The sequence below is a fragment of the Danio aesculapii genome, chromosome 1 (genome assembly GCF_903798145.1).
Source record: "Danio aesculapii chromosome 1, fDanAes4.1, whole genome shotgun sequence".
Lineage (NCBI taxonomy): Eukaryota > Metazoa > Chordata > Actinopteri > Cypriniformes > Danionidae > Danio > Danio aesculapii.
In genome coordinates, this window is record NC_079435.1 from 32530467 (window position 1) to 32818824 (window position 288358).

Below are 288358 nucleotides of genomic sequence, written 5' to 3' on the forward strand. Positions count from 1 at the left end.
TCTTTAAAGTTCTCTTTAAAGTATAACTGTTGTTTTGTTTTTTTACTTAATGGCCCAGTATGTTTTGTATTTTAATTTCAATTTCAGTCACCTTGCATATGCATTTGAAATATAATGCGCGCATAACCGCGGAAAGAAGAAAAAACTGTCAAAGGTTAGAGCTAATTCATCAAAATTAGCTATATTAAAATACAGCATGTAAGTTAATACAGGCAGAGTGTGAACAAACTCAAGGTAAGGCTTAGATATGCGCGCCTTTTAATGCATTTAAAAAATTTGCGGCCTTTTTATAGGCTACAGGCTACTATGGTGTATAATGTTTCTTTTATTATTTTTATTTTGTATGGTAAAGAACAATGCACTGTATGTTATTAATGTAAACTTAGGTTAAAATTTACCATTGATAAACGTGACCTACCTCAAGCAGATCATTAAAGTATAATAAAATAATGTTAACGTCAATGTTCTTCTTTAAAGTAAAATTGTTGTTTTGTTTTTTTACTTAATGGATCAGTATGTTTTGTATTTTAATTTTAATTTCAGTCACCTTACATATGCATGTGAAATATAGGCTAATGCGCGCATAACCGCGAAAAAAAGAAGAAAAAGCTGTCAAAGGTTTGGCCAGTGTGTTTTTTGTCTAATAAATGATAGTTTTTTTTTACTTTAAAACTTTAAAACAGATTGCTATTTTTCTAATGACATATGATTTAATAAATTTGTATTTTAAAATTTCTCTTGTTTGAATTTTTTTAACTGCACTTTTTAGGAAATGTTTTAGTACATCAAAAAGTGTGGTTATAATGACATCTGACTGGCTAATCCAGCAAAAAAGTCACTAAAATGTAGTATTTAAATCTCATAGTTAAATAGAAACTGAGGCGTATAACTGCAAAAAAGTCCACTTGAGAAAAAAAGAACCATCCCTTTCACCAGGCTGGCTACGGGCCTCATGTGTGCGCATGAGTCGATATGTTGCCTTTTTATAGTCTACATGCTACTATGATGTATAATAATGTTGTTATTGTTGTTTTGTCTGGTAACCTTAGGCTAAAACTGATAATTCATAAACGTGTTAGAAATAAAGCATGAAAAAACACTTTAAAAACTATTTCTTTTGCTTATCGGGAAAAAAACATACAGTTGGTTAAAAGGATATATTTATTCTGAGAAAAAAAGCAAATACAAATACAAAAATAACAATGTTTTTTTTTAAGTTGTCTCTAATACTGAAGACGTCGGTGGGCGCTAACAGAGGTTCGTGGGGACCGTAGAAATTCGTTCACTCTGTCCTTTATGCGTTTGCTGTCAGCGCTGGTCAGGTTAGGGAATCTCTAAATCACGCTGTCTCTAACGAACTGTTTTAGGTTCACGGGCAAAGCAACTTTGCCTCTCGAACCATCCCAGTTCGTTGTGGATGCCCACTCCGCGTAGCGCTGGTCTGGCACAACTGCACGAAACAAGAACAGTAAATCGGGATGGCAACTTGAATTTGGAGTCGGGCCAGCAGAGGTGACTTCGGACTGTTCCATATCCTCATTCAGGTTAACGGGTGTACGCATGGGGTCTTGTGTCCACTGAGCTTCCGTTGCTGCTGTTTGCGCTTCTTTCAGCTGAAGCACAGTGGTTGCATGAGTGCAATGAGGTCAAGCCAAAAAATAAAGACGAGCTTCTTAAAGCCATCGAAACATTCTGGCGGCACCTTCAGAAAGTTTTGCCAGCTGTGGTAGAGCGCAACGGAGGCTCCACTGGAATGTAGCAGATGTGTTAAAACTTGGTATTATTAATTAATGTGTTATTAATGTGTTTTTGTGTTCTTCGTCTTGTACGTCGCAGTGTTATTGTGCGTCAACGTCACGTTTATCTGTCCTTAAGCGCGCATATAGTCGAACATTTCTGCTCGACATCGGTAGAAACAAACTTCACAAGTTAAACTCTGCGGACACTGATGAGCTGCAAGATCTCGGCTTGCTCCGGATGCCTACCCATCCTCCGACCCCCACCTCACCACCTCGCCACAATGGAGGCGCTTCAAGCGGCGCGAGAGGAAGCAGAAGAGGGTAAGCGCGGGGGTATCCGAACTAGGCTAGCGGCTAACCCCCACAAACCCGCTATCCCCTCCATCATTCTAGCGAATGTACGCTCGCTAGACAACAAACTGGACTACATCCGTCTACTTCGTTCATCACATTGGACTGTAAAGGACTGTTGTGGTTTTGTGTTTACGGAAACTTGGCTCAACGACAACGTTCCGGACAGCGCCATTTAGCTCGACCAGCTAACATGCTACAGAGCAGACAGAGCTATCGTCGCGGGAGGTAAGACCTGCGGTGGCGGGCTCTGTGTTTATATCAATGAGTCATGGTGCCGCGATGCCGTTGTAGTCCGCAAATACTGCTCACCACTGGTGGAGTTCATGATTATCAAGTGCCGTCCGTTTTATCTACCGAGGGAATACACAGCCATTTTGCTTTTCGCTGTTTACATCCCTCCCAGCTCCAATGCAAACAACAGGAGTGAGGCACTAAATGACCTGTACCTGCACATTAGTGAGCAGCAGACAGCCCACCCCGATGCTTTTCTCATCCTGGCAGGGGACTTTAACCATGCAGACCTAAAGAGTGTGTTTCCAAAAATACAACAACACATAGACTTTCCAACACGGGGCAATAACACACTGGACTTTGTTTACACCACACAGAGAGGAGCTTACAAAGCCTTCCCCCTCCCCCACCTTGGTGCCTCAGACCACTTAACTGTTATGCTAATGCCTGCTTACAGACCGATCGTTAAAGTCACCAAACCGGTTTGCAAGGAGATACAAGTGTGGCCAGAAGGTTCTTCAGAGGCTTTACAAGACTGCTTCAATACCACAGACTGGGATATGTTCAAACAGGCTGCCACTTACAACAACACCACTGACCTCCAGGAGTATGCTGAGACTGTTACAGCCTACATAAACAAATGCACTGAGGATGCCAAAAAATCACAGCAGCGTCTCTACTTCCTCCACAAACTCAAAAGAGCAAGAGCACCAGCCCCAATCATGTACACCTTCTACAGAGGCACTATTGAGAGCATCCTGACCACAATTATCATGTTTACAAGTTCTTTTTGCACTATACTGTTCTTTATCTGCACAACTCTGGTTTACTTTGCACTCATTTGCTATATGCCCTTAATGTCACTGTATTGTTTACAATTGTATTACCTATGTATATTTTTTAGACCACATTATGTGCAATGTATATACTGTAAATTTTCTTTTTCTTAAACTGTACTATTTTTAATATATATATTTTTATATTAATGTTAAGCACCTTGGGTCTGAGAGTAACGCAATTTCGATTCTCTATATGTCTTGTACATGTGGCTGAATTGACAATAAAACTGACTTTGACTTTGACTTAAACTGACATTTTATTACACCATATCAGTATGTTGTCTCTTTTTTATAAATGGTTGAAAATTTACAACACATAAACTAAGACACCACCACACACCACACACACACACACACACACCACACACACACACCACACACATTAATTTATATATATTTGGTTGACAATAAATAAATAAAAGAAAGAATTAATGAATGAATCCTACAGTCTGCTTGTGCCTCTATGTTTATAGAGTTACTGGAGACATCCAGTAAGACACAGTCAAATATTCAGTCCAAATGCACTGGAGAGACCTGAAACATGTTAATTTTTCCTTATTGGCTATATGACATTTAGATGTTGCATATTATTCTGTGGTTTTAAGGAAAGTGTTAAGTATTTCAGCACATAAAAGCAAATATAGCTTATAGCCCATTTCGTTGCGCTCGGCAGCATTTCACTAACAAAGCTCTTCATGTAAATTTCATTTTTCAATTTTAGCACGTCATATAAAAACATCGACACAATTGTTTGGGGACACAAAACACTTTTTTGCAATTTTCCCCGATGCGTTTTTTAAAGTGGCACTGCATAGCTGGATAACAGAAAAAGGTCGCATTCTGCTTTCACTCTCCCCAAAAATGCTCTGTTTGCACGATTTGATTATTATCATCGTACCCACTATATAATTATTTAAACCTTCTCTGGTGTTTATTGTTTTTAGAAAATATCTAAAATCTTTTTAAAAAAATATCTTGTAAAATGAAAGTTTAATTTGGCTTTAACGGTTTTATTTATGTAGGCTACATAGACCTACCTAAACTGTTATAGCTTGCTTTTGCTTGTTTTATATTGGTTTATTTATTTAATGCGGTTTTATTATATCCGATAATGTAATTCTTTAAATTAGATTTTAATAGGGCTCTGGCAATTTTTTCAAGATTTGACACTTGTTTTGAGTCTACAAAAGGGGACAGGTAATTTGTAAAGTTTTATGTCTTTCTGTTGTCTTTAATATGGTGTATAGATTATTATGCGTTATTGAAACATCAAGGGGGACGCAGCAAAGTCACTTATAAATTAAAATTGTATTATGCAACAGCCTTACATTTAAAATGAAAACATAAGGGCGATTATAAAAAACACATTAAATAAATAAACAATTATAAATTTGTTTAGGTTGTCTTTATTTTAATGCCCTTGTGATTATGGTGTGCTTCATCATTATGGGTGTACGTTATAACTAACGTGATTCAAATGATGGATCTGCGACAGAGAAACTAGGTTTTTTTTATTTATTTATTCATTTATTTATTTATAATTTTTTAAATAATGATGACAATATTCACTGTCTAAGCATTCCTCGGTATACTACCAACAAATTACGCCCCTGTACCCAAGTAGCCTACCTAAGTTAATTTACATTTCATGTAAAAATTAAGAAATCAAAAAAGATCAAAGTATTATGCTTAATATCCGTACAAACGAACATGTTTGTTGTTTAACTTTCGTTGATAAAACAACACAATACAGCCTATACAGCCTATAATAATGTAGGCTAGTTAAATAGAAATAACTTTAACTGCTTGAAACAGTAAACGTTACATTTTAGAAACTTCACAAATACTAATCAATAATAATATAAATAGTAACGAAGAACAAAAATATTAGCCTAGGCTTGTAACAACATAAGTCAGATGTTGAAAAAAAACTGCGTCTCTCCGCCTTTTGTTTTCTATTTATATTTTAAATTCTTTGCCAGAAAAACTAACATGTTGACTTTGTTCGGTTTAAGCGGAGACTTATTTGAGTTTACAATGTTTCCAGCAGCACTGAGACGGTGTGCCTGTAGTGCATGCAGATACTTTTTCGCAACCGTGGCAAAGAGGGTATCTTGCTCCGCCGCCTGCATTTCACGGAAACCAGCTCTACATTGCGGAGCGGCGCGTTCTCAACTACCAAATATGCTGTTCCATTTCTCATCAACGTCTACTATTTATCAGTTTCTCTCTTGTATTTGGCCATTTTTGAAAAGGCCTCTCTGCCGTACCTGGCTGGACTAGCTGGGCATTTGCGTTCAGTAGATGACACCAGAGCTGGCTCCGCATTTCATGGGCTGGGTGACATGACCGCAGCTCTGGAGGTTCGACGTGTTTGTCCATTTAACACTTATTTTTCTAAACAAGAAAAATATTCATAAATGTATAGGCTACTTGGCAACAAAACAGAAAACGTGTGTTCTAGAGTGATCGTCATCACGGTGACCGTCACAGCCCTTACATATGACATTGCATACATGTTTTATAAGCTATAAAATGAAAGCCTCAGTTTGGTGCGGAGTTATCATTATACCAAAATCAAGAAAATCTTTGGATTTGTTTGATTCGTAGATTGTAGGCTATTTTAAAAGCTGATATTATATAAGAACTATTAATAACTGTAATTTTCTAAAAAATAAAATAAATAAAATAAAAAAGGGGTTTGTTGGTTGTAGCCCACCCTAAATCATCAACAGCCTGCTTTTTTAAGTTTATAAAGCGGCTCCAGACAGCACAGAGGTGATCTGCATCAGCGCTGGTTAATGTCTCTGGTTAAACTTGAAACAGCGACCACAAGTACTCTCCTCCATCTTTAAAAGTTTGCCATACTCACATTGACAACCCAAACCCCGCTGTCACCTCAACAGAAACCCTGCAGTGCTTTCATTTGACTGAACAATGAAACAGAAGTAACAACGCTTTTCGCTCGAGCACACAGCACACAACGGCAAAACTTGAAGCCGCTGAGCGAGCATAAGCAGAGCGTAAACACTGGCTGCAGTCAGTAAAACCATTTAACAGATGCCCCGTATGCAGCCAAACTTTAAAAATGTATAAAGCATATTTTAATCGTTTAACCGATACCATTCATCGGTTACAAACGCACCCTTTCGGTTATTGCTTAATCGGTTATTTTGAGCATCCCCAACTAAACCGCATGTGCAAGCTCTATTTTTTTTTCTCTCACGGCCGCACGCCGGAGATCCGGCATGGTGCCGGAATACTTTAAGCCCTGGTAAGATCATGTTTATTACTAAGAAAACTAAATCAAAATTATATTTTAATTGAACACATCTGATCACATAAGGTACGCACAGAAAAGTCTGTTTAGTGTTGTGGAAAGGCAAAGCTGAATATCTGTGGTTAAACTGCCACCCAGCGGTCAAAAGCTGCTGGCGCACCAAGTACCGCTGTCGCCGCGGTATGAATGGCGCCAAAAGGAACACATTGAAGTAGTAACATCTGTATTTACTGAAACTTAAACAAACCTATTATGACCAAGGGGAAAAACCTGGGAAACTTTTAGCATGGCGCATTAAACAACAACAAACAGAAAGATCTATTAATTACATAGAAGATTCAAGCGGCAGAACTATAGTAGATCCTAAAGAAATTAATGAGGCCTTCAACATATTTTATGAGAAATTGTATAGCTCTGATGGTAATCCCAGACTTGTTGAACAGACACAATCTCTAAATAACATTAATATTCCTAGAATTTCAGAAAATGAAAGTAAAACATTAGATGGAGAATTAACAAAAATAGAAATTGTAGAAGCAATCAATTGTATGCAGGCAGGTAAAGCGGCAGGTCCAGATGGCATACCTATAGATATTTATAAAAAAATTCAGTCTAAATTAATTTCACCTCTTTTGGAGATGTTCCAGGAGTCCTTTAGGAATGGTCTTCTTCCTACATCCATAAGGAGTGCCCTAATAACTTTACTTCCAAAACCAGGAAAACCAGATTTAAAATGCGAAAATATGCGCCCAATCAGCCTTTTAAATTCAGATACAAAAATACTTAGCAAAGTTCTTGCAAGAAGATTGGAGGGCTTACTCCCTCGGGTGGTGGGAGAAGACCAAAATGGCTTTATTCTAGGGAGAGAGGGCTTCCACAATGTCAGACGAGTGCTCAATATCTTATATAGCCAGAGAGGAGCGAAAGACACAGCAGTACTTTCTCTTGCAGAAAATGCTTTCGACCGCGTCAAATGGCATTATTTATTTGACGTGCTTACTCGCTTTGGCTTTGGTGATACATTTTGTAAATGGGTTAGACTACTTTGTACGGAGCTCACAGCAGAATTTTTGACAATTAATGTTGTTTCTAAACCCTTTAAAATATCTAGGAGTTGCCCACAGGGAAGTCCTCTATCACCTCTATTATATATCCTTGCTATAGAACCCTTCGCCATAGCAGTGAGAACGCATAATGCCATATATGGAATTCGAGAGAGCCACTTGGAACATAAATTAGCATTATTTGCAGACGATATTATTTTGTTCTTAAAAAATCTAAGTAGCTCTATTCCTGCACTCCTGGATCTTATTGAAACTTTTGGAACAATATCTGGATATAAAGTTAATCACTCCAAATCATCTATAATGTTACTTAATGAATCAGAGAGAAAAAATAGCCAAGGTTATGCTTCTATTTTTAATTCAACGGATAATTTTACATATCTGGGTAATAAAATCGTAGATGAAATAAATAAGACTGCTCAAATAAATTATGACCCAAACAGTCAATAGTAGCCTGAAACTCGTACAGTACAAATTGTTAATGCGAACATTCATAACTCCTGCTATATTGCACAAGTTTAATGATAATATTCCAGATACCTGTATAAAGTGCAATGAGGTAAGAGGAACACTTTATCACTGTATTTGGGAATGTGTGAAAGTGAAACCCTTTTGGCAAAGTGTTATTGAAATAATTGACCAAATTTTATCAAAGAAATTACCATTAGATCCTAAGATTTTTATCCTGGGTATATTTCCTGTCAGCCCTCTCTTACAAAGCAGAAAGGTCAGATTCATAAATATGTGTATTTTTCAAGCTAAACGTATTATTGCTCTTAATTGGAAAAATATAAATGAACCTAGAATAGGAAAGTGGATTAAAGAAATGGCATCGCATATGTCAATGGAAAAGATCACGTACATTGTCAAAAAGAAACAAAATGTGTTTGAAGATATCTGGAGACCTTTTAATAACTTTCCAAAGTACAATGTAAATGTTGACAGTCTACTACAACAAGAACAAGCTTAGGAACATGGGAAGTATCATGGTCTAAAAAGACTCAGGAAACACTCTCTACCTGTTTTTTCCCCATTTTTTTATTATATTTATTTATTTATTTTTATTTTATCTATTTATTTATTATTATTTTTTTTTTGGGGGGAATGGGTTGTTGGGAGGGAGAATGGGGGGTAAAATTGCCTTCATGATTATTATTCTGTAATTGTGTAATCTGTTGTGATATGCAAATAAAAAAAGCAATAAATATATTGTACAAAAAAAAAACATACGTTTATGAACCTAAATTCGTTAATTTTAGGAACATTTTGTCAAAATTACATTGCAAGAGCATAACCTCAAAAACCTAATTAACTTGTTTGTTCTTACTTTTCATTAACATAATCAGAAGCAAAACTTTGTGATCTTGTAAAAAATTATTTGATTCTCACTGTCTGGTCAATTATAAATGCTTACAAGTTAGCTACCTGCTCAAAATCTTTTGAAATCTTTTATATTTGTCAGTAATACTTGTTAAAAAAAATTAGTGATATAAGTGTTCATTTTTCAATTCATCCTTATTTCTATTGCACCTTTACAATGTAGATTGTGTCAAAGCAGCTTCACATGGAATATTATAGTAGTTGAAACTTTGTCTGTCCAGTTTCCAGAGTTGAAGTTTAATTTTCACTGCTGAACGTCCAATCACTGAAGAGCAAATACATTGATGCGCAGCTCCATAAGTCCGGAACCATGCAAGCCAGTAGTGACAGCGGAGAAAAACAAACATCATCAACTGACGAAAGTGAAGGAAAAAAAAAAAACGAGAGAAACCAGGCTCAGTTGGGCACGACCATTTCTCCTCTGGCCAAACTTTTTGTGCAGAAATGCAGTCTAGGCACCAGAGGCTGGAGAACACTGGACATCCATTGTGGAGAAGCTGCAGGTGGGAGAGGTCACTGGGATCAATACGAAGAATTCAATTCACCTTTATTTGTATAGCGCTTATACAATGTAGATTGTGTCAAAGCAGCTTCACATAAAAGGTCATAGTAAATTGAAACAGTGTAGTTCAGTTTTTAGTGTTTAAGTTCAGTTCAGTTTAGCTCAGTTCAGTGTGGTTTAAAATCACTACTGAGAGTCCAAACACTGAAGAGCAAATCCAACAATGCGCAGTTCTACAGATCCCGAACCATGCAAGCCAGTGGCGACAGCAGAGAGGGGGAAAAAAACTTCCCTAACTGACGAAAGTGAAGAAAAAAAACCTTGAGAGAAACCAGACTCAGTTGGGCATGACCATTTTAATTTCTCCGCTGGCCAAACGTCTTGTGCAGAGCTGCAGTCTCAGCGGCGAAGGCTGGAAGCTGGCCTCAGCGAAGACTCGTCTGTCCCTGGAGGATCACAGGAATCAGTCTCATGTTATCCACTCCTCCATGACCACCACAGTAGCTGCTCAGGATACGGCCTGGTCCAGGATATGCAAACCTTGGCATCATCTCGTCGTTGGTCAAGGATCGAATCAGTGACTCTGCATAGTCTGAGGGCCTCGGGAAAAGTATCCCCAAGTGGAAATGGAGAATAAAGAGAATAATTAGCGTAGCTGCTGTTCATAGTGTATATAAACATGGTGCAGAAACCTGTGTGGAAGCCCGCTAAGTGGTGCACTGAGTGTATGCTTTACTAAACAGATAGGTCTTTAATCTAGTTTTGAATTGGGAGAGTGTGTCTGAGCCTCGGACGTTATCAGGAAAGCTATTCCAGAGTTTAAGAGCTATAAATGAGAAGGCTCGACCTCCGTTACTCGACTTTGTTATTCCAGGTACTACCAGAAGCCCTGAGTTTTGAGATCTTAAATAGCGAGTTGGATTGTAGCGAGACAGTAGGTTGGTTAGATAAACAGGAGCTAGATTATTTAAAGCTTTATATGTAAGAAGCAATATTTTAAATTCAATACGAAACTTAACAGGCAACCAGTGTAAAGAGGATAAAATTGGAGTGATGTGATCAAATTTTCTAGACCTGGTAAGAACTCTGGCAGCTGCATTTTGTACTAATTGAAGTTTGTTAATAGAGGATGCTGGGCAGCCAGCAAACAGTGCATTACAGTAGTCCAGCCTAGAAGTCATAAAAGCATGGATTAGCTTTTCTGCATCTGAGATGGATAGCATACTTCGTAACTTAGCAATACTTCTCAGATGAAAGAAAGCAGTTTTTGTGACAGGATATATGATTTTTAAAAGTTAAATTGCTGTCTAATATGACACCCAGATCTTTTATAGTAGAGCTAACGCTAACTTTGTATCCCTGTAATTGTAGGTTGAGTTGTGAAATCTGCTGTGTACAGGATTTAGGCCCAATAAGTAATAATTCTGTTTTGTCTGAGTTTAAGAGAAGATAATTGTTGGTCATCTAGTCTTTAACATCTTTAATACACTCAGTTAGCTTGGACAGTTTAGGCATCTCGTCAGGTTTAGTTGAAATATATAATTGAGTATCCTCTGCATAGCAGTGAAAGCTGATCCCATGTCTTCTAATAATGTCTCTCAGGGGTAGCATGTATATTGTAAACAGCAAAGGGCCTAAAACTGATCCTTGAGGCACCCCGTACTTTACTGGGCTGACTTGTTAAGGCTGTCCATTAATATTCACAAACTGGTAATGGTCAGCTAAGTATGACTTAAACCATTGTAGAGCCTGTCCCTGGACACCTGTAGACTTTAAGCGATTTATGAGGATACCGTGGTTAATGGTGTCAAATGCCGCGCTAAGATCGAGTAAAACTAATAGCGAGATGCACCCTTAGTCATCAGCTAAGAGTAAATTGTTGGTTATTTTCACTAATGCAGTTTCTGTACTGTGATGAGCTTTGAAACCTGACTGAAACACTTCAAAAACATTGGTCGTCTGCAGAAAGGAGCATAATTGAGTAGAAACAACTTTTTCTAGCATTTTAGACATAAACGGAAGATTTGAAATAGGCCTATAATTAGCTAAGTTGCTGGGGTCCAGTTGTGGTTTCTTAATAATAGGCTTAATAACAGCTAGCTTGTAAGGATTTGGAACATGGCCTAAAGATAAAGAAGAGTTGATAACGTTAAGAAGAGGCTCTCCTATAACAGGTAGCAATTCTTTCAGTAATTTAGTTGGAATTGAGTCCAACATACACGTAGCTGGTTTAGAGCTATTTATAATTTTGTCTAGCTCTTACTGTTCTATGATTTTGAAGCACTGTAGGTTATTTTGATTCGGTGGTATGTTAACTGGATCTGATGTATAAGGCGGTACAGAAATTTTAATATCTCCTATTTTCTGTCAAAAGCCTTCTATTTTATCACTGAAAAAATTCATGAAGTCATCACTACTAATTTGCGGTGGAACATTTTGTTCCAAAGATGACCGATTATTTGTTAATTTAGCGATGGTGTTAAATAAGAATCTAGGATTGTTATGATTATTTTCTATCAGTTTGCGGAGGTGCTTAGCCCTGGCAGATTTTAGAGCCCTCCTATAGCTGGACATACTGTCTTTGTACGCAATTCTAAAAACTTCTAAATTAGTTTTTTTTCCATTTACGTTCCAGGGCACGGGTTGCTGTTTATAGAGCGCGGGTATGACTATTATACCATGGTGTAGTTTTATTCTCTCTAGCCTTTTTTAGTTTGATGGGGTCACTGGGGTCTTACAGAAATCAGTCTCATGCTCTCCACCCCTCATTAATCACCACAGCAGCTGCTCAGGATACGGTCGGGTCCAGGATTATGAAAACCTCAGGAATAATAAAAACAGACTAACATAAGTGCATATGGGAAGTGTTCCCAACTCCGGTTGCCATAAATAATGCAGACTAACAATCCTTTAGAGGATTTGGATTTTAAAAGCATTTGTGTTTTATGTGTATGCTAATGCAAAGTGATGTGTGTTTAATCTAGTTTTAAACTGACAGAGTGTGTCTGCTTCCTGAATTGTGATAGGAAGGCTGTTCCAGAGTTGTCAGATATGGTGCCAGATAGATCTACTGTCTATAGTTGATTTTAATATTCTGGGACTAATCAATTGTAACACAACCTTTTGCACACTGGCAACATAAACATAGTTCCAAGAATGCTATCTATCTTTGCCATCTGAATACTGTAGTGATATTACTTTGCACTTGTTAACTTTATTCATTTTGACTTAGGTATGTCTTCAAAATTTGAAAGAGTACTGTTAATGATACTTAGCCATCTGAATAAACATAAAGAGCATTAACTGCATCTAACACCACCCCGTTTACACTGATATGTTTTAGTTTTAAAACGCATTACGTTTTTTAAAAATGCTTAAGAGGTCGTTTTATATCATCTTAAAATGCTGCTGCTCTGTGTCAATGTGAATGGAGGAAAATGGAGTCATCTGAAAATGGAGCCATGGCTGTTGACGACATTCACTACTTGATTTGGGCTTTGTTTCAATATCATGTACACAAAGTTAAGTTTTGCATCATTACATTACATACATTACATTTTGCATTGTAAGTTTCGACTTCGCAAGTTTATAGGGAGAATGAGCTCCACAAGATACAAGGACATGTCAGGTAAATCTTCAAATGTAAAGGCAGTGTACTTTTATAACGTCGTTCTCATCATTCTGCCTACATTTCATCTTAACAATAAAATTTACTCTTTTGCTCTTTTTAATAATCAGTAATGCCAATTTATAAAAAATATGAAGTACAATAAGTTAACACAATATATGAAATAAAGGCTAGCAATCAGTCAAATGTGCAGAATCAATATACATGGTTTTATAAATCAATATATTATCTTATGGTTGCGCTCACTCAAAACACATTACCTGAGAACAAGTAGTAGTCATTAGATATACACAAGTTCCCCTTCATATGGGAACTTCTACGTGTGTCTGTATTAAACAGACTTTTGGGAGTGCTTTAGACGACCAATCACTTCTGAAGATAAGAAAACGGGCCAATGAAATGCTAATTGAATTGGCGGAGCTTAGCTCCACAGCTGAAACTGATGAGCCAATTAGGGCTATATCAGTCGGCTGCTGGAGCCAGCTCATCAGAATTGTTGCTTCAGACCCAATCTGAGACTGAAGAACCCTTCTGCTGAGCTGACTTCCAACATTGAAGAAAGCATTATTCTCACCAGTGCGAGGGAAGACGTTCTAGCGGCGGTCGAGCTGGGTTTCCCGTCCCCTTGGCGTTTCGCTGGTGACCTGAAAGAGCAGTTTTTTAAAAGAGCAGAATTCCCTAAGAGAGCACACGGTCGTGCAGCGTGTCTTTTTAAAGATGTCGTTTCGACCGTGCGTTTCTGGATGCGGTGGTTTCCTCTCCCCGGATGACAGGCACGAGTACTGCGTCACATGCTTGGGGGTCCAACATGTTGATGCAGTGCTCGCGGACAGTTCTTGCCCGCATTGCGATGGCTTGACTGTTGCGCAACTGAGGTCGCGGCGAGCTCTTTTATTAGGGCAAGTCACCCCTGCTGCTCCCCGCCAAGCGGTTAGCACTCGGGCAGGCCTGAGGGTTACAGTGGGGGCTTATCCGTCGCCTTCGGGCCCGCGGACCCCTCGCTCCTCGTCAGTGCGCTCTGTTTCTGCTTCGAGTGTTAGCGCTGGTCCATCCTCTGGGTTGGCCGCGCTCTCATTAGATGACACCGGGGACGTGATGTCCATCGCTGCATCGGAGGGCGGGCTGACATGCTCTGATGAAGATCCGGACCCCCTGCCACCCTCCGGGATTGTCAGTGAGGTTTCGGATCTGGAATCGGACATGTTAGCCGTGTTATCCCGGGCTGCTTCGGCCGTGGGACTGGAGATGGCTTGTCCCCCAGAACCGTGGCCAGACCGCTTAGATGGGTGTTACGTGGGGGTGAAGAAGGCGAAGCCTTTTAGACCCCCCGTCCCCTTCTTCCCGGAGGTACACAGAGAGCTCACGCAGGCATGGAGGGCACCTTTTTCTGCCCGGTCCTCGTGCGCTCCTGCTCTCACCTCCCTCGATGACGGAGCGGCCAGGGGTTATGAGGCGATTCCCCAGGCGGAGCGTGCTCTGTCCGCAGAGCTGCTCCACTCGGAGAGGTCCGCCCTCACTCCCTTCCAAAGCGTGCAGGTTATCTGAGTCTCTCACGGCCAGAGCCTGCACTGCTGCGGGCCAGGCCACCTCCGCTCTGCACGCTATGGCCACCTATCAACGCTACCAAGCCGAGAAGCTGGCCAAGATGCAGGAGGGCGGTTCTCCCCCAGGCTTGCTGCATGAGCTCCGCACGGCAACCGATTATGCTCTCATGACTATTAAATCGGCTGCTCGTGCCCTGGGGAAGACGATGGCCACATTAGTGGTCCAGGAATGCCACCCCTGGCTGAGCTTGGCGATATGAGAGACGTTGACAAAGCTTGCTTTCTTAACGCTCCCGTATCCCAGGCTGGCCTTTTCGGCGACACCGTCGGGGAGTTCACCCAGGAATTCTCCGCGGTGAAAAGCAGTCCAAGGCGAGGGGTGAGGTCATCTATCAGCGGGCTCGAAAAACTGCTCCTCCCGCTGCCCCTTCCGCTGCGGTTGCTCTTCGCCGAGGGCGTCCACCCGCGGCTTCATCTGCTCCGCTTTCGCTGCCCGCTCCGGCCAGGCGGCAATGCCGAGCCTCCCGCGGGACTGCAACGCCCCCGCCCCAGGGCGCCGCTAAGTCCAGTAAACGGACCGCGAAGCGTTCCTGGGACGGGCCATTCGGAAAAGAGGGGACCTGCTCTTTCCTCGGTGGGGGGCCGGTGGTCTCCTCGGTGGGGGGTAGCAGGTGGTCTCCGCTGCGTCCTCCCCCTTCGGGGACTGGCACGCTTCCCAATGTACTGTCGTATTTCCAAAATCCCTAGTCTATATTAGCTAGGTAAAAGCACACTTACGACCCCCGATTTAAAACTTTTATTCCCATGTAATGGTAATATGTTGGGCCTAGGGGACGTTGGAAGGTTGCGCGCTTGGTGATGTCAGTGCGCTCACGCTTTGGCTTGGCAAACTACACATCAGGGGCGCGACAGGCTTAGCTGCTGTGGCGCTTTCCATACAGTCTCCCAAAAGTCTGTTTAATACAGACACACGTAGAAGTTCCCATATGAAGGGGAACGTCCTGGTTACGTACGTAACCCACGTTCCCCGAATAGGGAACGGAGACGTGTGTCTCCACTGCCACAGCACCTGAGTCTCCAGCTGGGAGCTGAGCGATCGGCTCTTCAGCAGGCAAATTCTGATGAGCTGGCTCCAGCAGCCGACTGATATAGCCCTAATTGGCTCATCAGTTTCAGCTGTGGAGCTAAGCTCCGCCAATTCAATTGGCATTTCATTGGCCCGTTTTCTTATCTTCAGAAGTGATTGGTCGTCTAAAGCACTCCCAAAAGTCTGTTTAATACAGACACACGTCTCCGTTCCCTATTCGGGGAACGTGGGTTACGTACGTAACCAGGACGATTTTCCCTGTGCTAAGCTGAGAGGGTAACTTTTATGACACAGACAGACTGAATGAAAAAGAGAGAGAGGATTCCATTTGAATAAGAGGTCATGCTCCACTTGAGCTCCTAAAAGAACAATTTTTACTCTAGTAGAAACCAGCCCAGAAAAAAAAACTATATAAAAGTGAAGATAAACTGGATACAAACAGATAAATTGAAGACAAATACAAAAAGCATAAGAAAATAATTGACAATCAGTTTTTATGCATATATTCTTCTTAAAACAAACAACTACAGCAAACAACAAACAAGGACAGCAGTTATTTGAGTATATTGGAACATTTAGGAGATCAATAAAACATCACAGAAGCCATCTAACAAGTTCTTCGAACAACAATAAGGCAAGACAAAATCAGACAAACTACATTATAGCAATGATACATTGAAGATAAAAGCAAAAAAGGATAACATAACTGACCATCCTATTTAAATATAAACAACTAAGAAGCAACATTATTGTGAATTTCAAGGAGCATCTAGTAATCCAGAATATCCAGCATCAATCAACAAACAGGGAAAACAAAACCTCAAATTAAAGCCAAATTAATAACATATCAGTGAGCGAGAGAAGAGTGACAGTTAATAAAGGCAGCAGCAACAGCAGCAGGATCCTCTCTGTTCCTCCCCCACAGCCAAACCATCACATACGCACACATAGTGAAGAGTGCAAAGGACAGGAAGACGTACAAACACCAGCTGCTCAGGACACACCCTTAGACCCTAATGGCTGACATTTTCAAAAAAGGAGACACATCCACCATCACTAATTTGCTGCTCTACACAGAAAATGGCAATGCTTGGCACAAAACTATCTGTCTCCATTACAAGAACTTTAAAAAACACAGCATCTGTAGAAGACAAATCCAAATGATAAACAAAGTGACACCACCTTTTTAACCGTAAATATATACCACAATGGAACCATAAAATTTCAGGGAAATAAAGCCTGTCATATCTCTGTTCAAGATAAGAGATAAAATGATGCCCAGCTGGAACAGTCGGTCACTCAAATACGCAACAGCCTGTCTCTACAAGAGGTGGAGCTGATGAAGCTCTGAGAACTGGTTCTCTCACCGACAACATCTAACAAACGCCTTTAACAACTAAAAAACAAACTGCAGCAGTTCACACAGAATATAAAGATAGTGTGGAAGAACTGAGAGAAGAAGAAAAAAAGTTACAACAGGACAAAAACACCTTAAACACTGAGCTGACAACTGTAAAAGAAGAATTGATTCTCAGAGAGAAAGAAATACAAAGCCTAAGAGAGCACACAGAAACCCTCACATGGCATACCTCGAGCACCACCCAGACATCACCTGAGACGAACACACAGAGAGCAAACACACACAAACACAAACACCCCCGAGATCAGGAGAACACATCCAGAAAGGCAGAAATAGTTATTTTAATGGACTCAAATGGCAAGTACATCTATGAGAAAACAGCTATTCCCCAGTCACAAAACATTAAAATGCTGGTGCCCAAACACAGCTTGTGCCCTTCTTCAGCTGGACAAAGAGGAATTTGGTAATCCCAGCCATATCATCAGTACCGCCACTCCCTATACGCAGAGTACGCAGGCTGCGTAGGGCCTCACCTCCGAAGGGGGGCACCATCTCCGGTGCTCAAAAAAAAAAAAAATCTCTTCCTTGTATATTAATATTAACAAAAGAATTAATATACATAAAAAATAATAAATATATATTTTAAAATGCATTTTATGATGAACGCAAAAAAACATGTGACACGTGTCAAGACATTTTTTGCGTGCATGCGCACGTACGCGCATTCACGCGGCCCGTTCCACCTGTGTTTGCGCCTTTGCGGCTGCTAGCAGATAGATTAATGCAATACAATGCTCGGGAAAAGACAACAACAGTCTGGGGCTGAGAAGAGAAAAAGAAAAAAAGCACAAGATGAATCCCGTGCATCCCTTTCAGGTATGCTCATTTGTCTGTGAATCTGAAAATCATATTTTATTTGAAGTAACATTACATTAGCGAGGCGAATTACTTAACCCTAAACATCGCCACAACTCCAACCAATCTGCCTGATTCCCAGTGTAAACTCAGTTTATGTGAATTAATTTCGTGCTTTGCTGCCATTCATTGTTTTTGAGCTATGGTAAGACATTAATTTATTTTTGTTAAAATACTTTTTTTCCACAATAAACCAAGCCGTTTTTTATAGAAGCCAGTTCCCAACTTTGAATAAAAAAGAGAAAAAAAGATGTTTGAGTGGGTTATGGAGACTATAATTCTTTTTAACTAAGGCATTGGGAATTATAAAGCACTAAACAGACTATCTGAAACTAAGCTGTAGGTTGTGTGATTCCTTCAAAAGGATAAAATTAATTCTATATTATTTATCCATTATTAATTCATTCATTACAACATTTTTTCATAGAATTGCATGAGAAAAACTAAAAATTCCGAGTTCTAAAACTCAAATTCTGAGATATAAATTTTAATATTCTGAGTCATAAAGTCAGAATTTAGATTCTGTCATGCAATTCTGATATATAATGTTGCAATTGTTTAATATAAAAAGTCAGAATTCTGAGAGTTTTTTCCTGTTAAGAATCCACAGTGTGCATCATGTATCATAGCAACCACTGTGTTGCGTCATCTATGATACCATAGACATATTTCTATGTACAATACATATGTCTGCAGTTCCCTTGTACACCCCATGAGGGCACCCTTACAACATGAAATGAATATAGCTGCTGAATTCAGGAAAATTCACATCAACAAAATGTATATCATATTGTTACACATAATGGATAAACATTTTCCAGTGTTGGTTTGACACCAGATTAATAAAGGGACTAAACTGAAAAGAAAAAGAATGAATGAATAATGGATAAATAATATAGAATTAATTTTAGCTTTTTGAAGGAATCACACAACCTACAGCTTAGTTTCAGAAGACATGTCTGTTTATTTATGTTAAGCATTATCTTATAATGTAAAGATTTTATTTAATGTTTAAGTATAATTTTTGTTTTATTGATGACCTTTTGTAAATGGTTGAAAATAAGGAAAACTCCATTCCAAACATTTTATCATGTATATATATATATATATATATATATATATATATATATATATATATATATATATATATATATATATATATATATATAATACACACAAATAAATACATGTTTCAATGCATATTTTTGTGTATGTGTTTTTTTTTTTTTTGTGGTTTTGGTGGGGGCACCACTGCAAAATTCTGCTTAGGGCACCATTTTGGCCAGCAGCGGCCCTGCATATCATCATACACATGGGGACAAATTACTTGAAGGCACAACAAGAAATAATTGCACAGTCCATTACACAAGTGGCAATCAAAACAACAGAGATTTTCCCATCTTCAAAAATAATAATCTTCAACCTTCTATCCAGAACTAATTTCCACCTGTGGACTATACACAGAGTGAAAACAGACATTTCACGTAGATGTGCTGAAATACCAAACATTCGCATCGCACATCACCCTACCCTGGGCATTTACCATCTTCAAGACCATGTCCATCTGCATAGAGACAATATGCATGTGTTTGCTAAACATCTTGATGTTGCTCTTGGTCATACCCCAAACAGACCCTTAAAGAGCAAAATAGATCTTCACCATCCTCAATCAAAAATACATGCTATTCCAACATCACCACACAGTGTCTCTTACCCACATCCGGCTGAGCGCTATCCTGGATTTTGGAGAATCCACCAGCAGCACTCACACCATCAGCACCCATGTCCTGTGCCAATGTACCCACACCCTCAGCATCCATGCCCTGTGCCAGTGCACCCACACCATAAGCACCCACGCCTTGTGCCAGCGGACTATCAGCACCCATGCCCTGTGCCAGTGTTTCCACACCTTCAGCATCCACATCCTGTGTCAGTGCACCCACACCCTTAGAACCCATGCTTAATGCCAGCATGCCTACAACCTCAGTACCCATGCCCTTGGCCTCCACACCCTCAGCCAGCCCCACACCACCATCAACAATGGCAGAATCTTGTAGTACCACTACACCACCAGCAAAGGAAACATCTTGGACTCAGAGGAGCCCCTGTGATGGGTGGCAACACCTGGACAATGTAGACACCTGCTTTACAGCCCAACAGTCATCAGCAAGAACAGGGAAAACTGATGAGGTCACACTTTGTCCCCCAGGATACTGTGAAATATCCATTTCATCTAAAAAAAAAACATGAAAATTCGGGGGCCCGATAATCTTGCACAAACTTGAAAAAACTTGAAAAATGAACAATCTCTTATCTGGCTCAAAATCGACAATCAGCTCAGTCAAACTGAAAAGGACATTTTCTTATGTGCTCTTTACATTCCTCCATCCGAATCTCCATACTATAATGAAAAATTCTTTAAGACAATCCAGACTCAAATAATCCACTTCCAGGCCCAGGGAAATGTGCTGCTGTGTGGAGATCTCAATGCTAGAATAGCATCCTTAACTGACTGTACCTCTGACAGTGGGAATACGTACATATTTGGACAGAGTTATCAAGAAAACAGTGTAAATTTCTCTGGGAATAACTAGAGGCCCAAATAAATAAGAACGGAAAGCTCCTACTTGAGCTCTGTCAAAGCCTTGGTCTGTATCTGATCAATGGCAGGGTGAGAAGAGACTATCTGTGGAGATACTCCTACAGTTCATTTCTTGGTAGCTCAACAGTTGACTACATGATCACAGATTTACATCTGAATAAAAAGAAGACAAAAGAAAGAAGAAGAGTACATCCAGAAAGAGCTCAAAACATTTGAAGAATCTGTTTAATTAAGCAATTTCTGGAACAACGGGATCCTCCTTAATAAAAAGAAACGTGAACAGCTAACAATACAAAATGGAGAGAGATGGAATAACGACTTTAAAAAACTGTTTGGTAAAATGAACATGAGTACAGAACAATCACATATGACATATTTAACTCGATTGCCTGTGATTATGCCCTCTAATTTTAATTACCACTTCAAACACTTAACAAAAACTGCATTCTTTCATCTCTGCAATATTGCATGGATTAGGTAATTTCTCTCACAACCTGATGCAGAGAGGCTTATCCATGCCTTTATCACATCACATCTTGATTTTTGTAATTCACTTTTTGGGGGCTTATTTACATGTGTTACACACATCATCACACCACCATATTACTTCTATACTTCAACAACTACACTGGCTTCCTATTAAGTCATGGATTGATTTTAGGACCTTGATTTTAACCTTCAAAGCAGTGCATGGGCTAACACCTTGTCATCGGGAGGGGAACTTCAATGCTACGTGTAAACTTCCACTATGAGGATTTCTTCAGAATCTAATCATCTGAAGAAGGATATTAATGGGCCAATGAAATGCCAATGAGTGGGCGGTGTCAGTGTGCACAGCTGGCGTTAATGACAATCAGCTTGTCATAAAAGCGCCCAGCTGGAGCATCTTTTTCACTTCAGAGCCTTTCACGAAGCTTCTGAAAGGATCGTTTAGGGTATCTCCACCTGTGTCTACAGAGAGAGAACGAGAAAGCAGCTGGCTTTTCTCAGTCCAGAGTGTGTGACACGCAGTGGCAGATGGTCGAGCTGGGTTTCTCCCTTGCTTGGCGTTCCTTGGGTACGGTCATCCAAGAGCTGTCTGTATTTAGGAAGCAAGTTTCCTAAAAGAGCTACACGGTTGTGCAGCGCGTCTTTTTCAAGATGTCGTTCCGACTGTGCGTCCCCGGATTACGGGCACGAGCACTGCGTTGCATGTTAATTCGGTGCTCGTGGGCAGTGCATGGCGTCATTGTGATGGCATGTCTGTTGCGCAGCTAAGATTGTGTCTAGCTCTTGCAAAAGGGTGACCCACCCCAGTTGTCCCCCGCACTGCGGTTGGCACTCAGGCAGATCTGATAGTTTGCGGACCTCTCGCTCCTCAGAGTGCTCCATCCAAGCTTCGAGTGGGAGAAGCGCTCTGTCCTCACAGATGGTTGCCCTCTTTATGACACAAAGGACCAGATGTCTATCATTGCATTAGAGGGTGGGCTATCATTATCTGACAAGGATCCGAACCCACTCCCTCCCTCCGGTGTGGTAAGCAAGATGCCGGATCCAGAAGCGGATTTGCTGGCCCTGCTTTCCCGGGCTGCTTCAGTCGTGGGTTTGGAGATGGTTCATCCCCCAGCCCCGCGGCCGGACCGACTAGATGGGTGCTACGTGGAGGACACTAAGTAGGCCAAACCTTCTAAGCCTCCCATTCCCTTCTTCCAGGAAGTGCACAACAGGCTCACGCAGTCTTGGAGGGCACCTTTCTCTGCCCGATCTGCGTGCACCTCCGCCCTCACCACCCTTGATAGTGGAGCAGCCAGGGGGTATGAAACGATCCCCCAGATTGAGCGTGCCATTGCGGTCAATTTAAGTCTGCGTGGCACCTCTTCCTGGCACGGTCAACCTCGTCTCCCGTCCAAGGCGTGCAGGTTATCTGCCTCTTTCGAGGCCAGAGGCTACACAGCCGTGGGACAGGCTGCTTCTGCCTTGCATGCTATGGCCACCTATCAGCGCTACGAAGTACAGGCACTGACCCAGCTGTACGAGGGTTGTTCTGACCCAGGCCTAATGCATGAGCTGTGCTCTGCGTACCACCAAGTCAGCTGCATGTGCCCTGGGAAGGACGATGGCCACATTAGTGGTCCAGGAATGCCACCTCTGGCTAAACCTGGCAGATATGTCGATGTTGACAAAGTTCGCTTTCTTAACTCGCCCATATCCCAGGCTGGCCTGTTCGGAGACACTGTTGGTGAATTCACCCAGGAGTTCATGGCGGTGAAGAAGCAGTCGAATGCGATAGGTAAAGTCATCTACGCCTTTCTATCCCACTCCCAGCCCCTCTTTCAGAGTTTGGGTGCAAGACGAGAGTGAATTTCTCACCTCCTGCTCTCCCATGGGACACCAGCGCTCCCCAGTTGAGCCCACCCATTCCGCGTTGCCCCACCGCTGGTACGTGAAAGATCGTGTGGATGAAGCCACTTGCGGAGGCTCTGCATGCCTGGTTAGCATGGGCCAGCCCATCGCAATGGCTCACTTGCATGATCAGACTCGGCTACGCGATTCAATTCCCGAAATAGCCTCCCAAATTCACGGGTGTGTATTACACCAGGGTCAGCCCTGCGTCCGCCCCTGTCTTGCGAGAGGAGATTGCTGTCCTTCTGGTGAAGGATGCAATCAATCCGGTCCCTCTAGACGAGATGGTGAGCGGGCTTTTACAATCCGTTCTTCATCGTACCCAAAAGGAGTGGTGGGCTACGGCCAATCCCATATCTGCGCGTTTTGAACTGCTATCTTCACAGGCAGTGGTTCAGAATGCTTATGCAGAAGCGCATTATCTGATACATTCATCCTCGGGATTGGATTGCAGCAATAAACGTGAAGGACGCATACTATCATGTCTCCATACTTCCATGCCACTGCCAGTTTCTGAGGTTTGCGTTTGAAGGTCGAGCATGGCAGTACAAAGTCCTCCCCTTCAGACCCTCTCTGTCTCCGTGGGTTTTCACCAAACTCGCGGTAGGGTGCCCTCGGGCCCTTTCGGCTTGCAGGCATTTGCATACACAATTATCTCAACGACTGGCTAATTTTAGCCCACTCGTGAGAGCAATTGATTATGCACAGAGACAAGATGCTCCAGCATCTCGACCTGTTGGGGTTTCAGGTCAACCGAGAGAAGAGCAAGCTCGCCCCCGCGCAGAGCATCTTTTTTCTCGGGTTGGAACTGGACTCGGTCACCATGAAAGTGTGCCTCTCCCAAGAGCGTGCCGAGCTGATACCGAGCTGTCTGAGGGAGTTTGACAGAAAAAAGGTGGTACGCCTGAAATCTTTTCAGAGGCTCCTGGGGCATATGGCACCCGCAGCCTCGGCCACGCCACTCGGATTGCTCCATATGAGACCACTTCATCATTGGCTTCCCGATTGAGTCTGTCACTGCACTGTGTCGGCGTGACCTCAGCCCTTGGAGGGACCCCACATTCCTATGGGCCAGAGTGCCCCTAGGACAGGCATCCAGGCATGTCGTCATCTTGAAGGATGCTTCCAGTATGGGCTGGGGGGCCATCTGTCGCAGACATGCAGCTGCGGACCTGTGGAAGGGAACCCAGTTGCATTGGCATATCAATTGCCTGGAGCTGTTGGCAGTATTTCTTACTCTGTGATGTTTTTCATCCATGCTGGAGGGGCAACACGTACTGGTCAGGACGGACAGCACGGCGACAGTACCACATATCAACCGCATGGGGGTATACTCTGCCACCGCATGTCTCAGCTCGCTCGCCGTCTGCTTCTCTGGAGTCATACATGGCTGAAATCGCCCTTCATATTCCGGGAGAGCTCAACTGTGCGGCCTATGCACTCTCATGGCAGCTTCTAGCTCTGGGAGAATTGAGACTCCACCACGATGCACTGGCCCGCAGCTGGTCTGAGAGCATGTGCAAATATGCGTTCCCCCCAGTGAGCCTGCTCACGCAGTTTATGTGCAGGATCAGGGATCTCTGGCCCAACCAGACCTGGATATCAGAACTTTCCCTCCTCGCGACGGCCCCTCCCTGGCAGACCCCGCACTCCACTCGGAGCATCGCATCCTCTTGGGCGTTAGCACACGGTGCCTCTCTAACAGACATCTGTAGAGCTGCGGGCTGGGCGACACCTAATACATTTTCAAGATTTTAAAATCTGCAAGTGGAACTGGTTTCCTCAAGGGTTTTGGGAAACCCTGATGGATGAGGAAATTCAGTTAGGAGTTGTAAAACGCTTGCCACGCTTTTCTCTCTAACACAGAAATATGTGTGCTTTCTCACATTGTCAGCAGAGTCTCTCCGAAGCTCCCAGCATCTGACTCAGTGGAGGAGTCAGGTGATAGCCCGTTACATTGTTGGTATTGTAGGTGCCTGCTATGTGCAATCCCCACTGGCGATACCATAAGCTCACTCAGCCACAATGTAGTTTCCGCCTCTTAGGCGGGCTCGTGTCTTCCCTCCCCGCTAACCATCCTCTCATATAAGTACTCCCCCTTCTCAGGGCTAGTCCATTTGCAATTTGCCACCAGGTCTCCCCATTCGGGCAGCAGTTGGCCTCAGCAGCATCCTCGCTATCCGGACTGCACGCTTTCCCATTGTACTGTCGTACTTAAAATTCCTAAAATTTAACTAGGTGAATTTTAACGACTCCCCGAAAAATATATCTAAACCAGGAACAGGTAAGTAAGGTAAGGGCCAGGGGACACGTTGGAAGGCTGCACCTCTGGCGATGCAGGTGACATGGCCCGCCCATCAACAGAGACATGGTAATGTTTTTTCGTTAGTGAAAATCCCATAGTGGAAGTTTCCACATAGCATTGAACTTCCTCTTCCGATGGGGAACACAACGGTTAAAGAGGTAACCCTCGTTCGCTGAGGGGGGGAACGGAAATGCTATGTTCCTTCACCACAACGATTGTCACTTAGCTGTCAGCCGCAAAAGGCTCTTCAGCTAGAAAAGTATGCCTCAGCTGGGCACATGCAGTGCTTTTATGACAAGCTGATTGTCATTGACATGAGCTGTGCACACTGACAACGCAATTTCATTGGCCCGTTTTTATACTCTTTCAGATGATTTGATTCTGACGAGATCTCCATAGTGGAAGTTTTCACATAGCATTTCCATTCCCTAAAACATAGATAGACTTAGAAAAATTCCACGTGTGTGTGTGTATATAATTCCAAACACTGTCTAATGATTACTTAGGCGTAAAGGAAGGGTCAGACATAACAAGAGGATATTTCTGTGGTCAGGATGATTAGAAGTGATATTCAGCTTGTCTTCAAGAGCACACACATACACATAGAATACTTATCTATTTCAAGGATGTCTTGCTCTCTTGCAGGCATCTTATCAGAATGCTACAATAAACATCTTTCCACTGGTAGCTATCTAAGCATATAAATTATTTTTCATATAAAAGAATCTTAAAATAATTTATTCTTTAACACACAGTAAAATTCACATCTAGTGACAGCTGTTCAAGTAGCATCAAATGTCCAATTCCAGATGAGAGGTCTCCACTAAGGCCCTCAGAACTTTATTAATAATCATAAAGTCATAAGAAACATTACTTCACCTTGTAGCACACATATAATTGAAAATCCACTCCTTACTATACTGTTTTACTATAGTATATTCAGCACCATGGTTTATCTGAATCCTTTATTCTAAAGTTTGTTTCAGATGTTTTTTATTATAAGAGAATGCAAACTTAAAGCATGCCGTCCTGGTCAGGAATCAGACTATTAGTATTTAGAAAGATTGAAGTTGCTTTTATTATTTGTTAAATATAAGGTAAAATGGCATGTAATTTATATTAATAAATCTCATTTTTTATTTTTAAGGACTTTAAGAGAACGCTCCCCAAGTCCTGGCCAGAATCCCTCCACCCCCCAGTCCATAGACAGTCAAGCAGCTTTGAGTGAAACCTCCTGTGCTATTATCATTGCTGGAAATACGCCTAAGCGCAGACGCAGTGCTTACCTAGACGCTGATGGTCCCCTATCATTGCGTCGATCAACACGCTATGCATCAGGAGGAGACCGGACAGCAGATGCTGGGGGAGGAGGAAGCAGCAGTACATCTCTTCAAGCAAAGAGAAAGCTTACTGAGGTGCAGGCATCGTCATCCAAGTTCTTCCTTAACCTAGAGAAACGTGAGTAAAACCATGAAAAATGTCTTGTTTAATGTGATAACTGGATTGAAAGTTGTTTAATTAGGGCCTGAGCAATAAGAACCTTATTGGAATTGCTAGTTTATTATTACTATTGTTATTATTATTATTATTATTCATTTTATTATTATTGTTCCTATTAGTATTACTCCATGAATTATTAGGTCCCAAGCCCAAAGAGGTCTTTAAAACCTTTTAGGGGCCTGTAGAAAACGCTAAAGCCGGACTTGGAATATGTTTTCAAGGTCATGTCTTGGTAGCTGTCACACCAATAAATCATCAATAAACACTATTTAGCACAGGCATAACATTTTACCTAGGTTACAAAGAACACAAACATACATACATAAAACATTACATACATCCTAGGATATAGTAATGGCTAATTTAAAAAGGTCCAGTTCTGTTCACATGTGAGTGTAAAAGGCTTTGAGGCTCGGTTATCAAGATCGATGGGACGGTTACTCTAACCTAGAGTGAGCTGTTATCACCTTTTGCTGAAGTGAGTTTGTGGGTTTCCGAGAGCTGCTTAAAAAGTTTATGTAACAAAGAAATATGTTTGATTGATCTTCTTCCATGTCTTACATCCACAAACCAAGACTCCTATTGTACGTTTAAAGCATCCTCTGACACAGCTATAGTGAATCCAGCGGCTATGAATTACATTGCGATTTCACTGTTGTTTCTTTATTTCAAACATGGACTGATTTAAAAACTTTTGAACTTATAAAACACAATATTGAGGTGCAGCATATCACAAAATGTTGGAATAGATCTTTTAATTCCAGTTTCTTTTCAAATTCTGTTTTGTAGACGTTTATACATGTTACTACTAAGACATGTTAATACACTCCTGTCAATCAATTCGATAGGCAGGAAACTCCTACACACTCCTTTGTGCAGGAGGCTACTTCCTTCTTTGCTACTGTTTGGACGTCTTTGCCTTCTACTTCACTTTTTGCACTCTTGACTAAACAGCCTCTCGCTACCATCATCTTACATTCCTGAGATGGGAAAACACAGACACAGCTGTGATCTTGCCTCTGGTTGGGATTGATTCAGAATCTCACTCCTGCACAAACTGCCACAGACTTCTATAAAAGATTCCAGTTCTTGAAACAAAGTTACTTGCAGTCTGATCAGATCACACAGGACTGCTTCATCATGGCCCCCAACAGCATACAGCCGGTGAGTCCCGTAAATCTACTCCAGCTACTGTTTTGAGCACAGAAAAACAGAATGAAACAGTTTAAAATAAGCATGACAACCAATGGCATAAACAATGTGCGAGACCACTGAACAGAGCTGCAATGACATACTGCTTCCCTCGTGCAACAGTTTCTGATGTAAAAAAAAAAAAAAAAACTTGAGAACATATTAAAGAAGCACAAGACTGCAAAACAGATAATAAACCATGTGGGGAAGAATGATGTTCAGAGGGAGCAGTCAGAACTGCTCAAGAGGGATTTCTGTGAACTCTTGAATTCAGCTGTTCATCAGTGGACCACTCCCTGCAAGAGGAATAAATATGTTTTAAAGGCTTCTTGCTCTAAATGCATGGCTGCTGAAAACATGTAACATGAAAGAACTGCATTTCATTGAAAAGTTCAATCTCTTCTAGAATCAAAGACACCAATCAGATGGCCTCTATCCAAACAAACTTGGTGCAAAAGTGCTAAAAGACAATATATACTTCCCCTCTATGAACCCTTGGCTATATGTGCTGAACTTAACTGAACTTAACCCAAATGTAACACACACCCCGGGTAAATGTCCGAATGACCACAGGACTTCAAATCAGCTCCTAAGTGGACTTATGGCTGTTGCATCCCATAAGGACAGCGATAACACGACACAGCCACAAAAATGACTGCTCATGGACACACTACTGCCTGTGTCCTGCACACTGAGCTCAACACAGATAGACCGTGATCTATCAGAACAGCATCAAGTCTCAGCACTCAATGATCTCAAGGAAAACAGCTAGGACAACATTTCTCAGCAGCCAGAAACTCCAGAGCTACAGCCTCTGTCACCAGACATGCTCTCCTTGTCACCTTGCTTGCCTCTTTTGAGTTTTTCAAAAAAGATGGAGGAACTGGTGTTTAATGGAACTAAACTTTCACACTCTATTGGAGCAAACCCCCAGTTAGCAACCAAAAAGCAGCAAGCTCCACACCCACCTCTGTACCCACATGTGAGAGTCCTCCAGCAAGGGCCCAAACAACAGGCCATCTTCAGCTGGTGAACAAAACAACTCTGAGTGATGTGTGTCGGGTGCCTGGCCCGCTTAGATAACAGTTTCTTTATCAATTGTTTACAGAACAAGTGGGAACCCAATGTGCATATAGCTTTTTCTACGCAAATATGTGTTTTAATATATGATAGAAAATTAAAGACCTGTTCAAATCGTATAGCAAATCAATAAAATCTAGTGTCTATTAAATGTAGATCTGAGACTGTTAGGAACTTTTAAAAGTTAACACTTTTAAACATCTGATCACTTAACATCAAGTCACCTCTAGTCAACGATTTTATCAACACAAATTGCCTTGATTGTATGCTTTCAGATAAAATTGGCTAGATCACAGTTGTAATGAAGCAGTCCTAAATGAGGCAGCTTCTGTAAACTTTGATTATATGAGTGTTTGTAGAGCTAATAGGAGAGGTGGAGACATTACTGCTTTAAGGATGCTTAAGGATGTCTATGAGTGTAAACAAGTGTCATTTGGTGACTTTTTGTCCTTTGAATATCTGCGTATAGCACTAAAGGGTGCTCCAAGCATTTTAGTGATCGTTATCTACAAACCTCCAAAATATTCTCAATGATGATTTTACAGAGCTGTTGTCAATAGTCACCTTTAAATTTGACTATTTATTGCTGGAGATTTCAATATTCACATTGATAATCCAGAAATCAATGCTTTAAAGGAACTCATGACTGTTTTAAACACATTTGATCTGACTGGTAGCATGTACAGCATGTACAAGGACCTACACACAATTGTGGACACACTCTTCATTTACTTATAACTAAGGGTTTACACATTTCATTGACTGTTGTTAAGGATGTTGCACTGATCATTTCTGTATTTTCTTTGATATATTGATCACTCCTGCCACTGAAGACAGATCTGTCTCAATTAAAAAAAGATGCATAAATGAGAACACTAGTGAGCAGTTTATAAAGGTCATATTGCTACCACAAAGCATATCTGCAGACTTTTGTTTAACTCTAAAGTTAAGAATACCACTGATGACATTGCACAGGTTAAAGTCAGTAAGAGGACTGGGAGACAAAAAAGCATCTTAGATAAACTCAACAGCAGTACAGATGATGGAAAGTGCAGCATAGCTGAGTGTATATGGACAAAGACAAAACTTGTAGTCAATAATAACATAAAAAGACAGTCTAAATGCTTTTAATGTGGAACTAAACATTGCTAGGCAGACGTTCTTTTCAAACCTTATGAACAGCACATTAAACAACACTCGCACTCTCTTTGCAACAGTAGAGAGACTCCAGTTGGATTCCTAATGAACTCCTCTCTGAAAGTAAATGCAATAAGTTTGCTAATTTCTTTACTAATAACATCGATAATATCAGAACGGCAATCAGATCATCCAATTAGGCAAGTTATGCCATAGTCAGACAGGCTCAACCACAACTTAAAAAATCTGACATTATGTCTGATATCAAGGCAATTGATCAAGGCACACTTCCCACAACATTCTTCTAAATTATGTTTAACTGGATCTCCTACAAGTTGTAAATGCTTCACTTCTTTCAGGGACTTTTCCAAACTCAGTTAAACCCCTCTTGAAAAAGAGCAACCTGGATAACACCTTATTGAGCAATTACAGGCCAATTTCAAATCTTTCTCTCATTGGCAAAATCATTGAAAAAAGTTTTTAACCAGGTTATCAAGTTCATAAGTGTTGGGCTTTCTGGGACGGTCCTCAAATGGATCAGATCCTACCTTGAAGGAAAAAAGTTACTTTATCAGTACAGGTGACCATTGGTTGAGGTGGACAGCCATGAGGAGTTCCAAAGGGTTCAATTCTGGCACCTCTCCTGTTAAACCTTTATATGCACCCACTGAGCCAAATAATGAGAAAGAACCACGTGTCCTACTACAGCTATGCTGATGACACTCAGATCTTATTTAGACTAATTGCCTAATGACTACAGCCCCATTGACATGCTCTGCCAGTGCATTGATGAAATTAACAGTTAAATGTTCCACAACTTCAGAAAACTGAAGTGATTGCATTTGGGAACAGAGATGAGGAATCGCTGTGGCCAGGATTCTGACCAGAACAAGAAAATCCGAGCACATCACACCTGTCCTCAGGTCTTTGTGCTGGCTCCAAGTTACAATCAGAATAGATTTTAAAGTATTATTACTTGTCTATAAATCACTAAATGGCTTCGATACATTTGTGGAAAATCAACAGCATAATGCAGAATCAAAACCAGTCCAAATGTGAAATCTTAGTCAAACGCCACATTGTGTGGTCTGCCTCGAGACCACCAAAACCACAAGAAGAACTTCTGCTAGACGACTCTCAACAGAGTCTGTCACCCTGGTAACCCAGGACAACCTCCACTCACAAGAGAGTGAATCCCAAGGATGTCACTGAAGCCAATTCACCAAATAATCAGGAGTGATATGTTTTCCCCGAGGCCAGCCGGTGAGGGAAACTCAAGACTTCCAGCAAAAGCGCAAATAACACAAACAAAAGTCTCTTGCTGATCTGGTGCAAAATTACCTTAAGCAGTTTAAGATAAGCCAAATCTACTCTGCTTCACTGTTAACAGAGCACACCTGTAAGTAAAATCTTGTAAGTACTTCTTGCAACTTGGTTAGAAAAAAAGTATTTCCAGAAGTGGGAGAGAAACAGACACATTTCCTTCAAAATTTGTGCTCTTCCACATTGTAAAGCATTTTATTATGGTATTATGTGCTATTTTTTAAAACGGATCTACTTTTATTTGAAATAGTTTTTTTTACCTAGAATATGCTTTTTAATATATATATATATATATATATATATATATATATATATATATATATATATATATATATATATATATATATATATACATATATATATATATATATATATATATGTGTGTGTGTGTGTGTGTGTGTGTGTGTGTGTGTGTGTGTGTGTGCGCGCGTGTGTGTGTGTGTGTGTGTGTGTGTGTGTGACTTTTTAAAATATTTGCTCAGAAAATAAATGATTTGTATCACTTGTATCAATTTGATGACTGTCCTGAAAATTACTAGGTGTGGAAAACATATTTTAAAGCTGTCATCAGTTATTTTAATTTAACCACCAGGGAAGTGATCAACCTCCTCATTAGATGGCTTAGCCTTGATTCCTCTAGTGATGACAAATGAATTAGGAGTAGGGGTGTAGAGTAGGGTTGATGTGGAGGAGGACTATGGATGTCCAGTGGTTATCGAGCAGGCCATGTTAAAAAGACTAGATGCTTCCTCTCGCATCACAAACAAGGACACTCATCATCTAAAGTACCTTGGAGATTTGCTGCTTGAGCTGCAGTCTGTAATGGAGAGTGGTCACTTGCCTGAACTTGCTTACCTCAACACAGAACGAGGAGTAAACCCCATTGCAGAAAAACTCCCTATTTCTAACTTCCCTTACTTCTTGACCATAACACCTTTTTTGTCTGCTTTTAGAGTCTTTCAGTATTCTCTCTAACACTCAGGAGAAAAAAGAATGACTATTTCAGAGATATGCTTCATAAAGAATTTATTCGTTGCATGGTCAACAATTTTTAGTTCCACTTTACAAACCAATTTGTCAGCACTTGTAATGTTTTTTATGACAAGTCCGATAGGCCAGCAGTTTCTTGGTGCTTGACTTTCTCACAGAAGTTAACCCCCGCTTTTGGGCAGCCCTCTTCCGACCTCTTTATGCAGCCAAAAGGACCGAGCCGTCCCGGGAGACGCCTGCAATTACCCAGAGTTGGACCATGGGCCATATGGCCATTCAACGCCGGCGCAGACCTGGACAGTCTCGTCCAGCCTGGCACCTCCTTGTGTTGAAAAAGGGATAGTTTTTCCCGATGGGCTATCAACCAAGGCTGAACCTGGATGCGGGCGTCCCACGCAACACTTTTAACACAGGAGACAGGGATCATTTGTCCCAACTGGGACTTACCCAAGGCTGAACCTGGACACGGTCATCCCACACGACACTTGTAACACAGTAGATAGGGATCATTTGTCCCGATTGAAGCTATTTTTTACCACACAGATAAAGGAGTAATAAAGACACTGAACACCATATGACATTTATTGTTAAATATTTATTCAGGAAGATTCAGAGTCTTCTGTTGCTTCGAGGGGGCTTCAAGGGTTGCTTCTGTTGCTTCCCCTTTGAAGGCTGCCATGGCAGCGTCCTCCTCCTAGTTCCCTCCTGAAAAGAGAAAAGGCCAGTTAGCTAACACCACACGTCCCTCTGTTGAGATCCATGCCAAAAAGGAACTGATTTACCAGGGGTGACCCGGGACTCTCTGTCCTCTTGCGCCCCTTTCTTGAGTGGAATTTTTTCTTGAGTGAAAATATTTGTTAAGGGTTCGACAGGGACTGGGTCTGGAAGTAAAAAAAAAAATAGGAGGCCTGGCTCCCCCCGGGGAGGCTAGTCTGCAGCTGCAAGAACCTCCAGTACCAGCTGTATTCTTCCTTGTTGAGAGACAACTGTGCCACGCCGAAGGCTCTGTTTGTCTTATGCGTGGTGATCTGGACAAGCAGAGAGAAGATGAGTGAGCGTCTACCACTGGTGGCCCCCACCCGCAAAGTTACACTCATGTTAATGACAGGCAGACTCGTCCGTTCTTCTGGAGGCCTCCTCGACCTCCTGGATGGTCAGGTTCTGGAAGACCCCACAGCGATGACCTGTTATAAAGGTCTGGTAGCCGGTCAGAAAACCGTAGAAGCGCCATTGCTGCCTGGTGTCTGGGCTTGACTCGAGGCCGTCTGACGGAAGGCAGTAAGGGATTAGACTTTTCCAACAAACCTTGTTACACCACCAATGGTTTAACTTAGCGATAGCCGCTGGTGCCCCAAGGCAAAAAGGGCATGAGCCCCGCCGAACACGCACCGTTTTGGGCAGCTTGGACTGCGGCATAGCTTTTTAGTTCCCTTTTCTGCCCCCACAAGCTGCCCGTTTTGGGCAGCTTGAACTGTGCCAGCCGCAGGGACTTTATACACGCCTTTTCCCATTTTCAAAGCAGTTACGTAGACCCCCATCGAACACTCACTTTCGGGGCTCACCGCATCATGAACCGCAACCATCAAAAGAGGGGGCCAGACCGTAAGCCCAGACACCACTGATCCTGGCTTGTTTCACCTCGCCGGAGACTACTAGCGGCCACCCTCCGCCACCACACCCCACCCCCCACACACCTCCGGGGGAGAGGGGGAGGGGGCTGGTGGGGCAGGGGGGACCGCCGAGGGCCGTCAAGGATAAACCCGAAGGGGTGGGCGGGCTTGCAGACGGGCGGGAGACACAGCACTGGTCATGCGCGCACGCACACACACACAGGCTGGAGCCGGCGCCAGGCCGTACCCCACGCGGCCCCTGGGCTCGATTGACCACGCTGGAGACTCTACCGAGCCCACCAACCATCCCCAGCCCTTGTCCAGGGCGAGGGGGGGCGCGGACTGAGAATCAGCAGGGGGGGATAAAGCACAGGGGGTCAGGCGGGCGGGCTGGTGGGCAGAGCGGCGGACATGCTCTAGGTCAAACCCAGACGGGCCATTTGAGTTTTTTCTCTCACAGATAGAGGCGGTAAGGGGGGGGGGGGGGGGGGGGGGGGGGGATGGGGTTGTGTGCCGAGGGACACCACCCCCATGCCTCCCTCAAAGCACGTCCGAGTCAGGGAGGAACCAACCACGCCCATAGAGGCCGACCCACCAATGTTGGGGGGGGGTGCCGGGCAGGGGCCTAACCCATGGGCCGTCAAACGAGCTCCTATCGATCAGTGTACTGGTCCAGGCGCGAAACCGTCAAAATCCAAGTCCACTTTTTCCCAGACGCGAACCGTCAGAACCTAGGTCCACTATTTCTCGCCTTCCCCGAAAACATGATGGCAGGTCAGAGACAATCGGCGTCGGACACGCACCTCCAGGCCGGGACGTCCCAAAAAGGCGGTCTCCCGTCAGGCATGGCTTGGCAGGCTGGGGCCTGGGTCTAATCATCTCCACCGGTGAGCATCCTCGCGTCGCCACCGGCCGTTCTGGAGACCACCCATCTTCTTGATGGCCCTTACAAACACCCATCATAACCCAAATGGGTTTAGTGGTTTCAAAAGCTGGCTGGAAAGACCTACCATCACCCCAAATGCTGATGCTTCCACGGGGCTGGCGCCCAAGTTAGAGGGGCTGGAGGACCTGACCTCCAGGGCCACCACTGCCACCCCCCTCTCCCCGAGGACCCACACCCTTTTCGGGGGGCAAGCGCCCACGTTAGAGGGGCTGGAGGACCTGACCTCCAGGGCCACCACAGCCACCCCCCTCTCCCCGAGGACCCACATTCTTTCCGGGGGGAAAGGCCCACGTTAGAGGGGCTGGAGGACCTGACCTCCAGGGCCACCACTGCCACCCCCCTCTCCCCCACACCCTTGCCAGGGGGCAAGCACCCACGTTAGAGGGGCTGGAGGACCTGACCTCCAGGGCCACCACTGCCACCCCCCTCTCCTCGAGGACCCACACCCTTTCCGGGGGGCAAGCTTGCCCTGGACAAGGGTTGGGGATCGTTGGTGGGTTCAGTAGAGTCTCCAGTAGTAGTTTCCGGCGAGGTGAAACAAGCCGGGGTCAGTGGTGTCCGGGGTTACGGTCTGGCCCCCCCCTTTTAATGGTTGCGGTTCATGATGCGGTGAGCCCCGAAAAAGTGAAAATGGGAAAGCTTTGAAAATGGGAAAAGCCATGCAAAAAGCCCCCGCGGCTGATCAAGCTGCCCAAAACGGTGCGTGTTCGACGGGGCTCATGCCATCCCTTTGTGTGGGAAAAGGGAAATAAAAAGCTATGCAAAAAGCCCCCGTGGCTGGCGCAGTTCAAGCTGCCTGAAACAGTGCGTTGTTCCTTGGAGAAAAATCCACCAAAAGTCGTAACTGCACCCTAAATATATGTGCATTGGACCAAAGTGATCTCGAAGGTATCGGTTTTACACCCCTGGTGCGACGTTGGGGTGTCTTCCCCTTTAAGAGGGGGGTCACCAGCGTCAATGACGCGGAAGTGGACGCCTCTCCCGCCATCTTTTAAACTGCTCCACGCGGCGTGTGGGTCTCTTTCCCTCCAGCCTTGGTCTTGAACGGTCATGGCTGAATGTGCACTCTGCTTCAATGTCTACCGCCGGCTCTCGCCGCACCTGTCCGCGGTCCACAAGGTGTCAAACGCGGACGAGAAGAAGCTTTTGCTGGCACTCGCCGCTGGCCGCGTAAACACGCGAAAGACGGTATGCCCGGTGGCCAGCTGTCGAAGGACGTCGGCCCGCCTAGACAGACACCTGAAGCAGCATGCCGAGCTCTCCGTCTCGGCCAGGAAAGAGGCCATGGCGCGAGCGAAGCGTCGGAGAGTGGCTCGAGAGTTGTGGTGGTTGCAGTCCACTCAACCGACGGTACCCGTGGTGTCTCGGCTAGCGTCGTCCTCAGGAGAGGAACGGGAACCAGATGACCCGGAAGCCGAGCCTTCATGCGCTGACCCCCGCTGCAGGCTCGCTACAGAGTGCATACAGGCCCAGCTCTCAGGGTGAGGTCCACCCAGCTCGAATTCACTCGCTGCTATCGAGAGTTGAGGAAGGGGGAAAGAGGGGAGGAATAGCAGGCGGGCAAGGTCGTCTACTGCACCGCCGGCACCATCCCCCGACTCGGCCCCCGGGCGAGGGGCGGCCTGAGGTCTCCGGGCGGCCTCCGGGCCTCTGGAAGCCTACGATCCAACAAAGTACCCATACCCAGACCACGCCCACGCCCTGAGTTGAGTATGGTTATGGCACTTTTCTGTTGGGCTGCTGGGGGTATGTCATCAGGGCTGACTTTTGACTTTCGTCCCCGTTCTGCAGACCTGCTTTCGGAAGAGTATGAGGGTTTCCAATTGGGAAGCGAGCCCACCGGCCGTCTGCGGAACAACGTCGCCTCCAAACTGGCGAGGGTCAAGGCCTTCCTAGGCTACATGGCGAAAGGCCATTTGAAAGGCCAAGGTTTGTTGGAAAAGTCTAATCCCTTACTGCCTTCCATCACATGGTCTCAAGTCCAGCCCAGACACCAGGCAGCAGTGGTGCTTCTATGGTTTTCTGACCGGCTACCTGACCTCCATCACAGGCCATCGCTGTGGGGTCTTCCAGAACCTGACCATCCAGGAGGTCGAGGAGGCCTCCAGAAGCCCGGACGAGTCTGCCTATGTCATTAATGTGAGTGTAACTTTGCGGGTGGGGGCCACCAGTGGTAGGCACTCACTCATCTTCTCTCTGCTTGTCCAGATCACCACGCATAAGACAAACAGAGCCTTCGGCGTGGCCCAGTTGCTGCCGGAGGTTCTTGCAGCTGTGGGCTAGCCTCCCCGGGGGGAGCCAGGCGAACCCTGAACAAATATTTTCAATTTGCGTAACCAGCACGGGGCTTCCCGGCAAGCCCACCTTCACTGACGTCCGAACTGCCATCGCGACGCACGTATCTATGCAGTGCACCCGCTGTGACCCCCATGACTGCCAGCGGCTTTGACCCCAAAAAGTCTCTGTCTGTCTGTCTCTGATGCAGGCAAAGAATTCACATTCTTCCGAGGATCGCAGGAAGGTGGTGCAATTCATGTGCCACGACACTTCAACCTCAGATAAGTTCTACGCACTTCACCTCGGCCCTCTCCAAGCATGTGAGCGCCGCAGACTCTTCGAGAGGGCCTTGGTGGAGGAGGAGGAGAAGGAGGAGGAGGCAGCGGGCAGAGAACGCCACTCAAGGAAGGGGCGCAAGAGGACAGAGAGTCCCAGGTCACCCCTGATTCCTTTTTGGCATGGACCTAAACAGAGGGACGTGTGGTGTTAGCTAACTGGCCTTTCTGTATCTCTTTTCCAGGAGGGAACTAGCAGGAGGACGCTGCCATGGCAGCCTTCAAAGGGGAAACACCCCCTTGAAGCAACAGAAAACTCTGAATCTTCCTGAATAAATAATATACAATTTAACAATAAAGGTCATACGGTGTTCAGTGTCTTTTTTATTCCTCTATCTGTGTGGTAAAAAATAGCTTCAATCGGGACAAATGATCCCTATCTCCTGTGTTAATAGTGTCGCGTGGGACGCCCGGGTTCAGGTTCAGCCTTGGCTAAGTCCCAATTGGGACAAATGATCCCTGTCTCCTGTGTTAAAAGTGTTGCGTGGGACGCCCGGGTCCAGGTTCAGCCTTGGTTGACAGCCCATCGGGACAAATGATCCCCTTTTCAGCACAAAGAGGTGCCAGGCTGGACGAGACTGTCCAGGTCTGTGCCGGCATTGAATGGCCATATGGCCCATGGTCTAACTCTGGGTATTTGCAGGCGTCTCCCAGGACGGCTCGGTCCTTTGGGCTGCATAAAGAGGTCGGAAGAGGGCTGCCCAAAAGCGGGGGTTAACTTCTTTGAGGACACACATTCATTACGCACTTACTTCAGCTCGCTAGCTCAGTCCACAGCCTAGAAGACCTCATTTTTCTGGGGTCCAGCTGAAACGAATTAAAATTATGGATATTCTTCCTGCAGCACTGGAATGGCTGTTCCTTTTTCTATTTCGACCTAATCTCATCTCCCGTCAACATTAAATTGTTCACGGACGCCGCCCCCGCTGTTGGTTTCGGGGGTTATTAACAAGGGCACTGGTTTGCCGCACCCTGGCCCCCCCAAATGCTTAACACCCCCCAAAATCTACGCTCATCCGCCCTCTTCGAATTATACCCCGTTGTGCCCTCCGCCCTCCTATGGGGCGACGAATGGTCTGCTTCCAGCATTCTAATACACTACGACAATGAAGCTACCAATCAATGCAATAATAAAGTGCGCTCACACTCCACCTCACTCATGCCTTTATTAAGACGGCTAATTTGGACCGCAGCCAAAAAGCAATTCATCATAACCCCTAAACATGCACCAGGTTTTAAAAATCAAATTGCTGACTCTCTCTCGTTTCTGTTTCCAGAGGCTTTGGCAGTTAGCTCCAGAGGCGGACCCCAATCCAACCCCAGTCTCTCAATATTCGGAACTGATATTGCCATAAACCACCCCCTCCATAAACTCCATGAAACCTCCATTTCCCTCATTCTCCAAGCGTGGCTTCCAGGACTCTCCAGTCATACTTCACAGCCTGGAACTCATTCAAACACTTTCACTTACTCTATAATATCCATTTTCCAGATTTTTCCCTCCTCTCCATCACTTCATTCATCTCATATCTCCATGTATCAAAGAAATTCCAAGCTAGCTCCATCAAAAGCTATTTAAGCGGCATCCAATTTTTTCATAAATTGATTTATGGAGCCCCTTCCGATACCATATCTAATTCCCAAACAAACCTCCTTATCAAAGGTATACAGAAAGCCCACCCCACCCCAGATCCCAGACAACCCATAACGCTCAGCATTCTCTCCAAATGCATAGCTACCCTCCGCAAAGGCTACCAGTCGATTTACACAGTCCCCACCCTCGAGGCCATGTTCAACCTAACATTTTTCGGTTTCCTTAGGTGCTTTGAGTTAACCACCCCCGCCAATTTCAATCCCACAACCTCAGATCTGGCCTTGCTGGATAAAGAAACCCTCACTTTCTTTATCAAGCAAAGCAAGACAGATCAGTCCAGGAAGGGCCACTTCACATACATCTTTGACCTCCCCTCCCCCACAAGTCCCTTTCAAACCCTTCTAGCTTTCTCCCACTATAGGAAACGCCAAACCCTTAACCCCCTTTCCCCCCTCTTTACAGACGACTCTAACCAACCGGTAACTCGATTCTGGTTCCAAAAGCATTTAAAAAACATCCTCCGCCTATCCGGCTTCCCCCCTGACTCCTTTTCCAGCCATTCCTTCAGAATAGGGGCAGCCACTACAGCAGCACACAAAGGCCTTTCTCAACATTAAATCCAGGCCCTAGGCCGGTGGTCTTCGGACGCCTTTAATTCTTACATTCACCTCAGCCGCCTCCACATCAAAACCGGACAACAAACCCTTATCAGCCAACACTCTATCAGTAGCCAGCGGAGCCACTCCGCTCCAACCAACTACCCCTCCCTCCCTCCTTCCCTCAGCGTCAAGATTTTCCGCGACCTCCCCTAGCACATACCTGGCTTCTCTATTTTCCTTCTGCATAGGCCCTCATTCACCAGCTCTGACTCCCGCAGGCATTACCCCTGAGCACGACTCCCGCAGGAGTCCCCAGCCCCGGCCCCATCCCGCAGGAGTCCCTACTGTCCCCTCCCGCTCCCAACTCCGGCGGGAAAAAACTGGCCCAGCAGCTCTGACTTCCGCAGGAGTTCATGTCATGGCTGAATGTGCACTCTGCTTCAATGTCTACCGCCGGCTCTCGCCGCACCTGTCCGCGGTCCACAAGGTGTCAAACGCGGACGAGAAGAAGCTTTTGCTGGCACTCGCCGCTGGCCGCGTAAACACGCGGAAGACGGTATGCCCGGTGGCCAGCTGTCGAAGGACGTCGGCCCGCCTAGACAGACACCTGAAGCAGCATGCCGAGCTCTCCGTCTCGGCCAGGAAAGAGGCCATGGCGCGAGCGAAGCGTCGGAGAGTGGCTCGAGAGTTGCGGTGGTTGCAGTCCACTCAACCGACGGTACCCGTGGTGTCTCGGCTAGCGTCGTCCTCAGGAGAGGAACGGGAACCAGATGACCCGGAAGCCGAGCCTTCATGCGCTGACCCCCGCTGCAGGCTCGCTACAGAGTGCATACAGGCCCAGCTCTCAGGGTGAGGTCCACCCAGCTCGAATTCACTCGCTGCTATCGAGAGTTGAGGAAGGGGGAAAGAGGGGAGGAATAGCAGGCGGGCAAGGTCGTCTACTGCACCGCCGGCACCATCCCCCGACTCGGCCCCCGGGCGAGGGGCGGCCTGAGGTCTCCGGGCGGCCTCCGGGCCTCTGGAAGCCTACGATCCAACAAAGTACCCATACCCAGACCACGCCCACGCCCTGAGTTGAGTATGGTTATGGCACTTTTCTGTTGGGCTGCTGGGGGTATGTCATCAGGGCTGACTTTTGACTTTCGTCCCCGTTCTGCAGACCTGCTTTCGGAAGAGTATGAGGGTTTCCAATTGGGAAGCGAGCCCACCGGCCGTCTGCGGAACAACGTCGCCTCCAAACTGGCGAGGGTCAAGGCCTTCCTAGGCTACATGGCGAAAGGCCATTTGAAAGGCCAAGGTTTGTTGGAAAAGTCTAATCCCTTACTGCCTTCCATCACATGGTCTCAAGTCCAGCCCAGACACCAGGCAGCAGTGGTGCTTCTATGGTTTTCTGACCGGCTACCTGACCTCCATCACAGGCCATCGCTGTGGGGTCTTCCAGAACCTGACCATCCAGGAGGTCGAGGAGGCCTCCAGAAGCCCGGACGAGTCTGCCTATGTCATTAATGTGAGTGTAACTTTGCGGGTGGGGGCCACCAGTGGTAGGCACTCACTCATCTTCTCTCTGCTTGTCCAGATCACCACGCATAAGACAAACAGAGCCTTCGGCGTGGCCCAGTTGCTGCCGGAGGTTCTTGCAGCTGTGGGCTAGCCTCCCCGGGGGGAGCCAGGCGAACCCTGAACAAATATTTTCAATTTGCGTAACCAGCACGGGGCTTCCCGGCAAGCCCACCTTCACTGACGTTCCGAACTGCCATCGCGACGCACGTATCTATGCAGTGCACCCGCTGTGACCCCCATGACTGCCAGCGGCTTTGACCCCAAAAAGTCTCTGTCTGTCTGTCTCTGATGCAGGCAAAGAATTCACATTCTTCCGAGGATCGCAGGAAGGTGGTGCAATTCATGTGCCACGACACTTCAACCTCAGATAAGTTCTACGCACTTCACCTCGGCCCTCTCCAAGCATGTGAGCGCCGCAGACTCTTCGAGAGGGCCTTGGTGGAGGAGGAGGAGAAGGAAGAGGAGGCAGCGGGCAGAGAACGCCACTCAAGGAAGGGGCGCAAGAGGACAGAGAGTCCCAGGTCACCCCTGATTCCTTTTTGGCATGGACCTAAACAGAGGGACGTGTGGTGTTAGCTAACTGGCCTTTCTGTATCTCTTTTCCAGGAGGGAACTAGCAGGAGGACGCTGCCATGGCAGCCTTCAAAGGGGAAACACCCCCTTGAAGCAACAGAAAACTCTGAATCTTCCTGAATAAATAATATACAATTTAACAATAAAGGTCATACGGTGTTCAGTGTCTTTTTTATTCCTCTATCTGTGTGGTAAAAAATAGCTTCAATCGGGACAAATGATCCCTATCTCCTGTGTTAATAGTGTCGCGTGGGACGCCCGGGTTCAGGTTCAGCCTTGGCTAAGTCCCAATTGGGACAAATGATCCCTGTCTCCTGTGTTAAAGTGTTGCGTGGGACGCCCGGGTCCAGGTTCAGCCTTGGTTGACAGCCCATCGGGACAAATGATCCCCTTTTCAGCACAAAGAGGTGCCAGGCTGGACGAGACTGTCCAGGTCTGTGCCGGCATTGAATGGCCATATGGCCCATGGTCTAACTCTGGGTATTTGCAGGCGTCTCCCAGGACGGCTCGGTCCTTTGGGCTGCATAAAGAGGTCGGAAGAGGGCTGCCCAAAAGCGGGGGGTTAACTTCTTTGAGGACACACATTCATTACGCACTTACTTCAGCTCGCTAGCTCAGTCCACAGCCTAGAAGACCTCATTTTTCTGGGGTCCAGCTGAAACGAATTAAAATTATGGATATTCTTCCTGCAGCACTGGAATGGCTGTTCCTTTTTCTATTTCGACCTAATCTCATCTCCCGTCAACATTAAATTGTTCACGGACGCCGCCCCCGCTGTTGGTTTCGGGGGTTATTAACAAGGGCACTGGTTTGCCGCACCCTGGCCCCCCCAAATGCTTAACACCCCCCAAAATCTACGCTCATCCGCCCTCTTCGAATTATACCCCGTTGTGCCCTCCGCCCTCCTATGGGGCGACGAATGGTCTGCTTCCAGCATTCTAATACACTACGACAATGAAGCTACCAATCAATGCAATAATAAAGTGCGCTCACACTCCACCTCACTCATGCCTTTATTAAGACGGCTAATTTGGACCGCAGCCAAAAAGCAATTCATCATAACCCCTAAACATGCACCAGGTTTTAAAAATCAAATTGCTGACTCTCTCTCGTTTCTGTTTCCAGAGGCTTTGGCAGTTAGCTCCAGAGGCGGACCCCAATCCAACCCCAGTCTTTCAATATTCGGAACTGATATTGCCATAAACCACCCCCTCCATAAACTCCATGAAACCTCCATTTCCCTCATTCTCCAAGCGTGGCTTCCAGGACTCTCCAGTCATACTTCACAGCCTGGAACTCATTCAAACACTTTCACTTACTCTATAATATCCATTTTCCAGATTTTTCCCTCCTCTCCATCACTTCATTCATCTCATATCTCCATGTATCAAAGAAATTCCAAGCTAGCTCCATCAAAAGCTATTTAAGCGGCATCCATTTTTTCATAAATTGATTTATGGAGCCCCTTCCGATACCATATCTAATTCCCAAACAAACCTCCTTATCAAAGGTATACAGAAAGCCCACCCCACCCCAGATCCCAGACAACCCATAACGCTCAGCATTCTCTCCAAATGCATAGCTACCCTCCGCAAAGGCTACCAGTCGATTTACACAGTCCCCACCCTCGAGGCCATGTTCAACCTAACATTTTTCGGTTTCCTTAGGTGCTTTGAGTTAACCACCCCCGCCAATTTCAATCCCACAACCTCAGATCTGGCCTTGCTGGATAAAGAAACCCTCACTTTCTTTATCAAGCAAAGCAAGACAGATCAGTCCAGGAAGGGCCACTTCACATACATCTTTGACCTCCCCTCCCCCACAAGTCCCTTTCAAACCCTTCTAGCTTTCTCCCACTATAGGAAACGCCAAACCCTTAACCCCCTTTCCCCCCTCTTTACAGACGACTCTAACCAACCGGTAACTCGATTCTGGTTCCAAAAGCATTTAAAAACATCCTCCGCCTATCCGGCTTCCCCCCTGACTCCTTTTCCAGCCATTCCTTCAGAATAGGGGCAGCCACTACAGCCGCACACAAAGGCCTTTCTCAACATTAAATCCAGGCCCTAGGCCGGTGGTCTTCGGACGCCTTTAATTCTTACATTCACCTCAGCCGCCTCCACATCAAAACCGGACAACAAACCCTTATCAGCCAACACTCTATCAGTAGCCAGCGGAGCCACTCCGCTCCAACCAACTACCCCTCCCTCCCTCCTTCCCTCAGCGTCAAGATTTTCCGCGACCTCCCCTAGCACATACCTGGCTTCTCTATTTTCCTTCTGCATAGGCCCTCATTCACCAGCTCTGACTCCCGCAGGCATTACCCCTGAGCACGACTCCCGCAGGAGTCCCCAGCCCCGGCCCCATCCCGCAGGAGTCCCTACTGTCCCCTCCCGCTCCCAACTCCGGCGGGAAAAAACTGGCCCAGCAGCTCTGACTTCCGCAGGAGTTTTACTTCGAGCTTCGACTCCCGTGGGAGTCAATCACTGCCCCCCCTCCCCTTAAATGATTTCCTTTCTTCCTTCTAACGTCGAGTGCTCCGCTTCCTTCTAGCGTCGAGTCTCTCCACCACCCTTCCGTATCCTTCCGGTGTCGAGCGATCCGCTCCCTTCGAGCGTCCAAGTCTCTCCCCCCCCCCTTTCTGTCCTAGCATCGAGTGCTCCGCTCCCTCTTAGCATTGAGTCTCCTTTCAGCGATGAATGCCGCCACTACTTCCTCTAGCTCTGCTTCTATATCTCTCTTCTGCTTAGGCCACCACTCCCCAGCTCCGACTCCCGCAGGAGTCTCCCGAGCTCCCCTGCCCAGACTCCCGCAGAAGTCTATGCCTACCCACGCTCCCGCAGGAGCCCCTTTCTTTTTCCTATCCTTTCTCAATAATATGTCCAGCAGCCGGATATAGCATTGATATCAGTGCCTTTTGGGGGGGGGGCGTAGACTGTATTAAAGATATATTATATATCTTTAATATGCGGCTGATGTCTTGAGCAAAAAGCATCTTGGGGGTTCTCAAGATCTACCTGAGCTCAAACTCCCCTCTCGCCCTGCAAACGAGAGGGAGCCCCAGGCTTGAGGATCTCATGAGCTCAGGGCTCTTTCCTGGGACAGCATGCCAAACTAGCTTATTACCAATCATCAGCTTAGTGTGAACTCTTGATGTAAAGTTTATTTTTAAACTAATTTCGAGAGGATCACGTGCTTATGATTGACACGGTTGGCCCCGAGTCAAGCTAATGTACAAACTACCAATCAGATTATTCCTAACTCAGTATAAATAACCAAGCATCTTACCTTTAGTCATCTTCACCTTGAAGAATCCCCCCTTCCACCCCCTCTCTTTCTCTTTTCCTCTATAGGGCAGCACGGCGGCCCAGTGGCTAGCACTGTGGCCCCACAGCAAGAATGCCCTTGGCTCAGGTCTCTACCCGGCCGGACAGCATTTCTGTGTGGAGTTCATGTTCTCCCTGTGCTTGCGTGGGTTTTCCCTGGGTCCTCCGGTTTCCTCCCACAGTCCAAAAACATGAGACATAAGAAAATTGACTAAACGAAATCAGCACCAGATTCAAATTCCTCCAGCAACACACCACCTTAGCGATCCTTAAGCAGCAGGAGGAGGGTTCTCGAGATCTACCTGAGCTCAAACACCCTTCTCACCCTGCAAACGGGAGGGAGCCCGGGCTCGAGGATCTCATGAGCTCAGGGCTCTCTCCCGGGACAGCATGCCAAACTAGCTTATTACCAATCATCAGCTAAGTGTGAACATTTGAATTTCTGACCCAAATGGTGGATATAATATTGTAACAGGAAAACTTTACAACACCCCGGTAACATTAGCAAATATCTATGCTCCCAACTTTGATGACAAGAAGTTTATAAACTCAATATTAGCAATTCTATCCAAGCTTAACAGCCACAATCTTATTCTAGCCGGAGATTTTAACTTGGTGATGGATTCGGTATTGGACAGATCATCAAGTAAACAACAGTCTGTATATAAAAATCAGCCAAACTAATCCAGAACTTTTTGAAATCTGAGCATATTATAGACATTTGGAGATATTTAAACCCAACTCAAAAAAATATTCTTTCTTTTCGCAGCCACATAACTCTTATTCTAGGATTGATTAATTTTTTTTAATTTTTAAATTATTTTTAGCAGTGAAAGATATTGACTATGACACTATTGTTCTATCAAATCATGCCCCACTAAAATTAAAACTAGCCTTTCCAAACAAATATACTTTCAGAACCTGGCGAATGGATAATGGCTTATTGACTAATGAAAAACATGCTGAGTCTATGAGAACCCAAATTGATTTTTTTTATGCAAACTAACAAAACCCCTGAAGTATCAAAAAGGATACTATGGGAAGCTTTAAATGCTTATTTGCATGGCCAAATATTCTCTCTTCATGAACACCAGACTAAATTTCAAAAAGAAGAAAAGCTAAGTTTATCAGAACAGATTTCAAATAGATCGTCAATATGCAATATCTTCTACAACAGAACTACTAACGAAAAGGATAGCATTGCAAACTGAATTTAACCTTTTTTCATCAGCCGAGACTGTAAAATTAATAAACTATTCTAGACATAAATGAGTATGGAGATAAAACAGGAAAATATCTGGCTCATCAAATAAGAGTATCTGAGACATCAAAATTAATAACAGAAATACATACAAGTACGGATTGCATAGCAAAAGATCAACTAGAAATTAATAAAGAATTTAAAAGTTTTTACATGAAATTATATTCAAGTGAGTCAACAAAGGACGCTAAACTATTTAATGATTTATTTGATAATTTAGATATCCCTTCAATTAAAGAAAGTGATAAGAAGCTATTAGATGAACCCATAACTTTGGAAGAAGTTAATTTTGCAAAACGTAGCCTACAATCTTCAAAGTCACCTGGCCCAGATGGATACACCTGAATTTTATAAGATGCTCTCTGCAGAGGTTTCCCATTTCTTCCTAGATGTCTTTAATGAATCATTAGCGAAAGGTCTTCTTCCAGACACATTTTATCAAGGATCAATTTCTGTAATATATAAAAAAGAAAAGAAAGGAGCCATGCTTGGTTCTTGAGTCGTTTGTTCATCAAGTGACAGAATGTAAAGAGAAATGACTCAAACCCGAGGACTCAATAAATGAACGGATCAAATCTATTTCCGGCTCTAAATGCATATGATTGGCTTCTGTCTTTCACGTGTTGAATGAACGACTCAACCGAGGACTCGAGAAATGAACGGATCAAATATCTTTCCAGCTCTAAACGCAAATGATTGGCTTCTGCTTTCCATGATGAACGACTCAAAAGACTTGAAAAATGAACGATACCACCTGCACAAATGTGCGCACGCGCGGATGAACGAATCACTCCCTGAGAGGACTCGTAGTTCCTGAAAATGAACGAATCGTTCAAAACCGACCCATCACTAGTTTGTGGTGGAGGTTGACGCGTCAGAGGTGGGGGTGGGTGCTATCCTGTCCCAGCGTGCATCCTCAGATGACAGGATTCATCCTTGTGCTTTTTTTCACACCGATTATCTCCCGCAGAACGTAATTATGACATTGGTAATAGGGAGTTGTTGGCTGCCAAACTCGCTTTGGAGGAGTAGCTTCATTGGTTGGAGGGTTCCGGGGTTCCCTTTATCGTTCGGACCGACTATAAAAACCTTGAATACATCAAGTCCGCCAAACAACTTAGCTCCAGGCAGGCTCGGTGGGCATTAAATTTCGGACAATTCAACTTTACCTAATGCGTTATCCTGTGTTTTTGATTTTTTCGAGCGCAATACGTCTCGTGAGCCCATCGTTCTTTAGAGGATTTGTATTTCTGCTGTGACATGGGGGATTGACAGCAAGGTTCGCACAGCCTTGGATGGGTAACGCCCCCCGGCCGGATGCCCACCAGTCGCTTGTTTGTGCCGGAGGAGATTCCGTCTGACGTCATTCGATGGGGACATTCCTCCAAAGTGGCTTGTCATCAGGGGGTAAGTCGTACCTTATTTTTGGTTAAACAGCGATTCTGGTGGCCAGCTATGGCGCGGGACATACGTGGGTTTGTTTTGGCCTGTTTTGTTTGTGCTGTTTCTAAGACTTCTTATCACCCTCCTGCCGGACTCTTTCAGCCTCTGTCAGTGCCTTCGAGACCCTGGTCGCACATTTTGGTAGATTTTGTCACTGGTTTCCCGCCATCTGCTGGCAAAACAGCTGTTTAGGCCGTTGTGGACCAGTTTTCGAAGGCTACTCATATTATTCCTCTGCCCAGATTACCTTCAGCTAGAGAGACAGCGAATGCTATCATTAATCAGGTCTTCCGCATTCATGGCCTCCCGACGGATGTGGTTTCTGACAGGGGGCCTCAGTTTGTCTCTAAATTTTGGAAAGAATTCTGTTGTTTATTTATATCCTCAGAGTAACGGACAAACATAGAGGGCCAACCAAGATCTCGAGCTTATGTATCGTTGTTTGGTTTCCCAGAATCCCACCTCTTGGAGTCAGCAGCTCCCATGGGTGGAGTATGCACACAATTCATTACCAGTGTCAGCCACGGGCCTCTCTCCGTTTCAGTGTAGTTTAGGTTACCAGCCACCAGCTTTTCCCAGTCTGCAATCCGAAGTCACGCTCCCCTCCACCCATGCCTTTGTTCAGAGGTGCCAATGCACTTGGAACAGGGCCAGACAGATCCTCCTCCAAGTGAGTGCGCGCACCAAGGCTAAAGCCTATCGCCACCGGTCTAAGCCTCCCTTTTACGTCGTCGGTCAAAGAGTGTGGCTTTCAACCAAGAAAATTCCCTTGCACCTAAATTTGTTAGGTGCAAGATCATTAGTCCGGTGGCAGTCAAACTTTCTCCACCGTACAGGAGAATACATTCCGTGTTTCATGTTTCCAAATTAAAGCCCGTTTTACATGCAGCCATTAATCCGCCCTCTCCGTCTCGTAGATGGGGAGACCGTTTATTCAGTTAAGCGCATTCTGGACTCGAGACAGAGGGGGCAAGGATTTCAGTACTTGGTGGACTGGGAAGGTTACGGTCCAGAGGAGAGAAGTTGGATTCCTGCTAAGGACATATTGGATCACTCTCTTATCGATGATTACAATCGTCAGGTAAGCTCTTCAGGGAGCACCAGGAGGTGCTCCTAAGAGGAGGGGTACTGTCACGGTTGCAGGTTTGTGCGTCTTCCACAGTGTCTGTTTTGTCACGTGGGTTTGTTTTGTTTTGGTCGTCACGTGTATTTGTTATGATAGGTCACTTGTTATGACGGTACTCAGCTGTTTTGATTAGCTCGCCAGCTGAGGTTCATTACCGTGTCTATATCTGGGCAATGCTTCTATGTTTCTTTGTCAGTTCGTTGTGTTTGCTCATGTGTGTCTGTCTGTGCTCAGGACTGTGAGGAGTGGCTGCTGAACCTGGTTCGTCTGTCTGTTTTCCATTTGCTACAGCCCGATATTCTTCGTGACCATGATCATTTTCCCTGTGCTGTTTAGTTTGTTCTGACGTCGTCAATTAAACTTTTACTTGCATTTTGGATCCTTCTCAGTATCTTTATTATCATGTGACACTTCTTCACTCTTCAGACAGTCACCAGCCAAAATGTGACCTAGGCCCTTAAGCCTTAACCCAAGCTGAAGCCAGGCTTCGGCCTTCTCACTCTTCAGAGACTTTGAACTAAGCTTTTGGCAAGTGGGAAGGATTGATGATGTCTGTAATAATGTAAATTGTAACTTCTGTTGGTTTTGTGTGGATGCTGTGGTTGTGTGCCTTTTATACGTTCACAATATACCAGTCTGATAGTGTCTATAATTGTGACAAACCAAACTAGACCACGACAGGTGATAATAAGTAATGATGAAGTAGGGGATGAGTATGTAATAACGAGGGAGTAATGTGGAGTGTGAGTGTGAAATTTGTTCGGAAGAAAGGAAGTAATTTTTTATTACTTTTGTCTCTTTTACTTTTTATCAAATATATGTATTGCTTAGTAATTAGTATTGCTCTAAGTGTGATATGCTTGAATACTAATTAAGCATTTATGCAGAAGTAGATGCTACTGGCTAAAAAGATACAGCAACATCAATAAAAAAATACTTTAATTTCTCAGTTAGCTTTTGTGTACAACAGATTTGCTTAAAGGTGTGTAGACAGAATGTTGCAGAGCATCTCTTAGAGGAAGTATGTTTGGGTGCGGCCACCATGAGGACTGCAGAATGATTGAGAAGTGACAAATTCCACCAAAACTCCAACTTTTATTATCAGTTCCCTACTAGGCTGCTTGGCTGGTTTTACCTAGTCGACCAGGCTGATTTTAGAGGGGTTTTGGCCATTTCCAGGCTGGTTTCCAGCCATTTAAAGCCTGGTCTTAGCTGGTCAGGCTGGGAGATGACCAGCTAAAACCAACTTGACCAGCCTAGCCAGGCTGGGAGCCCAGCCAAAACTAGCTATGTCCAGCTAAAACCAGGCTGGTAAAGCTGGTTTTAACTGGATTTAGCTGGTCATTTTCCAGCCTGACCAGCTAAGACCAGGCTGGAAATGTTTGTAAACCAGCCTGGAAATGGCCAAACCCCCTCTAAAACCAGACTGGTCAACCAGCTAAAACCAGCCAACCAGCCTAGGCTGGTTTAAGCTGGATTTTTCAGCAGGGTTGTGTATGAAGGAGTCAGGGAAATGCAGACTTGTTGCAGACCTTCCGAACATGCATTGGTGTAACGTAAGGGACAGTTGTGACCCATAGCTCAGTATATCAACTTAATCATTTGTATCTAAAAAAAAATATATATTTTTTTTTGGCATTGAAAATCCTCTCCTGACTTTTTTATTTAACAATGTGTGGAGCTCAACTTTGCGAGCTGTGTATTTACTCAGATGCTTTAACTCTAGCTTTCGCTATGGTGTCTTTGAGAGGCAGACTCAGGACTGATGTGGGGTTTGTAATGGGAAGATCCAAGTTAGTCCCCTTTCCAGCACATGCTGTTTCATGCCTTGAGTTATGTGCACTGGTGATTGCTGTAAAGTTGATGGAACTTATAAAAGGAGACATTGATCTAGATCTTCACAACATTCGTTTTTTTTTTAATATACTGAAAGCAAAACAAATATTCTATATGTATGTGGCTAACAGAGTTGCATGCATAAGGAAAGCCACATAACCTAGTAAATAGCATTACAATTGTTATAGGCAAAAAAAAAAAAAAAAAATCCAGAGAATTTGTGACAGCAGCTCACTTACCTCATACAAACTGGTTTTTAGGGCCAGCGTTTTTAGGGAATGTCCTCCCATGGTATTTAGTGTGGAGCAATCTTTTGGCTTTTTACATGCAGAAGAGTACACTGAAATTTGCTCTCAAGTGAACACTTTGGCAACAGACATTACTGAACAGTCTCTAGACTCAACAAGATTTCAGCATTTCTTAAGATGGGTATATTTGGTGAGAGCTGTAACTACTACCCGTGAACTTTGAGTTAGGTCACTTGAACTTTGAGTTAAGTCTGTGACATCAAGCCCAGATATTAGCAGAATCATCTTGTAAGCGATAAAAGCAGGAGTACTTGTCCACCTTGCAATAAAAAAGGAAATGGACTGAAGGGAGAAATAATATTCACTAAGGACATGTTGTTTTGTTGAAAGATGGAGACGCTAAGCGCAGTGAATGGCCAGTTGGACTCATAACAAAGACTGTGGCCTCATCTGACCAGAAAATTTGTAAGGTCATGGTAAAGGAAAAAAAAATAGTAGTATAACTTGATATAGCATGTGGAGAGTGTTCTGTAAAACACATAAACTTACTTCACCCAAATAGAAGTAAGCAGTGTAACTTTATCTTTAGTAAATCTATGTTATATTATTACACGGCCAACAATAATATAAAACAGGATTTCGCTATTTACACAAGCAAGGTAGCAAAACCATAAAGCTGAGGCAGTAACTTAAAAACACATAAAACACTGACAAGGATCTTAGAATGAAACACAAGTTTATTAAGCTACACACACAGCAAACAACTCTACGTACAAACAGACAAACATACTGATACACACACAAAACAATTTTGGGATGAGTGAATGACTGAGAATGAGCAATTAAGAGTCCCAAATGTTTTACACTTAGTAAGCCTTGCAACCTGTGGAAACCACCAAACACATAATCTGACTAAGGTTTATTGCTTAAACTTAATTAACACCAGCTTCAGCGAGAAATGGAAAGTTGGTTTGTGTTTACTTGCATTTTGATGACCAGTCTCACTCGTCAGCTGGTTGAGGGAAATCCCCTGCGCGTTGATGTGGTTGGGATGTTCTTCATTGGAGAGGGGGTTTCCTTCGGCTCGTTGTCCTGGTTACGGAGAATTTGACTTCAGCACCAGGAAGTTTGCAAAACGGGATTCCTACTGTAACTGCTCCTTGGCAGAATTATGAAACTTAGGAAGTCAAAGTTCAGAGGAATTGAATGACTGACCCTGCTGCTGAGACAGTGTCCGAGTGTTGTTCTGAGATTATGCGAGTTGTGAACGCAAACAGAAGCAAGTTTCTGTGAACAGGGTCTCGTTACTGTAGTGATGTTGCGACAGAAAGACACTGGCTATACCGGGTGATTCTTCCAAGAGCGATGTCCGGCAGGCATGTTGTAAAGACAGGAAGCGTGTAACGCAAAGTTAGTGCGTAGAAACCCTTCATGAAGCAAAAGCAACAGCCATATACTTTATGTTTTCCCACACTGTGACTGTCCAATGCCCGTGGCTACTGAGAGAGACCACGCCTTTCTTTTCCCTGGATGTCACACCCTTGGAAGGGAAGATCCGTGGTCATGAGTTGGAAATAATACTTCACTAAATTAAAGAAAACTCAATGATGCCTTGTAATTAACTACTATTTGTAAAAACAGTTTTATCATTCAAACCAATGTTTTTTGAAGTCTTATAGCTCTAGTTTGACACCAAACATTACAGACTTTATTAAATACAGTTAATTACACGCGTTACGCTCCATTCACGGAGCATCAGTGTCAACGCTTCCCATTAGCTTTGAATGGGTCATGTCAGGCATTGCTGAACTGCATTGTGGATCCGTCGGCGCCGTTTTTTCGCAAACAATACCCACGTTCTCTTTCCTGGACAGGAAACAAAGCGGGCAGCCAATCACAAAGAGGGACACAAATGTGTCTTTCTTTGGGGTGTAAAATTTTATTGGCATAGTCATGTGAGTAGCAGATGGCCAGAACTCGCGGATTGGACATTTGTTATTTAACTGGGTCAACAACACGTTCTTTGTATTATCAAGAGTGCTAAGAATATGTATTTGAATTAAGCTTTGATACTTAATTTATTTATTAAGAATGAGAATTAAGGATGATACTTAATTGAGAAGGAGACGATGAGATGCCACAATGCTTCAGAACTGCGGTTCTTACATAGATGAAGAAACATCTAGAGACATGATCGGAATCCAGAGCTGCATGCTTTCGATGCTTGTAGTAGATATGATTGTAACTCAATAATTTTATTTTAAAAACATGTAACAGACTTTATTTGATTCTTTGATGTGTACATTTTAGATGTTGAGTACGTAAGTGTGTGCAGTGGGTTTTGCCCTGAGGGGTTTAGCGTAGCTGGTTTTATGGTCATGCGCACAGGAACTGCAGGTACTGAGAAGTGTGAGAGTAAACTGTGCAGAATAAATGAGAGTTTGGAAGAGTTCAGTCGCCTCCATTTGTTGTTTTGTATGTTTAAGTGTTTAGGCGGACCCTGTACAAACGCTCGGTTACATTGGTGGCAGTGGTTTGTTTTTTTTTATTCGCGATCGCGCAATTGAGTGTTACGATGGGTGTTTAACTATATAGTTTAGTTTGAAAAAGTTCATAGCTAAGTTAGCTTGCACGAGTTGAACGTGGACGCAGCCATCATGTGGGGTAAAAAAAAGGTTTTCTTTTGTCCGGGACGGGATTGCGACAAGATTAACACACACATGAGAATCGAATTACCCCCGCCGTTCTCCGGTGATGAAAAGCAGAGCTTTCTGTTTTGGGCTTGGCAGTTGAGGTCGCAGTCATAGCGCTCACCGAAGGGGATGGCATTACATCATATAATTATGAACTGGCATGAATTTTGCAGATGCAGCTAAGCAACGCGGCCTTTCTATTGTGGGACAGCTTTCCTCAGACTGTGCAGGCTGATTATACAGCGACTAAAGAGAGACTAAAGAGAGGCTTTCGGGCAGCGGCAGTTCATGGATCGCTTCAGAGCTAGCCTATTAGCCCGCCCTTGCGGCCCGTGGGAAAGTTTGGAAGTGTATGCTGCAGAGATAAGCAGGCTGGTGGACAAGGCTTTTCCAGAATATGGCGACAGGGCTCAGAGAGAGGAAAAATTTCGCCGTTTTCTCGCAGGCTTGGATCCTGTGCTCAGAACTAAGTGCCATGAATAAGGATCCATGGATTTGGAGGAGGCTGTGATAATAGCAGGTTGGTGTAAAAATGCTAGGGATGCAATAAAAACTGATTACATGACTTTAAATGCTGCTGGAAGTATTACTGATAGAGGAGCTGTGGCTGCTGTTTATTCTGTCACTGATAATGGAGGATTATACAGAGCTATGGCCCGGTTGACAGAGAAAAGGAGAGATCTGAAAATGGATTTAAGGCGTTTGGGCAACGAGAATCGAAAATTTAAAGCCACAATGTGCTCTAGGCCAGTGGACGAATGGGACGAACGTGGTGTTCAATCTGATGTAAAGTGCAAGTGTGTTTGTGGGAGGTGAGGATGCCAGTCACGTTTCTTTACTGGCTCTCGTAGAGGCCGGTCACCTGAGAGAACATTATTCCATCACAGTGAGGAGCACACTTCAGGTATGGATGCTCATAACTATAAAAACTCTTCCTCTCCTGCATTGTCTCATGTAAGACGCAGCCCCAGCCCAGCTTATGACAGAGGATATGAGGAGGATTCAAGGAAACAAGGAGTGCGTTTTCTGTCACCTGGCAGAGTAGAGCGCCGCAGCCAGTCGGGAAACAACATGTAGCTGATGTTGCTGCCCAAACATCAGCTATAACAATGAGAGGCCTTCATATTGATAATGTTTATGACTGTAACTCATTGTTGAATGCTGAGGATGCTGGCCAGAAACTGTTAGTATCATATTTGAAAGGAGTGATTGAAGGTGTGGAGGTGCAAATGTTAGTGGACTCTGGCTCCAGTGTGTCTCTTATGAGTTCAGATTTTCGTATGTCAATTCTCACACTTCATAATCAAATGCTAGATGCACTATTACAGTAACATTTCAGCTGGAAAATGAGTCATGGCAGAATGTTTTTCATGTGCTAAGGGAAAGCACACAGACTGTGCTTCAAGGCTGGGACTTTCTGTTGAAAAATCATGCTTTGATATACATCAGCTATGCTAAACTTCAATTGTGGAACATTACAGTTCCTCTACTTACCAGCAAAGACTTTGTACCAACATGTTGCAATGTTTCACTGGCCTCCATGATTAATTTGCCACCTCTCAGTGAGTCAATAGTGCCAGTTAAAATATGTCTACCGAACACAGCTCATGTTTCAAGTGACTTTGTGGGGTATCTAGAGCCTAATGTGCCAGATTCTTCCAATTTAATTGTTGCTCACACAGTGGCTGGAGTTCACAATGAACTGTCAAAGGCTCGGATTTTGAATCCTACTGGACATGACATTTCATTAAATCAAGGAATGCACTTGGGTGAGTTGTAGTCTGTGGCAGATGCTGATATTCAACTGTTTCATGCTCTAGCGGATTTACCTGCAGTGTCCTCTTGCACTAATGCTCCCCCTGTATCATTGGACCAGTCACCCATATCTAATGCAGAGAAGGCTGCGCTATCAGCATTGCTATGTGATTTTAGGGATATCTTCAGCTCGTCCAAACGAAACACAGGCAAGTTTGGTTTAGTGAAACATTATTTCAAGACTGGTGAGAATGCTCCCATCAAACAGTATGCACATTGTGCATCCCCTGAAAAGCAAGCTGAGTTAGGTTGCTGGCCTGCTTGCGGATGGTGTTATTGAAGAGAGCTGTAGTCCCTGGGTGTCACCTGTCGTGTTGGTGAAAAAGAAGTGTGGCGGATGGCGTTTTTGCGTGGACTACAGGAAATTAAACTGTGTGACTATTAAAGACTCTCATCCCTTGCCTCGAGTAGACGACACATTGGATGCACTGGCTGGAGCTGTGTGGTTCGGCACATTAGAATTCTCAAATGGCTACTGGCAGGTGGATGTTGCAGAGGAAGAGAGAGAAAAGACGGCCTTTACAACAGGGCGTGGCCTTTATCAGTGGCGACCTATGCCGATGTGCCTTTCAAACTCCCCGGCCACATTTCAAAGATTAATGGAGCTGGTGCTAAGAGGTCTCCTGAGGCACATCTGCATAGTATACCTGGATGACATTCTAATCTATAGTAAAACATTTGAGCAACATCTGTCAAGTTTGAAGGAATTGTTTTCAAGTATACAATTTGCAAGATTAAAATTGAATCCAAGAAAATGTCATCTTGCTAGAGAGCATGTGGTTTTTCAGGGCCATGTGGTTTCTCGTAGGGGTTTGCAGCCTAACCCAAAGAACACTGGGAAGGTTTTTAATTGGCCAGTTCCCTGTGCCCCTTCTGAGGTGAGAGCTTTTGTGGGACTATGTTCATATTATAGACGCTTTGTCAAGGACTTTTCAAAAATTGCTGATCACTGAATCAACTCATTGGTAAAAATGTGCCATTTGTGTGGACTGAGGCATGCGACTAATCTTTTAACCATCTGAAAGAGGTGTTGACATCTGAACCTGCCATAATATTGCCTGACTTCAGGGTGCCTTTTAAAGTGTATACGGACGCCTCCAACCTGGCTGTTGGTGCAGTTCTTGCACAGGAAAAAGGATGGAGCATGTCATGGCATATGCCAGCAGGACATTGAATCCTTCACAGAAGCATTGGTCTACATTTGATCGTGAGTTGTGGGCTATAGTGTGGGCAGTAAGAGAATTCAAACACTACATGGGACTTGCCCCATTCACAATTGTCACAGACCATAGACCTCTGTTAGCCCTTCAGCGGATGTCATTTGAGGATGATCCAACAGGAAGGAGAGCGAGATGAATTTTGGAGCTTGATCCGTTGAACTAGGTCTTTGTATATAAGACAGGACAACAACACAAGAACACAGAACGCTTTCTCATCGTCCTGAGAAACCTGATGCAAATGAGGGAGGAGACCCTGTTAGTGAAGTGCTGCAAGTAAATGTGGTGAGTTCTGACCGAACTTCTGCAGTTACTTACGCTACTGGTGATGGGAATATGGCAAACAAATCTAACCATTCAGATAGCATTTCTCCATTGGATTCTTTGTCATACAGCTTATCAGACATCAGGATAATGAGACAGTTCTGTTATTGGCCATCTATGTACAAGGACATCAAGGAATGGTGTGAGCAGTGTAAGGCATGTCAGACACGATGTAGTCCTGTTCCTGCCTACTGTGCACCCATTAGCAGTTCTCAGTCTGTGCATCCATTTAAAAGGGTGGCTATGGACATTTTAGAGCTGCCTGTGACTTCTAAAGGGAACTGATATGTGCTTGTGGTCGAAGACTATTTATTAAATTTGTCAATTTGTATCCCCTGCCTAATCAATCTGCTCAGACAGTAGCAAATTGTTTATTCGCAGACTACATTTTAATTCATGGCATTCCAGAGACATTACATTCAGACCAAGGTCGTCAGTTTGAGGCGGAGGTCGTTCAGACACTCTGACGTCTTCTGAACATCAAAAAGACCCGTACTACTCCATATCATCCGAAATCTGATGGTATGATTGAACTTTTCAATCGGACTTTGATTGGTCAACTGGCAAAGACACTTTTGACTTTTGAAGGTAAATGGGATGACTATGTAAAACATGTAGCATTCGCCTACAACACAACGATTCATTCTAGCACTTGTTTTACACCTTTCTTTCTGACCCACGGTCAGGAAGCTTGAGTTTCAGCTGATGTGCTGTTGGCTCTTGACAAAGAGTTTTCAACATCGCATGCTGACTTTGTTTCCTCCTTGCTGATAAGACTAGACTCTGCCTTTAGTGGTGCGTGGATGCATTCTGAGGCAGCTCAAGACCGTCAGAAACTGTATCATGACGTTGGCGTGCGTCACCAGCCCTATGGGGTAGGTGCCATGGTGTGGCTTCACAATACAGTGGAGAGCCGCATGAAGCTGGCACCCCATTGGAAGGGTCCTTACAATATTGACCAAGTTATGGATTCTTGCTGTGAACGCGGTCTGACTTAAAGGATTGTTAATCCTTTTGAAGCTGGTGGGAAGGTACAGGTAGTGCACTACAATAGGATACGTCCTTACTCCTAACCTGTTCCTTCCTTGCCGCAAACACAAACTGAGTCAGTTCCTCAGGGGCTTGAGGCTTCTGGTAGTGTGGAGTGTTCCCCTTACCATAGTGATTTTGAGTGTTTTGCCTGACATACAGTGTTCTGTTAATGGGCCTGAGTCAAATGTTAGTAGGACTGGGAGAGTTCGTAATTTTCCTGTCCATCTAAAGGAGTTTATGTACAAAAAAAAAAAGAAAACAAGTAAATGACAATTTTTCACCCGCCCTCTGTTTAGGTGGGGGTTTAATGAAAAAAGAAAAAGGATAAAATATGTGAATTTGCAGAACCATGTTCTTTACTTGGTTTGTTTTTCTTGTATAAACACACAAGTGTGTATTGTATTTCCTGTTAACCTGTTACTTTGATATGTAAACGGGGGCATTTATTTTGTGAGGGGGGATGTATGTAACAGACTTTATTTGATTCTGTTATGTGTACATTTCTGATGTTGAGTACGTAAATGTGTGCAATGCATTTTGTCCCTAGGGGTTTGCCGTAGCTGGGTTTTATGGTTATGCGCACAGGAACTGCAGGTACTGAGAAGTGTGAGAGTAAACTATGCAGTATAAATTAGAGTTTGGAAGAGTTCAGTCACCTCCGTTTGTTGTTTTGTATGTTTAAGTGTTTAGGCGGACCCTGTACAAACGCTTGGTTACACATATATAACACGTCCTTGTTTCAGTTTGATAAAAAAAAGATCACATGTTTAAAGTTTAATATTCTGACAGAAATTCCTAGCAGTCTGATGGCTAATATTCTAACGAAGCTGTGCAATCATTCTTGTATATGTTCACATCAATTGTACACTGTAATTGTTTAATCTTTTAAATATGTTAGTAAAGGTTTGTAAATATGTTTTCTTATTATTTATTTACAACATTTTGTAATTTCTGCCCTTTGTGGTTTAATTTTTTTTTTGTTTTATGAGAAAATCAAGTAATTAAGTGTACATCACATGTGCAAGAATACCACTGTTAAGCTATGGTCACACTAGGCTTTGTGTGTGCGAAATTCTGTCATATGACGCTGCGAAAAGGGGCGGGATTAAACAAGATGATTAGACATTAAAAAAAGTGAGCGATTGCTCCATGTTTTAATTTCTGTCCAGAGAGGTCATGTTTTGATCCTCGATTGGTCTCATGCAGTCAAGTGATGCGATTTCGCAGGTCAGAGTTCACCAAGCTTGAACTTTGCACCGCAGCAACATGTGAAACTTGATGCATGACCTTGCGTTTCCGGTCTGACGCATTTGTGTGTGCATGAATGGAAGTCTATGGGAGGAAAAGCCCAGTGTGACCGCAGCTTTAGGGCAGAATGTAGCCCTGTTTCCCCAGATGACATGCTGTGATTGCTTGGCCCCAAGAGGAAACACTGGGCACCATGACCTGGAGAGGAAAAAAAAAAGGAGGAAACACCACGCACACAAGCACTTATCACTGCACTTACCTGTTCGGCAACTCACAGTGGTGGATAATGTACGCAAAGATCTCACTGAAGAACACTGTCAAGCGCAAGTTTACCGTTCATGTTGTTTGTTTACCCCAGCATCTTGATTTTTTACTTCTGGTATCTGTTCACAGGCAGGCTCCTCCTCTTCAGGGAAAGATGGAGGAGAACCTGAAACAACTCACGGAGGTCAGCATATGCCAGCAGCAGTTTTACAAGCTGAACAGAAAATGACAACACCCCGTCTCACCACCGCTCCAAACATATCGCTACCTGACCCAAGAGCACAAGCAAATAAGATATTACCAAAAATTACTGCATGTGATGTGGAAGCATATTTACAAATGTTTACAGAGACCACCAAAAAGTTACAGTGACCACTGAATGCTAGGTGAAGGGGTCCTGGGTGAAAGCGTTGGTGCCCCTGTTGACTAGCGAAGCCCAAAGGGTGTATTTTTCTCTTTTAACAACCACGATAGACAATTATGAAGAGGTAAAAAGAGAATTTTTAGCTTGCATGAGCCTCTCACCAGTTTGTGCATCTCAGATGTTCCAAGACTGGGAATATAAATCCTGCCAGCCCACCGAACACAAGCAGGAGAACTAATGAGGATCATGCAACATTGGCTGTTGGTTGTATCACTAAATCGGGTAGAGTTAGACTCAGGTATAACATGTTCATGGTGATACTCTCTATGTGTCTGTTCGTGGGGTTAACATCAGGATTGGAGCTGAGTCCTGGCCAGTGGAGCTGGGAATTTATAAGACCTATGGGTTCTGGTACTGCTGGGACATGGCTGGCTTGGGCTAGAAAGATCTCTACCCCTCATCTTGCAGCCTGCCAATCCATGCAGATGCTGCCATCATCTGAGACATTCACTGGGGCAGGAACATCAGCCGGCCCTTCTAACATCTGACAGTGCGAGAGGTGGTGAGTCCCCCTCTTATGATTCTAACTTACTCTTTGATGTGTTCTACCAGGTCACTGAAGGGGGCTCTGTTGGTAAGGAGAAGATAAGAAGACAACTTCCAAAACACTGTTGGGGATAGAGGGTGATCACATTCATCCTGCTTCTTATTCCCTCCCACACTTTATAGCTCAGAAAGGCTTGTTTTACTGTGTCGCCCAATGGAGGAGGGAAGAAAAGCAGCTGCATGTAGTCAAACAGGTAAAGACAGAAACAATCCTGGATTTGGCTCATTCTCACTGGCTGGCAGGTAACTTAGAAGCTCAAAATACCATTAGCGAATCAGAAATGGTTTTCACTGGCCCAGCGTGATGGCAGAGTTTAAGAGGTTCTGTCAGGCGTGCCTGAACTGCCAGCTAATGTCACCCAGGAAGATTTCCCCCTGTCCACTCATTCTACTGCCAATCCTCAGGCTGCCCTTTGAGTGCATTGGGATGGACACCGTGTGGTAATTTATAAAGTCAGGCCAGGGGCACGAACACCTCCTGGTAATCGTGGATTATGCCCCCCAGTACCCAGAACCAGTTCTCCTCAGGAGAGCCACCTCCAAAGCCATCGCCAACAAACTTTTCCTGCTCTCAAGCAGGGTAGGCATATCTTCTGAGATCCTGACCGACCAGGGTACTCCATTTATGTTCTGGCTATAGGCTGACCTCTGCCGGCTGCTGAAGACCAAACAGATCCACACATATCTATTACCCTCAGACCAATAGCCTCGTCAAAAGGTTTAATCAAACCCTGAAGCAAATGCTCCAAAGAGTGGCGTTCGAGGACAAGAAGGATCGGCATTTGCTCCTGCCGTTTCTTTTCTTTGAGATAAAGGAATCTCCCCAAGCCTTGACAGGATTTACTCTCTTCGAGCTCCTGTCTGGATTCCAACAGAAAGGTCTCTTCATCGTAGCCAACGAAGCTTGGGAGCAACATCCGGCAGGACATCAAATTGCCAATGAGCATGTGTGGAAGATGAGGGAGAGAATCAAACGTGTCATGCCATTAGTTTGGGGGCACCTGGTGGATACAATGTTTCAACCATTTGATGCACATGGCCCCCCAGAATGATTCGGTAGTCCCTGGCAGGGACACTCCCATTTAGCACAAATATTGGGCCTAGGGTATGCCATGATATTGCAGCCCAAACCATCACTTATAAGCATTAATTAATAATTAGTAAATTATTAGTATAATTTCTGAATGAATCAGATACAGTGGTGTAATGATTAAATTAATCACAAGAATTACTAGGATTTTAAAATACATTTACATGAAAAAAAAACAATGACTTTAAATTTAAATATTTCATGACCTCTCATTTATAGTCTATTTTTGCTTAAACAATCACAGCCTTAGTGAGATTTTTTTTACTTTAGACTGGTTCAACTACAGTAAAACAAGTAAATAGTCAATAAATAAATCAATAAAGTCAATAAATAAATAAATGAATAACTTACATGTAATGCATAAGAATCTGAATATGTTGTGAAATGTTTATGAGTATTCATGAGTTCAGGTGGCTGTTGTCTTTATTTGTGTTTGAATGCCGAAGGCATTGTGCACAAATTATTGTGCACTTTCTATACTGATTACTAAATCGGACTTTCATAAAGAGATGACTCATTTAAAGGGGGATAGATCCTTTACAGTTGTTACCCTTTAAATTACAGCTTTACAGAAATATGTGTGTTTGTCCTATCAATATGATCCGCACAATCAGCACTGGCGCACCCCAGGGGTGTGTCCTCTCCCCACTGCTCTTCTCCCTGTACATGAATGACTGCACTTCAAAAGACTCCTCTGTGAAGCTCTTGAAGTTTGCAAATGACACCACACTTATCGGCCTCATTCAGGACGGTGACGAGTCTGCTTACAGACAGGAGGTTAAGGAGTTGGCTGTCTGGTACAGTCACAACAACCTGGAGCTCAACACGCTCAAAACAGTGGAGATGATAGTGGACTTCAGGAGAAACCCCCCTGCTCTCCCCCCATTGAGCATCATGGACAGCATTGTGGCAGCAGTGGAGTCATTCAGGTTCCTGGGCACCACCATCTCTCAGGACCTGAAGTGGGACACTCACATTGACTCCATTGTCAAAAAAGCTCAACAGAGGCTGTACTTTCTTCGTCAGCTGAGGAAGTTTAACCTCCCAAAGGAACTGCTGAAACAGTTTTACACCTCCATCTTTGAATCAGTCATCTGCACATCAATAACTGTCTGGTTTAGCTCAGCTTCTAAATACGACCTCCAAAGACTACGTCGAATAGTTCGGACTGCTGAGCGAATCGCTGGTACAACCCTTCCTACTCCCCAAGATCTGTACTTATCCAGAGCGAGCAGAAGGGCTGCCAAAATCACTCTGGACCGATCACACCCAGCACACTGCCTCTTTGAACTTTTACCTTCTGGTCAACGCTACAGAGCACTGCGCACCAGAACAGCCCAACACAGAAACAGTTTCTTACCTCAGGCAATCCATCTCATGAACACTTGATGATAATAATTGTGGAGCCAACATCACTACTTGCCATACACTTTTATACACATATACACTTATTTAACAACACACTTTACATGCCAATTTGCACATAACAGCTGCACATATAACGCTGTATATAGGAATAAACATGTACATACTCTTGTCAATCTGTATATTTGCACTCACTACTTCTATTTTTTTTTTTTAAATATATTTATTATCTGTTTTTTGTCCTGTCTCTGTAATCCTGTTGCACTGTAGAAGCTTTGTCACGAAAACAAATTCCTTGATGTGTGAACATACCTGGCAATAAAGCTCTTTCTGATTCTGATTCTGATGATAAAAAATGACAAGAGTATTTTAAGCTCCTAAACAGTATACACGTAATTGCTCCCTGGTTACAAGTTTACATTCCCTGATTACAAGTATATGTGCTAAACTTCACAGAAGTCTCTGGTGAGGCTGATGTGGCTTGAAGAAGCCTTGGGGACAGGGTCCTCCTCTACCTCATCCACAGTTAAAGGAGAGACACTTTGACAAGAGCAAAATCCATATATTGCTCCAATGAAAAACAAATTGTTCCAGCAGGCATCTGTGATTTTAATGGTTCACATAATCCAGAAAATAAAAATGTTTTTAAGTGCCACCTCATTAAACCCTGTGAGGTTGCACAGGCTGCAAAATGTTTAAGACATGGCTCTCAATGGTGTTTGTTTAGAGATCTGCTAAAATCTAACTGTCCTGTTCATTGTTAGAGTCTAGCTTTCAGTAACATAGTACACTGAAGACAAGTTTAAGAACCCATGTGCAGTATTAATTAAGTACCAAACACAGAACATAAACATAACTTATGGATTGGGGAACAAAAGGGATCACATGACAAGACTCTGTAAAGTCCAGGAAGACGAGATTAAATTCGAAAGACAAGGAAGCATGTAAGACCTTACCTGCAATTTTGTGTTTGGATTAGTTGAACAGGACGCTCAGTTTAGAACATGTAATTTGAGCAGCCGCTGTAGAGTTTAACCATAATGGAGTGAAAGTTTATTATGAAATTTTCTCATGCTTTTTAAGGCCTGAAAGAGTTTAAATCATTCAGGCGCATTAAGTTATACCACAGCATTGTACCAATTAAAGCACTGTAGTGTTCACAACTCTTCTGGCCTACAGTTCACATCCATAAACTCACCTTGATTACTTGCTCTCCCTTGTCTTCTCCTCATCTCCTAGTCCCCTGGTCCTTGTGTCCTCTGTGTGCCATTGACTCTGAACGCTACCCATTCCAAAGACTCTCAGATACAGATGTTACTACTTCAATGTGTTCCTTATGGCGCGGCGACAGCGGTACTTGGTGCGCCAGCAGCTTTTGACCGCTGGGTGGCAGTTTAACCACAGATATTCAGCTTTGCCTTTCCACAACACTAAACAGACTTTTCTGTGCGTACCTTATATGATCAGATGTGTTCAATTAAAATATAATTTTGATTTAGTTTTCTTAGTAATAAACATGATCTTACCAGGGCTTAAAGTATTCCGGCACCATGCCGGATCTCCGGCGTGCGGCCGTGAGAGAAAAAAAAAATAGAGCTTGCACATGCGGTTTAGTTGGGGATGCTCAAAATAACCGATTAAGCAATAACCGAAAGGGCACGTTTGTAACCGATGAATGGTATCAGTTAAACGATTAAAATATGCTTTATACATTTTTAAAGTTTGGCTGCAGACGGGGCATCTGTTAAATGGTTTACTGACTGCAGCCAGTGTTTTACGCTCTGCTTATGCTCGCTCAGCGCCAATCTGGAAACATTTTGGATTCGTGGCGAACGAGAAAGGCGAATCAATAATTAGGATGAAGCTATTTGTTGGGCTTGTTTAGAAAAATAAGTGTTAAATGGACAAACACGTCGAACCTCCAGAGCTGCGTTCATGTCACCCAGCCCATGGAATGCGGAGCCAGCTCCGGTGTCATCTACTGAACGCAAATGCCCAGCTAGTCCAGCCAGGTATGGCAGAGAGGCCTTTTCAAAAATGGCCAAATACAAAAGAGAAACTGATAAATAGTAGACGTTGATGAGAAATGGAGCAGCATATTTGGTAGTTGAGAACGCGCCGCTCCGCAATGTAGAGCTGGTTTCCGAGAAATGCAGGCGGCGGAGCAAGATACCCTCTTTGCCACAGTATCTGCATGCGCTACAGGCACACGTCTCAGTGCTGCTGGAAACATTGTAATCTCAAATAAGTCTCCGCTTAAACCGAACAAAGTCAACATGTTAGTTTTTCTGGCAAAGAATTTAAAATATGAATAGAAAACAAAAGGCGGAGAGACGCAGTTTTTTTTTCAACATCTGACTTATGTTGTTACAAGCCTAGGCTAATATTTTTGTTCTACGTTACTATTTATATTATTATTGATTAGTATTTGTGAAGTTTCTAAAATGTAACGTTTACTGTTTCAAGCAGTTAAAGTTATTTCTATTTAACTAGCCTTCATTATTATAGGCTGTATTGTGTTGCTTTATCAACGAAAGTTAAACAACAAACATGTTCGTTTGTACGGATATTTAGCATAATACTTTGGTCTTTTTTGATTTCTTATTTTTTACATGAAATGTAAATTAACTTAGGTAGGCTACTTGGGTACAGGGGCGTAATTTGTTGGTAGTATACCGAGGAATGCTTAGACAGTGAATATTGTCATCATTATTTAAAAAATTATAAATAAATAAATAAATAAAACACCTTACGGAAAGGATGAAATAAAGGAAAAGCATGCTCTTAATCATTCTTCATAATCTGATTCGTAGCTATACATGCAATAAACTTATATTGCGCCGACAAGAACAAGCTCTAAAAGGTAAAGTCTAAAGCCAGAGGAGTTATTGATATTAATGCTAGTTGTTAATATGATCGTAAACACTGCGTTGTATAATTAACGCCGTCATTGTGTCGTGTCTGCGATTTTTTTTTCTCGTTGAAGAACAGAAAATTCATGTTATCGCCGTCTTCCCAGCCAGGTTTTCATGCACAGTTTCCGTTTTTGTTTCTTCTCAAACAATAAAGTTTCGCTATAGCAGGCCCGGCGGCAGGATATCATAAATGAGGGCGCAAGGGCGATATTTTTATATGACGTGCTAAAATTGAAAAATGAAATTTACATGAAGAGCTTTATTAGTGAAAAGCTGCCGAGCGCAACGAAATGGCCTATAAGCTATATTTGCTCTTATGTGCTGAAATACTTAACACTTTTCTTAAGACCACAGAATAATATGCAACATCTAAATGTCATATAGCCAATAAGGAAAAATTAACATGTTTCAGGTCTCTCCAGTGCATTTGGACTGAATATTTGACTGTGTCTTACTGGATGTCTCCAGTAAATCTATAAACATAGAGGCACAAGCAGACTGTAGAATTCATTCATTAATTCTTTCTTTTATTTATTTATTGTCAACCAAATATATATATAAATTAATATGTGTGTGTGTGTGTGTGTGTGTGTGTGTGTGTTTGCAGCAGACTGAAGAAGTTGTGCATTGGGTGGGTGGCATCTGCTGTTATGTAGAGGGCTCTACGGGTAAGACGTGTGCTGTAAATGTCCTGAAGGGAGGGGAGAGAGACACCAACGATCTTCTCAGCTGTTCTCACTATGCATTGAAGTGTTTTCCTGCAGAAAATCCAAGGTTCCATACCACACAGTGATGCAGCTGGTCAGGATGCTCTCAATAGTGCCTCTGTAGAAGGTGTACATGATTGGGGCTGGTGCTCTTGCTCTTTTGAGTGGCAGCCTGTTTGAACATATCCCAGTCTGTGGTATTGAAGCAGTCTTGTAAAGCCTCTGAAGAACCTTCTGGCCACACTTGTATCTCCTTGCAAACCGGTTTGGTGACTTTAACGATCGGTCTGTAAGCAGGCATTAGCATGACAGTTAAGTGGTCCACCAAGGTGGGGGAGGGGGAAGGCTTTGTAAGCTCCTCTCTGTGTGGTGTAAACAAAGTCCATTGTGTTATTGCCCCGTGTTGGAAAGTCTATGTGTTGTTGTATTTTTGGAAACACACTCTTTAGGTCTGCATGGTTAAAGTCCCCTGCCAGGATGAGAAAAGCATCGGGGTGTGCTGTCTGCTGCTCACTAATGTGCAGTTTCCGTAAACACAAAAGCACAACAGTCCTTTACAGTCCTATGTGATGAACGAAGTAGACGGATGTAGTCCAGTTTGTTGTCTAGCGAGCGTACGTTCGCTAGAATGATGGAGGGGATTGCGGGTTTGTGGGGGTTAGCCGCTAGCCTTGTTCGGATACCCCCGCGCTTACCCCTCTTCTGCTTCCTCTCGCGCCGCTTGAAGCGCCTCCATTGTGGGCGAGGTGGTGAGGTGGGGGTCGGAGGATGGGTACGCATCCGGAGCAAGCCGAAATCTTGCAGCTCATCAGTGTCCGCGGAGTTTAACTTGTGAAGTTTGTTTCTACCGATGTCGAGCAGAAATGTTCGACTATATGCGCGCTTAAGGACAGATAAACGTGACGTTGACGCACAATAACACGGCGACGTACAAGACGAGGAACACAAAAACACATTAATAACATATTAATAAATAATACCAAGTTTTAACACATCTGCTACATTCCAGTGGAGCCTCCGTTGCGCTCTACCACAGCTAGCAAAACTTTCTGAAGGTGGTTTAAGCACCAAATAAGTGTTTTAAATTATGTTAGTCTCCTTATTTCTTTCCGTTTTATTTTAAATATTATAAATGTTTAAAGTTTTAGGTAAAGACGTCAAAATATGCCCACACATGCAAGCTAAACTAGATCATATCTGAGTCATCACGCTTTATTACCCAACCAAAATCAGCGAGGAAAAAATAAATGTTTTAAATTAAATTATATTTAAATGTTAAATTAAATAAAAAAATGAATTTAAAATTTAAATGCCATTTAAAAATAGTTGCTAAAATTAATGTGTTACTTTATCTTGTGTTAATGTGTTTACCTTTTTCTTTTATAACACTGTAAACATAACTTCGCAGGTCGATCATCTTCAAACGCAAAAGGCATTTTTAAGTGTCCTAACTTGACTGCTGCTGTAGAATGGGATGTTTTTTTACATAACTTTAAACGTGTGCTTTAGCTATGTCAAAATGAAAGCAAATTTTTTAAGGGCTCTGCGTTTTGTCAATTGTATAGCTTTAATAATAATAATAATAATAATGGATATAACAAATTATAATATTATAGTATAGACATTTTTACTAGGCTACTTTAATAATAATCCCTAACTGAAAAACGAATGTGAAAATGACTGGCAGCTGTGCTAAAATTAATATAATGGCAAATTTCTTCTGCGTTTTTTCCCTTTATAGCTCAATAGTTTTATTCAAAGAATATAGTTCTCTCTTCAACTTTCAGGTTTGAGGTGGGGGAAGAAATGGCAGCGGCAATTCAAATGTACCATCTCTAAATTAAAAAAGGCCACTTACGCGGCATCTGTGTGTAAAGATTATTACCTTATTTTTATTTTATTATTATTATTTATTTATTCATTCATTCATTCGTCATTCATTTTCTTTTTGGCTTAGTCCCTTTATTAGTCTGTAATTGCCACAGCGGAATGAACTGTCAACTTATCCAGCATATGTTTTACGCAGAGGATGCCAGGAGGGCCAGCTGGGGCTTCGGGACGGAGTGAAAGGAGAGGCAGGACTTTGCCCCGAGTCTGGGAAAGATGGCTTGCCGTCATTACACTAGTTTTCCGATGGCACACGAGTACATGCGCCAAACACATGAACAAATAAATTAATAAATAAGGGAAAGAAAACATCTAGCCTTATAGGCTGAGTTCTTTTTGATTATAATCGCCGTTAAGTTTCCATTTTAAATGTAAGGCTGTTGCAAAAAATAATAAAATTGCTTAAAATAATACAATTTTAATTTATAAGTGACTTTGCTGTGTCCCCCTTGATGTTTCAATAACGCATAATAATCTATACACCATATTAAAGACACTTAAATAGACATGATTTCGGCCTCACTGATGCCCATTAACTCCTGACAGACAAGCTTTTGGTTATGAGAAGGGGGAAGGGGTCTCCACTATTAAGTGTTTTTCACAAACATGAATACACAAAATCCAAAACTCCTATAGGACGGATGGCGAAAACGAAACCGCATTAAAAACGAAACCGCATTAAATATGGGGCCTTATGAAAATGAATGTTTCTATCTTTTGAACGGTGACGGTATAATATCATGGAATTACTTTCAATAGCAAAATAAAAAACATCTCAAGGAAGAACGGACAAAAGAAAGTTTCACTTCTATCACTCTTTAAAAGTTTTGGTTTGGTTCATTGTAAATGCTCAGTCTCGTTATGAACTGATCTTCATTTCTCTGTGTTGGTGGAATAAAGCAGGCGAGTCAGCCGCACCAATTTATGAGCAGACAGAGCAGGATTCTCATGATGACCACCGGCGCAATTCCGCTCTTTGTTATGAGCTGTAGTTTCAGTGTAAACTTAGTAAAGGTGAGTTTCTTTGGCGATGATGTGTACAGTGTTAGATTTTATATTTAGCGGACATTTGCGCTGAACACGCGGTGAATGCAATGCATCAAGATTCGGGCACCTTCTCCGAAAACACTCGATTGATATCAGCTGGCGGATCAACATTTACCTCATGTCATGATCGCTGTCATCTGCGCCATTATTATTATTATAACTTTAGGGGAGGTTTGCAAACCTGTGCACTTTTCACTCTTCAGCCGTTTGTATTTCCTGCAGTAACAAAATCTCCCTGTTCATTATATTCAGACACACAAATGCTCCCAAATATATTATGAGGGTGCATAGATTAAATTTCGGGCGCTCATGCGACCAAAATGGTTGCAATTTCGAGCCCTGTAGTATAAGGACATGTATTCAGACCACAACTGAACGTTTGAAGAAAATTGAATGCCTTATTATTTAGAATTAGCTATTATTGATGTAAATGCAGCCGTTCAAGGCGCATAATTGATTTATTACGGTACTGACGGTATTAGAAAGTCCATGTCGTGGCGCAATGTCACACCGGTGATGACTATGACACCGGTGTACCGCCCACCCCTACTACCTGTTATTTAAAATATCTATATTACGCTCCAAGCATTCGCCAAAAAGAAAATATTTCTAAGTAAAAACACAGAACATAGCTGAATAGAGTGTTGCCTGCTTTAGAGGATGGGTTAGTAATTATATTATAACTGGTTATGTTCAGGTCAATGAAATAATACCTTTAATAAATAAAATATGTTCGTAAGAACGTGGTGGGCCAGTGATTCCGTCGCTGTCATCAGTGGTTTAATGAGCTCAGGAGAATTCTGCTTTGCATTTTTCTATGCATTACTAACATCACTAAACCAGACATTTGTTTTATAAGTTAACCAAATATTCGCAGAGATTCAGCAGTTTTTTTTTCTGACGCGTTTGCCAGTCATGCCAGTCAGTGAAAAAAAAGTAACCGTGGCCCTGTTTGCAGGTATTAATATTCGTTTTTTCGTCAATCTGATGCAATTTTTATTATTTATACAGGACGTTAAAATGCAATTAAAAGTTTCAAATCAATTAAACTCAATTTATAAAAAGGCTAGCCTATTTTATGCATTAAATATAACTAATTTCCTTTATTTCTGATTAGACCATGCATTTTAGACTATTTTACAATTGTAATATGTGCATATGCTTTTGTTTTAAATAACATTCGTTTAACAAATATTTTAGCACATCGAAAGTAATTAAGTGACCTGTTTTTTTTTTTTATTAAAACCTTTATGCAAAAGGATCAGAGGATAAATTATCGTAGGATAAACGTATCTTATGGAAAAACACCAATTGACGGGCTCTGCTTTCGGTTTTAAAAGAATCAAGCAGCTTTAAAAAATATAATTTGCTGAAGAGAAATGACAGGAAAAAAAGAAAGAAAAAGATAAAATATATAGGGACTGTTAAAAGAACATTTTTCTTTAATATATTCTTTCGACTCCGAAACATCAGCTAAGAAAGATTATGATGAATGACGGAGTTTCTCTATTGCCTGCTTCAGCAGTTGTCCCGGTCCCGCTGGTTATGAAGGAGGAGGCGGAGAGAATGCGCTGTTTAGTTTCGGCTTGATATATTTAAATAAAAACTAACACCGAACTGCTTTTAACGCTCAAAAAGTTAAACTAAAATGCACAATTCTTGTTGGTTGCACCCGCGGGATGCACAATGAACCAAACGCGGCATTATTTTAATTCTATATTCGTGAAGAATGAGCCATGAGATTGAGATTTTTGAAGGTGCTCTCTAGCGAAAAATTATTTTTATTATACTTTTAGTGATCTGCTTAAGGTAGGTTAATTTATTTTTTTTGCTTTTGATGAAGCAGCATTCAACTTAAGCTCTTTAGACCATGCCCCTGACCGTTTCTCAGTGTTTCGCCGCAATATCTTTAAATAAATTATTTATTTAGGCATATTTTCATTATTAATTTATTTTCATTATTCGTTTATTATTATGTACAATAATTCAGACATAAAATAAGATAGTAAAACATAATCAACAACGAAAATGTAAATAAAAACATAAATAAAAACATAAATGAAAAAGTTTTGTCTTAGTCCTATCAAAACGGCAAACACTAAAAGCAGGCTAAAAGACTGCTTTATTTATTTATTTAAGACTACTTATTGTACTGAATGTTTGTGCTTTCATGTTAGTTGTCTTTTATTTCTTCAATTCCAAAACGAGTCCTCTTTGCACTTAAAAAGTTTACAATAAAGTGTGTTAACAAATTTTAAATGATTAATGAAGGACTTATAATGCTTTGACCTATTGTTTAATATCATTTACAAGCACAGTAGCATATTTAAAGCTGCTGTAAAGGCTATTTCTTTCCGTTCGCATCCCGTCCCTTTGCGCCCCCTGGCGGCTTTTTCACAAACTGCGGTCTTACACTAAAAACAGAGCAGCATTTATTTTAAACGGCGGCGGTATAAGGCACGGCGGTAATAGCCACTTTGAACTCTCACCTACTGTAAGTAGTTGTTCCACACACTATTCTGATCTGCACTACTTCAGTCCCTATCAATAAACATTGGCTTGTACTATAATCTTGTCCTCATCCCACTGTCTGAATGACAAAGGTCTGAATGTCTTAGCTCATGCTACATTCATTTAATTCAGTTGATTTTTTTTCCTAGAATATCACAATCGCCTGCAAGGTTATTCTTTTAGATTTTGTTATTAATTTTGATACTATTCGCATTTTATGTTTATATATAAAAAAGGAAATTTCTGTTTCTGTTGGGAGGCAGACACATCTTTTCAGTTTAAATCTAGATTAAAGTCACATCTCTTTACACCAGTGTAAAACACATATGCATATCTTTCAAATTTAAATCATCTAGAGCAGGGGAGTCTAAACTACAGCCCGCGGGCCATCTGCGGGCCGCAATCAGTTTTGAAGGAAACTGAAGGAAACATTATTTATAATCACATTTTGGCAAGCCATGGCACAACCAAGAAAAAGCCAAATCAACAGTGAGTGCTGGAAATATCATTCACATTGGGCCATAGAATATTTCGTCACAGAGGTCAGCGAAATATGTGTCTGTTTAATTTGCCAGGAATCAGTTGCAGTAATGAAGGAATATAATACTAGAAGACATGAAGATCAAAAAGATCAAAAAGTAAAACAATTAGCAGCTGCCCTATCTGCTCAACAACAGCAGTATTTTCGTGCTAATAAAGTACAAGAAAATTCTACGCTAGCTAGTTATGAGGTAGCTCAGCTAGTTGCACAGCACGGGAAACCCTTCATTGAAGGTGAATTTATATAGGAGTGTCTGATGAGTGTTGCAACTGTAATTTTCCCAGAGAAGATTCAAGATTTTGAAAATGTAAGTCTTTCTAGAAACACAGTTGGACGACGAATTAAAATAAATTGCATAATATACACACACACACATATATATTATATACATATATATACATATATACATATATATATATATATATATATATATATAGTGTCTGTGTGATGTTGTTAGGGAAGCAGACGGACAAACAAGGTGAGTAAATGATGAATGATGTTTATTGTAACAGCGGAGCACAACAGGATTACGATGAGGAAGTGAATGAAGTTCGTTTGAGCTGATAATCCTTCTTTGGGGCCAGGATGGATGATAGACACTGAGGAAGACCGAATGCACACACCAGTGGGCTTGCGGGGAAGACAGACTGACGACACACACAACTCGGACAGGACACCGGGAACACTGGACAGACTGGAAGGAAACAGAGATCAGGTAAGTTCAAGAGACGAGTTAATCTGATAGTGAATACCAGGAGGTACTCTCTATGAGTCCGCTTCGTAAGAACGAGCCTGGACATTGAGTGAAGTGAGGTGTGTGATTTTGTAGTGTGTTGGAGTGATTGGGTGCAGCTGTGAGTGATTAGTATTCAGGTGATGATGCTCGTTGCGTGATACTGGTGGAAGAGACTGGCCAATCCGTGACATTACCCCCCTCCCAGGGCCCGCTCCTGAGGGCCTAAGCCTCCGGTGCCGTGGTGGTCTACCTCGTCCATGAGGTGCTGGGAACTCGGGGTGATTGGAGTGGAACTCCTCCATGAGTGCAGGATCTAATATATCCGATCTGGGGACCCAAGACCTCTCCTCTGGTTCATATCCCTCCCAGTCGACGAGGTATTCTAGATGACCACCACGACGCCGGGACCATAGAATGTCCTTGACTTTGTAGATGGACCCTTCTTCCAACATCAGTGGGGGAGGGGGTTCCTCTTCGTGTCCAGGCTCTGTGGAGGGAATCAGAAGGTCATGAAAGAGTTTGAGGAGTAATACGTGGAATGTGGGGTGGATTCTGTATTGCGGTGGTAACTGTAACTTGTACGTGACTGGGTTGACCTGTTCCAGTATGGTGAAGCGACCAACAAATCTGGGACTAAGTTTTCGGGAGGGCAGTCGCAAGCGGATGTCTCTGGTGGAGAGCCAGACTTTCTGCCCCGGAGTATAGGTGGGACCTGGAATCCTCCTTTTGTCGAACACCTCCTTTGCTCTGCGAACTGCCCTCTGGAGATGGTGATGAGCATCGTCCCAGACCCTCTCACTCTCCCGGAACCAGTAATCCACTGCGGGGACATCAGAAGGTTCGCCATCTCAGGGAAAGAGTGGAGGTTGGAATCCCAGAATGCACTGGAATGGCATGAGTCCGGTGGTAGGTTGCCGCAGGGAATTCTGGCCGTATTCCGCCCAGCCCAGAAACTGGCAGCAGGAGTTTTGATGACCGTGACAGAAGGTCCTGAGGAACTGCCCCACTTCTTGGATTTTCCTCTATGTCTGGCCGTTGGTCTGTGGATGATAGCCAGACGAGAGGCTGACGGTCACACCTAGGAGTCTGAAGAAGGCTTTCCATAGTCTGGAGATGAATTGGGGTCCTCGGTCCGAGACTATATCTTCAGGTAACCCAAAACATCGAAAGACATGGTTGAATAGATTTTCAGCTGTCTCTAGGGCTGTGGGCAGACCCTTCAAGGGAATCAAACGACAGAATTTTGAGAATCGATCTACAATGACAAAAATGCAGGTATTACCTCCAGATGATGGGAGATCCGTCATGAAGTTGACTCCTAGGTGTGACCAGGGGCGGTTCGGGATGGGCAAGGAATGGAGTTTACCTGCAGGTAGATGGCAAGGACTCTTCGACATAGCGCATTCTCTACAGCCTTGGATATATCTCCTGCTATATCTCCATATTCGGCCACCAAAAGCATTGGGATAGCAGCGAGAGGATGTTGTTGGCCCCGGGATGCCCCGTGCCCAGAGATGTATGGCTGGAATGAATGGAGATCTACCCGTTGATTTTCTGGGATAAACCCTCGATTCGGGGGACAGCCCGGCGGATTTCTGGATTCTGGAGTGGCGACGACTGTAGGAGTGGACCATGTGATGGGACAGACAGTGATCTGATCTGGGAGGATCTTGGCCGGGGTCTCAATGATTTCCTGCTGATCATGTATTCTGGAAAGTGCGTCAACTCGGATGTTTTTTGATCCTGGTCGATACGATATAGAAAACTGAAATCTAAAGAAGAACAAGGACCACCGGGCCTGACGAGGACAGAGTCTTTTAGCATCTTTGAGGTATTGCAAGTTTTTGTGATCTGTGATCACCTGGAACGGATGTTTGGCCCCCTCCAACCAGTGTCGCCACTCCTCCAGGGTGAGCTTGATAGCCAGAAGTTCTCGGTTCCTGATGTCATAGTTCTTTTCCGCCGGGCTGAGCTTCCGGGAGAAATAGGCACATGGATGGAGTAGTGCGGGAGTACCGTGGGACTGAGAAAGGATGGCTCCCACTCCAGCAGTCGATGCATCTACTTCGACCACAAAAGGCAAATCCGGATCGAGGTGAGTCAGGAGTGGAGCTTGAGTGAAGGTTTCTTTGAGGTTTTGGAAGGCTGCGGCGGCTTCGAGAGGCCAGGATAGTGTTTTGGGTCTGTTCTTGAACAGATTGGTAAGCGGAGTAGTGATGAGACTGTAATTGTGGATGAAACGTCGATAGAAATTGGCAAATCCTAGAGATCGTTGGAGTTCTTTTATGGTTTTGGGTTCTGGCCAGGAGATGACGAAAGTGACCTTCCCCTCGTCCATACGAACCCCTCTTTGATCGATGATGTACCCCAGAAACTGAACAGATGGTAACTGGAATGAACATTTTTCAGCCTTGAGGTATGTTACGTTTTTAAGATGTTTTAGTGGGATGCTGTAACATTTAAGTGAGACAGGTGTAATGTGTGCGACAGATCAAGGATGAGGCAGGAATCAATTCTCTATTTAAGCTTTTTACTTAATAGTTGAAAATTATGTAACAGTAATTGGAGAGGAAAAAGAAAGAAACAAACATTTATAATTATCTTTAAACAAAAACAACGAGTGTAAGCCAAATCAAAGAAATTAACAACAAAACAATCCTTAAAACTAAAGTCTAAACTAGGCATCAAAAATAAATACAAATAAACACCGAAATCTTCAGTGTATACGACACCCGAACGAAACTAATTAAAGCTACAAAACTCAAAATACACAACTGGCAAAACACTCAAACTAATCTAACAAAACATCAATCTAAACTAAAACAAACCGGATAAAACGGTCACAGCTTAGTTTAGAACCAGACAACAACCATCACATTATGTTACTTAAAGCCAACGAAGTTCAACAAGCAAACTCGAATTACCACAGTAAACTGAGATAATAAATCACTAAACAGGCGAAGCACAGCACAAACAAATTGCGTGGAGCACAAATGGTACGCCGAGGCAGATCGCACATCACACACTGGTCTGTCGGGGCTTTAAATCCTTGCGGCTCATCCTGGGATTGGTGGAACCGACCTTGTCATAATGATGATAGACAGAATAGTAAACCAATAAGAAACCTAAAGACTAAACAAGCAGAGAGGAGGGTGAGAAAAAAAAAACATAGACAAAGAAAACATCAAACATAACACTCCCCTGCTTAAGATAAAACTATATGGATAAATTTCAAAACAATATAGTTAACAAATTTTACTTCCAACCACTTTTTTTTTTTTTTTTACACTCTAGATAATGCATCGGCCAATACATTTTCCGATCCTTTCTTATGTTTTATAACCAAGTTATAACCTTGAACGATCAGAGACCAGCGCATGAGCCATTGGTTCTGATTGTGCATACGAGACAGAAACACCACAGGGTTATGATCTGTAAAGACAGTTATGGGCAGATTACTTGAACTCAAATAGACATCAAAGTACTGCAATGCCAGCAGTAACGCTAAAGTTTCCTTCTCAATTGTAGAATAATTTTGTTGTGCTTTATTAAACTTGCGCGAGAAGAAACAAATTGGATGCTCTGTACCGTGTGTATTTTCCTGAATGAGCACCGCGCCCACTCCAACGGAGCTCGCGTCCACCTCCAGCGTAAAAGTCTTCTCATAAACAGGTGCTGCCAACACAGAATCACTGCATAGTAAAGATTTGACGCTCTCGAAGGCCGCCTGGCATTCATCAGACCACTGAAACACACGTGAAGGGCTAAGGAGGGAAGTTAGAGGAGAAACGACAGTGGAGAAATTCTTACAGAAGTTCCGGTAATAACCAGACATCCCCTAGAATCTACGCAACTCCTTGCATGTGGTAGGTATGGGAAACTCAGAAATCGCACTCACTTTCGCTTCAATAGGTTTTACTTGTCCTTGCCCCACTTCTCTACCCAAATACATTATTGTGGCTTTCCCGAAATCGCACTTGGCAAGATTAAAAGTTAACAATGCTTTCTCAAGGCGCATAAACACATCACGAAGCGTTGAAACGTGTTCTGACCAGTCAGTGGAATAAATCACAAGATCATCTAGATATACATTACAATTACGCACTCCCATAAGCACAGTGTTGATAAGTCGTTGGAATGTTGATGGTGCGTTACGCATACCGAACGCCATGACGCAATACTGCATGAAGTCATCAGTTAACGGTAACGGATGCGCGATCAGTTAACGGTATTTGCCAGTAACCCTAAGTAAATCCAACTTACTGACAAATTTAGCAGTTCCAAGTGTGTCTACGCAATCTTCCATGCGCGGTAATGGAAAACAATCAGGTACAGTCAAAGCATTTACCTTACGATAGTCTGTACAAAAATCGCACTGAACCGTCACAAGTAGACATGGAGAACTCCACGGGCTGCAGCTTGGCTTTGCTAAACCATTCTCAAGCAGGTATTTTACTTAGGTTTGCATCACAGAACGTATCACGGCATTAACTCTGTACGGATGTTGTTTCACAGGGACTGAATTACCCACATCAATATCGTGTTGTAATACTGTAGTGCAAGAAGGAACGTCACAAAAAGTATAGGAAATGCCTCTATTAGTGCTTTAATATCACATCTCTGAATATCAGATAGGTGAAACAGTGAACAGTTTAAATCAGCCAAGATTTCGGAGTTTTTAAACCATGCACATTGTTGGCATGTGTGTCTATCTTTCACGCCTTCATCTTCGGTATCAGAAATGACATCACAGATCTAAGAAGTAACAGGTGCATTAGAGAGCGGCTGGTCTAATTTCGCTTCATTATCAGATGATTCTCGAACATAAGTTTTCAGCATGTTTACATGACAAACGCGAGTTTTCTTGCGGCGATCCGGAGTACCAATTTTATAATCAGTGCTACTCAATTTTTTAATTACCTCGTACAGTCCCGAAAAACGTGAAGACAGTGAAGAGCCAACAACAGGCAGTAAAACCAGCACTTTATCGCCTTCTTTAAAATCACGCACAACAGTTTTCCGATCAAAGTGAGATTTCATTGTTATTTGTGCACTCACTAAGGCTTCTTTTGCAGCAGAGCAAGCATTGTGAACACGCTCACGAAATCTACTTACGTAATCTAGCACATTAGTTTTGTCACTAGTCTCCTGAGATAACATATCCTCTTTCAGAATCTTAATTGGGCCTTGAATTGAATGCGCGTACACAAGATCTGCTGGGCTAAACCCTAAACTTTCCTGCACTGCTTCCCTCACAGCAAATAAAACTAGAGGCGTCCCCTCATCCCAGTCTTTACCAGTTTCAAAGCAGTATTTTCTGAGCATTGATTTTAAAGTCTGATGAAACCGTTCCAAGGCTCCCTGACTTTCTGGATGGTATGCACTTGAAGTTCTGTGGGAAATTTTTTGAGTTTTCAACACTTGTTCGAATAGATTAGACATAAAATTCATTCCTCTATCAGACTGCACAACTTTGGGTAGTCCAAATAAAGAAAAGAACTTTACCAGTGATTTAATCACTACAGAAGCCGTTATTTTCCTCAGCGGAAACGCTTCAGGAAAACGCGTTGCTGCACACATGACAGTCAGTAAATATTGATTGCCAGCTTTTGTTTTAGGCAAAGGACCCACACAGTCAATCAGAACATGCTCAAATGGCTCACCTAAAGCCGGAATAGGTCCCAGTGGAGCTTTTGGAATAGTCTAGTTTGGTTTGCCTGAAAATTTACACGCCTTACAGGTTTTACAATGCTTTGTCACGTCAGTCTTTAGTCGAGGCCAAAAGAAGTGTTTTAATATCCGGTGATAAGTTTTCTTAATTCCTAGATGTCCGGAAAAATCATGAGCAAGTGAAAGAACAGTTTGCCGATAACATGTAGGAATGACAATTTGACTTGCCCCATGGCATTCAGCTTCAGATGTATCAGGACACCATCTACGCATCAGCACTCCGTTCTCTAAATAGAAAGAGATTTTTCTTTTTATGCGCCACATCTGCTGGAACAACAGAAGAAAAATATTTAAGCAAAGAAAAATCATCTTTCTGAGCAGCAATCAGGTTGTCTCGAGTCACATGTAATTGTATCTTCTCTACATTTGGCGTTTTAGATTTTTCATCAGATTCATCAGATTTTACCAGGATTAATGAACTCGTCATTCAGCATAGTAGGAGCCATAAATGTTGAAATAAAATCATCTGCATCATCAAATTTATGAGTCTGTGCGCGCGTAATGGCACAAACGGTAAAAACTTCAGGAAACTCTCCTGACAGCTCATCAGTGAATACAGAAAAGTCAGGTTTATCACAAACCTCAATCAATGGCATAACTCTCCCACCAGCTATGTCATTCTCAAGAATAAAATCGACCCCTCTCACAGGCAGATTTTCACGTACCCCAACTTTAACCAGGCTGGTAAACAAATCAGATTTTAAATAAATCTGATGAACAGGGACTTTGATTGTGCTCATCTCGATCTCTCGAACTAGCACATAGCTACCACAGAAAGTGTTTTCCAAAGATGACAACGCATCAGCCATAACAAAAGAATAACCTGCTCCAGTGTCATGAAGCATTTTCACCCTTATCTGATTTTCAAGATTTTCAAAAGGAAAGGTTGATAACCAACATCAAAAGTCTCACGACTTTCCACACCAACCGGTTTTACAAACACAACACTTTTAGTGCCAGCGCTTTGCTGCTTGCGCTTCAACACAGAACAATCAGCAATAACGTGCCCAGTTTTGTGGCAATAATAACACTCCCTTACCTCTCGAATTTGTGCATTTTTAATTTTCAAACGAGACTGATCTTTTTCAGCAAACAAAACTGAAGTTTTCTCAGTACGAGCTGACAGAAAAACATTTTTTATGAGTTAATGCAAATTCGTCAGCAGAAACAGAGGCTTGAGCCAGAGCAGTTACTTTCTGTTCATTAAGATAAATCACAACACGCTTCGGAATACAATTCTTGAACTCCTCCAAGAGAATTAATTCACGTAACGCTTGAAAATCAGAAACTTTGTTCGCTGTGCACCACTTGTCAAACAATATACCTTTTTCTCTTGCAAATTCAACATAGGTCTGATTGGAATTTTTCTTATGCATTCTTAAACGCTGTCTATACGCCTCAGGTTCGAGCTCATAAGCTCATAAAATTGCCGCTTTGAAAACGTCATAGTTCAAGCTATCCTCTAAGGACAACGCAGAACATACCTCTTGAGCTTTTCCTGTTAACCTACACTGCAATAGTAAAGGCCAAACTTCTTTAGACCACTTCAAAGCGGAAGCAATTCATTTGAATACATTAAAATAGGAGTCGACCTCAGTCTCTCTAAATTGAGGTACAAGAGAAATATTTTTACTCACATCAAACGTCCCAACAGATGATGCTACGGCAGATGAAACAGCAGCATTCTGCGCTGGTTGACCAGGAGAAACAGGTGCATGTCTGGCTGCATTCAGTTCGAGCTCTCGCAACTTGATTTGCGTCTTTGCCTCTATTTCAAGCCTGTGGATCTCAAGTCGCAGCTCCCTTTTAGCATGACTCTCTCGCTCACGCTCTTCCTTCAGGAGTCTCGCAATTCGAGTTTTGAGGTGCACCTCACCTCCAGATTCAACCCCAGTGGGTGAAAAGGGGTCGAAGGGCGGCAAAACAGCTTTAGCTTCGGAGCCTTCAGCATCAGTTGTTTCGCTCGCTTCCCCCGCACCTGTGTGAGCAGACACATAAATCAACGCCAGGTGAGCTCTCAGCCAGCACCAATAAACCCAGCTCCTTCAAGTGTCGGACAATAACTCCTTTTAATTCACGCTTTAACTGTTGTCTACTAATTTTAATTTGGAAATGCTCAGCAACTTTTAATAAATCATCTTTTCTAAAGGTAAATTGTTCAATAGATTGTGCACTAACGAAACTGTTTAAATCAAACTCAGCCATGCAAATATTATGCTCTAAAACTCCACGCAATCACTAATCTCTGTTTTAGTCAAAACTCAAAATTGATCCGCCGTCACACACATCGTCTCACTTCATCCCATAAAAAGATTAATTTAAATATAATCTTACCGCTGCCACCAATTAAATGTTACGTTTTTAAGATGTTTTATTGGGATGCTGTAACATTTAAGTGAGACAGGTGTAATTTGTGCGACAGATCAAGGATGAGGCAGGAATCAATTCTCTATTTAAGCTTTTTACTCAATAGTTGAAAATTATGTAACAGTAATTGGAGAGGAAAAAGAAAGAAATAAACATTTATAATTATCTTTAAACAAAAACGACGAGTGTAAGCCAAATCAAAGAATTTAACAAAGCAATCCTTAAAACTAAAGTCTAAACTAGGCATCAAAAATACAAATAAACACAGAAATCTTCAGTGTATATGACACCCGAACTAAAGTAATTAAAGCTGCAAAACTCAAAATACACAACTGGGAAAACACTTAAACTAATCTAACAAAACATCAATCTAAACTAAAACAAACCGGATAAAACGGTCATTATGTTACTTAAAGCCAATGAAGTTCTACAAGCAAACTCGAATTACCACAGTAAACTGAGATAATAAATCACTAAACAGGTGAAGCATAGCACAATCAAATTGCGTGGAGCACAAATGGTACGCCGAGGCAGAGCGCACATCACACACTGGTCTGTCAGGGCTTTAAATCCTTGCGGCTCGTCCTGGGATTGGTGGAACCGACTTCGTCATGATGATGATGGACAGAATGGTAAACCAATAAGAAACCTAAAGACTAAACAAGCAGAGAGGAGGGTGAGAAAAAAAAAAAAAAAAAAAAAAAAAAAAGAAATCAAACATAACCGGTACAACTGGTGTTTCCTGAGGGTTTTCAGGACCCTCAGGACGTGGTGGCGATGTTCGGCCTCACTCCGGGAGTAAATAGGGATATCATCTATGTAGACAATGACGAAGAGATGGAGGAACTCCCGAAGGACTTCGTGGATGAAGTTTTGGAATACGGAGGGGGCATTGACCAGTACATAGGGCATGACCAGGTACTCGTAGTGCCCAGTAGGGGTCACAAACGCCATCTTCCATTCGTCCCCCTCACGTATTCGTACCAGGTTGTATGCGCTGCAGAGGTCCAACTTGGTGAAGATTTTGGCGCATCTGAGTTGTTCCAGGGCCGCAGGGACGAGAGGAAGGGGATATCGGAATTTGACTGTTCCTTGATTAAGTACTCTGTAGTCGATACATGGCCGCAACCCTCCATCCTTCTTAGCCACGAAGAAGCTTGAGGCAGGATGAAGTGGATGGGCGGATATACCCCTGACTCAGAGCCTCCTGAATGTACTCCTCCATGGCCTTAGTTTCCGGAAGGGACAACGGGTAGATCCTACCTCTGGGCATTGGAGCATCTGGAAGCAGGTCTATGGCCGATGTGGAGGTAGCTGGGAAGCTCTCTTGGGGCAAAATACTTCCTCGAATGAGTAGATCTTCGGAATCTGGATGGATAGTTTCTCGACGGGGCTTTCGACTGACGTGACGTAGACTGTTAGAGGTCTCTGAATCTGCAAGGGTAGGACGGGAAAACAGCTGGATCTGCATTCTTCACCCCATCGCTTGATTTCTCCTGTGCCCTAAGAGAGGATGGGATCGTGCTTCACCAGCCACGGGCGCCCTAGAATGATGTCCATTGATGCACCCTCCAGAACCAGAAATTGAATCTCCTCTTTGTGAAGCAATCCCACTTGGAGATTGATGGGTTCACATTTACGATGGATACGTGCCTGGGAATGGATATCGTTAGTTATAGGTTGAATCTGGTAGACGTGCGTCGAGGCTTCGGTGTGGAGCTGGAGGTGGCGACAGAGGGCGTGTGAGATGAAATTTCCAGCTCACCCTGAGTCGATAAGGGCCGTGACTGAAACAGAGACAGAATGGGTAGTTAACTGAACATTGGTGGTGAGGGGGTGCATTTTTTCAATGGTAGAACTGAACACACTCACCAAGGAGCGTACTGGATGAATGGGACAGTTCAGCCTGACATGTCCTTCGGCACCAGAGTACATACACAGACCCCGGGTCAGCCTCCTCTGTCGCTCAGTGATCGTGAGTCTACCAGATTCGACGACCATTGGTTGTTCTGGAGGGACAACTGGCTCTGGCGGACGGAAGAGTGCTTGAGGTATTGGTGTACGATCATGCTGGTAGACCTTCAAATGGTCAGAGCATTAAAGAGAATGTTGGATTAATTTTTCCAACCCCATGGTATCGTCGAGGGCTGCCAGCTGTAGTCAAAGATTGGGCTCCAGTCCGAGCTGGTACGTCGTGAGGAGAGATTGCTCATTCCATCCGCTAGCAGCAGCCAGAGTTCTAAACCGGAGCACATAATCCTGTGTGGACATGGCTCCCTGTTTGAGGTGGTACAATTGTTCTCCGGCTACTACTTCTCCATCTGCACGACCAAAGACCTCCTTGAAATACTTAGTAAATGTATGAATGGAATTCGTTACCGGCCCAGCTTGCTGCCAGATGGTCTCAGCCCAGCGGAGAGCCGAACCAGAGAGAAGGGAGATGATGAACGCAATCTTCGACCGATCTGTAGGATATAAATCAGGTTGCATTGTGAATACAAGAGAACATTGTAATAGAAATCCATTGCACTCCTCCGCCCCGCCAGAGTAGGGCGCTGGTCGAGCCATGGGACTGGATGAGTGGGTGGACGGTGAAGAAGTGCTCGGTGCTGGTGGTGCTTCGGGAAGTGGTGCAGATGGAAGTAGGACTCTCTTCAGCGAGTCCACCAACTCCTGAATAGGATCGGGAGTGCTCATGCTGTTAACTGTGTACTGGTCCGGGCTTCCGTTAGGGAAGCAGATGGACAAACAAGGTGAGTAAATGATGAATGATGTTTATTGTAACAGCGGAGCACAACAGGATTACGATGAGGAAGTGAATGAAGTTCGTTTGAGCTGATAATCCTTCTTTGGGGCCAGGATGGATGACAGACACTGAGGAAGACCGAATGCACACACCAGAGGGCTTGCGGGGAAGACAGACTGACGACACACACAACTCGGACAGGACACCTGGAACACTGGATAGACTGGAAGGAAACAGAGATCAGGTAAGTTCAAGAGACGAGTTAATCTGATAGTGAGAACCAGGAGATACTCTCTATGAGTCCGCTTCGTAAGAAAGAGCCCGGACAATGAGTGAAGTGAGGTGTGTGCTTTTGTAGTGTGTTGGAGTGATTGGGTGCAGCTGTGCATGATTAGTACTCAGGTGATGATGCTCGTTGCGTGATAGAAGGTGGAAGAGCCTGGCCAATCCGTGACAGATGTATGTAAAATTTGGCCCAGGACGTTTTTTTTTTTTGCATCTGGCCCTCGGCCCAAAAAGTTTGGACACCCCTGATCTAGAGTATTGTTAAGCTGCATTAATCAGTGAAAAAGGTGTCAGAAACACTTCCCAAAAAGACACCAATTTAAATGGCATGTACACTAATGTTAGCGTCAGCTGTGTAGTCCTTGCTATACGCACGTATACGCCGTATGCCTACTTTTTTCCACGAGCTGTTTGGGTATTACGACTTCTGAGGATCAATAATTGCGTATACCCTCGGTATACTCACTTGTTTTGCTGATTACACGTCCCTAAATTGCACGTATTCATGTCCCCTTTAACTGTATACCAAATGTTTTTTTTAACTCGCATCTTAATTTGTTACGATTGGTGCATTTTGTATAAATTGCACCGATCTCCGCCCCCTGACGAGTGCAGCAGCTATGAGAAAATTTTGTGAGTTTGACCACGACAAGTCAACTGAATGATGATGTCTCGCTGAAATGCTCAGGTAAAATTATAAAACAGTATGGGCGTTGCTTTAGCCCTCCTATATTTATTTATATCTATTCAGCACTCCTTAAAGTTTACACTGCTATATTATTGCCTCAGTCTCCATTAATTTTGACATAAAATCGCCGGAAAAATTTGCATTAAACACAGTAATTCAACAAAAGATACAATTTCTGCCTAATTGGGATGGAGCTAAATAAATGATGCACATTTGAAGAGATGGCTCATGCAATCGTTGCTCAGTTATGCATATTAAAACAATCTGTCTCCTGTTTTCAACATAAAAGTCACATAAACTAAATATAAATTTAAGTAAAATTAAAAATCACTAAGTGAGCAAAATAATCCTTGTCACACAAAAATATTTTGTGCCTTATCAAACACATCCTGAGGCATGCATTTTAAATGATCTTGTTTGCAACACATCTGTCACATCCCCGGCTCATTCCTGCTTTTTTTAAAATTACGAAACTTATAATTTCACTTTTCTACATTGATCGATAAGTGATCGCTCAGGCATTCCTGACAAAAAGCTTGTGTGTATGGAAATGTACTATCCACCCTCCCTGTTAAATTTGATCTTATCTGTGTCTTTATCTGTGTCCTGAAACACCCCACCCCGACGGAGGGAGCGATTAGTTTATGAATGAATCTTCGTTATGAACGACTCCTTCACTAGCCAACAATAATACAAGTTTCCGGCACCGCAGCATCTCGTTATTGTAGTGCCTGGACCATCTAATATGTCCGGTACTCTAAGAATTAGCTTATAAATTTGAATTAATTCAAATTAATTCTCGGGGATTCGAATCAGAAGATTCAAATGACTGACTCACAGTCAGAAACAGGTTAACACGTACACCTACGTCATCTATTGGTCCACAATATATAGAAGTAAGCAGCATGATTTTAGCTTTAGTAAATCTATGTTATTATGTGGCCAACAATAATAATATAAAACAGCATTTCAGTATTTATACAAGTGAGGTAGCAAGACCATATAGCTGAGGCAGTCCCTTAGAAACACATACAACTCAAGTATCTTAACATGAAACACAAGTTTATTAAGCTACACACACACACAGTAAACTACTCTACGTAAAACAGACAACATACAGATACGCAGACAAACAGTTCTGGAATGAGTGAATGACTGAGGATGAACAACAAAGAGGCCCAAATGTCTAGCACTTGCTAAGTTCTTAGCATTGCAACCTGAGAAATCCACCAAGCAGAGAATCTCTGAGAAGGTTTACTGAGAGAAGGTTTACTGCTTAAATTTAACACCAGCTTCAGTAAGGAGTGAAAGTTGTTTTGTGTTACTTGCATCTTGATGTCTCACTCGTCAGCTGGTTGAGGAAAACCCCGGCGAAGCCGATTTGTTGCAGCGCGTTGATGTGGCTGGAATGTCCTTTGTTGGAGAGGGTTTTTCCTTCGTCTTCTGGAGCGTGGGACTCCCTGTCCCGGTGACGGAGAGTTTGATGTCAGCACGCGGGAAGTTTGTTTAATGGGAATTCCTCCAGTGACTGCTCCGGCAGAATTACGACACTTAGAAAGTAAGAGTTCAGAGAAGTTGAATGACTGACCCTACTGCTCGATGGGGCTGCGTCAGGGTGTTCACGGGAAAGCGGTTATACGAGCAGAACAGGATCTGACTGAGTTCATGCGAGTGGCGAACAAACACAGAAGCAGCTTGAGCTCCTGAGAATGGGTTCTCGTTGCCGTAGTGATGTAACGGCGGACAGACGCAGGTTTTTCACGGATAGTTCTTCCAAGAGCGATGTCCGGCAGGCGTGTTGTAAAGACGGGAAGCATGCAACGTTGAAGTTTTATAGTGGCCAGAGTTTAGACCAGCCCACTCAGACTGTCCAATTCCACCCAGCAAAAAGTCGTCGAAAAAACGATATTGTCAGACAAAGAACAATGTGGAAAACAGGTGAGAAAGTGAAAGACGAAAAGACGTCTTTTTCATGTCGTCAAAAAGACGTTATTGTCAGATGTCCAAACAACGTGAAAAACAGGTGGGAAAGTGAAAGGTGAAAAGACGCTATGGTCAGACGTCCAAACAACGTGGAAAACTGGTTTAAAAGTGAAAGGTGAAAAGACGTCTTTTTCATGTCGTCGAAAAAACATAAATTTTAAGTCGAAATTTGGTTCTGAGAAAGACCTTTATAAACATTTTAGAACATTTTTACATAATTCATAAATTAAACATTTTGTTAAAATATATTATTTATTAGGCTAATATTTGCTCTCAAAATAGGACAGCAGACAAAAGTAATGACAAAACATGCATTGGTCAAATTAACATTAACACAACAACAACAACAAAAAGCATCAGATTAGTGTTTTCAGCTCTGCGTCTGCCACCGCCAGATCATACAGGTGGTCTCTCACAGCCCTGTAAATTATGTGGCTGTTGTGTCGCACATTTTGGCTGCAACTGCAATAACAAAGAAAAACTCTGTTTTAGTTGATATAGTGCACATCCTTACGGTCACATCTGTTTTCTGATGTGTTATTTTAAGAAAGTCTTGTTTTTAAATTAACGTTACATTCATATATTTAATGCTATTTTGACTGCATGATATACACGTTTTTGTATAAGGACACATTACAGTTGATTTAACCATACTTTTTAATGTATTATTATTTATTTTTAAGAAGTGGACAGAGATGGCAAAAGTACACACATTCTACTCAAGAAGAAGTGATACTCATGCTTAAAACGACTCTGGTGGGGCGCTAGAGGGACCTCGTCGAAGATGGCCGCATAATCTGTTAGCTCTGTACCAGTTCCCTTTTTTTTATTTATCTTTCGGTTAATTTAACACAAACTCGAAGTCGGTTGCTCTTACATTAAACATCAATGTCCGAGATTAAAGAATCACGAGATTTTCTACTCTTCGCGTCCTCTCGGTCCTCCAGAGGGGCAAGGAAGAAACAGACCGAGGCGGAGGAGGCCTCGTCTGATCAACCTGACGCTATGCTGACTGAAATTCGCTCTTTGGGAGCCAGCCTGGGCAATATCGATGGCAGACTGAGTGCAATCGACAACCGCTTGGACAATATTTCCACGTCAGTTACTGCAATACAGGATTCCCTTTCTAATCTAACTGGCAGAGTGGCGGCGAATGAATCACGACTATCTCAGGCTGAAGCAAGAATCTCCGTAGCCGAAGATGACATGCTAACGCATGAAAGAAGAATCACATCTCAGGACAAAGAATTATCCTTACTTCAAGCCAAAATAGATGATCTAGAGAATCGAGGTAGGCCGAAAAACCTGAGGATCGTCGGCCTCCCTGAAAAGGCTGAAGGATCTGACTCTATCGCGCAGTACCTTACAAGAATGTTACCGAAATGGCTGGACTTAATTCCTGACACTCATTTTGAAATTGAAAGAGCTCATAGGTCTCTCGGCCCGGTGCCAAGAGCAAACCAAGCTCCGCGAAGCATTTTGGTGCGCTTTTTACGTTATGTGGACAAAGAGCTGATATTGAACGCAGCGCAGAAAAAACAGAACATCAGCTAAGAAGGGACCCAACTGCGCTTTTTCCATGACGTTTTCGCAGAGGTGCTGAAGAAACGTCAGGAATTTGACGAAGTCAGAAAGAAACTGCCCGCGACATGTTTAGAGGCTTTGCTTATCCGGCCAAACTTCGTTGCCTTCACAGATCCAAGATGCACCTTTTTTCCTCTCCAGCCGAAGTCACAGAGTTCATGAAAACATTGGAAGATAAGTAATGTCAGAAGACTAAGTTATAACAGATGCAAGTAAATGGAACCGAAAGATAGAAAATTGAATATCTGTTTTTTTTATATACACCTTTCTTTACAGTGTTGACTTTTAATGATAAATCCGAGGATGATTTATTTTGATAATGGACACATGGCCAGGATATCATCTATTTTCTTTTTCCTTTTCTCCGTCATCGTCCTGTCTCTGTAACAACCGCGGTTAAACGTTTAATGCTCGTATATAGGATTTACGAGAAGGCGACTGGTCTGTAGCGTTTGCGTGCCCCCTATGGGTACAACTCTGTATTACTTCTTGGTATGGGCTGTTACCATCTTATGCTCAGTGCCAGTCGGGTACAGTAACCTAAATCTTGTTTCTTGAGGTGTGCCTCGCCATTTGGGGATGAGGCCAGAGGGTAGGGGGTGGGGGTTTTGGGCTCTATGTGTTGTGTTTTATGTTCCAAAATATAAAAATCTCTCTCGCCGTTTTCACGCATATTTTAGGCTTGATGCAGTCTTAAACTTACAGTTTTTTTATTTGACCTTTTTCTGTTTTATGACTACGTATAACACAACCAGGGTTATAACATGAAATGTTAAAGGGCTAGGGCATGTGATCAAAAGGAAAAAAATATTAACCTATCTGAAAAAAACAAAGAACTACTATCGCCATGTTACAAGAGACGCACTTATCTTATTTAGAACACCTAAAATTAAAACAGGATTGGGTAGGACAAATATTTTTTTCATTATATAAAACAAACACCAGGAAGGGGGGCACAAATATTTTGATTAGTAAGCATCTCCCCTTTTTTAGAACATCCGATCAATGACCCGGATGGAAGATATGTGTTAATTACAGGCACAGTATATGGGCAATCTATTACTATACTTAATGTCTACACCCCAAATGAGGACTCCCCTGAATTTATATCTAAAGTTATACTTTTGTTTAATCAGTATTGCAAGGGCCTGGGAATTTGTGCTGGGGATTTTAATTGCGTCATGGATCAAAAAATGGATATATCCGCTTCAGAAACACTCACCCACCCTAGACCTTCTCTGGTTTTTAAGGAACTTTGTAATGAGTCAGGGATTTCTGATGTTTGGAGAGAATTTAATAGGGGTAGCATAGAATACACTTTTTATTCCAACCCCTATGGCTCATATTCTAGACTAGATTATATCTTGATCCCCATACAATATCTCCATACAATCTCTTCATGCCAGATTGGATCGATTCTTTTGTCCGATCATGCTCCTGTCCACATTGACATGACGTTAAGTTTACATTGGGATGCTGCAAAGGCTACAATTAGAGGGCATATTATATCTTATACTTCTGCACACAAGCAGAGTTGGGCTAAAAAGAGACAGGAGTTAGAAAATGAAGTAAAGAGATTAGAATGTCTACATAGTACAATGTACTACTCATAGTACTACTCAAACAAATTGGGCTCAATTATGACGAGCCAGAGCGGAACTTAATTTGGATCACACAAATCACATTAAAAAACTTATTTTCCTTTCAAAACAAAAGTGTTATGAATATGCAAACAAACCTAACAGTTTACTGGCCCATCAAATAAAAAAAACACAAAATGTCTTTAGTGCAATCCATGCCTTCGAACAAATCTCCAGGCCCGGACGGGTTCCCTTGTGAATTTTACAAAAAATTCTGGCCAGAACTTTCCCCCATTCTAATACCTGCTCTCCAAAACTTATTTGATTGCGGAGTGGATCCTGAGTCATCGAAAACAGTGTCTATTTGTTTAATCCAAAAAAAAACACAAAGATGCTTAAGAATGTGCCTCTTACAGACCAATAAGCCTTTTAAACGTTGATTAACAAATACTCGCCAAGATACTTGCTCGCAGACTCGAAACTGTGTTACCAAAGATTATTAAGCCAGGCCAGACAGGATTTATGAAGTCGCGTTTTGGCACAGACAATATTTGTCGACTCTTAAATATTATAAATTCAGTACAAACACAAAAAATCCCATCCCCTATCATCTCCCTTGACGCTGAAAAAGCCTTCGACCGAGTCGAATGGGATTTTCTTTTTGCTACTCTTAGGAAATTCAATTTAGGTCCTATGATAAATATGATAAAATTGCTTTATGCCAGCCCTCAGGCTACTGTGATCACGAATGGCCGGTACTCAAAACCCTTTGACATAGAAAGAGGTACAAGACAGGGGTGTCCCCTTTCTCCCCTGCTCTTTGCCCTTGTTATTGAGCCACTAGCTGAATCTATAAGACAAAGCCAACATCTTTATGGAATAACAGTAGGAGACGATGAACATCGGATTTCTTTATATGCAGATGACCTGTTGCTGTATATTTCTGAACCAGATAGCTCAATCCCAGCTATATTAAAATGTCTTTCAGATTATAGCAGTTTATCCGGATATAAAATTAACCTGTCAAAGTCAATGACACTCTCTTTCCATATTCCTAATCTAAACAATCTTTCGTCCCTTTCACCCTTTAGAATAACATCTGTAGGTTTTAAATATCTTGGCATATTTATTACACCAATACTAAAGGACTTATTTATAAAAAAACGATGCCCCTCTTATTGAAGCTATTAAAAAAGACCTTAACATTTGGAGGACACTTACCATGTCTTTTTTGGGTAGGATTAATGTAATCAGAATGAATATTCTCCCTAAATGTTTATATTTATTTCAATCTCTTCCTTGTCACTTACCCAATACTTTTTTTAAAGACATTAATAAACACCTTTCTAAATTCATATGGAATCACAAAGTGCCCAGAATTAGCCTTAACAAATGAATGAATCCAAAAGATTGGGGAGGAGTCGCTTTTCCAAACTTGAGTCTTTACTTTTGGTCGGCACAATTGAAGCATATGGTCAGCTGATACAATGAAAGAACTGACTCTACATGGCTTAACATGGAGGCAACAGCCTGTGCTCCGCTCCCAATAAAGTCCCTGCCTTCTATTATAAATGTTAAAAAACTGAAATGTGTTTCAAAAAATGTCATTATTTCAAATACTCTTCTAACATGGGGAGACATTAAAAAGCATTTTAAAATTCCAGCTAATATCACCTTATCCTCGCCTATTGCTTTTAACCCTAATTTCCCAATATCTTTCCAAAATATTGGTTTTTCAAATTGGTCCAAATTAGGGATTCAAAAACTATCGTGCCTCTTCACAGACCGTACACTTAAATCTTTCCAAGAAATTTCGAATCAATATGATATACTACAATCCAATTTTTTTAAATACCTTCAACTGCGTCATTTCATTAAATCTTTGTCCGATAAGGGTAAACTGAGATTTGAACTTGTAGCCACAGAGCAAATTGTAACAGTTTTTCCAAGGGGCTAATATCTAAAATATATAAAGTTCTGTCTAACTCTTGTACTTCTTCCTTTGAGAGTTTGAAATGTGTGTGGGAAAAAGATTTAGGTCACGAAATTGAAGATACAGATTGGTCTGAAATATGTAACAATTTGTATTCTAAATGTACTTCATTGGGTGTTCATGAGCTCAATTATAAATTCATTAACAGAGTTTATCTTACACCCTTGCGTCTGAAAAAGATTTATAGAAACTCCTTTGATCTTTGTTTTGGTATTGTGACAAAATCATCTCTTTTTGGAAGAAAATACATCCTTTTCTACAAGGACTCTTTAAGATAAAATTCAGTTTCTCTCTAGAATTGTATTTGTTGTATGGCGGAGTAGAGAATGTGTTGGACTCCCACACTAAACATTTGTTTTTAATTTTGGTCTATCTGGCAAAGAAATGTATACTTTTACTGTGGTCATCTCCTCAGGTACCCTCCTTTAAAATGTGGTTGTCTCAAGTGTGTGCATTATTTCCACTTGAGAAACTCACCTATGATATACATCAAAAGTCAGATGACTTCTGGCAGCTATGGACACCTTTTTGGCATTACATCAAAAATTTCTCCTGATTTTCTATTCTATGGTATATATTTTTTGTTCCTAGCTTGACTGTATTACCATGTTAACCTGTTTGTATATTTTCTCCCTTTACTATTCTTTACTTCCACTGTATGACCGAGACTGTATTTGTATGTTGTTGTACCAAAATAACCGACGACTAATAAAAAATAAATAAAATAAAATAAAAATAAAATAAAATAAAACGACTCTGGTAAAAGTTGAAGTAGCCTACTGACTGCAATTTGTAGTCAAAGTAAATATTATGGCCTCAAACAGTAATAAAAAGTTTCTATTACTACCTGTTTTTCACGCTGGTAACTAGACTCACATCATACAGTACATGGATACGTTTATACAAAGTAACACGCATTTCTAATTTTGATGTTACATAGTTGACAATTGTCAGCAGGATAGCAAAGAATCACTCAACAACATGCTCAAAAAGTCACTCCGTACCATCAGCTTGACACAAGCTCAGCATTCAACATAGTTTTGCTGTTTTTCGATCCAGAACACTTGCCATTCGTGTAATATGCTCTAAAAATAATAGTACATTTTAAATGTAATTTATAATAGTTTAAATGTATACATTTATTCTATAAAAAAGCATTTTGCATGATCTTTTTTCACGTGCAATTTACTGATCCTATGCATTATAATTTTATCTATAAATGACCTGCAATCCGATCAATAAAACATCTTATTAACTGGTGTAAACAGTCAGTCAGCCGACTCTCTGTTGTAATCATGTAATTAGCGATTTTGCCTTCATAAAAAATGGGTTGAAGGAAAATACATTTTTAAGTTTTTTGCGTTACCTCAGCAAAGTTCCCTCGCAAAGATGTTTTCCACAAACACTGCATGTACACTTAATGTTTTCACACGCACAGGATACACTCTTGTAGGCCTATTTATTATTGATTTTTTTCAATTAAACGCATAATAATTAAGTGCAAAAAGAACAGCCGAACTTCGGAAAAAGTGATCACTGCGGGTGCCGCGGTGATTGCTTTGTTTCTCTGCTGTTGGCTTGTCAGTGGCACGGCATTGATCACTTTTGTTTTAATAAAAAATAAGATAGCCTAATTTAGTTATTAATCAGTGTAATTTATAAATCTATAAATTATTTAGTGCTTTTTCGATTTAGGCATATAGGCCGAGTATCAGGCCCGGCGCTACGGGGGGCATTGCCCCCTAAGAAAGAATTTGTGCGCCCCCCAGTTTTCACAAAGGATTGTTTACTCAAAACTGAAAATTCTTTTTATCATTAATTACTAACACTTTAGTCATTCCAACCTTCAGAACACACATTTAGATATTTTATAATATGAAATACAAGATAAAATAATTAAATTCTGAAAATTGTGAGATTAAAGCAAGGCCTATAGTGCAGAGATCTAGGGTGCGTTTCCCAAAACCACCGTTAGCCAACTAAGGTCGCAAGTTCCATTGTTACAAGCATAGTTTGTTGATTTGTCGTTTCCCAAATCCGTCGCTCCAACGAACATTCACAAACTGCGCCGCAAACTTGAGCGCTTGAAACTACCTCTCTGCAGCTGTAATTTGAAACGTAGTCCCTGGCTGTATTCTATTGCCACTTATCCCCCCTATGCCCTATTCATTTAGAACACTCTAACATTTAAACTTCGAATGATTAAAAATAAAAAAAGCATTAAGATGATCTCTCTTAGGTGTAATTTGCTTTCTAACTATTTTTACAGTTCAGTTTTAGCGATCTTCATGTTTACAGTTGTGCTCCCTTCACAGTGCACTTTGAAAGCATTGATGTAATTTTGAACACAGCCTCAAGCGAAAGCTAAAGGTGACCTATTATTTAAAAGCGGAATTTATATTAGGTCTCCAAAGCTTGTGAAAACAAAAAGCATACGTTAATTCTTTTCATTTATAGTAGGTTATTTATTAAATATCTGTACTGTATATGACATGGGCCTGCCGGTTAGAACTTTCTGCTCTGGTTTACAAGTGTAAAATTGTAAAAGTAGACTTTTCTAAAAATTAATAAACAATACCCTACTTAATAATAATAATAATCTTCATCATCATCATAAATATTATTATTATTAAATTATGATTTTTTTTCATTTCTAATATATAATAATAAAAATATGAATAATTACCATCATCCTCATGATCATCATTAGTATTATTAATATTATTATTAAATTGTGATTTTTTTCATTTCCTAATATATAATTAATATTAAATTTCATTTTATAATAAATCGCCTAGTATTTATTTGTTTATATTATTTATATATGATATTAGAATAGGTGTTAGCTTTTGTAAGTGATTTGTTTTAGAATAGGATATGTCATTCTCAATAATATTTGTAAAGAAAATGCAGGCTCTATATGTGCCATTTACACATATTTCAGTAAATATAGAAAACGAGTGTATGTTTTAACCAAAAATAAAATTGGATTTTATTTAAATGCATGTTTGTGTAAAACAATATAATTTGCACAAAGAAATGATGGAGTTCTTCTGTAAAGAAGTAGTTCCTCCTCCGCATTTAGAGTGTCATTATGGGCGTTTTATGTTATAACTAACATGGTTTAAGCGATGGATCTGCGACAGAGAAACTATGTGTTTTGGGCAGGGCCGGATTAACGTAAGGGCTAGGTGGGGCTGAAGCCCTAGGGCCCACGGAAGAAGAGGGACCTTGATTGGCTGAAGAATTAATTTGTTCTAAAACGTGGGAAATGCCACTTTGCGTTCTGCTTTCCCTCTTTGATAATGTGAAGTATTCTTTTCGATTTATTGCTGTTCAAAAACAGCAGTTTTAGTCACCCATAAGGGTGATCAGATGTCCCAATTTTCCCAGGACAGTCACTTATTTCGGCACTACCGCGAGAACCGTGCAGTCAAAGGTAGACTAACCAAGCTCATCGTAGGGCAAAAAATAAAATTTAAACAGTCTTCATCATCAGGGGTGCCCTCAAGGGGCCCCTGTGGCCACCCCAATATGATTTTGCTGTTGACAATATTAATATAAATGTACTTATGTAAATTGCAGATATTTCAATAAATAAATAAAATGCTGCCACTAAATTAAAGTTGGTGCCACTGACGTGGCTGACTCACTACCTCTCCCCCTCAGCGCTGTTTCAACTGGTGAAAGCAAAGCTGGTGGTGCGCGTCAGTTATATTCTTTAGAATTGTCATAATTAATATTCATGCAAAAGGTTTCTTAAGTGATCTTAGCATATCACTCCAGTAACATTTAGGATTGAATTATGTTATTTATTTAGAATAATAATTGTAATAATATTAATAATAATTGTATTTATTTAGAATAAATATAAATAAATTGTTATATTTATTAAATAAAAATCTAGCAATTTTAGGGGAGTGGGGGGTGTATGGGGTGGTTCGCCCATGGTGTCATTCAAACTAAAACCCTGACCCCTACCCGATCATCGTTGACAGCAGGTGCACACCTTCAATAGACAGCAATGGCAATTTAATTTACCTGAAGATACTTCAATAAAAGAAGCTGCATTAATAACTTTGTGGCTCAAAAAGGGATATGGATAAATGATATTATTAGGGTCTGTAAAGTGAGTTTATGTGTGTACATAGTCATGCCTTTTGTTCAGTTTGTTCATTTGTTTATTTTGTTAATTAACTCATTAATCTTCATTAATTTTATACATGGCATATACTGTAAATGGCATATACAATAAAATTCTGTGAAAAATAAATGAAAAGTTATTTGTATATATGAAAAGTGTTTTTAAACAAAATATAGATTTTTATTTGGTTTGCACATGTACTTGCTGAATTATTTCAAGGAAAAAATTGCAATATTTCATTCATTCATTTTCTTTTCGGCTTAGTCCCTTTATTTATCCAGGGTCGCCACAGCGGAATGAACTTATCTTGCACATGTTTTACGCAGCGGATGCCCTTCCAACTGCAACCCATCTCTGGGAAACATCCATACACACTCATTCACTACGGACAATTTAGCCTACCCAATTCACCTGTACCACACGTCTTTGGACTCTGGGGGAAACCGGAGCACCTGGAGGAAACCTACACAAACGCGGGAAGAACATGCAAACTCAGAAATGCCAACTGACCCAGCCGAGGCTCCAACCAGTGACCTTCTTGCTGTGAGGCGACTACTGCGCCACCGCGTTGCCCTGCAATATTTCAAGAGTAATTAATTAAATGAATTAAAACCATATTATTTCATTTACCAGAAACAAAAATATAACATTACACTAAATTCATTATTTTTTTTGTGTGCCACTCCAAGATTTGGTGCGGCCTCTTCTAGCCACCCCTAAGAAAATTTTCTGGGGGCACCACTGTTTATCATTGATACACTTGTAGATGTAGTAATAGAAGCTGCGGTAGGCGGAATCATACTGAACGGACCCATAACTAAAGTGCTGTCTCGGCCGTGCGGCAGTTACAGCTGGACTCAAACCGGCGCGCGCCCGCACAATCCTTCCATTTTACAATATAACCGAGACAGTGTGCGAAATCAAATAGCCTACACAAGTCTATCTCAAGTAATTACACTCAGTTATGCTGTACAGGAAGTCTAACTGAACCAATTAGAAAGCAAACTTTTTTTATGAATGTTTACTTTTCCCCTTTTATGAAAACGACAGTATATGGAGCAATTAAATATTGGCGCTGACTTTCATTAGACAATATATGATGCAAAAATATATAAAAATAAATAAATAAAATAAGGATGCTAGCCTTCTGTAATTCAGAAGACCAAAATAAGCTATTTTGGATATTTGAAGCATGGATATATCATTAGGGATTTATGGTCAGCTAAAGTTCTAAAAAAACTTTTTAAAGGTAAACCCCAATTTAAAGTATTTTTATTATAAAGCACTAATTTAGGAAGTATTGCAAATTTTTTTTTTTTTTTTGCTGATTGTTTGAACTTTAAAGTTCATGTTATGTCATTACTTAATTTTGTATAGCAGGGCTATTTCAATAAAATAGATTTTATTTTACCATGATAGTTCAGCCGTGAGTTACGTCGTTGTTAGGGAAACGCACCCTTGATGCAGATAGCCTTTAAAACGCGCACACGGCGGCGGAGGCACACAACTCACACAGGAGAAAACTGGACTAAGGGATGACATGAGACGAGCAGCCTAATTCATTACATGTTTTGGTTAACTAATTCTTTAAATACACCTCTATTGAGCTCTGAAAGGGGAAAAAACGCAGAAGAAACTTGCTGTTAAATTAATTGTAGCAAATACGCAACTACATGTCATTTTCACATTAGTTTTTCAGTTATGGGATTTGTAGCCTTATAAAAATGTTTAGTTCACTGCACAGTCCCACAGTAGTCTACACTGTAATTAATATTTTAATTTATTATATTCATAATTATTATTATTATTATTCAAATTAAGCTAAAAATGACAAAAAGCAGAACGTCCTGGTTACGTACGTAACCCACGTTCCCCGACTAGGGAACGGAGACGTGTGTCTGTATAAACAGACTTTTGGGAGTGCTTTAGATGACCAATCACTTCTGAAGATAAGAAAACGGGCCAATGAAATGCCAATTGAATTGGCGGAGCTTAGCTCCACAGCTGAAACTGATGAGCCAATTAGGGCTATATCAGTCGGCTGCTGGAGCTAGCTCATCAGAATTTGCCTGCTGAAGAGTCGATCGCTCAGCTCCCAGCTGGAGACTCAGGTGCTGTGGCAGTGGAGACACACGTCTCCGTTCCCTATTCGGGGAACGTGGGTTACGTACGTAATCAGGATGTTCCCCTTCATATGGGAACTTCTACGTGTGTCTGTATAAACAGACTTTTGGGAGACTGTATGGAAAGCGCCACAGCAGCTAAGCCTGTCGCGCTCCTGATGTGTAGTTTGCCAAGCCAAAGCGTGAGCGCACTGACATCACCAAGAGCGCAACCTTCCAACGTCCCCTAGGCCCAACATATTACCATTACATGGAAATAAAAGTTTTAAATCGGGGGTCGTAAGTGTGCTTCTACCTAGCTAATATAGACTAGGGATTTTGGAAATACGACAGTATGTTGGGAAAGCGTGCCAGTCCCCGAAGGGGGAGGACGCAGCGGAGACCACCTACTACCCTAAAAGGGGAGACCTGATGGTAAGGAGACATATGAACTAGCCCTAATAAGGGGGAGTGCTACATATGATAAGCTGGTAAGCGGTTTAGGGAAGACACGGGACCGCCTAATAAGGGGGAACACACCGTGGTAATAATGCATATGACATCACCAAATGGGGATCCTCAATATGCGTGTAGACCAAATAGGCATACCAACCGCACACTGAGCCATGCACTCGACTCCTCCGCTGAGTCGATGCTGGGGGCCTTGGAGAAATTCTCTAGGGTTCGCCTGGGGAAGGGGAACTTACTAGTAGAGTAGGAAAAGCGCACGCATCTCCGGGTTAGGGAGCCTGGCGCAGCAAGCGTTTGTGACACCGAGCTTAATTCCCGCCCGATTGATTAGGATTCCCCAATAACCGGGAGAAAACTGCTCCACTCGGAGGTTATAAAACCTCGCAAATGTGTTAGGTGTCGCCCAACCCGCAGCTCTGCAGATATCTGTGAGAGAGGCGCCGCGTGCTAAAGCCCATAAGGAAGCGATACCTCAGAGAGTGCGCTGTCACGTTAGGGGGCCGCGGCTCGCCCTGGCATAGATAAGCGAGGGCAATGGCATCAACTAACCAGTGGGCCAACCTCTGTTTTGATACGGCACTTCCCTTCTGCCGACCACCGTAACAGATAAAGAGCTGTTCACATGATCTTACATTTTGCGTTCGTTTCACGTAAAGGCGCAAAGCACGAACGGGACAAAGCAGTGAGTGGGCTGGGCCTGCCTCCTCCGCAGGCAGCGCTTTCAGGTTCACCACCTGATCTCTAAAATGGGGTGGCAGGAACCTTGGGCACATAGCCAGGTCGGGGTCTCAGGACAAAGTGAGAGTAACCCGGCCCGAATTCAAGGCACAATTCGCTGACCGAAAATGCCTCCAGATCCCCAACTCTCTTGAATGGCGCCAATGCGATCAGCAGAGCTGTCATTAATGACAGAGATACCGAATTGAGTGGCTAAAACGGATCTCTCTGCAGACCCACCAGGACTATAGAGAGATCCCAAGAGGGCATGAGAGGGGGCGGGATGGATTTAATCGCTGCGCGCCTCTGAGGAATTGGATGATTAGATCATGCTTCCCGAGCGTGTTGCCATCCACCGCGTCATGATGAGCGGAGATCGCAGCCACGTAAACCTTCAGTGTGGAGGGTGACAGCCTACGCTCCAGCTTATCCTGAAGGAAGGATAACACAATGCTAATCTGGCAAGTTCGGGGGTCTTCTCGCCGAGAAGCGCACCACTCAGAGAATAGACTCCACTTCAGGGCATGCCTCGTAGAGGGTGCTCTAGCCTGAGTGATGGTGTTAAGTACCGCGGGTGGTAAGTCACCTAAGTTCTCCGCGCTCCGTCTATGGACCACACGTAGAGGTTCCAGAGAGGAGGTCCTCCCTTAGGGGAATGCGCCAAGGAGGGGCCGCCGCGAGGAGTGTGAGCTCCGAAACCCAGGTTGCAACTTAAACACTACAAACTGAACTACACTGTTCCAATTTACTATGACCTTTTATGTGAAGCTGCTTTGACACAATCTACATTGTATAAGCGCTATACAAATAAAGGTGAATTGAATTGAATGTTCTAAACGGGGTGGAGAAACTACTTTTTTAGAGAAGAACCCCATCATTTATTTGTGCAAATAATATTGTTTTACACGCACATGCATTTAAAATAAATCCAATATTAGTTTAGCTAAAAACATGCACTTGCTTTCTATATTAACTGAAATATATGTTAATGCCACATATAGAGCCTATGTTTCCTTTACTAATATTATTGAGAATATGACATATCCTTTTATAAAACAAATCACTTACAAAAGCTAACACGTATCTATCATATATAAATCATATGAATAAATGAATAATGAGGCTATTTATTATAAAATAAATTATTTATTATTTATTAGGAAATGAAAAAAATCCTAATTTAATCATAATATTAATAATATTAATGATGATCATGATGAGGATGATGATGTCTAAAAGATAACATTATTCGCGTGAAAAAAAAATATATATATATACAGTATATATATATATATATATATATATATATATATATATATATATATATATATATATATATATATATATATATATATACACATACACAACATTTTAATTCAAACAATTAACTATAGTATGGTTCAAAAACATATTTTTACTAGTTTTTTTTCATGTGAGTAGTCCTCTTCATAATATTTCTATTCATTTCTTCTTTGTATTATAGTATCAATTAAAAAAATACGGACTTTTCCTTTATGTCTCCCATTAATTTTTTTTTTACTTCCTGCTCTCCATCTTAATTTTATGAGTCACCAATTTTATGAGAGAGAGAGAGAGAGAGTTTTAATTTTATTGCCATTTCAGCTTCTATGGCTATGTCATGGCAAAAAAAAAAAAAAATAGATCAAATTTACCACGTTTTATAAATACCAGTTTTCTATAATTATAAAAATATTCTAACAATTAAAAGTAATCAACAGCAATAAATAATACACGAGGTAAAATCCATAATAATAATAATATATAAGAAAAAAATCTAAAACAGTTTTTTAAGGTTTCCTTTTGATAAAAATAGTACAATTTTAGACGGATTCACATTTAAAAATATTTCATTTAAAGTCTGTCCAGATAAAAATTGTTGTCTGATAACATTAAAAATGGGGCACTTCACAAGAATATGTTTAACAGTTTGGTTTCTGTTGCAATATTGACATTTTGGTGGTTCTTTTTCTTTCAGTAAATGTTCATGTGTGAGTCTCGTGTGTCCAATGCGGCATCTTGTATAAACAATCTCATCATGTCTTGACTTAAAAAATAAATTCGATTTTCTTCCTATTTCTGGCTGAATTTCAAAAAGTTTATTTTCTGAGAACTTATCCCATTCAGTTTGCCATTTGTTGAGAATATATCCTTTTATTAGTGGCTTTAGATCCGAAGGTGGGATTTTACACTCCGTCAGCTTTCCTGCTAGGGCTGTTTTGGCGGCTTTGTCAACTTGTTCATTTCCGAGTAGTCCTGTATGTCCTGGGATCCAGCAGAAGACTATATTATAAAACTTTTTCTGTAGTTCGTTCACTTTGATAACAATGTCAATAATAATGGGATGCTCCAGTTTAAAAGAATTCAATGTCTGTAGACAAGATTTTGAGTCAGAAAAAATAATAAAATTGTGTCCTTCAGCATTTTCAGAATCAGTTTTAGTTTTATCAGTTTTATTGCCAAGTGTGCTTCACACACACAAGGAATTTGTTTTGGCTACAGAAGCTTCCAGTGTACATAAAGTGACAAGTGACAACACAAAATAAATCTGAAAAAATAAACTAATAATAATAAAAGAAGATAAACATTAAACAGATGCGGTTAGTGAAGAAACCTGGATGTTGAACTGTGTGTACAGATTTGTTATAAATATACAGGTTATAAGGTGCTGTGTACAAGTGCGAATGTAGAGAGTATTGCATTGTATATTGATATAAGGTGCTGTGTACAAGTGCGTATGAGAAAGTATTGCACATATTTATTGCACAGTAGGGGAATATTTAACTGTTCATAAGTAAGACAGCCTGAGGAAAGAAACTTTTCCTGTGTCTGGCTGTTTTTGTGCTTGGTGCTCTGAAGCGCCGACCAGATGGTAACAGTTCGAACAGGTAGTTTGCTGGGTGTGAGGTGTCCAGAGTGATTTTGCGAGCCCTTTTACTCACTCTGGAAGAGTACAGTACTTGAAGTGTAGGAAGGGTTGTGCCAGTGATTCGTTCAGCAGTCCGGACTATTCGCTGCAGTCTACGGAGGTCGGTTTTGGCAGCTGAGCCGAACCAGATGGTGATTGAAGTGCAGAGGATGGATTGGATGACAGCTGAGTAGAACTGTACGAGTAGCTCCTGTGGCAGGTTGAACTTCCTCAGCTGACGAAGGAAGTACAGTCTCTGCTGGGCTTTCTTCACAATAGAGTCTATATGAATGTCCCACTTCAGATCCTGAGAGATGGTGGTGCCCAGGAACCTGAATGACTCTACTGCAGCCACAGTGCTGTTCATGATGGTGAGTGGGGGGAGTGCAGGGGGGTTTCTCCTGAAGTCCACTATCATCTCCACTGTTTTGAGCGTGTTCAGCTCCAGGTTGTTGTATCTGCACCATAACGCCAGCCGCTCCACCTCCTGTCTGTATGCAGACTCGTCACCGTTCTGGATGAGGCCGATAACAGTAGTGTCGTCTGCAAACCTAATTAGTTTGATGGAGGGGTCTTTTGCAGTGCAGTCGTTGGTGTACAGGGAGAAGAGCAGTGGAGAAAGAACACATCCCTGGGGGGCACCAGTGCTGATGGTGCGGCTGTCGGATGTGATTTTGCCCATTCTGACTAGCTGTTGTCTATCTGTCAGAAAGCTGGTGATCCATTGACAGACAGAGCTAGGAACAGAGAGCTGGGCCAGTTTGTACTCAAGCAGTGATGGGACGATGGTGTTAAAGGCAGAACTGAAGTCCACAAACAGAATCCTTGCGTAGTTCCCTGGTTTGTCCAGATGTTGTAGGGTATAATGCAGTCCCATGTTGACTGCATCATCCACAGACCGGTTTGCTCTATAGGCGAACTGCAGGGGGTTAAGCAGGGGTCCAGTGATGTTCTTCAGATATGCTAGCACCAGTCTTTCGAATGACTTCATGGCCACAGATGTTAAGGCCACAGGTCTGTAGTCATTGAGTCCTGTGATCTTTGGCTTCTTCGGGATTGGGATGATGGTGGAGCGCTTAAAGCAGGATGGAACTTTGCGCTGTTCCAGTGATCTATTGAAGATATGTGAGAAAATGGGAGCCAGCTGGTCAGCGCAGGTTCTCAGTAAGGCTGGTGAGACACCATCTGGCCCTGGTGCTTTCCTTCTCTTCTGTTTACTGAAGATCTGACGCACATGATCTTCACTGATCTGAAGAGCAGGGGGGGAGAGGAAGATGGCTGGAGGTGTTGATGGCTGTGTAGGGCGATGGTCCGGGCTGTGTTGATGTGGTATTGATGGCCGTGTAGGGAGACGGTCCGGGCTGTGTTGATGTGGTGTTGATGGCCGTGTAGGGAGATGGTCCGGGCTGTGTTGATGTGTTGTTGATGGCTGTGTAGGGAGATGGTCCGGGCGGGTGTGAGGTGTCTGGTCATAGGTGTCAAACCTACAGTAGAACATATTCAGCTCGTTTGCAATATGTTTATTGCTGTCGATACTGGGGGACGGTGTCTTGTAATTAGTGAAATCTTTTAAGCCTCTCCACACTGATGCAGGGTCGTTAGCTGAAAACTGGTTTTGCAGCTTTTTGGCATAGCTTTTCTTAGCCACACCAATCTCCTTTGTCAATGTGTTCCTGGCCTGATTGTACAGGATCCTGTCACCACTCCTGTAAGCATCCTCTTTGGCCTGACGAAGCTGTCTGAGTTTTGGTGTGAACCATGGTTTATCATTGTTAAATGACAAGTATGTCCTGGTAGGGATGCATAACTCCTCACAGAAACTGATGTATGATGTTACAGTCTCTGTGAGCTCGTCCAGATCTGTGGCTGCAGCTTCAAAAACATTCCAGTCAGTGCATTCAAAACAGGCTTGTAAGACCTGCTCTGTGTCGTTGGTCCATCTCTTGACAGTCCTTAATACTGGCTTAGTAGTTTTAAGTTTTTGCCTGTAAGTTGGTATAAGATGAACCAGGCAGTGATTGAGTGATTTTCAATGTGGTCCAGAGCTAAAAAGAGAGCCTTTGCTTCTGCTATAAAAATTGAGCTTTGATCTGGAATGCGAATGCCATAGTGTGATTGACCCATTACTATTGCTGCAGATACATGACTGTCCTTTTTTGATCCATCTGTGTATATTGGTTTATGAGTAGGAAAAAATGTCTTATGTCAGCAACTTCTTGTTGATATGTATGTGGAAAAGTATCAGTCTTTTTATGCTGGCTCAGATACAGATTTACATGCAACTTATTTATCCTCCCTGGTGGGACCGGGCAAATGAGAGTCTGGTGGATGGAATCAAGATTTACATTTAGGTTGTTTATGTGTGTTTTGATCCGTACACCAAATGGCTGAATATAGCTGGGTCTTGCCTCATACAAATCCAGATACTGTGGTTGGAAGATTATTTTAAAAGCTGGGTTGTATTGATTTGTCTTTATTTTTAATGCATACTGGAGAGACAATTCCAGGCGTCTAATATGAAGAGGTGGTTCATTAGCTTCAGTGTATAGGCTTTGAGCAGGTGAAGTTCTAAAAGCTCCAAGGGCTAGTCTAAGCCCTTGGTGGTGTACAGGATCCAGCATTTGTAAATAAGATTTTCTAGCAGAGCTGTAAACTATACTCCCATAGTCCAGTCGTGAACGCACCAAAGGTCTATACAGTCTCATTAAAACAGTAGAATCTGCTCCCCATTTTGTTTTAGCAAGAACTTTAATTAGATCCAAGTTCTCCAAGCATTTGTTTTTTAGAGCTTTTATATGTGGAATGAAGGTCATTTTACTATCGAAATAGAGTCCAAGGAATTTCGTTTCTTTAACAATCTTGATGGTCTCTTCATCCAAAAAGAGTTCTGGATCATGATGTAAAGATCGTAAAAGACAGAAATGTACACATACAGTTTTGGTTTTAGAAAATTTGAAACCATTTTCTGTAGACCAATTACTCACTTTGTTAATGCATAACTGTAGCTGTCTTTCAATTATATTCATATTTTTCCCTCGGTAGCATATACAAATGTCATCCACATAAAGACTGCACATCATGTTTCTTCCAATGACATCTGTGACGCTATTAATTTTGATCATGAAAAGAGTCACTGAAAGGATGCTGCCTTGAGGAACTCCTTGCTGTTGTTCTTGAGGGTCTGACATAGTGGTTCCTACTTGAACTCAAAAAGATCTATTTGACAAAAACTTTGAAATGAAGATGGGTAAATTTCCCTTGAATCCCATTTTATGCAAATCTTTAAGAATGCCGTATTTCCAGGTAGTTTCATATACTTTTCTAGGTCAAAGAATACATCTACAACATGCTCCTTTTTGATGAATCCATTTCGGATGTAAGACTCCAGATTGATGAGATGATCTACTGTACTCCTTCCTCTTCTGAAACCACATTGAAAATCACTTATCTGATGATCAGACTCAAGCTTCCAGACAAGTTGGTTATTTACCATTGTCTCCATAGTTTTACATACACAGCTTGTCAAAGCTATAGGTCTGTAATTGTTGGGATCTTTATGTTCTTTCCCAGGTTTTGGTACAGGAATAATGGTGGCTTCTTGCCATGATGGTGGGATATTTCCTGATTTCCAAATTTCATTGAAATTTTCCAGGAGGAAGGAAAGGCTCAATTGGGGAAGATGTTTTAGAAACTGATAATGTACTTTATCTGGTCCGACTGCTGTGTCTTGGCAACACTTTAGAGAGTTTAAAAGTTCCTCCATAGAAAAAGGTTGATTGTAGATCTCTGTGTTTTGGGAAATGAAATTTAATTTAATTGTTTCTTGGTGAGTTCTGATTTTTTGAAAATTTGGCTGATAATTTTCTGTGGAGGAATTCCTTGAAAAGGTTTCTGCAAGTATATTGGCAATGTCATATTTACTAGTCAGCAGAGTCCCGTGATTATTGATGTGTTTTACTTGTGGTCCACCTCTTCCTTTCATTTTCCGAATTGCATCCCATATTTTCTTTGATGGTGTATTTATCGTCAAGCTCGACACAAATTTATTCCAGCTCTGTTTCTTTGCTTCTCTTACAGATGTTACTACTTCAATGTGTTCCTTATGGCGCCATTCATACCGCGGCGACAGCGGTACTTGGTGCGCCAGCAGCTTTTGACCGCTGGGTGGCAGTTTAACCACAGATATTCAGCTTTGCCTTTCCACAACACTAAACAGACTTTTCTGTGCGTACCTTATGTGATCAGATGTGTTCAATTAAAATATAATTTTGATTTAGTTTTCTTAGTAATAAACATGATCTTACCAGGGCTTAAAGTATTCCGGCACCATGCCGGATCTCCGGCGTGCGGCCGTGAGAGAAAAAAAAATAGAGCTTTCACATGCGGTTTAGTTGGGGATGCTCAAAATAACCGATTAAGCAATAACCGAAAGGGCACGTTTGTAACCGATGAATGGTATCAGTTAAACGATTAAAATATGCTTTATACATTTTTAAAGTTTGGCTGCAGACGGGCATCTGTTAAATGGTTTACTGACTGCAGCCAGTGTTTTACGCTCTGCTTATGCTCGCTCAGCGCCAATCTGGAAACATTTTGGATTCGTGGCGAACGAGAAAGGCGAATCAATAATTAGGATGAAGCTATTTGTTGGGCTTGTTTAGAAAAATAAGTGTTAAATGGACAAACACGTCGAACCTCCAGAGCTGCGGTCATGTCACCCAGCCCATGAAATGGGGAGCCAGCTCGGTGTCATCTACTGAACGCAAATGCCCAGCTAGTCCAGCCAGGTATGGCAGAGAGGCCTTTTCAAAAATGGCCAAATACAAAAGAGAAACTGATAAATAGTAGACGTTGATGAGAAATGGAGCAGCATATTTGGTAGTTGAGAACGCGCCGCTCCGCGATGTAGAGCTGGTTTCCGAGAAATGCAGGCGGCGGAGCAAGATACCCTCTTTGCCACGGTTGCGAAAAAGTATCTGCATGCGCTACAGGCACACCATCTCAGTGCTGCTGGAAACATTGTAATCTCAAATAAGTCTCTGCTTAAACCGAACAAAGTCAACATGTTAGTTTTTCTGGCAAAGAATTTAAAATATGAATAGAAAACAAAAGGCGGAGAGACGCAGTTTTTTTTCATCATCTGACTTATGTTGTTACAAGCCTAGGCTAATATTTTTGTTCTTCGTTACTATTAATATTATTATTGATTAGTATTTGTGAAGTTTCTAAAATGTAACGTTTACTGTTTCAAGCAGTTAAAGTTATTTCTATTTAACTAGCCTACATTATTATAGGCTGTATTGTGTTGTTTTATCAACGAAAGTTAAACAACAAACATGTTCGTTTGTACAGATATATAGCATAATACTTTGGTCTTTTTTGATTTCTTAATTTTTACATGAAATGTAAATTAACTTAGGTAGGCTACTTGGGTACAGGGGCGTAATTTGTTGGTAGTATACCGAGGAATGCTTAGACAGTGAATATTGTCATAATTATTTAAAAAATTATAAATAAATAAATAAATAAATAAATAAAACACCTTACGGAAAGGATGAAATAAAGGAAAAGCATGCTCTTAATCATTCTTCATAATCTGATTCGTAGCTATACATGCAATAAACTTATATTGCGCCGACAAGAACAAGCTCTAAAAGGTAAAGTCTAAAGCGAGAGGAGTTATTGATATTAATGTTAGTTGTTAATATGACCGTAAACACTGCGTTGTATAATTAACGCCGTCATTGTGTCGTGTCTGCGATTTTTGTTTTCTCGTTGAAGAACAGAAAATTCATGTTATCGCCGTCTTCCCAGCCAGGTTTTTCAACATCTGACTTATGTTGTTACAAGCCTAGGCTAATATTTTTGTTCTTCGTTACTATTTATATTATTATTGATTAGTATTTGTGAAGTTTCTAAAATGTAACGTTTACTGTTTCAAGCAGTTAAAGTTATTTCTATTTAACTAGCCTACATTATTATAAGCTGTATTGTGTTGTTTTATCAACGAAAGTTAAACAACAAACATGTTCGTTTGTACGGATATTTAGCATAATACTTTGGTCTTTTTTGATTTCTTATTTTTTACATGAAATGTAAATTAACTTAGGTAGGCTACTTGGGTACAGGGGCGTAATTTGTTGGTAGTATACCGAGGAATGCTTAGACAGTGAATATTGTCATCATTATATAAAAAATTATAAATAAATAAATAAATAAATAAATAAATAAATAAATAAATAAATAAATAAATAAATAAAACACCTTACGGAAAGGATGAAATAAAGGAAAAGCATGCCCACACATGCAAGCTAAACTAGATCATATCTGAGTCATCACGCTTTATTGCCCAACCAAAATCAGCAAGGAAAAAATAAATGTTTTAAATTAAATTATATTTAAATGTTAAATTAAATAAAAAAAAATGAATTTGAATTTTAAATGCCATTTAAAAATAGTTGCTAAAATTAATGTGTTACTTAGTTACATTTTTAGGCATTAGCCAAACAGAAAGCCTGTCTACGGTAAATCCACACGCACTAAATAGCCTAACTTTTTCTTTTATAACACTGTAAACATAACTTCGCAGGTCGATCATCTTCAAACGCAAAAGGCATTTTTAAGTGTCCTAACTTGACTGCTGCTGTAGAATGGGATGTTTTTTTTACATAACTTTAAACGTGTGCTTTAGCTATGTCAAAATGAAAGCAAATTTTTTTAAGGGTTCTGCGTTTTGTCAATTGTATAGCTTAATAATAATAAAAAAAAATAATAATAATAATAATAATGGATATAACAAATTATAATATTATAGTATAGACATTTTTACTAGGCTACTTTAATATTAATCCCTAACTGAAAAACTAATGGGAAAATGACTGGCAGCTGTGCTAAAATTAATATAATGGCAAATTTCTTCTGCGTTTTTTCCCTTTATAGCTCAATAGTTTTATTCAAAGAATTAGTTAAGCAAAACATGAAATAAATTAAGCTGCTTGTCTTCGTGATATCCACTAGTCCAGTTTTCTCCAGTGTGAGTTTAGAGTGCGCCTCCACCGCATGCGCATTTATGCCTGCACCAGATCAAAGCAGGTGTAAAGTCCAGCACAGAGCGCGTTCAACCAGCAATACCCGCTCCACTGTCTACAACACACAAATACTCGAACTCTTTATTTGTGGACTTACTTTTGATAATAGGCTTTATCATTACCTTTATCCTGATTCTATTTTTATTTTTATTATTCTATTTTTTTATTTTATTTTCTTTGTGTTATATCCATAATTGTTTGCACTACTGCCCTTCTTTGTACGCAGTGACGCTGCACTGCTTTGGCAATATGAATGTACAGTTATTTGTCATGCCAATAAAGCACCTCAAATGTGAAAATAGCCTAGGCAACAAATAACAAATCGGAGTCTAATAATAAAATAAATGCCATTTTCATTTTCATACATGTGTGGGTTTTGACAATATGTGTTTAATTAAGCTATAAAGATTAGCCTATCAGATGAAATGCATAGTGAAATATTAAATAAATGTCTCTTTTGCTGAATATTTAATTAATCTATATCTTTAATATTTTTTAAATCACCTCGCTTTGGCCCAGAGAAAGAGGCGCCCGGCACCAGCGGACCTGTGCTTTCCCAAACAAACACGTACTGTAACTTGCAGCTGAACTATGCATAGTTTGGGGGGGGGAAGGATATAGTGATGAGTGTTTCCCAAAACCCTTAGTTTCTCTGTCGCAGATCCATCATTTGAATCACGTCACTATTAACCCTGCTTTTATTTATTAAATGCTTCCCAACGCCGCATTTCTGTTGCGCGAAAAAAAGCTGCTGCAAATAAACATTTATTTTAGTTATGCCAATGCCATTTTAATAGTTTCATGATAGTTTCATGCTGGTGTGCTTCATCTGCGTGATTTTGATTTGACATTCTTCCGCTAAACTTGCACTGTCTTGGCGTAAATGGGCTGTGAACTGTTGCTATTGAGGCTGAGGCATCAAGGTGTAAATAGGCTATAGTTCTCTCTTCAACTTTCAGGTTTGAGGTGGGGGAAGAAGTGGCAGAGGCAATTCAAATGTACCATCTCTAAATAAAAAAAGGTCACTTACGCGGCATCTGTGTGTAAAGATTATTACCTTATTTTAATTTTATTAACAATTATTTATTTATTCATTCATTCATTCGTCATTCATTTTCTTTTTGGCTTAAAATAATACAATTTTAATTTATAAGTGACTTTGCTGCGTCCCCCTTGATGTTTCAATAACGCATACTAATCTATACACCATATTAAAGACACTTAAATAGTCTACTTAACACTTTCCTTAAGATCACAGAATAATATGCAACATCTAATTCCGGGGAAGTTCTGGGGGCAGGGTTTGTGTGACATGCTGCAAGCTAGCCCGACAGTGAAAACGCGACATGATTTCGGCCTCACTGATGCCCATTAACACCTGACAGACAAGCTTTTGGTTATGAGAAGGGGGAAGGGGTCTCCACTCTTAAGTGTTTTTCACAAACATGAATACACAAAATCCAAAACTCCGACATAGGACGGATGGCGTAACAAAACCTATGCGTTTAAAAACGAAACTGCATTAAATATGGGGCCTTATGAAAATGAATGTTTCTATGCACAACAACTTCTGAACTGAACTAGGCTACCTGTTGGGGTGGGCGATATGACCTAAAATTAATATCACGGTATTTTTCATCTTTTGAACGGTGACAGTATAATATCATGTATTACTTTCAATAGCAAAATAATATACATCTCAAGGAAGAACGGACAAAAGAAAGTCTCACTTCTATCACTCTTTAAAAGTTTTGGTTTGGGTCATTGTAAATGCTCAGTCTCGTTAGGAGCTGATCTTCATTTCTCTGTGTTGGTGGAATAAAGCAGGCGAGTCAGCCGCACCAATTTATGAGCAGACAGAGCAGGATTCTCGCGATGACCACCAGCGCAATTCCGCTCTTTGTTATGAGCTGTAGTTTCAGTGTAAACTTAGTAAAGGTGAGTTTCTTTGGCGATGATGTGTACAGTGTTAGATTTTATATTTAGCGGACATTAGCGCTGAACACGCGGTGAATGCAACGCATCGAGATTCGGGCACCTTCTCCGAAAACACTCGATTGATCTCAGCTGGCGGATCAACATTTACCTCATGTCATGATCGCTGTCATCTGCGCCATTATTATTATTATAACTTTAGGTGAGGTTTGCAAACCTGTGCACTTTTCACTCTTCAGCCATTTGCATTTCCTGCAGTAACAAAAGCTCCCTGTTCATTATATTGAGACACACAAATGCTCCCAAATATATTATTAGGGCGCATAGATTAAATTTCGGGCGCTCATGCGACCAAAATGGTTGCAATTTCGAGCCCTGTAGTATAAGGACATGTATTCAGACCACAACTGAACGTTTGAAGAAAATTGAATGCCTTATTATTTAGAATTAGCTATTATTGATGTAAATGCAGCCATTCAAGCCGCGCAAAATTGATTTATTACGGTATTGACGGTATTAGAAAATCCATGTCGTGGCGCAATGTCACCGGTGTACCGCCCACCCCTATACCTGTTATTTAAAATATCTATATTACGCTCCAAGCATTCGCCAAAAAGAAAATATTTTTAAGTAAAAACACAGAACATAGCTGAATAGAGTGTTGCCTGCTTTAGACGATGGGTTAATTATATTATAACTGGTTATGTTCAGGTCAATGAAATAATACCTTTAATAAATAAAATATGTTCGTAAGAACGTGGTGAGCCAGTGATTCTGTCGCTGTCATCAGTGGTTTAATGAGCTCAGGAGAATTCTGCTTTGCATTTGTCTATGCATTACTAACATCACTAAACCAGACATTTGTTTTATAAGTTAACCAAATATTCGCAGAGATTCAGCAGTTTTTTTTCTGACGCGTTTGCCAGTCATGCCAGTCAGTGAAAAAAAAAGTAACCGTGGCCCTGTTTGCAGGTATTAATATTCGTTTTTTCGTCAATCTGATGCAACTTTTATTATTTATACAGGACGTTAAAATGTAATTAAAAGTTTCAAATCAATTAAACTCAATTTATAAAAAGGCTAGCCTATTTTATGCATTAAATATAACTAATTTCCTTTATTTCTGACTAGACCATGCATTTTAGACTATTTTACAATTGTAATATGTGCATATGCTTTTTTTAAATAACATTCGTTTAACAAATATTTTAGCACATCGAAAGTAATTAAGTGACCTGTTTTTTTTTTTATTAAAACCTTTATGCAAAAGGATCAGAGGATAAATTATCGTAGGATAAACGTATCTTATGGAAAAACACCAATTGACGGGCTCTGCTTTCGGTTTTAAAAGAATCAAGCAGCTTTAAAAAATATAATTTGCTGAAGAGAAATGACAGGAAAAAAAAGAAAGAAAAAGATTAAATATATAGGAACTGTTAAAAGAACATTTCTCTTTAATATATTCTTTCGACTCTGAAACATCAGCTAAGATTATGATGAATGACGGAGTTTCTCTATTGCCTGCTTCAGCAGTGCGTCCCGGTCTATGAACGAGGAGGCGGAGAGAATGCGCTGTTTAGTTTCGGCTTGATATATTTAAATAAAAACTAACACCGAACTGCTTTTAACGCTCAAAAAGTTAAACTAAAATGCACAACTCTTGTTGGTTGCACCCGCGGGATGCACAATTAACCAAACGCGCCATTATTTTAATTCTATATTCGTGAAGAATGAGCCATGAGATTGAGATTTTTGAAGGTGCTCTCTAGCGTCGAAGTTCCTGGCAGAGTAGCGAGTGAAAAAATGTGCATAAAGAAATTGGACAAGAGGAATAACATTTTAAATTATATAACAAGCATCGTATTCTTTCTAATCCTCGCCCAGTTTTAATACAAGTTGTGTTTTTTTTATATTTGTGGCTGGGAAGTTTATTAAGAATATATTTATAATTATATATAATTAAATAAATACATAAATATAATTATATATATATATATATATATATATATATATATATATATATATATATATAGAGAGAGAGAGAGAGAGAGAGAGAGAGAGAGAGAGAGAGAGAGAGAGAGAGAGAGAGAGAGCAAAAAATTATTTTTATTATACTTTTAGTGATCTGCTTAAGGTAGGTCAATTTTTTTTTGCTTTTGATGAAGCAGCATTCAACTTAAGCTCTTTAGACCATGCCCCTGACCGTTTCTCAGTGTTTCGCCGCAATATCTTTAAATAAATTATTTATTTAGGCATATTTTCATTATTAATTTATTTTCATTATTCGTTTATTATTATGTACAATAATTCAGACATAAAATAAGATTGTAAAATATAATCAACAACGAAAATGTAAATAAAAACATAAATAAAAACATAAATGAAAAAGTCTTGTCTTAGTCCTATCAAAACGGCAAACACTAAAAGCAGGCTAAAAGACTGCTTTATTTATTTATTTAAGACTACTTATTTGTATTGAATGTGTGTGTCATGTTAGTTGTCTTTTATTTCTTCAATTCCAAAACGAGTCCTCTTTGCACTTAAATAGTTTTACAATAAAGTGTGTTAACAAATTTTAAATGATTAATGAAGGACTTATAATGCTTTGACCTATTGTTTAATATCATTTACAAGGACCGTAGCATATTTAAAGCTGCTGTAAAGGCTATTTCTTTCCGTTCGCATCCCGTCCCTTTGCGCCCCCTGGCGGCTTTTTCACAAACTGCGGTCCTACACTAAAAACAGAGCAGCAGTTATTTCAAACGGCGGCGGTATAAGGCCCGGCGGTAATAGTCACTTTGAACTCTCACCTACTGTATATATCTCCGTGCCTGTGCTCTGCAAATTTTAATCTTGATAAGGTTTTCAGACGTTGGATGTTTCTGAAAAGATCTTACTGCTTTTTTCCGTGCTTTAATAAGTTCTTTACATTGGTCATCAAACCAAGGGTTCCGTCTCTTGCTCTGTTTTGTTGATGTTTTTGGTACCGATTCATCTGCTATTTTAATCATTTTTTCTGTGAACCATTTGATTGGAGTTTCTTTATCCTGTTGCTTGCCATCAAGTCTCTCATAGCAGAGGGTTTGAAATGAGTACCAATTAGCTTTTTCAAGTTTCCATTTTTGAGGTCTCTTTTGTGTATTAGCCGTTGTATTGGTTATAATTAGAGGAAAGTGATCACTTCCACAAAGATCATCAGAGACGTACCATGAGAAATCAGTAGTTAAAGTTGCATCACATATTGTTAAGTCAATGGCAGAGAAGGATCCATGTCCTGGGTGTAAGTATGTGTATGAACCATCATTTAAAAGACACAGGTCACTTTCATTAATTAGTTTTTCCATCTTCTTTTCTTTTGCATCAAGATGTTTTCCTCCTCACAGAGGATTATGAGCATTAAAATCTCCTATAGGAATAAATGGAGGGGGGATTTGTTCCACCAGATTTTCCACATTTTGTTGTGATACAGTAGCTTCTGGGGGAATATAAACAGAACTCAATGTAATAGTCTTATGCACAGTTACACGGACTGCCACTACTTGTAGGTTTGTCTTTATTTCCGCATTACTATGAATAACATCATGTCTTAGTAATATTGATGTTCCACCACAAGGACGTTGAAGATTTGGGGCATATGCATTTAAGCATGTAAAATGTTTCAGAGATATATTGGTCTCTGGAGTAAGATGGGTCTCTTGGAGACAGAAAGCCAGGGGATTATAAATGCAAGCAAGATGTTGTAATTCAGAAAAATTGGCTCTCATGCCACGGCAATTCCACTGAATAATATGACTTTCCATGGTCAAATTGGTAAAACATGCGAGTGCCCTTTGGTGCTAGTTTTAGGAGAAGTGCTCCGACTACAAGGTTTTTTGTCATCTGACATTTCAATGTCTTTTGAGCTGCTGGTCTTCATCTCCTTATGCTCCTGGCTTGTTTTTTCTTTTTGAGGATTTGGCTTTTGTAATTTTTACTTTTGGATGAGTTTTGTCCTGTAGATCAGTGGTTCTCAAACTTTAAAAACCAGCGACCCCCAAGGTAAGATCGTCAAGAACCCGCGACCCCCCACTACCAAAGCATATACAAACAATAAAAATAGCTTTTTTTCACAATATTTTAACTATATTTACTATACATTACAGGGCTCGAAATGACCATTTTTGCTTGGTAGTACTGGTGCTCCTAAGTTTAAAAATGTAGGCGCACCACCATTTATCGCTAAGTTACTACAAGTTTTATAAACAGATTTATTGCATTTGAAATCAACACTAATCAAAGCTAACAAGCAAAAAAATATATGCATGCGTGAGGAAAATATGTCTCAATGAAATCCCGATATCACAAGAAAATAAATTTTTTTAACATAATTGAGTGACCAAAAGATATCATGGATGGACCGCTTACCGGCCCTGCACGCACTGCTTGACATGAATTCATTAATGAATCTCTTAACAATAACTGTGCTGTGTTCTCACGCCTGGTGTCTGATATTGCACATATGCTTTTGACATATACCTTATTATTTGCATACGTCATTTTAATAGCAATACCGGTCTTTTCATGAGCTGCAATATTAGTTTAATCTTAGTCAGTGCAAGCCCTTTTTGCGATGGTGAACGTGGTGTTAAATTTTACATATTGCTGCCACTTGTATGACTGACAGCATCTGGAGATTAAATAAAGGATTAAACAGAAACTCTCGTGCTTAAATTGTGTAGATGTGGCAAACAGTTACCTGAAAATTCCGTCCCACAGACTTAACAGTGAATGCTTTAGTTATTTTCATAGCGGACTTGAAGCCAATGCAAGTCTTTTATCCACTCTTCAATAAGTGTAGATGGTGGATTAACATTCACCACATGATCAGTAATCAGATGTGCCATTATTTGTAGCTTAAGGTGTTTCTAAGACAAAATCTGTCAGTGTTGTTTTCATTCTCATCTTCAGAGCTTTACATTTTCGCGGTTGTAGCTCCTGTCATCTGAAGACAGGAGGCGTTGACTGAGTGACTGACAGCTGATTTTAACCAATCATTCGTGTTCATTTCTTAGCGCAGTGGGCCAATAAGAAGAGCGCGAAGGCGGGGCAAGCCGTTGAAGGCTTTGTTTACTGCGGCAAGTTGACATGACAACAGTTTTAAACTGTTCCTGAGCGCTGCGTTTCAAGTACAAAGATGCATTCTGCCTGAATGTGTCCTAAATACTTTATGAATCAGTAATATCTTTTAAAAAATCTGAAAATATTAGCTTTCATTTGTAATACTGAAAAATATTTATTATAATCACTGAAAATGACACAATTTTTAAATCACTCTCGTGACCCCTTGAAATTATTCTGCGACCCCTGCAGGGGTCGCGACCCCCAGTTTGAGAACCACTGCTGTAGATGAATTTTCTTTGTGATTTACTTGAGTTTGATAGAGCACAGTCTGACTTTGACGATCAACAAACTTTGTATTTATTGGAGTTTGAGATTTTATTTCTTCAAATTTTTCATTTATCCATGTCAAATCTGTCTGAACCTCGACAGACTGTAGTTTCGGTTTCATCACAGCTGCAAAAGTCTTTTCCAATTTAAAGAATGGGGAATTCTCTACAAGTTTTCGAGCTTCCAAATAGCTCGACTTCTTAGAGCATTAGAGCTTCTTGATTTTCTGGATTTCTTTTTCTTTAATCCAGGTAGGACAGTCTTTGCATGAGCTTGGATGTTCTCCTGCACAGTTGCTGCACTTTGGTGTTTTTTTACATTGCTCACCATGTTTTTCCTCTCCACAGTTTACACAAGTAGATCTGTTTTTGCAAGCAGTCGATCCATGTCCAAACATTTGGCAGTTGAAACACCTGAGTGGATTAGGTGTAAAAATGTCAACATTGACACTCAAATATCCAATTCGAATCTTTTCTGGAAGTAGAGGTCTACTGAAAGTTAAGATATAAGTTCCTGTTTTTATGACACGATCTTCTCTCCTGATTGTGATTCTTTTAACATATATTACATCTTGAGGCATTAACTCTGTAGCAATATCCATCTCTTCCATGTCTTCTAGCTCTCTGGTACGGATTACTCCTTTGCTATGATTTAAAGTTGGATGGTGAAAAGTTTTCATAGCAACACCAGCAAGCATATTTGCACGTAGCAGGTTTTCTGCCTGGATCTTTTTTGGAGCATTCAACAAGAATTTGTCCAGATCTTAGTTTTTTAACATCTTTGACTGTTCCTGCAATCCCAGAGATGCCTTTTTGAATAGCAAAAGGAGACAGTTTAGAGAGTGGCATTTCAGATTGTAGAGATTCTAGAAGTATAAATCTCTGCCAGTTTTCACTTTTGGGGAGTAGACTGATGCCATTTCCAAAGTTACAATCCAAGTCCTGATCCGATAATTTTCTTTTTGGGTTTTGTTTATTTGCCATTTTAGTATACTTTCAAATTCATCATTCTTACTCCTCACCCATCTTGGAGCCCAACAAGGGGATGCACAGAGCCGCTGATCTCCACCGGGTATACATCAAGGATATAAGAATGATATACTCAAGCAGGCATATTTAAAAATATGCATTACTCAATTGAACCTTAGCCAAAGCCTTCTGGAAGTTTGCTAGATGTTCAAAACGGTTCAATAATCCAAGGCATTTATTGACTAACCGATTGATTGGACCGGGCCCTTCCAACCTCCCGTCTAAGTGAAATAGAAGCCAAAATACTGTGTTGGATCTGCAATATTGGCAACAGTTACATTGCTCAAATACCAGGATCTCTTTTTCCACTGGCACGGGTCACAACTCACGACTGAAAGAAGTTGCCCCATTTGTCGCCTCCTACGATCAGCAAGGGGGTGCGGGGGACCTATTCTACCCCGGTTCCCCACGGGGGGTCAGTTGATCAGCTCGGTTCAATTGAAACTGAATCGATTCACCAAAAACACTCGATTCTCAGTTCAGTTCTAGAAAAGTCAGCGCAGCGGAAAAAATGAAGAAAAATGGCTCAACTTCAGACGGAAAAACTAATCCTTTAAGTAGTCTTTCAAGAGAAAAAACAAAAGTTTGTTCCGTTTGCACAATTTAGCAAATAATTGGATTTTTTCTACCACACTCCTGGTTCAGTTTAATTGAATCACATCTGCATTCATCTCGTGGGTTGACTCGCCATCTTGGATCATCCTCTGTATTGAAACGTTCGGTTTTCCAGCATAATTAAAAAAAACCTGACCTGCATATACACAGGAATAGTGTTTACAACATAGCAAATTCGCTGATTGTAGCTCAATATCAAAACAATAAGCATTTATCTTCCTGCAACAGCAACATTTACACTTTAATCTGACAGTCACCTTAAAAGTTACTTATCTCTATTATCATACAATGTGAACATATGAACAACTCGCATATGTAATTGATCAACAAGTAAACAATCGATAATCTACATTACAATGAAACTCATCTCAATCACAGCATTAAAGATTTAAGCTGGCATTCTCTCACACAGTTATCAGTACACATCAAATTGCATAAACAACCATTTCTACACATTGCAATATGTGTACTCACCAAAATCCAGCGAAAAGAAAATACTTGTGTAGATTTCTGTAATAAATCCTTTACACTGCTGTTTGCCTCTCTGCACTCACGGAGAAAAAAATCAACATGGCTTTTCCCATTAGGATCTAACATGATGGGGCGGGCTTTCACTTAACATGAAAATGATTGGATGATCACTGAAATGTCAATCAAGTTACGGACATGCTATTTTTTATTTTATAATATTTCTCGTGTTATATACTAACTTCTGAGTTCAATAAATAAGCTAATTTCTTTAACAACTATTGAATAATTTAATTATTATTAATTGTCAATTTTTACAGGGTTACATCTGCACCCAAAGTTCTGCTGATAAAAATATTTAATCTTTTTTGCAAGCATTCACTTTAATAAGTCAATAACAGATTATTATTATCCAATTAAAGATCATTTCGCCAAGCTCATACCAGAATGCTAAAAACATGATGCTTTTGATTTCTACAACTAACAATCTCACTAATAGGGCATGTGCTGGCTACTGACAATTTGTAAAGGTAAAAATTAAAATAAGTACTGTTCAATAACACTGTTTTTACTATTACGGTTCAAGTATAATTAAATAAGACTCTTAATTTATGAATAGTTAACTGGTAATCTGGAACCTTCAACCTTCATTAAAATATCAATTGTTAAAAAAAGTTATATTACTGAATAAAGAGTAAATATATGGACAACTACTATACATTTGTCTTCTTTTGACACATAATTTTGAAACGTGTCGCTAAAAACTTATCTTAATAAGTGGCTTAAAATTATCTTTTGTTTTTATTGGTGGGCCAGAAAAAAAGTTGGCAGGACAAGTAAAAAAAATTTCCGCTGGCCACACCAGGCGAGTAGAAAAAATCTTAAGTGTTGAGCCATGTTGAGTAATTCTCATTCTCATTAAAATTCAAATGTGCATTGTTTTCTGACAATTACTTTAGATTTTTTTAATAAAAATGTATTTAATACAACCATAAAAAAATGGCTAAAAGATTGTCAATACACTTTACTGTAAGCACAACCAGTGGTTTGGTGTATTTGAGAGAGAGAAGAAAAAACATTTCCAACTCTTAAAAACAAAGTTTCTCAGACTTCAAATATACTGGTCACTAAATAAAAATTCAGTCATGGGTGCTGTTGTTTTACTAAAGAAATACCTTCAGAGGCTGTGATGCAGTGGCACAGTAGGTAGTGCTGTCGCCTCACAGCAAGAAGGTCTCTGGTTCGAGCCTTGGCTGGGTCAGTTGGCGTCTCTGTGTGGAGTTTGCATGTTCTCCCTGTGTTTGCGTGGGTTTCCTCCTGGTGCTCCGGTTTCCCCCACTGTCCAAAAACAGGTGAATTGGGTAGGATAAAATTGTCTGTAGTGAATGAGTGTGTGTGGATGTTTCCCAGAAATGGGGTTGAGGCTGAAAGGGCATCCGCTGCGTAAAAACGTGCTGGATAATTTGGCGGTTCATTCCGCTGTGGTGACCCCAGATTAATAAAGAAACTAAGCCGAAAAGAAAATTATTAAATAAATGAATACCTTCAGAGAACACAGAAATCTGTCCAGGCTGGCACAGGTTAATGATCTTGATGTTTTCAACTGAAGATTCCAGCGAAACTGCCATTAAAAAGTTATAAGAAAAATAACATGTTACTCAGTATGACATCTCACCTGGTATCTACTATTACAAAGTACAATTCCAATGTAAATTATATGTTTAAACCACAGTATCTGTACCATAAAATATCCACAATTTTGACTCCTCACTCAGAATATTAAGTTACATTGTATTTTGTGAGAAATTCAATTATCTTGTTTGAGTTTCATTTCCTTGTGAAGTTATAAAAAGCTTAATGGTTATTTATTTATTTTTTTAAATGAATGCGTTTACAAACATTTTTTAAGATACTTTTATGAGTAAACTGCAGTAACGTGAATCGAAAGAGAAGGATGTAGACAAAATGAATTTTAATAAACAGGCAAATAAAAAAACGTGCACCAGAACATAGTACAACAATCAGAAAAAAACAGACAAGCATGGTTTGTGAACAAAGGAAATTAGGAACAGAACGAAACCACAAAGAATTAACTTGACTAGCGACAGATCAGGTGGACAACTTACGAAATGGCAAAGCTTCCCCATTCAATGCTGTGGAGCGTCTGTGGCGAGGAGTTCATCACTAAATGTAGAAACAGAGCAACAAAACCGTGAACCGACAGCGATTCACTTTGTTAGCATTATTACATGTTAAAAAATGTTAGTTCGAAGTACTGTTAATGCTATTTGCGAAGCGTTTCTTATAACGTTAACCTTTAATGTTATGACCGGAACAGGAGCAGCTTTTTATGCTAATTCCAAGTCGATTTGACAGATCATCTTATATTTTTACACAGGTTAGCAATGAAGACATAAAATGAAGTAATTTTGTTGAAATCGCCAAATAAATAACCAAAACAGCTATTATTTACCTTCATGGATTAGCTGCTGTCAATGACCTCGTCACTATACAGGGCGACATAAAAAACGTATAAAGTGATTAAGTGTTCATTAAAAATAATAATAATGTAAAACGTTACACATCTAAAGTTCCATTTAACATCAATTATAAGTAAAACGACAAAAAAAACATGTGAAATGTCAAATATAATGTACTTAACTTCAGATTACCGTTCTGCCCGTTGCGTTGTGTCCGTTATTTAATTCAAATGATGAGCACGCGCACGCACATCACACTGACTCGCGCAGAAGAGTTCCTGGCTGTCTGCTATTGCCACTTATCCCCCCTAGGCTCTATTTATTTAGAACATTCTAACATTCAAAGTTGGAATTATTGAAAATAAAAAAAGCATTAAGATCATCTCTAGGTGTAATTTGCTTTCAAACTATTTTTACAATTCAGTTTTAGCAATCTTCATGTTACAATTGTGCTCCCTTCGCAGTACACTTTAAAAACAGTGATGTCATTTTGAACACAGCCTCATGGCGAAAGCTATAGGTGACCTATTATTAAAAAGGGGAATTTATGTTACACCTCCAAAGCTTGTGAAAAGAAAAAGCATACGTTAATTCTTTTAATTTATAGTGGGTTTTTTATTATCTGTACTGTATATGACATGGGCCAGCCGGTTAGAACTTTCTGCTGTGGTTTACATGTGTTAAATTGTAAAAGTAGACTTAAAAAAAAAAAACAATATACTACTTAATAATAATAATAATTATTATTATTATCATCATCATCATAATATTATTAAAGTATGATTTTTTTTTTCATTTCTAATAAATATTAATTTATGATTTATTAATAACAAGATGAATAGATTAAAACATAAAACAAAAAGGCATTATAAATTTATATATTTTTTTCTTCTACCCTATTTTATTTAATCTATTTTTTAACATTGATGGACTTGAAATCTTAATTTACATTATTTGTTACAATATTTGTAGGAATCTTTTGCTTTATTAACAAATCGACTTAGGCTACCTGAAAAGTATTTGCATCAGTGCATGAAGCAGCAGGGAAAATACTGAAGGAGTTAACAACAGTAACTTCATAATTTGTTTGGCATAATTTAAATGTAATGGCACTAAACCGCTATCTATATATTTTGCATTCTACATTGGACTGGAAAAAAGCAATAGATGTAAAACATTTTGTGAGGAATTTTGTAATTATTCTTGACCATATGTTCGAGTCTGATACTGGGCTAAATATGGACCAAATCCGAAAGGGCAAAACAAAGACCACGTCGATATTTGGTCTATGTTTGGACCAAATCTGACGGGCAAAACAACCATGTCGATATATGGTCTATGTTTGGACCAAATCCGACGGACAAAACAAAGACCATGTCGATATTTGGTCTATGTTTGGACCAAATCCGACGGACCAAATACAGACCAATTTTCGACGTCAATATTTATGCTAAATGAAGTCTACGACGGGCCGACATGATTTAGCCCAAAAAACGACGTCGAAATGATGTCTCGTGCTGGGTGGGATGGCAGTGGCTACTGAGCGAGACTACCCCTCTCTTTTTCCCTGTTGTCTCTGACAGGGAGGGGGAGACCCGTGGAATAAAACTTTACTTACTGTTATCAAAACTCAATAAAGCTCTGTAATAAACTACTATTTGCAGATACAGTTTTATCATTTAAAACAATGTTCTCTTAAGCCTTATAGCTTCAGTTTGACATCTAACATCACAGCCTTTATCAAATACAGTTAATTACAAACACTACAACGTTTCATTTACATGCACCTCATAGTGAATACACTTGCTTACATACGTAGTAAAACATACACAACTATTAGCAGTAAAAAATTAAAGCAACACACACTTTTAAACGTGAAATGTCCAAAAATCATGCAGGCTTTTGTACCGAGACAATACAGATGCTATCTCCCTGGGACAGCAAGAGGGGTGGGGGAGGATCACGTACCCGAAGAGACACACATGTGTCTTTCTTCCTTTAGGTGTAAGTTAATTAACATAGTCATGTGGGGGGCAAAATGGCCGGATTTTCCCGATGGGCCATTACTTATTAACCCGTTGTTACAACACGTCCTTTGTCTTATAACGGGGGAAGAAGAGTGTGTATTGGAATTAAGCTCCGGGCGATACTCAATTAAGAAAGAGATGAAGGGGGCGCAATGAGGCTTCCATGACTGCTGATTTTAACTCCGCTGACTGAGTTCCCAGCTAACAGGGAACGTTCCCAGAACATTCACTAACGTTCTTTAAAAGTTGTGGAAATGTTAGCACAAAACGTTATCAGAAGAACATTTTTAGAATGTTCTCATAACATTGTTAACGTTCTTGTAACGTTGTTAAAAAACGTTCTTAGAACAATGTTTTTGGAACGTTTTCAGGACGTTATTTGTACTTGATGAACGTTCTCATAATGTTGATATAAAACGTTATAAGAATAAAGTTCTTGGAACGTCTTCAGGACGTTATTTGTACTTGATTAACGTTTTCATAATGTTGATATAAAACGTTCTTACAACAAAGTTCTTGGGACGTTTTCAGGACGTTATATGTACTTGATGAACGTTGTCACAATGTTGATAAAAAAACATTTTTAGAACAAAGTTCTTGAAACGTCTTCAGGACGTTATTTGTACTTGATGAATGTTCTCATAAAGTTGATGGAAAACGTTCTTAGGACAAAGTTCCTGAAACGTCTTCAAGACGTTATTTCAACTTGATGAACGTTCTCATAATGTTATTGGAAAACGTTCTTAGAACAAAATTCTTACAACGTCTTCAGGACGTTATTTGAACTTGATGAACGTTCTCAAAATGTTGATGGAAAACGTTCTTAGAACAAAGTTCTTGCAACGTCTTCAAGACGTTATTTGTACTTGATGAACGTTCTCACAATGTTGATGGAAAACGTTCTTAGAACAAAGTTCTTGCAACGTCTTCAAGACGTTATTTGTACTTGATGAACGTTCTCACAATGTTGATGGAAAACGTTCATAGAACAAAGTTCTTGAAACGTCTTCAGGACGTTATTTCTACTTGATGAATGTTGTCACAATGTTGATGGAAAACATTCTTAGGATAAAGTTCTTGGAACGTCTTCAGGACGTTATTTCTACTTGATGAACGTTCTCAAAATGTTGATGGAAAACATTCTTAGAACAAAGTTCTTGCAACGTCTTCAAGACGTCATTTGTACTTGATGAACGTTCTCAAAATGTTGATGGAAAACGTTCTTAGAACAAAGTTCTTGCAACGTCTTCAAGATGTTATTTGTACTTGATGAATGTTGTCACAATGTTGATGGAAAACGTTCATAGAACAAAGTTCTTGAAACGTCTTCAGGACGTTATTTCTACTTGATGAATGTTCTCAAAATGTTGATGGAAAACGTTCTTAGAACAAAGTTCTTGCAATGTCTTCAAGACGTCATTTGTACTTGATGAACGTTCTCAAAATGTTGATGGAAAACATTCTTAGAACAAAGTTCTTGCAACGTCTTCTTGACGTTATTTGTACTTGATGAACATTCTCAAAATGTTGATGGAAAACGTTCTTAGGACAAAGTTCTTGGAACGTCTTCAGGACGTTATTTGAACTTGATGAACGTTCTCAAAATGTTAATGGAAAACGTTCTTAGAACAAAGTTCTTGCATCGTCTTCAAGACGTTATTTGTACTTGATGAATGTTCTCATAAAGTTGATATAAAACGTTCTTAGAACAAAGTTCTTGGGACGTATTCAGGACGTTATTTGTACTTGATGAACGTTGTCACCATGTTGATAAAAAACGTTTTTAGAACAAAGTTCTTGGAACGTCTTCAGGACGTTATTTCTACTTGATGAACGTTCTCAAAATGTTGATGGAAAACGTTCTTAGGACAAAGTTCTTGGAACGTCTTTTTGACGTTATTTGAACTTGATGAACGTTCTCAAAATGTTGATGGAAAACATTTTTAGAACAAAGTTCTTGCAATGTCTTCAAGACGTTATTTGCACTTGATGAATGTTGTCACAATGTTGATGGAAAACGTTCTTAGAACAAAGTTCTTGAAACGTCTTCTTGACGTTATTTGTACTTGATGAACGTTCTCAAAATGTTGATGGAAAACGTTCTTAGAACAAAGTTCTTGCAACGTCTTCAAGACGTCATTTGTACTTGTTGAACGTTCTCAAAATGTTGATGGAAAACGTTCTTAGAACAAAGTTCTTGCAACGTCTTTAAGACGTTATTTGTACTTGATGAACGTTCTCAAAATGTTGATGGAAAACGTTCTTAGGACAAAGTTCTTGGAACGTCTTCAGGACGTTATTTCTACTTGATGAACGTTCTCAAAATGTTGATGGAAAACGTTCTTAGGACAAAGTTCTTGGAACGTCTTTTTGACGTTATTTGAACTTGATGAACGTTCTCAAAATGTTGATGGAAAACATTTTTAGAACAAAGTTCTTGCAATGTCTTCAAGACGTTATTTGCACTTGATGAATGTTGTCACAATGTTGATGGAAAACGTTCTTAGAACAAAGTTCTTGAAACGTCTTCAGGACGTTATTTCTATTTGATGAACGTTCTCAAAATTTTGATGGAAAACGTTCTTAGGACAAAGTTCTTGGAACGTCTTCTTGACGTTATTTGTACTTGATGAACGTTCTCAAAATGTTGATGGAAAACGTTCTTAGAACAAAGTTCTTGCAACGTCTTCAAGACGTCATTTGTACTTGTTGAACGTTCTCAAAATGTTGATGGAAAACGTTCTTAGAACAAAGTTCTTGCAACATCTTTAAGACGTTATTTGTACTTGATGAACGTTCTCAAAATGTTGATGGAAAACGTTCTTAGGACAAAGTTCTTGGAACGTCTTCTTGACGTTATTTGTACTTGATGAATGTTCTCATAAAGTTGATGGAAAACGTTCTTAGGACAAAGTTCTTGAAACGTCTTCAGGACGTTATTTGTACTTGATGAACGTTGTCACCATGTTGATAAAAAACGTTTTTAGAACAAAGTTCTTGGAACGTCTTCAGGACGTTATTTCTACTTGATGAACGTTATCAAAATGTTGATGGAAAACGTTCTTAGGACAAAGTTCTTGGAACGTCTTTTTGACATTATTTGAACTTGATGAACGTTCTCAAAATGTTGATGGAAAACATTCTTAGAACAAAGTTCTTGCAACGTCTTCAAGACGTTATTTGTACTTGATGAATGTTGTCACAATGTTGATGGAAAACGTTCATAGAACAAAGTTCTTGAAACGTCTTCAGGACGTTATTTCTACTTGATGAACGTTCTCAAAATGTTGAAGGAAAACGTTCTTAGGACAATGTTCTTGGAATGTCTTCTTGACGTTATTTGTACTTGATGAACGTTCTCAAAATGTTGATGGAAAACCTTCTTAGAACAAAGTTCTTGCAACGTCTTCAAGACGTCATTTGTACTTGATGAACGTTCTCAAAATGTTGATGGAAAACGTTCTTAGAACAAAGTTCTTGCAACGTCTTCAAGACGTTATTTGTACTTGATGAACGTTCTCACAATGTTGATGGAAAACGTTCTTAGAACAAAGTTTTTGCAACGTCTTCAGGACGTTATTTCTACTTGATGAACGTTCTCAAAATGTTGATGGAAAACGTTCTTAGAACAAAGTTCTTGAAACATCTTCAGGACGTTATTTGAACTTGATGAACGTTCTCAAAATGTTAATGGAAAACGTTCTTAGAACAAAGTCCTTGGAACGTCGTCAGGACGTTATTTGTACTTGATGAACGTTGTCACAATGTTGATACAACACGTTCTTAGAACAAAGTTCTTGGAACGTCTTCAAGACGTCATTTGTACTTGATGAACGTTCTCAAAATGTTGATGGAAAACGTTCTTAGGACAAAGTTCTCGGAATGTCTTCAAGACGTTATTTGTAATTGATGAATTTTCTCATAATGTTGAAAAAAAACATTCTTAGAACAATGTTCTCGTAACGTCTTCGGGGTGTTATCTGTACTCGATGAATGTTCTTATAATGTTGAAAGAAAACATTCTTAGAAAAATGTTCTCCTAACGTCTTTAGGACGTTATTTGTACTTGATGAATGTTCTCATTATGTTAAAAGAAAACGCTCTTTGAATAATGTTTTCAGAACGTCTTCGGGATGTCATTTGTACATTCTTAGAACAATGTTCTCCTAACGTCATTTTAAAGCAAACCACTGCAGCAAGGCTGTCAATATTCAACTCAGTCAGTAGAGATCTGAGTGTACAATCTTCCACACCAGAGAGTTCTGATGAGGGCGATAAAACAGGACAGAAAATAACCAATTACTTACAAATTATTATGTTTTTGTATTATTATTTAAAAAGACATACAAGCACAGAGAGGAGCACAAAATAAAATGCAAAGGCAGTTTATCCTCTTTAAAACAAAAAAGGCAGAAAAACCTTTACAAGCAGCAAAATAATAATAAGAAGAACAATAATAAAAAGTCTTGTGTTTTCATAATATCTGAACTATTTATTAAAAAATGTGGCAACTAATCAGTAGTATAATGATAAAAAAAAATGTGTGTATTCAAATTGTGTTTATTTGATTAACTTTTGTGGATGCAAAATCAATCAAATCCTCGACCAGACATCATCACACATCATAAGAAATGGTAAGTGTGGTTTATTTTCTTAGCTTTATTTATTAGCTTTATTTATTACCATGGACATATGTTTATATCGGTCAGCTAACTGTAAAACTGATTTTTAAAAACTGGACAAACCACAGTTCAGTTTTCCCTAAATAAAATAAATTGCTACCACAAATGTTGCCTGGTTATCTTTAAACAGTAGCAAGCCAATTGTATTTTGCATTATCATTACTATTTTTTTTAATTAATAAAAAAAATAAAATAAAATTAATAAAAAAAAAAAATAATAATAATAATAAATATATATATATATATATATATATATATATATATATATATATATATATATATATATATATATATATATATGTATGTATGCAGATGAAGTCAGAATTATTAGCCCCCCTTTGAATTTTTGTTTTGTTTTTTAAATATTTCCCAAATGATGTTTAACAGAGCAAGGAACTTTTCACAGTATGTCTGATAATATTTGTCTTATATAAAGTTTTATTTGTTTTATTTTGGCTAGAATAAAAGCAGTTTTAATTGTTTTAAAACAATTTTAAGGATAATATCATTAGCCCCTTTAAGCTATATATTTTTTCGATAGTCTACAGAACAAACCATCGTTATACAATAATTAGCCTCATTACCCTAACCTGCCTAGTTAACCTAATTAACCTAGTTAAGGCTTTTAATGTCACTTTAAGCTGTATAGAAGTGTCTTGAAAAATATCTAGTCAAATATTATTTACTGTCATGGCAAAGAGAAAATAAATTAGTTATTAGAAATGAGTTAATAAAAGTATTATGTTTAGAGATGTGTTAAAAAATCTTCTCTCCATTAAACAGAAAATGGGGAAAAATACACAGGGGCTAATAATTCAGGGGGGCTAATAATTCTGTCTATATATATATATATATACAGATGAACATTCTTTTTGGCTTAGTCCTTTTATTAATCTGGGGTCGCCGAAGCAGAATAAACCACCAACTTATCCAGCATATATTTTACACAGCCCTTTTTACGAATGCCCTTCCAGCTTCAACCCTATACATCATATCTTTGAACTTGTTGGGGAAACCAAAGCACCCAGTGGAAACCCACGCGAACACATGGGAGAACACACCAACTCCACACAGAAATGCCAACTGACCCAGCCGAGGCTCTAACCATGAAGCAACCTTCTTGCTGTGAGGCGATCGTGCTACCCACTGCGCCACCGTGACGCCCTCATATTAAAATATTTATTATTATTGGTTATGCACAGCAGATATAATATATTTGTTCAATTCAGTTCAATTCCCCTTTATTTGTATAGCGCTTATACAATGTAGATTGTGTCAAATCAGCTTCACATAAAAGGTCACAGTAAATAGGAGTGTGTAGTTCAGTTTGTAGTGTTTAAGTTCAGTTCAGTTTAGCTCAGTTCAGTGTGGTTTAATAATCACTACTGAGAGTCTAAATACTGAAGAGCAAATTTGTAAATAAATTAACACTACAGTTTAATTTTATTTGAACTACTAGACTACTGTCTCTGGCAACTAGCTGCCATTTATTACGAGTATGGACATATTGATAATTGCAAGAAATTATAATACTAATATAATAAAATTTTAAAAACTGTTACAAAACAATAAACAGTGGTTTAGACATACATTATAGACCTAAAATATATTTACCCTTTTAAATTCCAAAACAATAATCAGCTCAATCGTGCGCATGTCCAAGACTAACTCCGCCCCATTTATAACCGACGATCTCAGCGGCAGCTTTTTTTTCTGAGGTGCAGCAGGGCTTCGGTTATTCACGGTAAGTCCAGTTGGTTTTGGAAATATTTTTGATTACCTCGATGCTTTTTGTCTCTAGATAAAGTATGTAATATTGTCTGCAATAGACCTTAAATTTAGATTGGTAACCTTATCCTGAGAACTACGAATGCTAATTTAACTTACTCGTTTTCGCGCCATTTTTATGAGGCGATAGGCTAACGTTAGTGTTACATATTCTTATAACGTGAATATTAATAAGCGCAATAAGACATTAACTTAATAGTGAACTCTGTGTTGGGATTTTATTTTTTCAAATCTGTGTTCTGAAGAAATATTCTGAGCGCCCAACGGCTAAGCCGCTATAACTTTAGTCCTTCAAGTTTCTAAAAGTCTTTTGTACAAACAGCCCCACTAGTCTGAAATTGCGCCTTAAATATCAAAAAGACACTAATAATGCCGTTAACGTCGTACTTTAAACCAACTCCTACGTTCTGCCTGACTGACTGGCTGACCGACAGGTGCATGATGCGTGAGGCCAGCTAACACGACGTATAGCTGTTTCTCTTTACCTCAGGACGCATTAATGCCGCACTGTAGGTCTATACATTCATAAATATTCCTAGCAAATCTAATAAATGTTGGAGACATACTCGTTACATAAACGCACTAAATCACACTTTAGCAGCGTTTATTTGAGAGCGCACAAGAAAATCTGCACTCAGTGTTGCCAGATGATGCGGACTGTTTCCAGCCCAAAAGCTGTCGAGATCACAAGCGTTTATACACTGTTCTAAGCGTATGTATGCGACGAACGGGGGCTATGGCATCTCTTTGGGAGATCAAAACAGGTTTATGAGGGCAGACCGGGGCTGGCGGGCACGCCGTTGCAAAACCGCCCAAATTTTCACTACCCGCCTATGTCATTTTTTACCCGCAAAAATAAATGCAAAACTGCCCAATATGGCAACACTGTGCGCTTGAGCAGCGAGTATTTTTGAGGGCGCGCAAGAAGCTTCGTGCACGAGCAGAGGAAATCGGCGGGCAAGCAAAGCGTTTCGCATACTGTGGGCTATTACATAAATCAATTAGTAGATCTGTGTAAAAAAAGGCCTGCCGCCACAGCTGGAAAATATCCTAGGGGAAACACTGATGTGGTATACTGTAGGTGAATTGGGTAAACTAAATTGTCCCTAGTGGATGTGAATGAGAGTGTATGGGTGTTTCCCAGTGATGGGTTGCGGCTGGTAGGGCATCCGCTGAAAACATATTTTGGATAAGTTGGCGGTTAAGTGGCGACCCCAGATTAATAAAGGGACTAAACTGAAAAGAAAATAAATGAATGAATGAATATTTATTGGCATGTAAAAACGTAAGTTGTTTTATTAATTTAACTCGACTCTTGGCTATGCATAGTATTTACATTAAATTACAAAAGATTTTTTTCATCAAAGGGTAGTATATTCAATATTCCCCTATATTTTCATTATTATTATTAATTAATATTATTTTTAAATAGGGGAACATCAGCAATCTTGCCTAGGTTGACAAAAAGTCTAGAAATGTCCCTAGGGCCAGCGTTTGTTTTGTCTAACTTCATTAAAACACTAACTTATAGGCCATCCCTAACAGTCTTTAAAGTAGTGTGCATACATTGCTATTGGTTCCTAATTCAAAGATAGAATAGTAATTTATATTAAATATTGTGTTTTTGAATAATATACAAAAATTTATTAGACTGTATATATTATACATTTTTATACATTTTACGGTAGTATTATACTGTATGTATTATAGTTTTTATAGTGTGTGTATATGTGCACACACATATCATTCAAAAGAGTACTTGCTGTATGTTTACAACTTCTCTATTCTCATTCACAGGAAGACAGGATTTGGATGGAGTCAGAAATGGTATGTTGATGACTTTTTTCCTTTTTGTGAGTGAGGTGATTAATAATGTCTGCAAAACAAAAATACAACACTCTCTGGAAAAGAGTGAAAAGAGATCAGCAGAAATTTGATTTGTTGCATTTAGATGACATGGAGATACACACCAGCTCAACTAGTCTGGAAAGCTTTAATGAGCAACCTCACCAAGCACAGCCCATTGAGGAAACCCAGCATGAATCTGAGTGTGATGGTAATATGCAGGGGGCTCATGCAAGTTTAAATTCGAATTCTGATAATGCAGACTCGAATGACAGCCATTCTTTAGGAGTTAAACTTGCTGAGTGGGCCAATGAATTTCAGGTCAAACATAATGCAGTGGATGGCCTTCTTAAAATTCTTGGTGAGCATCACCCAGAACTTCCAAGAACTGCTAGGACTTTACTTGGAACATGTGAAAATGTCAACTTAGACATGAAATCTGGGATGAGATATTTCTACTTTGGATGCAAAGAACAGTTGTGTAAACATCTACATTTTTACCCCACTGATATTGTCACTCAGTTAGACTGTCTAGACATTTCTTTGAATATTGATGGCTTGCCTCTATTCAAAAGTAGCAGTCAGTCACTGTGGCCAGTTTTGTGCAAAATCAATGTGGCTCCTTCCACTGTCTTTCCTCTTCCTCTTGATCTGTTTCAAAGCCTACAGATCTAAATTTTTTGACAGATGTTGTACATGGCCTCAGGAACATTTTAATGAATGGACTAGAGACTGACTGGGGTAACTTACGTGTTAATCTTCGCTGTATCAGTTGTGACGCACCGGCAAAAGCGCTTGTCAAGTGCACAAAGCAGTTTTCTGGTTATTTTGGTTGTGATAAGTGCACACAGAAAGGGTTCTGGGATGGCAAGCGAGTTATATACCCAGAGACAAATGTTTTCCTGAGAACAGATGCATCTTTCCGTGAGCAGGTTCAGGAGGAGCACCACCGGTCATCTGAGGTGTCTCCTTTTTGCATGCTTCCAATAAATATGGTTCAACAATTCCCTGCAGATTACATGCATCAGTGCTGTCTTGGAGTAATGCGAAAGCTGATTGTTTTGTGGTTGCGTGGAACACTTAGAACCAGATTGTCTTCTGGTCAGGTAAGAGAGATAAGTTCCAGACTACTTGGTTTGAGGCCATTCATGCCTGACCTGTTTGCAAGGAAACCACGTGGTCTAGAAGAGATTGACAGATGGAAAGCTACCGAACTGAGGCAGTTTGCGCTTTACACTGGCAAAATTGTGCTGAAAGGTGTTCTGTCTGAGGAACTTTATGAACATTTCATGTTGTTCAGTGTGGCATTGGCCATACTAGTGTGCCCTCAGCTTGTGAAAGAGTACAGCTCTTTCGCATCAGATCTGTTGCTTCACTTTGTAGAAGAAGGCAGAAAGTTGTACGGGGATGAGTTCCTTGTTTATAATGTGCACTCTATGATTCACCTTGCTTCTGATGCGCATGTGTATGGTGGGCTAGATGAGTGCAGTGCTTTTGCCTTTGAAAACTACCTGCACCTGCTGAAAAGGTTAGTTCGCTCTGGTAAAAACCCACTGTCACAAATTATAAAACGTCTTGGAGAAATTGACAAGCACAGAGAGGAGCTGAATGACAAGCCTGCAGCTGTATTGAAAACACAAAAACCAAATAACGTCTTTGTTGTCAGTGACTTTCAGTGTTGTGAGGTCGTTTCTGTGGTAGATGCTACAGGGGAAGTGGATAGAATGGCGCTTTGTCTTGTTTATGACAAACTTGAGGCACTTTTCATGCAGCCTTGTGACTCCAGGTTAATTGTCGTTTACAAGGCCCAATTGAAGTACACAACAATGAAACAGTTGTCTCAAAGGGTATTGATCAAAAAGGCATTTTTAGTTGATGCAGAGGATGATGTCAAGATTGTCCTTTCAGTGCTTCATTCATTTTGAGCAGTAAAAATTAAATTTTCTCCACCTTTTACATCTTCGATTGATTCATCTGAATGCTGATTGTATGGCAAGCCGGTTTGACATTTAATCTCTAACCCGTACTAGTATCTATTTTCATGTTACTAGTAATTATTTTTTAGATACAAGTATCTTTTCTATTAAGTACTAGTACTTATTCATTAGATACTAGTGCTTATTCTTTAAATACTAGTGCCTATTCTTTAGATACTAGTGCTTTATAAAAATATTCTTGTGCTCACTCATTACACACTAGCTCTTTTTTATTAGATAGTACTCATTCATTTGATACTTGTACATATTTTTATGTACTAGTAGTAATCATTAGGTACTAGTACTTATTCATTAGATACTAATTCTTATTAAACAGATACTAGCTCTTATTTATTAGATACTAGTACTTATTTTAATAAAATGTAACTATTCTGTTGTTACTAGTAATACATTTACATATTCTTCCATTGATTTCTTTGGAATCTGTCATTGTGATATCTACTATTCAGTTTTGACCAGTATGTATTCCAGCAGGGACTAGTACATATTTTTATGTACTAGTAATTAATAATTAGGTACTGGAACTTATTAATTAGATACTAGTACCTAATTAATAGATACTAGTATTTATGTATTAGATACTAGTACTTATTCATTAGCTACTAGTACTTATTCATTAGATACTAGTATCTATTTAAAATATACCAGTACTTATTAACACACATTTATTAAATACCTAGTACTTGTTTAAAATGTTACTACTAAAAATGTTAATTTTACAAGTAAAATGTTTAATTGAACTTTACTCTTCCATTTGGACCAGTTTAACATAAGACAAGTAAAAAAGCAGAACTGACTAGAAAAATAAGATGTTGTTAGTAACAGTTATAAAAGATACTAGTGTCTAATAAATAAATACTAGTACTAATGAATAACTACTAGTATCTATTGAATAGTTAATAGTATCTAGTGAATTGGTATCAGTATCTATTTAATAAGTACTAGTACCTAATGATTACTACTAGTACATAAAAATATGTACTAGTCCCTGCTGGACTAGTCAAAACTGAATAGTTGATATCTCGATGACAGATCCCAAAGAAATGGATGGAAAAAAATTTAATTAGTTACTAGTAACAACATAATAGTTACTACTCACTATTAAAATAAGTACTAGTTTCTAATAAATAAGAACTAGTATCTATTTAATAAGTACTAGTATTTAATGAATAAGTAGTAGTACCTATTTAATAGGGAACTAGTATCTAATGAATGAGTACTAGTATCTAATAAAAAAGAACCAGTGTCTAATGAGTAAGCACTAGTATATTTTTATAAAGCACTAGTATCTAAAGAATAGGCACTAGTATCTAATTAATAAGCACTAGTATTTAATGAATAAGTACCAGTACTTAATGGAAAACATACTAGTATCTAAAAATAAGTACTAGTAAAATGAAATAGATACTAGTGCTGGTTATAGATTAAATGTCAAAACAGCTTGCCATACTGATTGTACATTCTGTACAAGCAAATTTCTGCTAATTGAAAATGAAAACTGAACTGAAAATTAAAAACTCACATTACCTCAGCCCTTATGATGCTCCAACTGTTTATAACTTTTTTCTAACGAATGCAAAAAGCATAATTTTGAAGAATGAGCATACTGAAAATTGGATATTTCAGCTGTGCTGATTTGCAGTTCCCATGGTCAACATAATAATGCATGAGAGATTTAGAGGGTTGGTTCACTTTCAGAATAAAAATTTCCTGTTTCTCACTCCCATGTCACCCAAGATGTACATGTGTTTCCTCGATTGAAGCTTTTTTTTTTTTTTTGAGGGAAAACATTCCAGGATTTTACTCCATATAATGGACTTCAATGATGAACAATGATTTGAAGGGTAGCATTGCTGTTTCAATGCAGCTTCAAATTGCTCCACAAAATTACAGCAGAGGAAGAGCTTTAAAAGATAATTACTTTTTTTTTTTAGATTCCTTTAAAGCAACATTGAAAACATTAAAAGGAGAAAAAAATGTTGGAATGTTAACCTAAACGCTTGTTTTCTTTTTGACCGAAGAAAAACATACAATTTGTGGATGACATGGGATTTTTTTTTTTTGGAAGTGAACTTATCCTTTAAGAGCAATAACAAGGTTTGTATTTATATACACAATTATATACTTGTGTATACTTTTTAGTGCGCAGTACCTCACTTATCAAGGGTTTGAAGCCAAAGGGGTTTTAAGTGCAGATCCTTTTATTCGCACTTTTGCTCCTTTGGCACCAAACCCTTATGCTTTCCTTGTAGAGATTCACAGTGGTTAAATTTCCGCAAGACGACACTGTTGATGTAGTGCCTTCCAACTGGCTTGAACAAACAGATACTGTATTTATAATTACTTATATATATACTTGTATATTTTTTACATGAGCTCAAGTTGTTTTAAACCTGTGTGTGACCAACCGTATCTAAACCTATCTTTTTTCAGCTAAAATCTAATATAAAGGGTTAATCTGAATATCTGTCAACAGGATACATATTGCTACTGGCCAAAAAAAAATTTTACGGCCAAAGCAAAAAGACGAGCCACACCAGATACAGCACTTTGGTCAAAACATGTTGCGGTGGTTTTAGTGTATACAGGTATTTAGGAAATATTTATGGCATCGTCGTCATAGGCAGCGGTGAATTAACTGTTTATGAATAATTAATTAATTTATAACGAATTAATCATTTGTAGCCGACCGTTTCAACTACCTGACTCGCATGGTTTTTGTTTTACTCATAACCAAATCATAAATAAATAAAGATAAGTTACACACAAATTACCACCTGTCAATCACTTTTCCCGCAGGACTCTGGCATAAATAGGCAGAGTGATCTGTGTCGTTACAATGAGGTTTCGCTAAAATGACTAAGTACAAGTACAAGCGTGAAAGCTTGAATATATATATTCACAGTGGTATGAACCGCCAACTTACCCAGTATATGTTCTACGCATGCCCTTACACCTCTACCAATTCACCTATACCACATGTCTTTGGTCTTGTGGGGAAAACCGGAGCACCCAGAGGAACCTATGTGAACATGGGGCAAACATGCAAACCCCACACAGAAATACCAACTGACCCAGCTGGAGCTGGAACCAGCGACCTTCTTGCTGTGTGGCAATTTTGCTACCCACTGCACCACCATGATGCCATATATAGATAGCTAACTAGATAGATAGATGGATGGATGGATGGATGCAGCATGCATGCATGCTCCGGTTTCCCCCACAGTCCAAAGACATGCTCTAAAGATGAACTGATTAAGCTAAATTGGCTGTAGTGTATGTGTGAGAAAGCGGGTATTTCTCAGTACTGGGTTGCGGCTGCACGGGCATCCGCTATGTAAAACATGCTGGATAAATGGCGCTTCAGTCCCATGGTGACCCCTAATAAATAGAGACTAAGCATAAGGAAAATGAATGAAAAACTTTACATAATTTACATCGTTGGCCTCCATAGATGTTTACTATATGTAGAGAAATACTGGAAAGTTTTTCCACCAAAACCCTAATTTCTTTACAACTCAGGCATGAAAAACATGAACTTTTGATGGCATAGGGTTGAGTAAATTATCATGACTTTCTTATTCCGGAAGTTTACTAATCCTCTAATACTGTTTATTTTCTGGTAAAACAAGCTATTGTGTCCATTCCAGACAGTTACGAGGAAGCCAGACTGAAGGCCAACCGGGCCACCATAACATCAAACCTGGAGAGTGACAAAGAAACCCCACAGAGACCAATACGACCTCCAGCTCGATATATAAGACAGCTGGATAGCGGTAAAATCTTTTCTGAAAATTTGATAAAGCAATATATATGGTTCTTACAACTAGTCAATAAATTCAATAATAATATATAATGAATCAGCAATAAATGTCATTCATCCACAATGAATGTCATTAAAGATTAATCACTTGTGCCTATCATGCACAGGAAACTTTTGCCAGTCGCGTTAAATCATTGTACTGAATAGCACATTTCTATGGACAAAATGAATTTAATAATGAACTATTATTTTTAACTGCCTTTTAAGCAATTTCAATTTAAACTCTATTAAATGATTTCTAACAGTTTTTTGACATATTGCAAAGCATTCATATAGATATATTCACCATGTTATACTGTATGTTTTTAGAATTCAGTTTGCTCATCTGTTTTGAAGTACAGCATTGGTCCGCAAATGAAAATAAATCTATGCTTAACTCTAACACAAACTCTGATGCATTAAATCTTACAATGTATTAGCCAGTGGCTTATAATAGACATTATGAAGTTCCCCAGAGTGAATATTTTGTCACATGTGACACTGTTTGACAATATACAAGTATGATACTTTTAGCATTAACATTTTATACTGTTAACTAGATGATGACGACGAAGACTCACCGCCGCCAAAAAGACAGATTTTAACCACACCAAAATGTAAGTAAATTGTTCAGAATCTTTTAGTTACATGGTTAAAAAACTATGCTCACTGTTCAAGAAATATTTGTTACCCTGGCTGTGAAAATGGCGGTAAAGTGTTTTTAATTATTTACTTTTTTATATTAAAAAAAATAAACATTCTCATAATGTAAATAACATTTCTCACAGAAGTTAACCCCCGCTTTTGGGCAGCCCTCTTCCGACCTCTTTATGCAGCCCAAAGGACCAAGCCGTCCCGGGAGACACCTGCAAATACCCAGAGTTGGACCATGGGCCATATGGCCGTTCAACGCCGGCGCAGACCTGGACAGTCTCGTCCAGCCTGGCACCTCTTTGTGTTTAAAAAGGGATCATTTGTCCCGATGGGCTTTCAACCAAGGCTGAACCTGGACGCGGGCGTCCCACGCGACACTTTTACCACAGGAGACAGAGATCATTTGTCCCAATTGGGGCTTAGCAAAGGCTGAACCTGGACGCGGGCGTCCCACGCGACACTTCTAACAGAGGAGATAGGGATCATTTGTCCCATTCGAAGCTATGTTTTATCACACAGATAGAGGAATAATAAAGACACTGAACACCATATGACCTTTATTGTTCAATTTTTATTTAGGAAGATTCAGAGTCTTCGGTTGCTTCGAGGGGGCGTTTCCCCTTCGAAGGCGGCCATGGCAGCGTCCTCCTGCTAGTTCCCTCCTGAAAAAGAGAAAAGGCCAGTTACCTAACACCACACGTCCCTCTGTTGAGGTCCATGCCAAAAAGGAACTGATTTACCATGGGTGACCCGGGACTCTCTGCCCTCTGGCGCCCCTTCCTTGAGTGGCGTTCTCTGCCCGCTGCCTCCTCCTCCTCCTCCTCCTCCTCCTCCTCCACCAAGGCCCTCTCGAAGAGTCTGCGGTGCTCACGTGCTTGGAGAGGGCCTAGGTGAAGCGCGTAGAACTTGTCTGAGGTTGAGGTATCGTGGCACATGAATTGGGCCACCTTCCTGCGATCCTCGGAAGAATGTGAATTCTTTGCCTGCGTCAGAGACAGACAGACAGAGACTTTTTGTGGTCAAAGCCGCTGGCAGTCATGGGGGTCAGCGGGGGGGCACTGGCATAGATACTCACGTGGGTCGCGATGGCAGTTCGGACGTCAGTGAAGGTGGGCTTGCCGGGAAGCCCCATGCTGGTCCATGCAGATTGAAAATATTTGTTCAGGGTTCGACAGGGACTGGGTCTGGAAGTAAAAAAAAAATAGGAGGCCTGGCTCCCCCCGGGGAGGCTAGCCCGCAGCTGCAAAAACCTCCGGAACCAGCTGTATTCTTCCTTGTTGAGAGACAGCTGAGCCGCGCCGAAGGCTCGGTTTCTCTTGTGCGTGGTGATCTGGGAAAATCAGAGAGAAGATGAGTGAGCCCTACCACTGGTGGCCCCCACATGCAACGTCCCACTCACGTTTATGACATAGGCGGACTCGTCCGGGCTTCTGGAAGCCTCTTGGACCTCCTGGATGGTCAGGTTCTGGAAGACCCCACAGCGATGGCCCGTGATGCAGGTCAGGTAGCCGGTCAGGTAGCCATAGAAGCGCCACTGCTGCCTGGTGTCTGGGCTGGACTCGAGGCCGTCTGACGGAGGGAGGTTAGGGGTTAGACTTTTCCAACAAACCATGTTTACACCACCAACGGTTTAAACTTAGCGATAGCCGCTGGTGCCCCAAGGCAAAAAGATAATGTCTGCTCCGGGGCGCCAGCGGCTCGGTCAAACCGAGCCACGTCAGCGTACCCACCCCTTAACCCCCGAATTCGGGGGTTAAGGGGTGGGTACGCTGACGTGGCTCGGTTTGACCGAGAGCCGTTGGTGCCCCGGAGCAGAAGAGGGAAGAACGGAGAGCAGGTCAGCGTTTCCACCGCCACTGGTGGAAACGCAGACCGGCGGGGACCAAACACTCACCTAGAAGGGCAGGTATTTTTCTCCCAGCCGTTCGATGACAGCGTAGCAGGGTGGCTTTGGAGATGAGTCTGCCTTCTTTGGCTTGCTTGGTCCTAACCTCGTGTACCACGACGCGGCGGTGTATGCCGCGAATGAGAGCTCGAAGCTCCCTGCGAATCAGCACCAGGGTGGTACTGGAGAGGCGGCAGGAGGCTGGCGGGGTTTCGGAGAGATAATCCAGGAACTGCGCCACGTTCTTCAGGTAGTGCTGCCTCGTGGGCTCGGTCATGCCCGTTTGGCCTAGCAGGGCAGACCAGGCTCGGATGCGCGCCGGTTGGTTGAGGAAGGACAAGGTTTCTGGGTCCGCTTGGACTGTCGCCATGAAGCCTAGGAAGGCCTTGACCCTCGCCAGTTTGGAGGCCACGTTATTTCGCAGACGGGCGGTGGGCTCGCTCCCCAATTGGAAACCCTCGAACTCTGCCAAAAGCAAGTCTGCAGAACGGGGGCGAAAGTCAAAAGTCAGCCTAGACGACATACACCCACCACCAGCCCAACAGAGAAGTGCCATAACCATACTCAACTCAAGGCGCGGGCGTGGTCCGGGTACGGGTACTTTGTTGAATCGTAGGCTTCCACGAGCCCGGAGGCCGCCCGGAGACCTCGGGCCGCCCCTCGCTCGAGGGCCGGCCCTCGCCCGGGGGCGGGGTCGGGGGATGGTGCCGGCGGGGCAGGACACGACCTTGCCCGCCTGCTCTTCTTCCCCTCTTCCCCCCTCCTCAACTCTCGATAGCGGCGGGCGAATTGGAGCTGGGTGGACCTCACCTTGTCCACCTGCTTGCGGAGCTCTGAGAGCTGAGCCTGTATGCGCTCCGTTGCGAGCCTGCAGCGGGGGTCGGCGTAAGGACGCTCGGCTTCCGGGCCGTCTGGTTCCTGTTTCTCCTCGGAGGACGACGCCAGCCGAGACACCACGGGTACCGTCGGTTGAGTGGACCGCAACCAACGCAACTCTCGAGCCACTTTCCGACGCCTCGCTCGGCCCATAGCCTCCTTCCTGGCCGAGACGGAGAGCTCCGCGTGCTGCTTCAGGTGTCTGTCTAGGCGTGCCGGAGTCCTCCGGCAGCCGGGCACCGGGCACGCCGTCTTCCGCATGTCCACGCGGCCAGCGCCAGCAAAAGCTTCTTCTCGTCCGCGTTCGACACCTTGTGGACCGCAGACAGGTGCGGCGAGAGGCGGCTGTAGACGTTGAAGCAGAGCGCACATTCGGCCATGACCGTCCAAGACCAAGGCTGGAGGGAGAGAGACCCACATGCCGCGTGGAGCGGTTTAAAAGATGGCGGACGAAGCGTCCGCTTCCGTGTCAGCGACGCTGGTCCCCCCTCCCCCTCTTAAAGGGGAAGGACCAATACCTACGAGATCCCTTTGATCCAACTTGTATGGAAGCAGTTGTTACGACTTTTGGTGGATTTTTGTCCCAGGAACAACGCACCATTTCAGGCAGCCTCACCGTGCCAGCAGCGGGGACTTTCGCTGCTTTTTGATTTATTCCCCTTTTCCCACACAAAGGGATGGGCATGAGCCCCGCCGAACACGCACCGTTTTGGGCAGCTTGTACTGCGCCAGCACGCAGGGGGCTTTTTTGCATAAAGCTTTTTATAGTTCCCTTCTCTGCCCCCACAAAGGGATGGCATGAGCCCGGCCAAACACGCACAGTTTTGGGCAGCTTGGACTGCGCCAGCCCGCGGGGGGCTTTTTGAATAAGCCTTTTTATAGTTCCCTTTTCTGCTCCCACAAAGGGATGGCATGAGCCCGGCCGAACACGCACCGTTTTGGGCAGCTTGGACTGCACCAGTCGCGGGGGCTTTATCCATGGCTTTTTCCCACTTTCAAAGCAGTGTCGTAGAACCTCATCGAACACGCACCTTTTCCGGGGCTCACCGCATCATGAACCGCAACCATCAAAAAGGAGGGGCCAGACAGTAAGCCCGGACACCACTGACCCCGGCTTGTTTCACCTCTCCAGAGACTACTAGCGGCCACCCTCCGCCTCCACCAGCCACCCCCACACACCTCCGGGGGAGAGGGGTAGGGGGGGGCAGGTAGGGCAGGGGAGACCGCCGAGGGCCGGCAAGGATAAACCCGAAGGGGTGGGCGTGCTTGCGGACGGGCGGGAGACGCAGCACTGGTCACGCACACACACAGGGGCTGGAGCCAGCACCAGCCCGTACCCCACACGGCCCCTGGGCTCGACACACCACGCTGGACACTCTACCAAGCCCACCTACCACCCCCAGCCCTTGTCCAGGGCGAGGGCGGCGCGGACTGAGAATCAGCAGGGGGGGGACAAAGCACAGGGGGTCAGGCGGGCGGGCTGGCGGGCAGAGCGCCGAACATGCTCTTGGTCAAAACCAGACGGGCCATTTGAGTTTTTTTTCTCCCAGATAGAGGCGGGAAAGGGGGGGGGTTGTGTGCGGAGGGACACCCCCCCACGCCTCCCTCACAGCACGCCCGAGGCAGGGAGGAACCAACCACACCCATAGAGGCCGACCCACCCATGTTGGGGCAGGTGCCGGGCGGGGGCCTAACCCATGGGGCGTCAAAACAAGCTCCTATCGATCAGCGTACTTGGTTCAAGCGCGAAATGGTCAGAACCTAAGTCCAACTTTCTCAAAGCTGCCAAACCGTCAGAACCTAAGTCCACATTTCTACGCCGTCGCCGAATTCTCGATGGCAGGTCAGAGACAATCGGCGCCGGACAGGCACCTCCAGGCGCGGGACGTCCCGAAAAAGGGGTCTCCCTTCGGGCATGGCTTGGCGGGCTGGGGCCTGGGTCTCATAAAGTACCCCGGTGAGCGTCGCCAATCCCTTGCCACCGGCCGTTCCCGAGACCAACCATCTTCCTCATGGCCCCAAATGGACTTTGGTTTCAAAAGCTTGCTGGAAAGACCCAACCATCATCCCAAATGCTGATGCTGACACCCAGGGCCACCGCTCCCACCCCCTGTACCCCAGGGCCCACACCCTGTCCGGGGGCAGGCGCCCACGTTAGAGGGGCTGGAGCCCCTGACTCCCAAGGCCACCACTGCCACCCCCTTTACCCCAGGGCCCACACCCTGTCCGGGGCCAAGGACCCAAGTTAGAGGGGCTGGAGCCCCTGACTCCCAAGGCCACCACTGACACCCCCTTTCCCCCAGGGCCCACACCCTTTCCGGGGCAAGCACCGGGCCCAAAGGGTCTTCTAGTTTGACACCTGCTCACCAGCAGACCCCGGGCACCCCACACTTAAGCCACGAACATTGACTTAGCTAGTGGCACTCGCTACGCAGACGTGCCGTTGGTGAACCATCTGGATGTGGGGAACCACCCTCTCCACCACCTCGCCTGTACTGTGGTACAGAGATAGCTCGGGGGCACCAGCCTTTCCCACTACCGCCACCCGGCGCAGTGCTCAATTTGTTGAGGCGGCTGGGGTGCACCAGCGGCACGTAGTTCCAGGGGCGTTCAATATGGGAGTTTTGTGTTTGCCTTCTTCCAGTATCGGACGTTCGCCAAGGCCAAGGCCAAGGCCAAGGCCAAGGCCAACAGCACTGGCCGGGTTCGGGGCACTGTCTTTGGGCAAGCCTTTAATGTCTGAACCGCTTGGTTGGGGCGGTACCCCCACCCCCCAATGCCAGCGGCGCTGGCCGGGATCGGGGCACTATCTCGGGGCAAGCCTTTAATGTACGCACCGCTTGTTTGGGGCGGGACCCCCACCCCCCAATGCCAGCGGCGCTGGCCGGGATCGGGTCACTATCTCGGGGCAAGCCTTTAATTTCTGAACCGCTTGTTTGGGGCGGGACCCCCACCCCCCAAGGCCAACGGCGCTGGCCTGGATCGGGGCACTATCTTTGGGCCTGACTTCAATGTCTGAACCGCTTGGTTGGGGCGGGACCCCCACCCCCCAATGCCAGCGGCGCTGGCCGGGATCGGGGCACTGTCTTTGGGCCTGACTTCAATGTCTGAACCGCTTGGTTGGGGCGGGACCCCCATGCCCCCAATGCCAATGGCGCTGGCCGGGATCGGGACACTGTTCCTGGGTAAGCCTGCAATGTCTCAGCCCCTTGGCTGGGTTTCCCCATGCCCACGGGCGCCCACCAGCTCGCCCGGGGTCGGGGCACTGTTCCTGGGTAAGCCTGCAATGTCTCAGCCCCTTGGCTGGGTTTCCCCATGCCCACGGGCGCCCACCAGCTCGCCCGGGGTCGGGGCACTGTTCCTGGGTAAGCCTGCAATGTCTCAGCCCCTTGGCTGGGTTTCGCCATGCCCACGGGCGCCCACCAGCTCGCCCGGGGTCGGGGCACTGTTCCTGGGTAAGCCTGCAATGTCTCAGCCCCTTGGCTGGGTTTCCCCATGCCCACGGGCGCCCACCAGCTCGCCCGGGGTCGGGGCACTGTTCCTGGGTAAGCCTGCAATGTCTCAGCCCCTTGGCTGGGTTTCCCCATGCCCACGGGCGCCCTCCAGCTCGCCCGGGGTCGGGGCACTGTTCCTGGGTAAGCCTGCAATGTCTCAGCCCCTTGGCTGGGTTTCCCCATGCCCACGGGCGCCCACCAGCTCGCCCGGGGTCGGGGCACTGTTCCTGGGTAAGCCTGCAATGTCTCAGCCCCTTGGCTGGGTTTCCCCATGCCCACGGTCGCCCACCAGCTCGCCCGGGGTCGGGGCACTGTTCCTGGGTAAGCCTGCAATGTCTCAGCCCCTTGGCTGGGTTTCCCCATGCCCACGGGCGCCCACCAGCTCGCCCGGGGTCGGGGCACTGTTCCTGGGTAAGCCTGCAATGTCTCAGCCCCTTGGCTGGGTTTCCCCATGCCCACGGGCGCCCACCAGCTCGCCCGGGGTCGGGGCACTGTTCCTGGGTAAGCCTGCAATGTCTCAGCCCCTTGGCTGGGTTTCCCCATGCCCACGGGCGCCCACCAGCTCGCCCGGGGTCGGGGCACTGTTCCTGGGTAAGCCTGCAATGTCTCAGCCCCTTGGCTGGGTTTCCCCATGCCCACGGGCGCCCTCCAGCTCGCCCGGGGTCGGGGCACTGTTCCTGGGTAAGCCAGCCTGGCCATTGAACCCCTGGTTCGTTCAAACGCAAAGCCTCCAAAACCTAAGTCCACATTTCTACGCCTTCCCCGAATTCCAGATGGCAGGTCAGAGACAATCAGCCCCGGACAGGCACCTCCAGGCGCGGGACATCCCGGAAAAGGGGTCTCCCGTCGGGCAGGGCTTGGCGGGCTGGGGCCTTGGTCTCACCAAGTACCCCGTCGAGCGCCGACCACCAGCCACGCTAATTCTTACTCACCCAACTGTGCCACTGGATCCCCAAATGGACTTTGTCTTTTCAAAAGCTGGCTGGAAAGACCAACCATCATCCAAATGAGGCTTTGTTGTTCCAATCAATTATTTGACTTCCTCTGAAAATGTAACATTGATGTCTTTGCTACTGACTGATTAAGACCATGTCAAAGATTGAAATCATAGTGCAATCATTTAATCAAACTGTTGTGTTTATCCCATAATTAGATTTTGAGACTAGTTGCTCAGATAGGGTCCCATATATTTAAAGGTTTTTACTTGTGTTTCAGTCACCCCAAGGACAGAATTTTTTGAAGAAAGAGAGTGTGAGTTTACTTGATCTTTCTTGTTAGCAAACCAATTTAGAAAAGAGAATCTATTGATAATTGCTGTTTTTTTTGTCTCTTTATTTTTGTTAGTAAATACTACAAGCTGTAGCAACACTCAAAGTGAGTGCCACACCATTTTTTTATTTTGATAACAAAATAACAAATAATTGTAACATTTTTGGAATATTATTTTTCAGGTTTTCTACATGTTCAAGAACCAGAAACTGTAGTGTCTGACAGGGAAAACCAAAATGAAGGTGGGGTAATAAGGTGGAGGTTTTAAATAATTTTCACACTTAGATACTATTATTGACATTTTTTGTTGCTGGTATGTCTCGTTACCTCCTCTGTTTGTAGGTGTATAGGTATCGGTGTTTAAACGGAGATGGGGTGTGATTTTAGAATAATAATCATATAATGCTCTTTTTTTTTTAAATACCTATTCCTATAGCATATGGTATAAATCCTTGGAAAGAATCAGAAGCGACAAAAATCTGCATCTGAAGTTCACAATTACAAAAATTGGAAATTGCAATTAGTGCATCTCTAATTCATTTATTTGTTTTATGCTGTTTACAAATGCAAACATAATTTTTAACATTAAAATTACCATATTATACGCAGATAATTAATATTTAATTACTAATTATTTTAATTTATATTTGTATTATATAAATAATTAATAATCTAATATTAATTATAATATATAATTATATAATATTTCAGATATTAATTAATATATAGTATTTAAATTATAAAACTATTATAAATCCTAATTATAATAATAGGAACATAATTATATCATATTTCAAATACTATTTAATAATTCAGATTTCACAAACTTCTGATTTCTTCCTTTTAGCTGGTGTGCCTGTAGAAGATGCTCTTGCATCAGCCAGTGAAACCAGTTTGTGTGAGTATAAGTTATAGAATTTTTCAGATTTTTTTTTCTTTCCTTCAAAGGTTTGTGGCCACTAAGATTTGTTATTGTTTTTTAAAGAAGTCTCTTCTGCTCAAGTTTCAATTATTTAGTCAAAAATACAGTAAAGCAGTAATATTGTTAAATACTATTACAGATTACTATACAGAAACTAAACATTATTATTGTTTCTTAAACCTTCATAAAGTATTCTGATATTGTCATAAAGTAACAATGTAGTTGTATGTTATCGTCTTTTACAGTATATAAAAGACTGTATAACAGTCATGCTATAGTTTTATACAATGTGTAACAAAAGTCCTGCTGTTGTTTTTTTTTTTTCAGTCTGTGTCCTTCTGGTCTGTAACAGTCAGTCAATAGCCCTTTTTCACAAATACAGACCTTTCTGGAAAATTACCGGCAATTTTCTGGAAAGGTCTGTATGTGTGAAGAGGCCTCTTTTGAAAATACCGGTAAATTCCTTCAGGCAGTTTTCCGGAAAGAGCAGTTGTAACATTAACGGTAATTTGCCGGAATGCTGCACTGTGTAAATGCAGAAGATATATTGCCGGAAAGAGCACGTTCACATCTAGAAAGCGATGAGTTGAGACGTCTACTCCAGCCAATCAGAACACTCAGACAGATTTACGTGCGTGCGGATTATGAGAATAAACATCTTTGTATATTTTTCCAGACACATTTAGCTGCTAGATGTTAGTCAGATAACATTTTTACGTTCCTTCTTAACGCCAACTGTGGAAAAAATTATCGATAAAATGCTTATGATAACCAGGCTGATTGTTTACCTTCAAGCTCTACTTGATGCGTGTGCACGTGAAGTGCAGGAGTGCTCCGGTGAGCGACAGCACATACACACTTATTATGTACATCTCGACATGTGAAAGTGTTCTTCCATATGTTTTCATCGAAGTTGTTCACAATACTGACTGTCTCTGCGATAAGCTGCATGAATGCTAAAGCTTTAAATAAAAGTGAAACCATCAAGCCGGATCCCTATTACGTTTACAAATACATTCGCAGCCGTTTAAAGGTCATTTCTGGTTAATTATGTCAGAATTTACCGTTTTTTGGAATGGATGTGTGAACGCTCTTTTCCGGAAAAATTCCATAACGTCCTTGCCTGTGTGAACAGCGCTTTTTTTAATTTACCAGTAAAGTCGTTCCGATAATTTTCCGGATATTTACTGATATCACTGTGTAAAATGGGCTTATAACTTAAGTGTAATAGCTTATTTACAGTAATTTTCTTTTCCTTTTGCAATCTAGTGTAAGGGTTAAATGACTATAATTTTTTTTGGAAGTCGACTTTTATGTTATTAAAGGCTATGTCACTGGTAATGTCATCAATAAAACAATAATATAACTACCTGAGACTATGCCCAGATGTTTCAGAATTGTGAAATTTGAACTTTAATATGTTTTTTTTTAATTCTAAGAAATTATTGAATAAGAAATTATATAATGTACAGCAATAAATGTATATACATTTCTGACATATTTTTTTGACCTCTTTCTCTTTTGCATGTTGACATTTCAGACAAAACTGAGTTAAAGAAACTAGAGCGGGCCATGTCCATTCGATTAGATAGAATGGACCAAAAACTGTCCACAATCGAAACACTTCTACGAAGTATGGCCCAGCCAAGCATCGTTTCAGAGTTTTTGATTCAGCCCTGTTCAACGCTGCAGGAGCTGCAGGAGCTGCAGGACTTGTACACAAAAATAAAAGATCCTGAATACAGGAAAAAAACTGTAAGTTCATTTAACCTCAGATTATACAATTTGATGTACTGTATTTTAAAACACAACTCTGTTGTTATTGTTTTATTTTGTATTTGTTAATTTACTTCAAGTATGCAAAAGGCAAAGTGCACATAAATATGCACACCAACATGTCAGTTTGCAAACTATGAAAGTAATTGTTCTCTGAGTTGGGTTGGGTATGAATTGTATATATATATGTATATATATGTTTATCAATTCAGATTATGTTTGATTCCAGTAAGAAAAAATAATTATTAAAAAAGTCAACCATGGAAACGGGACTTTTGTTTGTTCAAAAGTGTTTTTATTGAACAGAAATATAAGAAATGAAACATACAATACAAATAATTTTTTTAAGTTTCGAAAGCACTGCATTAACCTTTCAGAGATAAAATATAAGTGCCCCTTTACACAATGTAAGCATATCTGTTCTGTTACACGTTTTTTCTCATCTATTTATGTTTACAAGACAAAAAATGTATGTTTATGATGATATACTGACTGGCTTCTGCATACTGGTTGATTAATATAAAATAAGTCAATTACAAATTAGAACAATGTTTTCTGCAGTGAAAATTTGCAGAATAATTTAAGGACCAACATAAAGCAGCCCAATGTCTTATCATTCAGGCACCTGAATTGTTTTAAAATGCAAATATCTGGGAAAATATTTTTGGTTTTTGGGAAAATTGGAACCAGTTTTAAAATGGAATTGGCTTTTGATACCCAACCATATTTATGAGTGGATTAAACATTTATCCAACCAACTAATTAATAAGTAATAATTGCTTATACAGGTCCATTACTTGAGCCTTCTCGGGGGCAGTACCCCTGGGGAGGCCATCAGAAGGTCACTGCGTGCCATCGGAGACAACAAAATTTGGGCCCAATACAGCTTTAAAGGCAGAAAGGGGAAAAAGACTTTTCAAGACCTGGAGATTTGCAGTGTCATAATTTGTAAGTATTACATTTTGTAAACACGCGGCTGCATGAGACTACAAGTAGTATAATTCAGCCGTACAGTATATACAGCAACAATGATTATGTTACTATTAATATTTTGCTCAAAAATGCAGTGTAGTCAGTCACATCATGCATTCGTGGCAGCTTTCATGTTTGATCCTAAAATATGTTGTTTACAACATGTTTACACCTGTGTTGGGCAAATATTTATAATTAAGATGCAACTTGGGACTAATGTTCTTTAAATATATTGTTAGATAAATATTTTTCCCAATATATTTTGTTTTCCAAACATTTTACTGTAGTGGTAATGCAAGGTATTGTAAATTATTTTTAGAAGCTTGTCAAAAGATGAACACAAAAACTTCAACGAAGGTCTTGGAAGAGTGCATTGCGAACACTTTAAAATATGCACCCCATCGAGATGTAAAAGTGAGTAACATTCAATATTTAGTCTATGAAACATGTCTCGCTAACTCACTCATTCACTGTCTTTCTCACTTTGTTTCTCACTCTCTCTCTCTTGTAAAAAAGTTTGGAAAAACGTGAGGGATAAAAAGCCGTTAAAGCCGAAAGAGGTTATGGCAAAAGTGGAGACTCAGGTACACAATTACAGACTATGTTTTTCCACCATTCATAGGTTTAACACTGATGGATAAATTTAAAACAATTTAATAGTTACAAAATAGGGTTGCTGATGGCCAATAGACAACACGATGCTGAGCATGCATTGCCGATCCTATGCCCTGCCCCCGTGGCAAACCCGTTCGCGAAAAATGCACACTTAGGCCCCGTTTACACTAATACGTCTTAGTGATTAAATGGCATTGTAGAACGAAAATGATCCATATCCACACCGTGTTTTACCTAGCATTTCTGAACAGCCCTCCGTCTGCTAAAAACGCACATCACGTGACCATGCACACACAACCACACTCATGCGCTCGTCTGAGCTTTAGTGAGCAGTGCACATCGGAGAGTTGATCAAGGATGTAGCACCGGGTGGCGTCACACAATAGTTGTTAAACATGATATTTAATAAATCTTGTCTCTATATAACGACTCTTCTGTCTCTTGAATCTATCAGATAACGTGTCACAGCAGTACACTGCTTCAGCCTTTCTTTTTCACGCTTGTACTTAGTCATTTTAGTGAAAACTTCAGATACTGTTGATTGTGCACCTTTTTTACCGACCATATAATTTGGTAATTTGCCATGGTAATTTGTGCACAACTTATCTTTATTTATTTATGATTGTTTATGGGTAAAACAAAGACCATGCGGGTCAGGTAGTTGAAACGGTAGGCCAGGGGCGCCGCTGGTCACCATGGGCCATATGACAGGCTGATATTGAAGAGTGGGGGATGGTAGTTGGTATCGCGGCTAAAATTGAAGAGCGGAGGTTGGGGGGCGGTGGGGCTTGCTGGGTATTGTTATCGCTGCTAAAACTGATTTCGTTATGAATTCATTATTCGTAAATAATTAATTCACCTCTGCCTATGACGACGATGCCATCGTCCACCGCAATGTTTCACATTAGACATTGTACGTTGCCAAATTGGTCGACATCGCTCAACCCTATTACAAAACTATGATTAATAAACAGTATTTCTTTGGTAACAATAACAAATCGGTTTACAATATATTTATGCCCTGTTTACCTAGGCTTCATTGGTGATAGGTCAGGGATGTTAGACCATTATTGCCTTTTTAGCATATACAGTTTAAGTCAGAATTATTAGCCCCTCTTTTAATTTTTTGCTAGAATAATAGCAGTTTTTAAATTTTTTAAAAGCCATTTTAAGGTCAAAATTATTAGCCCCTTTAAGCAAATTTTTTTCATAATAGTCTCCAGAACAAACCATCGTTATACAAAAACTTGCCTAATTACCCTAACCCGCCCAGTTAACCTAATTAACCTAGTTAAGCCTTTAAATGTCACTTTAAGCTGTATAGAAGTGTCTTGAAGAATATCTAGTCTAATATTATTTACTGTCATCATGACAAAGAGAAAATAAATCAGTTATTAGAGATGAGTTAATAAAACTATCATGTTCAGAAATGTGTTCAAAAAGTCTCTCTGTTAAACAGAAATTGGGGAAAAAATAACCAGGGGCTAATAATTATGATTTCAACTGTAAGTAGAGGACAGAAACTAGCCAGACAGTAATGTGTGAATTATGGAGCGAACTAAATCTAAAAAAAACTTCTGTATTTTTTGGTAAGTGTGCTTTTTTGCTTTTCTTGCCATAATAAAAATATATATTTGTAGAACAACTCATGTTTTGTTGTCATTAATATTTTAATAAACTTTATTAGGTAGAACGGTCCAAGATATTAACAAAAGCAAGTAATGCATCAAAGGTTGATATTTTTAAAATTCTGAATGGTTATACAAATCCTTACATACATTAAAATAATTTATAAAAATAATTTTAAATTATTTGTTTAAAAATCTTTAATAATAATATTGATATGACGTAGTTCCGGAAACTTCCTACTTCTCTGTTTATCTGTCTGATTTTACAGTCAGTTTCTTTTGACCACCCCCTGTCGTTTTAAAGAATATCACTACAGCGAACGTATCAAGTATAAAAGCCTTGTCCGTTTTGTGAGGTGCGCGTACAGTCAGTGGAGGTCCGTGACGTGGCGCCAGGCAAAAGTATAAATCAGGCTTTACTCTCACTTACACTAACTCACTCACTCTTGCTCTCTCACTGTTTCTCACTCTCTCACTAACTTTGTCTTACTTTCTTATTCTTTTTCTCTCTTCTATGTGTTTAGTTCAGCTTGTACTTCATGTCTCATTTCTTCAGTTCAGTCTGAATGAAGTGGTGTTACACTCAAATCTGAAATGTGAATTTGTGTTGGAATGCCAACATTGCAATAAAACTCTGTCTCTGACTTTTTTGTGATTTTCTTTTTCACCTTTTTCCGGAAAAAGAAGATGGCCATGGCAACATCGGATGGACAGAACACAGTCTGATGTTTCAAAGCTCCAAGGGCATAGATTTAGTTTGAATCGTTCTGACATTTGTTACAATTCAAGTAATTGTGTTTTGTTACCTGTTACAAAAGCAGTTTTGATAGTTTAATTGTATTTTAAATAAACACAAACATACACAACCTAATAAAGCATATTTTTTCATTTATTCATTTTCCTTCGGCTTAGTCCCTGAATTATCAGGGGCGTCACAGCAGAATGAACTGCCAGCTACTCTAGCATGTTTTATGCAGCAGATGCCCTTCCAGCCGCACTAATAAAGCATATAAAACTTAAAATATTTACACAATTTAGGTGATTACAAATTGTTCTTCTACAAGTAATTTAAGAGATTTTTACATGCCAAAGTGTCATTACTTTGATAGGGATTTTTTTTTTAATTAAGCTACAAACAAGAAAAGTAAGGCTTTCAGGCTCACATATTAATACGTTTATAAAAAATAACTTGTATTTCTAATTCTAATGTTAAAACAAGTGTATTCTCAATAGGAAATATGTATCGTCACCTTTTATTCACCTATTATTATTTTTACCAAAAAATAAATAAGCTTATTTTGCAGTATTAGATTGAAATAACAGAAAGCCTATATAGTACGCCATGGACAAAATACCCTAACCCTAAGCATTTAAACTCCAGATTTGAACAGGCATTGTTTTGTGATGTACATTATTGTTACATGTTATTAGAATAGTGGTCGAGTTTAGGGAATTTCAGAAAAAAATATTCTAACCATAAATTAAGGTGGCCATTTTAATGTTTTTGGAATATTCCAAATAAATTTAAAAAAAAAATTGGTGGAAAGAACATTGCAGGAACGTTTTTCTAACCATAAAATAAAGTTTGCAACATTAAGCAAACTGGACATTTTTGAAATGTTACAAATAAACGTTATTTATGAACAATATATGCTAACTGAAATGTATGTTTTTAGAACATTGTAAGAACGTTATGCTAACCACAAAAAACGTTCTAGCAACATTAAGCAAACTGGACATTTTAACGTTCTTGGAACGTTCCAAATAAACGATCCCAGAACATTAAATTTTGGTGGTAATTTAGTTTTTGAGAACGTTGTAAGAACGTTAAGCTCACCATTAAAAAACGTTCCTGTAAAATTAAGCAAACTGGACATTTCAACGTTCTTGGAACGTTCCAAATAAACGATCCCAGAACATTATATTTTGGTGGTAATTTAGTTTTTAAGAACGTTGTAAAAACGTTAAGCTCACCATTAAAAAACGTTCCTGTAACATTAAGCAAACTAGACATTTCAACGTTCTTGGAACGTTTTTAATAAATGTTCTCAAAACATTATATTTTAGTGGAAATTTGGTGTTTAAGAACGTTGTAAGAACGTTAAGCTCACCATTAAAAAACGTTCTAGCAACATTAAGCAAACTGGACATTTCAACGTTCTTGGAACGTTTTTAATAAATGTTCTCAAAACATTATATTTTGGTGGTAATTTAGTTTTTAAGAACGTTGTAAGAACGTTAAGCTAACCATTAAAAAACGTTCTAGCAACATTAAGCAAACTGGACATTTCAACGTTCTTGGAACGTTATTAATAAATGTTCTCAAAACATTATATTTTGGTGGAAATTTGGTGTTTAAGAACGTTGTAAGAACGTTAGACTCACCATTAAAAAACGTTCTAGCAACATTAAGCAAACTGGACATTTCAACGTTCTTGGAACGTTATTAATAAATGTTCTCAAAACATTATATTTTGGTGGAAATTTGGTGTTTAAGAACGTTGTAAGAACGTTAGACTCACCATTAAAAAACGTTCTAGCAACATTAAGCAAACTGGACATTTCAACGTTCTTGGAACGTTTTTAATAAACGTTCTCAAAACATATTTTGGTGGTTATTTAGTTTTTAAGAATGTTGTAAGAACGTTAAGCTAACTGTTAAAAAACGTTCTAGCAACATTAAGCAAACTGGACATTTCAACATTTTTGGAACGTTACAGATAACGTTAGGAAAACGTTCTCACAACATAAATTTGTTAGCTGGGTTCCTACATTGTCATATTTCTTTTGCTTTCTGTTTAGTGCGAGCTGGTGCTACTTTGCCTTATGGTGAATACAGTAGGTGACTGTATTATCATCAATAATGTTACCTGTTTAGCACAAAAGTTCATAACATACAAAAACGTAAAAAACAAAAATCTTACCTATGAAATGTTCTGCCTTTGTGCTTTGTTTTCTTTGTTTGCTCGTTACTACACCTGTACACATCACTAAAGTCCAGCATTTTCACGTAACACTGTTTTGACTAGTGCGGTTCAACGACACTTGTCCTGGGAGGACTGTACAAATATGGTGGCGCTATTGACGCATGCTCGGGATGGGGGGGCTTTGTGCTCTATGTCTGACTGAAGCTCCTTGATTACACCGTAAACAATATTTCATCTGCTCATCTGCAAGAATATCACTTACCTGCTTCTCCTGTTTATTAATCCACTGCTTGTTTGAATAAATTGATGAAAAGAGAACCTTCCTTGTTGTCAGTGTGTGACAGTGACAATATCATTCTGTTTTGGCAAGTGACCTCCTGATGACACGGCTGTTCGTTGAACAACCTAAAGTATGCAAATGCAAAGGGTGAGCCTGTTTTGTTCTAATTGGCCTTTTTGTCCAACTGGGTTTTGCACATGTGGAATTTACTTTTGACCAGGGAAACGATGGTGTCTGGCCATTTGCATATACTGGTCTCTTATTATTAAATTAGGGCTATTAAAAAAAAAAAAAAAAACATTATGCCAAGAATCTGTAATTGATCACAAAAAGACCTATCATCCAAAACATGCAAAAATCATTCAGTTTTAAAAGCTTGAACCACATCCCTGGGTGTTGCTTTAAATACAATTAAATTATTAAAAGAACATTAAAGAGTATACACATTAATTAAAACGTTCTTAAAGCTTTTTTTTTTTTTTTTTTTGACACAAATCAACAAGACAATGAAACAGCAAAAACCTGAAAAATCTAATTTGCTTTCAAAGTTTTTTTTTTTTGCAAAAAAAAAAAAAAAAAGAATTGTAAACATTGTGAATAAGAGAACATTCCACTGTATAAATTTTCACCTTCAATACAAAAAACTTTAGAAGATTAATAAAAAAAAGTATTAACGAATGTTTAAATTAATTAATTTCTGAATTAAGTTTCTGAAATAATAAATATGGTTAGTTATTTATGTCAACGTTAAAATGCTGTATTTGATGAAAGGGCACCTATGGTGAAAAATCTACTTTTCAAGCTGTTTGGACAGACATATGTTCAGGTATAGTGTATAGACCGTCATATTGGGGTGATATAAACACCCAGTCCTTTTTTTTCAATTAAACATCATAAAAACGGTAGACCAATTGGAGCGGTTTTCAGACCGACCGCAACTTGACATAGAAGTGCGGTCCCCCCGCCCACCGAATTGATTGCATGTATTAACATGTCCCGGTAGTCACGTGTGTAATGATATCAACAAGAGATGACGAGCGCAAAATAACCGGGAATAAAAGGTCTGTTCAGTTCGCTAGGATAATCAATCATCATCAAATGTGATCAAAAGTGAGTTTTACAAGTTTAACATGTTTTAAAACAGAGCATGTGTGTAATGAATTACAGCCATTTACTTCAGATCCACTTCATCAGCACAGCCGCGTGTCAGAACAATTATAAAAGAAGATGCTTCAATCCCGCTTTGTGGACGTTAAATTAGGTTTATATTGTACATTAATGTAACAGATATTCATACAGCAGTGGAGATTAACCTGTAGCCTGTCACATTTGCATGCAAAAAGAGTGCGAAGCTAAAGCTAAACACGCGCTGTCCGTGTCTCTGTGTGTTGTGTCCGCGCTGTGTCTGTGTGTGTATCTGTGTGTTTGCGTGCTGTGTCTGCGCTGTGTCTGTGTGTATCTGTGTGTGTGCGTGAACTTTGTAACGACATTGTGTGTGACTCATCGTAGCAACTCTACAACAAATACTAATTGGTAAAGTTCTTACTATAGTATTTTTCACAATTGTTACATGAGATCTTCTTCCTTAATGTCTATCTGTTGTCTGAATCTGCCGAGGGAGGAGATTAAGGCACGCAGAAAGGCACTTAAAAACGGTGGGTGGGGAGGACTAGCCTTAAAGGAGCAGTACACCAAAACAGTCTCCTGGTGCAAAAATGTATAAATTAAAATTTAATAAAAGGTATAATAAAAAATCTGATGGGTGTTTTGAGCTGAAACTTTACAGACACTTTCTGGAGACACAAAATACAAAGCTATGTCTCTTGGGGGTGTCATGGTGGAACAATGGGTAGCATGATTGCCTCACAGCAAGAAGGTTGCTGGTTAGAGCCCCGGCTGGGTCATTTGGCATTTCTGTGTAAATTTTGCATATTCGCCCCTTGTTCGCGTGGTTTTGTTATGGGTGCTCCGGTTCCCCGACAGTCCAAAGACATACACTACACTCACAGAAATATTTCATCCAAAATTTAAGATTTATGTAATTTTATTACATGACAAATTCCCATTTATATTTTTTTCATAATTTTAACACAAATCTACCAAATAATCTTTATGCTATTTATTTTCATAAGGATAATAAAACCTATTTATTTTAAATGCATAATCCTCAGGTTTATGTAATTAGTTCATGTAAAATGTAATTATTCTAAATTAATGATAAAAAGTGCATTTATTTAAAATACACAAAGTTTATTGTATAAATTGCATAATAATTAAGAGAACTAAATCGGGGTAACTAAAAAAGATAAATAACATTTATTTGAATCATGTTTAATGTATGCTTATATACTAAACCAAATTAAACAATGCATCACATTGAAATAGACCAACTGGAAAATTCCAGATTTATTTATATTTGTCTTTGATACAAAACTCTGGATTGAGCCAAGTTAACATCAGCCAACATTTAGGAAACCATCCATATGAACCCACTTACACAGCCACACTCAAACATCACATGACTGCTTGGACACCCTAAAAAATAAATAAATAAAAAATAAAACTGTACTCCAAGATCCATTTTCAGTCCAGTCCATTTTCAGTCCAGTGTCTGTACTTTCGGGGAAAGCTTGGTTGAGTCCAGGTCCATCAGGATTTTTTGGTACACCTCAAATGTACACTTCAGGCTTTTAGGGTAGTTCAAATTGAGCGCGTAGATCAGGCCATATAACATAACGCATGCATGAGTGACACTCTGCAGGTTGTGGAGAACCTCCACACCTTCCAGCACAACACGGACATCAGTGAAGCGTCCATCACCTTGACCATGATCCTCTGATTGTACTTTGTAGATGCCCATGGTCTTTCCTGCCATGTCTTCCTCTGCCTCTCTGGATTCAATGTCCTGGAATGTATAAACACACACTTATAATATTACACACACACGCATGCACGTACACATACATACATACATCTTTTCATTAAAGCACACAGCATATATGCATTCATGAGAACGGAATGGATGCAAGTTCAGGATAATGACCTTAAGACCTGATCACCCCCTAAAGCCTGGAAAAATAAAAGTCACAAGGCTGTGGATAATAAGTTAACAACAACACAATGCATTTTTATCTCCAGTTGTGCAATTTTCTATTAATGTAACAACAACTATATAATATCTGAAAATTATCCAAGTATTAGTCTTGTTCTCACTTGATTATGGGTCAACCCTTCACTTGGGGTGAGGTTTTCTGTTTTAGAACGGAGGGATTTCCGGGGAGACTGCAGAGATTTTTCTTCCAATGAAGCCGTTAACCTGCCACAAAAAAATGCAGTTAAAAAAAAGTTAACTAAAAATGGAGACCCTTCTCATGAATGCTGTGCACCTTTCTGCCAATGTAACAATTTATAATCTGACAATCAAGTCAGGATGAGTGTAGTATGTCCATCAAGCTGAAACTTAAAGGGATAGTTCACCCAAAAATAAAATTACTCACCCTCGTGTTGTTCCAAATCCATACCAGCTCTGTTTATCTTCAGAACACAAATCAAGATATTTTGGATCTGATCCTCCCATAGACACCACTGAAAGTGCACATTCAAATTACACAAACCTACTAAAAACATAGTTAATGTAGTCCATGTGACATGGGTCACTCAATTTGAACATGATAAAGCAACAAGAATACTTTTTGGCTGAAAAAATTATAAAAATAAAGACTTTATGTTTGTGGACTTTAAATGTGCATTTTCAGTGATGTCTATGGGAGGATCAGAAAGCTCTCGGATTAAATCCAAAATATCTAAATTTGTGTTCCAAAGATGAATGGGGGTGATACGGGTTTGGAACAACACGAAGGTGAGTAATTGATGACAAACTTTTCATTTTTGGGTGAACTATCCCTTTAAGAGTTCCATCCTGATGAAGCGGTTTCTTCCAATGAAATTACTCTAATAAACCGCAGGTGCACCATGACGTCACTTACTGCTATAAAGCTCCTATCATTACATAAAACGATAGAGTTTACTCCACATCCATTAGCCCCAACAGTAAAAAGATCCATGCTTTTAATTGTACTGCTTTATTTACCTTTTGGCATTGGGCTTTGGCTTCACTGACTGCCTCAGATCCTCCACTACCTTTTGACAGAGAGAGAGAGAGAGAGAGAGAGAGAGAGAGAGAGAGAGAGAGAGAGAGAGAGAGAGAGAGAGAGAGAGAGAGAGAGAGAGAGAGAGAGAGGGCGAGACAAAGAAGAATAATTATCTCCTTGTTTTTCTGTATAGACAGCAACCATAATTATACTAAAAGGTGTGCTAATGGATGAAGACAGAAATTACAATATTTGTAAACTATATTTTAAAGAAAAATACAAGAATCCACCAAAATCTAATTTTACATATTTTTAAAATCTATGTTACACCTGTAAGATAACAATTAAATACAAAAGAAAGGGAGAAGAACCGTACAGTGGGGGACAACAGTGAAAGAGCAGGAGGGAGAGAAAAAGAGACTAAGGAGGAGAGTAGGGTGGAGACTGAGGTAGGGAGAGGGCAAATGAAATGGAAAACAGCTGATTAGTCCTTTACTAAAATGTCCACATACTTGCCATATCTTCAGAGACGACAAAAAGGCTTCCTTTTGCACGATGTTCTCAAGGCGCTTGAGTTCGTAAGCAGACAGTCCAGAACATGCATCCTGGTGATACAAGGCACTTCTTAATAAACATTTCCAAAATCATATCAATGCAGTAAAATCATTTCAGTTTCATGAGCACTAGGAAATGTCTGTGTCATCACCTTGTTGTTTAGGCGAGGATTGTTGTTTCTGGCGGAGAAGGGGCATGTGGGTGCCAGAACCCGGACAACTTCATCTTCAGGTTCCTCTGGACCAAGCGGATTTAATTCCCTCAGAGTGACAGCTCTACCACCATTTACCTTGCATGATTTTTTTTTTTTTCAAAACAACCCAATGGACTCAATGTTGAAATACTGGTGGTCAATGTGTCCTCATGTCCATTCCATTCTCATGAACAATCCATATTATCTAGATGGAAAAATTACTGGCACACTATTCTGATACATACCACATATTCTTTAACAAGTGTGTCCAGGTCTTCATTGAGATAGATGCTCAGACAGCTCATCACACAATCTCGCCTCACATTGACATCTTCATTCTGTTAAAAGCCAACAGATTCAAAGACATTTCTCTTCTTGACCACACCAATCACCTTGTTTTACACTGCAAAAACTAACAATCTTATAAAGTTTATTGTTATGGAAACATTTTCAGGCTCCTTAAAATAAGATGATCTTTCTATCAAGCAAGTAAACTCCCATTGATTTCAGTTAATTTTAATTGTTGTTTAATTTTATTATTCTATATACAAGGCTTTACAGTATAAAATGCTAAAAGCAAGTTTCGATAACACTGATATTGTTTTATATAAATTAATAAATTTTTATGGAAGTGTTTTAAGATATTTTATACTACAAATTAGGTAAAAAAATCTTGGTAAAATTTTGTTTTTGCTAGGTACCTCAGTAAAGCTCACAAACGTCAGAAGTCAGAGAAAAAAACTGACATATGAGCTTCGCAAGCTTCACAGATGACACAAACCATATATTTATCAGATTAGACAAACACGTACATTATTCATCTGGGCCATTATGGCGCTGATCTTTCTTCCTGCAGCACCACCTTTGGCATTAAAAATCTCTATCAGTTTGCCAGAGTGACAGTCCAGTTCTCCAAGGAATTTGGAGGTCAGAGGTACAGTTGTCAGTCGCATAAATTCAAAGTTGATCTGTAAAAGACAACACATAGGATACTGATTTTAAATGTTTGTAAACATTGATAGAACAAATTACTACACTTCACACTTACCTCACAGATGTCAAAAAGTGCCAGCCATCTGTCTACAAACTCTGCAATTGCTGGCTCCTGAAGAACCTCCTGCCTCCTTGAAAAAGTATGCTGCATCATTTTCTTGATCTCAGCCTCATCTTTTTTCTTCTTTTTTACTTCTGTCAGTAAAGCCACTCTTTTTGCCTCCATACTCTCTCTTTTTTCACCACTGGGCATGCTTGGACAGAAATTAACTTCTGCCTTCCTGGGCTTTTTCACGTTAGCAGCAGGCTTCTCCTGGCCTCTTCGTTTATTCTTCAAAGAGTTGACTGTAACCTCAGGATGTCCAGCTCGGCTGAGAAGAAAAACATTTTAATAAATAGACATCTATGACTCTGTTGAATTGTAATTTAATTTCTTTCACCACCTTGCACCAGCATAAATTGGTTAATGCAGAAGAAAGGGTGATTCGGATAGGATCAAAGCTGATTAAAACACACCTGAGTTTTGATCTGAAATATTAAGAACTTTTATATATATTTTGCCCAAAATAAATCGCAGTCTTAGTTAACTCTTTCCAAACTTCAATAAATAACACGTATAACATGCGTCACGTTTTGAATAAAGCAGCATCAGATCACGGTGGTCTCGTGAGGTTCAATAGGTCATAATCCCAATTTATTCCTGAGAACGAAAATTTAATCTTTCAAGCCAGCGCGCTGTGTTTGTTTGTGGGCGTGCTGCGTGCTCTGCCGAGAGAGTTAGAGGGACAACCAAGCGGGACAACATTTGTTTTCAAAATGAGTTGAAAAGTGCAGCTTCCAAGCTTTATGCAGGTATGTCTCTCATGTATATCTCATGTATTCGTGGAGATTCCGCAGTTTTTTCTGACCAGTGTTCATGTCGCACGCGTCTCACATGGTAATAACAACGCCTCGTGGGCGGGATCGCATTAAAAATAATGAGCTCAGACTGAGAAACTGGACATAGTGTTGGCTTCACACTGATTACGTTATCAAACAATATTTGTTTTCAACATGCACTCGCTGCATTTAAAAGTAGACACGTAAAGCTTTCTGCAGATATATGTCTCATGTCTGTGTGTTTATTTTTCGCGGAGTTTCAGATCATTTTAGTGACGCTAAAACGGTTCACGAAGAGACAGAAAGAATGCGTACACTGTTTACTTTCCTTATTTTGCAAAAGCACACACTTTTGTTGTTATTGTAAGTGTACCCAAAAAAAGTAGACACTAAACAGATTGGATTGATGTATTGCTCTTATCTGTACGATAAAAACTGAAAGTGTAATTTAAGTTCTTTTCGGGGTTAATTTGATTAATTGATGCATTTTAAAGTTGTTTGGCTAAGCTTACTGAAGTTATGATTCTAACAGGCATCTGTATTCTCCGGTAAACCAATGTACGATAAAACCGTTTAAAAAAATCACAAACTACATAAAACTCACCATAAATGGATTAATATTATATACACTCGATGCTAAATAAAAAAAATAATTAGAACAGGAGCCATACAACAAAGGATGTTTCGGATTACTTACCAACATGTGTGTGACGGATTCCCACAATATCCCGAGGGCTTGTGTCCAGCGAAAGTGATGTCATTTCCTGTTTCCAAATTGATTTTTTTTCATAACTTTGATGAAAACCAATCACATAAACTTTAAATAACAGAATCTTGTTTGTTTTATAACTCTTATTATTCAAACAATGTTAGTATTTATTAACTAATTGCATTAAATAAACTGTATAATTGATTAAATCTTTTAGAGTATATTTACTTTTAATGTATAGATTTTAAAAATATTAGTTTTTAAATAAAGTTAAATAGATATAAATGCATAAAAACTAACTCTGCCATGAATCATTTCTGTGAGTGTATAGGTGAATTGGGTAAGCTAAATTGTCCATAGTGAATGAGTGTGTATGGATGTTTCCCAGTAATGGATTGCAGCTGGAATGGAATCCACTGCATAAAACATATGCTGGATAAGTTGACGTTTCATTCCGCTGTGGCAACGGCAGATTAATAAAGGGACTATGCCGAAAAGAAAATGAGTGAATGAATGAATATCTCTTGGGCACTTTTTTTTAATTTATTTTTTATAGATTATGTTATGTTATTTTAAAGTTGTTTTAACATGTATTTTACTTACATTTACTTTACCATTATATCCAGGGACTGTAAATAAAATTTACAGAAATGTTTTATAAAAGTACAATGTCTCACACTATTAGGGTGTAGACTATCACACTAGACTATCTGAACCATGCCCAGGCACATTTGACCCCCATTTTCCAGTTCATTTGACAAGTGTGAGTGCTCCGTGCCATACCTGCTCCGTGGTTCAGTTTGGCGCCACTGACCCGGTTGGAAGACCCGGTGGTCTGGAGAGTGGTTCGGTTTGGCTCGGGCTTGGTATGATTGTAGTGTGAGTGCAAAACACACCCGAACATAAAACTGAACATGTGACGTCACTTTTAGGAGACTGTTTCATATGGATATATAGTCATGTTTATTTTTCAATGAACGCGAACTGTCATAGTTTATAAAAAATACAAACCCCCATTGCATGTCAGCTGCCACCTTCAGCAAACCTCCCAATACATGCAGCACAATGACTTTTATGAAAATTTATGAGCGTCAAAAGCAGTGGATTTGTTTAGCAAAAGATCTGACTGTGTGTCACTGCATAACAAGTTCAATTAACGACTTAAATTAATGCAAAACAATCAAATTAAAGCAAACTCTATTGTACTGAGCAAGAGCGCTTCTCCTCTGTTAAACTGAATAGTCACATCATCGATGCTGTAAGCATGCTCAGGCTCAAAAGGTAAAAATGCAGTGTGGACCATCGGGGGAGAGGGAAGGGAGAACAATCACATCCAGGCTTGGTTCAAGGCAACTATGCCTAGTGTGTACATCCTTAAAGCAATCTTTTCTATTAACCCTTGAAGTCTTTAAGCTCAAAATGTTTTGCACCCTGTTTGCACCTATACTTAGCATTGTCCATTTGTGATCAAATAGACAAAAACATATCTTAATACAAGGTTTGGCCTGAGCTTAGATGCATGTTTTGTATATTTCTGTAATCATTTTATATTTGTACCCACATTTGATTGTCTGTCTTTGCATGCAGAACAAGTCACATAGACGTGCTAATAAGGATGCATGCTCACTAAATTCTGTTAACCCAATAAGACTAATTGTTTTCATAACCCTAAAATTTGTTTTGGTCTTTATTTTAATTAGACCGTTGTTTTGTCAGCTCAATGGAAGAGTAGATCAGTTTATTGTAATATAAATGGACTTTTCAGTTAACAGTACCTAAAGTTAACCTACATATTCAGAATTATTAAAAGTTATTATTAATAATATAGGGGTGACGCGGTGGCACAGTAGGTAGTGCTGTCGCCTCACAGCAAGAAGGTCACTGGTTCGAGCCTCGGCTGGGTCAAGTGGCATTTCTGTGTGGAGTTTGCATGTTCTCCCTCCGGGTGCTCCGGTTTCCCCCACAGTCCAAAGACATATGGTATAGGTGAATCGAATAAACGCATTTGGCCCAGTACTGGGTTGCAGCATGGAAGGTCATCTGCATAAAACATATGCTGGATGAGATGGCGGTTCATGCCGCTGTAGCCACCCCTGATGAAAAAAAGGACTAAGCCGAAGTAAAATGGATGAATTAATAAATGTGTAATGATGTACAGGGCAGCACGGTGGTGCAGTGGGTAGCACAATCGCCTCACAGCAAGAAGTTTGCTGGTTCAAGCCCTGGCTGGGTCAGTTGGCAAATTCGTTTGCATGTTCTCCCCGTGTTCGCGTGGGTTTTCTCCGGGTGCTCTAGTTTCCCCCACAAGTCCAAAAACATGTGGTACAGTTGAATTGTCTAGGCTAAATTGTCTGTAGTGTATGTGTGTAAATGAGTGTGCATGTGTGGATGTTTCCAAGTGATGGGTTGCAGCTGGAAGGGCATCCTCTGTGTAAAACAGATGATAAGTTGGCGGTTCATTCCACTGTGGCGACCCCAGATTAATAAAAAATTAATTAGTGAGAAGGTATATAAATTCTACAGTGACATGTATGCTAACAACTTCTCCCAATCTGATTTTAATTATTTCTTTGATAAAATATTACAATATATACCCCACATTAACAACGAGTGGTGAGAATGATGTCACGCTAATTTACTTATTGAAGAACTTGACTTGACGGTACAAAAGCTTAAATTAAATAAATCTCCTGGTCCCAACTTGAATGAGTTGGGTTGGCAACAGAGGTGAGGATTCAAAAGCAGTTTATTAAGAGGTGGTTGTATGGGCAAGGGCGATACAGGAACAGACAAGAGCATGCAGCTAATTAAATTCATCTTTATTACTATAGCGCTTTTACAATGTAGATCGTGTCAAAGCAGCTTAACATAGAAGTTCAAGTAAATTGAAACTGTGTCAGGCCAGTTTTCAGAGTTGAAGTTCAGTTTAGTTCATTTCAGTGTGGTTTAATTTCACTTCTGAAAGTGCTGTTTAATTTTCACTGCACTGAAGAGCAAATCCGTAGCTTCACAAGTCCCAAAATCAAGCAAGCCAGTGGTAAAAGTGGTGAGGAACAAAACCTCACCAATTGATAAAAGTCAAGGAAAAAAACCTTTAAAGAGACCAGGCTCAGTTGAACATGACCATTTCTCCTCTGGCCAAACTTCTTGTGCAGAACTGCAATCTAGGCACTGGAGAATGTTGAACGTCTATCGTGGAGAGGCTGCAGGTGTGAGTAGGTCACCGGAGAGTGTTCAGGCTGGCCCCTGGGATCAATGTGGAGACTCGTCTGTCACTGGGGTCTTTCAGGAATCAGTCTAATGCTCTCCACTCCACTACGACCACCACATCATCTGCTCAGAATACAGCCTGGTCCAGAATTATAGAAACCTTGGGTTGATGAAAAACAGACTAACATAAAGTAGATGCGATTCAAATTATAATGTCTTTTGGGAAGTGTTCCTGGCCCTAATTAATGCAACCTAACAATCCTCTAGAGGATTTGTGTTGTTGTTTTTTATTTATTTATTTTTTAATGTGTATACTAATGCAAAGAGATGTGTCTTTAATCCAGTTTTAAACTGACAGTTTAATTTTTTTTATTTATACGATATTTAATAGGGAGCCAATTCAATAGTGAAAGAACTGGAGTAATATGATCATATTTATTTGTTCTAGAAAGCACTCTACCAGCTGCATTTTGAACCAGCTGAAGTTTGATAAGTATATTCTATGCGACAATAGTCTATCTGACAGGTGATGAAAACATAAATAAACTTTTTCGCATTAGACATTGATAGCATATGTCAAACTTTGGCAACATTTTTAAAATGAAAAAAAAAAAATCTGTTTTACAGATGCTTAAAATCTGCCCTTCAAACAACAGGTTGCTATCAAAAATCACCCCCAAATTTTTGACTGAAGATGAGGATCCATTTCAGTCATCCAATTTTTAATATCAGAAAGGAGATATAAAGATGTGTATAATCGGCATAACAGTGAAAACTGACTTCATGTTTTTAATGATATTGCATAGTGGTAGCATATATAGTGTGAAAAGTAAGGGACAAAGAACCTTGTGGTACCCCAAAGTGTACTTGTGATCGGTATGATGCCTCTACATTAACAAGTACACTCTAAAAAACGTTGGGTTATTTACTTAACCCAATGGTTGAGTTAAAAATATTTGGTGCTTTGTTGGGTTATTTTAAACCTTTATTTGGGTTATTTATTTAATAACTCAACCAGTTGGGTTACAATTTTTGAATTTCAACAGTCAACTGATTGAACTGACACAGAACCGCTGAATCAATATGCGCACGTGATGTTGCTCTTGCGTTATAAAGTTTATGCAAGCTCTAATGCAGTAAATTAGAGCATAAATGCAGCAAATTGCCTCTTCGGGTCATGTTTTTTATATCTGTTTCACCTGGACTCTTAATTATTGATGATACAAACGTTCGCGCTTCATGGCCGACCTATATGCGGATAAAAACGCTTTCTCTACCTCCGTGTTCATCTCCACAGTTGTTTTGGAGGAAATGATACACGTATTTGAGATATTCCGCCGTCATTTTTGTCTTTAGGACCCAGGAGAGACATCAAACCGGAGTCGCGTCCAGTCTTGTTGAAGGTATGTTATGTTGTCTTAAAAAACACTGGACTTTCGCTAGGAAACCATATTGTAACAACTAAATGCTAATATAGACACATTTATGTGCTACATTTTGTTCAGGAAGGTTTTCCCAAGAAGTACTGCATCCGAGCATTATATTATTATTGGTTATTATTCGCCGCCAGAGGGCGCTGAATGGATCGCAACGTGAGAAAGTTCCTGGACAAGAGCAGAGCTGAAGCTTGCTACATCATCTTTTACCAGAAGAAGATTCATTATCCATTTTAAGGTACTTGATTATTAACTATTGAAAGTTAAATGTTGTTATTATTAGTGTTTTTGTGTACTTTATTAAAGGCCCTGAAAATTGCATTTTCCCTACATCTCATACAAACCTACAGGGATGAAACCACAACCCTGATAATGTTAGATGCTAATATAAATGTTTAATCGGTTATATATGTCATACCACAATTAAATGTAAGCTTAAAACATTATATATATATATATATATATATATATATATATATATATATATATATATATATATATATATATATATATATATATATATATATATATATATATATATAAGAATTGTAACATCTGCTAGCTTTGTATAATAATAGTAGTAATATATGCTAATAATACAAAGCCCTTAAATACATTGTCCTTACCCAGTTTTCAATTCAGGTGAGATTTTAGTGATGCTGTGACCCCTCAACTGATAAATGTTGTCTGTCAGCTCATGTTAATTTGTGGTTTATTTAATTTTTTGTTTGTTTGTTCATTGTAGGCTGCTCTGGACAGAGCGAGTTTTCATCCTCCTTGATAATCTTGTTGAGAGGTGAGAAAACAACAGCTCTGTATTTTGTAATATGTACATGATGTAAAAATGCACAGATACACTCAGTTAAGCAATATCATATACTGTAAAAGTGTCTTTACATCACCATATGTCTTAAAATCAAATTATACATTTGTAATTCTTCTGTAAATTCATTTATACTTCTCTGAACAGCACCTGTAGTGTGTGAAGATACAAATGTCTCTTTCAAAAGCATTTCTGTGCCTTATTTGAGTGTGAATTTGGTATTAGACTCTGTATTAGGCATGAGGCCACTGGTAAGTACAGATGACTGATATAGAGTCTAAGCACAGTTCAGAACTTCACTCCTGGAACATTTGACCAAATAAATTGCAATATTACAGACATTAACCTATTTATATTAATTATTGCATTATGAAAATTTACTGACAGGTTCCAGCTATTTCAGTAGAAAATTGTTATCAGGAGTTTGACTCTTTTGCAAGTTTCTGAGCATGAGAATTAAGCACACTGATGAACATCAGTGCACAATTGACCATGTAAAATGGACCTTATTTGCCCACCAAATTTGCAAATGTGATGCACCTTAACAACTCACATAAAATACTAATCATGCAGCTAAAAGCACATTTTCATAGTTTTTTTTTTTCTCTTTATCTGTTTAAGGCACCCCTGGAGATGACCACTTGCAGCCTTCCAGTTATCTTTTCTCCATTGCTAAACTGGGTAAGTACATGATTTTTGTTGTTATTTTGTCCGGCATACATGTGCAAATTTAAAATTTCTGTTTTAAGGTTGGAGCGAACATCATTTGGTATATGGAGGAGTAGGTAACTAAACCATTCTTGTTGTGAAAGTCCATAGCATTTTCTCCTCTGTTCAGTGGGGACTATGAAGTTTTTGATTTGCTTTGTCCTTTAATTTATCATTTGTGCTCAGCAGAAGAAATAAATCAACAACTTGAGGGTGAGTAAATGATGAATACACCCAAAAATCGGTGAAACACTCATTCAGCAGCAGAGGCGAATCCATCATGTCCTGGAGCTGGGTCAGTTGGCATTGCTGTGTGAAGTTTGCATGTCCTTCACAGTCCAAATGCATGCAGTATAGGTAAATTTAATAAACTAAATTGGCCGTAGTGTATGGGTGTTTCACTGATTTTTGGGTGTATTCATCATTTACTCACCCTCAAGTTGTTGATTGTTTTTTATTTATTTCTGCTGACCACAATTGATAACTTTAAAGGACAAAGCAAATCAAAAACTTAATAGTCCCCACTGACTTCAACCAAAGACAAAAATGCTATGGCATTTCACTGTGGACCAAGAATGGTTTAGTTACCTATATTGTTCAAAATATCATGTTTTGTGTTTATCTGAGGAGAGATTTAGAACAAGGGGAGGGTGAATTAATGATGACAGAATTTCCATTTTTGTGTAAAATATCCCTTTAATAAATCCAGTGTACTGTTTGCATGGCATGGATTTAAGTGCTGTTTTTGTTTATTTATTTTTAGATTGCTCAGGACGGGTATTTTATACCCACACACCAAAGAAACTTTTTGAGGTTTGGGGAGATGCATCACTGCAGACCCTCTCGTATTGCAAAAAAAGAAGAGAGCCTTGGATCTACCAGTTCAAGCAAACATTTAATCTGGTGAGACAATCCTGCATAACAGCTCTGTTTTAATCCCAATTTGTAGCATTTCACCTGTGATATGAGGGGCTTGTTTTGAGTTTAATTATTATTATTGATTTTTTTTTAATATAAAGACAGCCTTGGAGATTCCACTTTGGAGATGGTCCTTTAACAACTCTGCCAGCTATCTTTTCTCCACTGCTATACAGATTGTGCAGCAAGATGGTTCGGCCCTCATACCAGGAGGCAAAACAAGAATTTGTTGATTTGCGAATTCTAGGTGCATTATTTATGACAATAAATGTTGGACATTATTTCATTCATGTGTGTATACTTGTATTTCGTTCAGTACTTAGAGGAGGAGGAGCAACAGAGACAGAACCCTCTTGTCCTGCTGCTTGGGGATGAACTAAACTGCTATCAGGCATTTGTTATTGTGAAAGGAGTGCCACTAAATTCATGGATTTAAATAAAGCATTGCCAATGTAATAAAAGCGGTGTATTTTTTTATTTACATATAAAGATTACTACAATAATAATAATAATTTATTACTATATAGTGGGTAAGCCACTTTTTGGCAAAATAACCCAACAAATTAGTTATTTTTATAACCCAAATTGTTGGGTTAACCTTATCAACCCAATGGATTGGGTTAAAATAACCCAACAGAAGGTCGGTGCCAAATTGACCCATCTATGGGTTACGTGTTGGGTTATTATTAACCCAACTGTTTTAAGTGAGTATAGGATCTAACATAGACGTTGTTGATTTGGTGGAATTTATCAGTTTAGACAGTTCTTCCTCACCTACTGCTGAAAAAGTTCATTAACGATCTACAGTGCTTCAATTGGCACAATGCTATAGGAGGCAGATTGATGGTGCTTATTTTATCTCTGATATCATCAATCTTGCATGTGAAGAAATTCTTAAAGTCATTACTGCTGTGTTGAGAAATGCATGATGATGCTTTATTTTTAGTTAGATTGGCCACTGTGTTAAACAGGACCCTTTGGTTGTGTTCATTTTCTTCTATTAGACTTTAAAGCTTTTCTAAAGTTATGTATACTTTCTTTCCAAGTCAAACGAAAAACCATCTACGTTCCATTTTCTAGTCTGCTTTCTTTAAGGCACACGTGTGCTTATTGTGCCATGGTGTCAGATTTTTTTCTAAAATCTTTTTTAAGTGTAACAGTTTTTAAGAGGATGGACTATGCTCTATCCAGAGTAATGCTAAAGAGTGATTCACTGTGCTGCTAGAATGTGAATGTCTGGTATGGGGTCTACTTGATGACCCAAAACCAGAACTCCCTGGAGTCTTAGAGCTTGTTAGCTTGGCTGATGGAGTCTTATGTATTATGATTAACATGGAACAGAGGATTCCAGTCAGGTTGTGTAATGTCACTGCTTCCAGTAGGCCATTACCTCAAGGAAACTGTTTTGGAGTGCTCATAGAAGCACATCCTGATCAAAGAAAGAGAGATGGAGCTAGCTAGGTTCCAGTCAATGCTGTTGTATGCAAAAACTGGGGATTTAACCTTCCTAACCCTTCTGGAATATTTCAGCCAGCTATTCAGTTCTGCAAGTGAAACAATCACCGAACAGCAGCAAGGGATGTTAATAGCTCTACTGACTGAACATCAAGAAGTATTTGCAGTAAGTGATTAGGAGCTTCATGGTCTCAAGTGGAGTCTCGAGATTGAATCCTGTGATACCGCTGGGATAATGTTGCTGGAGGTATGCCATCTCTGCAATTACTTGTTCCTGCTTTCCCGAAGAAGCAGATTCTCCATGCCAGTCATAATCCAGCACAAGCAGGCCATACAGAAGAGGAAATGTCACTTTGCCATCTCTGCAGCCAGTATCACAAGAAAAATACAACTCTTTGTCAAGATGTGCCCAGAGTGTAGTTTCTGTAAGATCACCAGTCATTGGGAGGGCTAAATTTCATTCAACAAAACAAAAATTAACAGTGTGGGATGTTGTTTAGTTGAAGATTTTGCTTTTATTAGTAAAGTTTTAATACAGATAGTTTGTAGATTCAATGTTGGTCTTCAAGCTGTGTCATTTAAACACTGTGCTGAATGAGAAGATAAAATGTAAAAAGCAAGAGTGCAAAGCCGTGAGCAGTAGGAGCAACACAAGAAATATAGAAAAATCAAGCACTGGGGATTTGTTATAATTCCTATTGTACCATACCCATACCGAACCATGACCCCAAAACTGGTACGTACCAAACCATGACCTCTGTGTGTGAAACATGATTCAGTGGGTAGCACTGTTGCCTCACAGCAAGAAGGTCGCTGGTTCGAGACCTGGGTGGGCCAGGAGGCATTTCTGTGTGAGGATTGCATGTTCTTCCCGTGTTCACATGGGTTTGCCCCAGTTGACATGGGGTAAAAATAAATAAATAAACTGTTCTTAAATGTTCTCTTGTCTTACCATCTGCTTGATGGTAACAGATCAAACATAGCATGACCAGGGTGGAACAGATGGTACAAAAAAGTAATGAATTAATATCTGTAAATTTGTGTATATTTTCACAACCGCAAAAGTCAGAAATGTTTCCTGTGAAATCCTGAAGGGACTAAATGCATGTGAACCAGCATGACCAATAAACGGCACCAACTAGCGTGATGTGGCGTGTGAAAGAAACATTTGTGAAATGTTTGGAAAACATTGTGGGTAAATATCAAATATTTTTACAGATTTTTATTTACCAATAAAAAATAGTAATTTTAGTGGCTGGAGCAATGACATCAATACACAGGTAATCCGCATCACTACTCAGCTTAATCTAGACTCGCATCACTACTCAGCTTAATCTTCTTTTTCTGCTTCTTCTTCTTATTATTATTATTATTATTATTATTATAAGTGCCAATTTGAGGTTGTACAACGAAAGTGAATGCACATTTCAGTAAAAACAATATATTTATATGACAAGTTCTCACATTCAGGTTAGCAAGCTCTTGAGTTTGCTACTAAATTCCCTTCATATCTTTTTGACCAAGTAGTCAGAAAAAAAATATTGATTTACTTATTTATTTTCTAAAATAAATATTATGACAAATGCTGGTTATGTTAACTGAGCTTATTGAATCCATAAAATTCATGTAGATCTCCATGCTGATAGTTACACTATTTATTTATTTAATTATTCATTCATTCATTCATTCATTCATTCATTCATTCATTTTAAAGTACTGAATAGGCTGCATGATGGCTCAGTAGTTAGCACTGTCGTCTCACAGCAAGAAGGTCGCTAATTCGAGTCCAAGCTGCACCACTTGGCATTTCTGTGTGGAGTTTACATGTTCTCCCCATGTTCACATGGGTTTCCTCAGGGTGCTCCGGTTTTCTCGACAAACCAAACACATGCGCTGTAGGTACTAAGGGACTCAGCCGAAGGAAAATTAATGAATGAAGTACTGAATAAATACTAATTATTCAATGTATTTCTCTATTGCTTATATAGAGACCCCTGTTCACAGTGGCTCTTCTTCTCCTTTACCCTTGACACCCAGCAAGGATTTCACTGGAGGGCTTTTCTCAGTGCTGGAAATCCAGAGGAATTATGAATTAAATGAGGTGAGTCTGAATAGCACGTTGCTCATTTATCTCAAGATAGACACTGTTCTGCTACATTTTTTGTTTGTAATAAATGCAAATGTGGGACCTTTGCAAAAGTCTGTCTATTGAGTATGAAAACAGTTCAAGAAATTTCTTTGCCTCAAATGAAAGTGCTTAATTTGAATGCTTCAGTCGATAATAAATTTATATATATATATTACAAACATATTTACAAACATACACTTTTTAACATATAACAGATGCTCTTTTTTATAGTTTTCACTTTAAATTGATGCTCCAGTATTTTTATTTCAAGATTTTCTTTTATAATGGCTAGTTTTTTTCATCTCCATGTGACTTTTTTTGTCTTTGAAGATGGACCTTATAGAGCTCTTTTGTTGGCAACTTAAAGAATATAAATAAAATAAATAAATAGATTGTTCTGTGATACAATAGTAAAATTCAAATATGGACAACTGCAGACAAATTCTTACACTGCTTGTGTGTTGATGTAGAAGGACTGCATGCAAATGAAAAGCATAAAAAGCAACTTAAGGTACCTCACAACAATCACTTACAACTGTGACAGCGTGTGTGCTTTCTGGAAGGTCTAATAATTCAACCACTTGTCACCATTTATTAAGGGATAGAGCAGCTCCTCAGATGGGGTAAGCAAAGATATTTACTGAGCCCACAGCAGTTAGAAAGTCCTCAAATTTCCAACCTTGTTACTTTACTTTTACTCTTTACTTTACTCCTTTACTTTCGCAGATAAAGAAACAGTGTTGTACGCACTTCACTGAAGACATCTATCAGCCTACATATTTCATTTCGTTTGTTAAGAACAAGGATTTGTTTCAAAACTGTTTCTAAATTCAGTTATAATTTCCAGCAAATGAATAAATGACCAATAATAACAAAGTGTGGTCAAACAACTGAGTTATATCCAAACACACGTTCTATTCTTATGCCCAATATGGTGATGCATACGTCTCCAAAAACCCGACAGGTGGATAAATGTAAACTTGTTATTATTTAAACAAATATGAATATGCAAATAATAAATAATTCTTCTAATAATAATAACATTATAATAAATTTAGCTTGATTGGGCTGAGTTGAGCGGCCATGTTTTTGAATGCAGGTGTCCTCCTTGGTGACGAGTATTGTACTAGAATGCCTTCTGTTCAAGTGCTTGAACAAGTTGCTGGTCGAGATAAAAGCAGTCAAAAGATGTATAGAGACTGGACATGGGCTAAATTTCACAGAAATAATTATGTTTTATGCTCAATGAAGGGGATTTTGTCTGACAGCACCTGCAGTAAAGAAGAATTTAAATAATATGATCAGCAATACAACCTGGAGGTACATCTGCAAAATTACAATGCAAATCAAAATGCTAAACTGTGTGATGTAACCAAATACATTTTAACCATATATTATAATGTCTTTCAAAATGATTTGACCTTTCAAACACATCAAAATGCAATAAATTAAGCTTTCCTATTTACATGCAATATTGCATGATTGCACATGACAAATATTCTGTACAACAGTTCAGTTAATAATGAGTTATTACTAATTGACCATCATTAACCAAAATAGTTTTGACTGTTATGCTGTATTTTATTAACAGATAATGTACAACAGTTGCATGAAAAGAGGTCTAATTCTGAACTTCAATTACCCGGTTTGACTAATGTGGCGCTGTAACGGAGTCAGTTTTCAGCTCTTCTGGGTTCAGTTTAAAAGAAGAGACCATAAAGAGGCAAAATTCTGACACATGGTGCAACACGGGGAGTGACAGAGACAACTGAATTTAGGATCCACGTAGAGGTTTAATCAAAGTCAGGCAAGCAATGGTCAACACAGGTGCAAACAGATGTATAAAGGCAGTCCAGAATCATAGTCAAATGTATCAGGCGAGAGGTCGGAAGGCAGGCGGCAGACAGGGATAACTAGGAACAAGGCTAGGGTAAACACACGGAGAAACAAGACTAAGGAAACGCGTTGAAATGTCACTTTACAGATAACAAGACTCGGCAATGGAAGTGAGAGTGTGTGCTGTTAAAATAGTGTCTGTACAACAGCTGTGGAAATGAGGAAGCATGTGTGTGTGTGAACAGGGCATGTATGAATATGTAGTCCATGAATGCGGATTTGTAGTCCATAGGTTATTGTGTGTGAGATCCAGCGATCTAGGAAGTTATGATCGCTGGTGATCATGACAGAGCCCCCCCTCTAAGGAGTGGCTTCCAGACACTCCTAATACTGTTCAGGCGGGAGGTGGAGCGGAGGCGTAAGAGGGGGGGGGGGATGGAGGGCCAGGACCATGTAGTGGAGGCGTACCTGAAGCATGGGGCTGAGGAGGGCCTGGAGCATGGAGCTGAGGAAGACCTGGAGAGTGGAGCTGCAGAGGGCCTAGAGCAGGGGTGTCCACACTCGGTCCTGGAGGGCCGGTGTCCTGGAGAGTTTAGCTCCAACCCTAATCAAACACACCTGAACCAGCTAATTAAGCTCTTACTAGGTATACTAGAAACTTCCAGGCAGGTGTGTTGAAGCAAGTTGGAGCGAAAGTCAGCAGGACACCGGCCCTCCAGGACCGACTTTGGACACCCCTGGCCTAGAGCGTGGAGGGGTGTCACGCAGCGGAGGGTCTGGGGCGTGGAGCTGCGGAGGGCCTGGGGCGTGGAGCTGCGGAGGGCCTGGAGCAGCGGAGGGCCTGGGGCGTGGAGCTGTAGTGGTCCTGGAGCCTTACTTTCAGCAGATATCGGCGGGTCATATGAACCTGGTGGATCACATGGCTTTGTCAGCTCTGTGAAGTCCTGCGGCTTTGGCAGCCATTCGTGGAACTCAGACTGAGGCTCTAGCCTTTCGTGGGACTCAGACGTTTTGGGCCTTTCATGGCACTCAGGTGGCGGCTCAGGCCTTTCGTGGAACTCAGGTGACTGCTCTGGACATTCGTGGGACTCAAGGGGATCTGGCGCCCGCCATCCAGGAAGCTCAGGCGGCGGCCATTTGGGAAGTTCAGGCGGTGGCGGCCATTCGGGAAGCTCAGGCGGCGGCCATTCAGGGAGCTCAGGCGGCGGCCGCTCAGGCGGCGGCCATTCAGGGAGCTCAGGCGGCGGCCATTCAGGGAGCTCAGGCGGCGGCCATTCAGGGAGCTCAGGCGGCGGCCATTCTGGGAGCTCAGGCGGCGGCCATTCTGGGAGCTCAGGCGGCGGCCATTCAGGGAGCTCAGGCGGCGGCCATTCAGGGAGCTCAGGCGGCGGCCATTCAGGGAGCTCAGGCGGCGGCCATTCAGGAAGCTGCCGTGGCGGCCATTCAGGGAGCTCAGGCAGCGGCCATTCAGGAGGCTCAGGCGGCGGCAGCGGCCATTTAGGAGGCTCAGGCGGCGGCGGCGGCCATTCAGAAAGCTCAGGCAGTGGTGGTGGCCATTCAGGAAACTCAGGCAGTGGTGGTGGCCATTCAGAAAACTCAGGCGGCGGTAGTGACCATTCAGGAAGCTCAGGCTGCGGCCATTCAGGAAGCTCAGGCGGCGGTGGCGGCAGCTCTGGCAGCAGTGGTTCTGGCAGTACTGGCGGCAGTGGCTCTGGCAGTGGTTCTGGCAGTTCTGGCGGCAGTGGCTCTGGCAGCTCTGGTAGCGGCGGTGGCTCTGGAGGTGACTGAGGATCTGGCAGCTCTGGAGGTGACTGAGGATCTGGCAGCTCTGGAGGTGACTGAGGATCTGGCAGCTCTGGAGGTGACTGAGGATCTGGCAGCTCTGGAGGTGACTGAGGATCTGGCAGCTCTGGCGATGACTGAGGATCTGGCAGCTTTGGAGGATCTGGCAGCTCTGGAGGATCTGGCAGCTCTGGAAATTACTGAGGATCTGGCAGCTCTGGAGGTGGTGGTGGCGGCAACTCTGGCAGTAATAGCTCTGGTGGTGGCAGCAGCTCTGGCAACTCAGGTGGTGGTGGCCATTCTGGTGGCTCAGGTGATGGCGTTTCAGGAACTGGAACTAGAACTATGGCAGGAACAAAAGGCAGGAACAAACTCGGAACAGAAAGCCATCTTGTGAGCCGTAGAAGATTAGAAAAAGATAGAAAAAAAATGTATGAGGAAAAGTTCTGGTAGGTCTGAATTATTGTTCAAAAATGTATTAATATAGTCCTTGAGGGTGTTAGCTCCTTGGTTGAGTTGACTGACCTGATCTGCTGGACCCATTGTGTGTGGCCGAGTCTTCTGTAACACGGGGAGTGACAGAGACAACTGAATTTAGGATCCACGTGCAGGTTTAATCAAAGTCAGGCAAGCAATGGTCAACACAGGTGCAAACAGATGTATAAAGGCAGTCCAGAATCGTACTCAGTGGTATCAGGCGAGAGGTCGGAAGGCAGGCGGCAGACAGGGATAACTAGGAACAAGGCTAGGGTAAACACACGGAGAAACAAGACTAAGGAAACACATTGAAATGTCACTTTACAGATAACAAGACTCGGCAATGGAAGTGAGAGTGTGTAATGTTAAAATAGTGTCTGTAATCAGTCTAGGAGCTGCAACAGCTGTGGGAGTCTAATCAGTGGAAATGAGGAAGCATGTGTGTGTCTGAACGGAGTGCATGTATGAATATGTAGTCCATGAATGGCGAATTTGTAGTCCATAGGTTATTGTGTGTAAGATCCAGCGATCTAGGAAGTTACGATCGCTGGTGATCGTGACACATGGCTCGTTATTATATGTATATTTAATTCTGCTGTAATTTCTCACCGTGTATTTTAAACATGGTGGGTTTTTTTGTTTTTATTCTGGCTTGTTGCGTGAGCGAATGACATATCTCTGTAAACCAATAGCCTTCAGCTGCGTGTAACGGATCTGCTTTCCACATAATAACACAGAGACGACACCAAGAGCTGCTTTCCTTGATTTTATTTAGTGCTGCAGAACACAATTAAACACAAATAAGTTGTCTTCTGGCTGTAGTGCATATCCGACCCCCTTATCAATACACAGCAGCATTGTGTGGTCAGATTAATTATTTTCTCAATAATATATGTAATGACATTTGATAAATTTTACAATTTATACAAAATTACACACATAATCTCTTATAATTTGACACTTTTTTTTAGAAAGGATAGATTACAATTTACAGGAAAACATTTTTTTCTTTACAGTTACAACAAACAAAATGCAAACAAAAAGGACTGTAAAATGTACCTGCAGAAGACAATTAAACACAAATAAGTTGTCTTCTGGCTGTAGTGCACATCCGACCCCTATATACACAAAATAACAGAGTTTTCGCATCAATACACAGCAGCATTGTGAGGGGGGAGGAGAAAAGACGAACTACGGCAACACAAGAGGTACAAAAAGGGGCGATGTGCAGGTTTATCATTCCCATGGAAAATACATTAAAATGACTGCAAAATGTGTTCTCAAAATGATAAAATCCACAAATATGAAATAAAGTCTTTAAATAAATAAAAAGCACAATATAATTTGAAAATGTTATAATTTTAACAGAGTGCAATAGTAACTCTGTTACATGAGCGTCTAGCTCCGCCTTTTGGTACCCTTTCTCGTGTTTTTTTGACAGTGGAAACGGCCATAAAAGCGTACCGAACCGTACCGTACCATACCACACAGTGGAAATGGGCCATATGTTTGCTCTGTTTTGATGATTTATTTTCAAACCTGTTTATTATATTTCTATTGTTGAACACAAAATAATATATTTTGAAGAAACCTGGAAACCTGTAACAATTGACTTCAGTAGTATTTTTTCCTACTATGTAAATCAATGGTTACAGGTTTACAGCTTTCTTCAAAATATCATCTTTTGTGTTTAGCTGAGGAAAGAAACTCATAAAAGTTTGAAACTATGCAAACTTTATTACATATTCAGCTAAAACAGTGCTAATGCGAAACACAAAGGCAATGCCACATAAGTGTTAGGGAAATTGGGATTTTCAAAAAATGTTTTCAAAAGTTTTTATTTTTTCCTTGTTTCTAGTCCAGATATCAAAAAAAAAAAATAATCTTAAATTAATATGTCCTGCCACTTTATTTTAAAAATCTGCACACAGTCTGATGTCAAAACCCCAAAAGCGTCAAAAATGAGATCCAGGCAATGTGGGCTTTTCCGAATTAGACCTCTTTTGATGCAACTGTTGTGCATTATCTTTTGATAAAATACAGCATAACAGTAAAAACTAATTACCATTTTGGTTAATGATGGTCAATTAGTAATAAGTCATTATTTATTGAATTGTTGTATAGAATATTTGTCATGTGCAATCATGCAATATTGCACATAAATAAGAAAGCTTAATTTATTGCATTTTGGTGTGTTTGAAAGGTCAAATCATTTTGAAAGATGTTATAATATATGGTTAAATAATGCACATAACATGTATTTGGTTACATCACACAGTTTAGCATTTTGATTTGTACTGTAATTTTTATGCTGTACCTCCAGGTTGTATTGCTGATCATATTATTTAAATTCTTCTTTACTGCAGGTGCTGTCAGACAGAATCCCTATACTCCCTTCACTGAGCGTAAAACAGAATTATTTCTGTGAAATTTAGCCTATGTCCAGTCTCTAAAGAACTTTTGACTGCTTTTAACTCGACCAGACACTTGTTCAAGCACTTGAACAGAAGGCATTTTAGGACAATACTCATCACCAGTGGTGTAGTCCTAAAATAAAAGGTGGTGTACTATTACCCACCAAACCCACCCATGCTGTTTTATAATTTTACCTGAACGTTTCAGCGAGACATCATTCAGTTAACTTCGAAAAACCCACAAAATTTTCTCACAGCTTCTGTGGTCGTCAGGGGGAGGGGAATGGCGCAAAATTTAAACAAAAATGCACCAATTGCAACAAATTAGAATGAGAGTTAAAAAAATTTGGTATACAGTTAAAGGGGAAGTCTAATCAGCAAAACAAGTGAGTAAACCAATGGTATACGCAATTATTGATCCTCAGAAGTCGTAACACACAAACAGCTAGTGGAATAAAGTAGGCATACTGAGTATACGTGCGTATAGCCCCGACTACACCACTGCTCATCAGCAAGGATGACACTGACACCCAGAAACACGGTGGCCCAACTAGCCTGATCAAGCTAGATTGGACTTTTGTGCAGGATCAGGAGTGAAGGTATCTTCTGAATGTGAAGAGAAGTGTAGCTGCTTGGGGGTGTTCACATATTGCGTCTTTTGCACGCGTGCTTGATCACATTAGGATTGCATATTGTGCGCGCTCACATTTCCCAAGCTCACCCAGTTGAATTTATTGCTTTTGTTACTATTACATTAATAATAATAATAATTAATATTAGAGTGATTTCTGAAGGATCATGTCGCTGAAGACTGGAATAATGAAGCTGAAAAGTCATTAAAATCACTGTAATGAATGAAGAAATATATGTATATATATATATATATATTTTTTTTTTTTTATTTTTTTTTATTTATTTTTTTTACTTTGTGTACATTTAAATGTACATTTATATGCATTTATGTATTTTATCATCTTTGCATAAAATATATAAGACTTATATTTAACAATTATTTCTATTTTGTATTTTTCTGTTTGTTGTATGTTGGTAAAAAACTCTTTATTTGTCCACATTTTGTTCAATAATTGTTTAATCTGAATGTAATTTGCATTGATTAAAGTAAATTGTTTGATTTTAATTTATGTTGTGTAATTTACTCTGTTAATATATGTGGTCAGCCACAGAACTCAGCCTTACTAATCTTGAATACAAGGCCCATATCTGGGCCACATAATAATGTATTACTTGGCTCAAGCGTGGTCGAGTTGTGGCACTACTTTGATTCAGTTCTGGCTAAAATGGATGTGGGTCAGTTCTGGGTCGGGGAACGCTAACTGATCTGGGCCACATCTTAGCTGTTGATTGAGCCAGATCAGGGCCAAAGGAAATTTGTTGGTGTCCTGTTCTTTCCTTTTAGTTCCTTTCAGTTTTTGTTGTCTTTTTGTTTTTTCAATTCAATTCAATTCACCTTTATTTGTATAGCGCTTATACAATGTAGATTGTGTCAAAGCAGCTTCACATAAAAGGTCATAGTAAATTGGAACAGTGTAGTTCAGTTTGTAGTGTTTAAGTTTAGTTCAGTTTAGCTCAGTTCAGTGTGGTTTAATAATCACTACTGAGAGTCCAAATATTGAAGAGCAAATCCAACGATGCGCAGCTCTATAGATCCTGAACCATGCAAGCCAGTGGCGACAGTGGAGAGGGAAAAAAACTTCACTAAATGGCGAAAGTGAAGAAAAAAAACCTTAAGAGAAACCAGGCTCAGTTTTATTTTATAAATAAACACGTTTTTGTCCTGCACTTGAGTCCTCGTTCCTGCCCCATTTCAATAACTTTAATATCCATTGTCGTACAAAAATCATTGTTTTTTTTTTTTTTTTGTTTATTTATTTTATATATTTTTTGCATTTGTTGCTTTTGCCACTTACATGGCCTGTTAAGACATGAATCACTGACTAGTTTCATATAAATCAGGGCTATTCAATTACAAATTCAGTTGGGCCAGATTGTCAAACCAAAAAGGTTAGGTGGGCCAGTCATTTTAATGGCAAAGCAGCTCGTAATGAAAAATTTTAAAACCAACACAAACAAATTTATTGAAAAACAAAAGATTTATTTGTTGTTTCTCTTAAAAATTTGGTCAGTTTGCAGAGAAAAATGTGCATACAAAAAAAAACTGAATTAACAGAATCTGAGGTTGCCCCTTTTATCGTCATATTTCACCTCATCCATGACAGCCAGCATACAGTCTTCACAGTTTCAGAGTCTGTGAATGGCCTTTTCTTTTTTGCCAGTATCCAGGAAACACAAAGGGATGCTGCAGTAGCTCTCTCTTGGGCTGTGAATGACCGCACCATAGTAGTACTGCTCCGGTTGTAAGATGCAATCAAACTGTACTTTTGTAGGCCTCTTTGGGGATCCCTCTAAAAAACTGGTGCGAAAAGTGTGGTGTTTCTCAACATGATGCCTCCGCACATTGTAAACTTTAAGTACTCCAATGCACTCATTACAAATTAAACACATTGGTTTGGATATGGTGGAAAAATAAACAAGTAGTTGTCAGTTCAGGCAGGGTTAAACTTACGGTTTTCATTGCCAATTTTCAGTTTCAGTGTTGAGAAAGACGTATTGATAGTAACCTAAGCTACTACTGGCACGCTCTGTATTGTTTTCGTGTTGCAGGCTACTTAATTTACGCAGGAATCAGTATGAATGCACGTTTTGGGTGGGACTATCGACTTAATAAATACTTTATATTTATATTAATATACTATATATATATATATATATATATATATATATATATATATATATATATATATATATATAATTATGTTAAATAACAATTTATGAATAATATATATTAATTTATTATCTATGGGTGTAACCACGGCCTGGGCCACTTGGAGCTTGATTCTGGGCCGCATGTGGCCCACGGGCCGCCAATTGAATAGCACTGATATAAATTGTTACAGAAGGAAGGCAAAGCAGAAGTCTCCTCAATTCTGTTTCATTACCTTCATTTAGTACCTTCATTTGTCAATTAAAAGTAAGAAAAAAATAAAGTTGTTTCCGCGTTATGATAGAAACAGTGATTCACGGAATACTCGTCTGTACAGATTGCTTATTTGGCATTGTGCAGTTCATTAACATGCTATGGTGTAGTACTTTTGTGTGCCTAAAACCTTATTTGAAGAATTAGCTTATTAAATTGACTCACTCTTATGTGTTTTGTTAAGGTTCTAAGATGGAAACTAACACCAGATAACTACCCTCAGAGCGATCAGCTTCCCCCACCATCTTACCTTTATGGCTCTCAGCACCTGCTCCGGTTATTTGGTAAATAGCAGTTTCTTGCTTGTTTAAATGTGTTGTCATAAATTAAAAGAACTATCCTTTAATGATTGAAACTTAACTCTATTTTTTCCATTTCAGTGAAACTCCCAGAAATCCTGAGGAAGATGCATATACCAGAAAAGAATCTGAGGGCACTTGTGAAACACTTTGAGCTTTTGCTTAGGTGAAATTTTCTTTTGCTTGCACATAATCAGATTGAGTTATGTGTTCTTGTTGATTTCTTGAAAATGAGCACACATGCTTATCAAGAGAATATCTAAATGGTTTACGATTATTTTCTTTTCACTTTGGATAAAGATGAATGAGAGAGATGATATTACATTTAGTTTTTCTAAATATTTAATAATATTTCAGGATATATTTTGTTTACTTATAATGCATCTAAGACATAGCCATGTGTTCCTCATCTATTCTGACTTGTCAGTGGCATTGACCACAAGAAGCATCCTTGTAGGTAGAGGTGTACATTCCAAATGGTTCTGGGAATATGTGTTGAAGCTGGTCAATATTACCTTTGATAAGGACTTCAGCATCTATGTCTTTGTTGAGGATCAGTCCAGAGGAGTTGACTCATGAGTCAGTGTCTTCTTTGGCCATTAAGGGCTGTCTTGTAGTCATCCTCAGTAAAGTTCAATCATCTGTATACAAACCAGATCAAAGCCGCTATGGTATCCTCGGCATATTTCTTCAAGCAAAGGTTCAAGCATATAATTTTTTTTACAATATTGTTTTGGTAAGTATTCCTGGTTCTGGATGGTCTATTTAATGGAGCCTAACAATCACTTATCGCATTTGAATTTTAATATTGTGTATATGTGTTGAATGCATGCTAGTGCAAAAATAGTCTTTAATCTTTAAAGATTTGGATAACTGTATGTATTGCTGACAATTTTCCAAATGACACTGCTGTGCTGTTATCCGTTGAAGGATTCGGATTTCTGCCTTCCAATCCGTCTCATCATGGATCAACGCTTATCCTTTTTCATCATCCTGTTCCTACTTATTTTTTTAAATAAGATTATTTGATTATTTAGATGGGTATTTAACTTTGAAAGGATTTTAACTAATGAATAAGTTAACACACTGCTTTATGTAAGAATGTTCAGTGCATTTGCCTGTCTCTGTGTAACTTTTTAAGGAGCCACCAAACTAGGTCAGAGGTTAACGGAGACCCTGAGTGAAACTGAGGGCTGAGGCTCGTCCTGATTTTGCCAAGTGCTAGTTGTCCTGAGACCAACATAATTTATGATGACCCAGGGATAACAACTCTATCAACCAATCAAATGTTATTACATCATCATTATGTGCCCCCAACAGAGTCCGCCACAACGCAAATTCAAAAAATAAGAAAACACACACAGGCACACGCACCTGCCATTTTTACAAGTGAAAAGGTAAGATCACCGGTTTTCTTTTAAAAGTTTACAGAAGCAGTAATGATCGTAAGACTAATATGTGTTTATAGATTAGCCCTTTTTTACAGCAAAGCGAACAAGCAACATTTAACTTTAGTTTGCGTTAAGTTAGCCTAAAAAGCCGTCCCTAGTTACCTAATGTTAGATTGGCATTCTGCTCTGCCGTTACTGCGATTTACTTTCTGGCTTCAATTGCAACAAGTTAACAATATTACTTTGAATATTTTAATCTAGCTATTAAAGGTGACTAAATTTGGCCTCTTGCTAATTTAGCAACCCTATTTTTTTTTGTATTAACGTACATGTATTATGTATTAACGTGTATTAACGTAACTTAAGGTACTGTGAATGGCTGCAAAATTCAACTAGCGATTTAATCTGATGATTTCATTTTTTCATTTCATCTGATCATTCTGTTAAATATTTTAACCTAAGGTCGTCATCGCTGATTTATTAATATCATTAATAGGTTAACCTCAGGTCATCAACGCTGATTTATTTTTATCATTAATATCTTAACCTCAGGTCATTATAACTGATTTATTAATATCATTAATACATTAACCTAAGGTCATCATAGCTGATTTATTAATATCATCAATACAATAACCTCAGGTCATCATCACTGATTTATTAATATCATTAATACGTTAACCTCAGGTCATCATCACTGATTTATTAATATCATTAATACGTTAACCTCAGGCCATCATAACTAATTTATTAATATCATTAATACGTTAACCTCAGGTCACCATCGCTGATTTATTAATATCATTAATACGTTAACCTCAGGTCATCATCACTGATTTATTCATATCATAAAGGTTAATATGTTAACCTCAGGTCATCATCGCTGATTTATTAATATCATTAATATGTTAACCTCAGGTCTTCATCGCTGATTTATTAATATGTTAACCTCAGGTCATCATATTTGATTTATTAATATCATTAATACGTTAACCTCAGGTCAACATCACTGATTTATTCATTTCATTAAGGTTAATATGTTAACCTCAGGTCATCATCGCTGATTTATTAATATCATTAATAAGTTAACCTCAGGTCATCATCACTGATTTATTAATATCATTAATAGGTTAACCTCAGGTCATCATTGCTGATTTATTATTATCATTAATACGTTAACCTCAGGTCATCATAGCTGATTTATTAATATCATTAATAGGTTAACCTCAGGTCATCATCACTGATTTATTAATATTATTAATATGTTAACCTCAGGTCATCATTGTTGATTTATCAATACATAACATTAATATTTACCTCAGGCCATCGTCACTGATATATTAATATCATTATTACGTTAAACTCAGGTCATCATCACTGATTTATCACTACATAATATTAATATTTACCTCAGGCCATCATCACTGATTTAATAATATCATTAATACGTTAACCTCAGGTCATCATTGCTGATTTATTAATATCATTAATAGGTTAACCTCAGGTCATCATTGCTGATTTATTATTATCATTAATACGTTAACCTCAGGTCACCATCGCTGATTTATTAATATCATTAATACGTTAACCTCAGGTCATCATAGCTGATTTATTAATATCATTAATAGGTTAACCTCAGGTCATCATCGCTGATTTATTAATATTATAAATATGTTAACCTCAGGTCATCATCGCTGATTTATTAATATCATTAATATGTTAACCTCAGGTCATCATTGCTGATTCATCAATACATAACATTAATATTTACCTCAGGCCATCGTCACTGATATATTAATATCATTATTATGTTAAACTCAGGTCATCATCACTGATTTAATAATATCATTAATATGTTAACCTCAGGCCATCATCACTGATTTAATAATATCATTAATACGTTAACCTCAGGTTATCATCGCTGATTTATTAATATCATTAATGCGTTAACCTCAGTTAAAAAAAAACTGAGTACAAAAATAAATGACAGTAAGCATTACACTGATTTCTTATTGTGGATTTTTATTTCACATTATTGATGTTTTTGCCCTTTGCTTTTTAGATTTGACATCAGAGATGGAGTAATTTATAAAAGCAGTGGTCTACGTAGAGGAGTGCTTATACAAAATTAAATTGAGAATGAAAGTGCAGGTGAAGAGAGGCATTGTACAACTATTTGGAAACTGGAAAATGTACTGAGGATTCTGCAGACATGCTGAAGACATTATGCTTTGTGTTGCTGTCTTTACTGCAGATGAATTTGGTATGTACTTGTCAGCATTTGTCAAATAAAGATTTCAGATGGTTACACGGGTGCTAAACATTTTTTGTCAAATTTACTTTTATTTAATTTTTTTAGTCTCTTGAAGTATAAGTAATTAGTAAAACTGTGGTTTACAGTGGATAGCTGTTTCATAAACACATTGATATTATTCACATTCTACTGCTCAGTTCTCAAAACATTTGTCTATTTAATATTCAAATGAAATGAAATGGAAACAATAATGTTGTGTGTGGCTCTTATTAATGAAACAAAAGCATTATAAAAAATGGACTATTGCAAGAAAAACACCAAGAAGACTGCATTTTAATATAGTATTATTAGGCTATGAAATTATTTGTAACAATTATTAAAAGGTAGTGCAGATATCAAATTAAATCCACACAGTATGTGGTGGTAGGACACTTACCACTCAATTACCATTACCACTCTTAATTCATTCAAATGGAAAAACTGAACAAACCATTAATGAATAAGTAAATAAATTTGTTTTATAGACAACATTTATAGACGACATACAAGATAGTGGGCCTGTTTCAGTAAGGAGGTTCAACCAACTCAGGGTTTAACTTAAACTCTGAGTTGACTTACCGAGAGATTAAAAACTCAGAGTTTTGGGTTTCAGAGCTGATCTGAGTTAGGTCAATCAACTTTGTGTAGACCAACTCAAAATTAAGCTGCAGTCACACCAGAGTTTGTGTGTGCGAAATTCTGTCATGCGGCGCTGGGAAAAGGGGCGGGATTAAACAAGATGATTAGATATTAAAAAAAGCGAGCGATTGCTCCATGTTTTAAATTTCTGTCCAGAAAGGTCCTGTTTTGATCCTCGATTGGTCTCACGCAGTCAAGTGATGCGATTTCGCAGGTCAGAGTTCACCAAGCTTGAACTTTGCACCGCAGCGAACTGCGAAACTTAACGCATGACCCTGCATTTCCGGTCTGACGCATTCGCGTGCATATGAATGGAAGTCTATGGAAGGAAAAGCCCAGTGTGACCGCAGCTTTAAGAGTGCACACTGCAACTATAAAAGGCATTATCAATGGATCGCAGATATTACGAGTGACCATGGCAACATCTGAAAAAAGAGATCAGCATTTCTGTCTCCAGCTGAACTTGATGTGCTCATGCAAAGTTATAGCAAATATGAGCATATATTTTAAAAAAGCAACACCACTGCATCAGTGAAACAGAGACAGTTAGCATGGGAAAACATAGCTGCTCAAGTTAATGCTTAAGGTTACATTTAAAGTATTTAAATATTTAAGTATAATAGAAAAGTAATCTAATGTGTGACGTTTTTTGACTTTTCACGTGAAAAAGTGGGGAATTGGCCATAATTTAAGTTATTTCAAATGTTGCATTAAATTACAAAAAATAGGCTTCTGCATAGATTCTGCAACAAATTTGACAAAACAAGACTGCATATAACCTTAGCTTAATGTTTAGTGGAAATGTTTAATTTAAGGCTCCCACTTTTACGTTCATTAGTTAAAGATAACATTTCAAAAGTTATGCGCATCTTGGCGTTTCCATCAACCGATTTTTTTTATGCGCATCTCCAAAATGCGCATAAAAATAGGTGGGTGGAAACGTAAGGCTAAGGCGAGAAATACAGCTTCGTCTTTAAAATAAAGGGGAGGAGACCGACAAAAACTCTGAGTTTAGAAAATAAACCTGCTCCTGACCAGGTTAGGTTCACAGAGTAAGTTACCATAGTTAAAGTTACCTCTCTTTCAGAAACAGGCTTGACTTACCCTGCTTTCGCCAGTTTGACAAACCTGCCATTTTGAAATGGAAAACCCAGAGTTTCTCTAATTTCAGGATTAACATACTCTGAGTTTTCAGACTTTTAGAATTCATTATTTTTCAAGAAGTCACACTGAACTAAATATTTAATGCTTGTTTTTAGGTGAAAAAACTAATATACAGCATCACATCTTTAACTTTCCTTATGGTTAAAATGGTTTTATGGTTAAATAAATAATAGTGCAGCCACCAATATATTATACAACTAAGGCCCGTTTCCACTAAGTGATACGGTACGGTTCGGTTTGGTTTGGTACGCTTTTATGGCCATTTCCACTGTCAAAAAGCGCACCGAACCGAACCACTTTTTCGACACCCTTTCGAAAGGGTACCAAACACGAGAAAGGGTACCAAAAGGCGGAGCCACACGCGCAGCTGAATGCTATTGGTTTACAGAGATACGTCATTCGCTTACGCAACAAGCCAGAATGAAAACAAAAAAACGCCATGTTTGAATTACACAGCGAGAGATTTTAGTGGAATTATAAATACATATAATAACGAGCCATGGTCGATCTGGGCTCAAACAAGCCTTGTCGTCATCTTCATGAACAGCCACAAATCCAAGAAGAAGAGCAGATTTACCCTGTGCCCCGTAGTTTTTTACGAGCCAGTCTGAGGCGCAAGCGGTTTCGCTTTCTTGCTAGCACTCGCGCACGTCTAACATTATATCTGAAATAACAAACTTCTTGAGCTGATGATAATAACCTGCGCTTGATTATTGACGTGCTTTTGAAACCCGATCCTGTCAGACACTGACAAACGCGAGAGTGAAGCGCGAAGAAACAAAGGAGAAGCCGGAAAAAAGGAGCACATTATTTTTTCAGCAAACGCGAACAAAATGCCATGTATAACTAACTTATTATCTTCACATTTTCGACTAATAAGAACCGGGAATGACGGAATAACTCTCTAACAGAGGCTACATGTGCTGCTGAAGCTTACAGACACAGATAAGAGGTTTTCACTGACTGTAGGCTATAATTTGTGTTGTTTTGAACCTAAATACGGGCGAAATGTCTGCTGTGTGTAGTTCTTTTGTAGTTGGTAACATATTGGAGACTGTAAGGGGCTGTATTTGTTTATATATGTTCATTTATCTATTTTATATAATTACAGACTTTACAGTAGGCTGTTTCGCACTGTCTTTGATCTGCAGTTATAATCAACTCATGTTCATATTAAAGTTAGTAATAAACATTTCTACAAAAGTATTGATGTGTATGAAGCATCTGTTTTGTGAGAAGTGCTTTTCATATGATATGTGAGTGACCTGTACTGCTTTATTGTAGACATTTCCTCGAGCGAGAATGACATCGTCTGAATCTTTCTGTCATACACCACGCCCACCAAAAGGGTACCCTTGTTAGTGGAAACGCAAGCCTGACAAAGGTGACCCGTGCCAAACCGAACCGTACCGTACCGTACCAGTCAGTGGAAACGAGCCACTAGATACCAAAGAGAGAGTGGGTTTACACAGACACACTTACAGTGTTGCTGGTATGTTCTCTTCAGGGATCCCAGAAAGAAGTTTCTCTTTTGAAACATACTTGGCCAGTTTCATTCCCAACTTCTGGGCAAGGTCCTTTGCCTCTCCCTCTGTCAAACAGCTGAATATGGTCACCTTTGTTGCTCCAACAGACTGGGAGGAACATCTTTTTGCCACCTATGTATAAACAAGTACAGTGTCACAAATGAAAAGTACAAGAGCAGGGCTTTCTAAATAACAAGCATGTATTCTGTTAATAGCCATGTGAGCCTTAAGCAGGTCGCACACAAGAAGCGCCACTCGGCGGCGCGCCACGGAGCGCCATATATTTCAGAATTCAAAACATAGGTTTCTATCAGGGTACACACAACGGCGCCGCAAGTCGGCGGTTGTCGGCGGCTGTCCGCAGTGCCCAGCCACGACTCAGGACACTGTTAAGTTCTCTGCCACGCCACAGAGCGGCATCTGATTAGTTTCATGTGTTTCAGGGAACTGACTCTATAAGCCTGTGGCAGAGACTAAACACAATACCAGACTATAAAGCACCAACATCCGGGATGACACTGCTAATGCTAACAGCACCCTCAGCTGTAGACAGGAAGTACGTGTCAACACTGGAAATTGACCATGACTAGAAGAGAGCCTTCAGGAGAGTGAACACCATATAACCAGCAGGACCAGACGTCATCTCTGGTTACGTCCTCAGAGCTTGCGCAAACCAGCTAGCACCTTTGTCAACAGAAATATTCAACCTCTCATCACAGTCAGTAATCCCCACATGCTTTAAAGAGTCAATTGTAGTTCTAGTGTATGCCATACAAAGAGTAGGCTTGACAAACCATCTATAGGATACACTCCTTCTGTTCTTATGCACCAGGAACTTTGTCAGAAACACTTTCATGTTTCTATTCGTACAGATAACTCTTTATATTTATTCATTTATTTATTTGAAGGTTTTTATCTTTTACAATACAAACTGTTGGATTCCACTTAACAGCAAGTTCACTCATTCCTCCTTCACTCATTCTTTGCAAGGAGTACCCTGTCTCCAAAACACATTCAATTAAATTAATCTTTATTTCTATAGAGCTTTATAAAATGTAGATTTTGTCAAAGCCGTATAACATAGGTGAAGAAAAGCAAGTAAAAGCCATATTATTTCAAACTGTTAAACATTCCAGCAATTCAGACAGGCAGAAGAGCAGATTAGAATGCTGGTGTAGTTCTAGTAAATTGATTGCTTCGGTCTAGTTTAATATAAATGTCCCTGTTGAAGTTCAGTTCAGTTCAGTGTAATGCAAATAGCACTGCTGAAGGCTGATTTGTGGAAGAGCAACTAAACCTACTTCTTCACTACCTTCACTAATTGATGGAAGTAAAGAAAAAAATTGAGAGAAACCAGACATGACCATTTCTCCTCTTGTAAAAAAGACTTTCACAGAGCTGCAGTCTGGATGCCGGAGGCTTGAGAATGATGTACATCTGTCTTGGAGAAGGTGCAGGTCTAGGTAGGTCATCAGAGGGGACGTTCAGGCTAGCCTATGGGATCAGTCCTCAGACTTGTCTGCCATTGGGGTCTTTGCATGAACCAGTCTAATGTTCATAGTTGACAACAACAACCATGTGCTCAGTATACAAGTCGGATCAACTATTTTGTGGACCTCGAGATAAGGAGAAGCAGACTAACATAAGCATAGATGCCATTCAAATTATAATTTCTTTTTAAAAAGTGTTTCTGGCTCCGGTTGCTCTAATTAATGGAGCATATCAATTCTTTAGAGTTATGCATTTGTGTTTTATGTGTTTGGTAATGCCAAAAGATGTGTCTTTAGTCCAGTCATACCAACATAATTTTCAAGCCTATCAAAGTGGATGTTATGATTAATAGTATTAAATGCATCACTGAGGTCTAACAACACAGAGAAATGCAACCATGATTGGACGAGAGCAGGTCATTTGCAACTTTTAGGAGTGGTGTTTAATTGCTATGAAATGCTTTAAATCCAGATTTTGAATTAGTAGTTAGACTTTTTTTAGTATATCTGATAGAAAAAGCAGGTGTGAAATGGGTCTATAATTGGTTTAAAGACAGTTAGTTGAAAGGTTTTAGGCACATATCCTAAGAGTTGGGATTAATTTAAAATGTTAAGAACAGGTTGTGCAACTTCTGAGAACAATTGTTTTATTAATTTGGTCTGTATAGGATCTAACTTACCAGTTTAGACCGTTTAGTGCTATGAAAGTGAAATTTATCTATTTATGATGTACAGTGCTCTAATTGCATTGATGCTCTTGGAGACCGATTAATGCTGCTTATTTTATCTCTGCTATCATCATTACAGTTAAAGGAGTTCATAAAGTGTTCGGTGTTGAGAAATGCTTGCTGATGCTTTATTTTTAGTTAGATTGGCCACTGTACCAAGCAAAACATTAGGGTTGTGCTTGTTTTCTTTATTAAAGTTAAAAAATAAGCAGATCTAGCAAACTTTTATTTCGATTGTGTTTATGGGGTACAAAACAATGTGTGCTTACGCTACCTTTAAAAAATCTCATTAGTTTGTTACATATCTTACCTTTTATATTTTAAACTTCTACTCAGCTAACATGAAAACCCCTTTTGATTAGTCAGCTAACTTATTGTATTGTGATTCGCGGATTAGCTCCACATCACCAGAAAAATCATGCCTCTTACTAGCATGTGCTCGCTTGTGTAAATAATGCCTGAAGCCTGAATCAGACACAGAAAATTAAGAGGACATAGGTGGACTCATGAAAACACATTAAGTCACATGTTTGTTGAGCATCATTTTTCAATAAGTACAATTCAGTTAACCTAGAATGACAAATTGACTATTCAGCATCTAGTGTAAACAGTTTGGTCATGCCTGGTCTCTAAAATAAAATTGACAAGTGTCTTTTATATATATATATATATATATATATATATATATATATATATATATATATATATATATATATATATATATATATATATATATATTTGAGTTATAATCATGTGTAAATAATACAAAATGGTTGCATATCTTTTGTGAACTCAAGTAATTATTTCAAATGTAGAACGCATGCAAAACGGCCGCATAGGCAGACAGTGGATGTGCTGGTTAAGATTGCGGGTGTTTACAAGAGTTTGATTGATAAATATGAATTTGTTTGTAAAGCTAAATTGTTAACAGTGCCAAACAGTGTTTCCAATTGTTTATATCCTTGTTTACGTCTACATCTTACACTAAAAATATTACTATATATTATGCCAATGCCTCCACCTTTCACTTTAAGACGTTTAAGATTTTATTATTGTCTTTTGGTGACTTGTGGAGGCAAAGTCAGACAGTCGGTTTAGCTTGTCTATCTGTTCCCTGACCTGGACCCCAGGTAGTCAAGTGCCAACACTAAGACTATAAGCCAGATTACTAGAGAGGAGAGCTGCCCATGCCCAGGTGGAATGAAGACCATCTTTCTTCAACAAGTCCGGTCAGCCTCAGAAACATGGACAATTGTCAACAAAATTACAAAATGTTATTCAGTGGGCACTACTTAGACATCCAGCCATTGGGTGATGAGAGTCTCCTGTAGAACTTGGACAGGGGACCAGAGCATCTTACAGTGTCTGATATCCTCTTTGCAAGATGACATACTGTAGCTCTTTATTATTTTTAAAGATCTCCAACATCTCTAATTGACATGGTGAAAAATGAAATACCTTGTCTCTTTTGCTGAATATCAGTTTTAATAATCAATAATCAATAATGGCCATTATAAAAGAATAAAGGGCAATGAGTTTATACAATATAGGAAATAAAGGCAAGCAATCAGTATGTGTGCGTAGATACATAAATTAATATTATAAAATTGTTCAACTTAGAAATTAACTTGTCTTCGCACTCAGCCAAAACATGTTACCTGAGAAAAAGTTATAGATTCAATATAGACCAAAGAGGTGTTAGAATATACACAAAATGAATTATACAATTCAGGTACACCTGAAAAGTCCAGGTTATCTTTGGTAATTTACAGTCTGGTAGTAGACATTTGACTTAATTATCAAATTATGTACATTGTTTCCTTTTTTCAGGTTTTTGGCAGAGTTTCATGAAGACATTTTTCCAGAGTCTGCATATGTGTCTGCAACTGAAGCTCATTACAGCATGAAGCAACCACGTCCAGTCTTCTAATAATCCCTTTGGAAAAGACTATCTCCGGGCATGCCAAAATCAGAATGTTTTTTTTTCTTTCTACTTGCAAGATTTAACGTATTGCATGTTTGACTGGTCTATTTCTCTTCTTGTGCCATGTTTGACAGTGTTCATGACCTGTTAGCTACTCACTCTACATATGCTTTAAGTAGTGACTGCAGAAAAACAGCTAAAGATGTTAATTGAACAATCTGTTTTGCTCATACTTGTCAACCCCCCGTTTTCCCCGGGATTCTCCCATATTTTAAAGTTCTATCCCGCTATCATCCCGCAAAGGTATTTTGCCGTATTTCTTCTGTATTTTCAGTCTTTCTCTGAAGGGTGGCAAATAAACATTAAAGAGCCAAGCCTCCCTATACGCAACCCATACCGCTGAACCACCAGGGGCCGCCCCTTACTCTTAAATGTGAGTCTGTTCTGTTCTTTCGCTTTGTTTAGGCATGGAAACACTTTGAAATAAATATATAAACGGCGGTATTCCCTTTCCTTTTCATTACAGGTGCCATCTCCCCTTCATATGCAATCCTCAAAACAGGCATATAGCGGTGCATGACTGTCAGCTGACATGCTCCATTGTGATAAATAGACGCTGTTTCCCAAACGGATTCTGTACACGCGATTTGAAGCAGAGTGAAAGTCAGGGTTTTGGGTGTGTGTTTAAACAGACATATACACATAATTAATAATAATATCTAAAAATGTCAATCTTGGTGGGTTTTTTTTCAAACACAGCTAATTTCATCCTAAATGAGCATAAAAAGTTGGGAAAGCAATCTAATGCTTTTATTATAACATTAAATGTGTTCATTATTAAAGTGACACCTGTTATTTAATGTAATCAACAAAAATTAAAAATTTAAATAAATAAGAGATTCATTCGTTGCTCTTTAATCAGAATGTGTAAGTTATACAGTGAAGAAACGGCTAATGAGATTTGATGGCTGGACTCTATTTCTTTATAATAGCTATTCATTTTATCAAGCTAAACTGTTTGCTAATGTATTTGCTGCTAATGTATACTATTTATTTTTCTTTTGCAAATATTAATAATAAAACCTATTACTGACCATTTAAATGTCTATTTACAATGAAACAGCTCCAAATGAACATATTTAGTAATTTGTTTTTGTTTTTTGTTTTTTTATATGGAACAGGTATGATTTTACTACACATTTTGTGATGATTTTCACTGATAAATATCCTTTTGGCATTCATTCACTCTCAAAAACATTTGGTTCACAAATTTTGTAAATAATGTAAAAAGTTATCCTTAGTGAAAGATGTTTTTCTCTTTTAATATGTGACAAATTGACAAGCCTGTGTTTCAACAATATTAAGCATCTTTCTTCATTATTCATTGTGTTAAATATTCCCATGTGCTCTTCTCTTTTCTATAATTACATTCTTTTTTGTCTTGTAGCTTACTTGTCAAAGTTTATTCACTCATTTATGTTATGCTTAATTTCTCTGCTGATAACTGATGCAGTATTCAAATATTTGTTTTAAAGTTTGTTCATTTAATGGACCTTGAAAATGTATGTATTGTATGTACAAAAGAAAACACAGTACACACAGTAGCATCAAATACTTTGAAATACTACTGTTTATTTCTATATAAAATGCTTTTAAATGTTCCAACTTGCATTTTATAATACAGGAGTGTGCCCTTAAAGGGGATATGGCTGTAAAAAAAAACCAATCTATTATTATCTGTCATTTTATTTATTTACTATGATTTTAAAATAAGAAATTTGATCATTTTTGTTTAAATTTCAAACAATGCAATTTTTATAAAAAATAAACAACAATAAGGCCCACTGTATATGAATATTATATAGGCATTATATATATATATCAATAACACAAATGAAATAAGAAATATTGTGCCTGTATTCTGTAACTCTTGTATAGAGACAAGACAGCACAATGCACTTTGAGCGTTTGGGACAAGGGATTCTGGTTCCCATTGGTCACTATATATATTTTTTTGTATCATATATACACTCATACTACAAGTAATGAAGAAAATCATATATGGAAATGTTTTCTTGCAGCAGCTCATTGCTGCCCAGCCAATTTCAGATAAATTTATTTATTTATTTATTTATTTATTTGAGCGCTCCTGCATTTGTTCACAAACATGACTGTTCCCAACTCATCGTGGCATAGATTCGTGAGCTATATTCTGTAATTTCTGTGACATTTCACCTTTTCAAATACTTTATAAAAGTAAAGTAACTGATTACATTACTTTAGAGTTTCTAATGTATATTTTCAACTAAATAATTTTTTAAGCATTTATACCAAGCAGGTGTGACCTTACAGTAACACTCTATTTACTGTTAGAATCACTTGAATTAAGATTATATTAATTTAATTTTAAAGTACAGCCACCATTAAACCAGTCCTTATAGCAACAAAAATGTTTACTGTTGTTACAAAATCAAAAGGTTAGTTAGTTGTGCGGGGTGTTTTTTGTGGCAGTTGCAATAAAAATATAATAAATAATAAAAATACATCTAAGCTATTTTTGCAATTTTATTATTAAATCAAAGCAACTTAAATCCAAGTCAATCATATTTTAGTGATCAATAAAACTGTCAATGAAACATGAGGCATAACTGCTTAGTTCAGTTATTTACAGCAAATAATCTGCTGTACAAACAGAAACAAATTAAAGTATACAACAGCAAAAACAAAAAAAATCCACATTTTACACATTTAAAATACTATAATAATTTATAGTAAAGGGGAATATTTTGGAATAAGCAATGTATTGTATATATATATATATTTACAATTCTTCATTAATAAATTACACTACATAATGTAGTATCATTAGTAACTATCATGAACTAATAGTAATTACCGTAGTATACTTTTGCCTTTACCACAGTAAACTATATATATATATATATATATATATATATATATATATATATATATATATATATATATATATATATATATATATATACTACTATATATAGACATACTACTGAGAAATGTAGTTAAGCTAGTAGCATCACTACTTGATGGACGCTACTGCCCAACACTGCTAATATGATAAAATCGCTTTGGCCAGAGGAGTATATTGGTGCCCTGAATTTCACAAATCGATAACTTTGTTCAGATGAAAGGGTCTGTTTTTATTTCTGTACACTCACGATAATGACAAAAAACAATTCCTTTTATAAAATAAAGAAAGACTAGGTTACATACCTGCAGATGCTTCAGGTTCGACATTGAAGCCTTTGGTGTTGAAAGTATTTTAACAGCTGGCAAACAAATTTTGCACTGAACATGTGTGCCCTTCTCAGTTTTCAGGGTGAAATAACTTGCCATGGTCACAGCTCTTAGACTGGTTGTAGTAGCCTAATGCTTTCAGTGGCAAAGAGGAATAACGTAACTGGTAGACTTGGTGCACCACAATCAAACCGGTAAACCAATCAAAAGCATCAGAATAGCACTGATTTAATAAATAGCCTTAGCAGAAGGCATCGTGCATATCAAAAACAGGTAAAGCAACAAATTAATATTATTCAACATAGATGTAACACCATTTGTAATCTTTAACATTTTCATAAGTAACTGTAATTTAATTACACATTTTTTGTCAGTAACTGTAACAAATTACATTTACTTTTATTTTGTAATTAAATTATGTAACGCCGTTACATGTAACTAGTTACTCCCCAACACTGTTGATTAATAATAATAGCAGGTTTGGCATGCTGTGCTGTGAGAGAACCCTGAGCCCTGAGGTAACTGAGCCTAGGGCTCCCGCCTGGTCAATGAGCATATAATGGGGTACGAGATCAGGTAGTTCTCGAGAGCTCCCTTTGTGGAAAGGGGTGGATGGGGTATTCTTTAAAAAAACGAAGATGAGGGAGTTAAGCTAGACAGGCTATTAATAATGAGTTTGGAATAATTTGATTGGCTCACTAATGATTACAGATGAGAGACAAGCCACGATCAATCATATCACAAGCTCCTCTGAAATTAGTTTATGAAACTTCACTTAAACAAATTTTTGAATATTTCAGACAGAATATTTTTTTTGTTATTGTGATTATATGCAAATTATGGTTAAATGATAATAACTTTTATCTGTACAAACACAAATGATGAGTATTTTCTGTATGCACTCAGATGACTCGACTGAGAAAAAATAAAAACAAAAAATGAGCCGGATGATTTTTGGTTTCAGTTTGCCTGATCCCAATCAGGAGTCACATACAAACTACACTGCAACAATTTTACACTACAAAGTCTATAAAGGAAATGCTATCAGTCTTCAGAAAAAGCTAAAGTCTCGTTTAAAGGGTAAAGTTTGTCAGGGGTTTGGAAAAATGTACAGATACATCCTACAGAAAATCCTACAGAATGTTGTGTGGGGTTTTAATAATCCATTTATGAGTGAAACATGCTGTCATAATAAAAAGTTTAAATGGTAGTTTCTTCTTAGATTACCTATGTATAATCCATATATTAAATATGACCAGGTTTGCTTACAGTTACAAACAAGGAAATGCTGTTACTCTTGCAGTTCTTGACGCCACCTGTTGGGTCGATTTGCATTTTTAACCTGCATATACTGGTTTGGGTATGTACCATGGTTTAGGTATAGCATTATTTCACAAAGTCAAATTATTTAGTTTTTTACTGAATAATTTTAAGAAATGTGAAAATACATTTTAATTAACCAACTTCCCAATACACTGTATGTTGTTCATTTGTGTGGATTATGATTAAAATTTGATTAATAAAAAAAAAGTGAACTCTGTCTCAAATCTGCCAATCTGAATTTAAAAAAATGCAAATATACCTTGGAAAAATATGATCAGTGCATCACTAGTTTATATAACTGAAAACTTGGCATTGCATTCTTATCAAATAGAGGTGATGATGATGATATATGTACCAGATGATATATGTACCAGACAATTTACTCTTTATATGGAACTCAGTTTCGATCAATTTTTAAGTAATTTTTTTATTTTCAGAAAGATGAGTGTCCACCTTTTCTTCAGACAGCACAGATCTGCTTGATTTGACTGTCACCTGCCAATTTAGTGGATCTGAAAGCAGGAATTATCTGACTGAAATAGGCTTATTAAGGAATAATGTAAAGGGGCTCTATTACATTTAACATTTTCTAAAAACCTGACATTTCCACTACCAATTAAGGTCTCACAGAGCTCGAAATTAACCTTTTTTCTTCTTACTTCAAAAATTTAGTTGTACCAGACAAAATTTAGTCACACTTACCAAAAATGAGCACCGTTACTACACGTTTTATATAAAAAGATTCTATTATATATTAACACTCTAATCACAACTAACAAATAAACAAAAATCTGCATGCGCTCACCGGCCCTGCATGCACTGCTTGACGTGACTGAGATGAACTGAATTAACAATAACTGCTGTTTTCATGGGTGCCGTCTGATATTGCACAGATGATATTGATATATAACTTATTAATTGCATCTTAATAGCAGTAACGGTCTTCTCATAATCTGTAATAGTTGTATCTCAGTGAATGCATAAATACTTTATGTTTTTGCGACTGTAGTTCTGTCATCGAAACTGATTGACAGCTGATATTAACCAATCCATTCGCGTTCTGTTCTAGCGCAGTGGGCCATCACGAAGAGCTTGAAGGCGGGGCAAGCATTGCGGGGTTTGTTTACTGCAGCAAGTTGACATGACGACTGTTTTAAACTATTCCTGAGCGCTGCATTTGCTGTTTTTAGGTGCAAATATGCTTAATGCGTGAATGCTTCCTAATTACGTGCATGTGGTGAACATTTTGTTGTGAAAACTGTTCGAATCTGTAGGGATTGCCTGTCTGAATGCTGCGGGGAAAGTTGCATGTAGTGCGCGTGTTTCCAGTTTTTGTTTAATGTTAATTCCAGTAAGTGATTCCGTGATATCAGTGTAAATGAGTTGACATCCTCAAATATTACCGCTAAAATAGTTTACTGTCATCCCAGCAGAGTTTATTGTTTTTTTCCACCACTTTCTTGCCATCACCCTAATAACTTACAGGGAAACCTAAGTGCTCCCAAACGCCAGGCCCGGTGTTGGTTATAGGAGGATTACATTAACGTTATAGCTATTTTGCGAGCTAGTGCAGTGTGTGTGTCACGGATTGGCCAGGCTCTTCCACCAACATCACGCACCGAGCACCTTCACCTGAGTATTAACCACGCACAGCTGCACCCAATCACTCCCATTCACTATATAAGCACACACCTCACTTCACTCATTGTCCGGTCTCGTTCCTACGAAGCGGACTCTGAGTGAACCACTTCCTAGGTTTCACTCCCCTACGATCTCAGCAAATATACTTACCTTTACTCTGTTTGCATTCCAGTCTGTCCAGTGTTCCAGTTGTCCTGTCAGCGTTGTGTGTCTCGTCAGTCTGTCTTCCCCGCAAGTCCTCTGGTGTGTGCATCCTGTCATCCTCCGTATCTGTCATCCCACCTGCCACAGAAGATCATCAATTCCACTGAATTCCATTCAACTCTCAATCATTATCCATATATGCTCAACTGTTGAAATAAACATCGTTAATACTTACTCCCCTTTGTTTGTCCATCTGCTTCCGTAACAGAAGACCGGACCTACAACTACCAACAGCATGAGCACTCACGATCCCCTTCAGGAGTTGGTGGATTCATTGAAGAGAGTGCTACTACCATCTGCTCCACTTCCCGAAGCACCACCAGCACCGAGCACTTCTTCACCGTCCACCCACTCATCCAGTCCCATGGCTCGACCAGCGCCCTACTCTGGCGGGGCGGAGGAGTGCAATGGATTTCTCCTACAATGTTCTCTGGTATTCGCTATGCAACCCGAGTTATACCCTACCGATCGGTCTAAAATCGCTTTCATCATCTCCCTTCTCTCTGGGTCAGCTCTTCGGTGGGCTGAAACCATCTGGCAACAGTCTGGGCCGGTAACAAATTCCATTCAGTCATTCACCCAATATTTCAAGGAGGTTTTTGGTCGCGCGGATGCTGAAGTAGCAGCTGGAGAACAATTATACCATCTCAAACAGGGAGCCATGTCCACTCAGGATTATGCTCTCAGGTTCCGAACTCTGGCTGCTGCTAGCGGGTGGAATGAGCGATCTCTCCTCACAACCTACCGGTTCGGACTAGAGCCCAGCCTCCGGTTACAGCTGGCCGCCCTCGACGACACGATGGGATTGGAGAAGTTCATCCAACACTCTCTGCGCTGTTCCGATCGTCTGAGGGTCTACCAGCATGATCCTCCACCAGTATCCCAAGCACTCCTCCGTTCGCCAGAGCCAGCCGTCCCTCCAGAACCAGAACCCATGATCATAGAATCTGGTAGGCTCACGATCACCGAGCGACAGAGGAGGCTGACCCGGGGTCTGTGCATGTACTGTGGTGCCAAAGGACATGTCAGGCTGGACTGTCCCATTCGTCCAGCACGCTCTGTGGTGAGTTTGTTCAGTTCTCCTATTGAAAAGATGCACCCTCTCACCACTAATGTCCAGTTAACTACCCCTTATGTCTCAGTTTCAGTCACAGCCCTCATCGACTCCGGGTCAGCAGGAAATTTCATCTCGCACGCCCTCTGTCGCCGACTCCAGCTTAACACCGAAGCCTCGACGCACGTCTACCAGATTCAGCCCATAACCAAAGATATCCATTCTCAGGCACGTATCCATCGAAAATGTGAACCCGTCAATCTCCAAGTAGGACTGCTCCACAAAGAGGAGATTCAATTTCTGGTTCTGGAGGGTGCATCGATGGATATCATCTTAGGGCGCCCGTGGCTGGTGAAGCACGATCCCATCCTCTCTTGGGGCACAGGAGAAATTAAGAGATGGGGAGAAGAATGCAGATCCAGCTGTTTTCCCGACCTACCCTTACAAATTCAAAGACCCCTTACCGTCTACGTCACGTCTGTCGAAAGTCCAGTCGAGAAAATATCCATTCAGATCCCGAAGATCTACTCCTCATACGAGGATGTATTTTGCCCCAAGAGAGCTTCCCAGCTACCTCCACATCGGCCATGGGACTGCGCCATAGACCTGCTTCCAGATGCTCCTATGCCCAGAGGTAGGATCTACCCGTTGTCCCTTCCGGAGACCAAGGCAATGGAGGAGTACATCCATGAGGCTCTGAGTCAGGGGTATATCCGTCCATCCACGTCACCTGCTGCCTCGAGTTTCTTCTTCGTGGCTAAGAAGGATGGAGGGCTGCGGCCATGTATCGATTACAGAACCCTAAATCAAGGTACAGTCAAATTCCGCTATCCCCTTCCTCTCGTCCCGGCAGCCCTGGATCCGCCAAAATTTTCACCAAGTTGGACCTCCGCAGCGCCTATAACCTGGTGAGAATACGTGAGGGGGACGAGTGGAAGATGGGGTTTGTGACCCCTACTGGACACTACGAGTACCTGGTCATGCCCTATGGTCTGGTTAACGCCCCCTCCGTATTCCAAAACTTCATCCACGAAGTCCTCCGGGAGTTCCTCCATCTCTTCCTCATTGTATACATAGATGATATCCTGATTTACTCCCGGAGTGAGGCCGAACATCGCCACCACGTTGCGGAGGTCCTGAAAACCCCCAGGAAACACCGCCTGTACCTCAAGGCTGAAAAATGCTCCTTTCATTTACCATCTGTTCAGTTCTTGGGGTACATCATCGATCAGAGAGGAGTTCGTATGGACGAGAGGAAGGTCACTTCCGTCATCTCCTGGCCCGAACCAAAAACCATAAAGGAACTCCAACGTTTCCTAGGATTTGCTAACTTCTATCGACGTTTCATCCACAATTACAGTCTCATCACCGCTCCGCTCACCAACCTGTTGAAAAACAAACCCAAAACACTACCCTGGCCTCCCGAAGCCGCCGCAGCCTTCCAAGACCTCAAAGAATCTTTTACTCAAGCCCCACTGCTGACTCATCCCGATCCTGAATTACCATTTGTAGTCGAAGTGGATGCATCGACCACCGGAGTGGGAGCCATTCTGTCCCAGTGCCACGGTACTCCTCCATTACTCCATCCATGTGCCTATTTCTCCCGGAAGCTCAGCCCGGCGGAAAGGAACTACGACATCGGAAATCGAGAACTTCTGGCCATCAAGCTCGCCCTGGAGGAGTGGCGACACTGGTTGAAGGGGGCCAAACATTCATTCCAGGTGATCACAGATCATAAAAATCTCCAATACCTAAAAGATGCTAAAAGACTCTGTCCTCGTCAGGCCCGTTGGTCATTGTTCTTCTCCAGATTTCAGTTCTCTATCTCATATCGACCAGGATCAAAGAATATCCGAGCAGACGCACTTTCCAGAATTCACGACCAGCATGAAACTGAGACACCGGCCAACATCCTTCCCGATCAGATCACTATCTGTCCCATCCAATGGTCCGCTCCTACAGTAACCACCACTCCAGAATCCAGAACTCCGCCGGGCTGTTCCCCCAATCGACGTTTCATCCCTGAAAATCAACGGGTAGATCTCATTCATTCCAGCCATACATCTCTGGGCACAGGACATCCTGGGGCCAACAACACCCTCTCGCTGCTATCCCAACGCTTTTGGTGGCCGAACATGGCGAGGGATGTGAGAAGATACGTCCAAGGCTGCAGAGAATGCACTATGGCGAAGATTCCTCGCCATCTACCTGCTGGTAAACTCCATCCCTTGCCCATCCCAAACCGCCCCTGGTCACACCTAGGAGTTGACTTCATGACAGACCTCCCATTGTCTGAAGGTAACACCTGCATTCTAGTCATCATAGATCGATTCTCTAAATTCTGTCGTTTGATTCCTTTGAAAGGTCTACCCACAGCCCTAGAGACCGCCGAAAACCTGTTCAACTACGTCTTTCGAAATTTTGGGTTACCAGAAGATATAGTCTCGGACCGAGGACCCCAATTTATATCCAGACTATGGAAAGCATTCTTCAGACTCCTAGGTGTGACCGTAAGCCTCTCGTCTGGCTATCACCCCCAAACCAACGGCCAGACAGAGAGGAAAATTCAGGAAGTGGGGCGGTTCCTCCGGACCTTCTGTCACGGTCACCAAAACTCCTGGAGCCAGTTTCTGGGCTGGGCGGAATACGCCCAGAATTCCCTGCGGCAATCTACCACCGGACTCACGCCATTCCAGTGCATCCTAGGGTTCCAACCTCCACTCTTCCCCTGGGATGGCGCACCATCTGATGTCCCCGCAGTGGATTACTGGTTCCGGGAAAGCGAGAGAGTCTGGGACGATGCTCATCACCATCTCCAGAGGGCAGTACGCAGAACAAAGGAAGTATCGGATAAGAGGAGGATTCCAGGCCCCATCTATACTCCAGGACAGAAGGTCTGGCTCTCCACCAGAGATATCCGTTTGCGACTGCCCTCCCGAAAATTAAGTCCCAGATTTGTTGGTCCCTTCACCATCCTGGAACAGGTCAACCCCGTCACATACAAGTTACAGTTACCACCACAGTACAGAATCCACCCCACATTCCACGTGTCCCTTCTCAAACCCTTTCACGATACTTTGATTCCCTCCACAGAGCCTGGCCATGAAGAGGAACCTCCTCCCCCACTGATGTTAGAAGAAGGGGCCATCTACCAAGTCAAGGACATCCTACGGTCCCGGCGTCGTGGTGGTCAACTAGAATACCTCGTCGACTGGGAAGGATACGGTCCAGAAGAGAGGTCATGGGTCTCCAGATCCGATATACTAGATCCCGCACTTATGGAAGAGTTCCACTCCAATCACCCAGAATTTCCAGCACCTCGAGGACGAGGTAGACCACCACGACGTCGGAGGTTCAGGCCCTCAGGAGCGGGCCCTGGGGAGGGGGGTAATGTCACGGATTGGCCAGGCTCTTCCACCAACATCACGCACCGAGCACCTTCACCTGAGTATTAACCACGCACAGCTGCACCCAATCACTCCCATTCACTATATAAGCACACACCTCACTTCACTCATTGTCCGGTCTCGTTCCTACGAAGCGGACTCTGAGTGAACCACTTCCTAGGTTTCACTCCCCTACGATCTCAGCAAATATACTTACCTTTACTCTGTTTGCATTCCAGTCTGTCCAGTGTTCCAGTTGTCCTGTCAGCATTGTGTGTCTCGTCAGTCTGTCTTCCCCGCAAGTCCTCTGGTGTGTGCATCCTGTCATCCTCCGTATCTGTCATCCCACCTGCCACAGAAGATCATCAATTCCACTGAATTCCATTCAACTCTCAATCATTATCCATATATGCTCAACTGTTGAAATAAACATCGTTAATACTTACTCCCCTTTGTTTGTCCATCTGCTTCCGTAACAGTGTGCCTGACTGGAGTAGTGTTTGTTTGGAGGTGGGTGGGGAAGGCAGCATGTTGCCTGTCACGTCATTAGGGATGCCATGTTGAATGTTGTTGCACTGAAAACATTATATTTTGTATAGTAAAGTGTATTATATGGTGTATATTACAGTATTTAAAGTTCTTTTGGTAATAAATGATACAGATAGAAAATATTTTAGTTAGCTAATGTTCAGTAATTGAATTGAAATCAGAAAAACAACAGTCAATACAGATGTGGATATCTGAGGAGTCAGTGCAGACATGGACATTTCAGGAGGCAGTGCAGATGTGGATGACTGAGAAGTCAGGGCAGATGTGGACATCTGAGGTGTCAGTTCAGATGAAAAGTTAGTGCAGATGTGGACATGTGAGGAGTCAGTACAGATGTGAACATCTGAGGAGTCAGTGCAAGTTTGGATGTGTGAAGAGTCAGTACAGATGTGGACATGTGAGGAGTCGGTACAGATATGAATGTGTGAGCAGTCATCTAGAAGTGTGAGGAACCAAGGCAGATGTGAAAGTCTGAAGAGTCAGTACAGGTGTGGACATGTGAGAAGTCAGTGCAGATGTGGCCATTAGAATATTCACTGCAGATGTGGACATGTGAGGAGTCAGTGCAGATGTGGATGTGTGAGGAGTCAATACAGATGTGGATGTCTGAGGAGTCAGTGCAAATTTGGATATGTGAAGAGTCAGTACAGATGTGGACATGTGAAGAGTCAGTACAGATATGGATGTGTGAGGAGTCATCTGGAAGTGTGAGGAACCAAGGCAGATGTGAAAGTCTAAAGAGTCAGTACAGGTGTAGACATGTGAGGAGTCAGTGCAGGTGTGGACATGTGAGGAGTCAGTGCAGATGTAAACATCTGAGGAGTCAGTGTAGATGTAAACATTTCAGGAGGCAGTGCAGATAAGGACATGTAAGGTGTCAGTGCAGATTTGGACATCTGAGGAGTCAGTGCAGATGAAAAGTCAGTGCAGATGTGGATGTGTGTGGAGTCAGTGCAGATGAAAAGTCTGTGCAGATGTGGATGTGTGTGGAGTCAGTGCAGATAAAAAGTCAGCGCAGATGTGAACATCTGAGGAGTCAGTGTAGATGTGAACCTCCAAGTAGTGAGTGCAGATGTGGCTATTAGAGAGATCAATACAGATGTGAGTATTTGAGGAATCAGTGCAGTTGTGGAGACATTGCAGACATGGACATGGACATGTGAGAATAAAATGCAGATGTGGGCATTTGAAGAGTTACTGCAGATGTGGACGTGTGAGGAGTCAGTGAAGATGTGGATATCTGAGGAGTAAGTGCAGGAGTCAGTGCAGATGTAGACATGAGACAAGTCAGTACAGATGTGGAGATCTGAGGATTTAATGGCAATGTGGATGTCTGAGAATCAGATGTAGATGCAAAAGCGGTCAGTGCAGATGTGGATGTTTGAGAAGTCAGTGTAGATGTGGACCTCTGAGGAGTCAGTCCAGATGTCAACATCTGAAGGGTCAGTGCAGAAGTGGATGTCTGAGAAGTGAGTGCAGATGAGGACCTCTGTGGAAGTCAGTGCAGATGTGGACAACTGAGAATTCAGTGCAAATGTGGATGTGTAAGGAGTCAGTGCAAATGTGACTGCGTGAGGAGTAAATGCAGATGTAGACGTGCGAAGAGTCATTATAGATTTGGTCATGTGCGGAGTCAGTGCAAATGTTTACATGTGAGCACTCAGTACAGATATGGACATCTGTGGAGTCAGATGTAGACATGTGAGAAGTCATTATAGATGTTTTTATCTAAGAAATGCAGATGTGGAGTCAGTGGAAATCTGGACGTTAAGAGAGTCAGTGCAGATGTGGACATGTGAGGAGTCAGTGTAGATGTGGATGTCTGAAGTGTCAGTGCAGATGTGGGCGTGTGAGGAGTCAGTGCAGATGTGGACATATAAGACCATATCTGCATAAATCCACACCTGCACATCCCTGCAAAATGCTGGTTCACTTCAAATTTCTTAAAACTTAACCATGATTAAACTGAAATTCTTTTTGTTGGCACCAAGTCTACACTCTCTAAATTTTACTCCCTCTCCCTCTAGATGGCACTTCAATCTACCCGTCTCCTCAGGTTAAGAGTTTGGGTGTCATCCTCCTCCTTCGACAGTCTGCATATTTTCATCTTCCTAACACAAATCATCTCTGTGTCTCTCTCACCTCTCATTCCACCTCTATCCTTGTACATAGCCTCGTCACCTCACACACTGATTATTGCATTTCTCTCCTTTATGGTCTTACACAGAAATCCCTCCATAAGCCTCAACTGGTCTATAACTCAGCTGCCCGTATCATCAAAACTCCTTTTCACCATATCACCCCCATTTTATAAAATCTGCACTGGCTTCCAATCCAACCCAGACTCGAATATAAAATCCGACTTATTTGTCTGATCTCTTCCATATCACCACTCATTCCCACTCCCTTAGATACTCCTCCTCCATTCACCTCTGTTGCCAATGAACGTCTCAGCAGCACAATGAGGAGCAGAGCTTTCAGTTGTCCCAAACTCTGGAATTTTCTTCCTCCTGACATCCGCAACATTGACTCTCTCCCTCTGTTTAAATCCAGACTTAAAACGCATTTAAAACAACTTATACACAGAAGTCAACCCCCACTCTCTGGATTCTGACCTCTTTATTCAGCTCAAAGAACAGAGCTGTCCTGAGAGACGTCTGCTAATACCCAGAGTTGGACCACGGGCCATATGGCCATTCAACCAGGCGCAGACCTGGACAGTCTCATCCAGCCTAGCACCTCTTTGTGCTGCAAAAGGGATAATTTCTCCCGATCCGCTATGAACCAGGACTTTTAACACACGAGACAGGGATCATTTGTCCCGATTGAAGCCATTTTTAACACACAGATACAGGAATAATAAAGACAGTGAACACCACATGACCTTTAATGTTTTAGAAAATTGTATATAATTTATTCAGGAAGATTCAGAGTCTTCTATTGGTTCGAGTGGGCATGCCCCCTGGCTTTTCCTCTTTGCACACTGCCTGGCACCGTCCTCCTGCTGGTTCCCTCCTGAAAAAGAGACACAGAAAGGCAAGTTAGCCAACACCACATCCCCTGCTGCTCACATCCATGCTTTGGCTAGCCAAAGATCCTCTAAAGATTGTGCATTCTTTGTCTGCGTCAGCGTCAGACAGACAGAACCTTTTTAGGGTCAAAGCTGCTGGCAGTCATGTGGCCACAGGGGCATTACATACATACTCAGGCGCGTTGCGATGGCAGTCCGGACGTCAGTGAAGGTGGGTTTGCTGGGAAGCCTCATGCTGTGCCACGCAGATTGAAAGTATTTGTTCAGGGTCCAGCAGGGACTGGCTCTGGAAGTTATAAAAAATTGGTGGCCTGCCTCCCACCCGGGAGACTAGCCTGCAGCTCCAAGACCTCCGGAACCAGCTGTATTCTTCCTTGTTAAGAGACAACTGGGCTGCGCCGAAGGCTCTGTTTGTCTTATGCATGGTGATCTGGTAATAAAACAAGCAGAGAGAAGGTGGGTGAGTGAGTGACTGAGCGAGTGAGTGCATACTACTGGTGGCCCCCACCCGCAGAGCCACACTCACGTTAATGAAATAGGCAGACCCGTCCAAGCTTCTGAAGGCCTCTTCATGGTCGGATTAAACTTTTCCAATAAACCTGTTACACCACGAATTATTTAACTTTGCAAGAGCTGTTGGTGCCCCAAAGCATAAAATAATTTCTGCTCTGGAGCACCAACAGCTCTTAGTTAAACCAGTCAAAGTGACCCACTTTACCCCAATTCTATTTGGGGGTAAAGGGGGTACACTGACTCGGTTGGTTTACCCAAGAGCTGTTGGTGCCCCGGAGAAGAAATTGAAGAAGAGAGGGATAAACCCAAGGGGTGGGTGGGCTTACGGACGAACGGGCAGGCGAGCGTCATCTCCAGAGACCACCCATGTTCCCACTGGACCTTGCTCGTACCAGATGTTCAGTAGAAAGACCAACCATCCCCCAAATGAGGGTGTTGTTCCAGACAGCAAACAAGACCCACCATCCGCCCCATCCATTTTGACTTCCTCTGTGAACCTAACCTGGTCAGGAGCAGGTTTTATTCTCTTAACTCTTCTGTGGGTCTCCTCCCCTTTTTTAAAGATGAAGCGGTATTTCTCACCTTAGCCTTACGTTTCCACCCACCTATTTTAATGCTCATTTTGGAAATGAGCATAAAAACGATTGATGGAAACGTCATGATGCATATAGTTTTTGAAAATATGCATAAAAAACACGCATAACTGTTGGATAAACTTTTATTCAATAGAGAAGATGCGCCTAAACTACGATGGAAACACTTTTACTGAACAAATTAGAGTATGTGCATTAAAAAATGGTTTGTTATAAGAGATCATATAATGATGAAAATGTGTACGAATGGACAAACCAGCAGGTTGAGCACACTAACACATCTTAAATGTTGTTTTGGTCATTCATTCTAAAACGCCTTAACCGTTTCATTATTAGTGTTATTATATATTATTAATTACTTCAAGAGTGTCTGAAGCATGTCAAGAGCGTCTGATCGCCGCGTCTCATGGCTTCAAACGCCCCCATGTGTTCATTGTATGTCAGCATTGTCTTCTGAGGTGCACTTCTGGGTACATTTATTAAATAAAGAAAAGATTGACGCAGCTTCTTCTACTGCAGTAAATTCTGTTTTTACTGTTGATATTTGGCACCCGTTTAATTAGGAAGTGATGATTTTGTTCTCTTTGACTCGTTGGATGGAAACGCTGCTTTATTCGCACATCTTTTATGCGTTATTCCAGTTTTGCACATACATTTAATTAATATTTTTGCATGGAAAATTGCCTATATTTCAGTCACACAAAGAACAAAGTCACGTACGAGAATGGCTTGTCCTTTTTTAAAAAAAATAATTATCTTAAATTCACTGACCTTCGACGGGGACATGTACTGTTACTAGATTAATGGGATTATTATTCTTTCTAAAACTATTGTTTAGTTCTGCTTACATTCTAAATGTCATATCAACCTCTATCACTTGATCAATAAAAGAGGCAGACACACTAATGCACTTTTAAATCTATTAAAACTGATCAACGTATATAAAAGTGGGAACGTGTGTAAAAATGTATAAACGTCACACATAACATTACTTATTTTATTATACTTAAATATTTAAATACTTCAAATGTAAAATTACGCATTAATCTGAGCAGCTGTTTTCCCACACTAACTGTCTCTTTTTCACTGATGCAGTGGTGTTGCTTTTTTAAATATATGATCATATTTGCTATAACTTTGCATGAGCACATCTAGTTCAGCTGGAGAAAAAAATCTCTTTTTTTAAGATTTTGCCATAGTCACTCGTAATATCTGCGCTCTATTGATAATGCCTTTTTATAGAATCAGAATCAGAATCAGTTTTATTGCCAAGTGTGCTTCACACACACAAGGAATTTGTTTTGGCTACAGAAGCTTCCAGTGTACATAAAGTGACAAGTGACAACACAAAATAAATATGAAAAATAAAAAAGATAAACATTAAACAGATGCGGTTAGTCAAGAAACCTGGATGTTGAGTTGTATGTACAGATTGTTATAAATATACAGGTTATAAGTGTACAAGTGCGAATGTAGAAGGTATTGCATTGTATATTGATATAAGGTGCTGTGTACAAGTGCGTATGAGAAAGTATTGCACATATTTATTGCACAGTAGGGGAATATTTAACTGTTCATAAGGTAGACAGCCTGAGGAAAGAAACTTTTCCTGTGTCTGGCTGTTTTTGCGCTTGGTGCTCTGAAGCGCCGACCAGACGTTAACAGTTCGAACAGGTAGTGTGCTGGGTGTGAGGGGTCCAGAGTGATTTTGCGAGCCCTTTTACTCACTCTGGAAGAGTACAGTTCTTGAAGTGTAGGAAGGGTTGTGCCAGTGATACGTTCAGCAGTCCGGACTATTCGCTGTAGTCTACGGAGGTCAGTTTTGGCAGCTGAGCCGAACCAGACAGTGATTGAAGTGCAGAGATTGGATTGGACGACAGCTGAGTAGAGCTGTACGAGCAGCTCCTGTGGCAGGTTGAACTTCCTCAGCTGACGAAGGAAGTACAGTCTCTGCTGGGCTTTCTTCACAATAGAGTCTAAGTGAATGTCCCACTTCAGATCCTGAGAGATGGTGGTGCCCAGGAACCTGAATGACTCTACTACAGCCACAGTGCTGTTCATGATGGTGATTGGGGGGAGTGCAGGGGGGTTTCTCCTGAAGTCCACTATCATCTCCACTGTTTTGAGCGTGTTCAGCTCCAGGTTGTTGTATCTGCACCATAACACCAGCTGCTCCACTTCCTGTCTGTATGCAAACTCGTCACCGTTCTGGATGAGGCCGATAACAGTAGTGTCGTCTGCAAACTTAATGAGTTTGATGGAGGGGTCTTTTGCAGTGCAGTCGTTGGTGTACAGGGAGAAGAGCAGTGGAGAAAGAACACATCCCTGGGGGGCACCAGTGCTGATAGTGTGGCTGTCGGATTTGATTTTGCCCATTCTGACTAGCTGCTGTCTATCTGTCAGAAAGCTGGTGATCCATTGACAGACAGAGCTAGGAACAGAGAGCTGGACCAGTTTGTACTCAAGTAGTGATGGGACGATGGTGTTAAAAGCAGAACTGAAGTCCACAAACAGAATCCTTGCGTAGTTCCCTGGTTTGTCCAGATGTTGTAGGGTATAATGCAGTCCCATGTTGACTGCATCATCCACAGACCGGTTTGCTCTATAGGCGAACTGCAGGGGTCCAGTGATGTCCTTCAGATATGCTAGCACCAGTCTTTCGAAGGACTTCATGGCCACAGATGTTAAGGCCACAGGTCTGTAGTCATTGAGTCCTGTGATCTTTGGCTTCTTCGGGATTGGGATGATAGTGGAGCGCTTAAAGCAGGATGGAACTTTGCGCTGTTCCAGTGATCTATTGAAGATATGTGAGAAAATGGGAGCCAGCTGGTCAGCGCAGGTTCTCAGACAGGCTGGTGAGACACCATCTGGCCCTGGTGCTTTCCTTCTCTTCTGTTTACTGAAGATCTGACGCACATTATCCTCACTGATCTGAAGTGCAGGGGGGGGGAGAAAGATGGCTGGAGGTGTTGATGGCTGTGTAGGGAGATGGTCCGGGCTGTGTTGATGTGGTATTGATGGCCGTGTAGGGAGATGGTCCAGGCTGTGTTGATGTGGTGTTGATGGCTGTGTAGGGAGATGGTCCAGGCGGGTGTGAGGTGTCTGGTCAGAGGTGTCAAATCTACAGTAGAACATATTCAGCTCGTTTGCAATATGTTTATTGCTGTCGATACTGGGGGACGGTGTCTTGTAATTAGTGAAATCTTTTAAGCCTCTCCACACTGATGCAGGGTCGTTAGCTGAAAACTGGTTTTGCAGCTTTTTGGCATAGCTTTTCTTAGCCACACCAATCTCCTTTGTCAATGTGTTCCTGGCCTGATTGTACAAGATCCTGTCACCACTTCTGTGAGCATCCTCTTTGGCCTGACGAAGCTGTCTGAGTTTTGGTGTGAACCATGGTTTATCATTGTTAAATGACAAGTAGGTCCTGGTAGGGATGCATAACTCCTCACAGAAACTGATGTATGATGTTACAGTCTCTGTGAGCTCGTCCAGATCTGTGGCTGCAGCTTCAAAAACATTCCAGTCAGTGCATTCAAAACAGGCTTGTAAGACCTGCTCTGTGTCGTTGGTCCATCTCTTGACAGTCCTTAATACTGGCTTAGTAGTTTTAAGTTTTTGCCTGTAAGTTGGTATAAGATGAACCAGGCAGTGATCGGAGAGTCCTTTTGCCTGAATAAAGTCCCCAAGTATGATAAAAACAGAGTCCGGGTGTTGTTGTTCTGTCTCTGTGATCAGATCAGCCAGCTGTTGCAGCGCAGTACTCACGTGTGCTTGCGGTGGAATGTAAACACAGACGAGAATGAACGAGGAAAACTCTCTTGGTGAATAAAACGGCTTACAGTTAATGAAAAGCACTTCCACATCAGGACAGCACATCTTCTTTAACACAGTTACATCCGTACACCACCTTCTGTTGATGTAAAAGCATGTCCCGCCACCGCGCGTTTTGCCTGTTGACTCCATAAGGCGATCTGCTCTGTACAGCTGAAAGTCTGGTAGGTTTAATGCGCTGTCCGGGATGGCTTCGTTTAGCCAGGTTTCCGTGAAACACAGGACAGCAGAGTTGTTAAAGTTCTTGTTTTTGCATGTGAGCAGAAGTAGTTCGTCCATTTTGTTAGGAAGAGAGCGGAGATTCGCCAGGTGGATGCTGGGCAGCGCCGTTCTGAAGCCGCGCTGTCTTAGCCTGACGAGCGCGCCGGCTCGCTTCCCACGCTTGCGCGTCTTGTAGCGTTTCCACAATGCGGCTGCTCCGCCGACTACAATGTTCCGCAAAACGCCACAAAAATCAAAATCCAGTTCTTGATTAGTTGGTGTGCACTGCCGAATGTCCAGCAGCTCGTCCCTGGTGTAACTGATTGTATTTGATAAACATAAAACAGGACAGACTAACAAAAACAGTGCAAACACTGAAGAGCTCCACACCGAAGCGGCCATCCGCGGCGCCATCTTGATGAGGTCTAAGACTTTATTGAAGACAAAGAATAGTGCAGTTCCTCAGCAGTGATGTTAACTCGTCCATCTTCAAGTAACTTAACCACGCGGTGTGTGCACTTAACTCTGAGGGTCTGGCCTTGGATTGGTTCCATTCATATCTGAAGGATAGAACTATCTCAGTCAGTTTGGGCAACTCTTCTTCATCTGTCATTCAATTAATGTGTGGGGTTCCGCAGGGCTCGATACTGGGTCCTGTTTTGTTTTCCCTTTACTTACTTCCTTTAGGAAAATTTTTGAAAAGCATGGTATAAATTACCATCTATATGCTGATGACTCTCAAATCTACTTTGCTATTAAATCTAGGGATCAATCCTCCCTTCAGGCTTTGTTTAATTGTTTGGCTGATGTGAAATGTTGGTTGGCAAATAACTTTCTCCAGCTGAATGAAGACAAGTGTGAATTCATTGTTTTTGGCCAAAAAGGTTCGGATTCTAATGGCGATCTGACATTGCTTCCTGGAAAAATACATTCCTCTGTAAAAAGTCTTGGTGTCATCTTTGACTCTGAGCTAAAATTTGATCTGCAAATCAATGCGGTTGTCAAAAATAGTTTTTTCTATTTTAGATATATTGGCCAAGCTGAAGTCTGTCCTCTCTTTCAGTGATTTGGAGAAAGTTGTTCATGCTTTTATCTCTTCTCGACTGTACTATTGCAATGCATTGTATCTGGGTGTGAGTCAGGCCTCTCTCTCGCGACTGCAGCTGGTCCAGAACGCAGCTGCCAGGCTCTTAACAGGCACAAAAAAAATGAGAACACATTACACCTGTACTGGTTTCGCTACACTGGCTGCCAATCCAGTTTAGAATTCAGTACAAAGTTCTGTTGCATGTTTTTAAATCCCTCCATGGCCTGGCCCCTGAGTATATTTCTGAGCTAATTAATATACACCAACATGTGAGATCTCTTCGCTCTAAGGACTGTCTCTATCTGCAAGTTCCACGATCACACTTAAAATGTGGAGGTGATAGAGCTTTCTCAGTAGCAGCTCCAAGACTCTGGAATGATCTTCCACTCTCCTTAAGAACAGCTCCAACTTTTGAGTCTTTTCAGAGGTCACTGAAAACACACTTATTTTCTTTATCTTTTAATCATGTGATGTGAGTTTATGTATTTTAGTTTTTGTGTATATTTGCATGTGTTTTATGTGTTTTTTTGTACAGCACTTTGGTACCCATTGTGGTTTGTTGAAAGTGCTATAGAAATTAATTGAGTTGAGTTGAGTTGGTCTACTCAAAGTTGATTGACCTAATGCAGATCAGCTATTCTGAAGCCGAAAACTCAGAGTTTTTAATCTCTCTGTAAATCAACTCAGAGTTCAAGTTTGAACTCCAAATTGGTTGAACCTCCTTACTGAAACCGTCCCAAGGTGTGTTGGGTGACAAACACAAGTGAGGGTGGCGGCAGCAAAAAAAGAAGGCGGACTTAAGGAGCTTTTTTCGAAGAAAAATGTGAGTCACTTTAAGTTCGCTAGTGAATGAGTCCATCATAGCATCACCAATGGTTACCATTTAATGCTAGTGTTTTTTTGACGCACATTCATTATGGCAGGGCTATAGTCTGTGAATACAAACTTGAAATTAACAGCAGATTAAACAGCTAAATGTAAAAGAAGATCCCTGTCAGTTCTCCTAATCAAATGACGAATTTGTCATTGGTATTTATAACTATTTGTCAGAAATCAGTCTTGTGTAATAAATGTAAATGCTACATACTAATATTGTGATGGCTAGAATTTTGTTGACAGTTCACCAATACACAATCCACATTGCACAAATTGTTTTTAAAATGCATTCACTGACTTGGCAAACATTAATGATTTTGTTTTGAGGTTTGCAGACTAAGAATTGGAAAAACTGAAATAAAATAATTGCGGTTTATATGGCATGTGTTTATCCCGATGAAGAGAAGGGGCCACAGGTGATGTTGAACTATGACTTGATATTATTGTACCTAGTTGTCCCGAGATTTAACCTTGTTACCAATTATAGGCTGAGGTATTCTCTGTCAATACTAAAATACAATAAGGAATGCCTCAATATTTTTTATTAGGGGTCAGAAGCAGATCAGCCATGTTGTAGTTCAGGTGAAGAGGCAAGGTCACAGGAGGTGAATCTGAATGTTGATTATATATAACATATAATATGTGTGTGGGCAGCATGGTGGCGCAATGGGTAGCACAATCACCTCACAGCAAGAAGGTCACTGGTTCGATCCCAACTAGGACAGTTGGCATTTCTTTGTGGACTTTGCATGTTCTCCCTGTGTTCATGTGGGTTTCCTCCAGTTGCTCCAGTTTCCCCCACAAGTCCAAAAACATGTGGTATAGGTGAATTGGGAAACCTAAATTGTCTGTAGTGTATGTGTGTGTATGGATGTTTCCCAGTGATGGGTTGCAGCTGGAAGGGCATCTGCTGTGTTAAACATATGCTGGATAAGTTAGCGGTTGATAAATGATAATGTGTGTGTGTGTGTTATATATGTTGATTATACAAATATATTTCATTATGAGGAGTGATAGGCCGAGGATGTAAGTGATTTATAAGTATTTGTGGCAAAAATTTTGAACTGACAAGTTTTTTTATTTCATCAGGTGGCAATCTTGTCAGGTATTAGAGCAGTCAGAGGGGAAGAGTTAGGGTCAAACGCGAGGCCTATGAAAGGCATTATATACCCAAAAACAAAACTTTACTCACTATTTACTCTTTAAGTGGTTCCAAACTTTTATAATTTTCTTTATTCTGTTGAATACAAAATAAGATATTGTGGAAAAAAGCTGAAAACTGTTAAACATTGACTTCTGTAGTAGGAAAAACAAATACTATGTAAATCAGTGTTTACAGGTTTTCAGCATTCTTCAAAATATCTTCTTTAGTGTTTGGCAGAAATAAAAAATCTAAAAGACTTGTGACAAGTGGAGGATAAATAAATAATGATAGAATTTTATTTTTTGCATGAACTGTCCCTTTAAGCACATAATCATGGTTTTAATGTAGGCATAAAATGTATTTTATCTAAATAAAATGAGTTGTGTGTTCTCATAAAGTCACTTATATGTATCATCATAGTCAGTCTTACAGTATGACTAATTGTACAATGTGGTCTATTTTTAAGGAAACTGGTCCACCTGTAGTGAGCAGCAGGGATTGCAGCAGTGAAAGTGACAACAATGAAGAACAGTGTAGAAGTGGAGATATTCTGCATATTACAAATAAGCCAAACCAGCCAAATGCCAAATCCATCCCTGTCCAATAAGGTCCTCCATTTTCAGGAAAGGTGGTACAAAGAATATCCATGGCTTCATTATAGTTTTCACTTTGTGAAAATATATACCATACAGAAAAAAAACTATGTCAAAAAAGAAGAGGGGTCTGGATGCAGACCTGGTGCAGTGCCATGTGAGCTGCAACCAATGCCTTTTAATGGGCTCACCTAACCCCACCGCTAACCCTACCCCTCATCGTGACATCACTCGATCCATTTGAGTGCATTGTGTCTGACATTGCATCGCTAAGTGATGCAATCTCAGCTTGCATCACAAAGGCTGCATCCAGATAATATTGCAAAAAAAGGCAGACCTTGCATTCTGCTCAAAGGGGTTCACTAACTGGAAAAATGCTCTTGAAAGTTTTGAACACCATCAAAATACTAAATCCCATCATCATGCAGTCACAGTTAGTGTTCAGGAAGCAGTCTCAATAAATACACAAATCTCACATGCCTGGTCAAAAGAAAAGGAAAATTCCAGGCACTGTTTACAAATTATTGTAGGTGCAGTACAGTATCTCACTAGGCGGGGTTTGCACTGCATGGTCATGACAAAGAAGATGGTAACCTATTTTAATATTTGAAATATAATGCCAATGATGATGCCTGTCTTTCTGATAGCCTTTGCCATTGTCATGACTTTACCTCTCCACAAGTGCAAAATGAGATTTTGCAGGTGTTAGGAAACTGCCTTGTAAGAAATGTTGCACAGACTATCCACCCAGATTGCATACAAATGGGGGCCGCTTTAGGCAGTTATGCGGCACAGGTGCTATTCCTTCAGCCCAGACAAAATGAATGTGAGCCTGAAGTGGCCCACCTGTACAATGGCAAAGGAGGGCTAAAGATTCAAATTCATATGGGTCATTTAAAGCAAATATTTGACACAGTTAGCTCTGGCTAATGTGGCTGAACCTTAAGTCTAGTTCACACTACAGGATTGTAAACATCGGCAGATCGCTGTGCTGTTCACACTACATGACTTGATTTTGTGTCTTTTAATCACTGTGGTGTTCACACTACGCAAATGATCCACAAGAGGGGGGGTGACACACTACAAGATCTGACAACAATTAGTTCCGCAACAGCTCAGTCCAGCTACCAAACCACAGCCAATAAAATGTTGAGGGAGGATTCGTCAGAAAAAGCTGAACACTATTGGCTGCATGTGTGCTGATTACATCACTGACAGTGTTTCAAGCTTTCAAGGGAGCATTTAAAAACATAATCAATCAGCTGATGCATCAGCGGATTAATTGCTCATCTGCAAGGCTCGAGTGGATAGATACACAGAGAGTTTTTAATTTTTGTAATTTAATCACTCTTTGAAATAAAACTAACATATCTATAACACCCTGACATTTCCTGAATATCTGTCTATTTCTTTCTAATATTGTTATTTTTTAAATTACAAAACAGTAAAGAACTGAGCATTTCTACCTTTAATTGCCATATTGGTCAAAATGACTGCATGCATGTCTGCTACTTTTCACTGTGACTTTAAATATTTGTGGACTTTTTTGCCTAGCAACTTCCTGCTACCATAAACATAACTTTCTAATAGCAAAAACATACATTTACTTGAGATATATCTTTCAAAACATATTCTGTGCTGGGAAATAGCTCCTGTTTGAAAGTGAAAACGAAAGCGAGCCCCAGACCTTTGCGTGTCCTAGTATCTTAACTACATATTTATAAGCTGTATTACTAAAAAAGATAATGTTTTAGGGTAATAGTGTCAAAAATATGATGGCAGACATCCAGAGCTTAATTTTAATATCTCAATAGAAGTTTTGAATGTAAATATGACTTGACAATATGATTTTTTTTATATGAGAACGGTCAGAATAATCAGTATAGTCATTTTAATAGTTACAGAATTCTAGTTCCCCTGTTAATATAGCCTACTCTCGTGTCCGTGTTAACACAGAATGAAGCAAGTGCATCAATGCCCATTCTGACCAATAACAGACGTTTCTGTTGAGCTCCTGATCACACAGGCATTCAGCTCATGTTGATATGCTCTCTCATTGGCTGCAGCTCGTCACTACATCAGACCACACGTGGGGTCGAGTCGGCCGACTGCTCTAGAATATTCAGCATGCTAGATATTGGATTTTCGTCTGCAAGGTGTCGGCGATGCTTCAGCCAGCCTCTTTGATGCGTTGTTCAGTAGTTTACACATAAGGACTGGCGAGCGCCATGCACCCGCAGATTTCTTCCCGATCACAGCCCGATCTGTCGGCGAGCTGGTTAACTTCCAAATCGGACTCAAATCAGGCTTAAAATCCTGTAGTGTGAACTAGGCTTTAAGCGGCCCAGAGAAGATACAGCAATGTGGCCCAGTTATCCTAAAACAAATGTGGGCCACTTTTGGCAAATATTTGGCACAGTTAGCTCTGGCTAATGTGGCTGTGAGCCTAAAGCAGCCCAGAGAAGATATTAAAATGTGGCCCAGTTATCATAAAACAAATGTGAGCCACGTTTGGCAAAAATTTGGCACAGTTAGCTCTGGCTAGTTTGGCTGTGAGCCTAAAGCGGCCCAGAGAAGATATGCAAATGTGTCCCAGTTATCTTAAAACATATGTGGACCACATAGACTAAAGTTACCATTATGGAGAAAAGTGTTTGGTTTAGTTGGGCTCATAGCCCTGAACAATTTAAATTTTATTTTGGGCTTCTGTAACTTTTAAGAACTTTTCTTGAAAAGTTCATTTATTACAGCAAACAAGCCAAGTAAAAAAAATAAAATATAAAATTAAGTGAGGCACAACCTGTAATGAAATGATATAATTCACTGATGTTAACCAATGTTTAATCCATTATTAAAAGTAACATAATAACATGCTTGCACATGCTACATAATTATGAAGGTTTATAAGCTAAAAAAATTATATGGTTCAACTTCTGCTTACAGAGACTTCGATAATCAGCGTATGAACCTCAACAACAGTGACAATTAACAAATAGAACAAAACTCACAAACATCACAAACAGGATACTAAAAGTGACAAAATCAACAATGTCAATATAAACAGCAGAATCAAAAGCAAATAATGAAAATTGTAGCATCAGTAAGCTATATAATGTATTCAAACTGCAATGCATGCTGGGATATTTGTACATTGCCACACCCAGCAAGTGTAAGGTGTAGGCCTGATCTGGGCCAGAATAAAAGCAAATTGTGGCCCAGAATAATGTCAGTTCTGGTTCATTTGGTTGAATTATGGCTTATTCTCTTATTAATGTAAAACTGAGCGCACGTGCACTAGCGCAAAACCCCTCCCTGCCTCTTCCCCCGTGTAAATATGCTAATGACTCCACTTTAGCAAAACCAAACGAAAAAGCAATGGCAAAAGCAAGCAAAAAAAGAAACTTCACAGAATGTGAATTGGAGGTGCTCCTATCGGAGGTAGACCAGAGAAAAATTGTGTTATTTGCAAGTTTGTCCTCCCTGAATTAATAACAAAAGAAAAAAATAGAGTGGGAGAGTTTAGCTGACATGGGTAACACAGTGGGGTCGGAACATCGCACTGTGAGTGAATTAAAAAAGAAATGGTTCAATGTAAAGGTGCAGGTTAAGAGGAGAACAGCGGTGCACCGTCAAAGTGTGGACCGAAGAGGCGGGGAAACAGGGGATGCTGAAGTAACACCCTTTGAGGAGAGAGTTGCCTCAATTGTGGGCGACACTTTACTGTCTGGAGTAGTATCCGTGTCTGTGGGAGACACAAATGTATTAGAGGAACACTTTGTTAGGTCGGTATAGCAGCACACCTCCGCTCTTATCAAGGCAGCGCCACCGGCATTTCAGCTGCCCCATCGCATTTGAGCTTCACATATTTTTTGCATTTATTGAATGGAAATGTTTCCGATTCACATATGCAAATTGGTCTTCAGATGGCGCCTTTATAGCAATGTGCGTGCAGTTGATCACTCCGATTACATTGGGAAAACCGGCAATCGCTGCAAATTGCACTTTAATGTTTGGCCGGTCAACTGCATAGTATGGAAACCTTATATACCTGCTAGACATGCGGATGATCCCGTCCCATACAGCTGGCATTGCACGGCTCAAAGATGACTGGCTTAACCCAGAGCCATCTGCCAGTTCCATTTGGAAAGAACCAGTTGCCAGGATACTTTGTTGGTGCGATACTTTGTAGCGTGCAATTTAACATAATTGCTTCTGGGAGTCTCCAATGAAAATAAAACAAACACACACAAGAAATACACATACACCAGACATGAAGTTGGCGTGGACCAATGCACATTCTCATGTTAATTTCATCGTTAGTAAATCCAAACGTAAGTGTGAAATCTGGTGTACGCAAAAATTTTTGTGCGTACGCAGTGTTGATACATGAGGCCCCTGAAGACCATTACAGGGCAGAGTTTATAAATTGTTTATGTTTATGTACAAAGTGTGTCAATGTCCAGTTTCAGGAGAGGTTTAACCAACCACATCTAGGTGTCTTGCATAAGCTGGAAGACATTATTCTTGCATATCCAGAATTTAACAGGGAGACTCTAAAAGTTCAGCTAGCCATTTTCAAGTCAAAGTACAGTTTCAAATTTAGTACAGAAGTGGCTACTATCATGATGATAATATCATACTATCTTGATCAAATTGAATCCCAACTGAAGACTATTTTTAGTCATCCCGATGTCATCAGCTGAAGCTGAAAGGAGTTTCAGTACTCTCAGGAGACTAAAAACCAGGCTCAGGTCAACAATGACACAAGTGAGACTGAACAATGCTGCTTGTATGCCATGTCCACCAGAACTGCCTGGGCAGTATTGATGTCAAACAAATATGCCAGCAGTTTATTTCTGTTTTATGAGAGGTGACCCTTACAAAAAATAACTGCAGTAAACTGAAGTAAAACTGCAGTACAACAGCAGTATATCGAGGTATAACTGCAGTAAAATCACGTACAATTGCAAAATTGCAATACAATGAAGTATAAGCACAGTTCAAATGCAGTACAATAAAGTTCACCCGCAGTATAAGCTCCAGTAAACTGGAGTAAAAGTAAAAAGTAAACTTCGTCTTTACTGCACTTGTGCTGCTGTAGTCTAGTATGCCAATGATGTGGTAAGAACTGTACTGCACTTGTATTCCAAGGGGTTTGTTCTTCAATATTTTCCAAGAATATTTAGTACTTTTTTCAGGGATGTTTTTTGTACTCAAGTAATTTTCTAATTTGAATTTTAAGAGTTAATTTGCAAAAAAATATTAATATAAAATAACTGCAGTGAACTGAACAGTACAACAGCAACTATAATGCTGTAATTATAATAATATAAGTTCATCAGCAGTAAAATCTGCAGTACAACTGATGTAACATTAAATAAACTGAGAGGGCCCTTACAAAAATTACTGCAGTTTTTAAAAAGAATACTGCAGTTTTTTTAAAGGAATACTGCAGTTTAGTTAACTTCTGAAAAGTTCAGTTCCCCCATCTAGGAAACTTAAACACTGCGTCTAACCAGAACACTAGGGGGAACACCTCTTGTATACGCGTCTTGAAGATCATGTGAAATCAATCTAATGAAATTAAGTGGTGACGTCACCACGCACATGCACGCGGCGACGTGAACGTCAGACCAGAGTATAAAAGCCTGCACTGATCATTCAGTGTTAACTTCTTTGCTTTCAAGAAGCATAAACGTGAATGCACCCTCTTTTTGTCCAACTCAAAACTGATACTGCACACACAAATACAAAAAAAAAACTGACGAAAGCCACTCAAAGAGGATTATGGCAGAACAGAGAAACTTTAAAGGGCACATAGGTTACCCCTTTTTTCATATTTAATATAAGTGTTTTGTGTCCCCAGAATGTGTCTGTAAAGTTTCAGCTCAAAACACCCATTAGATTATTTATTATAGTTGTTTGAAGTGTCTATATTATAGCTGGAAAATGTTTTGCTGTTTTTTTGTACTGGCCCTTTAAGGCTAGTCCTCCCCGCCCACCATTCCCACGTGCCTGTCAGCAATCGCCGCCCTCGGCTGCCTCAGGAAGCAGATCTCACATAACGTGTGTGAGAAATACTACAGAAAGAACTTTAACAATCAGTATTTGATGCATTTTTTTGTGTATTTGCAACAAAGAGTCACACACAATGTCATCACAAAGTTTACACTCACACACAGCAAGGACACAAACACATAGCGCAGACACATACACACACACACACACACACACACACACACACACACACAAACGTAGCGCAGACACACATGCACACACATAGCTCAGACACGCAGACACACACACAGAGAGAGAGAGAGTGACAGCGCGTTAAGCTTTGCACTCGTTTTGCACGCATATGTGTCATGATACTGGTAATATCCACTGTTGTATGGATATCTCTTATATTAATGTACACAATAAACCTGATTTAACGTCCACAAACCGCGATTGAAGCGTCTTCCTTTATAATTGTTCTGACACGCGGCTGTGCTGATGAAGTGAATCTGAAGTGAATCGCTGTAATTCATTACACACATGCTCTGTTTTAAAACATTTAAACATTCCCGGCTGCTTTGCACTCGTCCTCTCTTGATGATATGATTATACACATGACTACCGGACATGTTAATGCGCGCAGCTGTCAATCAATATTGGTGGGCGGGGGGACCGCACTCCTACGTAAAGTTGCGGTCGATCTGAAAACCGGTCAAATTGGTCTATCGTTTTTATGTTGTTCAATTAGAAAAAAAAAGGACTGGGTGTGTTTATTTCACCCCAATATGACAGTTTATACACTATACTTACACACATTTCTGTCCAAACAGCTTGAAAAGTAGATTTTTAACCATAGGTGCCCTTAAAGCTTATGTGCCACTGTGTTACAGCTTGTGACTTACACGAAATGTGCTTACAGTTTTGGGAGTAGAGCATTCTCTGTCAGCTTTTGAGAATGCTGATGTGAGCTTTGTGATGCTCTCTCTCACAAAGTGCTGCACTGTCATCGGGTGTTCATATGAGAAATACCCGCGGCTTGTAATCCTCGCGCTTCATTTCTCGCTCATGCCGAGGCAGAGTGTTGGCTTGAATTGTGTGGAGCGCAGCTGGATCTTGCTGATGAGATGGAGAGGGACTCTGTTCTTTCTGTGTCTCTTTCCATGAGATATAATCGTCTCTCAGGAGTGTCAGAAGCCCACGCTGCTGAGGTTTCTTCTGCGCCTCGGGGGAGGGCGGCGTCTTCTGTTTCCGAGGAAACAGATTCGCTGCAACATACACAAAGAGGGTCTAGGTATCTGCCACCCCTGTCAGTAGAATATATGGAGTAAGTGCAGGTTAATGTTGGAGGGTAATGCTGCTGACAGATTTGATGCCATTGATTGGCAGGCAGCACGCGAGCAGTAAGAGCTGCGCTCTCGAGTATATCAGACGAGAGAGAACTGCCCAATAGAGTAGATCCTCCACAGTAGGACCTCCCTTTTTGCCCCGAGCTGCATGCAGCAGTGACTAAATCATGGAATAATCCATATTCAGCATGTTTTTATGACATCAAAAACTGTTATTTATTCTTTAATTCATGGGCTGGGTGAAAAAAGCATGTTAAAATATGCCACTTACGAGAAATATTTGACATGTCATTTTCAATCAGATATTAAATCTGCTAAAGTCCCTACTTTGTTTTCTCGACCTTACATCACGTCTAGTGGGCAAAGCATATATGACGGCAGGTCATCAGTAGGATCCTTGCATACTATGACAGTCTAACAGGCATACTAGGCCGATTTATTAAAAGCAATCAAACAGTCCCAGCCATCTAAAAAAATCCTCATATCAAGCGGTGCTAAAACAACGTTGCATCTCGGGCTCCCCCTTAAAAAATAAAAATAAGTACCTGAGAGCTCACTCACTGCCTGAGTTTTCCTCAAAAATACTATAGTTATTTCAAGAAAGGTGAAGGATAAAGGATATTTTGAGATGTTGGGAGTCAGATTTCCCAGGCCCCGTGGACAGTGAGGGCAACGTTTGATGTCCTCCCCGAGTCGAAATCTGTTGAGGAGGGGGCAGACTACCCCACCACCTATGGTTGCTGAGGGCTCTGCGCTTCTCAGGGTGGGTGCTCCTCAGTGGGCATTGGGGACCTCACCCCTTCTTCTGAGGGTCCAAGAGCAACCAGAGGCTGGCCTCGAGAGGTTGGTACCCCCAGCACATTTTGGTGGCGTGGAAACACCCAGCGATGGTGCCTCAGTGGGTCCTGTTCAGAGTGAAACATGGCTACAAAATTCAATTTTGTGCACATCCACTTCGCTTTAACGGTGTTACACCACCGCAATAAAGCCAGAACAGGCTCTGGTTATGGAACAAAAAGTACTGTTTTTTCTAAACCCACTCGACAGACAGTCAGGATTTTACAGCCGGCATATCATTGTTTCAAAAAAGGATGGGGGACTGCGTCCCATATTAGTTTTAAAAAATCTAAATTAGTCCATCAAGGCCTTCAAATTCAGGATGTTAACCATCAAGAATGTAGTGTCACACACTCAGTATGAGCACTGTGTTGTCACAAACCTGAAAGACGCATATGTCTATATATCCATCCTTCCCCAACACAGGAGGTACCTGAGGATCGCTTTCAGGAGCAAAGCGTTCCAGTATCAGCTTCTTCCATTTGGCCTAGCTCTGTCACCTCGAACCTTTATCCACTTTGTATACAGGATCTACATATCCTGAATTACATAGACAGTAAGCTAATTTTAGCTCAGTCTTATGATGTGGCATCGAGTTGTTGTTCTCACCCATATCAGAAGGTTAAGGTTTCGGCTGAACACCACAAAAAGTGCGCTAATTCCACTTTTTTAGGTGTGCCATGGGATGCCACGATAATGCAAACACATCGGTCCCTGTCATGAACCACTTTGATTCAGTCAGCCGTACACAGAGTTGAACAAGGCAAATCCATCACTGTAAAACAGTTTCGGAGACTGTTAGGTCCCATGACAGCAGCATCCAGCGTGATTCCATTTGGGCTGCTGTACATGAGACCCCTGCAGTCGTGGCTCAAATCCAGGGATTTTTTCCTTCAACGGGAATTCTTTCCGCATGATCAAGTTCTAGCGTCGCTGCCTTCGAGCCTTAAGTATATGGAAAAAAGCCCTGGTTCCTGTCCCAGGGCCAAGTGTTAGAAGCTGTCTGTCATCGCGTCATGCTTATGATAGACTCTTCTCTTATGGGTTTGGTAGCGGCCTTGAGAGGCCTTTCCAAAATGGGACATCAGAATATCATCTCCTATAGCACCACGTTAACAGTTGCATAGACTGTTGAGTCTCATGGCATTAGCAGCCAACACCAAATAAGTTTGGCCTAATGTACATGAGACCCCTGCAGTGGTGGCACAATCCAGGGTTTCTTCCCCTGAGGGGAATCCTTCCGCATGATCAAGGTCTCGCGGTGCTGCCTTCGAGCCTTAAGTATGTGGAAAAACTCTGGTTCTTGACATGGGAGCACACCTCCTTTTGGGGTGAGAGCTGGGAAATGGCAGTAGACCATGCATTTTTATGCTACGATTTGTCTCTCGCATATCTAACCCCAATGAGACTGGATGTGGCCCAGGCTCATGTCTGGATGTGGCCCATGTCTGTACGATTGTTTTCCCATGGTTGCTCTGCTCCCAGAAGGCCTGGACGGCTGTAGCCTCTGAAGTGGCCAATCCCCTTAAGTATGAGGTTGCGCGACCATACTGAGTTCCAGGGCACCACTTAAGAGGAAGCTATACTCCCTTAAATGGGCACTTCTCTCAGCTTGGTGCACTAAACACCAACTGAACCCAAGAAGCTACCGGGAGACTGTCTGTCGGTAGGGCTAGCTGCCTTTACACCAATGTGTACGTAGCAGCAGTAGCAACTTAACTTCTTCCCCAGATGTTGAGTCTCTGGGCAGAGACTAATTCAACGCTTCCTCTGTGGAGCTAAAGGCTAAGACCACTTAGCACAAACAGGCCACTCTCTTGGGTTTTAACAGGAGGGCTCAAACGCATCTCTGTCTTCCCATTTAAGCCTAGCAGGAGGTGTCGGATAGTTATCTGGTTCTTAAACAGCTTTCTTGCTGAATATATCTTCCCTTAAAGGGGTTGGTGACCTCCAGGCTTGGTTTCCCTGTCATGCCACAGGTCTTAAATCACCCCCTACTAAGACTAGCAGACTAGCTATTGCTATCTGAATTACTTTAGGAACAACAGATGGCTGGCATCATTAACCTTAGAGCTTTTTCTCCAGTGGTTCTTCTCTTGGCTCCCAGAGCCTCTCTGTGGGGTACTGCCCTCTCTGACATTGTATGGTGGTAGGCTGGTTGACTCCACATACTTCTGTGCATCACGACTAGCTGGACTCTTCAGTCTCACTACTTGAGTGTGCATTCTTTACAGTCAGAGTGAGTCTGGCCAAGTGGTTATTGCGTTCCCCTAGCGTTCTGGTTAGATGCAGTGAAGTTCGCTGGATGGGGAACGTCTCGGGTTACGTATGTAGTCATAGTTTCCCAAGAGGGAACGAGACACTGCGTCTTCCGCCATACTCTCTTTTGCCTGTTACTTCTTTCAAGCAAATTTGAAGTTAACACTCTCTAGTCTGATGTTCACATCGCCACGTGCACGCGCGTGGTGACGACATCACTTAATTTCATTAGATTGATTCCACATGTGCTTCAAGACGCCTATAAACAAGGTGTTCCCCTAGCATTCTGGTTAGACGCAGTGTCTCGTTCCCTCTCGGGGAACTATGGCTACTTTCACACTGCAGGCAAATGTGGCCCAAATATGGTCAGATCTGTGCCACTTTCATATGTAGTCTCAAATCAGACACAGATCTGATGTTTTTCAATGCGACCGCAGTGGAACGGTTATGTCGGATTTCATATGATTTTTACATAATTTTCGAGCGACATGCGTCATCATTCTGTGCTGCAAACATCATCTACTCCTCAGCAGCATAGTAGAATGGCACACAGGGCGATTACTTTACCACAGAAAGAAGGTTGTTCATGTTGAAAAAGATTTTGAAGGCAAAACTGTTGCTTGTTAACTAATCTTGTTAAAGATTGAGGCACGGGTTGATTGCAAAGCTGAAGAGCATCGTGGGTGTTGCAGATAGGGGATCCATGTGCAAAGGAGGGGGAGCTTTCTTTCTGAGAGAAAAAAAAGGCAGGTGCTCGAGCACCCAAACCCCCCTCCTCCACGTGTCTGCTGTTTATAACGAAGTAAAATGAAATAATTCTGCAAACGGAGATAAACCAACTCAGCCTTCAGTCTGCAGCTGCTCATTAACCCTGATGAGTTCACTACATCGCTGGTCAGAGCGCCATGCGCCACGCTTGTCATAAATCACAAATAATCAGTGTTTTCAATCACATAAGACTTATTTTAGGTCGCAAATGCCGAAATACCCATTAGTAGTAGCAGAACAACCCATTACAGTTAATGAAATACACCACGGTTGTCTGTGAAAAGAGTAATAATCATAAGCTTGATCTGATAACGTGCTTACTTCATACAGTATACACATTGTGTGCATAATTAGACATTTTGTGCTGTTCGTATCAGTACTTTTGCGCATGCGGGTCAGTTTAGGAACAGAATCTGTACACTCTGCAAATCTGATATTGGCCACATTTATAATAGCAGTGTGAACAGCCATGAGAAAAAAAATCTGATTTGAGCACTAAACCTCGCAGTGTGAATGTAGCCTACGGTTACATAAGTAACCTGAGACGTTTTTTAGACACAAAAAATTGTGTTAAGTATATTGCAGTTTTACTGCCATACAACTGAAGTACTACAATACAGCCAACTGAAGTACATCTACTGCAATACATCTGAAGTACTACTATAGTACAACTGCAGTACAAGTACTGCAATAGTACTGAAGCGATACTACTACTATAATGCAGTACAACTACTGCAATGGTACTGAAGTGATACTACTACTATGATGCAGTACTGCTACTGCAAAACAACTGAAGTATTTTTCAATACTACAGTACAATTGTCATACTGCTAATGCAATACAACTGAATTACTTCTACAATAGAACCGCAGTACAACTACTACTTTTCCTGCTCGGTGCACAACGTTTTCTAAATGAGGTTTCAGTACTTCAGTTGTTTTGCTGAAATACTACCACAATATATTGTATTGTAATTTTCATAAGTATAACTAACTACAGAAATACATCTACAATACTGCAAGACATATCAAAACTAAAGTTTGTTAGGTCCCCACCAAGTCCTAGGTCCCCTGACACCGATGTTCACCCTAGCCTATTCAGCTTCCTCAGACGCTCCGAAATCACCAAAACAATCAATTTTTACCCGACCATCCACCTCAATATCTCCGATCTAACTTTGCTTGATAAATAAAGAAATGGTTTCTTTATCCTACAGAGCAAAACAGATTAATTCACAAAGGACACTCCATTTTTATTTTTGATCTCCCCTCTCCCATATGCCCCTTCCAAACTCCCAAGATCCTAACCCCTCCTCCCCACTTTTGCTGATGATGCTAACCATCCAGTAACACATTTTTTAGTTCTAAAAACCTCTAAAAGAAGTTGGACGCCTATCCGGTTTTCCCCCGAATCATTCTTTAGCCATTCCTTTAGAATTGGAGCTGCCTCTACAGCAGCACATAACAAACTCTGCCGAAATCAAATCTAGACCCTCGGCCGCTGGTCCTTGGAGGCCTTCAAATCCTACATCCGCCTCAGCCAATAACACTTCAAGGAAGCCCAGCTGTCTCTCACCAGACCACACCCTCCATCCAGATTCCAAGGGAATGAGCACGACTCTGCCATTTCCTTTTTCTCCCCATCCTTCTAGCAATGAGTTACTCCGCTACTTTTCTCTCATTTCTAGCGTTGAGTTTCTCCGCTACCTTTACCTCACTTTTTTTCTTTCATTAATTTAGCTTTAACACCTCCCCTTCTTTTCTATTTCTATCCTTAGCACGAGATTTGACTCCCACAGGAGTCACGCCAAGCCCATTCCCTGGCCACCCCCCCACCTGTCACGCTTCCAGCCAGAGCTTCCACTGCCCACTCCCTTTCCCATCTCTTGCAGGACCCTAACCCCACCCCCCATGGCTCTACTACCCCAGAGTGCCCCCAAGCCCCGACTCTCACAGGAGTCAATCCAGCCCCTCCCAAGCCCAATATTCAAACTTTTCAAGAGCCTGCAATACTGCTGGTTTGGCCCCTCACCAGGCTGGTGGCTGTTTCTGTTTGGAGTTTGCATGTTCTCCCCATGTTCGCTTGGGTTTCCCCCGGGTTCCTCCCACCTTCCAAAGACATACACCATAAGTAAACTGACTATTACAAAATAGCATCTTAAAACAACTCTTAGCTAGACACTTCTAAGCACACTTACAAGCAGGGAAGTTCTCGAGACCTACCTGAGCTCAAACTCCCCTCTCGCCCTTCTAATGGGAGGGACCCCCGTGCACGAGGATTTCCGAGCTCAGGGCTATCTCCCAGGACAGCATGCCAAATAAGCTTAATTATTAATCATCAGCTAAGTGTGAACTAAAACATCTAATTCATTGTACCCAAAACAGAGCAAACTGGACATAATATACAGTACTGTGCTACATTACATTAATTTCTTACTTTAGAAAATACTGTAGAGAATGTAAGCATGGTTCTTTTAATATTGGTAACAATGAGTGTCTCCAGGATGACTTGTCAACTGCTTGCTACATAAAAGTACCATAACTTGCAGTTTGTTATATGATTCACAGGTCTACAGTCTACACACTAGTTTGTGTTGATATAAGGTTGTCGTCCACAGAAGTAGTATGTGAACCTATTAATATATTTGAATAAATTAATGTTTTATTAAAACAAAATGTACTCAAAAACATGCTTTTCATAATATGCAAGCTGGTTTAGGGTTTAATGCAATGTATAATAACAATATACAGTTACATTGTACATTACAAATGCACATTAACACATTTTATTTGTGTACTTTCAAGACTTACAGATAGGCAGTGATGGAAAAAGGTCCTCTGAAAAATGTTCTGCTAAAATTCAGAACCTATAAAATTTTAAAAATACATTAATTCATTCATTTTCTTTTTAGCTTAGTCCCTTTATTAATCGTGGGTTGCCACAGCAGAATGAACCGCCAACTAATACAGCACATGTTCTATGCAGCGAATTCCCTTTCATCTGCAACCCATCACTGGGAAACACCCATACACTGATTCACACACATACTCTATGGACAATTGTTAGCTTACCAAATTCAGCTATAGCGCATGTCTTTGGACTGTGGGGGAAACCAGAGCACCTGGAGGAAACTCACATGAACACAGGGAGAACCTGCAAACTCCACACAGAAACCCCAACTGACCCAGCCGAGGCTAAGCGACCTTATTGCTGTGAGGTGACAGCGCCACCCATTGCGCCACTGTTCGCCCATAATATAAATACATAAAATATAAATACACACACACACACACAAACTGTTCTGACTTTTGTTATTAATGTGTAACTGGTGACCTCTAGTGGTAATTTATTTTATAGAATAGAAAACATGTGCTGTTCGGCCATTTTAAAGCAGAGCATTTGAGAGAGCACACACATCTTTTCCATCTCCATTTTCGTTTTGAAAAGGCATTTTCTGTAAGTTTGTAAATGATGTTTATCATAAAAATGTATGTTGTAATGCTTTAGGAAGCTCATGTGAATTTATATTTATTTGTATTGTTTTTTTGCAGTTTTACACCCCTTCCATTAAACATGCCAGAAAATTTACCTGCTTCTGTGTTTTATGGAGGAGTGTTTAGCTTCCTGTATGGCTATGTATCAGCATGCATAGTAAGGGCAGAAAAGTAAAAAGACAACATACTTCCAGACTCCAAGTGGAGGGGTGATGTGCCAAAGCGAAAGTAGCACAAAGGAGAGCAGAATATGCCAAGAAAGAGATTGAGATGCAAAAAGCACACATCAAAACTACGCTGAATGCTCTTAAATAAGAATGTGAGGCAGAAGCCGAGGTGTTTGAAGCACTGATGATATCTGAGGATTGTGAATCACATGGTAGAAGTCACTCTGCATCAATCCAACAGTCAATCAAACAAACAAAGAATATGTTAAAACATTTTTCTTCTTGTGACGATGGCTTTTCAGTAACCACGGTAGCAAAGAGACTGATCACTCGTCTACAACATATGTTAAAATGCATCAATAATATTCAAGTTCACAACAACCAAAATACCTAATTCTGCTAAATAAAACCGCAACTGACCAACAACCCTACCATAGAAAAACCAATACTTATTCTCAGCATGATGGTGTCTATGCCCCTAATTGTCATAAACAACATTATACAGACTCTTTCACGCAGCCTCCTTTGGATTCTAAATTGAGATGTACTGAAGTTTCAGAACTGGCTAATCATTTGTCTCGTAGAGATCTCATAACAGCGCAGCTTAGAGTCTTTGATAATCAACCTGCTAGCTACCTGTCTTGGAAATCAAGTTTCAGCAGTGCGGGGAGTCACTACAACATGCTAAATCCATCAGAACAGTGTATGTCAATGATTTCCTTTTCTCTAGATTTAATGAATTTCCTAAATTCTTAATTAAACACAGTGGGGAAACTATAAGAGTTATTTGCTCCTTGAGCTTTTGGCGGCAAAGAAAGATGGTTACTTACCAGGGTTTAGCTTTCTTGATACGGCACGAGGAATAAACACAATTGTAGAGAAATTACCTCACAGCATTCAAGAACAGTGGATGTGTCAAGGGTCATGGTTTAAAAGGCAGTATCGTGTCTTATATCCACCTTTTTCTTTTTTTGTTGACTTTGTGTCAACAAGCAGAAATGCGAAACGACCCCAGTTTTTATTTGTCAACAGCGAGTGCTGTTAATTCCAGATCTGAGAAACCACATCAATCAAAATTGTGGAAACCTAAGCTTTCTTTCTCAGTTAACAGAACAGTTAGGCAATACTTCTTCAGAGCATACCAAATAAAGGATTGAGGACCCAGATAAACAATGCCCCCTCCAAAGGAAACCACATTCTCTGAAAAGGTGTAAAGCTTTCAGAGAAAAAACCCTTGCATTTTATGTTTTAGATGCTGCGCTTCAGTGACACATCAAGCAAAAGACTGCAAGACAATTGTGTGTTGTGAGCACCGTCCGTCTGTAAAGACTTCGATGTGTACTGAGGTATGTGGAGGAGAGCTCAGTGGCAAATATTGTTCTAAAATCTGTCTAGTGAATGTCTATCCGAAGGATTACCCTGCAAGAAAAGTAAGGATGTATGCTCTATTTGATGACCAGAGTAATGTGTCACAAGCTAGGTCAGCTCTCTTTGACATACTTGCGATTCAAAGCGAAGCTTGTCATTACACACTCAAGACGTGCTCTGGGTCAATAAATTCAACAGGAAGAAGAGCAAGTGGCTTTATTATAGAATCAGTCAATGAAGGGGTCCAATTACCACTTCCTGCCCTTACTGAATGTGATTTCATTCCAAACAACAGAGATGAAATTCCAACACTGGAAAGCGCATGAAGTCATTCTCATCTTAAAGCTATAGCTGACAAGATCCCGCCTCTGGACCATCGCGCAGAGATTCTCTTGCTGCTTGGTAGAGACATTTTTCAAGCACACAAGGTATGGAGTTGTTATAACGGTCATCAAAATGCCCCTTATACCTAACAGCTGGATTTAGGATGGGTCATAATGTCTGTCTTAATGGTGATCACAAACCAACTGTTTGTTCTTACAAAACCGACCTTTTTGTAAGGGACTGGGCGTCCCAGCTATTTGATATTATGTGAGAATACCATCAACATGAAGTTGCAAATTTCAGGTGAGCACCACAAATCTCCTGCAAAACATGTTTTAACATGTGGATTTGGGCAAACTGATTTTTAGTCAGACAGAGAATGACTATAGACTTGCTGTATCTGTAGAAGATATGCACTTCTTACAGATTATGGATCAGGGGTTCTGTAAAGACAGTTCTAACAGTTGGTTTGCTCCCTTACCCTTTCACACACAGAGACAGTGCTTACCCAATAACAGACAATAAGCTTTTAATCAACTCATGTCTCTCAGTCGCACTTTAAAGAAGAACACAGGAATAAGGCAGCATTTTGTAAATTCATGCAGAAAGTATTTGAAAATTAACATGCTAAAGTACAGATATGGGTACTGAGAACGCGCGTTTCTGCACGCGCAATACTGCAATTTGTCAGCCGCAATCACGCACTTTACTGCAGACCCGGATTGGCTAATTAAGTGGACCAGGATAATTCCCCGTGGGCCGGTCTGTTTTTTGGCCGCAAGGGCTAGTGTCCCTAGCTGCTTGCACTTTCAGCAGTCGCACTTTATTTATTTATTTGGCCATAGCCTCAATCTTTCTATTCATTATTTTGCCGCAGTCCCGCTCTTTTTTTTTTCTCGCAGCCCCGTGAGCAAAATGCAGCCTGCAGGTCATTTGACCCCAAACAGCGGCACCTTGGTGAAAATAAGAATTCGAATAATTAATATTAATGAATATTACACCTGCTCAATAAAAATTAGATGATTCACTCTTTTAATAAATCTGACATAACTTGATCAGAAATCCAAAAAGGCAAGAATAAACAGTGACAGTACAATACTTATTTTTTATTCCAGACACACCATATAACAGCGCCATTGTGGTCCAGTGGTCAGCACGTTGCGATACGACGCAGCCTACCTGTGTTTGAACCTCACCTGAATAATTTATATATATATTTTTAGTGTTCAAACATATAACACTGTTTGGGTTACTTATGTAGATGTAAATATTTTATTTTTAGTGCGATAACCGTTACAAAGGACTGGATATCCATAAAGAATTTAGCACAGCATATATATACTCAGATATAAAAAAGGACATTGTGATGTTTTAAAGAATAGTGTTGGAGATTTAGCTACCCTTTAATGTTCTCATATTTATCAAAAACATTTGAAGTTCTAAAGCAGCTGTTTCCTTGAAAAAGACGTGATAGTGTTATTTGAAACTGAATTGGAAATTACATTATTTTATTATGGTCAGTCGTGAACTGAGGTGGACCGGTCTAAGGCTTGAAACTCCAAGGCTAAAAAGGAGTCCCACACCGGCCCTGGTTAGATGCGTGTTTAGCTGAGTTTCTTTCTTTATTTATTTATTTTGGAGATAATGTATACATAATTGTATTCAAATATGAATCCAACAGAAAGACATAAAACCAAAATAAAACAAACAAAACCTAGAACAATTTAGGTATACATAAATAAAATGTCAAGCAGGAATTTGTCTATAGCTTTAATTATGAAGACAATAACATATTAAAAATAAAAATAAAATTATAAAAATACAAAACTAAAAAGAGCAGCATTTTGCTAAATAAAATAGTCATTTATATGCTTTACATCCTGATATGCTGTTGTTTAATATTCATTTTTATTTCACTTGATGCATATGTTATTTAATGTTTGAATACTGAAAAAAATAACAGCCATTGTTTAATTTTCTCTTGGCTATATGACACTTAATAGGTAATTCTCCTTTATTTAAGGATGCTGCGTACAATTCGGTGATCTTAAGGCACATAAGAGCAAGTAATAAAATATAACCTATATTTCGTTGCGCTCAGCATATATCCACTAATAAAGCTCTACATTTAAAAATTCCTTTTTACATTTTACCACGTCATATAACAACATAAACATTTATTTTAGGACATAGAACACATTTTTACTTGCAGTTTTCCCCAATGCGTTCATGATTTGATTCATATCCATCATATCCAAATACTTTTGTTTTTATTATATCCGATATTTGTCATTCTTTAAAGGATTTCAGTAGCCTATAAATTATTTTATCTAGATCTATGACATTAAACGTAATTTGTAAAGGTTGTCGTCGGTCAATAATGCATAGTAAGCTTTAATAATATTTACACCACATTAAAGGTACAGTTATTTTTAATTGCCAAGAGTTTTTGTCAAGTTTAAATGGTGTTTTTGTATGCATGTTTTTGTGTGTGTGACCAGGCGAAAGAGTGCTTGCTTCACAGCTCTTGATGCATATTAAAACTGAGGACTCCGCTCGCCATTAAAGCCTTTGTCGGACAATTTTTTTTAAAACTGCTTGCTCTTTTTGACCCACAGCGGTACTTAGTTATTGTTTTACAGACAGCAGCTTCCCCACCCCTATTCCGCTTTTCGAATGCTAATGTTCCCTGCCAAACCGCTTTGACTTCGAGTTTTTTTTAAAATGTTCTTTAAGCAGAGCCAAGAGGTCAGAGAATTTGGGTGAAGCAGGGTGACTAACATTGTAAATACAGATTAATTATATTAAGATGTTGCTAATATTTAACACTAGGTGGAAAATAACTGTTTATAGAATATTTATTATTCTTATTATCCTTATTAAATACCCATAAGTCGCTTGTGACTTTATATCTCATTTTATATATTTTAAATACTTTATTTAATTAAAAAATATATATACTTCCTTTCTGTTAAAAATAACATGCTCTAAAATGTATACAAACAATATTAACTAACTATGTTCCAAAAAGTTTATAGAAAAATAAAAATGAATGTACACCCACAGTGAAGTTTCTTTGTATAGCTGCCATTTCTTTCATTTTCAGTGCATTTCTTGAACTTTTCCTTTTTTTCAATAGCAACACTTTCGAAGGCCTTTGGTTTTACACTTTAGCCAGACAGCTTCCTCCCACCCCTATCCCGCTTTTTGTGTGCTAATGTTCCCTGCCAAACTGCTTTTGAGTTCGACTTTTTTTTTTACTCACAAGTGATGTTCGAAATGGGAAACTAGAGGGAAAAGTAAAAAAACAACGAGGTGCACTATTTGCACTTAGCCTAAACAGACATTCTAAAATCGGCCTGTGCCCATAATGCCCATTGGTTAATCCTGCTCATGAATTGCTTATGAATTGAATTATCAAACGCATATTTGTACATCTCTAATAAAGTATCCGTTGATTTGTTGTGTTCAAGAAAACATGAAGGACGAGCAAACACAGAGAGAGAGAGAGAGAGAGAGAGAGAGAGAGAGAGAGTGCTGCCCTCAGCAGCTGATTGAGACTGAGCTGCACTTCCTTATTGAGTGCACTAAATACTCTGAGATCTGGGAGAAATTCTACCCGAAAATCTAACATACTGTAGGACTCAAATGGTCCATTGCATGTTCAAAAATTGACGGAGATCTGAGTTGAAAATTAAGTTTTATTTTGAATGCAAGAAGAGAATACAAGTACTGCGCAGGAGAGGTGTAATACCAATTCAGCCCCCCCCTATTATGCTCTCCTTCATGCTTTTATACTGTCTCTTGCACACTATCTAACCCTCAACCCTATTGCCCTATATGGTGTTGTCTTGACAGTTTGACCATTCAGCAACCAGATATTCCTCTTCCTGGTATCTTTGTATCTTCTCTTGACAGTTCACCTTTTAAGACAGATGTTTCAGAGCACGTACACACAGCTCATACATCCTGTCATTTTCACACCTTTCTGCATTCTCCATCCACCCCCACCCGATAACAGGATGTGCTGTTCTTTAGCATCCTGCAACATTTCTCTATACTTGTGCACATAATATAGCAGTTAACCCTTTAAAGCAAAAGCCTTCATGTTTATATTTACTACGTATTCACTAACAAAGCTTAATAAAATGCTTATCCTTCAATCCCTCCCTTGGCCTCTGAAAAGAGGCCACACCACTTTAATAAACACTTAAAAAATCTTAGAATTCTTGGTCCAATATGTCCAGATGAGCTTGGGTCGAAAACCTCTGTGAAGAAAGACACCCAAGTGGCCCCCTAGTTGGCTTATGGGCAGCCACCTCATGTTCACCTGACACATCATATCAGACTACTACAAAGAAAAGTTCTTAAAACGTAATAATAATAAAAAATAACATTCCCTACAAACCAGTGTGCTCAGGCTGGACTGGGCCGAAAACCCCTTTGGGCAAAGTCACCCAGTCGTCCCCTAATTGACGTTTGGGCAACCACAACATGTCAGCTGAGTCAATCACACTGAAATTATTTAGCTGTACTTCCACCCCTTCCCTCGTGTCTCTTGCCAATCAGTGTTACTGGTGCTGCAACCTAACCATTGCACATATACCTTCCGCAGTTTTCCCTTTTATTCTTACAAACAATCCTTTTCCTCCACAGTAATAATATAGTCCTCCCTGCGCCCAAGGTCCTATTATATCCCCTGCATTGTTGATAATCTGTTTGCACCACAAAGGGTTAATATGCCCTACCCTGACTAGCACTGTTCCGGTGGGAGTAAAATTAAAACAGGTGAGATTTCCTGGGTCTGCAGAAAATGGGCCTGTTTTTGTCTGGTTATTTGATGGTGGGAATATTTCTGCCAGAGTGTCACATCCTTTTGGTCTATACTGCCTAGTCAGATTTTTCATACACCCATATCCTACTGGGTCATTTGTTATCAATGGGGCTGGTTCTATTCTAAGGGTTGGTCTAGCTTTTGCACATGCAACACAATCTGTCATTCCTGTTTGTTTAGCTGTGGAAATCATCCATTCTAACCACAAATTAGTTTCCCAGTATCCTGTGGCTTTCTCTAGTATATCCTCAGGGGTTAATTTGGTATAATCCATTTGTATTACAACCCTTCGACCTCTAATTTCTCTACTATGATCTCTGATTGGGGATCCTATAGTCGTTGTCTTGTTTCTATCTATTACATTGACCCTGTCTAAAAACTCAACTTCTATGATTCCCAGGGGGTCAGTTCCTGATATCTCCTAATAGTATATGGAGAAACTTAGGCGGATTGTTTTTCTCAGCATAACGGGTCTCCTCTAGGGGGTATCCTGTCCACTCCCCTATGGACATAGTAATAGGGTTCTGGTTACCCCACTACTTGATCCCACCCTCTACACCACTTATTATCTGCCTTACCCCTCATGTTACACCATGCAATCATAGTCTGATCAAAACAAACATATACGTCATATCCTCGCCAAGAACTATTGTGTCCCCCACAGTCAATTACCTGACATAGATCAAATGTGTAAGATGTTGTCTCTCCCTTTACATATTTTATGGACAGCCCTCCATAATACTTGGAACACCTTTTTACTCTGGTTGGTTTTACAGTTGAGGTTTCATTCCTGTTCTGAGTTTTTCCTGCTCCTAGAATTGTCCCTACTATTATCAGTGTTAATATGCCCACTATCCCCAGTAGTTTCCAGTTTTCCCACAACTTGGCCCTCATGTTTTATTGATGCTGGTTTTCCTTATTATTCAATTCTGATCCTCCCTTTATTTTATTTTTCACAGCGTTATTGTGTTAACAGCAAGTAATATATAATCAAAAGCTACAATATATATCAAAGCTACAATAAAAAATAGCAAGCACAGTATTCTAACGAATAAACTGAAATGGTTATATTCTGGCCTTTAAATGTCTTTTCAATAATGTGGAGAACTCTATAGAATTCCAACTTGTCCAAACCACACCCCAGCCGGGGTATTGACAATCTGGTGATGTGTAATTTGTCACACCACGTTCTCATGCAGATTAGACTGCTCTCAAAGTTCTCATATGTGGCTAGGTCTCTAGCAAGTGTTTTTGTGATCAGGTGGAAAACTATTCTGTCTGCCTCGTGAGTTATAGCACAGTCACCTTTCGTTTTCCTCTGGGCCTTTACTTTGTCAACCCCATATCTTTCTCTGAATTTTTTCGCTATGCCCGCTCCAAATGCAGTCTGCTTTGACACAATGGGCTACAGCTTCTCTTTTAGGGGCTGTGAATAAATCCCCAGTTTTGTGGACCACCTGCAAAGTTTGTAGGTTAATTTGTGATGGATGACAATTTTTCCCGTGTGTATGTGTTTGTGTGTCACCTCCTTTTGTGGTACCCTCACTCCCTCCTGCACCTCCTGTGGTATCCTCACTCTCTTGGACCTGCGAAGCAAGGTCCACTCTGGTGTCATCCAATGATCTGGACGGTGGGTCCGCCGGACAGCACTGGCTCAGATGGTACCAAGTGTCACCTTTTCCTACAAGACTAACACAGTGAGAGGTGCATGCAAGTACCTTAATTGGAGCAGACCAGAGAGGCTCTTTGCATTTACACCTGTAGATTCTCAATTTCACCCAGTCCCAAGTTCGGTCAGGTAGGGGTGCTGGATATTCGTGTCCCCTAAATTCAGTTGGTAACATTTTGTCAAAAGATTCAATTAGTGCAGTCAATTTGTCATAGTAAATTTTGTGTGATATTGGTTGTACTGGTTCCAATTGTAGTGGGGTCAGTGGGCCAGGAAATTGGCGACCAGTCAACAGTTCAAAGGGCGTGTATCCTGTTGTCCTACTCACAGAGCTCCTTACTGACATCAAGGCCAGTGGAAGAGCATCCAGCCATGTCAATTTAGTCTGTGCACAGATTTTAGCCAAATTGTTTTTCAATGTTAGATTCAACAGCTCAACCTTACCTTGTGACTGTGGGTGATAGACTGCCCCGAAATGGTGTACTAAACCCAATGCCTTTTCCACATCAGCCAGATGTTCATTTTTAAAGTGTGAGCCGTTGTCAGATCGTACCCGGATCGGAAAACCATAACGTTGGATGTAATGGTTTATCAGACATTTAATGACAGCAGTGCTGTCTTCCTTGCCCACCGGGAAGGCCTCTAGCCACCCAGTGTATACATCAATCATAACAAGCAAGTATCGTTTACCATTTACCCTTTCAATCATGTCAGTGAAATCAATTATAACTTCATCCCCTGGGCCATTTGCCAATGGGAACGATCCCTGAGATGGTTTCATAGTTGATTTGACATTGTACATCTGACAGATGTCACATGTCGTTATGTACCCAGAAATTAAGTGTGGCATAAAAGGATGCCACCATGATTGCCATGCTTGTGACATTTGCTTATCACTACAGTGTGCATGTGTTTGGGCTTCTTTCAACACAATTGGGACTAGTGATGCTGGGAGCAAAATTCTACCATAAGGTGCTGTCCAAAGCCCATCCTCGTGTCTGATTGCCCCTTTGTTTTTCCACACAGACTTTTCTTCAGGAGCAGCCATGTCTTGCTGCTCAGATAAGAATTCTCTTGAGAATTCTGGTAGGAGGGATGTCACGTCTGGCTCAGATGTGACCACAAACTGGCCTTTTATGTAGTCTAAGGCACGTTTCGCCACCAAGTCTGCTGCATCATTCCCTTTTGATATCAAGTCAGTTCCTTGAGAATGACCAGTGCACTTAATAATAGCCACTTTGTTTGACAACATTATGGCTTCAGAGAGCTCTCTTGCTTCTTTCTCATGAGTAATAGGCCGGCCAGAAAAAGTTGTAAATCCACATCTGATCCACACAGGCAGCTCCACGTGGGCTGTGGATACTGCATATGCAGAATCAGAGTAGATGTTGACAGCCTGTCCTTTTGAGTGTCTCAATGCATTGATTAGGGTCAATAGTTCTGCTTTTTGTGCAGATTGTTTGCCAATTAAGGGTCCAGATTGTATGGTGACCAATTGATCATTCTTTAATTTAACCACAGCAAAGCCTGCCTTTAATGTTCCATCACCTACGTAAACAGTGTGATTGGGTTGTCTGCTTTAGGAAGTGGGGAGGCCATCAGGCCCTATCTAGCAACTGCTAATCTGTTGCTGAGGTGTCTGTTTTCAACATCCTTTTCTTAAGCTACAGTTTCAAAATTCTTTTTTTCAGCTTTAACAACTCACTTCCTTCTTTGTCTGCTCTTTCTACTGCCTTGTCTAGAAAATGTACTTCATACCTTTTTCCATTTAGTATCATCACTGCCTGGTACCTCAGGAGACTGTTGCATGGCCTGGGTCACACCAGCAGGAGCTCCTTGTAACACTGCTGCCCTGAAAATTCTATTAGTAACAGGGTTAGACATTGGGTTTTCATCACATGCTTCTTCTCAGTCTTTGACAGCATCTATTTATGTATGCTGCTCTTTTTTACCATCCCAATGTTTTGAGACAATGCAAAAAGTTTATTCATCCATCTGCCTTCCCCTTCTGTTATAGCAGGCAGCTTTTTTTTCATGATGATTTCTAAGTCTGTGAGAGACTATTTAACTGCCTTTGCTGCTGGCTTATAGTTGGGTTTTATGGGGGTGAGTGATCTTGGTAATCTCTGTATGGCGGGGGCAGTGAGCGTGGCCATAGAATCAGTCTTCGCCACAGCCTCAACTTCCTATCTCTTACTCAGTTTGGTTTCAGCATCCTTACCGTTCACTTCCCTTTTCTTTGGTTTCAATACAATTTTCTTTGGTTTGTCCATACAATCAGTGCTATAATGTTCAATCATTTCACGTTCCCATTCACCTAGTTCTTTTGTCAATTTTCTTCTATCTTTAGGATCAGTTTGTGCCATTAAAATATCTGCCATTTTGTCCCATTGTTGTCTTAATGGAGGACAACCATATTCCTCGCACTCTCTATCAAATTCTCCTTCCATTTTTTTTTTTTTTTTTGAATCCCTTCTTTATTTTTTATTTTTTTATCCATATCCCTACACTCTCACTATTTCTCAATTCACTAAACCTGGTATCCTTGAGAAATTTACTTGAAGATGTCAGATCCTCGTCAGGATATGAGGGATCTTCAAGGGTCTGCCTCTCTCAGGGAAAAAGGACTTCTAAATATCGATGTATTCTTAAGTACCAATGTACTTTTAAGTACCGATGTACTTTTAAGTACCGATGTACTTTTACCCTGTTAAATACCAATGTATTTACCTGAAAATGTCAAATTCTCATCAGAATAAGAGGGATCTTCAGGGGTTTTGCCTTCTCAGGGAAAGGACTTTAAATACCGATGTATTTTTAAATACCGATGTATTTACCCTGATAATTGGAAATATGAGTGACTTCGTCAAGACAAACAATTTCCAATTTATTTGCCTATTTAGGGAACAGGACTTCTCCGTAAATCCTAATGATTCACCCTAACTTTCTCTATCACAACTTATCACAATTCATTCTTCTCTTTTTTTAAATTTATTTATTTTTTTATATGTAGTCTGTAACCTCCTGCATGCATCAAATGTATCAAAGAAATGAACAACGTATTTACCGATGCCAAAAGCCACTTATTTAGAATATTCAATTGCAGAATTTTAGAAAAAGGTTTCTACTTACCTTTCCTTAGAGAGGCGCCTCTGGATTTGGCATCAGAAATAAACGTCTAAGAAATAAATCTATTTGACAGTCTCCAGTCAATCACGTCGTCGGGTCACCAATTGTAGGACTCAAATGGTCCATTGCATGTTCAAAAATTGACGGAGATCTGAGTTGAAAATTAAGAAGTTTTATTTTAAATGCAAGAAGTTAGAGAATACAAGTTCTGCGCAGGAGAGGTGTAATATCAATTCATCCCCCTGCCCTATTAAAGGGCACCTATGGTAAAAAATCTACTTTTCAAGCTGTTTGGACAGACATATGTGCATGTATGGTGTATAAACTGTCATATTGGGGTGATATGAGCACACCCAGTGCTTTTTTTTTCAACTTTACGTAGGAGAGCGGTCCCCCCACCCACCAATATTGATTGACAGGCACGTCAACATATCCTCAGTTTGTTGATTCACGTGAGTCGAAGCAAGATCACTAAAGGAACACCCTAGCTCTATTTTTAGATGCAAGGCTCATTGGGCTCAACACAAGAGCAATATTCTCCACATTATCGCTCTAATCGGAATTATTGGTTGTATCTTTAGGTAGGTTTGCAAACATGTGTACTTCTCATTGAGTCTACCTTATATCTCAGCTGTTTGCATTTCTCGCGATCCCAGAAGCTCCCTGTGATCTTAACTAGCATGCGTTTTAGAATTCTAAACATAGGTTTTTATCAGGGTGCACTCAAGTCGACGGCTGGGCGCCGCGGACCACTGCAGAAACCTTTGTTTAGAATTCAAAAATGCGTGGTGCGACGATTCGGGACACTTCATGTTTCTGCCGCGGGTGAGCTCATGGCCCCGCCCCCTTGTTACGTTGGCGGGAAGCCGAAACTAATTTACATGTGAAGCAACACACCCATAAATCAGCGAACTGTGGACACGCCCCCAACATGACACTTTTTAACACATTATAATAAAAAAATCTGAATTGTGTTTTAAACTGAACCTAAACTGGCACACTCAGAAGAACCATAATATTAATATTAAATCATAAAAAAGAGGTAAACTATGTGCCCTTTAAGCTCTCCTTCATGCTTTCATACTGTCTTTCGCACACTATCTAATCCCAACCCTATTGACTTATATGGTGTCGTCTTGACAGTTCATGCAACCATTCAGCAACCAGATGTTCCTCTTTCTGGTATCTGTGCATCTTCTCTTGACAGTTGACCTTTTAAGGCAGATGTTTCAGAGCACGTACACACAGCTCATACGTCAAGTCATTCTCAGACCTTTCTGCATTCTCCATCCACCCATTCATCCATCCACCTGCATTCTCCATTTCAGCTCTATTGCCTGTCACCAGGGGCGCAACTACACATTTACTGAGGGGTATGCGGGTTCAAGTTCAAATTGGACTGCATGTATGATTTGACAGTTTATTTTGATAAAAATGTAAAAAATCTAAACAGTTACGTCTACATGAGCACTTTAAACTTGGCTGTGTGACTGCATGTTATTGTGTTAAATGATTTTGAATTAAAACGTGTGTGCCAACGTATGCAACTCATGGTATAATTTTTTATTTAATAAAATACAATATTATACTCGCATAAAATGCAAATAAAACATTTCTAACAAAACATATTTATTTATTTTTGTTATTTGAAACTTTTAATAAGGATAATTTCGAAAATCGTTTTGGCACAATGGCGCCCCCCCATGTGTGGCGCCCCTATGCGACGCATATACTGCATACCCCCTTTTTGCGCCTCTGCCTGTCACCCCAAGTAAAATGTAGATAGAATAAATTATGTGCACCATAATGTGATGAGATTGGCAAATCTGACACGAGATGCCGTAGAGGGATTATCAGAACAATTGGCTCCAACCTTATTAATGGCAATACAAAACAGAATAGCATTACATATGCTCCTAGCGGAAAAGGGCAGGACCAAGATTTTTTGCTGCACTCTAGATGGATCGGTGACAAGGGCTTTAGAAGGATTAAAAACCCTTTCTAAAACAATGGCAGAACACTCTGGTATAGATAACCCAGTTGATGATTGGCTGACCAGTGTGTTTGGAAAATATAAAACCATGTTTACATCCATTTTGATCTCTATAGCTACATTTGTGGCCATAATAGTGACCTGTGGATGCTGTTGCATCCTGTGTATCAGAACATTGTGTAACAAGGTGATAAAAATGGCAATTGAGAAGAAAGATGGAGCCCCACCCTCTTACACAATGCCTCTGTTGGTATCTCCTGGAAATAATGATGAGGAGGAAGAATATGACTTATAAATGTTGTTTTTTCCCAATAACTGCTTCTTTGCAGATGCTGATTCATCACAAGTTATGTTTTTTAGATATTGATGTTTGAGAAATTTGCTGTTTGAAAATGTGTTAAGATTTAAATTTTGATTATTGAAATGTTTGTAGCTTAGATAATTTCAGTGTGATTGACTCAGCTGACATGTTGTGGTTGCCCAAATGTTAATTAGGGAACCGACTGGGTGACTTTCCCCACAGGCGTTTTCGGCCCAGTCCAGCCTGAGCACACTGGTTTATAGGGAATTTATAGGGACCATCATTATTTGACTGTTATGATTGTGTTTATTGCTTTTATTTTTATTAATGGTCTGATATGATGTGTCCGGTGAACATATGGTGGCTGCCCATAAGCCAACTAGTGGGCCACTTGGGTGTCTTTCCTCACAGAGGTTTTCGACCCAAGCTCATCTGGACATATTGGACCAAGAATTCTGAAATTTTTTTAGTGTTTATTAAAGTGGTGTGGCCTCTTTTCAAAGGCCAAGGGAGGGATTGAAGGATAAGCATTTTATTAAGCTTTGTTAGTAAGTACGTAGTAAATATAGACATGAAGGCTTTTGCTTTAAAGGGTTAACTGCTATATTATGTGCACAAGTATAGAGAAATGTTGCAGGATGCTAGCGCATCCTGTTATCGGGTGGGGGTGGATGGAGAATGCAGAAAGGTCTGAGAATGACAGAACGTATGAGCTGTGTGTGCGTGCTCTGAAACATCTGCCTTAAAAGGTCAACTGTCAAAAGAACATACACAGATACCAGGAAGAGGAATATCTGGTTGCTGAATGGTCAAACTGTCAAGACTACACCATATAAGTCAATAGGGTTGAGGTTAGATAATGTCCGAAAAACAGTATAAAAGCATGAAGGAAAGCCCAAGAGAGCGGGGCTGATATGGTAGTACATCTCTCCTGCGCAGTACTTGTTTTCTCTAACTTCTTGCATTCAAAATAAAACTTCTTAATTTTCAACTCAGATCTCCGTCAATTTTTGAACATGCAATGGACCATTTGAGTCATACAATATCTGTTATGTTAATGTACAAAATAAACCTGATTTAACGTCCACAAACCGGGATTGAAGCTTCTTCTTTTATAATTGTTCTGACATGTGGCTGTGCTGCTGAAGTGAATCTAAAGTGAATCGCTATACTTCATTACACACGTGCACACTGTAAAAATTAGGTTCCTGGAAGCACCTTTTGGGGTTTTTCACATTGCCACACCGGCCGAACCCTCTAAAGAACCTCTAGGCACCATTTCAAAAGGGGCAGTTCTCTGAGGAACTTCAGGGGTTCCTGGAGGAACCCTCTTATAAAGAATGACCAGGAACCACCTTGAGTGCTTTGAAGCACCATATCATTTTTTTAATGCTTGTTTTTCCCATCCCTCTTAATTTATTGTTTATCCAAACATGTTTAATCATAAATTCAATGGACATCTATCTATCTATCCATCTATCTATCTATCCATCTATCTATCTATACATGTTTAATGATAAAAAATACATCGCATTTTCAATAAATATTCACTTTTTTAATCAATATACATCACAAATAATATTCACATAATATGGTTAATAATGTAATATACATTTTAATGCAAACAATCAAATTTAAATAATGTCTAGCAATAACAGTCAGCAACATCTTCAGCTGTCCATTGCTTCACATTGGAGGTGTCCCAATAAAAGTAAATAAAAAAGTAGGTAGCTTGAGAAGTTATGAAAACATAACATTGAACATTTTTTTTAACTTATCAAAACATATTCACAATAGAAATGCTGAACATTTCTAAATAACAAAAGGAAAAATGAATAAAGTTAGAAATTGTCTCAAATTATTTAAAAAGGACTTTTTTTCACTGCTTGCAGAGTGCCCATATACATCAATAAAGGCAAAATCCAAACAATGTAAACCTCTTAAATATCTGAGCACAAGAAGAAATAAGACAACACAAAAGCTGTGTCTGGAACCACTCCCTCCTTAGTGCACCTCACATATTTTCCCACTCATTCACACATATAATGCACTATAATTCTGAGTGTACTGCATATGCGATATATTATTATTATATTCAGGTTGTTGTTATTAGCTTTTTAAATTAACCATTAGTTTATTATAACACATTTAAAAAAAAGAGAAAATTATATGAGTTAAAAATGTAAACAAATTATGCATGAAGGTTGAATGTTGTTTTTGGAATTTAAGTGGCCTTTGAAATACCGAAATTAATATTAGATGTAATTACATGCAGATGATTAGAAAGGTACAATGTAATAACATGTATATACAGTACTTAAAGTTTTTCTCAGTCAATTTAGTGCATTTCTCACAACACTATTTAGATTTGCACAACAGGTCTTGCATTTCTCAAAATAATTATTCATTTGTGCACATCATAGTATCCGTTTCTCATTCCTTCCAACAAACTGCAAATGCTTTTGGACATGCATCAATTGCTTTCACACAACTCTCTGCTGTTTTAGAACATTATCATCCTCTTATGTCATGTCAGTCAAAATTAACTAAACTTGTGAATGCTGAATAGTCATTCTATATAAAAAACTAATAGTCCTAAACTAGTTGTCTAAATCCATCGAGCTAATTTTATAAAAAAATAATTAATCTTTTTTTTTTTTCCGGAAAATGTCTTTTAAATTGAACAATTTCATGAATGATTAACAGGCCTGTGTATGATGTAGGTTCAGTTCCAATATGTACTGCAATATTGTTTACAGTTGGCCAAATGACGTTTATGTTTGTAGTAAATAAGGGTGTGTTTATTCTTCTGAACAATGCTGTGAAAAAAAAATTGAATTGCAAAGACCAAATGCAGTAAAAATGTGAAACATACATATTCAGTGTCCTGTAATCAGATACCTCACTAACTGCAAGGATGTCTAACTTTACTGTAGTTTTCGAATGACTGTGCAAATAGTATATAGTGCTGTCATGAGCATTTTCAGGAAGTGTCACCAAAATCTGACTTTTTTGCATTGGAAAACATTTACAGAGTAAAGTGTCATAATGAAAACAAGACAAAGCCATTTGACTATCTTGTTCATAAACAATGGTGTCAGGACTTTTCATCTTGATGACACTGATCCTTGACATCAATACTTGTTTTTTTAGGAATGAGCTCTCCATTTTGAGCAAGTGACACGCTTTTGCAGGTTATCAGCTAGGTTTGGCAGTTTGTACTAATTGTTTTGAGAAATGCATTAACTGTTGTGCAAATGTAAATAGTGTTGTGAGAAATGCACCAAAGCCACTGAGAAAAACTGTAATAAGTGCATTGTACCATATTATTAATTTAACTTTAAAGAGCCCATATTATGGCTTTTTGAAAATGCCCTTCCATGTAGTGTGTCACACAGCTCTAAGTGAAGTGAAATATCCAGCTAAGGCTTAAATCTGTAAGTGTACAGTGTTTAAAACTATTGATTCATCTATAAAAGAGTCGACTCATAGTGCTTCAAACGAGTCGTCTTGATAACGAGTTATTAGGTGTTTCGCGATGACGCAGCCACGAAACAAAAGTAGTTGCACGCGCAAGCCCGGGAGATTTGAAACCTGCGGCCCCGCCCACTAACAGAAAAAAGTCACACACACACACACAGAGACACACACAGACACCGGTAGAATGAAGTCACGCTGTGCAGATGGAGATTATTGACAGTTCACCCAAAGATGAAACCTTAGCATATAGCCTAGCCTTGAGCAGATCGAGAGCCTCTGGAAACTACCTGCTTACAAAGAAGACTTCATCAGTTTGTTAAAGGAAGGATCGGTAAAGACTGTCAGAACAAGGATCAGTGGATCATGAATCAGTTTCTTCCCCCATTTCATCACTGTAAGTACGTGCGATTAAAATTGTTGCCTCGTTTACTCTAGCTTGCAAATTATGCATTTAGTTGTGTTTTGTTACTTGTAACCGCGTGTACTGTATCAGGTTAACTCTTTATATTCTCATATCGCGTGTAAAGCCACGTTGAAAACGCGACGCGTGCCGCTTTGTTTATGGCTAGTCAGCTATGTGTGTGTGTGTAATGTGTGTGTGTGTGGCTCCTCTGAGGACGGTCGTTTGTGTGAGTGTCTCCTCTTAGGAGGTTGATGTGTGTGTGTGCGTGTCTCTGAATAGGGTAAAGCTCTAGGCAAAGGGTGATCAAAGGGACCCGTTTGTAAAGTGAGGACTTTAGGGGGTGTCGCGGTTGAAATCTTAGGGTTGTAATCGCGGATGTAACTGAGGACGCGGAGGGGGAGGGAGGTGTCGCCGCCGCGCCGTCTCTATTCTGGACGCGCCGGCCCTGTGTGTGCGTGTGTGTAAAAAGAGCAAGTAGACTGCTAGGACATATCCTCGCCAGTTCTTGGACTTTTTGCTTGATAAAATAGTTAGTCGTCAGTATTTTCTAGTCCATTGTCTGTATTTACATTTACCCACTGGCAGCCAAAATCCACTATGAAGCGTGTGTACACTGTGACTACTTTTATATTGTTGATAATCTGCTGGGCATTTCACTCTGTCTCGCCCTGAAGCCTGTCAGTGTCGTCGACCAATCGCAGCAGCCTGTCATTGGTCCAATCAGCGCAGATTAGCTTCGCGCTGAGGACGGGTTTGGGTACAAATGAATCGCTGAACGATTCATATGGGAGTCGCTGGGATAACTAGGTAAAAATAAATGCATATTATAAGACCATCAAAGTGTTGTTTGACCTTGCATGCATATTAGACTGTTGTTGGAGACCCTTACAACCTAAATATGACCCTATTTCATCTATAATATGGGCTCTTTAAGGACTGTAGTTAAGGTGCCTTAGCATAAAGTGGGTCTTGTTTTTTAAAGCATAAGAATGAAATTATACAAAGCAGTCAGTCAAGTTTACATTATTTTGCGAATTGATTTCTACTTTAACGAAAATATATATTACAAACTCGATTAATGTAACGATTTTGAAGAAAATGCCATGTTTTACTGTAGTTTTTAGAGCTAGATTGCAGCTATTTTGGAATATCGCTGTGTCTGACATCACGGGGTTGGCTCCGTTTCCTCAGCTGAACAGATACAGTGGAAGTTATGGACTGAACACAAAAACAGGAAAGCCTAATTTAACACAATGTGTGAAGTTGTGGCCATGCATCGCAGAGCTGGAGCAAATACAAGGAACAAACTTGTGTCTAATTTATAAAAAATATGTATGTTTACTATTTTTCTTTTTTTTTTATACTGTTCGTTTGATGTGCTTTGGTCCACTTTCTCACACTGGTGCAGCGCTGCCTGACACAGTGATTTACATTTAGACTAATGCAACGATTAAAATATTCTTTCAACATTGAATATGAAGGACGAAAAAACCTGTGATGTGAAAAACTGCACCGATCTTAGTTTGGTTTGAACATGAAGAGAAGTGAGGGGCTATATAGTTAAAAGTGAAAGTACCCGCCTCCATTATGTCAGGTACCAGATCTTTCGTAAAGACATTGAGGGCAGTCAGGCATCGTAATACAGAGAGGGGACCAAAGCACATCAAACGATCGGTAATAAAAGAAAATATGAAAATGTATTTTTATGTTTCGGACATACAGTTGAAGTCAGAATTATTAGTCCCCCTGAATTATTTTAAACAAGTACCCTTGTTTATTTTTTTCCCTAATTTTAATTTAACAGAGAGCATTTTTCTTCAACCCATTTCTAATCATAATAGTTTTAATAACTCATTTCTAATAACTGATTTATTTTATCTTTGCCATGATGACAGTAAATAATGTTTGACTAGATATTTTTCAAGACACTAGTATTCAGCTTAAAGTGACATATAAAGGCTTAATTAAGGTAATTAGGTTAACTAGGCAGGATAGGGTAATTAGGCAAGTTATTGTATAACGTTGGTTTATTTTGTAGACTATCAAAAAAAAATAATAACTTAAAGGGGCTAATACTTTGTCCTTAAAATGGCTTTGAAAAATAAAAAATGCTTTTATTCTAGCTGAAATAAAACAAATAAGACTTTCTCCAGAATAAAAAACATTATCAGACATACTGTGAACATTTCCTTGCTCTGTTAAACATCATTTAGGAAATATTAAAAAAAGATTAAAAAGATTCAAAGGGGGCGAATAATTCTGACTTTAACTGTAAATGTAATGCTTGTATTTGCACCTGCTCTGTGATGCACATCCAACACTTCACACATTGTGTTAAATTAGGCTTTCCTGTCTCCCTGTTCATTCCATTACTTCCACTGTATCTGTTAAGCTGAGGGAACAGAACCAACCTTGTGACGTCATACACATCGATATTTCAAAATAGCTGCACCCTAGCTCTAAAAATATAAACTATAGTAAAACATGCTCTTTTCTTCAATAATGGTTACATTAATCGAGTTTGTTTATTATATTTTCACTAAAGTGGAAATCAATTTACAAATGAATGTAAACTTGACTGGGTGCTTCACTTCCACTTTAAAGGGACAGTTCACCCAAAAATTTTAATTCTGTCATCATTTACTCAACCTTCACTTGTTCCAATCCTGTTTAAGTTTCTTTCATCTGTTGAACTGAAAACGGAAAACCTATAACCACTGTCTTCCATACTTTTGTTGTAATGGTTATAATTTATTTTTAACGGTTAAAGATTTTCAGCTTTAAACAAAATATAATGTTTTGCGCTCAACTAAAGCAAGAAAATCAAACAGGTTAGGAACATATTAGGGGTGGGTAAATTCTGACAAAATTGAAATTTACTTTAAACCATGTTTATTTGTAAGGTGGTATAAACTAGCTCACCACTCTGTAAAAAAATACAATTTGGTGGACACTATTATTTTAATTGAACAACTGTTAATTTTAAATGTATTACCCAAGCACTATGTTGCTTCATTTTAAACTAATATACTGTAGTGATTTTGTTTAAGCCATGTTTCAGTAAGACATTAAGATTAGGATTATTAGCGCATTAAGATTATTGTCTGTTATTATATATTATACAGAACTTTAAAAAAAAAAAAGTATTTTCACTTATTTGCCATTTTTCTGGTTTGATTTTTAATAGATTTTTTTCTAGAACACATAGTAAATTTAATTCTTGATCTAATAATACAAGGAACAGACAGTTTCTATAGAGTTAGCCAGATATGCATTACTGTGTTTTAAGTGGGACAAGCAAAAGTCTACATGGGTAAAATGTGGATTTTCACTCACTAGTCAAACAGAACCAAGCATCCTGGAGATGTTGTCCGACAGGAATTCCGCTCCAGCACTGCTCTGGTGCAGCCCATCAGCATGGGAAAGCCTAGGATGACCCCAGAAAAGATTACAATTGTTAATAAAGAGCAGCTTTTGTTCTTCACACCATGGTTATAGCCATTCATTTAGAGCAAAAAGTCTACTGAACCTTTAATGTCCACAGCAGTAAGTAGGAAGGTGTCCAGAAATGATGCATTGCAAGTGAAGTGTGTCGGACCGTTTCAACCAGGCTCCTAAAGTCCCTCTGCTACCTGAATTTGATAAAGCAAACTTTAAATTTCAAGTCCATATCTGTCACAATGATTTACACCTAATATGCATACATCAGAAACAAGCAAATGAGAAAATAAGTTATTTTAGACACTTAAGAGGTTTCAAGTTTAATGTTGTTAGTTCAGTGTTACCCAGCTAGATAATGATGGTAAAATAATAATGTTTGTTAAATTAAGTATTTGTTTCTTAAATTTATTTCCAATTCAGTTAGTTACTTAAAAAATACTTACATTTGAGCTGACTCAAACGGCTGTTTGAGACAGAATACTGAACAATTTCAGGGTTTATGTGGATGTTCTGAGAAGGAAAAAAGCAGGCTTTATGTGCGTTATTTGTGTGAATGAATAAAAAAATGTATTGAAGTACATAACTTAGACATAATTAGTCACACAGGTAACTGTGTAAGAAACGCAAATAATAACAAATGCGTAATATTACTCACAAACCATATAAGGAAAGAATATTAGATACCTGCTCAAGACACTTGCTACACAGTATATGTAAGGGAAGACAATAAACAAATAAATTAATATATTTGTGGAAAAAAGTAACCAATAAGCAGTACGAATGTATAACGTTATCTGTTTGATTTGAAATTAACGGTCGCTTGCAATGGCTTTCATGGAAGCTTCGTGTTCAATGACAATAAAATACTTCGACATAAATCAATATTTTAAACCAAATTATTTATATTTGTGTGAGGTAGACGTGTAATTTGAGTGATTATGTATATCCAGCCGATCCAGTCATTATCGCAAAATAATACCCAATCTTGTACAACAGCAATCGCTTCACGAGACGTTCCTAAAACAGGTTACACAACATAATAATGCGTGTAAGTGTAGATATTTGCAAATCATATCTAATTTATATGTTTATCTTGTCAACTTACTCACCTTCCATGTGTTAGAGATGACAGCCGTCATGAAATGGAGGAAAGGAGCGTTACTAAGTGCTATTTGCAAACGCTGCTGCGGCCTGCACCTGGAGAGTTCCAAGTGAGCGCGTCCACCTCATGTTTATATTATTTTATTAGTTCCGGTTTGTTTGTTTTTTGTTTTTTTGACAACACAATTTCATTCCATTAATCCAAAAAATAGATGAAAAAACATTTAATTCAGAAAAATAAAAATGTGCAAAATGCTGCATTTATTAGCAAATTATCCTTGTTGGTTCATCAAAACAAACTGGAGGAATACTTTTTATTAATAAACCAGAGCCCATGGCCTATATATTTAAGTTTAGTAATATCTTAAATATTTTTCATGAGTGGATTTTTGAAGGACTGTGTTATATAACTCTATTTTTACGATAATAATAATAATAGCCTAATATTTTTATTGTTATTATTATTATTATTGTTAATATTACTATTGCAGCAGTTGTTGCATGTTATTATTATTGTTATAAATGTCAAAATTCAAGGGTCGAATGAGGACAAGTGACAAAAAATTTAATTAGTCCCCTTTAATTATCATTTTCATAATTGTACACATCTTTGCGTGTTTTTGTATCTTTTTTTTCCCTCTATAGTGGCTGTATTTTACTCTCCAAAATTACTTTTACATTTTCATATTTTTTCACAATTTCCCAGTCAGTCTCCTAACAGCAATCAAGTTAACATTTAGACTCTAATAATTGATATTCTTGTGTTCACAGTGAGTGCCGCACACACAAAAAAAGAAAAACACACACCAAATTTCATATCATTCTAAAAGCACAAATAACTAAGTAAATATTAAGTAAATGAACATGCATCTCATTTTCTGGTCTCCACAATTGTCCTTTTTAAACATGACAAAAAAATCTCTTGGTTCCTTTAAGTGCTAGCTTTTAGAAAGAGATCCACCAGGAACCATTATATAAGTTTACAGATCTTACAGTAACTCTTTTTTGAAATTTGAGTTCCTCTAATAACTTTCAGAGTGCTTTAAGGTCTTAGTGTATGGAAACAGTGACTCCAGAACCTCAGTATTGACAAAAAGTGCTTGAAGGATCCCAATTACTGCAGAAGGGTCCTGCAAGTACTGCAAAGACTGTCAGTGGTTCCTCAAGGAACCCCTTTTTGAGAAAAAGAGCTTTGAGGCACTTAAAATACATTTAGAAGTTCCTTGAGTACTCAACAGGGTATTTGAAGCACCTTTACTTTTTACAGTGCACTATTTTAAAACATTTTAAACTTGTAAAACTCACTCTTGATCACGTTTGATGATGATTGATGATCCTAGCAAACTGAACAGACCTTTTACCCCTGGTTGCTTTGCGCTCGTCCTGTCTTGTTGATATGATTATATGCGTTACTACGGAGACATGTTAATGCGCGCAGCTGTCAATCAATATTGGTGGGTGGGGGGACCGCACGCTTCTGTCAAATTGCTGTCGATCTGAAAATCGCTCCAATTGGTCCACCGGTTTTATGTTGTTAAATTTAAAAAAAAAAAGGACTGGGTGTGTTTATATCACCCCAATATGACAGTTTATACACTATACCTACACATGTGTCTGTCCAAACAGCTTGAAAAGTAGATTTTTCACCATAGGTGCCCTTTAAATGTCCATGCTTAATCATTAACAGATAAGGTCTATGAATTTGCAGGGTTATTAACAATGTGTGTATATTTTTGTGTTCATCTTTGCTACAGGCAAAAAAAATAAAAATAAAAAATAAACTTAACTGAAACCAAATCTATAAACTATCGGTATTGGTACTCGGTATCGGCGAGAACACAAATTAAAATACTTGTGCTTGTATCGGGTAAAAAAGTGGTATAGGTGCATCCCTACTAGTAATAATTTTTTGTGAGCATTATCTCAGAAGGCTAAGTATGCCATCATACATTTAACACCATTAGAACTTCAAATTTAAAATAATGGCTACTGAATTAGCACCCAGTCAAAAATTCCTAATCGTTGCAGCAATCTTAGTGATTGGGCCAGAATGAATTGATAACAGCTCATACACACTCCAGAAATGAAACCCAGCCTAAAATGTCCTTAACATATCTGTCTTAGATCAGAAGGCTATGTTCCTTTCAAAATTAAATTGGTGGCTACTGAATTAGCATCCAGTCAGGAATTCCTAATCCTTGCTGCAACATCAGTCCCAAGCTATTTCATGACTCCAACAGTCCCCTGGGAAAATAGACCAAATTATTTTCAACAATTCCTACAATCTTCAAAAGAAAAGACTAAAGCCACTGCTCCTGCAATTTCTGGAAAAAAGGACCAAATTGTTTTATATATATAAAATAAGTTATATATAAGTTTGAAAAATCTTACAAATTCTTTTGATAAATGGACTAAATTGTTTCTAACAATTTCTGCAAATATCAAAGATAAGGCCTGAAATTTCAGCAATACTGTCACTGTATTTTGTTTATTACTGCACTGCCGGTTGATCTGTTTAATACAAGGTTTACTTTTAAGGGTTTCTTTTAAGGTTTCTTTAAGAGAGCTGATAAGTTTTACTCACCAAACAAAGATCTTTGAGATGAGATCCAGTTGATTAAAATAAACAGGGTCCACAGATGCAATATGTAGATCCAGGACTCTTCCACAAACAAAAACTGGGTTGTGGCAGCCTGTAGTAAACTTGCATCTGCTACAGAGCCTGTAAATCTGTGACTTATCTCTGTGTTTCTCAGCATATAGTACTGTATGTGCCTCTCGTTTCTCACGGCCACGCCACACGAGTGCTGGACGGTGATTAAACAGTGCTCCACTGTCATGAACAGAGGTGGTCACTGCAGTCATGCCAGTCAGTCACAGGTATTTTAAATGAAATGCAATTTAAAATAAAAACCCAAATGCAATCCTAATTTATATTAAGCGTTCTTATGTATTTGGTTCTACATATATATATATAAAAAAATTATTTGGCCTATACTGCGGTACCGATTTATTTAAAATACTGTAGAAAGTGATTCTAACATTAAAGTAGAATGAAAAATAAATATTATTTAATTCTCCATATTGTATGGGACAAATAATTCTTGGAAAATTTTAGAGTTTTTATTGAGAACATTGCAAAGATGAATTTGCTGACTCGCCAAATCCAAAAATGCCTTTAATAACTTTTATATATGATTAGGCTGTAATAAAAAAGCTTTTGTTTCCTCAAATTTTAATTCAAAGCTTTCAATAGATCAGGGGCGTAGCCATGCATATGCCAGGGTGTGGCATCAGGCAAACCTAAAAATAGATATGCCGGCATAGGCTTATAGCATATTTCATGGTCAAGCATGCACAAAATGCTTTGCATCGGCAAAAGTAATGATTATGAATGTGTTTCTTTTCGTGTCAAAACAGGTTCATTTGCTGTGACACGCTATGTTTTACGGAGGCTGCATGAGACTGCAGAAAGTGCATCTTGTTTATTCATTCATTCATTTTCTTTTTGGCTTAGTCCTTTTATTAATCCGGGGTCACCACAGCGGAATGAACCGCCAACTTATCCAGTACATTTTACGCAGCGGATGCCCCTCCAGCCGCAACCCATCTCGGGGAAATATCCACACACACTCATACACTATGGACAATTTAGCCTACCCAATTCACCTGTACCGCATGTCTTTGGACTGTGGGGGAAACTGGAGCACCCTGAGAAAACCCACGAACGCAGGGAAAACATGCAAACTCCACACAGAAATGCCAACTGACCCAGCGGAGGCTCGAACCAGCGATCTTCTTGCTAGAAGGCGACAGCACTACCTACTGCGCCACAATTTTGGTGTTATTGTGAGTGCTTATATTTTCCATGGTTGTATACAGACCAGTTTCTAGTATTTCGTAAATGAGGGGCATTATTTTACACTGGTAGCATTTACCAAATTCATAATGATTCACTTTGTTTAGTAATTAAATTTCATAATTATAAAAAACATTTAAAGAACATTTTAACACTTTCGAATATTCAGGATTATTTATTGCACCAAAAGTAATTTTAAAGGAACATTAAATGTACGTAAACTTTTAAACTGCTTAATTTGTGTGTATAAACGCCTATGATGCAAAAAGCTTGTTTAAGCCAGTAGGTTTACTAAATGCAACATGCAATTCGAAATAGATTTTTCTCTTTTTTTTTTTGCAAGTTGTATGTAAACTTATGACTTAAAATTGGAGTGTGTTGCTAGCAGAACATTTTTCAGAAGACCTTTTTACATCACTGCCTATCTGTAAGTCTTGAAAGTACACACATAAAATTACATTGTTATTAATTATATATTGCATTACACCTTAAACCAGCTTGCATATTATGCAATACATGTTCTTGTGTACATTTTGTTTTATTAAAAACATACATTTATTCAAATCTTTCAGTAGGTTCACTGACAACTGTGGATGACACCCATATATCGACACAAACTAGCATGTAGACTGTAGACGTGTGCATCATATAACAAAAGGCAAGTTATTGTACTTTTATGTAGAGTGCAGTTGACAAGTCATCCTGGTAGAGACTCATTGTTACCAATATTAAAAGAACCATGCTTACATTCTCCACAGTATTTTCTAAAGTAAGAAATTAATGTAATGTGGCACAGTACTGTATAATATGTCCAGTGTGCTCTGTTTTGGATACAATGAATTAGATATTTTAATTGAAACATTTTTTTTTAAATTTCTTAAAAAAATTTAGGCACTCGACAAACACCACATCAGGTTCTCTTTCCCATCTCTTAACAAAGTAATAAATATAGATTTATAGTTTTTATAAAAAATGTACACAGTAGTCTTAAGAAGTTATGATTGTAATGTACAAACAACATAACAAAGCACCAGTGCAACACACCAGACACTTTCAGATGAACCCAAAGGTACGTTTTTCATCTATTGATGCTCTAAATTGCCCTTTTTATGCAATAGTTAATTTAATTTTAATACATGTTGTTTAATATATGTTCCAAAGCCACTCCACAGTCACTGATGTCCACTTCTATTGAAGCGCCCAAAAGTAAGATGTGCATTGAATTATTTCAGTTTTTGTACAAATACCTTTGATCCTGTTGAGGCATACTGCTGTCACTTCAGAAATGAGTAAATCATTAGTTATTACTAATTAAAATCATTAATATTTTAATGCTAATAATAATATATTTATACATCTTCATTGCAGCTGCTGGGATTCTGCACCAGGCTGCCTTGACTCCACAGGGAAGAAGTCAAAAAGGTTGGTATTCAACTTGAGCTCTGTCAAGGAGTATCATTCTAAAATGAAATCTTGCTCACTCTTTAAGTTTTCAGTCACAATGTTGTCTTCTGAGACAAATTTGACGAATTCTAAAAGATTCCTTTAATTGTAGGCTAAATTCTGTGGTGTCATCCAATTTGACTTTGTAAAAGCAACAATGGCACAACTTAAAAAAAGGGGGAAAAAAGCAGATTTGACATGTCCTGCTGTAGTTTTATCAAGGCATATTATGCTACATATTGGTTACTGAACATGTCACTTCATTGGATGAAGTTTTTTTATATGTTCATGTTTGGTGGATCTTAATTGTGTTATAGTCCGACATTGACAACTGAGATCGTGCTGTGTGAGATGGGAATCATTGTTGTATAGTCTGACAATCTATAAATGTATAGAAATATTAAAACTCACACTGTGAGCCAGGCTTTATATGTGTTTTTTTTTTGTCTTATTTTTTTAATACAAAATTTAACAACTCAAGCTTCACATTTCATTTTCTACTTCAGCACATTTTTAAAGTAAGAACTAAAAGTTTGAAGCACTCCACTTTGGTTGTTAATGGGAAACACTTTGCAGAAACTTGTCACAAGCAAAAACATGGAATCTCCAGTATCAATGTTTACTATGTTAAGGGGGGCTACATTGCACTAATCTGTTAGGAGAGTTCTATGTTTTATTTTACATTATTCCTCTTTTAAATGTGATTTCTTAATCCTTTTTTTGCCAGATATTGGTGCAAAATTCCCAATGAAAGTAGGCATCTAAAAATTATTGAAAAATGTTAGGATTTTTATGAATTTATGAATCAACTTTGTGACTAAACAAACATTCTCTACATTATATTTCATTTGTTGGATTATATTTTCCTGTAGTTATCTCCAATAGATGATTAAATTTGTGCTCATATTGTCTTTTTAACTTTGTTATTTATGAATTTGAGTGGCTATGCATCAATGTTATGATATAACCCTTTATTGTATTTGAAAGTAACACTGCATTTTATTGCATTTAGAATTCCAAAGGAAGACGCTGACGTTGCTCTTGCAATCAATGGAGGAGATAAGAATAGGCCAAAAGGTGGAACCAGATGCTGTTGTCCAACTGTCTGCCATAAACACTATTGAGTTCAAGAACTTGGAAAGGCAGTTGGAAAGTGAAGATGTGGAGAGCAATGGTTAAAAAAAAAAAAAAAAAACCTCCAAAACAACATTTTCTTACTAAAGCTCACACATTTGGTAAAGTACATTAATATGTAATATGGAATGAATGACAGAACAATGGCTTATTGCATACAGAGCGCATAATAAAATACAGTAAAATATTTTCGACATTAATCAAGTGCAGTATATAAGTAAAAAAAAATACATTTCAATATACAAATATCAATTGTCAAAAGTGTCTGGATGTATTAGAATAGTGCAGATAGTTGCAATACCACATTAAAACTTAAATGGTACAAACAGAATGCAGTAAGTAAAACATACGTAAGTGTATGATTGTGTAAGTCGATAAATAAAGTTTAAAGGAGGTACCAGGCTGCTCTTTGGTTACAGTAGCTATAACCATTAAGTCAGACAAGTTGAGTCAGAGAGAGATTGTTGGGAGCACTCTAGGTAAATAAGGTATTTCTTAGTGTGAATGTCCGGGCCTACAATCTGTTGTAAAATGGGTTTTATATGGTTAGTGTTGGAAAGTTGACCAACAAAATAATCAATGGGCATTAACATTTAAGGTTGAGAAACACTTGTAGACTTAAGAATATAATACTAGCTGCCTGACACTATATTTTATTCATTTATCACAAATGTGAAAAATTGGAGGATAAAACTGTCAAGAATTGTGCCAGAAGAATGCTGGACAGGTAAAGCCCACAAAACATGCAGCGTTACTGAAAAATTGTGGCCTCAGTGCTGAAGTCTTGTATGTGGCCACAACACAAATTAGGGGGAAAATGTATTTTACTTATTTTATAATGTTATTTGTCCTCAATTGTTAAACATCGAATTTGTAATATGTTTTAGGGTTTTGCAAAATTCCCTCATGTCTACATTTAACATGAAGAGGGTGGTTTTTTGCAGAAGGCAGCATTTCAGACGACTTTCTTTTTTCAGTATTACAGGTACGTGCATGTGCGTTAGCGTGCAACCATTGCCACGAGAGCTTATTTCTGTGTTTAATGGTGATCTAAAATGAATAAAAAATTATAAGGGTGGATACAAAAAAAAAAAAAAACAATTCTTAATTATTGTTTGTGGTTGTTTTGCGCGCATGAGTAGAAAAGAAAAATCAAAGTGATGCGTATGCGGCGGTATAAAAGAAAGGTAAGGAACTCAATGCAGCCTATATTGTAGTCCTCTGCAGTCACACATTGACACCTGTGCATCGGCAATAAGAGTCCCCGGTAACCCAGACCATTTATAGAGCCGCATCGTTATTTCTGGGTCATTTGCACCACTCTACCTGCATTGCCTCACACAATAAACATTGCATATATTTCTATATGTAAAAGTAGTGAAAATAAATGACAACACCATGTTGCTTCTTTTTCCTGTAACAACAGCGCCGCTGATAGCAGTAAATCTATTTATTATAATTATTATTATTAATGATTGATTTATTTCCTTATTAATTTCTAATTGGTTTATTTTTTCCATCTTATTTTGTGTTCCAATCTTCTCAAATCTCTTAATTTTTTTTCTTTATTTTTCATCTTACAAAATTAGATAAAAAAAAACAAAAACAAATTAATAATAATAAATATCTTGTGGAAAACCTGATGCGGCCCAGCCTCACCCAGACTCTGCCTCCAGTGGCCCCCAGGTAAATTGAGTTTGACCATGCAACGGAGGCATACCTGAAGCATGGGGCTGAGGAGGAGGACCTGGAGCGTGGAGCTGCGGAGGGCCTGGGGTGTGGAGCTGCGGAGGGCCTGGGGCGTGGAGCTGCGGTATGTCTGGGGGCTTAGGTTTAGAAGGCATCGGCGGGTCATATGGACCTGATGGATCACACGGCTTTGGCAGCTCTGGCAGTGACTGAGGATCTGGCAGCTCTGGAGGATTTGGCAGCTCTGGCAGTGACTGAGGATCTGGCAGCTCTGGAGGATCTGGTGGTTCTAGAAGTGGCTGAGGATCTGGCAGCTCTGGAGGATCTGGTAGTTCTAGAAGTGGCTGAGGATCTGGTAGTTCTAGAAGTGGCTGAGGATCTGACAGCTCTAGAGGTGGCAGTAACAGCTCTGGTGGCGGCGGCGTCAACTCTGGCAGCTCTAGTGGTGGCGGCGTCGACTCTGGCAGCTCTAGTGGCGGCGGCGTCGACTCTGGCAGCTCTAGTGGCTTTGGTAGCACTGGCAGTAATGGCTCTGGCAATGGCCTTTCAGGAACAGGAACAGACTCGAGAAAGGAAGCCATCTTGTGAGCTGGAGGACTGGAAGCAGCCATCTTGTGAGCTGGAGGATGTACCGTAGACTGGAGAGATGGTGATGCCAGCATTAATCTCTTGGAGGAGTGTACATCAAGCCCTGTTGTTATCTGGTCATGAGGACCAAATTGTGTCAGTGGAGTTTAATAGTTCATTTAATCCAAGATAGAAAAAAATGGATGAGGAAAAGTTCTGGTAGGTCTGAATTATTAACAATGTCCAATAATGTATTAATATAGTCCTCGAGTTGAGTTGACTGACCTGATCTGCTGGACTCATTGTGAGCGGCCGAGTCCTCTGTAACACGGGGAGTGACACAGACAACTGAATTTAGGATCCACTTGCAGGTTTATTCGAAGTCAGGCAAGCAATGGTCAACACAGGTGCAAACAGATGTATAAAGGCAGTCCAGAATCGTAGTATAAACTAGGGATGGCTGATGTGAAACTGACGTTTCAACACAGTGTCGAGATCCCGAAGCGCAAGTGTTTCAAAACACTGTACCGAAGCATGATCCGAAACACCCAGGTCATGTGACTAAAGTGTTTCAAAACACCTGATCACATGACTAAAGCGATTCAAAGCAGTTCAGAAGCGTTTCGAGACCTGGAGAATCTGCATTTGACTGACAGGGTCAATTGAAAATTTCAGTCTTGTATGGCCTAGTGGACCGTCCATGTGCGTGTTGTTACAGGCTTCAAATGACTTTTTTCGGTTCGATTCCGAACTTGTACAAATAGTGCAAAATCATGATTTTATGCATTTAATCATGTTACTGTTATGGTGTAGTCTAGATAGGATACAGCTGCCGATACGCAATCAATTTAGAGCATCATTTTTGTAACTGTAAAACAATAATTAATATTTTTACAGTACCGTGATGGTTGGGTTTAGGGTTGGGGTAGACGTTCATAAAATACAATAAATGGGAAATTTAATGAATAATATAAATAATTCTTGTTAACTTCTGTCCACAACTGTATATGATCTATCAACAGCCCTGTTTTATGACCAAAACAAGCCATATTTATTCACAAAGTGTTTATTTGGATGTCAGACCAATGTTGAAACAGAACGATGCACGAACAAAGAATCTCAAACTGATATTAAAGCATTTCAAAACAGCTATATCAGCCTGGATTCGAACTAACAATCCCCGCATGGTAGTCAGGAACCCTAATCACTCCACTATATCACTTGAGGGTTCAGTCTTACAAAGCGGGGTTTAATACCTCAATCTACTTAATTGTTCTTTGCTGAAGCTGTTCAGGCGAAATAAACACAGGCGAAAGGTCAGAAGGCAGGCGGCGAACAGGGACAAAAGTATAAACAAGACTATGGTCAAAATACAGGAAACCAAGACTAGCGGAACACGTTGTATTGTCACTATACAGAAAACAAGACTCGGCAATGTGAACGAGTGTGTGTGCTGCTTAAATGGTGTTTGTAATCAGTCCTTGACGATCCTCAGGTGGTGCGAGTGTAATCAGTAGAGACTTGGAGCAGGTGTGAGTATGTGTGTGGCATGACTGAATATGTAGTCCATTAATGGCGGAATTGTAGTCCATGTGTGTTTGTGTGTGAGATCCAGCAATCTGGGAGTTATGATCGCTGGTGATCGTGACTTAACTCATAAGTGTGGTCTATCAAAATCAGGTGGTATTTTGTATAAATGTAGAACATGGGTCTTAAACTCAAATGGGCGGGGGCGATTTCAGTGACTGACAATTCATAGGAGGGCCGTTTTAACAGTCAAACACAAGAGAAAAAGTGACGTAATTGATGCATCTTAGGACAACAGACATGATAAATGCAAATCAGCACGTTATTTGCTGCACACGACTGCTGACATATATCTGTGGGTTTAAATTAACATTTTGACATTTAAAAAGTCATAATAAAGGTAATAATAATTATTATTATTCAGTTCCAACCAATTGTTGCTTTACTAAAAGTTTAGATTGATAACAGCAGAAAGCAGTTTGGGTAACTTTACTGACTTTACCGGCAATTGATCTTCTTAGTATCTTTCTTTTTTGTAAAACTACAACAAAAATGGGGAAGTATATATATATATATATATATATATATATATATATATATATATATATATATATATATATATATATATATATATATATATTCACATTTACTTTAACATGTTCAATTCAACCAGCAGTAAATGTACATAGTTTTCATAGAAATCTCAATACACATATGAGGAAATTATAGTAAATAAGAGAATTTTCATTGAATATTAGTAAAATTAGCATATTTGTTACACCACCTGCATGTGTAAGCCATGAAAAAGTGTTTGTTCAACAAAATATAGGTGGTATAAAACAGATAATAATCAAATGACCCTTTAATAAAAATAGAGCCCGTATGCACATTTATTTCAGCGTTTAAATCAGCCCCAGAAGTAATCTGCATGTGCGTTACTCTTGATTGCACACTGAGAAAAATAAAATTGATAAAATTAAAAAATAAAAATAAATAAAAAAATAAAACTGAAATACAGTTTACTTTAGTGCAGTACTTTAAACGTCCAATAGGTAGGGGTCAAAACCACAAGTGGCTCTATGCACAACAATGATTGTAATTAAAAATTATATGTTTTGGCGGTACAAATCTTGTTATATTTTTGACGTCAGTTGCGGGCCGTAGGGAGGAGGAGGGGGGGCCGTAAATGGCCCACGGGCCGGGAGTTTGAGACCCCTGATGTAGAACAACTCACTTTATACAAAAGTTGCACATTTACTTTTGACTCCATCACTTTTTATTATTATTGGCAATATGCATTAATGTCATTTCATGAAGTTTCATAAATCACAACAGTGAAAACGCTAATGTAGAAGTGAAAAATAAAGTTTGGCTATTAGCAGTGTTACTTTCATCCTCACAGGAACTCTTGCCATTTAAACCTGATTTGATTTTAAATTGAAAAACATTGATTTTAAATTGAAAAACATAAATTGAAAGACATTTAAACTTAAGGATGTGTTATTGCACTAAATAACCTGCAGATTGATCATTGTTGTTTCTCGTGAAAAGAAAAACACAACTTACTGTTACCGTCTGGTCGGCGCTTCAGAGCACCAAGCACAAAAACAGCCAGACACAGGAAAAGTTTCTTTCCTCAGGCTGTCTACCTTATGAACAGTTAAATATTCCCCTACTGTGCAATAAATATGTGCAATACTTTCTCATACGCACTTGAACACAGCACCTTATATCAATATACAATGCAATACCTTCTACATTCGCACTTGTACACAGCACCTTATAACCTGTATATTTATAACAATCTGTACATACAACTCAACATCCAGGTTTCTTGACTAACCGCATCTGTCTAATGTTTATGATTTTTATTTTTTTCATATTTTTTTCATGTGTTGTCACTTGTCACTTTATGTACACTGGAAGCTTCTATAGCCAAAACAAATTCCTTGTGTGTGTGAAGCACACTTGGCAATAAAACTGATTCTGATTCTGAACTTGTAATACGGAAAAAAGAACCACTACAACAATTAACTTTTTGCACTTAAAAACGGAAATTCAGACCTAACCGCAAGACAGTCCTGTAATCAGCTGATATTTGGCAGCTCCATCAAGCTACATGCTGAATGTGCTGTTATAGCATGGAAATCACATGTTGTCAGGGCTTTGAGAAGATCACTTTGTTACTTTCATCCCACATTACTTTTGTCCCCGCTCTCCCATACTGAGATGTTTATTATATAAAGAAAATGACTCCAACATAAAAGTAGAAGAAAAAATACAATCATAAATATTTTAATCCTCTTCACACAAATTTGTTGGGGAAAATAGGAAAATATTCTGAGTCCCTGTTTTGCCCTCTCCTAAAACGTGCCTTAAACCATCTTCACAGATTATAATTAGGATAAAAGAGTTATTTTTTTTTTTAAGTAGTTTAAATTTTTCTATATTTTTTTCATGTTCTCTTTGCTGAGTTTCGGTACATTTTCGTGAATAATATGCAAGCTGGTGCGACCATCCTCCAGAGTGCCCTTTAGACTCTCCTCTTGGATATTCCACCATCTACCATTGCATGTTTATTATTATAGCACAGGTTAAACATTTAAACATTGTTATGCTTGAAGTATATCTATACACTATATTTTAGGCAAGTCTCAAAATATGATTTGTTAGGGCAAAACTGATCAAACAGCTTGTGATGTGCTCACTTTCTGCTGCTTGGTCGTTAAGCTACAGTACTTAAAAAAAACAAAACCGTATATTTAACAAACAAAAAATGTTCAAAACTTTTTTCTGAATTAACTTGATAAATCAAAACGAAATTTTTATATTAAACACAAAACTGAATTATTTTGCTATCCAAAAAAGTACTTTTAGGCTATAAGCTGGTATATAGGGGAATAGACAGATTTTGTGTTAGCTCAGACATTTTTTTTTGTCACAACAAATATCTGTGTACTGTATGTCTGTATGCCTGTATGACACCAATGTATTCTCACTTAATTTCCATGCCTTTAAGACAATGTGGCACGCTATGAAAAAACAAAATTGCCAGAAAGAGCTCATTCACGTTTAGAGCACACAGATGTGAGATGTCTACTCCAATCACATCTTTCACTGTTTATGAAAATAAACACCTTTGAATCCTTCTCCAGATACATTTAGCGGCTGCTTGGTAGTCAGATATCATCTCTTTGTTTCTTCTTAGTGTCAACAGTGGAAAAAAAAATCGTTAAATGCTTATGAGAGACTGCTGTGAGTTTACCTGCAAGCTGTGTGATGCATGTGCAGGTGAAGGAAGTGCTCCAGTGAGTCAGATTTCGGTACAACAAAGTTGTTCACAATTATGCATCCACAGAATTTGTGATGGCAAATGTTTAAACAAAGCTGTTTTTAGCTGCAGTAACTGCTTTGGTTAACGGATGCTGCTGACACTGTTTTTTTCCCCCTCTATAGTTCAGTATTTTATTTTAGTTCGTCTTGAACAAAAGCAGCTGCATGAACCCTAAAGTTTTAAATAAAAGTGAAACCCTTAAAAAAAGCTTGACCGTTTTCAGTCTTGGTAATGTAGCTATGGCACAGTAAATCACATTTGTCCCTATAATGTATGATTTGCAGTTGTGTATTGTGTTATATTGTGTGTGTATTGTCTTAGTAATGCAGCATAGTGTTGTGTTTGTGTGATGTGTATGATCGTGCACCTCTAAAACACACTGGTCCCTGTAATGCAGACAACTGACATTTTGTGTGTTGTAAGACTGTCTTAATAATTCATTAAGACCCTATATATCCCAATTATGCAATAGGCAGGAACATTATTAGAGGGGCATAGCTGTCCTTGTGTACCACCATAATATCATACAGTAATTATCCATTATATTGTATGTATAGTGATATCTGTGTTCTGCAGAGCAAAACAAAACGTTTGATAGGTTTATCATGTCTGTAGGACATCGGGAAAGGGGTGTCCTCCTAAATACATTACACAACTTGTTTGGGTTTCAAACTCCTTCTATACCACAAAAATGTGTGTGTGCATGCATATAAAGGTGGACAGGTCAGAATTAAAGAAACAAGAAACTAAAAATGCTTAAAAGAATTGAAACGTTGTAAAAAAAGAATTGAAAGGTTGTAAAACAATAAACAAGAAAACAAAGACATAATACAGCGATCTGTGGGACCTAGTACATTTCTCATTTAGTAAAGGCACAGCTAAACAGATGTGTTTTAAGTCTTGATTTAAATGCGCAGAATGTTGGAGCACATCTGATCATTTCTAGAAGCCGATTCCAGCAGCGGGGGGCGTAATAGCTGTGCGGATTCACCCTGCTTTGACTGAACTCTAGCAAATTCTAGTGATCTGTTCATCATTTGAGTGATCTGTGAGCATATATGTAATGTATTGATGTCCTAGGCCATTTAGTGATTTATAGACAAATACTTTAAAATAATACTTTAAAATCTATTCTGAATGTAACTGGGAGCCAGTGTAAAGACCTGAGGACAGGTGTGATGTGCTCTGATTTTCTAGATTTGGTCATAATCCTGGCCGCTGAGTTCTGGATGAGCTGCAACCTACTGACTGTCTTTTTGGGAAGTAATCCAGCCTGCTGGTGATAAAAGCATTGACAAGTTTCTCATAGTCCTCAATAGAAACAAAGAATCTATTCTTGCAATGTTTTTGAGATGATACTGTAGTATGCTGAATTACTAACTGCTTTGACATGACTACTGAAATTAAGATCTGACTCCAGAATAGACCCTTTTCAAAATGTCGTCACTTCACTTCCCCCTATCGGCAATGCAGTGTATCTTTAGTTCCAGTTTACCTTTGAATGAATGCAAGACTTCTCTGGAAAATTTACAAATAAAAATATTAACATTGCATGATCTGATTGAAGACTATTATTGGTATTGGGCATATGTCCAAATGTTTCTCTTTCAATACTGAACTGCTTTTTGAGTTTGAAAATGATTCTTTAAATTATTAAGAATAGGTATAAGCTATTGTTTATCAAGGAAACCATATGTTTGCAACCTTTTCACTTATTAATTAAGTTTATGTTCTCTATAATAGATTTATTTTTACTTTAATGCTGCTCTGAATATAAATTTATATTATTTGTTATATGTAAATGTTCCAGTATGACAATTCTTTACATATCTTCTTTACATATCTCTACAATTCTTTACTAAATCTTCTTATATTACCTGTTAAGTATGTCTATAAATGCAGCCAGTTTCATCATTTATTATTTACTGATCTATTAATGTTTTGTACAGTTTCTTCGTTTGAATGAATGCTACTGCCACCTTTTGGGTGGATTTAATTTGATATTAGTACTACCTTTTAATTAATAATGCTACAAATAAATTCAAAATCTAATAATGCTGAATTCAATTGCAGTCTTATTGATGTTATATTTGCAATTGTCATTTTTTATGATTTTGTTTGATTATTAAGAGTCAAATACAACATCATTACTCTATTTCATTTAATTTGAATATTAAATAGACATATGTTTTATGTTCATGAATAAAATACCCATATAGAAAAAATGGCAGAGAACTGAGCAGTAAAATTTGAATAATATCAATGTGTTTGTGAATCAGCTTTCCACTGCAAACAACCAGTAAAACACCCAGTTTTATTTATTTTTATTCTTCAGGACACAAAAAAAATAAAAATAATTCTGACATAAAAAAATGTGCAGCACCCGTGTAAACATCTGAAATCTTTATTTGACAAATACTGACAAGTACATACCAACTTCATTTGCAGTAAAGACAGCAGCACAAAAGCAATAGACTCTGTTTAAAGTCCCATTTTCTTGGTTCAAGCAGAAATCTGGATGATTTTTTTAGATGTCAGATGTCTCACCTTGAATGCAGTAAACAGAAAACAGCCGTAGTCACAGTCTAACTGTTTCTGTAGTAAATATTTCTTAGCTGTTTCTTAGCTGTGGTAAGAGATTTGGTTCTTTCTCATTATTTGGCTCAGTTGGAGCATATAAAAATTGAACAGGAGAGGTGCCAGAATTGAACCTTGTGTTCCTGTTAACCTGGTAAAAAAAAAACTACTTTTTAATAATTTTGCCAATGAAATTGGCCTGTAATTGCTCAATAGGGTGTTATCCAGGTTGCTCTTTTTCAAGAGAGGTTTAACAACTGCCATTTTAAGTGAGTTTGGAAAATTCCATGGGAGAAGTGAAGCATTTATTTTTGTGAGACTCTCTATTGTTGCAAAGAGCGGGTGTTTGTTCATGGTTGTTTATAAGGCTAAAAAAGCCTTCACAAAAAAACTTAATTAACTGCTCACATTTATGCATCTCTTTCTGACTGAGACCAATCTGTCTTCAACGGTAGGAGTGACCAATATATCAAAAAAAAAAAAAAATAGAAATGATCAGATCAGCGCAACATCCTTAACAACAGTCGATGAAATGTGAAACCCCTAGTTAAAAGTAAATCAAGAGTGTGTCCACGATTGTGTGTGGTCCTTGTACATGCTGAGTCACATCAAAAGTGAGTCATGGGTTCTTTTACAGCATTGATTTCTGGATTATCAAAATCCCCTGCAATAGTAAAATAGTCAAATTCAAAGGTTAATATTGATAACAGGTCTGTACAATCATCAATAACAGTTAGAGAATATTTTGGAGGTTTTTAGATAATGATCAATAAAATGCGTGGAGCACCCTTTAGTGCTATACTCATATAATCAAAGGACAAATAGTCAACCAATGAAACTTGTTTACACTCATAGACATCTTTAAACAGGGCAGTGATGCCTCCACCTCTCCTATAAGCTCTGCAAACACTCATAAAATGAAAATTTGGAGAAGCTGCCTCATTCAGAACTGCTGCACTACAACTGTCATCTAGCCAAGTGTCATTTAAAAGCTTAAAATCAAGGCAATTTGTCTTGATAAAATCATTGACTAGAACTGACTTATTGTTAAGTGATGGGATGTTTAAAAGTGCTAACTTAAGAGTTTTAGCGGTTTTTCCTACCGTAGTCTTAGCCCAACATTTAATAGGTACCAGATTTGAATGATTTGCTATACGGTTTGAAAAGGCCTTTGATTATTTGTTACGTAATAAAACACTTGTCTGCATAGAGAAAGCTACAGGCACGCTGGGTTCCCGCTTGTTCTATAAACATTTGATAAAGACACTGTTATCTAAGCAGGCACCCAACACACATCAATGTAAGTTTTTATGTTCACCAGCTAAAGATGAGACATTTTTTGAGATTTAGGTTTAGGGTGAGGAGGGCTCAGAGATGAGTGTGTAGCTTGCTGATTTTTGGTTGCTAACTGGGGGCTTGCAGCAATAGAGTGTAAGAGTTTAGATCCAGCAAACCCCAGTTCCTCCATCTTTTTTGAAAAACTCAAGAGAGGCGAGCAAGGTGAAAAGTAGAGCATGTCTGGTGACAGAGGCTGTGGCTCTGGAGTTTCTGGCTGCTAAAATATGTTGTCATCACTGTTTTCCTGGAGATCATCCATGAGTGCTGAGACTTGATACTGTTCTGATGCGTCACAGACTATCTGTGTTGAGCTTAGTGTGCAGGTGCAGTGTGTCCGTGAGTAGTGGTTGTTGTGGCTGCGTGGTGTTATCGCTGTCATTGTGGGATGCGTCAGCTACAAGTCCCCTCAGGTGCTGATTTGAAGTCCTGTAGTTGTTCAGACATTCGGGTGTGTATGCCATTTGGGATGAGTTCAGTAGCATGTACAGCCAATGGATGATGAAGGGAGAAATATGTGAAGAGTTCAGAAGCAAAAGCCGCTAAACGCCACCTCCGCCAAAAATGACATAAGATTAGATTAAATTAGATTCAACTTTATTGTCATTACACATGTACAAGTACAAGGCAACGAAATGCAGTTTCGGTCTAACCAGCAGTGCAATAGCAGCAAGTGCAGGATATAGAAAAACTATGGTAATATTTACAGATGGATGTACTATGAACATTATCAGGTAAGGATGCTTTCTATTGTGCAGCGGTAGAAGTTCACCAAGACAGCTGATGAAAGCTGGTTCTTCTTAAGTTGCCTCAAGAAGAATAGGTGCTGGTGAGCCTTCTTGACCAGGCTGGAGGTGTTGGTGGTCCAGGAAAGGTCCTTTGAGATGTGGGTCCCCAGGAACTTGAAGGATGAGACAGGCTCAACGGCCATCCCATATGTTCTCTGCGCCGCCTTCGAGGACTTCCGCCCGGCCGGGTTGGGCTCTCAGGCCCGGGTGTTCTGGCGATCTCGGGGATGAGTCGAAGATTGCTAATAAGACTGTCCGGAATGCACAAACCAATATCCAAGATGTCCTGTCTAGTGTACGATGTAAAGACACTGCTGTTCTGCACGAACAGACCCGAAATAGGCAGGAATAATACTGCAAAATTGCAGAAACTGGAGAGACGCTGAGTCTCGCGATCTAAACGGACCGCCATCTTGTCTTTATAATGACATTGTGACAATGACATTGAGTGAAGGCTTTAGGCATGTACTACACCATTAACAAATAAATTTGCTTCAAATCACCTAAATCACAGTGTCCCCCATTCCGAAATAACAGAGGCTTTTGCCTACAAACTAAATGCCACTTGCCTTTGACAGCATAAGTCGCTATATCCCGAGAACCAGAATCAGATGGCGCGAATCGAACCACATGTTTTCAATATAGCAGCGCAATGATAAGCCAGTTTTTATGAGGAGACATAATGAGGAGTTTTATTCTGCTATCGATTAAGATTTTAAAAGATGGAGTTTGGTAAACTGGATGAGCATGTCCGACTGTCAGTGAATGGCAAATGGAAACGTCCCTTAACTTAAAACTCTGTGCATTATAAGAAAAAGAAAACACACTTTAAAGTCGGAAATGTAGCATGCATTCAAAACGTTTTTTTGCACAGCGACGCTACTTTGAATGAGTCCAATTTACTATACATTAAACGGCAACTCCGTTTCACAAACGTTCACAAAGTTAAGATGCTGTTCTTTTATCCCGCATGGATGCTATGAGGATAAACAAGAGACCAAGACCTTAAGTATGGTGAGAATGAATGAATGACAGCTTCAAAAATTGTCTGAGAGACATTCCCTTTTTGCCCAGTATGTCTACCTTGTGTTTTATTTGCTAATGTAAGCTATATTTTTTTAAAGTAAATATAATGTTTAAAGCTATACATTGTTTGTGTTACTTCCTAATACCTATACGTCTGATAAACTTTTTATAATAATGGACAATGCACAGATAGTGACGTTTCAAAATGTTTTACACTACATTATTTGAATCTACCAAGCTTAGTTTACAATGTTTTAATTGCTCTACTTACATTAAATATAAATCCCAAATATCAGAAATGACAACAGATTGTTAAGATTTAATTAATGTCAGTTTTAATGTTACTGATTAATGCACGTACTTGACAGATTTCATTCATACATTTTCCTTCTGCTTTTTCCCTGGTTTATCACAGCAGAATGAACCGCAACTTACTTGACAGATTTTTATTTTATTTTAGATGTTTTGTATTATAATTTGTAATTGCATCTTTAGTGATTTTCAACTAATTACACTGTCTTGTCCCAATAGGTGGATTTAGAGGTTTTTGCAATAAAAAGCACAAGTGGAATTAGCTAGTTTTGACGCAAAAGAAAATCTACCTTGTTAAAAACCAAATAATTGTCTAAAGACAGGTAAATTGGGTGGGCTAAATTGTCTGTGTGTATGGATGTTTACCAGAGATGAGGTGCAGCTAGAAGGGCATCCGCTGCATAAAACGTGCTGGATAAGTTGGCGGTTCATTCTGCTGTGGTGACCCCAGATTAATAAAGGGACTAAGCCGAAAAGAAAATGAATGAATGAAAAACCTTTTCATTATCGATAAAATGAAACTTCTGAACCTAATCAGAGGAGCCTGATAGAAAATGCTCATTTACAAGAAAAGAGGTCAGATGGATTTAGAGGGGTTTGCATCTGAACTCTTCATAAGCCTTTTAGGCCCACCTGGAATGTCACTTGGCCCACCCTCTCCATCCTGTTGCACCGAGGTAAGCAATATATTACGCTCAATTAAAAAGAAACTTTCCAGACTCGACACAAGAATCGCACATATAGAAGTCATTCACAAGGAATTTCAAGAACTCCGTCACAGCTTAGAATTTAGTCAAGAACAGATAGACACTCTCAATAAAGAAAACAACTTCTTAAAGGACTTACTTAAAGGACGCACTTTCCACTCAACTCACTTCCGTTGTCACAGAAAACAAATTAATGAAAGAAAATATTTTGGACTTAAAAGCACACAGCATGAGACACAATCTAGTTTTCACAGGCATCCCGGATCAAACTCCAGAGGACTCTGAAAAATTAGTCAAGGAATTTATGACTAAACAACTCAAACTGCCAGCAGAAACCGTACAATGCATCACTTTTCCCCATGTCCACCGCATCCGCTCTCAACAAAACACCTATCATTGCAAAATTTGAACACTACAAACACAAAGAACTGGTTCAAAAACAAGGCAGACAACTTAAAGGTACAGTTTCCGGTCACAACGAACAATATACAAAGGTCATTCTTGAACATCGAAAACAACTCTTCCCAATCCGAAAACAAAAAATTTATGAAGGAAAACGGGAAGTCATAACAGTGGACAAATTATACATAGATGGACAATTATATAGAGATAAGAACATTACCCCCTGGCTTTTCTAAACACATCACTTCCATAATAATACTCTTTTTATATCTTATATATCGCTCTAACCATCCTCCTCATATAAGTTATGTTTTTGATATTGCACTTAGGTCTCATCCCCCTCCCACTTTAAATGTTATGTTGGTCTTTCAGGGTTTTTTTTGTCTGGTCATTGTTCTATTGTGTACATTATGTTAAGTCCATGTATAAATTGTATGCCTATCAGTATATAAGTAACATTGTATTGTCATACACACACACAGGTACAATATCACACCCTGTCAAATACATATACTCACATTTATACATATGCAGTACTAACAAGCCCATCCCCGACGCAGAAAAAGCCTTTGACAAAGTAAACTGGAAATTCCTGTTTTCCACATTAGAGAGGCGTAACGGTGAGTCTGAGACAGTATTAGAATCCATATGCAGACGTTTATTAATGGGATTAGACTGAGACATCAACAGGTAAACAAGCGGAGAGTCTGCAACATGTAAGCAGTCCAAACCAAACAACAAACACAGGGGCAATTCCTGGAGACATAGAAGTAATTCAGGCAGAGGATCAGTGCAATTTGATAATTGTTGCACTGATCCTCTGAAAAAGCCTTGGACTGATGTCCAAAACAGATCAAGATACACAGGGGCAAATCCAGAAGACAAGGTGAGAAGGCAGGTAAAAGTTCAAGGTAACAATAAGCAGTCCAAAACAGAGCAAGAGGGCAAAGACAGATAACATACTTGATCAAGGCAGGCAGGGTCATACACAGGCAGGCAGTCATGAAAGTGTCAAGGAAAACCGCTTGGTATGGCAGGTAAACTGGCAATACTTCGCAAGGAAGCATGGCCTGAGCTCTTCCTGAAATACAGCACAAACAGGAAGTGACTGCAGAGGAAGCGGAGCTGAGTCAGTAGTCGGGCGAGGGCCCCTTCTGCTGGCATGGTGTTACAGAACCCCCCCCCCCCCCCTTTAGGAGTGTCTCCTGGAGCTCGACGTAGGCGTTCCCGTGGTCTGGGAGCTGGTCGGTCGGGCCTGGGCCGTGGAGCAGAGGTGAAACAGGGGGAGATATGGAGGGCCAGGACCATGCAGCAGAGGTATACCTGAAGTATGGAGCTGTGGAGGGCCTGGAGCGTGGAGCTGCGGAAGGCCTGGAGAGTGGAGCAGTGGAGGGCCTGGAGCGTGGAGCTGCAGAGGGCCTGGAGCATGGAACTGCGGAGGGTTTGGAGCGTGGAGCTGCGGAAGACCTGGAGTGTGAAGCTGCGGAGGCATTAGCAGTGTATTCAACCCCAGTGGGTCAGGAGGCTTAGATTCAAGATACACTGGCAGTTCATTCAACCCCAGTGGGTCAGGAGGCTTGGGTTTAGGAGACACTGGCAGTTCATTTAAATCCAGTGGGCCAGGAGCATGGAACTGCAGAGGGTTTGGAGCGTGGAGCTGCGGAAGACCTGGAGTGTGAAGCTGCAGAGGCATTAGCAGTGTATTCAACCCCAGTGGGTCAGGAGGCTTAGATTCAAGATACACTGGCAGTTCATTCAACCCCAGTGGGTCAGGAGGCTTGGGTTCAAGAGACACTGGCAGTGTGTATAACCCCAGTGGATCAGGGGGCTTTGGTTCAGAAAGCAGTAAAGGTTCATACAGTTTAGGCGGCTTTGGCATGTCAAACGGCTCTGGGAGGTCACTCGACTTTGGCAAATCAAACGGCTCTGGCAGCCATTCGTGGAACTCAGGTGGTAATTCTGGTCCTTTGTGGAACTCGGGTGACTGCTCTGGCCATTTGTGGGACTCAGGTGACGGCTCTGACCTTTCATGGGACTCAGGTGACGGCTCTGACCTGTCGTGGGACTCAGGTGACGGCTCTGGCCTTTTGTGGGACTCAGGTGACGGCTCTGGCCTTTTGCTGGACTCTGGTGATGGCCCTGGCCTTTCGTGGGACTCAGGGGAAGGCTCTGGCCTTTCGTGGGACTCAAGTGGCAGCTTTGGCCTTTTGTGGGACTCAGGTGGGTCTCGTACCCCTGGCCATTTGAGGACTTCCGAGGTGTCTGGTGCCCGTCATTCGAGGGATTTAGAGGATTCTGGCGCGTGCCATTCGAAAGATTCAGAGGATTCTAGCGCCCGCCATTCGAGGGATTTAAAAGTGTCTGGTTCCCACCATTCGAGGGACTCAGAGTTATCTGGCGCCCGCCATTCTGGGAATTCAGAGGGTTTCGACGCCCGCCATTCGGGGAATTCAAGAGGATCTGGCGCCCGCCATTCGGGGGATTCAAGAGGATTTGGCGCCCGCCATTCGGGGGATTCAAGAGGATCTGGCACCCGCCATTCGGGGGATTTAATAGGATCTGGCACCCGCCATTCGGGAAGCTCAGGCAGCGGCGACCAATCGGGTGGTTTGGCGGCAGCTCTGGCGGCTTAGGTTGTGGTGGCCATTCTGGCGGCTCAGGTGATGGCATTTCAAGAAGAGAAACTTGGACTGGAAGTATAGCATGAAAAGACTTGGAACAGGGAGCCATCTTGTGAGCTAGTGGCAGATTGGTGCTTACCCATGCGTGAGCTGGAGGGCTGGTTGTGGCCACTTTGTGAGCTGGAGGACTGGAGTTGACCATCTTGTGAGATGGAGAAATGGAGGCAACCATCTTGTGAGCTGGAAGTCTGGAGACAGCCATCTTGTGAGCTGGAGGACTGGAGGCGGCAATCTTGTAAACTGGAGACAGCCATCTTGTGAGCTGGAGAACTGGAGTCAGCCATTTTGTGAGCTGGAGAAGTGGAGGCGGCCATCTTGTGAGCTGGAGAAATGGAGGCGGCCATCTTGTGAGCTGGAAGACTGGAGGCGGCCCTCTTGTGAGCTGGAGGACTGGAGGCGGTCGTTTTGTGAACTGAAGGCCTGGAGAGGGCCATCTTGTGAGCTGAAGAAGGCCCTGGCATGCCTTGAGCAGGCCCTGGCATGGTGGGAGCAGAGCATTTGCCGTGTTCTTTGACTGGACCACAGTGAGAGAAGAACCAATGATCAATAACGCATAGTCAATGTACTGGGCCAGTGAAAAATGTATTGTTCCCCCTGGCAGCCTTGACCTCCCAAGTAATTTTCTAAAAATGTCCTTTAATGCCACTTCATTAAAATTCACCAGGTAACAAAGTTCACAAAAATCAGAAACATAGTGCTCAATAGTCCTCTGGCCTTGAGACACTTCAAAAATGTCGGCTACTAGGTTCATGGCTGGGTCTATTATTCTGTAGCTTGCAGGCTTGAAACTTTCGCTGGATTCAAGGGAGGCGAAGTATTCTGTAACAGTGAGTCTGAGACAGTATTAGAATCCAAATGCAAAAGTTTATTAATGGGATTAGACAGAGACATCAACGGGTAAACAAGCGGAGAGTCTGCAACATGTAAGCAGTCCAAACCAAACAACAAACACAGGGGCAATTCTAGGAGACCTAGAAGTAATTCAGGCAGAGGATCAGTGCAACAATTTTCAGTCCAAAACAGACCAAGATACACAGGGGCAAATCCAGAAGATGTGGTGAGAAGGCAGGCAAAAGTTCAAGGCAACAATAAGCAGTCCAAAACAGAGCAAGAGGGCAAAGACAGATAACGTACTTGATCAAAGCAGGCAGGGTCATACACAGGCAGGCAGTCATGAAAGTCTCTTGGAAAACTGCTTGGTGAGGCAGGTAAACTGGCAATACTTCGCAAGGAAATCATCACCCTCAGCTACCATCATTACTAATGGACTAACATCACGCAGCTTCACTCTACACCGGGGAACTTGACAAGGATGCCCACTCTCTCCCTCTCTATTCACCTTATTCATTGAACCTCTTGCAGCAGCTATCCGTCAAAACAACTACATCAAAGGAATTCAAACATTAAACATACACCATAAATAAGTCTTTACGCTGATGATATATTACTATACTTACAAAATCCCCAAACATCATTACAGGAAACAATAAAACTTATTGACACTTTCTCAAATATTTCTGAATACTCAATCAACTGGAATAAGTCTGCTATACTCCCATTGAATTCCACCAGTGTGGATGTGACATCCCAACCATCACAAATTCCTCTGTGCACAAACTACATCACATATTTGGGTATCAATGTTTCCCCCAGGCTGCCAGAGTTGTTTGCCCTCTACTACACTCCACTTCTTTAAAAAAAATAGATGACGATCTTCAACATTGGATAAACCTACCATTATCCATCATGGGCAGAATATCAGTAACTAAAATGTCCATACTCCCAAAAATAAACTATTTATTTTCAATAATTCTAACACAGCCCACTCATACCTGGTTCAAATGTCTAGATTAATTTTCTCACAAAATTCTACTGGAAAAACAAGACCCCAAGAACTAAACTGACAACCCTACAGAAACCAAAATCACAAGGAGGATTAAGGCACCACATTTTTACAACTATTTTCTGGCAAATCAGCTCCAAAACATACACAAATGGATTAAACCTAACTCATCACAATACACATGGCAAGATATTGAACAATCAATCTGCAAAGACATTAACATTTCTGAATTACCTTTTCACAGTCAAGCAATAAAAAAATATAATTGTTTTAAAATGCCGACAATAGAAGAAACTCTGACAGCCTAGTGGAAATTTCATCAGATCACAAATTCCTCACTCACACCATCTACATAGAACCCAATTTGGAAAAACCCTGATTTCCTAACTAACAAGAAGCCACTTAACTTTTGCACTTGGGCAAATAAGGGAATCACACAACTTCAGCATATCTTTAATAATAATAACCTGGCACCATTTTTCCATATAGCCCAGACATGCAGCATTGGGAGTAATTGCTTAATATTTACAAATCAAATCATCAATTAAATCAAAACTACTTAACCAATCAATCAATCTAGACTTTCCCCCTCAAATCTCAGAGGATATCAATATGTCTTCCACCAAAAAATTGCTTTCCCAACTATACAAAATGATATCAAAATCAGACAACGCATTAGTTCTACCAACCGCTAAATCGGAAACTGACTTATCCATTACTCCCAGTGCTGCATTCTGGACTCAAATTTGCAAAAAACATATACTCCATGACTAAAGATGCTAATTTACAACTTATATAGTATAAAGTACTTCACAGATCTCATTTAACTGGGCAGAAATTATTTAAAATGAGTTTCACCTCAGAGACATGTTCACACTGAACACAAAACATCCCAGATATTTATTTTCACGCCTTATGGCATTGCACTTCAATTAAAACATTTTGGGAAAAGGTAACTGACTCATTCTCCACCTTTATGGGATGTCACATTCCACTGTGTCCTACCCCTCTGTATATTAGGTGACATATGCACAATAGATATAAATAATTGAAATTGTCAGTTTCTACTGGTGGCTCCAATTATCGGCAAGAAAACTATCCTCATGATCTGGAAATCAAGAAATACCATTCACATCTTAGACTGGAAAAACTGATTAACAGAATATATCTCCATTGAAGATCCTCTTTGCCTGTATCCATTCCCCAACAACACCTTCATCAGTACACAAACAAGAGGGGAGGGGGGAGAGGGGGTCAGGTAGAGGTAGAAACTGTGTCTAATATTAAATAAAAATTAAAATGAATAAATAAATAAACAAATAAGTTATTAAATTTATTAGTATTTTCCCACAATGTAATTCGGTCTTTACGTACGTCTTTATTTTCCCTCTTGTTCTATTCCTTCTCTTTTTCTGTCTATCTCAATTTTTTTTTTTATTATTATTATTATTAATACTATTATTATTATATTATATATATTATCATATTATATATGTATATATATTTCCTTCTTGTCTCTCCCTCTACCTCAGCAGACAGATTACAACAGATTAAATAATAACAATTATTTTGAAAAATAAACACCTAAAAACTCCTACCTACATATACTACATTCACAGGGTAAGTGTGACATGGGCATGGCAGCCTGGGCATTGCACTGGACTGATCCATGCCGCACGTCATACTTTTTTAAAGCATTGCAAAGCAAACAACACATACTATAGACACACTATAACTTCCACCTCCTCAAATTATTATTAATACTGTTGTTTTATTATTAATATTACTATTATTATTATTACTACTATTATTATTATCAGCATGAGTATATTATAGTTGTCACATGTATCTGTCCACCTCTTGATCTTTCATCCTTTTTTCAATATTATTATTATTATTAGCATTATTACTATTATTACATTATTACTATTTATTGAATTATATAATTATTTATGTATGTATGTATTGTAGTGCCTGGACCATCTAATATGTCTGGTACTCTAAGAATTAGCTCATAAATTCGAATTAATTCAAATTAATTCTCGGGGATTCGAATCAGAAGATTCAAATGACTGACTCACAGTCCGAAACAGGTTAACACGTACACTTACGTCATCTATTGGTCCACCCTAATAGAAGTAAGCAGCGTGACTTTAGCTTTAGTAAATCTATGTTATATTATTACGTGGCCAACAATAATAATATAAAACAGGAGTTCAGTATTTATACAAGCAAGGTAGCAAGACCATATAGCTGAAGCAGCTTAGAAACACATACAACTCCAACAAGGATCTTAAAATGAAACACAAGTTTAATAAGCTAAACACACAGTACACTACTCTACGGGACAAACGTACAGATACACACACACACACAGTTCTGGAATGGGTGGATGACTGAGGATGAACAACAAAGAGTCCCAAACGTCTCACACTTGCTAAGTTCTTAGCACTGCAACCTGAGAAAACCACCAAGCAGAGAATCTGACAAAGGTTTATTACTTAAATTTAACACCAGCTTCAGCGAGGAGTGAACGTTGTTTGTGTTACTTGCGCTTTGTTGACCAGTCACACTCGTCAGCTGGTTGAGGGAAACTCCGGTGAAGCCGATTGGTTGCAGCGTGTTGACGTGGCGGGGATGTCCTTTGTTGGAGAGGGTTTTCCTTCGTCTTCTGAAGCGGGGGACTCCCTGTCCCGGTGACGGAGAATTTGACGTCAGCACGCGGGAAGTTTGTCGAATGGGAATTCCTCCAGTGGCTGCTCCGGCAGAATTACGAGACTTAGGAAGTAAGAGTTCAGAGAAGTTGAATGACTGACCCTACTGCTGGATGGGGCTGCGTCCGAGTGTTCACGGGAAAGCGGTTATACGAGCAGAACAGGGTCAGGCTGAGTTCATGCGAGTCGCGAACGTACACAGAAGCAACTGGAGCTCCTGTGAACGGGTCTCGTTGGTGTAACGGCGGACAGACGCAGGCTTTACATGGGTAGTTTTTCCAAGAGCGATGTCCGGCAGGCATGTTGTAAGGACGGGAAGCGTGCAACGCAAAGAGTGCGTAGAAACCCCTCGTGAAGCCAAACGAAAGACAAAAGATGTTAAACTTTTACCTCGTAAAAGTTTTATAGTGGCCAGAGTTTAGACCAGCCCACTCTGTGACTGTCCAATGGCACAGCTACTTCGCGAGTCTACCCTCCCTCTTTTCCCTTGTTGTCTCTGACAGGGAGGGGGAGACCCGTGACATAAAACTTCACTTTACTGTTATCAAAACTCAATATAGTTCTGTAATTAACTACTATTTTCAGATACAGTTTTATCATTTAAAACAGTGTTCTCTTAAGCCTTATAGCTTTAGTTTGACATCAAACATCACAGCCTTTATCAAATACAGTTAATTACATGCGTTACACACGCTACAACGTTTCATTTACGTGCACCCCATAGTGAACATACTTGCTTATGTAGCGCAGTGTTTGTTTTGTCCACAAGATGTCGCTGTGACACTGTTTTATTTAGGTATTTTGACGTTTCTTATGTTGTTTGAGCCTCTTGGCACACTGTAGTGTTGATAAAGGCGCAGTGCGCCGTAATTTCCTCAGTTTGTGTTATCAACACTGATAGGTAAGACGTGTTCATGATAGCAGGATCCTTATTCAAAATACATCTTTGTTATTAATGCTCAAGAGTTCTGTTTACTGAGATATTCTGTGTACTAAATTGTAAGGAGCAAATGGAGAGTTGTATAGGGAGTAAAAAAGGCTGTTTTATTTTTTGTTTTTTGTGATAGAGTGATTGAGGGAGTGTGCGGCTCATGCAAAGCCATTGTGTTGCAGTATGGGTGGCAGTAGTTAATAATAATGAATGTTTTGTGTTGATATTTGACTCAGTTTGTGTTATCAACACTGATAGGTGCCCTTCTGACAAATAAATGGTCGAGTCACGATCGCGAACCTCTCTTAGCCTGCATCTCCTGTTTACCACCCCACAACACATACAACACAATGCAGAGTAGCAGCGGTGGAGCTAGAGGCCAGCAAGCATGCAGAGAGCGAATGGGTTACATCTTTGGTGCCGTGACCCGGATTGTGGCAAAATTACACCGACCAGCAAGAGTATTTAACATCCAGTGATTTGATTGCTAACCTCTGTAATAGATGAACTTAAATTACTAAACTGGTGATTTTGGAGATACAACACCAGCATCTCGATATCCTTTAAAGCCTGCTTGGAATCTGAACTGTTTATGTTTTAATGTGAGTGATTTGTTGTAATACATTTTTTTTTTTTTTTTGAAAAAAAAAAAAAAAGATTATTCAGAATTGAGATTTCTTCTATTTGTTTCTGAGATTGTATTGCATCTACTTAATATTTAGTGAGAAAAACTACAGGCCTTTGAGTATAAAGTGACAAGTCATCTTAGTTTAGGAATTTTTGGCATAAGTGTTTTTATGAATTTTTTTTTTCTTTTTCCTCATTCCTACAAAATTTAACATTTTACGTAAATACAACACATTGATACAATCAAATTACACTACAAATTAACCTGCTTGTACATAGTAAACATTTTTACAAATTTTACAATGTCACACAGATATGCAAACTCAACTCAAAATAAGCAGAGCAGCTTTTCTGGCACATCCAGTCACCTGCCACCAGCTGAGCATGTCCAAAATGACCCAATGCCGCCCTTAGAAAGACAAACTCCACCACTCCCTACAAACTCATTTTATGCTGGCCAATATGTGACACCAACTCAGGCATTTAGGCTGCCGGGCACTGGGGCCACAGGGCCGGTACCGCCACTCTGCTTTGACAATAGCCCAGATACAAGGCCAGGTGGTAATGCTGAAAGGGCAGTCAATACCTCTGTTTGCAAACACAATGACTATGGGCCAATAGAGACCATGACTACGCAAAGCTCTGAGCACCATAGCTTCGCTAAAATGCCAGCTGAGCAGCTATTGCCCAGACCCCTTCCAGGTGCTTCACATAATCCATAACAGTCAAATAGATCCGGCGCCCAGGCTTATTCTGTGTATTCAAATCCCTTTCCTGAGCCTACAAAGAGTCAGCAGGGAGGGCCAGCGGCACATAATACAGTCAAACACGTAACTATGGGGCAGGCCCATCAAATGTATTCCCCTGAACCCACGCTTCCCACTGTTCAAGTTCAAAGCTATAGTGGATCCACCCCATTACCACCATTTGCTAATGCTAGGGTTCCCAGCATGGCTCTATACAGCCCTCAAGTAGCGGTGGATCAGGCAAATATTGATGCTCTTTGTCAAATGTCTCCTCCTCCCCAACAAACTATGCAGGTTGGTACTCCTGCTCAACTTCCCCTTTCTACATCGGCCAGTCAGTCAGCCTACCCACATGTGACACAGTTCAGGCCTCCTGATCAAGTAGCCACAAATCAGTGTCCTCCAATGGCAGCTCATGGTGGTTTCATGCAAACCCATCAAGTAAAAAATGTTCAAGTTTTCACAGGAAATCCAGACTGTAGGATACTGGTGGAAGACTGGATTCGGGATTTGCAGTTCCTTCTGGAGGCAATAGAGCTCCCAATGCACCTTCGATTTTCAACTGTTGTGCGACATCTGGGTGGTGAAGCCAGAAATCTCATCTTAAACCTACCCCCCCATGATCAGACCCCTGAGAGAGCATTCGAGGAACTGAGGGCTGAATACAGTGACACAAGAGGCTCTCTAGATCCTCTGGCTGATTTCTATGAGCGGAGCCAGTATTCGGGAGAGTCTGCATGTTCTTATGCTATTGCACTTGATGCAAAGTTACGGACGGTATAGGAGAAGGAAAGAGGAGGTAGGCCCTTTCTAGATCGAGATAGCAAATTAACCCGACAGTTCATGCGGGGTCTTACAGATGAGGAAGTGTACACAAGAGTCGCTCCAATGGCACCCAGGCTTTTGAGCTTCAGAGAGCTACAAGCTGAGCTCCGAAGTTTAGCCAGAGAGACTAAGAAATTCCATACACAGAGTAAAGCAAAGAAAACATTCGCTCAGGTACACGTAGCTTCGAGAGGGGGTGAAAACACCAAAATGGATAGACCAAAGCACGCATCTGAAATATCAGAGTTGACAGAAATGGTAAAGAAGTTAGCCCTAATTCAGGAAGAACAAATGGCTAAGTTGTCCCAACTAGAAATGAGAATGGCCACTCCATCCCTTGCATCCCCAATAGCTGTGCACCCAGTGAAGGGAAAAGCAAGCCAGAGTGTGGGTTTTGTGTGTTACCGGTGTGGAGAACAAGGCCACACAGCCAGAGTGTGCAGAGCAGTACTTCCTGAATCAAGTCTGGCTGAGGCCCAACAGCCTAAAACTTCTGCGGATGGGCACCTGCACTTTGCTCAAAATTTAAACGCTTAGTGTCCATGGCAGCTGGGGCATCCATGGGTACACAGCAAGGACCCCACTCACCAGTAAAGAGGATTTTCACTTTTGAGTTTTACTCATTGACCTGAAAGTGCTGGGAAAAGAATTGTTCCCAATTCTGACTATCGCTCTTCAGTCCCCCTGTTGGTGGGAACCAACATTATACGAGCCTCTCGAACCCATCTTCAAGCAGCTTATGGATCGCAGTTTCTGCACCAGGTCAAAGAAAAGCATCCTGAGTGGTACACAGCTTTACTGAAGGTGGGGAACACCAAGCAAAGGGGAGTGAATGACATTGTGGGTCCTGCTGTTTACACTGGTCATACAATACACATCCCTGGTGGGAAAGAGATGGATTTAAGGTGTCAGAACGGGCCCTCAAAGGAAGACCTACACAGCTCTTATTGAAGGTCATCCCTCCTTAAAGCTCCCTCAGGACATCTTAGTTGCCAAAGTGCTTGTGAAAGTGAAAAGAGGTTGTGCCACAGTTAGAGTGATGAATCTTTCCCAGCAAGTTGTTACAATCAAACGACACACAAGACTGGCCAGTGCAGTCCTAGTGGACAAGGTGGTAGAGTTCCCTGATAAAAAGCATGGTGAAGCTGGACACAGCGGGGCATGTCTCAGTCTAGACCAAGTAGTAGCCAGCTGCGGTGTTGACCTAAGTAAAGCTTCAGTGGAAAGTGAGGACCAACGTGTCCTACTTAAGGACCTACTGGACAAGAATGCAGATGTGTTCTCCCAACATCCTCTGGACTATGGTCACACCACAACAGTACAGCATGAGATTCCCTTGGTTGACCCAAGGCCGTTCCGAATGCCATACCGCAAAATACCCCCCTCCCAGTGGCAAGATGTAAGGCGGTTATTGATGGATATGGAGACAGCAGGAGTTATTCGCCCCAGTAAAAGTCCTTACGCATCGCCTGTGGTGGTCGTGACAAAGAAAGATGGGTCACTGCGATTGTGTATTGACTACAGGAAACTAAACTCCTGCAGCACACGAGATGCATTCCCTTTGCCTAGGATAGAGGAGGCTCTAGAGGCTTTAGGACAGGCAAAGTATTTCTCGACCCTCGACCTTACCTCAGGATATTGGCAGGTGGAGGTGGCGAAACAAGATAAGCCCAAGACGGCATTCAGCACTCCCATGGGTCTGTTTGGAGCCAATAGGATGCCTTTTGGGTTGCAAAATGCACCCTCCACATTTCAAAGACTGATGACCTCCTGTTTTGGCGATTTAAATTTCACCCACCTCCTTATTTATCTTGACGACATCATAATTTTCTCTAAGTCCTTTAAAGAACATTTGGAAAGGCTCCAGACTGTTTTCGATAGGCTTCGAGAACATGGTTTAAAGCTTAAACCATCTAAGTGCCAGCTTGTCAGGAAGGAAGTGCAGTACTTGGGTCACTTGGTGTCAGCAGAGGGCATCAGGACAGACCCAGAGAAGATCAATAAGGTCAAGGATTGGCAAAGACCGACTAACTGTGTAGAAGTGTTGCAGTTTTTGGGCTTCACAGGCTACTATAGGAGGTATGTAAAGGGCTACTCTAACTTAGTTTCTCCTTTATACCGCCTTACCTCCGGTGACCCTAAAAGAAAGAAAAGAGGGAAGCAGAAAAATCCTGGCCCACACCAGCCATTTATTTGGACTGCTGAATGTGAGGAGGCTTTTCAGTCTTTAAAAGAAAAGCTGATAAGTGCTCCAGTGCTAGGCTATCCAGATTACAGTCAGCCCTTTCTGCTGCAGACTGACGCCTCAGGAACGGGGCTTGGCGCATTTCTGGTGCAGGTCCAAAATGGGGCAGAAAGGGTAATTGCATATGCGAGCAGAGGCTTGAGCCCACCTGAGACAAGGTATCCGGCACACAAGCTTGAGTTTCTTGCTCTCAAGTGGGCAGTTACGGAGAAGTTTCATGACCACCTCTATGGACGCAAGTTCTCTGTTCTGACAGACAATAACACTCTGAAATATCTAATGACCTCAGCCAAACTGGACGCCACCGGTCAGAGATGGGTTTCTCATCTATCCATATTTGATTTTGACATTCAGTATCGGAGGGGACAGAATAATTCAAATGCTGATGCCCT

General features: G+C 40.3%; 3 protein-coding genes and 1 long non-coding RNA gene across 5 annotated transcripts; 2 read left to right on the forward strand and 2 right to left on the reverse strand.

The window, feature by feature from the left end:
• Window positions 1-23622: 23622 nt before the first annotated feature.
• LOC130221004 (male-specific lethal 3 homolog) lies at window positions 23623-194447 on the forward strand. Its single transcript, XM_056453300.1, has 7 exons — window positions 23623-23837; window positions 24173-24412; window positions 26360-26670; window positions 173284-173396; window positions 183172-183271; window positions 183368-183452; window positions 194348-194447. Exons 1-7 carry the CDS (start codon window positions 23623-23625, stop codon window positions 194445-194447), a joined length of 1164 nt encoding a protein of 387 aa, XP_056309275.1.
• LOC130230004 (uncharacterized) lies at window positions 157907-162898 on the reverse strand. 2 transcript variants are annotated; one of them, XM_056458955.1, is made up of 9 exons: window positions 162734-162898; window positions 161213-161528; window positions 160977-161132; window positions 160410-160502; window positions 160123-160260; window positions 159929-160021; window positions 159416-159465; window positions 158539-158641; window positions 157907-158230 (listed from the first exon to the last, which is right to left on the reverse strand). In XM_056458955.1, exons 2-9 carry the CDS (start codon window positions 161408-161410, stop codon window positions 157925-157927), a joined length of 1137 nt encoding a protein of 378 aa, XP_056314930.1. In that variant the 5' UTR covers window positions 161411-161528; window positions 162734-162898; the 3' UTR covers window positions 157907-157924. The 2 variants fall into 2 exon arrangements, with proteins under 2 accessions (XP_056314930.1, XP_056314923.1); XM_056458948.1 differs by lacking the exon at window positions 162734-162898 and having other exon boundaries at window positions 161213-161687.
• Window positions 168834-170253, forward strand: LOC130230032 (uncharacterized). The gene is made up of 3 exons (XR_008837898.1): window positions 168834-168895; window positions 169686-169825; window positions 169942-170253. It is a non-coding gene; the product is annotated as an uncharacterized LOC130230032 (long non-coding RNA).
• An 11215-nt stretch (window positions 194448-205662) lies between the features above and the next one.
• zgc:174862 (uncharacterized protein LOC100142646 homolog) lies at window positions 205663-208388 on the reverse strand. The gene is given in 8 exon segments (XM_056453312.1): window positions 205663-205671; window positions 206051-206166; window positions 206169-206260; window positions 206308-206570; window positions 206621-206787; window positions 206893-206949; window positions 207070-207204; window positions 208262-208388. Coding segments are annotated over 8 exon segments (966 nt in total).
• Window positions 208389-288358: the final 79970 nt, after the last annotated feature.

Excerpts from the sequence above, each read along its gene's own strand:
- LOC130230004 (XM_056458955.1), bottom strand. The coding sequence starts at position 161,410 with ATGCCCAGTGGTGAAAAAAGAGAGAGTATGGAGGCAAAAAGAGTGGCT. Across the intron at positions 160,503-160,976 it reads TAATGGCCCAGATGAATAAT|AATGAAGATGTCAATGTGAG; the intron begins GTACGTGTTTGT and ends GGCTTTTAACAG. Across the intron at positions 158,642-159,415 it reads CCAAAGCCCAATGCCAAAAG|GTTAACGGCTTCATTGGAAG; the intron begins GTAAATAAAGCA and ends TTTTTGTGGCAG.
- LOC130221004 (XM_056453300.1), top strand. The coding sequence starts at position 23,623 with ATGCTCCAGCATCTCGACCTGTTGGGGTTTCAGGTCAACCGAGAGAAG. Across the intron at positions 26,671-173,283 it reads CTTCCTTAACCTAGAGAAAC|AGACCCCTGTTCACAGTGGC; the intron begins GTGAGTAAAACC and ends TTGCTTATATAG. Across the intron at positions 183,453-194,347 it reads CACTTTGAGCTTTTGCTTAG|GTTTTTGGCAGAGTTTCATG; the intron begins GTGAAATTTTCT and ends TCCTTTTTTCAG.